The sequence below is a fragment of the Talpa occidentalis genome, unplaced genomic scaffold, assembly GCF_014898055.3.
Source record: "Talpa occidentalis isolate TD23 unplaced genomic scaffold, MPIMG_talOcc4v2.1 talOcc4.12, whole genome shotgun sequence".
NCBI lineage: Eukaryota > Metazoa > Chordata > Mammalia > Eulipotyphla > Talpidae > Talpa > Talpa occidentalis.
The window spans coordinates 8,983,533-9,205,400 of record NW_023601212.1 but is presented as its reverse complement, the minus strand read 5'-3'; the positions used below and the strand labels follow the sequence as shown (position 1 = coordinate 9,205,400).

The 221,868-nt window shown below is 51.4% G+C and overlaps 3 protein-coding genes across 7 annotated transcripts; 1 reads left to right on the top strand and 2 right to left on the bottom strand.

Annotated features, from left to right (window-relative positions):
* Positions 1-33,306: 33,306 nt before the first annotated feature.
* Positions 33,307-163,945, bottom strand: KDM4B (lysine demethylase 4B). 2 transcript variants are annotated; one of them, XM_037505140.2, is made up of 24 exons: positions 163,907-163,945; positions 137,521-137,619; positions 127,710-127,875; positions 122,177-122,352; positions 120,971-121,085; positions 116,155-116,348; positions 94,723-94,772; positions 90,538-90,641; positions 85,358-85,495; positions 65,837-66,033; positions 58,272-58,373; positions 57,634-57,836; positions 51,141-51,601; positions 50,807-50,927; positions 48,543-48,721; positions 46,610-46,832; positions 44,137-44,213; positions 43,807-43,862; positions 43,467-43,575; positions 39,621-39,806; positions 39,370-39,534; positions 38,835-38,954; positions 35,536-35,628; positions 33,307-34,458 (listed from the first exon to the last, which is right to left on the bottom strand). In XM_037505140.2, the coding sequence occupies exons 3-24, from the start codon at positions 127,848-127,850 to the stop codon at positions 34,282-34,284; spliced, it is 3,387 nt and encodes a 1,128-aa protein (XP_037361037.1). In that variant the 5' UTR covers positions 127,851-127,875; positions 137,521-137,619; positions 163,907-163,945; the 3' UTR covers positions 33,307-34,281. The 2 variants fall into 2 exon arrangements, with proteins under 2 accessions (XP_037361037.1, XP_037361038.1); XM_037505141.2 differs by lacking the exon at positions 58,272-58,373.
* A 5,810-nt stretch (positions 163,946-169,755) lies between these two features.
* UHRF1 (ubiquitin like with PHD and ring finger domains 1) lies at positions 169,756-210,321 on the bottom strand. 4 transcript variants are annotated; one of them, XM_037505136.2, is made up of 18 exons: positions 210,107-210,321; positions 208,638-208,760; positions 205,975-206,141; positions 196,387-196,668; positions 195,204-195,358; positions 193,304-193,519; positions 183,073-183,173; positions 182,770-182,956; positions 181,863-181,986; positions 181,657-181,764; positions 181,331-181,435; positions 180,445-180,551; positions 178,497-178,659; positions 178,255-178,392; positions 176,562-176,721; positions 176,325-176,479; positions 174,635-174,739; positions 169,756-171,226 (listed from the first exon to the last, which is right to left on the bottom strand). In XM_037505136.2, exons 3-18 carry the CDS (start codon positions 206,125-206,127, stop codon positions 171,080-171,082), a joined length of 2,406 nt encoding a protein of 801 aa, XP_037361033.1. In that variant the 5' UTR covers positions 206,128-206,141; positions 208,638-208,760; positions 210,107-210,321; the 3' UTR covers positions 169,756-171,079. The 4 variants fall into 4 exon arrangements, with proteins under 4 accessions (XP_037361033.1, XP_037361034.1, XP_037361035.1 ...); XM_037505137.2 differs by lacking the exons at positions 208,638-208,760; positions 210,107-210,321 and adding an exon at positions 207,420-207,588; XM_037505138.2 differs by lacking the exons at positions 208,638-208,760; positions 210,107-210,321 and adding an exon at positions 206,794-206,847.
* Positions 210,322-210,390: 69 nt separating this feature from the next.
* On the top strand, positions 210,391-221,479 carry ARRDC5 (arrestin domain containing 5). The gene is made up of 3 exons (XM_037505139.2): positions 210,391-210,698; positions 212,169-212,374; positions 220,924-221,479. The coding sequence occupies exons 1-3, from the start codon at positions 210,446-210,448 to the stop codon at positions 221,470-221,472; spliced, it is 1,008 nt and encodes a 335-aa protein (XP_037361036.1). The 5' UTR covers positions 210,391-210,445; the 3' UTR covers positions 221,473-221,479.
* Positions 221,480-221,868: the final 389 nt, after the last annotated feature.

The following is a 221,868-nucleotide window of genomic DNA, read 5'->3' as shown; positions in this document are numbered from 1 at the left end:
GTTTAATCCCCTGCCTGCCAAGGAGCTACCCACATGGCACAGCAGACCTCTCCCATCTTGCCCACTGCTCCCCTCAGAAGTGTATTTCAACAGATCTCCCTGTTCTGTTCCCCACTCTCTGGTGAATCCTCCCACCCCCCGCACCTCTGTCTTACACCCCAGTTCTTGTATGCATAAATAAATAAATCTTTAAAAAAAATTATGGGGATGGATGGTAGTGATGTTGTAACAGGGTGGTCCCCAGGAAAGGGGGAGGTTCCAGGTTCCCTGCCCCACCCAAATGGAGGGTGGAGCTGAGCAGGGAGAGAAGAGGCTGCAGAGGAGACTGAGGAAGGAAGGAAGCAGGATGCAGAGCCAGATGGAGACCGGTGGAGGCACATGGAGCCGAGAGACGCGTGAAGAAACTGTGCTTGCCTTTCGGTCGTGGACTGGGTGACACAGATGTGGGTGAGACCCATGGGGAGGTGACAATGGCAGTTGTTTTTTTTTAGAGATTTATTTATTTATTCATACAAGCACTGGGTACAGTCAGAAGCGTGGGAGGGCGAGAGAATTCACCAGAGCCAGAGAAGAGAGTAGAACAGACAGACTGACGAAGTACACTGCTGAGGGGAGCAGTGGGCGGCAGGAGAGGTCTGTGCGCCATGTGGGACCCTCACCCGGTGACCGAACCAGCGCTGCAGAGGCTGCGGGCAGCTTCCCAAACCAGCTTTCAACCACTGCGCCACCAGGGAGGCACCAGGCAATGGCAGCTTTTATCTTGATGTTGATTTTGCTCTTTTCCTTCCGGGCTTGTCTGGTTATTTCTGACCCTTTGCTGTGGGTCCCCACTGGAAGATGCTTTAGACTTGCGGCAGGCTTTGGGGCCTTGCTCTGAGCCGATCCCATTTGGATGGACTTTTACCCACAAGAGGATGGGTAACTCTGGGTGCTTCATTTAGAAACTAGACTCTTTGCCTTTCCTGTATTTTTTCCTAATTGTATTAAAATTCCTTCCCGTTAAAGTCTCATATGTTTTGTGTTGATGCGGCGGATGGCAGATCCCATTTAGAGCAGGCAGGTTTGCGGGGTTTGGGCTGCCCCTCTCCCTGCCCTGTAACAATGTGAGTGTATTTAACACTGAAATGTACACTTAAAATGGGTAAGATTGTGTTTTATGGTAATTGTATTTAACACAGCTAAAAAGGACAAGGTATTATAAATGTATCTACCTGGAAAAAAAAAAGACACTAGATCTTTTCTGAGGAGACACGATGATTGTGAATGCACAGGAGAAGGATCAGGCGGCTCTTCATCCCAAGTGCCAGCATAGCTGCAGTGCGGTGTGGCTGTTCCAAAACACGGGCACAGATTCTTCCCCCACTGAGAAGTGAGGCCCGTGTCCCCTGCCCCTGAATCTGGTGGGCTTGTGACTGAGCCCCCAGAACACAAGGGAAATGGTGCAGGGTGATCCCCGAGGCAAAGCCACAAAAGGTCGTCAGCTTCCCCCGGCTCCCTGGAGACATTTGCTTGCTGGAAACTTCTCCTGGATTCCCGCCAGGCTGCAGGGGAGCCCCAGTCACTCACAGCCACCCTGCTCTGCAGTCCTCACGGAGCACGGATGGCGGCTTGTCCCCACCCCACTTGAGCCAAATGTTACTCGCCCACGGGACAGGATCCATAAGCGTAACAGAATGATGGGCGCTTGTAATAGGAAGTTTGGGGTGAAGGTTGAGTAACAATAGAAACTAGGACAAAGGTAATGGAACTGGAAATGTGTGCAAAGATGAGACAAAAACGAGAGATGAGTGAAAGGGAACTTTCATCCTTACAGTAATATTTCTGTCTTTATGATGGAAAATGCATTTGTAGAGTGATTATGTAATTTAAAATGAAATTTAAAGATAAAGGCAAGTCCTCCCCTCCAGCATCAGCTGCTAGATCCCGCTTGGTCACACACAGCAGCAGCCCACAGCAAGGCGGGCACAGCTGAGACCCACTAACTCTGCCTTTTCCCCTGCACAGGGGAGGGGCACACCCATCGCTAGCGTGAAGAATGTCTCCGGTTTACTGATGTGGCTGCAGGCCACCACACTGCTGGGTTGGGTGGTAGCATCAGCTCCGTTTTGCAGCTGAACACCAAGAGGTCGAATCACTCTGGTCACACTGCCAGAAAAATGGCAGACCTGGGATTCAAACCTGAGCTTTGGGGTGCCAGAGTCTTGATAGTATTTTTTAAATAATTTTTTAGGATGTATTATTTATGCATACAAGAACTGGGGTATAGGCCAGAGGTGTGGGCTGGGGTGGTGGTGGTGAGAGGATTCACCAGAGACAGAGTGGGGAGCAGAACAGGCAGACTGACAAAATACACTGCAAAGGGGAGCAGCGGGCAAGACAGGAGAGGTCTGTCGCGCCATGTGGGTAGCTCCCTGGTCAGGGATTGAACTCATGTTGGTGTGGCTGGCAATAGCTGGATAGCGCTGTCCTTAACCCCTGCACCACAGTGAGGCTCTAATTCTTCCAATCCATGAACAGTGAATAGCTTTCCATTTATTTGTGTCTTCAATTTCTTTCATTATTGTCTTATAGTTTTTAGTCTACAGATCTCTCACCTCCTTGATTAAATTTATTCCTACGTACTTTATTCTTTTTGATGCTATTGTAAATGAAACATCTTAATTTCTTCTCTGGATAATTCATTGCAAGTGTATTGAAATGCAACTGATTTCCGTGTGATGGTTTTGTATCCTGCAATGTTACTGAATTCATTTATTAGTTCTAACATTTTTAGTGATATCTTAAGGATTTTCTATATTTAATATCATGTCATATGCAGACTCTTTATTTTTCAATTCGAATGCCTTTTATTTCTTTTTCTTGTCCGGCTTTCGGGAGCATTGTGGAGTGGTGATGGTGAGACCCGGCACCTTTGTCTTGTTCCTGATCTTGGAGGGAGAACTTCCCATTTGTCATCATTGAGCATGATGGTAGCATATTGCTGCGTTTTGAGAGTTCTTTGTATATTTTAGATAACAGCACTCTATCACCTGTGTCCTTTTACAAATCTTCTTCTCCCATATATTTATTTTCATGATTATCTTTTTCATACACAGGTGACATCATTTGTGGTTCTACAAAGTCTCCTTGTGACTCAAAAGGACAAGGGAGCTAGTGGGCAGAGAACGCTATTGGACCAGCCAGAAATCAGAAAAACGCCGCCCGACCACTGAACTGCGAGAACGTTCTGCTGAACGTAGTTGAACTCGAGGACCAGCGTGGAGATGAAAATTGTCCCTTTTAAAACATCTCAAAAGCCACTTTCTTCGCTTGCTCAGCTTATAACCACTGAATTTTCATTAAAATCATGAGGAACTGGGGAAAGGAGGCAGTGAATTCTAATTTTCTCTTTGCATTTCAATCAGGGCAAACAATGGGCCACGCAGCCAGAGGGCTTCAGGCGAGGCCATGCCACCCCTCCCCCAGCCCCAGATGAGGCGCTCTGGCTGGACTCTACAAAGGCTTGCTTGAGGCCCTCCATCTGGGGCTTTGTTTGCCGGCAGCAGCCAGGCCTCCTCCCTTCCCTCCCCTTTTGAAAGGGGCTACGGTTCAATGAGCCTCCTGTATAGTCAAACTTGCCGTCTGGGAGCCTGCAGAGGTTTCCCAGTGCTCGGTTGTCTGGGTTGGCTTAACCCCGTCCCTCCCACCCTGGCAGCCCTCACCGGAGACTCTGGCAGGAAGGCAACACAGAGCTGGGGGCACTTGTAAGTTGCATCTTACCCCAGAAAGCACCTCACTTTATCCACCAAGTAATTGCGTCTGAACTTCCTGTAGTCCATGTGCCTCCTAGTCCATCTGCCTCCAGAGAGCCAAGGCGAGTGGCCTCTGGGTTTACGAGCCTGGCGAACTTAACGGAAAACAAACACATGCTGACCAGGATTGATGGGACTCAGATGAGTGGGGTTCTTGCAGCCCTGAGAAAGATTTTGGCACCTGTTCCCAGCCAGCAGCACACACAGGTTTATGAAGGCCAAGCGGCCCCTGTGTAGACAGCGTCGGGCAATCTGGGAGGACGAGCTCTGCCTGGCAGGGCAGGGAGTCTCCTTACACACATTGTTCTTAGATGAAATTGCTGTGGAATTTATTGCTTTGGGGTCTGGTTGAGTTTGTTTTCTGCAACTGATAATCCTTCCTGCCCTTAACCCAGATTCCTGGAATTACTGTGGAATTTATTGCTCTGGGGTCTGGTTGGGTTGGTTTTCTCTAATTGATAATCCTTCCTGCCCCTACCTCAGATTCCTGGAAAATTCCATAACTGGTTTAACAACTGGGTGAGCAACCCTACTCCACCTCTGGTTCTTGTCCTTGTGAGACCTTCCATCTAATTTTTTTTTTACTCTAAGCTTCCATGGAGTGTTATAGGACAGGGAGAGGGGTAGCCCAAGCCCCGCAAACCTGCCTATTCTAAATGGGTTCTGCCATCCGCCGCATCAACACAAAACATATGAGACTTTAATGGGAAGAAACTTTAATAAAAACTAGGAAACAATACAGGTAAGGCAAAGAGTCTAGTTTCTAAATGAAGCACCCAAAGTTACCCATCCCCTCGTGGGTAAAACTCCATCCATATGGGGTCGGCCCAGAGCAAGGCCCCAAAGCCTGCCACAAGTCTAAAACATCTTCCAGTGGGGACCCACAGAAAAGGGTCACAAACAACTGGACAAGCCCGGAAGGAAAAGAGCAAAATCAACATCCAGATAAAAGCTGCCATGGTCACCTCCCCACGGGTCTCACCCACATCTGTGTCACCCCGTCCACGACCAAAAGACAAGCACAGTTTCTTCACGTGTCTCTAGGCTCCATGCACCTCCTCCAGGTCTCCTGGCTCCATCCTGCTTCCTTCCTCAGTCTCTTCTGCAGCTTCTTCTTCTGCTGCTCAGCTCCACCCTCTCTTGGGTGGGGCAGGGAACCTCCCCCTTTCCTGGGGACCACCCTGTTGCAGGAGGAGTGAAGAAATCAAAACCCTCAGCACTATTGTTAGCACATGATGAAGGGGCACCCCAAACTATTAAGGGGTACATTTTCTTAAAGAATACAGCCATTCGTGTATATAAAACAAAGCAGAATCTTAGTGTGCTAGAGCTTTAATAGAATTAGAGTGCACAGAGAGAAAGAGAAGTAAAGATATTCCTAATAATAGTGTCCCAATGAAACTCCCCAGATTACTCATCTCTTCATGGGCAAATGCCCAAACAGGATCAGCCTGAAGCAGGGCTGCTGAGGCCAAAGAGGGGGCCACAGGTCTAAGGTGCCTTCTGGTGGGGAACAGCAGGAAAAGGGGAAGGCATGTCTGGGAAAAAGGAGCAAAAGAAAATGCAAAGTCAAGATAACAGCTGCCATAGCCGCTGCCAACCACAGCCTTCCCACAGGCGCCTCACCCACGTGTCTCTTTCAAGTGCCTTTACATGTCTCTCCTCCACTGGTCTCCTTCCAAGTCCTCCCAAGTCCCTGAGTGCAAGTGAAAGCAGGAGAAACAAGAGCCCCAGCCCACCTGCCTTCCCTTATGTAACTCACCTGGCTGCTCAGCTCCGCTCCTAGCTCCCAAGAGCCCCCCACTCAGGAATCCCATTTAGGGCACACTGGGACTTGTAATTCAAGGTTGGGGGGGTGGGGAATGGCATGAAGTTGTGTCTGTGACGCCATGGGTGGGATATAAGACGGTTCAACGCATTGGAAAGTTTGCAAGTTCTTCAAAAGGTTAAACATAGAATTATCACGTAACTAAGCAGCCCTACTAGACAGCCACCCAAGGGATTTGAAGACATGTTTGCACAAAAAATTGGACACAAATATTGACAGCAGCATGAGTCATGATAGCTAACAGGCGTAAACAATCACTTCTGACAGTGTCAAATGGATGCGCACAGTGTGTCCAGCCACACACTGAAATTCAGCCAGAAAAAGGAGTGAAGCTTTGACACCCACCACTGTGTGGATAGACCTTACGAGCACGGCGCTCAGGGGGGAGAAGCAGACACAGAAACTCACACAGTATGTGAAATACCCAGAACACGGGCAGCGCCACAGAGAGTGGGTGGTGGTGCTGAGGGCTGGGGAGCGCGAGGGGGTGACTGTTGATGGGGATGGGGTTTCTTTTGCAGGTGATGGGATTTTCTCATATTAGATAGAGGTGATAACTGCATGACCCTGTCATTGTACTAAAAATACTGAATTTGTGCACATTGAAGAGCTGGATTTTATGCAAGTCATCTCAATTGGAAAAAGAAAAAAAAAAAGTGTAACCTTCACACCTTCCAGAAGCAAAGTCCTCACTCCCAGCCTCCTTCCACTCCCCTCTGCTGTCCCACCTTAGGGCTTTTAGGCTCTGCCCTTTTTCTGGAGCACCCCTTCTTCCTACCCTGCCTGTGTTTCCTCATCGTCACTTCCCAGCTCAAGCGTCTTCCAAGAAGGCTCCACAACTTCCCAGACCAGATCCTGCTCTTTCTCAGCACTGGCCAATTGTGATGTTGTATTTAATATGTGCTTATTTATTCAGTTTCCCTCCACTAAATTGGGAGGTTCCTTCCCCACTGGGTCCCCAGACCAAGACCGGAGTGTAGTAGTTGTACAATAAATATTTGTTGACTTAGGGGAATGAGTCTGGAAGTCTGGTGACCACTTGCTGACTTGACAAACATTTGCTAACAACCTAGTGTGTGCCAGGCACCGTACTGGGCTAAGGGCACAGCAGTGAAGTTCAGGGCACGAAGAAGAAATGTAGTATGTCAGGCAACTGTTGATATGGCTCCTGAGGATTCCCACCTCCTGGTAGTCATGCTCTTGGGGATGCCCTCCCCCCATTGTGGGTGGGACTGGTGTCTTACTTCAAAGAAAGAATATAGCAAAGGTGATGAAACGCCGCTTCTGAAACTAGGCTGTGAGTGTCTGGGACTCCTGTCTTGTTCACACTCTCTGCTGGGGAGGAGGGGACTGGCCCCTGCCCCTCCAGGTTCTTCTCAGGCTGGTCAAGCAATCAAGTTAACAGCAAACAGATCAGTTGGAGAAAAGGACAAATTCAGTTACAGAGATGGGGGGCTCTCCATCGCTATGTGGATTCCCAAGACAATGAGGCAAAGTGAGGATATATATCTTTTTTAAAAAAGATTTATTTATTTATGCATACAAGAGCTGGGGTATAGGCCAGAGATACGGGGGGTGAGAGGATTCACCAGAGACAGAGTGGGGAGCAGAACAGGCAGAATGACTGAAATACGCTGCTGAGGGGAGCAGTGGGCGAGACAGGAGAGGTCTGCTGCGCCGTGTGGATTTCTCCCTGGCTGGCTGGGGATCAAATTGATGCTGCAGAAGTGGCGGACAGCTTCATAGCGCGGTGCTTAACTCCTTGCGCCACCAGGGAGGCCCAAGGATCTGTATCTTGAGCTTAGGAAGGAGATAGGAAAAGGAAAGAGAAGGGGGATTCACAGGATGAGGCGAAGGTGACACATAGACAAAGATGAGCAGCTCTTTAATCAAATGTTTACCCTGCTGTATAGATAGGTTTCTCCTATAGAATGGGTAGTTCTTGGAACTAACCTAATTCTTGGTAAAACCCTCAGTTTTTATTCTTCTAGGTATTTAAGGGAGTGGTAAAAGTTTCTAATGAGTCAGCAGGACCCTGAGTGACCTTAACTTGAAATAATCCACAAGGGCCGCCCTGGGAGTGAATTCGTTCACTCCCTGCACATCTGGCCTACACCCCTGTTCTTATATGCATCAATCAATAAAACAAATCTTAAAAAAATAATAATGGGGCCTCCCCAGTGGCGCAGTGGGTTGAGCACAGCGCTGTGAAGCTGTCCGCAGCCTCCACCGTGCGGGTTCAATCCCTGCCAACCAGAGAGATATCTACATGGCGCGACAGACCTCTCCTGTCTCGCCCACTGCTCCCCTCAGCAGTGTATTTCAGTCCGTCTGCCTGTTCTGCTCCCCGCTCTGTCTCTGGTGAATCCTCTCACCCTTCCGCACATCTGGCCTGTACCCCAGTTCTTGTATAAATAAATAAATCTTCTTAAAAAATAATAGTGAAATAATCTACATACCAAAGTGACACATCTTTGGGAGGCCTGTTCTAAACATCATGGGGAAGCCTATCCTTCACCCTCTTGCTTGTTGCTGTGACATGGCAAACAATCTCACAGACACTGCAAGGAACTGAGGGTGGCCAGAAGCTAAGGCCCTCGCTCCCACAGTCCACAGGACCAAATCTTACCAGAGAGAGACCATGAATTTAGAAACAGCTTTCCCTGCTTGAGCCTTCAGATGAGGTTACAGTTCCTGACCCAAACCTGACAGACCCGTAAGTGGGGGACCCCCTAAGCTGCACCCGGAGTCTTAGAGAAGACAGAACCTGTGAGAGAGTAAATGTTGGCTCAGGTCATTATGGTTGGGGTTTATTTGTGATGCAATAGTAACTGACCAACACCGTGGCTGACCACGGTGTGGTGAGCATAGAAAGGGTTCAGAAGATGTTTGTGGTGCTGACTGTCGCTGTCACGGAGCAGGACGTCCAGAAGAATGTGACGGGCCCAGCTCCAGGAGAGTGGGAGCCCCACCCCAGTACAGTCGTGTGTCGCTTAGCAACCACAGGGCCATGTTCTGAGAAATGCACCGGTAGGTGATTTTGTTGTCTTGTGAACATCAGCGCGTGATGTTCCAGGCCACGCGTCCGTCCTGCTCCCCCACCGTCTCCATTCTGTAACTGCGCCTCATGTCCTGCCGCTGAACTCCGCCCCCCCCCTGCAAACCCAAGTTGGTTTCTGTCACTTGCCACCAAATAACCCCAGAAATACAAGTCAATTCTGGGCACAAGGTTCAGGGACCAGGAGACTGAACACAACTGGACCTGAAATACTCTTGCAGCAAAAGACCTGTCCTGACACAACACTAGTCTCAAACCAGAGTCGGATTTCAGGCTCTGGGGGAGCCGAGAACTCTTTAAATGACCCTGATCTACAAAGCAGAAAGGCATCCTGGGGCAGCTTCTGGGGGAAGCACCAGCCAAAACCAAGCCCAGGAGGCTGGGATCTTAATCCCCTCTCCTTCAGCTTCCTACATTAATTTTCTCTAAATTGAAGTTAATATTCCACCAGAATAAACACAACCCTCACTTGCGAATTGTGGCTGTTTTTAAAAATATATAATCTAAATAATGTTTACGATTTTTTTAAAGAGAGAAAAAACTAATTACATCTTTGAGGGAGGAGAATCATAAATCACAGTGTTACAATGAGACATGGGCGACTCAAGCCAGGCCCACAAGCCAGCGACGACTTCTTATCTCATTACAGTTTAATTAAGAATTATGTCTGAGCATCTTCTGTTTCATTATCATCGGGCCCAGCTGACTTCTAATCTTTTTTTTCTTACCCAGCATACAGGAGGGTCTGGTCCAAAATGTGCACTAATGAATTTACAATTCTCTCTTTGGGGAACTTTAATAAAATTAGTCCGCACAGAAGATGAACACAGATATGGTAAACTTCTGGAAGGAACGCTTGCTTTCAATTACAGGCATTCTGGAGTAAAAGGGCCAAGGGGGAGCCCAGGGGACTGCGGAGGCAGCAGGAAGGATGCCAGGGGCTGTGCTGTGTGATCCAGACCAACTCCTTGGCAGAGGGAGGCATGTCTTCATGAGTTTCCCAGTCAATATTAGGCACCTACTGTATACCAGGACCCAAAGACATGCTGGGACCCCAGGGATGCTGGCAGATGAGCACCCCCGAGCTCGGCAGCCCCGCCGCCATTGAACTCGCTTATTCCTGCTGCAAGCTTCCCAACCAGCACCATTTCATGGGGCAGGGACACAGCAGCCAAGTTCCTTGGGGCTGGGGCCGCCACTGCAGGGCCAGCTGGGGCTGAATCGAGACTGTGTTTCGTAGCCTCGGCGCTGGTTATGCCAGGCCCCCTTCTCTGAAGCCACAGCTGTTCTCTGCACCATCCCGGGCTTGGCCTCAACGCCAAGGGGCTCTGCTGCCTAAGGGTGGTTTCTCATCCTTTTTGCCACCAGAAGGAGCCTTCTCCTCCTGCCCCCTGTCTCCTCTGCCCTGTACCTTTTCCTCTACCTCCCCAGGGAGTCTGGGAAGTGGCTGGTCAGGGTTTGACAGTGAAGACAAATAAACAATGTATTTTTGTTAGACTTTATTTTTGTGTAGAAGAACTGGGGTGCAGGCCAGAGGTGCAGGAGGTAAGAGGATTCACCAGAGACAGAGTGGGGAACAGAACAGGCAGATTGACTGAAGTACACTACTGAGGGGAGCAGCGGGAGAGTCAGAAGAGGTCTGCTGTGCCATGTGGGTAGCTCCCTGGCTGGGGATCAAACTCAGGCCACAGCAGTGATAGCGCTGAGTCTAAACCCTAGGTCACCAGGGAGGCCCTAAACAATGTTTTTTTTTTTTTTAAGTGACTAGAGAGACTTAAAATTTTCTTTCATTTGAATTAATTTGAACTTAAATAGCCACATGTGGCTGGCAGCTACTGTACTGGTCTGGGGGCTTCCAGAATAGCGACCGCTGGAGAGGGCAGGCAATATGGAGCGTTAGTGAGGACGGGGAACTCCTAAAATACCCAGAGGGGGCTGGTGCAGCTGCAAAATGTGGTAAAACCACTTTGGAAAACAGTTTGACATATTTTTATAAAGTTGGTGATTTGCTCCATTAGACCCTTTACCTCCTGTACCTAGCTATTTCCCCAAGAGAAATAAAAACAGATGTTTACACAGTAACTTACATACAAATATTTACAGGGGCCTTATTCACAGCAGCTCCAGACTGGAAACAACCCAGCGGTCCATCAACGAGTGAATGATGAGTCCATAAAATAAAAGGCCACTCATCAATAAAAAGGAATGAAATATTCATACAGCATGGGTGAATTTCAAAAATGTTAAGCTAAATCAGCGAAGCCAGGCATCAAAAATCACAGTTTGTGGTTGCATTTATAGAAAGTTCAATAACAGAACAAATTCATCTAGAGAATTCTCTGCTGCTGTTTTCAGTTGTTTAAAACAGCAAAAAATTGTTCTCGTACAATTCCAGAGGTCAGAGAGCTCTCCCGGCTCTCCCCGGGCTAACGTCGGATGTCTGCAGGGCTCTGCTTTTTCTCGAGGCTCCAGGGGAGAATCCATTTTGTTGCTTTTTCTAATTTAAGGGGAGAAAATGATGCCAAAATTGCCCTCAAACACTTGGTGTTTTCTTTGTTTATTCTAAGGATTTGCTCATGGTCCCAATAGCAAACTAATCTGTATTGACCAGAGGATTAAATAAAGCAATTTGCTAATTTTGTTTTTTATAAGATAATGTTTTCATTGGATCTCCTCAACTATTTGTTTTAAATTCTGTCGCTGATTTCTATGGGTTTTTTGGTCAGATGGTTGATAGTATCTTGGATTCCACGAACCTCTTGTCTGATCCATGCTTTGCAGATATCTCTATTGCTCATTAGAATGCCTTATTGTTCTAACAGAGGGTTCTTTCACTGCACAGAAGCTTGTAGCTTGATGTAGTCCCGTTTTTGTTTTGAATTTTGCTTTTGTCTTCCTTGCTGCTGGAAAGGAATCCCCACTAAGATCTGTAAGGCTGATGTCAATGAGCTTTTTACCTGTGTTGCTTTTTTTTTTAAACATTTATTTTTATTTATACAAGAGCTGGGGTACAGGCCAGAGTCGTGGGAGGGTGAGAGGACTCACCAGAGGCAGAGAGGGGAGCAGAACAGGCAGACTGACCAAAGCAGCAGACAGACAGGAGAGGTCTGTGGGATTTTCCCTGGCCGGCCGGGAATCGAACTGGCGCTGTGGAGGCTGCGGACAGCTTCACAGCGCTGCGCTCAACATGCTGCGCCACTGGGGAGGCCCTTTACCTGTTTTCTTTTGTGTGTTTTATGGTTTCAGGTCTTACATTCCAGTTTTTAATCCATTTTTTAATTAATTTTTGTACAAGGTGTGATAGTGTCTATTTTTATTCATTTGCATGTGGCTGTCCAGTTCCCAGCACCACTTACTGAAGAGAGAGCCCGTTCTTCATTGTATGGTCTTGGTTCCTTTGTCATAAATTTTTTTTGAAGATTTATTTTATTTTTTATGCGTACAAGAGCTCTGGTTACAGGCCAGAGATGCGGGGGGTGGGGGGTGAGAGGATTCACCAGAGACAGAGTGGGGAGCAGAACAGGCAGACTGACTGAAATATCTGCTGAGGGGAGCAGCGGGTGAGACAGGAGGGGACTGCCCTGCCATGGGGGTTGCTCCCTGGCGGGGGATCGAACTCGAGCAGATTGCTTCATGTGCAGTGCTTAACCCTGCACCACCAGGGAGGCCCTCCTTCGTCATAAATTAACTGACCATATATGTGTGGGTTTAATTCTATTCCATCGAACCATGTGTACGTCTATAGTCCAATACCACACTATAATTTCACTGTTGCTTTGTAGTATAGGGTGAAGGCAGATTCCACAAACTTATGAAGGCTTCTAGAGGCAGCCTGCATTCCTGGCTCATGGCCTCTTCCTCCATTTTCAAAGCCAGCAGTGGAGGGCCGAGCACTCTCTCAGACCGTCCTTTCCATTCCTACAAATCTTGATGATTCCCTTGATCCTCTCTGGAAAATCCACAATAAAGTCAATAAATGACTAGCAACCTTCATTCCATCTTCAAACATAACCTCACATACCCGCAGGTCCCAGGGATTACCATGTGGACATCTTTGGGGGCCTTATTCTTTTTTTAAAAAAAGATTTATTTATTTATGCATACTAGAACTGGGGTATAGGCCAGAGGTGTAGAGAGGATTCACCAGAGACAGAGCGGGGGAGCAGAACAGGAGGAACTACTGAAATACGGTGCTGAGAGGAGCTGCGAGGGAGACAGGAGAGGTCCGCTGCGCCATGTGAGTCACTCCCAGGCCAGGGATCAAACTCTGGCTGGCTTTAGCTTCATAGTACTGAGACTTAACCCCTGCACCACCAGGGAGGCCCTTGGGGGGCCTTATTCTGCTGGCCACTCTCACCCATCAGATCACTGGCTGCTGCTAGGAGGGGAGGGTGAGGGAGGAACATGAGGGAAGCTTCTGACCATGTTTTTTGTGTCTTAATTTGGTTGGTGGGTACAATGCTCTATGCAAATGTAAAACTTCATCAAGAGGTAACTGAAGATATATGCTCTTTATTGTGTAGTAAACTTCAGTAATTGTTTTTTAAAGCCAATGATCTGATGTCAAATAAGCACATGAAAAGATATTCAGCATCATTAGCGATTAGGGAAATGCGAACTCAAAGCACAATGATACAGCTTCACATCTGTTAGAACAGCTAAGACAAAAAATGGTGACAATGCTGAGTGCTGGAGAGAAGACACCAGATCACTCCTCCACTGCTGGTGGGAATATAGAATGGGAGGGACCTCTGGAACAGACATCAGCAGTTTCTTTAAAAACTAAACATGTAGCTGCCGTACCAACCAACAAATGCATTCCTGGGCATTTATCCCAAAGAAATGAAAACATATGTTCATGCAAAAAAATGTGCACAAATATTCTTAACAACTCTATTCGTAACAGCTAAATACTGGAAACCAAATGTCCTCCAATGGTTGAACAAACTTTGGCAAGCCAGTTCCTGGGATATTACTCAGCTGTGGAAAGGAACGCATGTACGTGCATGCAGCAAGCCGGCAGATCTCACCAGGAGCCTGAGACTAGAAACAGTCATGACCGTGATGCCTGACTTCACTGCGTGACAATCTCAAAATGACGAAATGACAGAGTCCGAGAGCGAGTAAATGGTTTCCTGGGAACAAGGAGGTGGCGGTGGGGTTAATATAAAGAAATGGGGGCCTCCCTGGTGGCACAAGGGGTTAAGTCTCAGCACCATGAAGCTATCTACAGCCATTGCAGCAAGAGTTTGATCCCCAGCCAGGGAGCTACCCACATGGCGCAGCAGACCTCTCCTGTCTCCCCGCTGCTCCCCTCAGCAGTGGATTCAGTCAATCCGCCTGTCTGGTGAATCCTCTCACCACCACCCTCCACACCTCTGTCCTGTACCCCAGCTCTTGTATGCATAAATAAATAAATCTCTAAAAAAAAAAAAGACCACACACTCACACACAGTACACATACATGTACAGAAGGTGCATGCATGCCCTTGCATACATGCACACACACACCCACATGCTTACACACCTTTGCACACACTTGCCATGAGCATGCACTACCGCTGATGCATGTGCACACACAGGATGAAGAGACTATGAAGTCTGAATCTCTGTAGTCCAGTTACAGAATCTCCAGTGTCCTGGTTTTGCTACTGCCCTGAGGCTGGATGAAGGGGACATGAGATTCTAGGCACTATTTTTGCAACTTCTAGAAGTCTACAACGATTTCAAAATAGAAAGCCAAAAAGTCTAAATAGAAAATCTGATAGGCAAAGGAGCAAGAGAGGCTTTTGGGAAAAGTAATGGAAACTTAAATTTTCTTTGGCAAAAATGCCATTGTGACTCTTTGCACAACCAATCAAAGGGTAGAGAGACGCGCGTGTCCATCTGGTGTGAAATTTATTGAGAGAAAAAAATATGCCAAAGTTGCCCCCAAATATTTGATTTTGTTGTTGTCGATGCTAAGGAGTCACACGCAATAGCAATGGTACATGGATCTCTATTGTCCATTGGATAAAATAAAATAAAGCAAATTGCATGTCTTTTTTTTTTTAATATAAAGTCCTTTTTGAATCCTTCCAAATCCGGGTGCTGGTTTGCGGGGCTGTCCTGTCTGGTGGTTGGCAGCGTCTTGGATGAGCCGCATAAGCTTAGGGAGGCTTCAAGCTCTGGGCCTGGGCGTTTTCCAACTTGTCTCAGTCTGCTTGGGCTGCCATAAAAAAATGCCATCGGCGGGTGCCTTAAACACAGAAATATATTCCTCACTCAGTTCTGGAGGAGGCCTGCCGTCAGCACGAGTGGGCTCTGGCGAGAACCCTTCTTCCTGGGCTGCAGACAGCCTCTTTCTGGCTGTCCTCGGGCATAAGAAGACATGCTGGTCCCCTGCATGGGGGGCCTCACGCTCACGACCTTCTCGAAACCCAGTGACCTCCAGAAGTACAAGTCTCCCAAGGAGCTAGGCTTTCCCAGGATGGCCAGGAAAGGGCCTGTGGATTATTTTGAGCTGTGGTCAATCACAGTCTCACAGGCTCATAAGAAACTTTACCACTCCCTTCGCTACCTAGGGGAATAAATATGGGGGGCATACCCAGAATTAGGGTTATTACCTAACAATAACCTACTATGGGAGAAACCTGTCTCCACAGCCGGGCAGGCATCTAGTCACAGAGCGGCTGGTCTCTGTCCTGTGAGTCGCCCTCCCAAAACATGTGGGTCCCCAAGCCCCAGGCCCCGAGCCCTAGGCCCCAAGCCCAGTCCATCAAGCCTCAGATATAACCCATCGGCTGATTGTGTTTGGAACCCATGTCTACGCAGGCCCCTGTATCTATGTAATTACGTTTCTTCTCTTCTCTACTCATCTGCCTGATGTTAATTCGATGGTTCAACCAGCCTCAGAAGAATCCAGAGGGGCAGGGAGGACTTTTACCTCCTCCTCAACACTCGCCAAGGCCCCATCTCCAGACACCATCCTATGAGGGGTAGGAATTCTGGGGCGGGGGAGGGGAACACAACCTTTGAGGCTCTAGCACAACTCCAGGGAGAAAGAAGCCTGAGGCGCTGTCCTCAAATAGAACAAGCCCACAATATCTCCCCTTTGGAGACCATCCTAGGGGACCTAGGAACACCCACAAAATCCTGGGATGAGGCTTCCAGGACAAGCCTGAACAGATAGAAAAGATGCTCGGAGCACAGCAGAACTGGCTCTCATAGTTTGTTGGTAGGAATGTAAAAATGGTACAGCCCCTCTGGGAAATAGCTTGGCAGTTTCTTAAAACACTAAACACTTACCATACGATCAGCAATTGTACTCCTGGGCATTTATCCCAGAGAAATGAAAGTTTATGTCCATGCAAACACCCAGAGAAGAATGTAGCAGCTTTATTCATGAGGGAAAGACTGGAAAGAACCCAGATGTCCCTCAGTGCGTGAATAGTCAAACAAACCAAGGTCCAGTCCCACTGCGGAATACTACTCAGCAATGAAGAGAACAAACCCTTCGGACACACAAGGGCAGCAAGTCAGGCATCGCTTAACCATGTTCCGGGCAACGACACACTGCATGTGGGGGGTCCCAACGGGCTGTCGTTCGGCCTAGGTGGGCAGCAGGGCACACCACGTGGGTTTGTGTGATTACACTTTGCGATGTTTGCAGAATGATCAAATTGCCTCATGATGCGTTTCCAGAACATCTCTCTGCCGCTAAGTGACACATGACACAGGCTTTGATGGAAAAAAGTCAATCTCCAGGGCAACCTACTGCACAATTTTTAAAATATAACATTCTTTTTTTTTTTAATTTTTTTTTTATAGAGGCATGTTTTATTTATTTGTTTGTTTGTTTGTTTTGTTTATACAAGCACTGGGTACAGTCAGAAGCGCAGGAGGGTGAGAGAATTCACCAGAGCCAGAGTGGGGAGCAGAGCAGGCAGAAGGACCGAAGTACACTGCTGAGGGGAGCAGCGGGCGGCAGGAGAGGTCTGCGCGCCATGTGGGACCCTCCTCCGGTGGCCGGGGAGCAGCCGGGGATCGAACCGCTGCAGAGGCCACAGGCAGCCTCGCAACCCAGCGCTCAACCGCTGCGCCACCGGGGAGGCCCCCTAAAATATAACATTCTTGAAATAAAAAAAAAAAAATAGAGAGATGGGGCAGTCGCCAGGACGGGGAGGGGGGTGTGGAGGCACTGTAGAGGCGCAGCTGTAGGGATACCTCGGTGCTGATGGAGCTGTTCTGTGTCTGGATGCCTTGGTGGCCAGAAGAATCCATGCATGTGATAACATTGCATGGGGCTAGATACGTTATGCCAATGTTGGTCTCCTGATTTTGATGTCCTAGGAGGTTAGTTCAGATGTAAGCTGGGTGGAGGGTACGTGGTTTCTCTCTGTACTACTTCTGTTGCTTCTTGGGGATCTAGAATCATTTCAAAATTTAAAGTTTTTTTTTTTTTTAAAGATTTATTTTCTTTTATTCATGCATACAAGAGTTGGGGTGTAGGCCAGAGGTGCAGGGGGCTGAGAAGACACCAGAGACAGAGTGGGGAGCAGAACAGGTGGATCTACTGAAACACACTGCTGAGGGGAGCAGCAGGGAGACAGGAGAGGTCTGCCTCGCCATGTGGGTCAGCTCCCCGGCTGGCCAGGGATGGAACTCTTGCCGCAGTGGCTGCGGACAGCCCTTCACTGTGCAGAGACTCCCTTACACCACCAGGGAGGCCCAAAATTTAAAGTTGTTTTTTTTTTTTTTTTTTTTTTTATAAAAGTGCTGAGGCACGTGGTCTTATACATGACAAACTTTCCCAGCAGCAGGGCTCAAGCAGAGATCAAGTGATTTCTAGGGAGACACCAAGAACCAGGCAGCTCCGGGACCTCGGCCAAGCCCACTGTTCTCCTGCGTGCGATGGGTCCACGTGACTGTTAGAGCAGAGTTGGGAAACGCGGCCTCGCGCCTGGCCCCTGACCCTGGTGGAAGATTGAATTCAAACAATGAGCCTTGCCAACAACAAGGTGAACAGAAGCACAATCCATCATTTGCTAATTGTTCTTGCCATGCTCTGGGCCTTGGCAGGCGGCCACGAGACGCAGATGCGTGGAATAATTGAGCAACACCGGGCACGTCCCCCACTCCACGTATGCTTGCCCAGACACACACCGCACTGGCCCTCGAGCCTGTCCTGGCAAGACCTGCCTCCAGGCCTCTGCTCGGCAGGTCCTCCTGCGCCAGAGCCCTTCTCCCGGCAGGCCAAGTCCTCTCTGCTTTTCCCCTCCACCTGCAGACACGGTCGCTGTGAATCCTTTGAGGCTGTCAGACGCTCCCGCATGCTCAAAAACATCCCCATGAGTTGAGAGCTAAGTAGTGGACACAGCTGTCCCCTGTAAGCAGAGGTCACAGAGATGGGGACATAACACAGCAAAGCCAGGGAGCCCGGAAGGCATCCTGGAGCAGGTGACGTCCAAACTGAGAGCCGAGGGGTAAACAGGAGAAAGACAGCTGACGGGTCCGGGTGTCCCAGGCGGGGGGAACAGCAGGAACAGGTGTAAAGGCCTGGAGGAGGTGAGTTTGGCACCTGACGTTGTCTTACCAGGAGAATCAGGGAGGTAACGTCACCATGATGGTGACACAGGCAGTTCCTGACTTTGTACAGTTCCTGACTGTACAATTACAGCAACTTGTGACTGTTCATGAACCAGACGCCCATGAGAAAACCCTAGAACGCAAGGCTGAGGCCGAAGCAGCCCTGCACCACAGAGACAGCATCAGGAGGCGAGAAGAGCCGCGACACGCTGAGCGCATTGCCCCCGCAGCCCAGCCCGGCGAAGCCCCACTCGAGGCTCCCCCGAGCCCACGTGCACCCAGGCCCCCAGCCCAGCAGTGTGGGGCTCTTGCCTAGCGCATGGGGTGGGCATCCTTGGGGCTGGACCACCGGGAACCTGGTCCTGATGGGGCTGGGTGTTTCTACCCCAGCCAGCACCCGGTCTCAGCAGGATGGCGGCACAGCATGACCGGAGGACTTAGAGGGCTCATGTCCAACTGATTTGCATCCCAGGCTAAGAGCCCTGACAGCCCTGGAGCCTGGTCTGCTCCCACCAGGCGAGGATGCTCGTTTACAGCCCCAGCCCCACCTCATCTCCCCACCCAGGGAGCACCTGCATGGCCGCTAGCAGCTGGTGCTCCAAGCAGGGGCGCCTATTCAGAGCCCCGCACACTGCTGAGGGGCGCCCCCAGTCACCTGGCCAGAAAGCCTGGAACCCGCAATGCTCTGGCAGGGACCGGCCAGGCAGAGCTTACAGCAAAGCCCCTTCTACGGGGAGCTTGGGGTGCGGGTCAGCTAGAATCAAGACCACGAATAAACAGCCTTCCCGGTCTTGGAGCCAGTTCCCACTCCGCCTGGGCAAGGAAACGAATCTGTAGCCCCCCTCACTGCTGAGTAGAAGCTCCCATGCCTTGAGCCGGGGGAACTAACCAGAGCACCCCAGAAGCTGCATCATCCACCCACAGCCGGGCGTGCATCAGCACTTGCACAGAGGACACAGCCCTTTCTGCAGAGCCGCTCAGCAGAGCCAAACGGGTGGCCCCGAGAACTGGCGGCACACACAGAGTTGTGTCCCCAAAAATGAGACACACAGGCTCTGGCGCCCCAATCTGCTGCCCCCCGCTAGGGCAGGGAGCTAATTCATCGCCTCACCTGCTGCTGAGGCCTGAGCAGCTGGACAGGCCCCCCAGGGAACCCAGGCGCCGGCTGAGCAGGACACAAAGCTCCTTCCACAGCCGTTCCTGCCATTGCTCTCGGCCAGCGGCACAGCCCCCCTCCCTGGCCGCAGAGCTTGGGCAGGGCCATGCCCCCAAATAGAGCCTGATAGCCAGCCCCGCTGCCCGGGGCAATGCCAGCAGTGGGTCCAGAAGCCCCACACGCTGGCCCGGGAAGGATCATCTCTCCACACCCAACCTGCCAAGCCCAGCAGAGAAGGAGGCTCACTCCGGTGCAGACACCCCCGGAGGAGCCGAAGACCAGGGCAAAGCGGGTGGCCACGGACGGCCAAAGGAAACAAACGCCGAGATCTAGGAACTGTCGGGAAAAAAAACTGCCAGATCATCGCTTTACAAGAATTCCGTGAACTGCAGGACACAGACAGACGAGGACGCAGCATCAGGGAAGGCACGCGGGCCCAAAACAAGCTGTGCCACGAGGAAATAGAAGCCATCAAATGAAAAAGCACCAGAAATCCTAGACCCGAGAAACATAATGATGGAACCGAAGACTTCCACGGAGAGCTTCACAGACAGACTTGCCGAGGCAGAAGGATCCGTGACCCAGAAGAGGACACTTGAAATCTCCAGGCAGAGGAGCAGCAAGAAAAAGAAAAAATGAAAAAGCGCGATGCCAGCTCGTAGCCATGTTCATGAGAGTTTGGACGTTATCCGGAGAGGGAGCCATGGCAGGCTGCTGAGCAACGGGGGCGCTCTCGGCGCTGCGGCTGAGATGATCCCGTTGCTCTTGGGTTGTGGGGCACCCCTGGAGCATGGAATCAAGATCCAGCAGCATCTCTAGCCACCTCGGCTCTGACTGCCGCCCCCCACCTCGCCTCAAGGGCTCTTCCCGCCTGTTCTGCCCTTCTCCCCAGAGGGTGTGTCCCCCAAGCCTGGTTCCACCAGCAACTTCCCCAAGCAGCTTTCTGGGAGGCCCCCACTCTGGTCTCCCCTACTCTGACCCCTTACAACTAGAGGGGTCCGGTTCTGACTCTATCACCCCCACTCCAAGGACTCCATAAAAGCCAGGCCTGGTATCTATAGGATAAATAAATGACCGACCAAAAATTTGAACATTATCAAGTGTGGGCAAAGAGGTAGGATGTTTACTGTGTGACCTTGGGCACAGTTCTTAACCTCCCTGAGCCAAGAGCCTGAGGGGTCTGTAAATTAGGCCTTTATGTAGCAGGAGCCTGCAAACATTCTCATTAAGGGATCAGAGAATCAATATTCTAGACTTCGTGGGCCAGGCAATCTCCATCACAGCTGCTCAGTCATCACTCTCATGTGAATACTGGATAACAAGAAAAGGAATGGGAAAGGCCAGTGCCAATAAAACTTTATTTGAATGGGTATGGATGTGTTTCAATAAAACTTTATTTGTGGCACAAAAATTTGGGTTTCATACAATTTTTACATGTGGTGAGATATTAGTCTTCCTTTGATTTAAAAAAAAATTCATTCAAAATTGTAAATACACAACACACACCCACACATACACAAATAGTTGTACGCTTCAGGCTAGAGCACTCTTTTGTATTTAAGTTAAACTTAATTTGTTAAGAGCAACAGGAAAGAAAAAGATGAAAGTCTATGGGGATTTTCTAGAAAAACAAACAAGGACACAGCCAAATTTCATTAAAACTGAGACTTCAGGGCCTCCCCAGTGGTGCAGCGATTGAGCGCTGGGCTGTGAAGCTGCCCACAACCTCTGCAGCGCCAGTTCGATTCCCGGCCACCGGGCGAGGGTCCCACATGGCGCGCAGATCTTTCCTGCCGCCCCCTGCTCCCCTCAGCAGCGTACCTCGGTCCTTCTGCCTGTTCTGCTCCCGGCTCTGGCTCTGGTGAATTCTCTCACCCTCCCGCGCTTCTGACTGTACCCAGTGCTTGTATAAATAAATAAATAAATCTTTAAAAAAAAAAAAAACAAAAAACTGAGACTTCATCTTTGAGAAAACAATCACAATCACAAGATGGTACACGTTTCCCTGGGGACACACAGACAACTGCAGACGCACAGGATGGAGTTGTAGATGCCCCCCTCCCCGGGGGGGGTGTCTCAGCCCCAAAAGAATGGTCCAGGGTGGGCAGTGAGGATTGGCGGCTTTCTCCACAGTGTTTGGTGGTATGTTATCACTGAATTTTAAAAAAGGCCTGCAATTAAAAATAAATACAGACCCAAAAGAATTGAAAACATTCATCCACTCAAAACTTGTTCACCAAGGAGTGGGAAGCTCTGCTGCTACCACGAGGCGGGACCTTGAACACACGACGCTCAGGGAGAGAAACCGACGCACGAGGCCACGTGGTGTGAGTCCCTGACGAGAAACGTCCAGGGCAGGCCCAGCCACAGAGAGTGGTTCATGGTGCCAGGGGCTGGGGGAGGGGATAGGATGACTGAATACTTTAAAAAAATCTTTTAAAAGAAAATGATAAAATCTGGATTAGGCTTGTATCTGAGTTCATTGTATTAAATCAATTTCCTAGTTTTGAGCAGGTGAAACAGGAGCCCCAGGGCACCCAGAGGCCATGGGGCCTGACTGGCTTCACCATAGCCCGGTGTGAGCCACAGGGCACAGCAGCTGGTCTCAGGCCTGGCGCCACAACATGCCGCCTGTGAGCGGCCCCGCTGGAGCTCTGGCAGTGAGACTTGCCAGCGGGCCCCAGGACAGGCAGCCTGTGGGCCAGTCCTGGGCTCAGGAGCAGTGGCGTATGGTGGTTTCCTCGCCCCATCCCAGAGCAAGCTGGCCCAGGCCTGCAGCAGAAAGGCTGACCCCAGCCTGGCACCACCCGAGGAAGGAAGACCTGGGATACCTACTTGGCCCTCTCCAAACTCCCAGCCTTCACCCCCAAGGGACAGAGGACACAGGGCACATTAACAAGGAAATGCCCAGACATACAGCAAACACCTTTTAATTCAATAGCCCAAATGGCACGAGGAGATTATTAGTTTTCTGTAAGATTTGATTCAATTAATTAGTTCCCAAATATCAGCCTATCCAGGCAAGCAAAGGAAAACAGAGATAAATCCCAGCCCAGCCTTGCTTCATCTTTTAAAGGCAATTAACTCTTAGTTATTAGCTTTTAATTAGGGAGTAATAATGGCCTCATTAATACGCTTTATTATACTTGTCACCAGGCAGCTGTTTCGAATAGATTCTAGTATCAGATGGTTGTGGCCCTCTTGTCAACGGTGCTTATTCTGACTGAGGCAGGAGACCCAGGACTAGCCTCAGCCCCTTGGGGCAGGTGGGGCGGGGCATGGCTGGGATATTGGCCATGCCTCATTCTATTGCTGTGGCCCCTTGGGAGATTCACTAGGGTCCCCGACAGCCACGCCTGTCCCCTGAAACAATCCTTGGGCTGATCCTAGTGTTTCCCCAGTGAGAACCCCTTCCCAGCGCTCTCCTAGCAAAACACACAAACATCAGATCCTTTTGTCATCAGCCCTGCGGCCTCCTTCCTGGGCCCCTGGCTCACCCTGTTCTGGCCACGCGGTCAATTCCCTGATCCCATCTGTCGTCTCTTCTGTTCTCTGATTAGGTTCGAGGACGGTTGTTACAACATTCCTTAGAATCTCCCCAAGCTGGAAGCTACCTTGAGGTGTCCCCCAACAGGAGAAAACCAAGGATAAAAATCTCATTAAAAATGCATAAGCTGGGCCTCCCTGCTGGCTCAAGGGGTTAAACATCAACACTATGAAGCAACCCACAGGTGTGCCTGTTCTAGAATGTGCAAAAATCATGTATTTTTATGCAAAATTTAAAAAGAATGAACTACAGATGTAGACCATGTGATGGGTCTCACAGATATAATTTTTAAAAAATTTATTTATGCATACAAGAACTGGGGTACAGGCCAGAAATGCGAGGTTGGGGGAGTGAGAGGATTCACCAGAGACAAAGTAGGGAGCGGAACAGGCAGATCTACTGAAATACAGCGGGCGAGACAGGAGAGGTCTGCTGCGCCATGTGGGTCACCTCCCTGGCCGGGGATCGAACTCGGGCTGCAGAGGCTGTGGATTGCCTTGCAGTGCAGAGCTCAACCCCTTGCGCCACCAGGGAGGCCCTCACAGATATAATTTTATGTGAAAAAAAGTCAACCCCTAAGACCTTAAACTGTGATTTCACTTCCAAAAAATCCAAAACGGGCAGAACAAATCTGCGGTGATGGGTCAGGATAGGCCCTGCGCTCCCGGGGAGAGGGACGTGGAGACGCGGGGGCTCTCAGGGGGCACAGGGCGAGTTCGGCTTCACGTTCAGGGGGGCTGAAAAGGCAGGTGTTCAGGTTGTGAAGATTCCCCGAGTTCTTCACTTACTTTTCTGCACGCGGGTTTCTCGGCCGTCGCCCATGAAGGCGGGTGGGGTGGACCGTCCAGCGGAGGGCAGCCCGCGAGGTCAGAGCTTGCAGGTCGGCACAGACAGGAAACGTAGAGCTGGGACGTGCCAGGACACACGCGACTATGAGCTTGGGGGGCCTGGCGAGCCCCAGAGGCGTTTTGTTTTTTTTTTAAAGATTTATTTATTTATTTATACAAGCACTGGGTACAGTCAGAAGCGCGGGAGGGTGAGAGAATTCACCAGAGCCAGAGCAGGGAGCAGAGCAGGCAGAAGGACCGAAGTACACTGCTGAGGGGAGCAGCGGGCGGCAGGAGAGGTCTGCGCGCCATGTGGGACCCTCGCTGGTGGCCGGGATCAAACTGGCGCTGCAGAGGCTGCGGGCAGCTTCGCAACCCAGCATTCAACCGCTGCACCACCAGGGGAGGCCCCCCAGAAGCGTTTGAAAGTGACCACTTGGCAGAGGCTAGGTGGCGGCAATGCGAGGCGCGGCCCTGGAGGAAACACCTTCCAGACGAGACACAGCAGCCTCTGGAGCGCAACCAAATGCTCATCTCCCCTCCTGAACTTAGGCAAAAGAATGCAATTCGGGTGTTGACTAGATGGACTTGACTGGAAGGAGGAGGGAAAGCCGAGCTAGGGGTGCTCTTCCACGTCGTGCTGTGCACACCTGGGGCGTGCAGGAGGCGGCTCAGCCCCGTCTGCAAGAAACAATCATTAGGGGGACCTCCCTGGTGGCGCAAGGGGTAAGGAGAGTACTATGAGTCAATTTGCAGCTTCTTCAGCACGAGTTTGATCCCCGGATGGCCAGGGAGCTACCCACATGGCACAGCAGACCTCTCCTGTCTCACCCGCTGCTCCCCTCAGCAGTGTATTTCATCAGTCTGCCTGTTCTGCTCCCCACTCTGTCTCTGGTGAATCCTCTCACCCCCTCTCCCCAGTATCTCTGGCCTGTACCCCAGCTCTTGTGTGCATAAATAAATAAATCTTAAAAAAAAAAAAGCAACAACAATCATTAGGGCCTCCCCTGGTGGCACAGCAGTTGCCAGCTGGGCTGTGAAGCTGCCCGCAGGCTCTGCAGTGCGGGTTCCATCCCCGGCCACCGGCGAGGGTCCCACATGGCGCGCAGATCTCTCCTGCCGCCCGCTGCTCCCCTCAGCAGTGTACTTCGGTCCTTCTGCCTGCTCTGCTCCCCGCTCTGGCTCTAGTGAATTCTCTCACCCTTCTGACTGTACCCAGTGCTTGAATAAATAAATCTTAAAAAAAAACAAATCATTAAATTTTCAGGAATTTTGTGAACTGGTTGTTAAACACAGCCGTCACGAAAAAATATATAAGCTGACAATGACATCACTTATATTAAAAACAAAACAATAAATACTTAAAATGGGTCACTTGCCAATTCTGCCACTACATTTTGTTCTATCTGTTCGCTGGAGCTATTACGTCATGGTGTGCGACTGGGCTTTGCTTTCCGGTTCTGCCCTCAGTGACAATGAGTCCCAGGGCAAGTTAGGGCAAAGTAGGCAGCTGCCGGGGCTTCAGGAGAGTGAAAGAGGCTTCTGAGATAAGAACAGGAAATTCTAAGAAGTTCTAACCAAACTATACTCCAAAGATGAGGTCAGAAAATCAAGAAGGATTAAACAAAAATAGTAAAACTTGAGAAAACAAGACCTTGGTCAGGGGTGGTAAACTCTAAGATAAAAGAAAAAAGGGGTTAAATACCCCTAGACACAGGCCCGCAACGGCTTCCTTGCCGCTCCCCGGCCTGGTCCTACTGCCGTGGGAGTCCCACTTTATTTCTGTTCCTTTTCTCCTTAATAAACTTTTTCTTGGGCCTCCCTGGTGGCGCAAGGGGTTAAGCACAGTGCTGTGAAGCTGTCCGCAGCCTCTGCAGCACGAGTTCGATCCCCGGCCAGGGAGCTACCCACATGGCACAGCAGACCTCTCCTGTCTCGCCCACTGCTCCCCTCAGAGTGTATTTCAGTCAGTCTGCTTGTTCTGCTCCCCACTCTGTCTCTGGTGAATCCTCTCACCCCCACACCCCACACCTCTGGCCTGTACAGCACAGGTGGCTGCGAAATTCTGGGGAGTTTTTTAAATTTCCTCACCAAAGGGATAGTCAGGACTGGTGCTCACCTCACCCCCTCCTCCCCTTATGGAGCGTGGACGTGATGGCTGGAGCAACACCAGCCATTTTACAATTATATGCTCTTATATGCATAAATAAATAAATCTTTTTAAAAATAAATAAACTTTTTTTTCCTCTCAACAAATCTGCCTCTCTTCGCTTGCTTGCCTGAGTGTCAGTGAAGTCCCTGCTGTGGCTTCGTGAGACACCAACCGGTGTTGGTCTAGAGGCTGGGGCTCAGTGCTGCTGCTGCAGCCTGGGGTCCCTCCTGGCTGGGAGACGAGGCCTGAAAACCTGTCATTGCGGTATCGACATCATGGTGGCAGCCTGGCAGTGGCCGTGGTGTGGAACGGACAAACACAGCCCAAGGAATGAATGACGTCAGGGACATCTTCCAACCTCTCTCTCTGATTGTAAAATGGCTGCTGTTGCTCCAGCCATCACGTCCACGCTCCATATGGGAGGAAGAGGTGAGGTGAACAGGACAGGAGGCAGCACCAGTCCTGACTATCGCTTTGGTGAGGAAATGTAAAAAACTCCCCAGAATTTCCCGGCCACCGGTGCTGTGCAGAGCCGCTCCCCGTCACCATGCGCAGCTCCCGGCAAGCTGGGAAGACGAGCATGTTTTCTCAGCCTTTTTAAAGCAGAGGAGGGCGACAAGGGAGAAGCGGCCGGGATGTCTGCAGGGATTTTCCACTAACAGCATCTGTCTTCTCAATCACGGAGAGCTTTTTCTAGAAGGAAAAGAGGGGGTTCATGCGGCTGAGCATCGCTCTGTGAGCCTCGGGGCAGCCTGGGACAGGGGCTGGGGTGGGGCCTGCAGGGGCAGCCGGCAGTCACCGCCGTGCCCAGGCGGGGTCACTGGTGACCTCCAAATTCTGCGCACTTTTAGCCCCCAAATCAGAGGGTGCCAGCAATTCGCCTTCTCGGGGGACAGAACAGTGGGCGCCGCGGGGACTGCGGCCCCGTCCCGTCCGCCTTGTCCGCGCGGGGCCAGGCTGCGCGGCGAGCCGGCTGCCCCCCCTGAGGGAGGCCAGGCTGGGCGCGTCTGTGAACCTGAGCTTGGAGAGAACAGCCCAGCCCGGGCGCGCCACGCTTGTTATTTCAGACGCCGCGGGGTGCAGCCGGGAGGGGTGCAGCCCCCCCAGCCGGCCGGGCCTCCCGGGCTGACATTCCCGACTCCGAGAACAAATTGGGGTTCTTGAGAAAACCGAGCTTCGCACAAAGGGTTCGGTCCCCGGAGGTCTGACCCTCTGGTGATACATAATGATTTTCCTTTCCTGTCGCGAGCGAGATGGATGATTCATCCTGGGGGTGTTTTAAAACGACATCCACACGCCTCAGCGGGCGCAAATGCGAGTCTCTGCAGAGCCGAGAGAGCCACGGTCGGGGGTGGCCGCCTCCCCAAGACCCAGGGTCTGAGGCCCAGCCCGTGTGGGGCGGCGCAGGCCGCTCTGGGGCAGGCGTCTGGCTTCTGCCTGGAGCTGGTGCGCAGCCCCCGCCCCGGCCCCTGCCCTCGCCAGGCGGTGACGGGCTTGGGCTTGTCACTCAGAGGAGCAGGTAGGAGGGGCGGGCCTGGGCGCCACCAGGGCCTGCACTCAGCCAGCCGTGGGAAGGGGCCGAGCGCCGGGGAGGTTTGACATCAAATCAACCCTCTGGCAGATGGGAAATGGTCATCGGGGAATTTTTTAAATAATACGTTTCAAGACAGCTCTGCCAAGGGCTTTCGTCACGTGAAAGGCTGGTCAGCCTCCCTGGCACAGGAGGGCTGAGCGCCCAGGCCGGGATCTGATCTGGCCTCTGCCCTGCGGGCTTGCGGCTCACCCAGCCCCTGGGTAGGGGGGGCGGGTGTGTGTGTGTGTGTGTGTGTGTGTGTGTGTGACCACCCCGCGTGGGGTCGCCTCCTGGTGGCTGCGGTGGGGCGGGCCCGGGAGGGCGAGGGCCGCCCCAGCCCCGAGACCAGCGTGGAGGGACGCGCAGGGCCAGGCTGGCGAGGAATTAAAAGTGAAATGACAGATGCTTCCACCAGCACCCCCTTTGCAGTCCTTTGTTCTGCAGAAACAAGTGTCCATGAGCACCAAGACGCCTGCCTTTTGCCCCAGCCTTGTCCACACTGGGAAATCTTGGCAATAACTCCAGTGCCGTCTGAGAGCCCTATCAATAAATATACAGCCCATCCCTGCCCGGAATATTGTTCTTTTACCAAAGGACAAGGCAACTCGTGGGGCCTCCCTGGTGGCGCAAGGGGTTAAGCACAGGGCCGTGAAGCTGTCCGCAGCCTCTGCAGCACGAGTTCCAGCCCCAGCCAGGGAGCTACCCACATGGCGCAGCAGACCTCTCCTGTCTCCCCGCTGCTCCCCTCAGCAGTGGATTTCAGAGGATCTGCCTGTTCTGCTCCCCACTCTGTCTCTGGGGAATCCTCTCACCCCCCCACACCTCTGGCCTGCACCCCAGCTCTTGTGTGCATAAATAATCTTATTAAAAAAAAGAACAAGGCAACTCTAAAAATGAGGACTTAACCCCACTCCCTAATCCGGGTTCATGGCCCTGCTCCACGCTGACTGTCCTTTTTCACGGAAAGGTGGGGCTCCGCTCCTGCCGCACCCCGACCCCACCCACAGCAGCCCGGGCTCGCTGCCCGCCCCGCCGCCGCCACCAGAGGGCGCCCGCGAGCACCGAGTCGGGGTTCGCTCTGCTGCGCCCTCAGCCCGCGGGGCCTCCGCCCGCCCCGGCTCCTCCTGGAGATCACACGGCCTGGCGGGACCTGCCCTGTGCCCGGCCTGGAGGCGAGGCCCTCCTCCTGCTCCCCCCATTCTGCGCCAGCCGCACCGTCCTCCTCGCTGTTTCTCATCAGGCCAGGCGCGTCCTCCCGCTGGACGTGCCCGACGGCCGAGTTACACCCTTTGCGCAAATGTCCCCTTCTCAGTGGGGTCTGGTGAACACCCCCCATAAAGTCACCCCCAGCCCCTCGCCGCCTCTTTCTTTTTTTCAAGAAGTGTTCATGGGCCTCCCTGGTGGCACAAGGGGTTCAGGGCAGCGCTGTGAAGCTGTCTGCAGCCTCTGCAGCACGAGTTCGATCCCCAGCCAGGGAGACACCCACAGGGCGCAGCAGACCTCTCCTGTCTCGCCCGCTGCTCCCCTCAGCAGTGGATTTCAGAGGATCTGCCTGTTCTGCTCCCCACTCTGTCTCTGCTGAATCCTCTCACCCCACACCTCTGGCCTGTACCCCAGTTCTTGTATGCATAAATAAACACAATCTTAAACCAAAAAATCTAAGTGCTCCTCATTCAGTTCCTGATCCCGCCTGACTCCCAGACCCGGTGGGCAGTACATCCGGTGGGCAGGGGCTTTATTTTATTTTTATTTATCTATTTGCCAACATTTCCCCCATGCTCCCAGAACGGAGCCTGGACAACGGCCCTCCACAGCATCTGCAAATGGTCTAAATGCCTCGGGGCCCTCTCCTCCCCTATGTTCACTACAGTCCATCCCCCTCCCTCTCCTATTTATTTAGTCATTCAATTATTTATTTATTTTTTTAGACTTATTTATTTATGCATACAAGAGCTGGGGTACAGGCCAGAGGTGCAGGAGGGTGAGAGGATTCACCAGAGACAGGGCAGGGAACAGAACAGGCAGACTGACTGAAACACACTGCTGAGGGGAGCAGTGAGCAAGGCAGGAGAGGTCTGCTGCACCAGGTGGGTAGCTCCCTGGCCAGCCGGGGATCGAACTTGTGCTGCAGAGGCTGCAGACAGCGTCACAGCGCTGTGCATCCTGCCTCGACGCTCATGTACGCACCCACACCTGCTCAAGTCCCTCCTTTCCGTTCTCCTGGGTAGATGCCCCCACACCCCAAGGAGCTGCTGAATAGTGTGGGAATTCTATGTTTCACTTTCTGAAGAACTGCCAGTTTTCCCTGGTACCTTTCCTAACACCCGGTCTCGCTGGGGCCAGGCTCTGTTTGCTCCAGAGGACACAGGGTCCCCACAGGCAGAATCTTTGGGTTCTGCAGCACCAGCTCCCCCAGTCTCTGTGGGCCGGTGTCTGCAGGGCAGCCCGCATGGCGTGGGGCTCAGCAGCTGCAGGAGGAATCGATGAGGCCCCACGTAGTGCCCACACGCATTGTCCTGCCAACTGTACCCCAAATTCTCCACACCACCTGCAACGTCTCCTAGATGGCTCTCAGGCCAACCCCGGGGGATCCTGACTCCAGGCCCTGCCCAGGCCCCTGCCAGCTCCTCCTCCTGGGCTCTCCCATCACCAACGCCAGGAGCCACCTGAGAGTCATGGGCCTCACTGCCAAGGGGGGGAAGGATGTGGGGTGGTTTGCCTGAAGAGCCCCAAAAGAGTCCCACATCCCACTTCTGAACCCTGTGACTGTGACCTTATTTGGAACAAGCGTCTTTGACCATGTGTTCAGGGGAGACGAGGAAGAGCCACGAGAGGGCCCCCGGGGTGTCTGCGAAGGCCCGAGCACAAGCACGCAGGGAAGAGCCCTCCGCAGGGGGAGGCCAGGGACGCTGCTCACAGGGAGGAGACTCGGTGGAGGCCACAGAGCAGGATGCCGAGGAGAAAGGAGGGTCCCTCCCCTCGGCACCTGGGCCCCAACTTCTGGCCCCCAAGACAGGGAAAGAGAAGGTCTGCTGCTCTGGTGTGAATTAGGAGCAACATCACGCAAGCGTCCAGGCCCCCCTGGCCGCTGGGAAGGGCCAGCGCCACAGAAACCACTTCCAAACACCCACATGTGGGTCTTCGTGTTTCTGATGCTGAGCCAGTGGGGGTGTCAGGTCCCGCCCCTCTCGGGGTGACCGGGAGGCGCTCTGGGCCCAGGAGCCCTGCCCCCCCGCGGCTGGCTGAGCGTCTTTTCCCTGCAGCCTGGAGCGCAGCCACGATGGATGTTGCTCCGAGGAGACTCCGGGCACCCAGACACTCACTCTTCGGGTGTCAGCCCTCGGGCTGCCCGTGGCAGCAAATAATTCTTTTGTTCTCCATTAGCTGAGCAAATGTGCTAAGTAAATCTCACCCATAAATAATGCTCCTGGCGCAGCGCGAGTGCTTGTCCCCCAGCCTGGCCTCTGGGCCCTGGGCGCTGGGATGCCCTCTCCCTGGGGGCGGGGGGCGGGGGAGTGGGGGAGGTGGGGGGTGGGGGTGGCCTGCCTGGGGATGGAGGGAGAGTGGAGGACCCAGGTTGGTGAACAGAGGCCCAAATCTGCTGTCCTCTGCCCTGGCCAACCTGGGGGGCCGAGGGCAGCCTGCTGGGTTGTTTGGAAGCCTGGCACGATGGGCCCGCCGAGGCCCGGCCCCTGGCCCGCAATCGGCAGGATGAGTGGGGATGACCCAGACTTTGAGGCAGAGATGTCCCCCGTGGACGGGCAGCGGAGGGATGAGGGGCCCCTGGACAGAGTCTCTCTCTGTGTCCTCTGAACTCTGCCTGGTGCCAGTGACCTGCAAATAAGTCACTTGTGCAGGGGTCTCCTGAAGGCCCGCCTGGGTCTGCCCTCCTTCCCCCCAGATCTGCGTCTCTCGTCGCTCCCGCACATCCTCGCGCGCGGCCGGCCCCGATCTCTCCCCGGCCCCGCCTGCCCTTCCCGGATGCCCAACTTCTTTCGTCTCAGCCCAGTGGTCTCTGCCCTGGTTCACGGGCTCCAGCGTGGCTCCCCCACCGGCCTGTCCTCCCCATGGCAGCCACCTGAGGGCACCCACGAGCACCCGAGTCAGGTCCCACGGCTCTGCCCACAGGCCTCCTGCCTGCCTGGAGTAAAAGCCCAAGCGCTCCCAGGCCAGCCCTCCCGTCCTCTCCCCGCCTCGCTCACTCGGCTCCGGCCACAAGGGCCTCCTCGCTAATTCTCCAATAATCGAGGTACGATCTTGCCTCAGGACCTTTGCATGGACTGTTCCCTCTGCTTGGAATGCTGTTCCCCCAGGTGGCCCCAGGGCTCCCTCTCGCCTCCTTAGAGCTCCCTGTGTAAAGCTGGCGCACACCCTGCCGCCCTCCCTGCTCCCCTGCTCCGTTCCTTGGCCCAGCTGACATCCCCCCCCCACCCCGTTTCCTGCCGCAGCTAACAAGGGGGCCGCCAGCTAACGAGGGGGGATCGAATCTGCTGTTTTGAGTTCCCAGTGCCGGTTAGATGAATCACAGGTCCACGAATGCCGGGGGACCAGCCTCATTCCGGACGGTGAGACCCCACGGTGTGGCCCGCGCCCCGCTCCCGTCACCGGAGCACGGTCAAAGCCGGGGGGCATCGGGAGGGGGGGTCAGCCAGCCCCAGGGAGGGGGCTCCGTGGACAGGAAAGCTCTGGTGGACTCCCTTGGCCCCGAGGCTGAAAGCAGGGGCTGAGGCTCTGGGGTACATGCCCCCCCCGCCCACTGCCAGCCTCAGGGTCCAGCCCAGGCTGCTCTGCTCTCCCTTGGCAGCGACTCGGAAATGAAGACACTTCCAACGACACACGGAGCTGAATTCGCAGTGCGCACGAGCCTTTAATTCATTAGGAACCTAGAGGCAGGGAAATTAGGCAAAAATACAGCGCATCCTTCAGCTCAGGGGGGGAATCAGCGGGGATGGGTTTCCTCCAGCTTTTGCACAGACACGGATCTCTCCTCGCAGAGAACGTGCGTTTCCCATCTGCTGTCTGCACCGTCGCCCGGAACCCACACCTGGGGAGCGACCCAGACTCCGCCTCGGCACGGCCCACCCTCCGCACCCCCAGGGCCGCGAGGCTCCGAGGGCCCTGCCTGCTTTTTATTCGCTTTACAATATAAATAGCATTTCAAACTACATGTGAATACAGTGACTGCGCCACCAGGGCAGGGCTGCTGCATGCAGAGGGGGACCCCCACATTTTGCTGACTCCCCTTGACCTCCCCGTCCCCGCCCCACTTTGGGGCACCTGCCCCCCTCCCCCACCAAGGAAATTACATTCTCTCCATTCCCCGTAAATAGTTCCCTCTGCCTGGCGACCGTTAGAACACTCTTCTTGCAATCTCTAAAACACTTTTTTTGTACAAGCAAATGACACTGTCGATGCCCCCGCGGGGACGGAGGGCCGGCTGGCACGGAGCGGGCTCCGCAGCGCAGGCGAGGGGCAGGCAGCTAAGCAGCTCGGCTCCTTCCCAAGTCGAGCACGAAGCACCTTTTTTCTCTCCTCAATTCATCCCACGACTCTGAGGCGGTGGATTCCCTTCCAGCTGAAAGTCGCGGTTCCCTCTCGGCCGCTCTCCCAGACACACAAATCTGCGTGTCGCCAGCCAGACGCGGGACGTCGGGGACGGAGGGCGCCAGCCCCTCGGCTCCTCAGGAGGCCTCCCGGCACGCTGGCCACTGCCCAGCAGCGCGCTGGGGGCCGGCGCCAGGCCCCGCCAGCCTCGCCCTCCTGGAAGGCCTGGCCGGGCCCCGCGGCCTCCCCCCGCGAGTGGGCGCCGCCGGTCCCAGGGGCGGGACGTCACGCACACTGAGTGGAGAAGCCAGGCTGGGGCCTGAGCGGGCCCGAGAGGCCTGGGCGGTGCCAGGGTCTCCCGCTGGAGGAAGCCTGCTGGCACCGAGGCCTCGCGGGTGGAATGATTCTCGTGGGGGAAGAAGCAAAGATGGAGAAAACCAGAAAAAGTGTTTATTTTGTCAAGATGTGTGCAGACAGGAGGGAGGCTCCTGGACGCCCTGGCCAGGACGGCAACAAAGGGTCTGCCGCCGCCTCCTCTCGGGCAGAGAGGGCCGGGGTGAGCTGGCAGCCGCCCACGAAGCGGTGCCAGTTACCGGGGCCTTCAGCCAGTCCGGGGCAGGCGTCCCTGACCCCGGGTGTCCTGCCCTGGCTTCCCGGCGCCTCCAGCCGCGGCGAACTCCCCTGCCCGCTCACAGACAAACAAGATTTTAAAACCACAACAAAAATCCCAATGAGATGCTTGTATCTCCCTCAGTGTATCCTGGATTCGGAGAAAAGGAACGGTTTTGTTTTTAAAGCCACAAATCTAGAAAACAACTTTGGGGATTTTTTTCCTTTCCTTCTTTTTCTCACTTTTTTTTTTTTTAAAACAATAGGTATTTATAGAAAGAACCTCACAAAGGTGATGTATGTACAGAAGTCACAATCTCAGAGGCTGCTCGGGAGGCAGGCTATGCAGTAGCACCTTTTCGAGAAGAAGAGCTTACATGGTTTACAAATCTGAGTAGTGGGGGGCACAGGCCCCGGCCAGGCCCCAGAGCCCTGTGGCCCCGCTCCCTGAGTCTGGGGGCCGGAGCCGCGTGCCGTCCTGCTTGCTCCGTCGCAGAGAGAGGGCGCCTGAGGCGCGGAGGTAGCCTCTCGGGCCAGGCCGGGAGGCGAGGTCGGAATTCACAGCAAGCAAACGCCAGGGCCGGCCGCCGCCTGCCTGCTGGGCCCAGGGTGGCCGACGGGTGGCTGTCCTAGAAGGGGGCTCCGGGCCGGCACTGGGCCTGCAGCAGACTCTCCATGAAGGCCAGGTAGTCCGGGTTCTGCCCCGAGTCCTCTGCGGCGCGAGGGGTGCCCACCCTCGGGCGCTTGGCGGCCTTCACTTCCTCTCCCGAGAAGACGCTCTCTTGCGGGGCGCCCGTGCTGACTGACTGGAAAAGCAGACGGCACAGGGGTTAGAGCAGAAGAGGGCGTGCAGGCTGATGAGCAGCATCCCCCTCAATTCTATGCTGAAATCACCACGGGGATGGCATTTGGAGGGGCCTCAGGAGGGGATCAGGTCATGAGGCTGAGCCCCCGTCAATGGGATTCGTGCCCTCATAACAGAGACCCCAGAGTCCGCTCCCGCCTCAGTGTCCTCAGTGTCCTCGGCTCCAATGAGATGGACCCTCACCTAACCCTGACCTTGACCTTGGTCCACACGTCGCCCAGTCTGTGGGGTGCTGTTAACAGCAGCCCGAAGACTGAGCTGGGGCTGGCTGGCGCAAATCCACTCCCGGCTGCGGGCCCAGGGCTCCGGGCTACTGTCCCTCAGTCAGGGAGCTCCTGGGAGCAACAACCCATCGCTGGGGACAGCTGCTTGGCATTCCCTCCTCTGCCTTGACACTCCTCCGTGGCAGCCTCCGGTTCTGTGTCTGAGCTCCCGTGAGTGCCGGGCGGCACTACACCCCACTACCGGCGCCTGCAAGGGCAGCAGCCCCGGCCTGGCCTGTGTCTCCGGCAGCCCCGCTCGGCCGTCCGCAGGGGGCGGGGAGGGGTGAGGCCGCCTGTCCGTCTGGTTACACCTGGCCATTCCCCAGGGAACCTTCGAGTCTGAGGCCGGCCGTGGGAGCCCGCCGGTTCCCCCCTGGAGCTCATCTGCTGGCAGCAGGCCGTGGCTACCTGCTCCCCAAAACGCTCTCGATTAAACTCAAAGGAAGAAAAACCTACGGGTCTAGGAAGAGCTACAGGCCCCTGTCCTTGCCTCTGGGACTCACTGCTCCCTCCGACACAGGACCGGCTCCGGGGACGTGGTTCTTTGTGTACCACAAACCTCAGAGTGCGGCGGGGGCCGACACCCCGGGCGCTGGGAGCCAGTCGGTGCCGGCTCACCCGGCTCACCTCCCCCGGCACCCCGCAGGGGAAGGGCCTGGCCTCCCCGGCCCCTTCCTCCCCAGGTCACGTGGGTCACTTCCTTGAGTACCACCAGGGCTTCTGGGGAGTAGCCCCCGTCCTGCACAATCCCTTACCAGCCGTGATCGGACCCGCTTGGGGAGCTCCTCGTCCAGGGTAAAGATGTCGCTGCGCTTAACTGTCAGCTGGGACCCATCTTCAAACTCCACCTGTGGGGGAGCGCAACTCTCAGGGGTGGTGCCCCGCTGAGGACTCGGCACTCTGGCTCGGGTCGGTGCAGGTGGACACGGGTGCCCGGGGGGGGCCCAACAGGTTCCGAGGCACAGGCAGAACCCCTTACCCTCAGAGGCTCAGCTCCAGGGAGGCTGACAGACAAGGGCAAGGCAGCGGGGGTAGATGGAGGGGGCAGGTGGAGTGGACATGGAGGCCAGAGGTCAGCCTCTGGATGAGGATGCTGAAGACGGGCCCCCCGCCCCCCGCAGGAACCCAGTATGCTCTTGCTTCAGCTTGCGGGGGCAGCGGAATCCACCTCTCCCGGTCCCCCGAACAGACCGTGGGTTTGGTGACGCCGCCTAATCGGGGAGGGCGTGGATGCCAAGTGGCACCTCCTCCAGCCTCTTCTCACGGCCCCGACTCTGTGTGGGCGATGAGTTGGAGAACATACGTGCACTGTGTGTGCACTGGGGTGCACTGTGCACTGGGGTGCGTGCACGACACGTGTGTAGTCACGTGTGGCTGATTCCAAAGCTGGCATTTGGAGCTTCAAAGAATCACAGCTTGAGAACATCTTGAAAGATATTCTAGAAGCTACTTGCCTTGCCCACAAGTCCCCTTTTCATAAAAGCATGGACAGATACATGGCTCCCCCCAGGAAAGAGGCAGCAGTCGCACTGTGGCCCTAACAGCCCTGTTTTGGGGAGCGGGAGGTTTGGATTGCAGAGGACTCGCCTTTTACTGTGAAAAATGACAACACTCAGAATGTGAACGGGGCATCTTCCAAACCCCGGCACGCACAGATGGGCGGGTGCTGCCGGGAGCAGGGAGCCCCAAGTATCTCTCTGCTGCTCCCGCTCGAGGCAGGGCCTGCCTCACTGGTCACCGGGACTGCTCCCACAGCACGGCGAGGGCAGAGAGCAGACCTGACTGCCGCGGGTGCTGCTGGCCACTTGGCTGAGGCAGCCGGGCTAGTCTGCACGTCCCCGGTGTGGACTCTGGGATGCCGGCTGCCCCCTCATCCGCACTGGCGACAGGAGCACCTTGTGTGGTTGTGTGGGGAGCCTGAGGGTCTGACCCAGCCTGTTCCCTCCCGTCTCTCCCATTTCATTTGCAAATTAGAAGCCAAAGACCAAAAACCCCCTTCCCTAGCGTCCCAGGTGAGAATCAGGGCTCAGGAGACCCCAGGTCTGAAGCCTTGGTCCCCTCAGAAAGCAGCTCCTGCCATCGGGTGTTGGGGAGCCGCGTCTGGGCCAGGCCACATCCTGGGTACTGCGGCCTGTGCTTCAGTCACAACAGGTAGTAGGCTGCTGGGGGCGGGGAGTGAATTCTAGCGGCTCAGATTTCTGGACAAAAAGATCAGAAGGCGTGTGCTCAAACTCCCCAAAGGAAAAACAGCGCCCACCAAGGGGACCAGGGGCTGGGCTGACCCGTGGGGCCCTCAGCAGGGTCAGGGAGAAGAGGGGTTGTCACATACTGAGGGACGATGGCTGGAGTGGACGGTTAGATTGGGCTCCTCTTGGCAGGTCTCCCCAAAACATGTACTGTAATTTCAGGTCTCCAAGGGGCTGGTTTTATGCAGCATTTATTTTAACTTTTTGAGAAAACTGCAGATTCACCAGTTGTTTTAAGAACTCCTAAGGAGAGTTCCCATAGACCCTTCACCCAGCCTCCCCGAGGGGAAGCATATGCCTTGGCCCTTTTCAAAGGCATTTTGAGGGGTCACACTTGAGAGGGGATGTGCTCTGAATATACTGGAAGGTTGGGGGATGCTGAAGCTCCTGCAGGCGACACCTTGCCCACCTGTCCTCTGGGGCACTAGCGGTCCTGGCACACTCCCTCGAGACCAGCCCTGCCCTGAGTGTGCTCGGGCCACAAAGCAGGGGTCCCGCCAGCCCAGCCCCTCAGGGGCCTCCCACCATCTCCTGTGGCACTTTTCATTTACAAAACCCTTCATCAGCTTTGCTTCGCAACCGCCCCCGCCTCAGTTCCTAACCTCCTGCTCCACTCCAGGGCCAAGCTGCCCCTCAGAGCACGAACATTCTAAACCACTTACTGTGAAGCGGGTCAGGCCTGCGTCTACCCTGCCTCTGCCCCTGGGTGGGGGAGCTCCTGAGAGAGCAGAGGCGGCCGTGACCTTGCAGCTCCCGGAGTCTCTGCTGCCACCCAAGAGTCATCCTGCCTCCCTCAGTAGGTGCAGTGTGGGTGTGCACTCCACGCATCTGCGTCTTCCCCAGCACTGCCATGCAGAGAGCCACACATGCCTGGTTTGATTTCTTGAACCACCTTTCGCCTTGGAGGGCCGTGCCTGGACCCCTCTCCTGGGGAGCTGACTTCCAGTCCTCCTTGGGGCTGCCTGGCCTGTCCCAGGGGAAGTCAGTTCCTCCCAGAGACTCACAGACGCGTGTCGTTGAAAGCTGCCCACCAGTTAACCAGACTGCTTTCCACCAACTTCTGAGTGGGCAGCAGGCCATCCTGTGTCTACCGCTCAAAACCAGGAAGGCCCAGAGTCAGACCTGGCCCCCTCAGTGCTACGCACGGCCTGCAGCGGCCTTCTACCCTCACAGCAGGGACAAGCCATGCTGCTCTTCGTCTGCAAGGCCTGTCTGCAAAGGCCTGCAGAGCCCAAATCGTCAGAGAGCCGACCACGTGGAGTTAGCTAGACCCTGTCCCAACCACCTCTGGCAGGTTTTCTTGATGCCAGTGGATCCTGGGAACAAAGACTGTCTCCCCAGCGCCACACGACTGGAGAACAGGGTGGACTGCAGAGACAGGCGGGCACCGGAGGCTGCCCTAGGGGACACTGGGAGTAGACCTGACTCGCTGTGTGTCTGGGCCTTCGTGTCCAACTCATCAAGCAAGGACAGAAGGGCCTCGGGGCTGACTCCCCCGGGCGTCAAGGAACAGGAGAAAGCGGAGCTGGGCAGGACCAGCTGGCGCATCTTTGCCGTGGCAACAGAGGAGTCTCCCTAAGGTTGCACACCTTCATCTCCACTCTGCAATCGCAGGAACAAGCCCCAGAACGGGTAGACGGCACATCCGGCTACACACATTCCACCACAGTAAAAAAAAAAAATGGGGACACCAGCCCTGCGGGGGAGAGCAGCAGCCGCGAGCGGGCCCTGCCGGCTGGGAAAGTCACCGGGCCTGCTCTCCGAGCGGGCGGGCGGGCACCAGCCTCTCCCCGAGCACCCAGGCGTACCTGGTAGATGTGGCTGGTCACGGAGGAGATGAACTTGGCCTTGTAGATGTTGCCGTCGGTCCACCGCAGCTCCACAAACTCGCCCTCGGGCGGCGGCCCCAGGCGGGCGCAGTCTCTGCTCTGCGGGCGCAGGACACACGGGGGAGGCGTGGTCACTCACCTGGCGCCGCTGCCCTTGACCTCCGTCGGGTTCACATCCTCCTCGCAGCCTGGCTCGACCGCTCTTTAACCGTGAGGAAGTTCTGCAGCGGGAGCCCAGAGGTGTCCTCTGCCCGAGCTCTCCCGGCCAGCTCCGAGCACACACAGGATCGGGGCTGTGCGGGGCCCGCTGCCTGAGCTGGGGGTGTCACCTCCCTGTCGGCTTGCATGAGACCGCGCACGCTTTCTGCAGTCTCTGCAGGCGGCCTGTGGCCTGGGCCTATCCAGTGAGGCGACAGGTGGCCCTGGATGCAGATGACCCACAGGAGGGGCCAGGGTACCTCCTGGCATCCTAACGGTAGCCCCGCCCGTGCCCAGCCCACCCCATGTGGCTCACGGTGATGCTCTCTGGGTACAGGTTGTCGCTGTAGGACCCATCGTCAAAGTTCACTTCATAGAAGGTCTGCGTGGTGGTGCCAATGACACGGCACCGGTAGTAGAGCCCGTTGCGGTTCTTGGTGATGACCACCTGGCCTAAGGACACGGCCCGAAGGAACTGGACCTGGGAGGGTGGAGGGAGAGGGCTGCGTCACGGGGACGGCAGGCTGCAGGTCGTGGGGGCAGGTGGGCGGGCAGGCCGGCACTCACGGAGTGGCCCCCCGACTTGTGCTTGAAGCAGGTGATGGAGACGACGTAGGGCCAATCGTCCGGCTCCATGAGGACCCCGGCAGCGTGGGCACAGGTCACGTGGAAGGAGGTGGAGCAGTGCTCGCAGGAGCACTGGATGCAGGCGCCAGACACCTTCTTCATCCGCTTCCGGCAATACACACATTTCTGGGGGGACATGGGCAGCAGAAATGGGACCCTGGTGCCTCAGACTCTTGGGCTGGGAGCCCCTCCACTAATAATCCCCCAGGACTATCTCCTAGGAGTGACCTCCTGAGATCCAGAACTTGGAGAACCCCTCACACCACCCCAGAGCTGGGCCCTCCCATCTCACCCACCCAGCCTACTGCTTGACCCCAGGAGCACTTCCTAGCTGCTCCGCCACGAGTGCCCTCTGCCTGCAGCAGGCACTGAAAAGCCACATGGCGGAATATTACTCAGCCATAAAGGAGTGGAGCACCGATACACACTTCAGGGTGGAGGGATCCTGAGCACACAACGCTCAGGGAGAGAAGTCAGACCATGAGGCCACACGGTGTGAGTCCACTGATGTTAACTGTGCAGAGAGCAGGTTTGTGGTTGCCAGGGGCTGGGTGCTGGCTGGGGACAGATGGCTTTGGGGTTGATGAAAATGTTCAGGAATGAGAGGTAATGTTTGGCCCAACTCTGTCAATGTACTGAAAGAACTGAATTTATACTATAAAATGTAAAAATGGAGAACTCAATCTAAATTCTGAATAAAAGCCCTGCAGGAGCATCAGAACAACGCCCTGCACCTTCTGAGGGCCCACATGGTAGGAGTGGCGCCTGCCTGTGGTGGCTGGCCTGTGCCAGCACAACCCAGCACAACCCAGCACAGACCCTGGGAGACTCGGGTGGCCAAGCCCCGAACTGCCCCCACAGCAGCAGTCAGGCCCCGCCCCTGATATCCCTGAGGACTTAAGTGAGGGCTTCATTGTTCTGTAAACAGCGTTCAAAGGCCAGATAAGCACTGTGAGGAAGGGCGCTGTGGGGCTCCACCAGCCAGGCCAGGATCGATAGCGATGAGACCTCATTATTAAACTGTCAATACCTAATTCCCCCTCTGGCCAGCAGGGAAGGCGCTGACACACGTGCAACCGGCGCTGCCCTGCAGAATGGGGCCTGCGTGCAGTGCCCAGGCAGCTGCCCCGCCAGAAGACACCCTGCAGCAGCCCCTGCACCCAGCACCCACAGGCATCCTGGGTGGGGGCGCTCGGCCACCACCCTGCAGCCCATGGCCAGACCCAGCCTGGCAGCACCCTTCCTCTGGAGCCGGGGCAGCTCATTACTCCGCCTCTGAGTGCCAGGAAGAATGTGGCGGGGTCCCTGCTGAACCATTCATCAGGAGCCGTGTGTGGGCTGTGGCGAGGGCACTTGGGTAGAGAAGTGCTTTAATTTCTCCTCGAGGGCACCAGGGCTGGATGAATGGAAGAACGACCAGGCCTGCCGCTCGCCTGCAGCCGGGGAATTGCTGGCGGGCGGCTGGGCAAGCAGGAGTTAACTGCTGGCTTCTTTGTGCAGCTCCATTAGGCAGTACAAGCAAGCCTCATGTAAAAAGATTTTTAATTCATCGTTACAAGTGCTGGTAATGAAGAGGCTGCAAGCTGGAAATGTCAGATGATCCATAAAGCCTATGGAAGGGAGGATCTATCATGGGCACCGGGTACTGCACCATCACTTCACCTGAATAATGAGGCTTTTTACGCCATGTTCCTGGAGGAATCACCTGCAAGCCACTGGCCTCCTCCTAATCACACAGCACGCCCAGTAGCGCCCGCCATGGCCGCCCCAGGCACTATGAATGAAGAGCCAGTCCCTCCCACAGGGTCCCCACCAGAGCCCAATGAACCCTGCCTGGCAGCCCCAACTTAGAGGCCTTAAACGTGGTACCCCCTTCATGGGGAGCCAGGCTGCACAGTGGGTGTTGGTTCCTCTCTACAGCACCCCCACTAGGCTACAGCCCAATTTCTCTGGAGCCTGCTGCAGGCCTGGAGGAGCAACAGTGTCCCAGGACTACCCCAGGGAGCTGGGGAATAACTGGCAGGAGAAGAGCCGGGTGCTGTGGGGCACCCTGGCTGGGGGCCCAGTCCTGGGGCAACAGGACACACCCTTCAGTGCACAACCCCCCCCAGGCTGGCCGCGGACTCACAGCAGTGACAAACCTGAGGGCAGGCACTGGTGCTCAGACACTAGCTATGGCCTGCAGTGCTCACGGTGCAGGACTCCCATTTGACAGCCAGGAAGGCTGAGGCTCAGGCAGACAAGGAGTCTGTCTGGAGTCACATAGCTGGCAGGTGGCCAAGCCTGGAATGGAAGTAGGCACTGGCTGAGTCACGTTCTACCTGCTCTTTTCGCTGCCCGGGGGGTTCCCCAGGGGTGGCCATGATGAGAGAGAGTGCCCCAACCAGGAAGGCTGGTTCCTCTGAGCGGGAAGCACAATTATATCAAGAGGCCAGTTACAAAACTCCTACAATTCAACAGCTTTAGAAGTGGGCAGAGGACTTGAATAGACAATTTCCCAGAGAAAACATACAGATAGCCAACGGGCCCGTGAGAAGGCGCTCAGCATCAGTGACCACTGGGGAAATGCCAGTCGAAGCCACAGCGGGAAGCCACCGGCACCGCGAGGAAAAAAGCACCGCAGAGGATGAAAGCGGCCCTCGCGCGCTCCCGGGGACGCAGACGGCGCAGCCTTTACGCAAACTAGTGCGACGCTCCTTGAGAAATTAGAAATAGAACTACTATATGATCCAGAAATTCCACCCATTTCTGAGTATTTATCCAGAGGAAACAAAATCGCTACCTTGAAGAGCTAGCTGCACCCCACGTCCGCGGCACTGTTTACAGCAGCCGAGATGCGGAATCCACCTAAATGCCCAGCAGTGGATGATGGATGAAGATGTGCATAATGGAATATTCTTCGGTCATGAGAAAGAAGGAAACCTGCCATTCTCAACAACGTGGGTGGAGCTCAAGGACAGCCTGCTACGTGAGGTGAGCCCATCACCAAAGGACACGTACACCGTGTGAGCTCACCCGGGCGAGGACTCCAGGAGTGGGGAACCACAGAAGCAGAGTGGAGGGTGGCTGCAGGGGCTGGGAGGGCCACAGGAGTGGCTGTTCATGGTTATGAATGTCAGGCCTGTAGGGTGAGCACGTCCTAGAACTCTGCCGGACAGTGCTGTGCCTGCAGCCAGCAATGCTGTAAATTTGTTAACTTATAAATTTGTTAAGAGGGGACATTTCATGTTAAGTGTTTTTACCACAATGTGAAAAAGAAAGGGGCCAGGTACAACAAAAGAAGAGAGGGCAGTGTGTGCGGCCCACTCCCACAGCCACTGTGGACTGCACACGGGAGGCCCGCACAGCCCGGGCAGAGCCAGCTGCACCCTGCCAGGGAGTCCTGCTCCTCCCCTGCACCTGCATGCCGTCTGCCTTTTGCTCTGCGTGTCTGTGGGATCGTTTTTTCTTTTTTTTTTAAATTTTATTTTTATATTCCCCATACAATTGCAACCCCCTTATTTTGACCCCAATCCCTCCTTTCCCCGCCCCCCCCACCTCCCATAGAGTGTCTCTGGTTGTTTGTTGATTTTGATTTTTACTTTCTTATAGTTATTCTTTTTCCTGGTCTCTTATTTAGGTTTTCTAGATTCCTGCTATGAGTGAGGCCATCCGGTATTTTTCTTTTTCTTTCTGGATTATTATCTGTGGGATCTTTTCCCAAAATGTAGGTTTGTCAAACTGAATCAGGGTGTCCAGCTTCCTGGCAGCCACCCTCCATCCACAGGGCAAGACCAGGGCACATACCAGCTTCCACCGCTGCTCTGGAATGGCACTGATGTCCACAGGGTGGCGCTCCATCACATTCAGGAATCGCACTTCTGGGACAGCGATAGCGCAGATCACATGGATCCACCTGGGGTGGAATCAGGGGCCAATTGCACACCAGGCCCTCCTGGGGTCATTTCACAGCTGCTGGCATTGTCCCGCCCACCCCTGCCTGCATCCTACCACTCAGTCAGTATATGGGATATTAAAGGACAATCTGTGGGGTCTGCTCCTTCTGGTCCCAGGCCCCCCAACCCCTACCAATTCTGGGGCCTCAGGACCCACACCCAGGACAGGGAGTCCAGCGCCTTCTACCCACCTCCTATCCGTTGTCATCTGTAGGGCTCCTCCCCTGAGGTTACACAGGCAGCACTCCTGTGGAGACCAGACAACCATGTTGAGAGATACAGACCAAGGCTACCGCCCACTGCTCCAGGCCTGGCCAGTCCCCTGTCCAAAGTCCTTACATTTCAAAATAGCTGCTGCTGAGGTGGTAGACGGGAAGTGACCACCCTTCATTCCCAGGCAGACCCAGAGCGACCAAGGCCAGGTGTCCAGCCCAACCAAGGCCACTCTGTGGAACTGACCCGGGCCAGGGGCTACCCTGTGACCAGCCTGGCTCCCCCCACCAACAGCAGGGGCAAGGTACCGCAGTCCAGGCGTGGGCTGTGCACCGGGAACACGTCCAGTCCTCACTGACCAGTTCGGGGCGGATGCCGTAGCAACCTGCAAGACAACAGAGGGTGAGTGAGGTTAGCATCTGTCACTAAAGCTGCACGAGGGGCTGACAGGGCCTTCTAGAATCTGGCTGCACTACTGAGGTAACTGCTCTCACCAACCTCTCTGTCTCACTCCAGGCCACTGCACACAGCAGAAGGGTTTGTACCTGGCTCCCTGGGAAGGCGGGTGCCAGGAAGGAAAAGAGGGTCTCACAGGAGCCCTCTGCCAGGCCTGCACAAGCTGAACGGAGCTCTCGCTGTCAACTCCCCACTGAAAAGGCCTTCTCCAGGCTCTGTGGCTGAGGAAGGCTGAGAACCAGGAAAGGGACCGAGATTCATGTAAAATGCTAAGTAGGTCTCATGGGCACTGGCACTCAGAGGCAGAGGTTGGCCAGCAGAATGGTTACTACTGAAGCCTGGAGTCAGAGGCTCCAGGTTATCAGGGTGGCTCGCTCTGGAACACGGCTCTGGTTGAGAAACGGCAGAGGGCACCAAAAAGGGAGGGGCAGACCAATGGACATGCCCCAGCGGCTCTACCTCCTCCCCCAGAGGTCACTGCCCAGCAGTACTGTGGGGCCCTCAGCCAGCGGTTACAGTGGCTGAGGGGCCCTGGGCAAGTAGAGGGAAAGAGCAGGGCAGCAGGAACGTGGCTGCTGAGCCCTCGTCCGCTGCTGGTGGGGACGCAAACTGGTCCCACCACCATGGGAAGCTGTGGGGAGGTTCCTCAGAACACTAAAGATGGATCAGCCGTATGATCCAGCGATTCCACTCCTAGCAATCTACCCAAGGAGCACAAAAAATACAAATTCAAAAGGAAACCTGCACTCCTGGTTTACTGCAGCACCATTTACAATAGCCTAGATAGGGAAACAACCTAAGTGCTCAATAGACAAATGGATCAAGATGTGGTACATACACACAAGGGAATACTACTCAGCGATCAAGAAAGATAAACTCATGCCATCCGCGGCAACGTGGATGGGGCGGGAAGAGAGAATGCTAAGAGAAATAAGTCAGAAGGAAAAAGGTAAATATGCAGAATATAGAGAAAGCAAACAAAGTGTCAGGAAAAAAGACAGAACTTGCAAGCCGATCACAGAGCTGGCTACAGCAAGGGAGTGGAGGGGTCACAACGGCGGGAAGAGCAGAAGGGACTGTGGTGGTGGAACTACAGGGACTACACCCAAGGAGAGAAATCCAACACTGTCCCCACATTAACAAAGATGTGAGAAAATAATAATTAAAAAAAACAACTGTATTTAAATAAGTTTACAAAGAAAAAGAAAGGCAGCCTTCTGCTGTGTACCCACGGAGGCCCCGAGGGAGGGCAAGGTGCCGAGAGACTGCTCTGGGCCTCTGTTCTGTCTTCTGAGGGCACTCAGACAAAAGGGCCTGGCTGCTGGAGGGTACGGGGCCTCTACCTCCCTCCAGAGCCAAGGAAGACATCTGTGCTGAGCTTCCTGCCTCCCATGCACCTCGGGCGCCTCCAGTTTGGGCTGGGCTGTTGCTGCCTTCCGCCCAGGAGCTGCCTTCCCAGGAGTGAATCTCAAACTCAGGCTCCCAGACTGGAGACAAAATGAGCTATGGGCAGGCCTCTGCAGGGGCGGCTAGGACAGAGATCTATGGCCACCTTCCTCTGCAGGCAGCACAAGAAATTAAACAGCTCTTGAAAGCTCTTTTTGTTCTGGAAGCCCAATCTCACATTCCCTGCCTGCCTCATGACCGAGAAAGGGGCAGACACCCATTTTTCTGTCTTAGGCTATGGTCTTGCTTTCAGGAGGCTGTGGGAGGGTGGTAGCCCAGAGCAGAGATAAATGGGGCCCAAACCACTCTAAAAAGCTCATCTTTACCATCAATTCCAACTCTGGTCCCAAACAGTAGAGTTTAAAAATATCAGGGGGACCTAATCTCTTCCTGCTGCCTCCCAGGTCCAGGAGGGGAGGGTGGGCCTCAGCAGAACTGTCTAGAAGGAGGCTGATCAGGAAGGTCCACCTAGCCAGGGTGAGAGTAGTTTGGCAGAGATTCAAGAACGAGTAGTATTTCTAGAAGGATCCAGCTGGGTTCCTGTCCTCCTGGGGCTTCCTGCCCACTTCCCCCTCTGGTGGGTAAGGGCAGCTTTCCGCAAGCATCCCTCGGAGTAAGGGGCCATTGCCACCGGGGTTTAACCTGCTCAGGGCCTTCTCGGAACCCCACTTGAGGGGCCCAGCCCTCTCCTTCGTGAGCAGGGTGCACCCCTAGCTAAGTGGTGGGACTCCTGCCCACCACCCGTTATGTGACGGATGAGAGCCCACTCGAACCCCAGACCTGGCCCTGAAAAGCAGCCCAGAGGAAAGGGAAGGCAGAGCCCACAGCTTCTCGTCAGCAGCCCTCCCTCGGGCCACCCGCCGGCAGGACTGCACTCACTGGCGTGGACCTGCAGACAGCACTTGGCACAGGCGATCAGCAGGCTGGTCCCATCCTCCCCGATGGAGGAGTTGGCAGGGAGCGGTTCAGTGTTCTCGCCGCTGGAGGTGAAGCACATCTCGGGGATCAGTGGCCTCGTCTTCTGGCCACTTTTGGAAGGTGGCACAGATGACGGGCCCTCCCCAAGAGAGGCCTGAGGAGTCTCTTTTTCTGTCTGTAGGGACTATAGGAGAAGGAGGCCGCCCTCAGTGGAGAGCCCAGTCCAACACAGGGCGGGGGCGGGGGGGGGGGGACAACTGACCATGAACCAGTCTGGGACCAGGCCAGCCCTGCTCTATCCTCTGCCCCCCTCTATCTCCAGCTACTCCCTTTCTGCAACCCCCACTTCTCTCCTTCCCCTAAGGGTCTTCCAGAAGTACCCATGCCTGGCCCCACTGTCCCAACCCCTACTCTGCTCTAGAAATCCCCAAACATAGGCAAACGCACCACCACCCTCTGCCCTCACCCACTGCTCTGCCCTTGCTATGCTCCAGCCACATGGGCCTCCTGGCTCTCCTTCCTATACTCCCAATGCCAGGCACCATGGGCCCCAAGGCCCTTGCGTGCTATGTTGCCAAGGTTCCTGTATGCTCTGGACGCCACCCACTCACGTGACCAGCAGCCACTTCCACTGCCCGTCTGTCAGTGGACTGGGTCCACTATCTGTCAGACCCTTCTGTCAGTCCTAACCATCCCCTGATGGCATGTTATCTGTTCTCCCCACCTCCAAGGTGCACCAGGCACCAAAGATCCAATCCCAAGAAGAGACTGAGGAAAACATCCCATTCTAGGCTTCAGGACGACCATGTTCCCAGATGGGGCCCTGGATCCACTGAGGTGTGATGGGAGGACCCGGGAAGAACCAGTTCCACTAAGGACCACCAGCTCTGCATGCCTTGTCGGGGGGTGGTGGCCCCTCAGACCAGCTTTGAAAATGGGGCTGCATACCTATCTCCCTCCTTGCCTTCGAGCTGCCCCCATTAGTTGAAAATGGCTTGAGGTGCACACACTTGATGAGGGGCAAGCAAGGCCTGCTTCGAGCCTCAAAGGCCCAGACTGTAGAAGCAGCTGCTCCCAGGCCTGCTGGTACCTCAGGTGTGATTGAATTACGATGCTTAGCTTAGCAACTAGAACTGAGAAGACTCAGATCTGAAGCTGGAGATGCCGGCATGGACTCCCAGCAGCCTCCCCAGCAAGGGCAAGAGAGCACTCGCCTAATCTCTCCATCAGACACATATTACATCTACTTTACTTCTAAGACCAGAGGTGGATCCAATCCACTTAGAGGCACTGGGTTCAGGCAGCTCTCAGGGGCAAGACCCTTGCAACAAGTAAGCCATACGCCTGAGCCCCCTGGCAAGGGCATGACCTCAGGGCATTTAGCTCCCTTGTGGAGGGCATGGGCATGAGGCTAAGAGCCAGGGACCCAAAAGAAAGCCAGGCCGCACCAGAGTCTTCACCTGTGCCATCCATGCCTGTGATGGTCCAGCCTCTAGCCTCTGCCCCCAGGCTAGGCCGAGAAGCCTTCTGAGGAGAGTGATGTGCTGCTTTCACACTGCTCCCAACCTCCCATCAAATACCCCCCAGCACTCATTTTTGCAGAAATGCACTGATAAGTCATAGGCCAATAAATCGCAAGAAGCCAGCTTTCTGCTCACAGCCCTCACAGGGAGTCTTTGGCTCACAAACCCCAGTGGCCTAGGCGCCACTCCTGCCTGGCTGGTCTGTGGTCCCATGCTGGCTCCTACAACAAATAGGCGCTTCATCCCACCAGACCCTCCACAGAGTTCGCATCAGACAGCAAGAACTGGCACCCACAGGAACAGAGACCCCACTGGGTGCTTTGCTGGGCGCTGTGTGGACAGCACAGTGCTAGGCCAGCCTAGGGAGTCACCTGGCTGTAGGGGTAGAAGAGGGTGCAGATGGCACAGTAGGGTTCAGTCAGGGCGGCTGCTGCGTTGAACTTCCTCTCAGCCTGGAAGCTAGCAGCCTTGTTCTTCCACTGCAGAGAGAGCAGAGACTTCAAGGCCTCGGGGTCACTCATGTCCTCCTCCCCAGAGAATGGGAAGGCTTCTAGAATACAATGAGGGGAGAAGAAAACCTTCAGCTCAGTGAAAACATGCCTACTCACTGCTCACCTCACCTCAGCCCAGCCCTATCTGCAACTAGCCCACCTGGCGACCCTGGTCCCATTTGAGGACAAGAGACAGGTGGGCCAGACCTTAAGAGTCAGGTGTAGACTCTGTGAGTTCAGTGGAACTAAGAGAAACACAGCTGGTGCTGGAAGGTAGGTATCGGTCGGGGCCATGTCACCCCAAAGTCACACTGAGACGGAAGCCACAAATGGACATCTGGCTCCACCATCCATACTTTGCAACTTGTCTCTAACCCCAGTCTTTACTACCAGCCAGCCTCACCCCAACTGCACCCCTACCTCCCATGCACTATTTAGAGCTCCAGATGAGCTTCAGAGCTCCCTGGGAGCCTGTTCCAGAAAGTGAGGTGTTCACTACGGGGGCCCAAACATTCAGAGCAGCTGGGCCAGCATGGCATGGCAGGAATATGTGGCTGGGAGCCTGAACTCTGGCTTGGGTCCAGCCCCCAGGCTGCTCCCCAGGAAAGGAGCATCAGGGGAGCAATGGGGGATACCCAACTCTCCTAAGGCAGACATTGTGTTCTCTGACAATGGGAGCCGGGCCTGACTTAGCAAAGAGCCAGAGGCAAGACTTCTCTATTTGAAGTCATGGACAAGGGAGGACCTAGTCATCTGCAGGTAAGAAGAGCCACCAAAGCCTTCAGGACACAAGTTGGAGGTATTCTGGAAAGAATGGAGGCAAGGACACTTGGCTACCACAGCCTGGAGGGGCCTTGGGAAGTGTCTGATTGTTCCTGAGACTCTTTCCACTCCTGGGAGCTCAGGACCTGTGGTCCACAGTGATTCCAGAACCCCTCTTCACCCTAGCCCCAAATCATATTCAGGATGAGAGAAACCATCCAGAAGATTTTCACATCCCACCTGCATCTCAAATGGAAGAAGCAGAAGGTGAAAAATTGGCTTAGCAGGATTTTGCATACGCAATAGCAACTCTGACTCTTGGCTGAGCGTTAAATAGAAGCTTCTCCGTCTCCACCCCTGCGGCTCTAGCTCCTCATAGCCTTTTATCCTAACCTCTCCCAGTCACTTCCGCAGTGGCTGGCTGTTTCCCAACCCTGCGTCAATCTCTGGCCCAAGTGTCTCTAACAACAGCCACCTGCCTAGGGGAGACAGGGTGAGGGCAAAGGTTTCCTCTGTTAGCACGACACAGACACAAACACGGGCTGCTTCCCCCTATCCCGAGGCAGTGAACAGCTGCAGTATTTTCACTGGAAATGAACTTGGAGGTTCAGAGAGGAGCACAGCCCTGTGATCACAGAATCCGAATTCATTTCTCAAGTCTCAACCTGGCAGGGCACAGTGGTGTGATACACACTGGAAGGCTGGCCCTGTGATGCATGGGGTGAGGGTCCACCTGCCTGTGCTAGGAATATCTTGGAAGCCCTGCTCTGTGCCAGGGATTCTAAGACCTTCAGAGGATGAGGCACTGTCCCTGCCTACCTTGAGGGCCAGGTAAGGAGAGATGCCCATGCCAGGGGCAGGGGCAGCCAACCTCAGCCTGGAGGAAGGCGCTTCCGGCAGGATCAGCATGTGGCACTTTTCACAAGGTGAGAAGGGGCAGAAGTAATACAGGCTGTGCCGGCACCCAGCCATGCACTTTCCAGGCATCAATCTGTGGACCTTCTTGGCAAGACCTCTCAGAAGGCTAGCAGATCTCATTTTATATAAACCAAATCACAGAAAGGCCAACGGCACCCAGGTGGTGGGCTGGGGTTTGAGCCCAGGCAGGCCATACTCCCGGCCACAGCCATTTCAGACCCTGGGCATGCGCAGAGTAGGCCCAGAGCCTTGGGCAGCACTGCAGGGCTGAATGCCGGGACCGGGTCGGAGGGAGGACTGGCCATCAGGGATGAACAGGGCCTGACTTTGATGGTGGTGGTGAAGGGGCAGAAGGCTGGGGCACCACATGGCCAGGAGACCGAGGGGAGAAGCAACAGTGAGGGTGGATGGGTTCACAGCTTGGGTCTGAGGGAGTCCCACTCAGGGACAAGCCCCCTGCTTACCCTCATCACTTGAGGCCTCCTGCTTGACTACTGATAGCGGGGATCGTGTGGGTGGCTTGCCCAGAGGGTGGCGCCGGCTCTTCTTTATCTCCATCTTCAATTTGGAAAATGTTGATGCTGCCTAAACACAGAACAAGACACATCTGCATAGGGCATGGCTTTGAGTCCCAGAGCAAAGCCCCATCAAGCAGGAGGTAATGCTAACAGCCTTTTGAGGGGTCACTCTGGTTTCCTCACCATGCACATGCCACCTGCTATGAAGAGAGCCCCAGGGGATGTGGCCTGCGCCCCCCCACACACCCCAGGGACCACTTGCTGCTACCCACCACCCTACCTGCACCTCGCCAGGTGGTCCACTCTCCTCCTCAGGACCTGTCAGCTCCATGGGGGCCGCCTGCTCCTTCCACGTGGGGCCCTTCTGGACAAAGTGCTCAAAGGCCTGCTGGCAGGACACGCGGCCCTTGTCACACACAGCCTTGCTGGGCCGCGGCACCACGTACAGCATGGGGATGATGGGACGTGGTTTCACCTCCTGCTCTTCCCCAGGAGCCTCAGGGGGCACGACGTTGAGGGGCGCTGGTGGGGGGCTCTCTTCAGTGGTCACAGGGCCCGGGGTCGGCACGGAGGGCTCCAGTGGGGGTGTTGGCTGAGGTGCCTCTTCAGCAGGGAACTGGGTGGGTGGGGGAGATGGCAGCTGGGGCAGGAGAGGGTGGTGGGGGTGCAGGGGGCTACAGCTCTTCTTCTTCCGGTCACTCTTGGCCTTGGCCACTGGCCGAAGTTTGCCCCTCCCATCATCTGTAGGAAGAGAGGAGACACCCTCAGTTTGCTAGGCAAGAGCTGGCTGGGGATGCTCATAGATCCTCTCTGGCCCAAAAAGGCCTCCCAAGCGAACACGGGCTCCAGACAAGTTCAAGCTGGCACAGGTCACCTTACCAGGTGGCCGAACACCAGCCCCGCCTGAGCCTTAGAGTAGGCCCCAACCCACAAGTCCTGGCCCAGGCTCACAGCCTCAGGAAAGACTCTGAGCCAGAAGAAGCCAGGTGTTAGAGAGACGCTGGGGAAAGACACTTTGTGATCCCAGGCTCCTGCCTGCAGGGGGTCTGGCCCAAACATTCTTCCAAAGAGGTGTTCCCTAGGCAATTAACATATACTTGTTGAATTTTTTAAAAGCAAAACCTCTAACAACAAACCAGAAACAAGAGGTCACTTGAGAGCCCCTATGGGCCTGGAGCTCCCGAAATATCATCCTTCTACCTCCGAGGGTCAGTTCTAGAGGATTCCCTGTCAGGTGACAGGGCAGGAAGGTTTATCCTCAGAGGCATTTCCATTTGAGGGCCAGGATGAGTGTGAGTATTCAAATGAAATTGAGGCGGGTGGTGTGGCTAGCAGAATCATGGCCCCCAAGACACCCTAACCTCAGGGCCTAACAGCAGCAGGGACTTTGAAGACCAAGTTAAGGATCTTGAGAGGGGAGGTGGCCACCTAACATAATCACAAGGACGCTGAAGAGCAGAGAGCCTTTCCTGAATGAGGTCAGAGGGAGACGTGACTACGGATGAAGGTCACAGACGCTACACTGCTGGTTGTGAGGACAGAAGAGGGGCCTGAGCCCGGGAGGCAGAGCTTCAGAAGCTGGAAGAGGCAGGAGACTGGTTCTCCTTGGGGTCTCCAGCAGGAACTAGCCCTGCCAACACCTGGATTTCAGTTAGTCCAGTGAGACCTGTGTGAGGCACCTGACCCCCATGGTGGTCTTGTTTCTAGTGGAGTTCGGTCGTTGGTAGTTGGCACAGTAGCCACAGGGAACCCATGCAGGTGGCGATGGCGTGGCCTGCCATGCCGAGTGGCACGTGGCATCAGGAGCCCTGCCCTAAAGGACTGTCAGCCTGGCCGCTCACTGGGGCAGAGTCTGGAGCCATGGAGCTCTAGAGTCTTGCCTGCTCCATCTGCAGAAGGGGCACACTAGCTAGCTCATCCCAGTACCCCCATTTCTGAGGAGTTCAGGATGTTGTATAAGGAGGGACAGGTGACTGAGGGGCTCACTGCCATGGGACTTTGAGGCTCAAACCCAAAGGTCCTATAAAATGGGGGGCAATTTTGTCGTTCTGCTGACAGTGTCACGATGCCCACTGGTACCCACAATTTAGTCTGGGGCTCTCCTGACCCTGATTAGGAAAATAAGGAAAAATGTAGGGAAAAGGATCTGTCCCCTTCTACGTCAAACTACTGACAAATGAAATGTAATCAGCTCCGGTTTGCAACACCGCCTTCTGGCTCACCTCCTGTCATGAAACCCCTGTTCCTCAGCCCGGGACTATGGTTTATCACTTAATTCTCAACCCACAACGACCCCAGGAAGGGGTGAAGCAAGGCTCACCCACTTAGAGCTGCAGAGACTGTGAGCCAGCTCCCCGGCCCCTACCCCTACTCCTGCTCCTGCCCCCACTCTCCTCCCCACCCCCTTGGCTGAGTGCGGGGCAGCCCTGTGCTGGCAGTCTGGGTTGCCCAGTCCTCGGCAAGCACGTGCCCTGTGTTAAGAGGCTCCATCCAGCACAACAAAGGGAGCACTAGCCCCCTAACACCTGTGGTCCTGAGTATTCCAGGGGCACCATCATGGATGCTCCCACACCTTCACCCCCTGGGGTTCCTCCCACACCTTCATCCACTTCAAGGAGCCTTGAGCCTTAAAGGCCACCCCTTCCTAGCCACGCCTCGGGATGAGTTTCCCTGACCAGGAAAGCAGCAGATGCGTTTTGCAAACACAAGCTCTTCTCCCCTACAGATGGGGAGCCTGGAGCCAAAGGTCTCCACCTAGTGCTGAGAAATTGGGGGAGACGGAGAGGGGGAAGGGGGGAGATGTGGTGGGGAAAGGGGGGGAGAGCTGGGGAGGAGGCAGACCCTCCTGAGATGGCGACCATGCCTAGCCGCAAGGGGCTGGCAAGTGCCCACGAGATGGTCACATTCCTGCAGGAGAAGCGAGCTTCCAGGCCCTAGGCAGCCGGGGTGGACATGCTGCCTTCTGGCTGTCTGCTGGGGCCCCAAGGGGTCAGGGGTAGGCAGGAGGCTGCTGGTCCATCCAAAAGTCAGGCCAAGTGCAGCAGCTCTCCCCAGAGGACCCCGAAGCAGAAGCCTGGGCCCCCACCCCGGGGCTTCCTCCTCAGGACGCTCACTGCTGCGTGGGAGCGACAATGTGTTTGCCCTGTGCAAATCCAACCCAACGTCCTCTGCTAAAGCCTGACACAATCTGATCTGTAGCACCTCCAGCTTTTAGGGACATTAAGCTGGCATTAAAGGAGTCTACAAACCACTTTAAATCTCCCACTCATTCAGGGACGCACATTTGCTGTCAGCTCTGACTGTGAGTGCTTATTTATTTGCTGTGTTCAATTTATTTTCCCTCGGAGGGCAGAGGGACCAGCTCAGAGCGCTCTTACTGCAGCACAGGGCTCTGGTGGACACCTACGGACTGCTTCCTCTAGAGAGGGGCTGGTGATCCACCCCCTCTCCCCCCCCTTGGAAATGAGGCTCTGTTGTGGGAAGGAACTGGGCCTCCAAAATCAGGATTCCGTGCTGCCCTGGACAGAGATGCCACCCCTGGGACAGCCTCACCTTCCCTGGGCCCACGTGCCAGGGGAAGAGAGCCCTGGAGGAATGTGTGGGCTGGCCCTTACCACTCCGAGACCATCGTGGGTGCTTGGACTCTGAAGCCCTTTTTGAAAAGCCCTGGGTCCCTGCATGTGAGACGCTGGGCAGGCCACCATGCACGTCTCCTCCTTCATGGCCACCGTTTGCCTATAGCATGCCTGTTTCACCCAGCCTTCCATTTAGGCAGGAAGCTGGGGAAGCAGACCCAGAGAGAAGAGCCTCTCGATCTCAAAGCCTGTCGCAGAGAATGCCTTATTCACCTAGTGTCCTTACAAAATTGGGAAGTGTGGATGGAGACACACAGGGAGAATCCATATAAACACAAAGGGAACGGTCCACAAGCCATGCAGAGGTGGAGCAGATCCTCCCTTACAGCCTTGCAAGGAAACAGCCCTGCAGACACCTTGATCTTGGGCATCTGGCCCCAGAGCCAGCAGAGGATAAACTGCTGGTGTTAAAGGTCCCATTTGGATTACTTCATTAAGGCAGGCTGAACAGACTCAGCCGCTCCCTAAATTACTGTCTGGCTTGTCACGTTCTCTGAACTTCACAGTCGTATGCTGCTTAACGGTTGGGTATGTTTTAAGAAATGCGTTGATTTCATCATTTTAACAACATTGTGGAGTGTAATTACTGAGACCTGGACGGCACAGCTGACTCTACACTGAGGTTGTCTGGTTACCTGGTCCACCATCACACATGTGTCCATCACTGACAGAAGCGTCGCTAAGCAGCCATGACAGGACCTGGGACATGGGATGTGAGGCCACTGTGACAACCACACTGTGTCTGAGTCTCTCCAGGGCACAAACCCCCGGGGTTGTGGGGAGTAGGTCTGAGAAGTTCAGCTCTCAGGATGAGGCCCAGCCATCTCTAGGACAGAGGATGCCTCCACAGCACTGGGCATTATCAGCCTCTCATTTCTACCCACCCACTGAGCAGACAGCAGTCTCTCCAGGCCTTTTGATGCACATTTCCCCAAGCACCCCTAATTTCCCTGCCTTTGGCATTTCTGCCTCTGGGGCCCATGCATGCGGGTCGTGGAGTTCTTATCTCTTTCTAGTCAGTGTACAGGGGCTGCAACTACCTTTCTCACTTGTCAGTTGGCTGTTTCATTTTCTTTAAGGTTCATCTTTTGATAATCAGCAATTCCTCCTAGTCATCCAATTCATCAATCTGTACCCTTCAGTTTGTGCTTTTCCATGAAAAATCACCTTAAGATTACAAAGATATTTTCCTATTTTGTCTTTAAACATTTTCAAAGTTCGGCCTTCCCAACATAAATTCTTAGGACACGTGGCAGAAAGTACTGACCCAAGAGACATCCCCATTCTGGTCCCCAGGACCTATGGACATGCCACCTCATGCGGCAAAGAGAGCTGTGCAAAGGGATGAAGTTGAGGCCACTTAGACAGGGAGCATCCTGGATTCCTGGGGGGCTCAGTGTCCTCATGAAGGTCCTTATAGAGGGAAGAGGAGGGTCTGAGGAAGAGAGATGGGTAGAGGCTGTGCGGCTGGCTGTGAGGACAGAGGAAGGGCCTGAGCCCGGGATGTGGTACCTCGAGAAGCTAGAACAGGTAGGAGATGGGGCACCCTAGAGCCTCAGAGCAGCAGCCTGCCCTACCCAAGTTTAATCCCATAAGACTAAGTCAAACTCCTAACTCCCAGGGCTGAAAAGGCAACTCTATGTAGCTCTGAGCCACTGTTATGTGGTCATTTGTTGCAGTGGCAGGAGGGAGCACATCTGGCTGGATCCATGGGTACCCACACACGGTCAGGCGTGCCCTGCTCCTAGGGTTCTATTCCTGGACCTTGATCTGTTCCTCTTGCTCCTCTCCCGCAAGCTAATGGCCATACTGATGCCTGGTGGGTAGCCTCGTCCACTCCTGACCTCTCTTCTTAGGCCTTTCTCCTCCCCTCTGCACTGAAATCAACAATCCCAAGCCCTGCTGGGAACCCGAAAGGAGGGGGCTGACCCTGCAAGTGTTTGGGGAGAAGCATGTCTTTGCATCAGGAGCTCTCCTACCACACAGCGCTTCACTGTTAGCCATTTCTGCTTGTCTTTAAAAAGCTTTCTGTTTTTCTCCATCAAGGTCTTCATTTTTTGTTAGATTTATTCCAAAATGGATTACTTTTTGGTTGCTTTTATCATAAGCAGTATTCTCTTGAAAATTACATTTTTTCTTACTGGCCAGTACATGAGAAGTGTGACAGGCTGATCCCAGGGCAACTCCACGGCTCCTATCTCAGACCCACTGCTTCTTCAGTGAAGATAAGCCCATCTACATGCAAACAGTGATCAAAAAGGACACTGAACTCCCCAGCAGAGCCCCCTGGTGTCCTGTGGCTCTGTGACTGGCTCCGAGGCTAGAGACGATTTATAATCTAGGCCCCATTTTTGCCTGGTACCCACAAAGGGCCAGAGAGGGAAGGCCACCCCCTTCTTTAATGCCGAGCGAGGAGCTGTTATGTGTAAACATGTGAGAAGTCGAACCTGTAGATGAAGCATATGAAACCTGCCCATCAAAAACAAAAAGAAACACTGCACAGGACCCATCCCCACTACGCTGTCCCACTGACCGGTGGCCAGGCAGGTAGGGGCTGTTTGGTTGCAACCAACAGGAATTCCTCTCTCATGTCAGAGTGGACAGCACCTCTCTCAGTGTCCTATATTCATATGTTGAAACTGACCCCAGTTTGATGGTGTTAGAAAATGGGGCCTTTGTTGATGATTAGGGCACGAGGGTGGGGTCCTGATGGATGGGATTAGTGCCCTTAAAAGGGAACCCAGAGAACTAGCTAGTTCCCTCTGCCATGCAGGGACACAGCCAGAAGGTGGCCATCTACAACTCGAAGGCAGTGCTCCCTTAAAACCTGGCTCTGGGGGAACCTGAACTCCCAGCCTCCCAGCCTCCAGAGCTAAGAGAAATACATGTCTTGTTTTTAAGTCACCTGGTCTATGGTGCTTTGTTACCTTCCAGCAGCCTGAATGGACTTTGATAACCTCTCTTCAGTTTCTGAGAGAAGAGAAACTTGGCAGTGTCCTCTAGAATGTACCTTTTTACAAAATACCACACTCAGCCAAGAAAGGCCTAAATTGGATTCTTAAAAAGTTGGGACTCTGGCTGCAGTGAACGCTGGTTCTCCCACCTGGTCTGCCCACCCGCCCGCCAGGCACAGCTGACCTTCAGTACCCTCGGCCTCCCGGCCCCGGGACAGCTGCTGCGGCTCCTCCTCCTCCTCCTCCTCAGGGTCAGCCTCCTGCGCAGCTTCCTCCTTCACACTGCACCCAGACTCCTCCAGGAGGGCTGCCCCCACCGCCCCCTCCCCTGGGGACTTGGGGTCTTCAGGCTTGGGCTTCTTGGGCTGGCTCCGCTTCCGATGAGACCTAGAGAGGGAGAATCATCAGACAGGAGGCAAAACAAGAGCTGTGCGAAGCCCCTGGTTGGTGTGCTCTTCCTGGCAGAACGGAGCCCCCCACATGTGAGGCCCCCCCACCAAGCAGACAGCCACATAGGACCCACAGTCAGGGGGAAATGTGGGTCCTGGGTGGAGTTTGCTCCTGGGGGCAGGAAGAATAGAGGGAGAAAGGGCTTGGGGAGAGGGGAGAGTAATGGGAATGGTGGGCTGGGGTGATGTCAAGCAGGGTACTGATGACGGCTGGAGATGGGAAGCCAATGACACCTGATGGGACGGAGGGAGGGGACTACCGGGCTCCGGGAGCCACTGAGCATGGGGCAGCAGACAGGGAGTGTGGACTCGGATGGAAACAGCAGCTCGTGTAAGATGCCTAGACGACAGACAAAACAAAAAGAGCACTTACGACAGCCCCGGCTTTTTGGTCTGCTCTTTCTTCCTTTCTAGATTTGGTTTTCTCTCCTCCTCAGTCTTTTTCCAGTGTCTGTTTTCTTTCAGACTAATTTGTCTAGAATGTAAACGTCAGGGAGTTTTTCTCCAGGACTGCTGTTCAACTTCCCAAGATGCCTCATCTCTGGGCCTCAGTGGGCTCCTGTGCCACTTGTGCCCGGGCCTCTCTGCTGTCCCTCCACATGGGAACTCCCAGCCCACATGTGGCTCCTTTTCAAACCTGCACCCAGGCCGCCTCCTTACCCCAATCCCAGTGCTGGCTTCCAGGGCAGGGCCTGAACCAGATGGAGGCAAACCCCCAGTGCCCAGCCTAAGCTTGGGTGGGATGGGGGGGTGCAGAGAACAACAGTCCTGGGGGTGGAGGGAGGCCCTTGTCCCCAAGTAGAATTCACACTGAGGCTTCTTAGTTAAAGTGAGAGAGAATGAGGGGTTAAAAAGAAAAGAAAGCAAGGAAGGGGGTTGGGCCTGCAGATTAGCTGCCAGGGTGTCCCTGCATGGTTCCAGGAAACTAGAATTCCTGGAGGCTTTCCAGAGAGGCGACATGACAGAAGGTGAGTGATTTTTTGAACTATGCAAAGCTATGAGTATGAAGTTCAGTCTTGGCTGGGTCACTGACACCCTCGAGGGTATGGGGGTGATAACCGCTTAAGACCTTGCAACCCAGCCCCACTAGCCTTTCTTCTTCCCAGGTAAGGTGAGTCCACGGCAGAGGGCATCAGTGTGGCACTGCTAGGGCTTCCCTCTACCTAAGTGTTAGACACAGAAACCCTACAGGATCTGTGGCAGCTGCACCTCCAAGGACTAAACAGTCACCTAGGAAGGAAAAGCAAGCCCATTTAACTATAATCAAGCGGGGAGCCCCAGGACTCCCTGAGGGGCTCCTGATGCTGGGACCCGCATCTCTCACCTAAGGCACTGTCAGCAGTCTTGTATTCCCTGCAGAATGCCAGGACCCCAGTTTCTTTTCCTTCCTGGGCTCTCCTCAGCTGACTCTTAGGGGCACCTCCTGCTGCCTCTCCTCCTAATACTAACTACTGTGGGTCAGCCTCACTGCTCAATTGCCAACTTGAGGGGCCCTTGGCCTGCTGCTGTTCCAACTCTTCTGAGCCCAGGCAATGCCTGGCACATGACGAGTCCCACTGATGTTTGCAGCATGAACCACCCAGATGACCAAAGGCGGAAAGCAAGGGAGCATTCCGGGGGTGGACAAGCATCATGGGCAGAGGCAAGGCATCACACACAGCATGGCGTGCAGGGGTCATTGAGGGGTTTCGGACAGGTGGGGTGAGGAGTGGGGTGGAAGGGGGCACGGGAGCCAGGAGCCTCCCTGAAGAATGCTTTCCACCACCTCAGAGCCACCACTGGCTACACTTGGGGAGTTTGAAAATTCTGGATGCAACCATACTTGCAGACAGGCACAAGTCTTGGGACCGGCAGCAGAGCCACATGGCTGGGCAGCCACAGGGAACCCAACCTGGCCCCAGGCAGCACCTGGTAGAAGGATTCCTCCCGCTGCCAGCTCACTTGGCCTTGGTTACTGGCAGCTGCCCAACTCCTCCAATCCCTTTCTTGCCCTCCCTCTACCTAGACCCGGAAATAGGCCCTAGAAACTGCTTCTGGCCCTGCTCTGCTTAACCACTTGCAGGGCTGAACAGGGTGTCCCACAGGACAGCTGAGGCCCTCTTCTATCCCCAATAACCACTGAGCTCAGAGCCCTGATGTTCCCAAACCCCAGTACTCCCAATATCCACTGGGGCCTTACCAATGGGTGTAAAAAGACTGGGGTGTAAGTAGGTGGACTGACATTTTAAAAGAGCCATGTCCTACTGCACAGGAGGAAAGCAAGTTGGGGAAAATAATGCTGGAAGAATCTATAACCAATTACAGAACTGGAGGGAGAGGCATCTGCCTGGCATATCCTAATTGTGATATGGCCACAGCAGCATCCCCTGGGCCAACTCCCCAAACTTCAGTCTCATATTTACTTCCACAGGACTCCCCACTGCTGCTGCTACTTTTCCTCTATTTTATTTTTTCAGTTCTGGGCTCTGCTGCTGAGTTGTCAGTATGGATATTTAGGGTGTAGCCCTCCTTTCTGCCTCCAATCCTGAATCTACCATCATCCTTAGGCAGAATTCCATATTTACATTTTTCTGTGTCTGTAAATTGCTCATGGCTGGGCATGGGCACAATGTGCACTGCTTTCTTTGCTGGCTCCTCCTGGAGTCAGAAACTGGCCCCTTATTTTAGATGCTTAGCTTTGTTGGTTATCTCCAGGTCTTCTGGTGCAGTATCCTGTGCAGAGTACCATGTACTCTAGAGTGACACGTGGGAACCCTTATCTTGAGACTGCTTTGGACTCTCCTGAATTGGATCTAGTTTCCCTGGATCCCACGTCTTTCTTGGTGGATGCCCTTATTTAACTGGACATACTCTTCAGTATATTTCTCAGAAAGGAGGAAATTATGAAACTTCAAAAGTCTAAAAAAAGACTTTTATTCCCTAGCACATTTAACTGTAATTTGGCCAGGCATATACTTTTGGCTGAAAATTATATCTCTTCTGATTCTGACTCTTGCGGCCTTGTCCCTTTGCCTATTGATAGCATATGAGCTATAAATGCAATGGTCCCATGCCATTTGGGTCTCTTTTGCTTTGTTTATTCCAGATGCTTTTGGGATTCTGTTTAACCCAAAAGTTGTGAAATTTCTATACTCTAGGAGATTTCCTCAAGCTGTTTCCCAACCCACTTATATTTTCTTTACTCGCAATTTAAATATCAATATAAAAGAGTCATTTCCTCTTTAAATGGTTTTTTGAGTAGCAACAGGTTCTTCTTTCATAAATGCAAAATCATCTTCCCTCTCTAAAAAGCTTTATTTCTTCTTCTGCTCACTGCATCATCTCTCAATTTGGATTCTGCTCTTCTCTGAGATTATCTTTCACAATGAGGGTTTCCTCAGAGGTTAGGGACCCCCTAGCTGTTTATTCTTTTGTGTGACGTACCAGGATGCTCACTGATGGTTCTTTGTGTTTTGTATGTGTGTGTGTGTGTTTGTCCGCGCGCACGCGTGCAGGCTCCTTGAGGGGGCGAGCCCTGCCACTTCACAGTAGCCTTAATACCAGACTCGAGTTTTGTTACCCAGGATAGGGTCCTTAACATTCTCAAGTCTCAGGGTTTGGGGAATATGGGGTTGGAATTCAGGTGTCCACCTTAAAATATCGCTCAGAACAGTCCTGTTTTGACCTAGTCTGATCCTCTCCTCCCTGTACGCAGACCCATATATTCGAGTTCTCTGTGCTGCAAAATCAGGTATCACTTGTCTATTCTTTCCTTCTCATCCAATTCTGCTGGTGCTGCTCAGCAGCCTTCATCCCCTCTCCTATTTCCTGTCACTTCTTTGTGGTCATTTTAGTGGTGATTCAGGAGATGGTGGCCCTAAACATGCACTTTGTCAGATTTAACTGGATATCATTTGGTTAAATGTGTTCAGACCAAATATTGGGACAAAGTCCAAAAAACACTAATATTCTTAACATAGTTGCAGGGGACCTTGGACCACAGATGGCAGGAACGGCATTGTGGGGGTTCCCTGGCCCATGCAGCAGGCTCAGAGTGGCTCCTGGCTCTGTCACCACAGGGCCCAGAATCAGGCCCTTCTCCTTGCCTAGTAGACATACTTCCTTTCCCTCCCAACATTCCTGCTGCCAGAGATAAGTGGGGTTATGGCATTTAAAGGATTTCATCTTTGAGGAATTGCAGAACATGTTGTTAGGGGGAACAATTAAGGAAACAGTCAGTAAGTCATGAAGGCAAGAAGTTCTCCAGGGATCACAGCTCTCCCTGAATGCCCAGGACCTGTGTCTGTGGGGAAGGGCTCAGGACCCGGATAGGCGCCAGAGGTGGAAACGCAGTGGCTGAGCACCAGACATCAAATGCAGGGGGGAAGGGGGAGACAGGAGAACAGGAGGGATCACAGGTGGGCAGCTCTCATCTCCCTGTTTCCACAGTGATCAAAGGATGGTGGATGGAGAGGTGGTATGAGTGGAAACTGCAGGGCCCGTGGGCTCAGCTGATGGCCCGAGTGCAGTTCCCCAGGGTGGCTGAGGTCCCCAGCCAGGGGAGCCAGCAAAGGATGGGGCAGAACCTGAATTCTTGAGCAGGTGAGGAAATCCCCACTGCAGACCAGCATGGTGGCATCAGGGGAGCTCAGATGTACTACTGCATAGTTTGGTCCCAGGCTCAGGTATGCCTGTGGTACATGAGTCATGGGCAGTTCCTGGAAGCTCTCATTGGAAACAACAAGCAACCAAGAGAAAAGACAGCGAAGAACTATTTGGAAGAAGGGGGTATGACAAAGATGCTGGTCCATACAGAGTGCCAGGTTCCTTGGCTCCCCTGGCTTGAGCCGGGGTCCTGCCTGGCAGCGAGACCTACGGAGGCCTTGAGGCAAAGCGCTGAAAGGTGATGGCTTTGAGTCATGTGGGTCATGGGGCAGGGAGAGGTGCCACTTCACCCAAGATTCAACCATGGAGAATAAATCCACGGAAGGAATGGAGAGGGCTATAGAACCCAGCACCTCACCTCTGTTCCGAGCTGACATCTGGAGAGTGGCTGTAGAGGCTGGACCCTCCACAGGCAGGGGGTGTGGCCACGCCAATCTAAGCGAGGACCAGGGAGAGGCTGCTCTTCTCTGAGCAGCCCAGAAACAGTTCCAGAAAGAGACCAGGTGCAGTGGGGACATAGGTACAGGGACACTGGGCTACTTCTGGGGACATCTGTGACTATCATCACTGGGGGTGACCCTGGCATGGAGTGGGTGGGGACCAAGGATGCTGCTAACACTCCACAGTGTCCCCAGAGATGACCCAGCTCTAAAAGTCCACAGTGCCAAGGGGAGCCCCAACCCAGAGACAGAACCAGATCTCTACCTGAGCCTGCCAGCTATCTAACCTGAGACAGGGGTACTGAGACAATGCCAATGCCTCCCCTCCCAAGGAAAAAAACCCCTGGCACTTAGGGGAGCCAATGGATTCCAGGGACAGCTGGGCAGGCGCAGGCTGGGCCAAGGTAAGGGCACCAGGGCCAGAGAGAAAGGCGCAGCACTTCTCAGAAGGCTCAGGTAGAGGGCAGGGGCTTTAGGCTTTCAAATGTGGTGAGTCAAGGATCAGGCTTTTCAGAGAAAGGTTCCCCACCCCATGACTGGAAAAAAAAAAAAAAAGGGAATCAGCCTCATTTTACATACTAAAGGCTTTAAAGAAAATTATATCCTTGGGAACACGACTTAATTTGTTATTCAGTCCCACTGTCTGAATATTACAGCTCCCCAGGTCGGCTGCGAGGGAGGGAGAGACAGGAGAAAAGAGTGCTCCAAAAAGGAACAGTGCGTGACAAAGGGGTTCTTGTAGCAAGAGGGGGTTATAGGGGCATGAAGGGAACTCGGGGGATCCGCTTCCTCTGTGCAGAGTTCTGGACAAGGCGAGTACTGGCCGGCTGGGGACCCTGAACTCAGGCAGGCTCTGTAACGGCCTCTAATCCCATTCCATTTCTGGCATGTGGCACCTGTTTATTGGCAATCCACTCTGTTGACCAATTAGCCTGAGCCACAATCAATTAGCCATTATATAAATGCCGAATCCGGCCTAGTTCAGTGAGAGTGCTCTGCTCAGGAAGATTGGGAGCTGCCACAGATGCGCCTCGCTGAGAAGTTGCTTTTCATGAAAAATAGTCAGGAGAGTCAGAAATCAAAAGGACAGACAACAAAGAGATCAGAAATGTGAGACTCACCTTCACGTGGGCTGTCAGGAACAGAAAGGAAAGCGTTCAGGAACATTCTCAAAGAGAGGGGCCACAGGGTGGGGAGACAGACATGAATGAGGCTGAGATTTGGGGATTCAAAGACAGACACATTCAAGATGAGAACAGTCCAGCTGGGGGGAAAGGTTCTGAACTGGGCTGAGGGCTCAGCGAGGATGGATTTATCAAAGGAGCTGCAAGGGTGTTTCTACGGGGTGTGTGGGGCCACCAAGGAGACATTGCCAGAGAAATGAAGTGGCTAAGTCACCCCACCCCTCGTTGCCAGGCCCTGAGGACACGTGGGCACAATCGGGTGGGATGGGACCAAGCCAGAAGTGGCCCAGAGGCTGCAGACAAAAAAGCCACCACTCAGGAAAGGGCAAGCAGCCCTCAGCCCCGGCCCTCAACAAGCCCAGGCCCAGGATGCCGCTGCCTGTTTTGCTTCAGTCCGAAGCTAAGAATGGCATTTATGTTTTCAAATGGTTCAAAAGTTAAAAGGATAGAGTCACGAGTCACTAACAACAGGGACATGTACTGAGAAATACGTTGTCAGGTGACGTCATCATCATGCGGTGTCAGCGCACGACAAGCCCAGATGGCCACTCCGCAGCTGCACGCGGCCTGCTCAGTCACCTGCAAGGCCCCGCTGGGTGAGATGCCACTCGGTGCACCTGACCGAGATGCTCTGTGGCACACGAACGTGACATGCACTTCCAGCGTCAGCGTCCACAGCAGTCTTACTGGGACATCACGGGCCTTCGTTTATTGAAGGTTGCCGTCTGTGGCAGCTTTCTCGGAGCTTCTCACCTCCGTGGGAGGGCCCCTCCAGCCCTTTACAGGAGGGTGGCTGAGGCTGCCTGGTGCTGTCCTCTGCACTGCACCCAAGGGCCTTGGAGGACATACTGAATGTTCTTGACACACTGAAAAGGATTCTATTTGAACTCAGTCTATGAACACTCAGACCCCTGAAAGCCTGAATGTTTTCCAGAAAAGAGCAAACCAGAGTCACCCCTCCGAGGTGCCTCCTCGCTCCTGGTATGAAGTCATTTCCTCCTCTGCCACCCACATCCACGTCACCTAGCAGTCACTCTGCCCTCTCCTGCCCCAGTGGATGCAGGGCTATGCCCACACTGTGGCAGAGGGTAAGGGCAGATGCAGGGGCCAGACCTGCAGTGTGCAACACCCAGACTGGACGGATCACCCTTGTGATTGAGAGTCCACACAGCACCAAGTACCCAGAAGCTATACGACAAGCGAGTGCAGGTGCAAAAGGCTGTGTGCTTCAGTCCACGAAGAATGAGCACTGGGCCGGCCTGTGTCTCTGGCTCCCGACATGGGACACACCATCACTCAGAGCCAAGGAGGGACCCAAATAAGATCCTCTACAAGCTGGAGAGAGGGACAGCATGGATCATCAGAGAGGCAATTGTGTGGCCCAAGGGCCGACATCCCAGGAACAGGTAGATGAAGAACTAGAGGGAAACTCAGCCTGCCAACAGACACCGACTGCTTTGCCTCAGAGGAAACAGGGAGACATGAAGGAAGAAGGAAAGAAGAAGGTAGAGGAAGGAGGACATGGAGGAGGGAGAGGAGTAGGGAGGAGAGAGGAGGTGGAGCATGGTTCGGGGACAGTCAGCAGCCACCTGCCAGTGGGGAGGGGCTGGGCGGAGTCCCTCTAGTCCCCGCCAGAGCCAATCATGGTGTGGCGGCTCCTTCCCACTCACCTCCGGAGGAGTTTGGCCTTGAGGGAGGCCCGGGAGGCGCTCCAAGTGCTCAACTCCGGGCTGCTCAGGGCTGTGGGCCGGGTGTGGTCAAGCACGGTGAGGTCCTTGCCTTGCTTCCATTGCTCGTAGCGCTCTGGCTGCAAGATGCGCACAAAGACGTCCATGGAGATCTTGACCATGTCCTTCCGGCATGTGCACTGTGAGGAGGCAGGAGAAAAACCCACTGAGCCGTGGGGGACTGGCCCCACACAAAGGGGGGAGCAGTCATTTTATCCCGTCCTAACACGGGGCTCTTCCTTTCTAGAACATCCTTCCTAAGACAGGAAATGGCATCTTCTGGGAGAAAGGTAAAAGGCAAGGCTGCAGACTGTCCTTTTCCAAGTGAGGCATACCCCAAAATCAGAGTCTCTGGTCCACCCTAGTGGAATTAAAGTCACCATCGAGTGAGATGCTGCCCGAGACAGGAGGACCCCCTGGGTATAGGAGCCTCAAGCAAGGGGCTGACATATGACAAGGCCAAGTTGACACAGGGGCCCTCTTGTGCCCTGACCCCACCTCCCAGAACCTCTCCTCTACATCACAGCACTGTGGTGGCACCCAGGGCAGAGCATCATCAAGGAAGAACCAAAGACATCCTGGGGAACCTCAACATTTCAGGGAGTTGGGGGCTGAGAACCCACACAAAGATTTGGAGGCCAGGTCCTGAGAACACGACTCCAGATGTCTAGAGCAGCTGTTGTCTACATCTTACAGTCCAGGCCCCAACCTGACAGTACATGTTTCGTGTGTGCATGTACGTCTGTATGTCCGCACGCGTGCAGGGAATGGGCATGGCTTTGTGCCAATAAAACCTTCTGGACATCAACAGATGAAAGGCAGGATTTGGCACAGGCTGGTGTTTGCTGGTTCCTGGTCTAGACTCCAGAGCATAAAGCCGTCTCTGGAAGTAGGCGACCATCTTCCGGAAGAAGAGTTTCTGCAGGGATGCCTGAAACAGCGGGGAAGCTGACGGAGGGGTACATAGGATAGAGGGGGCCTCAGGGGCAGTCGGGAGTGGAATTTACACTTGTCTCCCCCTCTATGGGGCACAGTCCTTGCCTCCTTATGGGAGAAATGTACCGGGGACATGTGTACTGCAGCCCCTGCAGTTCATAGTCTGAACCCCACTCAGAACTTTCCTGGCTCCTCTCTGCCTCCCCATCAAATGTAAGATTTAGGAGCATGCCCTTCCAAAGCTGTAGCTTACAATGAGTTTCCATTTTAAATGCACAGTTGTGCTCCTTTTACAACCACCTCACTGTGACCGCCACTTTCTCAATGGAAATGAAGGGGATGAAAGAACATTTCATGGAATGCAGCGCTTATGTTACTTTGCCCTGAGAAGCCCTTCCAAACTTCCCTCAATGTGCTCTGAAAACCTGGAAAAATTTCTAACCCCAATTCTGGGACTGTGGAAAATGTCCTCAGTAACGTCCCGCAGCGCCAGTAGCCCCCATCTGCCCCTTCCAAGTTGGATCCGGGAGCCGGACTTGGGGACAGGAAGAACCCGACTGCAACAAGCAGGAGGGAATATTTATGGCCAAGTGATTCCCAGTAAACTCAATTCATTTAATGAAAAATTGCACAGGAGAGAAAGGCTGGCGGTGTAATTTGGCTGCAGAGTGTCGGAACACAGATGGTGCCCGTGCTTCAGATTCCTGGCCGGGCTGAGGCCTCCCCAGCATCACCATCGACAGCAGCTTAAGGGATTTGTATCGAGCGCTTTGCAATTGCTTTTCCTTAAGTAATTAAAAAAAGCACCTGTGTGTGCCGGGGAGGGGACATGTGGACGCGCTCCACAGAGCACAGCGCCTGGTGGCCTGGAGCTGGCCCGCACCCTCTGCCGAGGCAGGCCCGAGGGCTGAACACCACTGGCCAAGACAAAGCTTCCGGGAACCACCGTACCCAGCCTCTCCCTTTGGGTTCTGTCTGTGGTGGAATCTATGGCTGGTGAGGGGTAGAGATCTGGGGAGCATGGGTACCCGGAGAAAAGAGTGAGAAGGAGGCAAGGCTCACAGGTCCTGGCGGGGAGGAACGGCAGCCTCTTGGATGGAGGACATGCTAACCTCTCAGGACTGAATGTGCCAGACCCCAGCTGCTCCCACCACCGCGAGACACCAAGCTGTCTTCTGATTCAGGCCCCAGAGATGTCATACGGGGGCCCACAAGCAAGCAGTGAGCACCTCCCCCTGCAGGGGCTGTCCTGGAAAAGGGGCTGAAGGGATCAGAGGCCCACGGCCATGACAGAATCCTCATTGTGGGCAACGAGGCACAGAGCAACCTGTGCTATTTGTTTTCATTAAGGAGGCCCTGGATAGTGTCCTCACCCTCCATAGCCTGTCAGGCCCCAAGCCTTCCGGGACAGGCGTCTATGGATGATCTGCTGGAGTCACTAAAGCTGATGGTTTCTGCTGCTCTCATTCTGGCAACTCAACTTAATGGTCCCCCATCAGTGTGCAAAAGAAATGAGTCTGTTCTCAAAGGGGGTTCGGCCGTGTCATTAGTTTCTGATGGAGCAATTGGGCACAAATAGAGGGAGAGGAGTCTGGGTGGCCCCCCGAAGGCCTGAGCATGCCCCAGGGCCCTCTGTACTGTTGCCAGAACATAAAACACTCAGGCACCAGAGGGGCGGGGGCTCAGCTCTGAAAGCCAGAGAGGGATTAGGTAATCAGGACACCAATCCTCACTGGTCCTGCTCACATCAGCCAAAGACAGGGCAGCTGGTGATGCCATTAATGCTGAGTGGGGCTATCCAGGAAGATAAAGGAGTGAAGGCAAGAGGCAGGGACTTGCGGGAACACATTTCATGTGGCCTGGGTCCTACCACCAGCCGCTTCGGATGGTTGAGACAAGGTGTATTGTCTGTGGGTTCCAACTCCAGGCTGGCCTGCCACGAGGTCAGCATCCCATCCACTTGTCCCCACCCCAAGATTCTGGGCCCAGGCTGTGGTCCTTCTGCTGTCCCCAGTGATGATGGTATGTGAGCAGAGTACAAAGGCCGGATTCGGACTGGGTGAACACACCTTTCAGACCCCAATACTCATGAGCAGAAACTCACTCCCTGAAGACATGAAGAGAGGCCAGTGTGCCCCAGGAGTCCTTCACAGGACTCCGCCGAGAAGCAGCCTGTGCCGGTGCCAGTTTAATTAATCACTGGAATGTGCTCATAGCGCTCCCCCAGCACTGCAAGAACAAGTGCTGTGTATGGAGGGGAGTTACAGCATGGACTGGCCATAACTGCCCTACTCAGTCCCTGGCAAGGCCAACAGCTTCTGAGGACAGAGACCACCAGCTGCCAGGGGAGAGATGCTGGAAATGAAGCAGCCCCACAAGCCCCAGCCAGACCCTTCACCTGGCCTGCCAGGGATGTTATCCAGGGAAGTGAGAAATGGAAACAAAGATGCATTCTGCTTGACTAAGGAGAGAAAAATGCAGCACAGTGGGGAAAACTAACCATACTCCTGAACAAAGAGGGCAGATCAAACAAATGACGGATCTGCACAAGGAAGCCAGGCTGCCTGGCCCCCATCGCCACTCACAGACATTCTTAGGATATATGTGTTCACTGAAGAAATACAAAATACATGGTCAAGAAATAAGAGCAAAAATCTTTACAAAAAGCCAAAGAAATTCATCAAACGCCAACCATGGCTTCACAATTGAAAAACAGTGAGATCAAACAAAAATTTCTACAGTGCTTACTTTTCTAAATCTCATTTTTGAGCAAGTATAACATTTAAGTCAGTGGTGGGCAAATCCAGCCTGCCACCTGTTTTTACAAATAAAGTTTTATTGGCACATGGTCTCACCCACATTGGTGCTGCCACGGTAGAGTTGAACAGTCACAACGAAAGATAGAATGGCCTGCAAACCATAAAACACTCACTATCTGGTCCTTTCCAGAAAATTTGCCAAACCTTGATTTAAATCATAGAACAATTTTTGCAGGATAACTTGAGATCTAAGACCTCGGTGGAGAATTTCTCTTCCCATATGCCAACTTTGGTGAAACGTGTGCGTGGTAACAGATGTGTTTTATGGACTAAAGTGTGTCTCCAAAATACTTACGTTGAAACTCTGACCCCCAATGTGATTCTATCTGGAGTCAGGGTGGTTATGAGGTGATTAAGGTTAAATGAGGTCATAAGGATGGGACCTAATTCCAACAGGGCTGCTGGCCCTATAAGAAGAGACATCAAATCTCTCCCTGTTGCCCATTCCCCCACCATGTGAAGTGAGAAGGTGGCTGTCTACAAATCTGTAAAGGTTTCTCTGCCAGGAGCCTGACCATGCAGGCACCCTGCTCTCAGACTGCCAGCCTCCAGAACCATGAGAAATACATGTCTGTTGTAAAAGCCACCCAATTTGGGGTACTTTGTTACAGCAGCCTGAGCTGATCAAGACAGGTGCCCATGTGGAAACCTACTGCCCCATTTTTACTGAGCACAACAGGCCACACACTCCCCACCACCTGCTTCCAGAACTCGATCCTCACCAGGTGTCAGAAAGCACCGAGCACCTAGAGCAGGGAGGGCTGGCCTCAGCCCCCGTCTTCTCTGGGCCACCTGCCCTCCACCCCTGCAGCCACATCACGTTCACTCGGGGGGAACACATACCCCCAGAGCCCAGTGGGACTTCAGTGGGTCCTGGCCAGCTGCACTTTACCTATACCTGGGCCAGACCCCCCTTCAAAGGGACCCAGGGTCCTAACAGGAGCAGCCCCACAGTGTCTAGGGAACAAGAGGCCCTTTCTACCAGAGATGGTAGCTCCAAGCCCAAGCCCTAGACCTCCAACAGCCCATCCATGACTGCCCTCATGTTTTTTGTTAATGGACGGGGAGGGAGGTCCCTGAAATGACAGCTCAGGAGTCTGGATCTGGGTCACAGAGTTTAGTGAGAAGTACCACACCAGGGCTGAAGGTAGAAGGCAGGAAACAGCTGTGGAGGAGGGCTCTCTTTAACTCTCTTTTGGGGAGGCAGGGTGGGTGCTGGTCCTTTGATGGATCACCCCTGATCCGCTACACCTACTAGCAGTAACACTCTGCCTGCAGCTAAGGTGAGATCTGAGTTACAGAGGCTTTCCCAACAAATTCCCTCACTCATAGGGCCATAGGGTCCCGCACACAGTAGGAACTCCTGCCACTTCAAACTCCTTGCCCCACAGCAGGAACAGACTTTAAGGACCTTCAATTTCCCAAGGTTTTGGATGTCTTTAAAAAAAAAAAAAAAAAAGGCACTGTTCTTAGGTTAGAGTCTACAATTGAGGCAATAAAAACCCAGAGAGAAATGGTTTCAAACATTAAGCTCAAAGAGCCCCAAGTCCCGAGCTGAACTATTACAAGCTTGGAGCTAACAAGGCTGAAGTGATGCAGTTTCACACACATCGGGCCTGCCCTGAGCAGCTTGCAGGGAAATCAAAGAGAAATAGATATGTGTGGAACATAAAGGGTCACATCTACTTGAGGCCCACCCAAGCCCTCTTCTTGGTTGCCAGGAACGAACGCCTACTGTGTGTCTTCTTGCCCCACACTTCCAGATAACTGCCTCCTCACTCACCCTGAACTAGGCCCCGTGGACTCACCAGGGCCTCCCAGGACCCCCAGGTGTGGAGGTGGGAGGGCAGCGAGGGAAGTGGGGAGGATGTGGGAGAGGGCAGGGAGGGGACAGGGAGGCTCATGTAGCCAGAGCCTCATGGGTTAGAACCCCAGTCACTAAGGATTCACAAAATTTCTCACACAGGGTGCCCCCCCCACAACATGGAGCCTCCTGGAATGAGTTTATGTCACCTCCAGTGAATGGATCTGTCCCATAAAAATGGCCCGGGTCTTGGGAGCGTGGCCAGAGGCTTGACATGACATGTACGCATCACTTCCAAATGACAGGTAAGAGTTATGACCATCAAGTTTCGGGGCCCTGGTCCTAATCTGCGTACCCAGCCGGGAGCACAGAGGCTGTCGCCCCGAGTTGGAAGACTGACACATCAAACAGCCCAACATTCATGCCTGGGTCTCCCAGGACCCTCTGCTAAGTTGAAGGAAAATGAGAAAACAGGGTAGAGAAGAGGTTTGCCTCTGGTTATTAGAGCAGAGGGCCTGAGCACAGACAAATAGGTTTCTTCTTTCCAGAGCATGAAAAAATGAAAATTGGAGTGTTGTCGGGCTGAGAGCTGGTGACCCATGGAGGGCGGAGGGTAGGCTCGGGGGACCACGGCAGCCGACCAGCACCTGGCTCCGACTGCTTGGTGTTCCCACTGCACACGGTGGAGCCCTTCACCACTGATCACGGGCTGCTACCCGGTAATCCTGGGGCAGAATGAGGCCTGAGCTCGTGGGAGTGGGGGCCTGGGTCGAGACAGCAGGCTCCTCTGGGATTGGGCACAGAGCCGTGGCTCCGGGAAAGACGCCCGGGGCCTCTGAGGTACAGGGTCTGGGGGGAGCTGGGCCGACACAGGGGCGGGGGTAACAGCACCCCTCCTTCACTGACCCCATCCTTTCCAGCACCCCTTTGCCCACCTCTAATGCCAGGACCCTCTCTCCCACTTTCTGGGGGCCGCCTAACTCCATGTTCCCTACTCAGCTCAGGCCTTGATCCTCGGGGATCACCTCAACCTGCTGTCCCCGCAAGGGGTCTGCAATGGCCCATCATGCCCTGTCCTTGAGCCACACCACATGCCTCACTGCCCAGCAGCCCAGCAGACTGCCGTGTGGTAGGCATGAGGCCAGTACAGCTGTGTGGACTGATCAGTTCACCTGTTTAAGGTGGGGGCTCAGGGCATGCATTCCAGTTCTCTCTCTCCTAAAGCCCCACTAAAAAGCACAGGAAAGGGACTTATTAAAAAAAAAAAAAAAAAAAAAAAAAAGCACAGTTATACAGATGGAAAGGCAAAAAAAAATGCAACAAGGTTGGAAATGAACAAGTGGCAGGGGAGGGGGCAGGGACTCAGGCCACTAAAGAAGCTGAATCCCAGGAAGAAACCCACCACAGTAGTGTACATGCCACAGTCTCAGGATATGTGGGAGGTGCTAAAGTATGGAGGTTGACGAGGGCTGTCGGATATGATCCCTACATCCCGGCAGCTGCTCATCCTACCTAGCAGGTATCTGCAGGCACCTGGACTGGGGATGCCAGGCCTGGTGGAGGATGCAGTGCTATCCCCTGGGCCATCTCCACTGATGCCAGGCTGAAACCCGGCTGCAGGCTCCAGCTGCCCTCCTCATGCGAGCCCAGGATCTCCCAGAGGCAAGACACTGAGAAACTCTGCCCTGAACAGTATAGCCCACCCATGGGAAGAGTCCTAACACACGGTTTATAATCCCCCATAAACCCCAAATCACCGATTACAAAGCTCCAAATGAAAAATCACCTGCACACAGAGCTGCCACCAGTCCCACAGGCCCCAGCTGTAATCCTCACCGCCAAGAGTCAGAGAACTGAGACCTTTCTGTGACTTGGGGGGATAAAAAGTACATGGGAAAAAATAAGTAGAAAAGAGAGGATGACTTCGAGAAGAATTAAAAATTATCATCGATAGCCTGAGAAATAAAAGATTTAATACTGATACGCCATTGTAAAACAAGAACAGAGCCTACAAAAAAGGAATATGCAGAAAACCAAAGGCAGAAATTTAAAACAACACATCAACTGAGAAGCCTAGTGGTGAAGTTAAGGAACTTCCTCAGAAAACAGATAAAAGACAAAGTAGGAAGTAAGGGGGGAGATTTAAAAACTAGAGAAGGAGATCTGCAAAATTCACCCAAGTGACAAATGTTTGAAATAGAAAAGACTGAGGAGTATGAAAATAGTTAAAGACCATGTCCCAGGAATCAGGAGTTTCCAGACTCAAAGGGCCTAAGAAGAGTCAAGGCTCAAATCATACTCACACCAACTATGTAATCAGAACACAGAGAGAAATTTGAGAAGCTTCTAGAAGGGAGACAAACATACCATAGCAAAGACCATCTGAAGAATCAGAAGAGCATCTGACTTCTTGCCAAAACACAGAATGAAGACCAGAGATGCGTAAGACATCAAAGTTTTGACAGAAAAGGATTTCCTACATATATTTCTATAGCTATCACACTGTTGACAAGCTGTCAGCGGCAACGTTTTCTGGGAGGGCTCCTCAACTTCTATGTTCAACCTTTGTACTGGGGGTGGAGGAAGGTAGGTGGAGTTCTGCCTTTGTTTTGTTCTCAAAATTTTACTGCTATGATCCTTTCTCAAGAAGCCCATGGGAGATGTCTCTCCAACATGAGGTCACCCTCCCCTCATATCCCATCACTTCCTAGTATGTTCCCAGCCACCAAGGATGCTGGAGTTTGTCCCATGCATCTGGGATCCCTCTGCGAGTATTTCTGCTAAATATACAGAAAGCAGCACCATCCCATCTCTCCAGCCCCCTCCCCTGGACACTCACCTGAGAGGCAAGAGGCCATGGAACTATTTCTCTAATTCTGAGTCTCTATGTCTGCTACTCTGTTCTCAATATCTGAGAAATCACCCTTTAAAAGCCATAATAATTCTCTGCAAAATGACTCAAATCTTAGCAAATGGTGTGTTCAGTAAAGTGTAATAGAAAAAATTAAAATCACACCTTCTTTTAACATTACTGCAAAAAGGAAAACCCCAGGCACCCAGCCACAGAAGGAGGTTTCATTGACCCTGCCTAGTACTCTAACAGCCCGTTTTCAGTGACCTCGGGGTCACCACAGCTCATAGTGGGGCTCCTCGGCCACCAACGCCCTGTTCGCTCTTCAGCCCCCAAGCCTGGGCCTGAGTGTTGTTCTGCAGGACTCTGGGGCCTGGCTTTCAGACAAGAAGGCCCCACGCCACTTTCAGGGACTGTGCACTCATCTCAGGCTAGGGCTGGGTATGCTCCTCAAGGAGTAAACCTCCAAGTCTTCCTTAGAATTGAAAACACACACAACCCGCCATTCCCACTTCCTCACGTCTTCTCCAGGGCCCATCGCCACAGCATACAATACAGGTGTCCTTTTGTTTTAAAGCAATGGCTCTAGAGTCACTGTTTATACTTTGCCTTTTGCCCAGGACATATTTCAGGGAGCACTCTACAGGGGCACTTAGGGAACTGCCTCCTCTGCTTTCCTGCTTCTCTGGTGCCCTGGAGCTGGGAGCACCATTGCTTCCAATCTCTGACATATTTGAGAACTCCTTATGTATTAAAATTGCAGTAATTCTGGCTTTACACACAATTAACTACACTACTTGTTTCCAGATGCAAGCAAAGGGCTTTTCTTTCCATTCCACTTTTTCATAGTGCACGTATTACTAGTCCACATTCGCTGTAACATGTATTCTGAAGAATCTCATTTCAAGGAAGTAGGAAACTAGAGTCTGGGGTGCCCCAGTGGGGGCCCAAAGCCAGCAGGGTCTGAGGGTCTCTAGAGATCCTGGCTTAAGGGAAGACCACGCTAGACCACCAGAAGTAAGACAGGGGAGGGAGGGGGGTCTCTAGGACCACTTCATGGGGTCCCTGTGCTGTACACTTAACCATCGGGACCTTTGATGATGTGTCCTGTGCATCAATAAGGTGTTTACCTCCCCTGAAAAAAACTCCCTGCGCTCCTCAGGGCCCAGGCAGTCTGGAAAGGCATCCTGTCTTCGGGGCACAAGTTCTCCCCTTTCTGCCCTGGAGCACTGGGTAAGGGTCTGGGGGCCTAGGGGAATGTACATACTCAATTTTGCATCAGTCAGGGGTCCTCAGACTCCTGAGGGCCACCCAGCCAAAAGAGAAGTCCTGCTCTGGGCTGAGGTGGGCCAGTAGCATCCTTGGCACATCCATGGCACAGCTGGGGTTCTCTAGCCCCAGCTGCTGCCCCAGAAACCCTTTCCTCCGAGTGGGGCTCAGCCAACCCTAACCAGCCTTCACTCCAACCTAGGCTGTGAGCACACACACTGAGGTGCACAGGGCCTGATGGATGGTCACCCAGTAAAGGCATCAGAGCAGGCCACATGACAACTCCAAGACTGCCACACGCCATTGCAGGGAGCCCAGCTCCTGCGCACATGCAGCCACCTTCTCCAGGCACCTCAGGTCACCAGACAGCCCTGAGGATGACTGATAAACTTGATACAAAGAGATATAAAGATGAGGCTGGCTGCCTCAGAGCCCTCAGGGTCTTATTTGCCAATTTCCCCCTGGTTTAACTAGCACAGAGCTTTAATAAGAGGCCATCTCTTTTTAAAAGATTGGACAGACGTTAATAGCGCTTGCTCCTGTGAAACAGCTAAGCGGGAGAAAGAAGACGCAGCAACAGCCTAAAGAGAAAATTATTAAATGTGGTTCAATAAAATCATCAACCCAAATAGCATCTACCAGGGGACTCTCCCTCTCTTGTGGGAGGAGCAGCAGCGCCCACTCCTGGCCGTCTGCTCAGGAAACAGGTAGAACATGCAGGGCTGCACCAGGCCCAGCAGGCAGGCAGAAGGCCAGCAGCAAGGACAAATGTGTGGGTCGTGCCTGCCCTGCTATGCATGGGACGGGGACAGGGTCCTTCAGGAGTAGCAAACCCCAGGCAGTGAGGGCCAGCCCTGGGTGGACCCGCCTTCCACTTACTGCTGCCCACAGGCAAGGAATCCACTCACTCCCCTCTGAGAACCATGTGGCCCTGACCTTGATCCATGGACCCCGAGACTCTATGAACACACCCGTGACCAGGCTGCTGGCAACACCTCTATCGTCCTAGACGACTCCAAGAGGACCTCCCAAGATGATGCACTGGCCTGTGATCTGTGCCATCCCCAAGATCACCACCAGTCCACGCGGTTATTACAGGGCACTTACTGCTGTGACCAGGCGCCGAATGTTTCATCTCACTTCATTAAACCTACAGTTAAATGGCCATGTGTGGTCGGCGGCTTAGTGCTGGAGAGCACAGCCCTGGCACTGGTCCTTCTGCCTCTCTGATTCCTACATGGCCCCACTCTTTGATCCCACCCTGCTCAGACCCTCCCACCCCCACACGGGCACCACCCTAGACTGTCCCTCCTCTCCATCCCATGCCTGAGCTCAGAGCAGCCCCAACTCCTTTCTCTCCTGACCCTCGGGAACTCTGCACTTTCTGTCCCCTCACACTGAATGCTTATCCCCCACTGCTTTCCAAGAGTGTGGGGCTGAACAGTAGCCCCCAAATGCACATGCACAGGGACCTCAGAATGGAACCTGATTAGGAAATACAGTCTTTGTGGAGCAAGGTGACCCTAAATCAAATGATATGGTGTCCTTACAGGAAGTGGGAAATTTGGGCCACAGGGTGATGCCATAAGTTAACAGAGGCAGAGACTGGACTCATGCATCTACAGCCAGGGGACGCTAAGGATTGCTGGAAGAGGCAGCAAGGTTCTTCCCAGACCCTTTGGAAGGTTGGCTGTAATACCCTGATCTCAGACTGCTGGCCTCCAGACCAGGGAGGGCTCCAGTTTATGGTATTTTGTCATGGCGGCCCCAGGGTCATACACCACGGCCTTTTTGCAACTCCTCCTCCAAGAAGGACGCCTGGTACCAGGCTGACATGCCCAGCCCGCCCACCTTGCTCTGTTGTGTTTTCCCTGGGGTCAGAAGTCTTTCCAGTGTCGTTGTCTCTATTATAGTTTCCTCTGCACCCAGAGGGGCTCATTCTGTCTCCCAGCAGCCGAGCAGATGCTGGATAGGGTGAATGACAAACACACTTACAGAACAATCTGGGGGCAGTGCGCATGTACCAGGCATATCCCACAAAGTGTTAAACACCCAAAGACCAGGGTAGAAACCCAGCTAAAAGCCTGCATCTGCTCAGGATGCCTGGGCCCCCTGTTTCTGATGTAATTACCAGCGCTGCAGCGAGAGATGATGACAAACCAGTTCATTAGGAAATCCACTGGAAGCTCTCAGAAGCACTTCACAAACAAAACAATTAGGCATGGGGTTTCAGGAGCTGCCCTTGGTCCTGGACCCCGGGGCCTGTTCCCCACTGATCCCTAAAGCCAGGCAGGCAAGGGCAAGGTCATGGGCCCTTGACCCCACATAATGCGGTTCCTGTACTTGGCCAGGCCTTCCAGGAGGTCAGACTCCAATGCCAACCTCCCACAGTTCTTTATAAAGGAAACCTTATCTGTGTGTGACTGACCAGCATCCTCCAGCACCAGGTGGCCATATACCTGCCAAGTGCTGGTGCTGGGACCCCACTGGGACAGGCAGGTGGAGACAAGGAGCAGTCTGCACAGCATGCAAGGTCTAGAAGCTCCTGCCCCAGAGACTGCAGTGCCTGAGCTTTTCTAAACCCTCCCTCTAAGTGGGAAGCCTGGACATCCCTTCCTGTCACCCACAAGGTAACACCAGGCAAGGGACAGGAGCTGCAGGCAGAGGACAGAAGGTATTTGGCAGACAGGAGGTTGGGGCAGTGAGCTGAAAAGCCCTCAGGAGGTCAGGAAGCAGCCTCAGGGAACCACACATGGGTGCAGACCTCCTCAGGATGTGCTCAGAGCCTCCGCACTAGAATTACCAGGAGCTAGGAGAGCTAGGAGAGCTAGGAGAGCTAGCAAGGAAGCAAGGGGGAGACTGCTATGTTCACTGAGGGGAGGGGGGCCACAATTACACTTGGATTCTTTGCGAAGGTTTCCTGCCAAGACGAAATCGAAGCTGTCACCAGCTGAGCTGTGCTGGAGGAGCCAGCATGTGGTGGAGAAGGGATCGCCTTCAGATCAGGGCGCTTGGGCCTGGGTGGCTCCTCTGCTTCTCCCCAGCCACAACAGTGGAACGGGAAGGGTAAAAAGTGAAGTGTGGGCCCCACTGGCCCCCATCTCAAGTCCCAAGGGCCAGGTCAGGACAGCAGGCCTCTGTGACCTCTGAACCCCAGGACTGGCAGGAAGTCACTTCTCAGGGAGCCCACTGAGTGCTCGAATCCTTCAAGGCTCCCGTGGGGAGCCTGGAACACAAACATCTGGTCTGACATGAAGGAACTGTCTCCCTCTCGCCTACGAGGCAGCGCCTCTAGACCCAGCCCCCCAGCGTTCGCTGCGGAGATGACACTGTCCCCAAGAGAGATGAAAACTCACTCTTAGGAGGAGAAAAAGCCTAACTTTCTATATGTAAAACACAGACATACAGACAGAAAGGGCACGCGGACAGATGCATGGGCATCTAGGTACAGCAGACTGTCTAACAATGCAGGGATTGGAGGCACTGATCCTCTGAACCGTCAAAAATCTGTGCATAACTTTTGGATTCCCAAAAGCTTAATTACACTTGTACTTTGGTATCAGCGAGTTCCACGTCCTGGGTTGCTTGAATCCCTGAACGTGGAGCCCACCAACAGAAAAATATCTGTATCCAGGTGGACCCACGCAATTCAAACCCATGTTGCTTAAGAGTCAACTGTACTCACATTTCATAAGGAGGTAATTAGGAAAACAAAGGTCCAAAGAATTCTGGGGTGGGAGTCCAATAACGGGAAAAAAGACTAAAAAACAGCCCCTAGATCTAGGTCAGGGATCCCCTCCCAGGCAGATCTATCCTTGGGGATGCGGTGAGATCTGGGGACATTGTGATTGTCACAACTGGAGTGATCTGGCATTGATTGGGTGGGGCCATAGATGCCGCTCAGTCCCCCACAGCGCACAAGACAGCTCCCCGATCCCAGAGTGATGACCCAACCCCAATGTCAGCAGTACCAAGGGGAAGATACTGCCTGAGATTGGGTCTTCTAGAAAGGATCCTGCATATTTTAGATCAGATATGCCTGTGCTAGCTCACTGCTCTGGAAGTAGAATTTGATCCAAAACAAAACTGATCAGGGAAGCAGAGTGGTGATGAAAGTACCACCTGGCCCTTGGAGGCCAGCTCTGGAGTCCACCCAAGAGTTTCAGCCCTGGCCTAGCAAGGCATTATGTCAGCTTCAACATCCTGAACTTTCACCTAGGAACCGGCTTCAAGTCACCCCTAGGGAGAGAAAGCTCCAGGAGAAGGCGCTCTTTCACATGGTGATCTGCCGCGACACTGCAAACCTGGCTGTCCAGCCCCGTAAGTCAGAGGGTTAGTAAGGCATGGGAGTGTAGGCAGGTGGGCCCAGCACCTCAGATCCCAGGTGGTCAGGGTGGGTTCAGAGAGCTGCAGGATTGGGGCCCTGTGGCCACTTCCATCCTCACCCACCCACCTTCCGCCACTTCCCCTGCGGGTCTGGTTTAATCGTCTTTATAGAACGAAAGGCATCCATGTTCTCTGAGGCAGTGGAAACAATTTAGTTCCCATTTATAGTAATAAAAGTTCAATGTACCCCAGTTTGGGGTTTCAGGATAAGTCCTCTAACCCCCGGGCCTCCCCGGTGGCACGGCAGGTTAAGCCCAGTGCTGTGAAGCTGTCTGCAGTCTCTGCAGCATGGGTTCAATTCCTGGCCAGCCAGGGCGAGACCCACATGGCACGGCAGACCTCTCCTGTCTCGCCCGCTGCTCCCCTCAGCGGTGTCTTCAGTCCATCTGCCTCTTCTGCTCCCCACTCTGTCTCTAGTGAATCCTCTCACCCTCCCACTCCTGTGGCCTGTACCCCAGTTCTTATATAAATAAAAATAAATCTTTAAAAAAAAAAAAAAAAAGAACATGCTTCTTTTAAAAAAAAAGTCCCCCAACCCTGGATGTGGGCGTGATGGACCACAGGGTGCTACCCTGAGAAGTGATGCATCTGGGGGTCCTTTTCGTGGCTGCCATACTCAGCAGAAGCCTCCCCACTCCAATGCCTCTCCAGGGAGCTGAGACTTCCCTGGGGAGACTGCGTGCTCAGCAGGCGGCACCAGACAGCTGGCAGAAAACCGACAGCACACCCGGCTCCTGGCCATGCCAACCTGGCCTTAAATCTCTCTTGCTCTGCTTCCTACATAGTCACCTCCTTCGTCTAACGGGGCAGCCAGGATGCCAGGACACCCTCAAGGGAGGGAAGAGGCCCTTGTCAGGCTTCACCCAGAACCACCCACTGAGAGAACAACCAGGGCTATGCTCAGCTAATCCAACGTGGCGTGCAGCCTTGTAGGACTAATTCGAGTTCAGACCTAAAAAGGCTGTGCATGCACATTTTATTTTCCCCTAGTGACACTGAAGCATTCCTTTGATCTCCCCTGTTGATAATCCCACTGCAAAGTCTGCCCATCTGGGCATGTACCCCAGGGAATTCTCTTCTCCAAAATTGAGCAGCAGCCTCCGGAGAAGCCCAGCACTGGATACCCTTGGATGAGGCTTCTGGCTTAAGGATACTCTCACAGGCAGGAAGGGTGTCTCCTGGAACCCCCAACAGCACACATCTCCAAGTAGGGTGAGGGAGACAGAGGATGGTCAAGGCATTTCCCGTTCCTATGACCTTGGCAAAATAAATCACTTTACCTCCCTCTGGTCCTCTCAAGGTCACGAGGCTAGAGTCAGAGTGTGATGGAGGGCAGTGTAGTCTGTAAAGTCGGGGAGAGGGGGAGAGCAGGGTGATGAGGAGAGGGAGAGAGGGAGAACGAGCTACTACTGAACTTGGGTGCATGTGGCCATGAGTGTGGCTAGCGGTCCCTCAATTCCACCCTCTCCCCTCTCCCCTACCAGATGAACCCATTCTGGGGCCCCCTCCTAGGAACACAGAAGATGCTCAGTGGGCTGGCTTGGCCTGGGACGTTCCATACTCTCCCTCTCCAGACCCAGCCCTGCCTTTCTCCACAGGGGAAAAAAAGACTGGGCTGGAAGAGCAATGTGGGCTGGCCAGGGGTGCTCATGACATTGGCTCGTTTGCCACTCAATTCTCATTTGTGAAAACAACCCAACAAACCACCGCTAAGGACAATGACAACAAAAACCTTTCCCCTGGACAGGTTGCAGTGGCTACAGAGGCTATCTTGGCCCAGGAAGGGCCAATATCACTCCTCCCTACTCCCAAAGTCTACCTTGGTTTTAAGAAAAAAAGTTGTACAAAAAAGACAGAATGGTTCAAGAAGTTAACGTTTGTTTTTAAGGCAACACAAATTCCACCAAATGAAGCTAACAGTGGGCACATCTTCCTTCCTAACCACTAAATGGGATTGCAAGCTCACAGCCCAGAGCCTAATTATTCAAAGTACAGGGTCCACTTTTCCACGCAATAAATACAGCAAATCCATTTTCTTGTTGAATAATATTCCTTAGACCAGTGCCCTGGTCACAGATACACATGTGTTATTATTGGAATTCACACACTGACAATCCTGGGAGATGAACCCCACATTGAGAGAGAGAAGAGTTGCATCAGAAAGGCAGCCCTGAGGTCGTACCCACCCACCAAAGGGTCTGGGCCCAGCCCTTAGCCCCCAAGGCAAACTAGTACCAAGACACCCTTCCCAATCACTGGGAAAAGACATGTTACCGTTTCCTCCTATGGAGTTTGTGCCAAGCACCCTGTGGAAGCGAGGTAGCTTGGCAAGCCCGGTGTCCTGTAGAAGTCCACACAGCCCTGTGCACTGACCTGCCGTGAACTACCTGAGCATGACTTTGGACCATTTTTTATACTGGATTATCTTTCTCAACCAATGAGAACTAATCTGGGTGAGAAATACAGTCCTGTGTCGATGAACAATGGGGAAATGTTCGGAGAAGGTCACAAAGTGCCATCACACAAACTTAGACAGCATAGCTACAGGGGAGTGCTGAGGGACCAGCATCCCTTTGTGGTCCATTCCTGACCCAAACGTCATTAAAGGACACACGACTGCGAGCTCCCCGGTCAGCAGTCCCAGCTCAGTGTCCTAGGGATGGGCCCAGCATGGAAAACTGAAAAGAGAATGAACTGAGCTTAACAGAGAATCCAAAAATTAGAGCTGCACTAGCCACCCTCTGCCCCCGAAGGAGAAAGGTTCAATGTGAAAATCTGGCTACATCGAGGGTTCTCAAATGGGCTGACACCATCCCTGGGGACACCAGGCAATTTCTGGGTACATCAGATTCTGGTTGTCATGACTGAGGGGCATCAAGAAGGTGGGGCTAGAGATGAGGCTCGACACCCCACAGTGCCCAGGTCAGACCGCCTGATGTCACTACTTAATTCTGCTGTTGAAGGTGAAGCAGCGGCAGGGTGCACCAATGAAGGGTCAAGGCTGCGTGGCAATGAGGCCTTATCGATGTAAAATTAGAGTCGCCTAAATGCCACATACATTCTCCACATACATTTTCTTAACTCTCCCCCCAACTCTTTAGAAATGTAAAACTCATTCTCAGTTTGCAGACTGTACAAAAATAGCTGCTGGGTTTGGCCCTCAGGCCCTAGTTTGCCAACCCCTGTTTTACAAGGAGAAAGAACATGAATACTTGAAATTCACAGAGGCCAGTCAAGTGTGAGAGTTTGGCTTTTAACATGTTAGCACAGAGGTGGAATGACAGAAAAGGGATGATGGCAGGACTTCCTGGGAGCCTGAAGAAGGTAATGAACCATCAAGTAAAAAAAATCTCTAAAATCCAGGAAGTGGAAACTCTTCCCCTGGGTTATCTTCTGATGAATGTACTGGAAGGAACCGGTCCCTAGCACAGAGGGAGTGGGCAGCTCAGGTTGGCAAGGAGAAGTCCTTGCTTAGCAGAAAAAGCAGTCCTGGGCGACTCCCCACCCTAACATAAAGCTGAAGGCCTGGATGGTCCCTGAGAACCCTCTGGCCAGAACAAGCTCTCTGCCACTCTAGGAGCCAGTCTCTGTCACATAGAGGCCTAGAAGCCTGAATGGCCTCGCCAGCCTGGACTACGTATCGGGACAGTAGAGCTTACAGCAGTCAGGAACTGCTGTCCCGTGGCACCACCAAAAATCCTCAGAGCCAATACACTAGGACCTCCACGGACGGATGCCCCATGGTCAAGGTCCACGCCCTGGCTGGACCACAGAGACCTAGGCAACTCTTCAAGGGAGCCCCTCATAGAGCCTGGACACCTGCCTTGAACCCCGGCTGGCTCAGAGCGCTGTGCACCACTTGTTCAGTAATTTCACGCTACGCCGCCCGGCAATGTCAGCGTGGAGGCCCAATCTAAGACTGCACTTCCCAAATGTCACTTGTTTGTGAACACATGGCTGAACCCAAAATTGCCTTTAATATCTGGGCAGTCCCTGCCGGCCTCGGCTCTGACAGCACCTCCAGAATGTGCCTGCAGCCAGGGGTTTACAACTCAATTGCGGCGAGGATGCAGTGGGGCGCTCAGGCCCCAGAATGCTCTCTGCTTGAGTCAAACCTGCCACAGATCTCCCTGCAAGTAACACAGCCAAAGAAAACCACAAGTTCCAGGATAGTTAATTACTCTTTGGGATCAATAGGAAAAGTTCTGATATTTCCATCTCTTTTTGCAGCAAGGCTCAGCTTCTTTGCCAAATACAATCCCATGATTTTCTGAATTGGGTCTAAAAAGCCCAATGCTTTAAAATTCTGGGAGCACCTCTCCAATCTCTCCAGCAACAAAGAGCCCATTTCCTTTTCTAAACTATGCTGGAACAGTGAAGCTGGAGAAACAGATAATGAGAAAAATGAACATCAGCCAATTTGTCTAGACTGGCACTGCCCAATAAACAATAACACAAATTATTAAATAATTTTTAATAGTTATTATTATGTGTAAATAATTTTTCTAGTTGCCACATTCAAAAAAGAAAAAAATATATAAAAAGGTGACATTCGGGCCTCCCCGGTGGCACAGTGGGTTGAGCACAGCGATGTGAAGCTGTCTGCAGCCTCTACAGCACAGGTTTGATTCCCGGCCTTCCAGGGAGATTCCCACATGGTGCAGCAGACCTCTCCTGTCTCACCTGCTGCTCCCCCTCAGCAGTGTTTTTGGTTGTCTGCCTGTTCTGCTCCCTGCTCTGTCTCTGGTGAATCCTCTAACCCTCCTGAGCCTCTGGCCTGTACCCCAGCTCTTACATAAATAAAATAAATCCTTAAAATAAATAAATAAATAAAACGTAGGCTTTATTATTAAAAAAAAAAGTGACATTCACTTGAATACCACATTTAGCTAAAAAACACCAGTCTATGTCATCAACATACACACATTTTTTGAGAGGTATTTCATGTTCTTGTGTCATATCCTAAACCTCGGATCCGGATGTGGTTCATAGCCACAGCACATCTCCAGACAACTAGGCCACATGTCAAGGCCGTGACACCTGCATGCAGCCAGTGACACCTACTGAGCTTCTTGGATTCTTTTTTGCATAGGCCTGGAGTCCACACAATGCTGAGTGAGTCAAAGTCTGGATTCTAGGTGCTTTCCTCTCACACTGCTCCTCATTTCTATACTAGTGAGAGACCCACATGTGCCCCAATCCTGGGCCCTAACAGACCAGGCCAAGCAATTCCTCAGAAGAAACCGACAGCTCCAACTTGAGAGACGGAGAGGAGAAATAAACCCTCGTTTGTGTCCCTGACTGAGTACGAAGGCTCACCACACAGGTCCCAGACCCAGGAAGCAGCTGGGGGAGTCAGCCCCTTTATACACCTTTTCACAGAGTCTGTGGGCACTTACCTGAGTCGCCACCTTGCCATAATCAATCCACCGCAGGGTGGCAAAGTTGGTAGACTCGGCACAATTGAATCCGTGATTAAATCCTGCGTGGTAGCCATAGGGAAATGTGATCATGAACTCCCCGGCTTCCTGCGTGATCTGAGGAGGGAAGGGACGACAGGTGAGGAATGAGGCCCAGAGTCAGCACACAGCTCGCCTGCAAGAAGTAACACCTGAGCCGGATAGGGATAGGCAGGTACTGAAGGTGACCAGGAGCCACTAGCCAGCATGGCAAGAGGATGTGGGCTCCATGACTTTCCCCCAAATGGCAAGAAGCCCCACTATAGGAGTCATCAGAGTCCCACTAAGTGAGAGGTAGTTCTGCCTAACTTCTTAGGCTCCAGTTAACTTCCAGTCCTTGTAACTGTGGTGTGTAAAGCAGCCTAAGGCTCTGCTACCAGGCCTGCCACTCACACAGCCTTGCTGGGCCCCCAAGGTGACAGACACCATTAGCACTCTCCAGGCAAGTGAGTTGCAGACACAGAGGCAATTTATCTGAATGCCATGATTCTAGGCACTTCTCATTTGTGGTGGGGGAGTGGGGGGGAGGGTCTCCTGCTTTGGAGACAGGTGGCTGGGCAGCACTTCCTGTCCACTGTGAGAGGTATGACATGGTGGGCTGGTGCTACTAGTGGCTGAGAGGGCCTCCAAGAACAGGATGGGAGAATACATGCCATCAGAGCCTTGCCCTTGCCTAAAAAAGAAGGACCAGTTGCATGACCAGGTCCCCAGAAGACGACCTGAGTCACTCACCATCATAAGCACAGAATCTGCCCACTGTATCCCAAGGTAGGTCCTTCTAAATGAAGTCAGAGATTAAAGAAGTACCTCAGCATGCCGGAAGGGCAGTGTCAAGATCAGAACTCTGGAATGATCTGATGATTCTAGACCCAGAATGATCTGGAGAACCAGACTCTGATTCAGCCTTTAAAATAAGAGACCCTGGGCCTCCGCGGTGGCGCAGGGGGTTGGGCACCACACTATGGGGCAATCCGCAGCCTCTGCAGTGCGGGTTCGGTCCCCAACCGGCCAGGGAGAAACCCACATGGCGAGGCAGACCTCTCCTGTCTTGCCCGCTGCTCCCCTCCGCTGCTCCCCTCCCCTCTGCTTCGGTCAGTCTGCCTGTTCTGTTCCCCACTCTGTCTCTGGTGAATCCTCTCACCCCCGCATCTCTGGCCTGTGCCCCAGCTCTTGTATGCATAAATAAATAAATCTTTTAAAAATAAATAAATAAATAGACCCCAAAACATGAGTAACCAGGGTGGGGGTTCACAATGACCCCAGAACTGAGGCTTCTAGAATGGCCACCCAGAGGCCTATATGAAAAAGGGGCTGCAGTCTCATCACTTGGGCACCCATGCCCTCCATGGAGGGAATGCTTCTGAGGACCACACAGATCACCTCCCCACACCAGTCAACCTCTAAACCCATCACCAAAGCACTCTAAAAGATTACTGTTCTGAAAGATGGATGACCAACAGCAGTGGTCACTATTCCCACTCAATGTTCCAGGACCCATGAGGTGGGTTGCTGGCCCAATCCACAGATGTGCAAACAGGATGGAAACATGGGAATGATTCTTCCCTAGCCAGGCAGGCCCTCCATCGTGAGTCAACATCCAGTGGCAGCACAAGGTCACAGGCCGTCTGAGTTTTGAGTAACTACCACCCTAGATGAGAAAAGACTGTTTCCAGCTGCTTGGGTAGCCCCCTGACACTGGCAATTCACCCCTCGATGTGCTCTCTGTAACAACAGATCATGTTTCTTTCCAGAATTTCGGATGTAGGAAATTGTTTGGCCCAGACTCCTGGCCTTTTGTTCTGCTGCTTTCCAGATTGATTCAATCCCAGGTATACTGGTCATTCATTCCTTTTCATTTCTAAAAGTATTCTGTCATGCAATGTGTCAATATAGTCACACGTCACTTAATGATACTTTAGACCATTTAAAAGATGAGGGTCCCAAAAGTCACTACTGTCTAGCTTAGGTACAGAGTAGATATCCTATCCAAGTTTATGTGACTATACTCGATGACTTCACACAATGAGCTCACCAAATGACGCCATTTCTTAGACTGTATCTCTGATACATTCGCTTATCTGTTTTGTTGTTAAGGGCTGTTTCTGATTTCGGCTCCAATGACCAAGCTTCAGGGCCCTGTGTGGACAGGTCTTCTTGCAGACAGTTGTGCGCTTCTGAGTACACAGATGCAGGGGCACTGCAGGTTCTCCGGGTGGCTGCATATCTACGTTTCCGAGACCCCGCTGAGCAATTTTCTGAAACGGCTCCCCATGTCACCCATGTTGGCGGTAAGAGCGCCGCTTCCCCTCCCCTCCAGTCTGTGGGTATCTGGATTGCAGCTGTCCCTGTGGGTACGCAAAGGGGTACCCCTCGGTCTGGGCTGTCTTCCTGGGAGGTCTACAGATCTGAACACCGTGTTGTACTGGTTCAATAGCACATCTTCCTTTGCAAAACGTCGGTATGGATCTTTTGCCCCTCTGTATCTGGTTGTTTTATTATTAATTTGTAGGAGTTCTTGGGCTTGCTAATCTTTACTTATTCTCCAGAGAGATGAGTAGAAATCACTTAATTTATCTAAATAATCAACGTGATTCCTGGTTGGGGAGGGAGTGGAGTGAGAATCCAACCCAACCATGTAGTCAAAAATCAATCAAAACCGACATACCCTGGAGAAAAGCCAGCCCTGAAGAACACCAATATATTTTTCTTTTCGAATAATGAATTGCACCAATCAAGGGAAGTCAGTATGCATTAAGTTATATTTTTAAATTCCCGTCCAAGTGACAGCCACATGCAGGGAATGAGTGGTTGGCAGGCAAGGGGGGCAGGGAGGGAATACTTGATTGTCCCCAAGGCCCTGGCAATCACCATCCAAAGCAAGGACTCTCTGGGCCACTTTAGCTCGGAGCTTTTTGAACCAGTGGCAAATAAAATTAAGGTTTGGTGATTTTTAAAACACAATCACTTATTTCCTCTGTTTGAGGTGACCAACTTCACCCTCCCTTCTCTCCATAGCGTACAGGCTCTGGTATAGTACAGACTCTGTACATGCAGGGCTGCAGCACCACTAATGGCCTGAGCTTGGAGCCTTCCAGGGTGAAGCGGAATCCCCGGTACATGAGTCTGAAACCTGGGCAGTGAAGGAGGTGCCTAGCTCCCCCCCCAGCCCATCCCCCTGACCTCGTCCATAAATCAAGGCCTAGAACAGAAGATGTACTCAGTTACCACGACAAGAAGATTATGTTCCTGTCAGAAAATCTACATCCTGGTGGCTTCATTTTGAGCCTACAGTCTCTATCCTCCATGTCACTGCTGTCAACATTATCCTGACAATAAATTAGAAGGCGCTTGGGATGATGGATAGGCTGTGCAGAAAGTAATAAGTAGTGAAGGGAACGCCAGCCCCAAACGCCAGTCACGGAGAAGCTAGAATTCGGTTTCTTCTGCAAGCTCTTGTAGAATAAATGAAGAAGTCAATAGCAGATTACAGAAATACACACTTTTAATTATTAAAAAGCTCTGCTATTGATCTGCTTTTTCTTGTAGAAGTAAATACCATTACAAAGATTTATAAGTGGAGCGTAGGGAGTCATTCCTTTGAAGACTGCCAGGAATTCAGATGAGGGGATCCACGTCAAACCCTGAAAGGGACATTCATCGGAAACCAGATGCTGCCAGGCCCGGGAAACCATACTGAGGCTAGAGGCACTGGGAGTAGCTCTGTGCAGGCTGGGCCAGGGCCTTGGCTCACAGACCACAGAGAAAACACTGCCTGCCGAGTGGGCAACCGGGAGACCCGGCAGGTGTGAGGGGGTGGTTGTCCCATCTGAGCCACCCACTGTCAGGCACAGCTGCCCTCGGAGCACTAGCAGCCCTTCAATTGCTCGCTGGTATTTTGTATACAAAGTGCAGTGCCACATCAACACTGCTGAGGGAGAGAAGAGGGTGCCCACTCACTGACATCCCTTTCAGAATGTTCTCAACAAGTCATGAGAAAGCAAGTACCTCTCACTTCTGTAAGCAATGCCAAGATCTGTCTGCAAGGCTCCTCGCCGCAAATGATGTTCAAACCAGAAGACAGAGAGAAGAGGAAAGTGCAGAAAGCTGCATTTCTCAGAGCAAAATATCCCGCTACCTGATGAACTTAGGAGACAGCTGGGAGTCGGCCTCCTGGTTGAGGCTGTGACAGAAAGAACGAATCCCCGATCCACATGCTAATGCTGGGGCGGTTTGATTGAAATGTCAGAAGCAATTTCCGACTTGCTGACACTCTTGGTGAGAGGGAGGTGTGAGGGTCTGAACGTACAACTTGCTCTTGTAGCTGACAAATTGCTCTTCCGGGGAAAGCTTTGGAAACCAGACTCCAGAAGGCCTCCTCTTCCAGGCTACCTTGGTGCCCAACCCAGATTCTGCTCAGGCCTGCCATAAAGGACCAGGGCACGTGCCTCTCGCCTGGACCAACATGCTCAGGCCCACCCATGAGCGCCCCTGGGGGCTTCAAAACCAAGCTGCTCACCAATCTGGCCACTAGCATGTCCTGTCAGTGGTTGAGACCCCAGAGCTTGGCACCTACCCACCCTCCACAGGGTGAAGAGTTCCCTGCCAACCAGATTCCCCAGCTTCAGGCCTCATTCATCACAGCCCTTCATAAGGACAAGTGGAGCAGCCCCTGGAGCAGTAAATTGAATGAATTCACAGTCTTCACACTGCGAGCGCCAGATATTTCATTTCTAAACAGGCATTCGTTCTCTCAAAGGAAGTGTGCCCCGGTCTGGGGCAGAGCCAGAGCTCAAGAGCAGTGGCTTCCTGGGACGCCCACAGGGGCTACCCCTCCTCCGCTCTCCAACCTGACTCCACAGTCCACACCAGGCAGGGTCTGGGGTTAGGTTTGTGAGGAGGAAAGTCCACACCCACCTGATTCAAGAGAAAACCTCCTCTTCCATCCTTTCCCCCACCCCCCCAAAAAGAGCCAACATGGCCATCCCCTGACTTGCTACTGTTCTAGAATCTTCTCCAGGCTGAAGATGTCAGTTTCCTGGTGTGTTTGTGTCCCCAAGGTCCTGGGACCCAGCAAACCCCCAGTCCCCATAAGCAGGTGGTCCACACCCTGCCCTACGTACCCGGCTAAACGGGATGCCATACTTCTTGAGGATGATGGGGGAGATGAGCGTCATCTTGTGCCGCAGGAAGGCATCACAGCCCTGGGAGCTTCCAGGGAAGAACCCTAGAGCAGAAAAGAGAGCATCAGTCTGATGGGCCAGGCTGGGCTGGCGAGACACCGCTCCTGCAGCAGGTCTTTCCTCCTGTGGACTCCGAGGGAAGGAAACACACAGGACCCCGTCACACTACCCCACGTGCTCTGCTGGCGGCAGGGATGGTGACACCTTCTGACCCTTTATTTATTGAACCCAGAGCAGAGGGGCAACCTCCTCACCTGTCAAGGACCAACCAGGGCTACCTGTGTCCCAAGCACATGCCCTTGACACATTTGAGGTCACAGACAGGGTGGGGATGAGGCTGCACAAAGACGTCTCCTTTAAACTCCCCCCAAACAAAACCCACCACACTGTACCTGCAAGGTCACTGGGCCAGTGCAGGGGCCCAGCCCAGGGGACAGGGCACAGAGCTAACAACACTCCGCAGCAGACAAGTCATGAACAGTGGGGAGTGACTGATCCCTCCTCCCGCACACACATGCTCACTCTCTGAAGGTCACACAGGAGTCTGTAAGGAGAGGGAGGCCTCTCAGTCTCAGTCCCAGCCTGGCTCTTGGGCCACAAGACCCCACAGACACCAGGCGGTGAGGAAATGAAGGCTCCGCAGGTAGTCCAGCAGGGAAGTGGCAGAGAAGCAGACCCTGACCTGCAGCACAGCTTCTGGCCCTAACTTCTGTCCTGCTCATTGGCCACTCAAGTGGGGGGGGGGGTGCAGAATTGACATTTGGAAACGCCTTCTGTCCGAGTGCACAACTTAACAGACTTAAAACAGTGTTCATAAACCTGCAGAATTCCAACCATCACCTCCACCTGATTACAAGTATTTAACAGAGTTCAGGGAGGTTTCCAGATCACTTGTTTGCTGAAACTATGACACGCACATCTGAAGCAAATCCACCTGAGGCAGCGGGGGCTAATCACCCCAAAACTGCCACCCAGAAGCAGTAAAAAGGGCTGCTATGTACATTCACCTAAGGTGATCAGTGTCCACCTTCCTCCAGGGCTGACCCCCAAGAACAGATGGCCAGAGGATCCCTTCCAGAAGCCAACTCCGACCACAGGCCTCAGCCTTCGGGCTAGTGCACACCCTCGATAGACCACTGATTACAGAGGACACACTCACGTGTGTGTGTGCGTGCGTCCGACCCCATGCATGTGCATGCACCTTCTGTGCTGGCATAAGGCGCCTGGCTACAAGGACATCATGGTGAGATTCTAGAAAGTACGAAGGATTACTGAATCCCACAACTTTCCTCTGTACTAAAAGCATTTCAATTAGAGTTATGACTGCCTGCCGCCCGGCCGCCGGCCTCTCTGCAGTTCCTCTTTTTAATGCACAGTTTAAGTGGCTCTCATTAAAGCTCTAATAAAGGCACACATTTTAAGTGATTAGCACCAATAACGCGCCAACACATTAATGCTCTCTCCATGGGCTCCACAACTCTCCCAGCGAGCCCATTTGGAGAGCAGCTATTCATTCTCCGTATTAATAGCAAACTCATCCCACCCATCTCAGTAACACAGTCCAGGACACATCCCCCCCTCCCCGAAAGTTGGGAAGGGACACTGAAGAGGGTACTTGCCCTCAAACCTCCAGGGAGGTAAGAGTTGTCTGAACAGGGGCTACCTCCCTACCAATGCCTCTGCTTCATGACCCTCCAGAGTTCTGACAACTGAGGGTTTCCCGAATTCCAGTAGCTGCTCCACCCTGCTGAGGAGTGACTTAATGAGTCCATATATTTCAGTAAGCAATGACAGGGCAACCAGAAGGCTCATTCTTCCCTCTCAGCTCTGGCCTCCAAGCCCCGGCCATACTCCCAAAGCGAACCAGCCACCCCCAGGTGTCAGAAGGGGACCGGCATCCCCTTACACGGGGATGGTAAGAGGAGAAACAGGCCAAGTTCCACCTGGGTCGCTGGGTGGGCCCTGAGGTTCCGGCAGCTTCTGCAGCTGGTGCTCAGGGCATCCAAAACTGTTCTCTTCTACAGGCCCACAGAGTGAGGACAGACTGAGTGTGGCTAAGTGTAAAGTTCCACTGAACATGGAAGTAGAGACGTGGGCAAGTGCTGGGCAATGCTGGTGATGTCCACACTGCCGGCTCCGCAAGGGTTTCTTCCATGGCTTTGTGGCTGTGGGGGGCTGATTGTGGCACTCCCAAGATACCTCTTTCAGTCCCCTGAATGTATGAATCCAGTACCTTCCACGGCAAGTGGAACTTGCAGATGGGAGGAAGTTGAGAACCCTGATAAGGGAGATGATCTGCATTCTCTAGTGGCCCAGTGTCATCACAGGCATCCTTATAAGAGGGCAATTTGACGCACACAGAGGGGAGCAAGGCTGTGTGACCACAGAGACAGAGATTAGAGTGAGATGGCCAGAAGCCAAGGGCTGCATCACCTCTAGCAGTGGGCAAAGGCAAGAAACAAATTCTCCTCTGAAGATTCTGAAAGGAACTAGCCCTTCCCAGGCCCTGATTTAAACCATTTAAAGGTTTCTTTTAGGCTTCTGGCATCTAGAACTGTAAGAAAATAAATGTGCATGTGCATATGTGTGTTTTAATTAGGACTTTTTTTTTTTAAAGAGCAGTTTAAGATTCACAGCAAAACTGAGGGAAGCTGTGTTGTTTTAAGCCACCGAGTTTGTGGTAATTAGTTTATGGTAACAGCAACAGGAAACTATCGTAACAGGGAAAGATTTTTTAAACTTATATTTCTAAATTAAAATTTGTATTTAAAAAAATACAATGGGGAAAGTGTTTATTAAGTTTGTAATTTAGAGTTTAATAAGTAAGAGAAACAGATCTTGACTAGGGAGCGTCAGTGCCTGGAATGTCTACCATGAGAAGCGTGTTCCTGAGAACAGGGTTCAGCCTGTCTCAAAAGGACAGAGTCCGGGTTTCTAACAGACGTGTTAGCCTCACAATACCCTCCACCTGGGTGGTTCCTGCCCCGCTCAGCCCAACAACCCTCCATCCTTGAGGACTCCATGTCGCTCACTTTAGCAGACATTTGCTGAGCTGACTCACAGCTCCGAGTACGTTAGGGCAGGAGACCCATGTTCTCCCAGAGAGATCAATCCTTCCCATCTCCAAAGTCAAAAAGTTAACAAGAAAGAGGACAGCGTGTGGTGGGGGGTCTCTGGGTGAAGCTTGAGGACAGCAGTCAGGGAGGCTGCGCCAAACACTGAGAAATGGCTTTTGGGCTGCCTCTTGCTACTGTTTAGAGAGTTGGGGTGATCTGAAAGGCCCAAACAACAGGCCTTTATGCCCTGCTGGATGCTGTCTACGTGAAGGGCTGGTTCTCCAGCAGGCAGAATGACGGCCAGACCCTTTTGGCCAGTATTCTTGGAACATGGTTCTCCAGGCACTTCCACTGACATCAGGGAGCATGAGCTCCTTGTACCGTGGTGGAGGAGTGCCACAGGGCCCAGCCGCCCCAGCACCTTCATCAGGGTGGTAAGGGATTCTGACTTGTCTCTAAGGATCCTAGGGTCTGTTTTTACCAAGTGCCCCCTTCTCTGGTCATAGCCTGTGACCCTCTGAAAAAAAAATCCCTTTAACTCCAAGCAGCCCCCAAGGGGGTCTAGACCAAGGTGGGAGCACAGTGCCTCCTTCCAGCATCGACACATGATGTTTCCAGAGGGAATCCAGGCACAGAGGCCCCAGCACACAAGACAAAAGGCCTGTGGCTACTCTGCAGCTCGCCAGCACCAGGACGGCATGTCAAGCTGAGCTTCTCATTTTCTAGACTGAACACAGGCTTTCAGAGGCACCACACTTCGCTAGGCACTGGGAGGGAGATAAGAGAAGCCGAGCTGCACTCGCTGGCATGCAGGAGCCTGCGATTACATCTAGGAATTCCAGGCTATGAAGTGGAAAACAAGAATGTTGGAAGATACAGCATCGGCATCCTGCGTATAATTCATGAAGTGGCAAGCCTGCAGCGGGGGGACCCTGGATCTGACCACAGGGGTCTAGCAGCACATGACTTCTACCTAAAATTGATACCCAAACACAGAACGATATCTGGGAGAGTGACAGCTGCCTCTCCACCAGGACCCAGGTCCCCATCCCACAGGCGCAACACCTACCGATTGCCAGGCGCTCCAGGCGCTTGCCGTGCTCTGGCGGGATGGCGTACCTACAAGACAAAGGAGCCCATTAGAGAGATGAGATTGTGTGGTCCACGCACATCTGAGAGTCCCCAGGGATCTGGCTGTGGCCTCAGGGGATATACCAGCTGGTGCACAAAGCTGAAGTGAAATCCAGCGGTGGTCAAGCTGTGAGGCTGGCAGGCAGCAGGAGGGGCTGTGGGAAGGAATCCCAGGCAGTGATGGGTGAGGGGGAGGCAGGAGGGCTGAGGACCAGGGCTCTGCGGGATGTGACAGCATTCATGGAAAATGCCAGGAGTGGCGGCATTCCCAGTTAAGCAGCACTAAATCCCGATGAGGCTTAAAAAGCAAAACATCAACTAGAAAGCAGTGGGTTGGACTGCAGGGGAGGGCGCCCCCAGCCCACTAGTTGCCGGCCGTTCTCCCACCAGCTCTGCATCCCACCCCAGGAGTCCGTGGGGAGAGAAGCTTCAGGAAGGAGAAAGATTTCATTTGTCACCCACTTCATACGTTTTATTTTTACACGCTTTTCATCTGAAAGATTACTGAGGCTCCCTCATAAACAAGAAAGACGTAAGGTGAAAGTTTGCAAAAACATGAATGGAGAGTGACATCTTGCTAATGCTGTGAGTAGAAGCTGGTGCCTGGGATACCTGGGCCTCCTTCCTGGCATGGAGCTGAGCCTGGAGGGACAGTATGGGGAAGGGAGGGTGCCAAGAAGCACCAAGCCAACCCCCCAGCCAATCGACACTCCATCACCAGTCTAACGTCCCCACCCTCCAAGCTCAGTTCATCAGGCGAAGACCTCAACTTTCAAGCACAGGCAAGCAGACCTGGGGCGCAGGTCCTCAACCACACAAAGCACTGATGAGCACTGTTGTCTATAGGCGCAGGAGAGGCAATTTTAAAGGCTCTGTCTACACAGCTATTTAAGGACAGGGAGCTCCATCCAAGAGGACCTGCGGGACAGGGCTTCTTAGCCAGACTGATCCTGACACCAGGCAACGTCAGGGAACATGTGTGGTTGTAACACTGCAGGGGCTCCTGGTATCAAGGGGTGGGGTGCCAGGGATGAGGCTCAACACCCCACAGTGACCAGAATGGGCTCCTACAGAGAACAAGCCAGATGTCAGCAGTGCTAAGAAGGGATCCTGCTCCAGAATAACCTCAGCCAGTACCTGAGATTTCTAGAGCAAGTCAGAGGTAAAGGATGCATCTTAGAGACACTCTCTCCCTCTCACAGTACAGAAAGAACGATGGGATAAGGACATGGAACATGAAAGATTGCCCAGACTCTGTAGCTGTTAAAATCCACTCCAACTGAGCAGTTTATTTTTTAAGTAAAATTTAAAGGGGGCAGAGTTAGGAGATAAGGTGAACATCGTATAGTCTCTAACCTAACAGGGTAGGTTAGGTTAGAGAGCCCTGAAGGACTCGGCTGCAACCCCTTCAATTCATCTCTCAGAATCTCTGAGATGAAGCCAGGCTTTTTTGAAAATGGCCTTTTATCAGTTACATAAAAATGATAAAAGTTAATCCCAATCCAAAGCACCTTTGTGGAATCACCATCCCCCCAAACAGGGATATGAAACATTCTGTTCCTTCTGGGAAGATGCTGCAGGACTAGAAGGCACTAATTTATGGCTGCAAGGCTGTGATGATGAATGCAATATCCCCAGTCTACAATGCTGCCTTCACTTAATTACCGCCTGTAATTGGGAGTTGTAAAGATAAGATTAATTGAATCTGCTGGATGTTAAAAGTTTAATACATTGGAACGTGGCTCCTCTGTTATCAGAAAGTACAGACTGCAGGACGTCGGGCTGAGTGTTCGAAGAGCAGCCCCCAGAGAGATTAGAGGGAGTCAGGGATGGAGCACTGACAGCCATGGGGACTTCCAGCTTTGGGGGTCCAGGAAGCCAGCTGTGCCTCCCGTTGCCTGGAATAACCCAGTGACAGCCTCTGGGATACAGAGAAGCTCCAACACCAGCTGACACACTGCCCCAGTTCACCCTAGGGACTTGGCGGAAAGACCTAAGTTTTCAGAGCTGAGCCGCAGAATTGGCATTCAGGTGCTTAGTGCCGAGGGTGGAGTGTGGGCCATCATCCCAGCAAGAAGGGGTTGCATAAAGGCTTCACACGCTATGCAAGCGTGCCTGAGTGCCTCTGGCCTTCCGACTGAAAAACCCTGGGACAGTGGGCTGCCATGGAGCCCTCTCTCCATGGCACGGCTCTCTGGGTGCCTCCAGCAAGCCTGATGTGATGGAGGCCTGGTGGGATGGCTACAGAGCTGCCTGGGGGTGGGGTGCCCTGAGCAGAGCCTCACAGTGGTCCACCCAGGGTCCCAGGAGGGCCCAGGCCACGTTGCCCTTAGCATAGCCCCACCCGGAGTGTCATGATGAGATCGGGGCATCCCTGACTCTCAGGTTTGGCTCTTGGAGAAAAAGAAGAAAAAGAGAAAAAGGAAAAGCAGTTACTTGGGTGAGAATGTTCGCTAAACCTCCAGGCAGGGAAGCATCTGTCTGGCCATTAGTGAGCAAGGTCTCAGGCTGCAGAACAGACTTGGTTTTATGGGCCACCAACATGGGGGCAGTTTGTCTCTCTCCCTGGAAGCTCTGTCCCCATCACAAGGTCGAACCTACGCTGGGGCAGTCTCTTTCTAGACACACTAGTCCAACCCCACGTTGAGGCTGGCCATGTCCCTTCTAGCCAGAGGTAGCCAACATGCATTTCCTCACACGTTCTGAGGTGCGTTCTGAGTGGCCACTTGACTCCAAGCTGGCAGCAAGGGCGTGAGGCCTGCAGTCAGCTCACAAATCATAGTAGGGAACCCAGAAGAGTCAGGATAAAGGAACAGGGCAGAGCACCTTCAGGAACCTGGGAGAAATGGGAGGGAGAAGGGACTAGGGGGCATCAGAGGGGAAAATCAGCAATGTGGGGATGCTGAAGAGGACCCTGGGGAGGCCGCAAGGGCAGCATGTGGGATTACTGGCTGGCATGTGGTAATGGCAGTCATGGTAGGCGCCTCTGAAGGGGCATGCTGTCCTGGATTTGGGACTCATGATAAGCCCTAGGCCAGGAGTCATCTTTCTGGAACCTTCTCTGCCAGAAACATTCCTGCCTAGCATCTTCTTCTCATTTTAAAAACCTGTTCGCACTTTCTCTCTGCTTTGAAACAGTCCAAAGTACTTCTGAACAACTCTAACCCAGAAAGTCATAGAAATTTCGGCTCTGAACCTCCACTGCCAGAACAGTATCTGTGGCAACCACTCCAGGTGATGCTACAGAGGCTGCGGCAGGACTACACAGGCTCCATAACTCTGGGCTTAATGTTGTGGAATTGCGAAGAAGGCCGAGAGAGACAAATTCAGGTATCGTCTGCCAGACGCCCTTTTCAGAAAGGCAGTCATCTGAAAACATCAGAGGCTTCCGAGAGAAAAATAAAACTTGTTTAGTTTAGCTATAAGGCGCAAGGCAGGCAGGATCCACAGGAGCGATGGGAGCCCTGGGAAACCGGGCCCTCTGGGGGGACAATGGTCCTGGGAGATGGCACATGGTAGTTAGGAAGAAACTGCAGTCCTCATGTTCACAGTTGAGGCAGCACAACATTCCAGAAAGAAGCGACATCCTGATATGGGAGACACAGGCTGGGTAGACTGGGAAGATGGGCACACCCAGGCCTCTGCCTCCCCAGGCTTATTCTTTATACTCTGAAGTATCTAGAATAATTACTGCATCCTCCCAATTACAACTACCCAAAAAAGCAAGACTAAAACCCATAACCTGCCCAGAGGGGCAAGAGTGGCGGCCCAGGCCACTTCGCGCAGGCAGGGAAAGGGTACAAACAACGGCATCAAACACCCAGCCTGATACCTGTGTGAGTCTGACCTCTTACATAGGGATTAGGGACACACCTAATCCCAGAGACTGGACCCCAGGAAAGGTACATCGCTGGGCTAACATTCTTATTTTAACTCTGGAGGCAGAGAATGCGATGTCATTCAGGCCTCCTGGGAGACATCAACACGTCAGGGGGTTCCGCCTGGACAGGTCACCGTGGATTCCGTGCAAGGAGTAAAGATTCAGCTCCAGGGCCAGTGATGTCTTAAGGCAATGACAGCTTGTGGGTGCGTGGGCAGTGGAGGCCTCTGCCTGGTGGCCAGGCCGATAATGTTAAAAGGAAACACATCCTCAGCAGGCAGGGCTGCTCACCTTGGCCAGCGGACAGACAGGCTGCTTCCATTTTATGGCAACAGCAGCCCAGGAAATTCTTCCTGTCCGCCACAGAGGATGCTATTAATAGTGTCATTTTCTTGGTGTTTTGTTTATTCCCCTGAAATGGCTTGATGGATGTGAATAATTATCAGACTATAAAAGCCAGCAAATGTGCTATTTTCTATCGCTCTAAATCATCAAACAAATAAAGTGTGAAACAGCATTTTTGAATATAATTTTCCCCTCTAATGGCTTAGAATTATTATCAAGAACAATGAAAATAAATAAGCAAATGCCTTGTGAGTTAAAAATTAAATGAGTGTGTCAGGAAGAGGAACACAGGCCGTCTTGGAGAGCAGGGACCTGCTCGGGGGCCATTAGTTACTACGACGAAGATGAGCAACAACAGGGCGATAGGCGTGTGGACTCCAGCATGGCCCCCAGTGCCCTCAACCCATAGAGTGGGCTCCCAGGGCTGACTCCCCGGTGTATGATGCCTGAAGAATCTGGATATGCTGCAGAACCTGGGTGTCCAGTCTAGTCTGACCTTCCAGCACCCCCGGATCCTGTGTGCAATTGCCTTAAGACAATCACATGAGACCTCAGAAAGCAGGGTGAGGTAGGGGGCTGACTGCAGCCAATGCCTGCCCCTTCCTGGCCTCTACCTGTCCCCTCCCGAGCTAGACAGATAATGCAGATGAGCAAGAAAGGCCACGGTCACAGGAAAATTCTCAGGGTGGAAATCACGAAATAGGCTGTGGGTTGCTGCACTGGAAGTAAACCCGCTGCTCCAGGGGGTCCGGCAGCTGACTGAGTCACTGGCCCTCATTTCCTCAGACCTTCTGGAGTGCTGAGCTGCAGCGTCCATTCTAGGTGGACTGTTTCCCTCCAGGGAGGGCAGCATTTCCATGGTAATGCAACCTCTCACCCTCTCCTGCCTGCTGCCAGGGTAACAAGACTTGTTGGGGGCTGACGTTCTCAAATCAGTGCTTTAAAATCCCCACTGCACATGTTTGAGTGGCCCTTCCTCTCTCCTGGGGCCCCAGCCTGACCCGGTCTTGCTCAGAAGCAGAAGACGCAACATGGTAACATCAGCGCATGCTGGTGACATTAGCACCTGGAATGTCTTCCATCACCCAGCCTGACAGCTTCCACTGGCACACCTAGGTGCTGGTGATGAGAGGGCTCATCCCCCTTCCCTGCCCCCTGCCAAGGAAGGCATGCCAGGAACAGGGGTCTAGCCAGGAGCACTCTGGAAATGTCAGCTCAGCCCGATTCATGTTGGAGGGTGAGGAAGTTAATTTCACAGTGTCTGCACAAGGCCTATGCAGACAGGCCCCTCGCCGTTTAACATGCTATAATTACAGAAACAGAAAGAAAAAGGGCAGAGTCCACTGGAAGTGCTGAGACCACTTGTCACGCTGGAGGTCACCTAGCATGAGCAAACTGCCCATACATAGCCCAGGAGGCCATGGCAGCTCCAAATGCCAGTGGCCACTTCCAGGGCCCAGAGTAGCAGGCATATGGAAAAGTAATTATTACTGCAATCCTCAAACTCAAAAGCCATCACAGTCCCCAGCCTGGGCCCTTGCAAGTCACGCATCAACTATTGCCCTCTGGTCTCTACAGGCCAAGCAGCCACAGAGTGGGCTTCCTGAAAGCCAACAAGCATCAAGGTGCCATCTCAGAGCTGGGCTACAGGGGAGGGAAGAGCCCAAGGGATTATGGTGATGGCTCCCAGGTGACAAGGTGGCAGGAGAACTGTGGGGACTACACCTGAGGGGAGAAACCAATTACTGTACAAAAGTGAAGAAAGATGTACGAAAAGAAAATAAATTTAAGGGCCTCCCTGGTGGAGCAAGGGGTTAAGTCTCAGCACTATGACACTATCCACAGTCACTGCAGCCAAGTTCGATCCCCAGCCAGGGAGCTACCCACATGGCGCAGCAGACCTCTCCTGTCTTGCCCGCTGTTCCCCTCAGCAGTGTGTTTCAGTGAATCTGCCTGTTCTGCTCCCCACTCTGTCTCTGGTGAATCCTTTCACTCCCCCCCAACCCCCACACCCCTGGCCTATACCCCAGCTCTTGTATGCATAAATAAATCTTTAAAAAAAAAAAAAAAGATAAGCTGGACCAGGGTGGTCTCTCTGCTCCACTTCTCCAAGCTACAGGGTGGAAAGACCCTAAGACGGCCGCCAACAGCAGCAATGCCTATGTGAGGACTGCTGAGGCCAGTCACAGCCACACAATCTACTGGAGTACCCAGTACCTCCAATGCCTTCCACGTGTGGCACACTATATATGGCATGTGAATTATGGCTCAAAGTTGTTAAAAATGTCCCGTTCCTGAATACAGGATAGTGACCCATGTCCTTACCCCAGTTGCTGGTGTCAGAGCCTCAGACATGCTTGGTTCATTAGTGTCTTCTAGATCGTGGACCCGGGCCTCAATTGGGCTACTAGAGGCCCTGCCAGAGGAACCAGAAACCCTGGAGACACCAGGCCATACGTGCCCCACCAGGCCCTGGTGGTTTAACTGAGAGTCCTAAACTTAATACCAGTGGTCAGTGCCCATGTATACACATGGTCCCCAAGCAGGAAGGAAGACCAGGAATTACTGAACTCCTGTTACAAATCTGGCATATTTTTTGAATGAATAAATGAATAGAAAACTGTGCCACACAGGAAAATAAGCTAGTCTCACATACATGCAAATTCCTAAATAAAACACTGGCAGATGTGTATTCAAGATCAAAAAAGTATGTATGCCTCGGGTTGCAAAAACAGTCCCACAAATAAATATCTACATAAAATGCTGACCTGTATGCAAAAGTTCTTAGTTAACCAGAACTAAGAGGGACCTTTCCACAGCCAATTTAATGGTCAGGCAGGAGAGGAATTCCAGAAAGCTGGGAAGAAGGCACGCTGCCCATGATTACAGCCGTGAGAACAGCACCATAGTGAAGACACTAGCCGAGGTGGGAAGTAAAGTAAAAGGAATAAGAAAAGTGACCATTAGAAGGGAAGAGGCAATGTTTTTTCTTTCAAAATAACAATCTCCTACTTGGGAAAACCGATAGAACAAACTGGTTGACCACAGAACTAAACTCTCCAGCAAGATGGCAGAACAAAAAGCAACACAGCCAGGCTACCACTATATTGGAAAGATAGTCAAAGTCGACTATAAAACGTGTTAAGGTAGCCCTCTGTCTGGGATCCAGAAGCAGGAACTGCTCACCACAATAAGGAACAAGGTCAAACACAAGGTCAGGGGTGTGTACTCGCCCCTGATGGAATCAGAGTCTGACCCAGGAGCGGTGCGCCCAGCGCCTCCATCCAGGACAGGTGAGGGCCCCCGACTTGATCCCCACCGCACTAGGGGACTTCACCTAGGCTGCATGGCCCCTCTGGAAGAGACTGCAACTGTCCGACAGCAAGTTGATCTTGCCCAGTTTCTATCAGAAAATCCCATCTTCACTTCTGAGGAGCCTCATTCTGTGAGAGGCAGCCTCCCTCATTTGTCCCAGTGCCCAGGGCCCCTTTATATGTGACAGATACAAACACTTGCAGGGGAGATAGGATCAGCCTAGGACCAGGGTGGCTTGTTCCCAGGAAAGAACCTTATTGAGTCTCTGCAGTTTTATCTTTAATGGATCGTTTACGGGACAATAGGCGATGGAATTTGGTATCTCACACCAGCAGTGTCAATGATTTCAAATAATGACATTTTTATTGAAACGCACACACAAGATAAACAGAGTCCCAGGAGCATCTGCTCAGAGAAAATGGGGAGTCTCAGATGGGGAAAGACCGCCGACAGAGAGGCCAAATGAGCTGGCCTGCCGGCATGGGACAAAGGTAATCTATGTACAGGTGAAGGGAAGCACAGCCTGCCCCGCCTCTCCGGAGCACTGAAGTGCCCACAGCACCTCCTCATGGGAACTGGCATGTTTCAGCATCCGGAGGGCCCTGATGTCTCCCAGGGTCCAGCTTCACAGGAGCCAGAACTGACAGCACGCACTGCCAGCCCACTTTAATTAAGAAGCCAACTTTACCAGGCAAGCAGTGTCGAGCCTGCAATTAAATGCTGAATTGGAGGTCTTTGATCCCCAGGCCTGGTTTATTTTAGGTCTGTGACTTATTTTTGTTCTACAATGGGACCAAAAATCTCCAGTCATGTTTGTACTTGTTTTTGATGTTGTTTGGAAAACTGCTGGGGGTGCCCTTCACAGGTGAGGTCTTGAAAGGCATGGCTGAGTGACAGAGCATCTGGTCAGAGCTGGGAAAAGGGCTCAGTGTGGAGGAGATGGATTTGTGGGGACACGGTGCCATTTATAAAGCAACCTCAACCCCCCTGCTCCCTTACAGAGCTGGCCTGAATTTCTGCATGTAAAGTAACCAGAAGGCAGCCTCCCACTGTGCCTGGACCCCCCAAGGCCGGGTGGCACAGCTGGCTACTCCCACCAGCAAACTCCTCCTCCAGCGTCATCTGTGCCTGAGTGCAGGACGCCCCCCTGATTAATGTCTGTTGAAACCCACCAGACAGCCTGAACAGGAAAGAACAAGAACAAGGCTGTTTAGAGTACAGGAGGGGCTGGGAGCTAGAAAGAAAACTGTGGTTCCCTTTGTCTGGAGCAGAGAGGATGGGGGCAGACGTCAGCGTCCCTGACACACACCAGTGTAGCTGGAACAAGGGAAGCAGCTGGTTCAGGGCCTGGGAGAGTAGCTGGGGCTCTAGGTCTCACTGTGGGGTGAGGGCAGTGCAGGCATCTTTAATCTGGGTGTTAAAATGACTTCTGAAGTCTGTGATGAGTTTGCATTCATCATCACACACAGCCCTGCAGACGGGCAAGGGTGACCCTCATTGGACAGACATTGACAGCTGAGGGCCCTGACAAGTGGGAGGACAGGTCCCAGGTTCTCCCTGGCCCTATCAGAAGTGACCCAGGGTATCCTTAATTGCTCTCTTCATGGGACTAACTTTGGGGAGTATCCAGGTTAACCTGTCCTTACAAACCACCAGGGGTTCCATAGGTCTATGCCTGTGAAAGACTAGGTCTCAGTCTAGTGGCCTTTCCCACCAGGGAAAGGCCACAGGGCACTCGGGGTCATTCCCTGGACCCCAGAGCTTTGGGGAGGGGTAGGCTCAAGCAAGGTTAAGTTTGCTCAGCTCAGTCAGGGAGAGGAGAAAGACGAAACTGCCTGAAGATGCTTCTAAACGTGTCTAGAATGACCAGTCCTAGCAATGTGGCCACTCTGGTCCCATCCTGCTCCTACCTCGCAACAGCTGAAGGCACAGGGACCCCCTACCCCTGCTGCTGGGCCAGGGAGTAGCGGGCAGAGGGGGTACAGGTGGATGCATTCATAACCAGATTTTTTTAAAAAGCTAAGGAAGACCCCGACCCTTTGCTCACAGATTTGCAGGAATCTCCCTTCCCAGGAGCTGAAATCTGCCCACAGTTGAAATCTGCCCACAGCAACCTCGGTAACAGGAGAGAAATTTGCCATGGAAACCAGACCCTGCAAACAGAATCCGAATCACTGATGGCGAGTCTACAGTGACAGGCTGGGCTGGGGTTAAACAACTCCTGCTGACTGGCCTCATCTGCAGTGGGAGGGGTCCCTGCAGGCAGCTACAGACCCCCACAGTTTGAGTCAGCTCCGAATCCAAACACTGCCTGGTGGGAGGACATCAAGACGGGAATTAATGCCCAAACAGATGAGCCCACCATTTGTAAAGAGGTGGGAAGGGGTTCCGGTTACTCTCCCTGTGCGCTGTAGTTTGGAAATAGGAACGAGGTCGCCTAGCCGGTGTGTTTGGCTCCTTCTGCCCTAAAGCAAAAATCCTGCAGTCTCCCCAGCAGCACAGCCAGGGCTTCACATTAGCATTCCAACTCTAAAGCGCCCACTTTGAACAAAAGACTCCAAAATGAAGGGCCATCTGCTCCTGCCAGACCAAGCCAGCAGGGCAGTGCAACAGGCCAGCAAAGCCTGCAACCCCAAGTGGCAGACAGACAGATGATTACACCCTCATGGGGTGCAGCACCAGACCCCACCTGCCTGGCCTAGCGCCCCCAAGCCCAGGCCCTGGACCCTCCCGCCACAGCTAGTTCATCCTCCAACCATGGAATAATTCTTCAGCTCAGGAATTTTCTAGTCTTGGCTCCTGGGCTGGCTGCCTGCTCTTCAGTGGGGCTCCCTCCAATGGCTGCCCTGCCCCCCTCCTGTCATCTCCTACCCTGACGCTCCCCTGCTGTTTGGGCAGACTCCCCCAGGCTCCTGGGGCCACCTGGCCTGGTCCCAATCTGAGGGTTAGGAGTAAAAGGGTCCCAACAGTTGGCATCTGGCTCATATTAGGCCCAGAGTGGGTACTCTGTCAGGGCTTGAACCACCCAACTTTTTCCACAACCTCGGAACCACCTACTTTTAGCACCTCATGTGGCAGACACGGGCTATGGCTCACCCACCAGACTCCCTTCTCTCAGCCATACAGTGTTACTACTTTTCCCAATCTCCCTCTCTGTAAAGTCTGGCCACATGACTGGGTGCTAGCCAATGAGATGTGACAGCTCTGCCTCCCATGCTGGTCCTTGGAAGCTTCCAGAATACTCCTGCCCTTTTACCCTACCTGGTTACCTACAACCTGGAAGCTACACTTTAGAGCATAGACTGTCTGCCGGGATCCCCACATTCCTGAGTCCTTTCCTGCATCTCCCATAAGAACCTATAGCTTTGATTTCATCAGCAGGGCTTGATTCAGTGCTTGTCTTAGGGAATCTAAGGAAAGGGTCTTTTCTCACACTTTCAAATTTGGGCCACCTTTGTCAACTGGGATGCAAATTGCCCCCTAGACTGAGTAGCTACCTGGTCATAGGCTCCCAGAACCTGCCACCCCTCCTGATTCACAGGACAAGCTTTGAGGGCAAGGTGGAATTATGGTTGGGGACACACCCCCGTCCAGCTCCAACTTCAGCCCCACCACTTCCAAGCTTCATAGCCAGGGATCAGGGTCCCTTCATCTGTGATGAGCACAAGGGCATGAATTAAGGAGCCTAGCACACAGGACGCACACAACTTGGCTGCTTACTATAACTGCAGTTGCTTCTTATTACATCTTCACATGTAGTAACGAACTTGCACAAAGACACATAAACAGTGAATACTTCTTTCGCAATGGGGCCACACCAGAAGCAACCCAAATCATCATTAATTAATGGATACATAGTCGGAAGAAGAGTTGTACAACAGAAAACTCTACAGCCATGAAAATGAATAAACGATGGCAATAAAGATGAATGCAAGATACAAATGACTCCATTTGTATGGAGTTCAAATCCAGTCAACACTCAGTGCTAACACCCGGGACACACACAGAGGAGTAACAGAGAAGCAAGGACACGGCACCCTCAAGTCAGCACAGTCATCAGCTCTGGGGGGAGGGTGCTGAGTAAAGATGAGGACTTCGGGGGCATTTCCACACCTGTAGAGATTACATAAGGGATGGCTGTAGAGTCATTTGGGAAATCGTACATAAACATGTTTTGGGAGTATGTACACATTTTGATACTTTTCTGTAGCATGCATGTTCCATGATTTTAAACAAAATTGACAAAGGGAATGTACTGTGAAAAGCACAAAGACACCCAAGACCCCTGGGACCGGGAGCTCCCACACCTATGATTGCCAGTTATTCTATACATTCCTCTTGGTGTGCTTGCGGGGGGGTGGGGGGTGCTATTATAAGAAAAGCCCCAAGTCAATAGACCTGAAAATAGGGAGAAATCCTGGTTGGCTGACCCAAATAGATGACTTCCTACAAAGGGCAGGCTTCCTCCTGTCAGAAGGCCCTGATGCTGGAGGGGGGTGCAGGGACACGTGGCATGGTCTCATGCACCTCTCGATGCTCACAGCAGCCAGGATGTGGGGCCCTCATTTCTACACAGCAAAGAACTGAACCGTGCCAATGATCTGAGGGTGCCTGCAAGTGAAGGGGGTCCGGATAAGGACTCAGCCATGAACACCTCAGTTTCAGCCCAAGATCCTGAACTCAGGACCCAGCTGGCTCGTGCCCTGATTCTGAGCTACAAAAGTATAAGCTAATAAAAAAGCCATAAATCTTTGCTGGTTTGTTAAATCGCCAGCAAAATCAAAATTGCCCCAACTGGCAATTGAGGAAAGAAGAGAGATGAAAAATGTGACAAAAATATGCCAGAATGTTCAGATCTGTCCAATTTGGGTGCTGGGCTCGGGGCCGATCTATTCATTATTCTCTCCCATTTTCTGGTATTTGAAGTATTTTTAAAAAGAAAAATAAAAAAGAGAATACCTCAAGGATGACCGCATTCGAAGCGGGGAAAGAGGAACTTCCCAGAGGAGACACCTGAGCACACACCTCAGGAAGGTGACCGTTAAGGTCAACATCGGCGGTGATGAGTTGCCTGGACAGCACATCCCCACGATGGGATGGGAGGAGAGGAGCCCTTATCTCTAAGGTCTTCCTTCTAAAACCCACCACTCCATCTAACCTAGTAACGAGGCAGAAATACTGCTTCACTGATTGTGACATGCACTGAAACCGGGCACTGGTGGGGAGGCAGAATGTAGAGTAAGATACTAGTAACAGAGAAACTGGGGGTGGAGGGTGAGGTAGGCAGGAACTCTGTATGATCTGCTCAATTTTTCTGTAAATCTAAACAGCTCCAAAAAATAGTCTTAAAAAAAAAAAAGCATGTCCTCCACCAAGACAGTGGATGGTAACAAGTCTGCGACCAACACCAGAGCAGGAGGAAGTAGCCCGTCCGTTCTTAGTGTCGGGTGCTGTCTGTCACGACCAACCCGCCCCCACGCACACTCCCCAAGAAGCCAGTTTCCAACCACCACCCCTCAGAGGGGGCACCCGCCACCCTGGCTCCAGTAAGGCAGCCCACTGGGAATATCAGGAAATCCCCCCACTCAGCCTCGCTGGCTTTGAGACAAACATATGGTGAGATTTTTCTTGAGCAGAAGGCTGACCTTCCTCTACTTTGCATGATGGTAGAATGATTTTGCATTCCCTGAACAAACACCAACTGCGCCCATCCCTGCCAGCATGCTGCAGGAGGAATGGGCACCCAGGGCAAGCGACCAAAGCAGCGCAGGTGCCCGGGTTCTGGGCTCCACCCAAGGGAGCAGTGGCATGTGTTCTCAGGGGATACCCCGGCAGCTTTGGGATATTACGGTATAGTCGAGAAGTGAAACGGGTGACCCAACCGCCTGTGCCACACTGCCAACGCCCCCAAGACTGCCCACTGCTGTGCCTATCTCACCCTGATCTCATGGACTGATGACACTTGAGACCCCAATTTGATCTCAGACTCCAGCATCACGGGTTAATTTTTTAAATGCCAAAACCCGTGTTTAATGTCACACATAACCAGGCCCTCCCCAGGTACCGGTGCTCCCCGTCGCAGCCCTGGGTTGCTTCCTGTGGTGCCATCACCCACCCTGACTTCCCAATCCTGCTCCATGGGCATAAAGCAGAGACCCTCAAGGTTGGCCAGCTTGGCACTGCAGGCCAGCAGCGCCACCTGCAGCCAGACTTGGGGAGCTGGCTTTGGTCAGTCAGGGAGAAAAGCAAAGAGGAAGGGTGGGAGGAGAAGGCACCTGTCCCTGAAGGCTCGCTCTGGGATGAGTGCCTGAAGGAGGTGCAGCTGGGAAGTGGGTTGAACTGCCTGCGGTGGGCCTGCTGGGAGATTCTGAGGGGCCAGGCAGGCAGGCAGGCAGGCGGCAAGGGAGCCGCCCTCTCCACTAGAAGAGCTGTGCTCTGCCTCCCTGGGGGACAGACATCACTCCTGGCTGTCTAGCCTCTTGCCCACACTGCAGCCAGGGAGCAGATAACAGGGAGCCATCCTCGAATGCACATGTGCACACAAACATGCTTGCACACAGAACAGTGCATACCCACGTGAGTGTGCAAGCGCACATACACATGTCCAGGGTACTCAGTGCAGGCAGAACTGGCTGTGCCTGCTGGGAATCAAGTTTCCCTGGCAGCAGAAGAAAGGCTGCCCAATCCCTCTCCCCTGAATAAAATGCCAAAGAAAAACTCTAGTGCAGCTGAATCAAAAGGAAAAATTCTCCGTGCCCCTGTGCCACAGAGCTAGCATTTCTTAAAGGTCAGGGAAGGCCCTGGGATCATGTCCCCTGCTCCTGGCTCCGGCACCTGGAGCGTCACCGCTGACTGCACAGGAGAAGCCAGTGCAGCACAGTCCAGGACAATCCATGAGGGAGGGGGGCTCTGTGCCCTCTATGGGAGGTAAGTCAGCAAGGCCCTCTCCCCTGTACCCTACCCAGGAACCTGACACCTGAGACTTGCAATACCATATTCCAGGCAAATGCAGGTGCAGAGGAGCTGGGAAAGCCATAAGACAATCTCCAGAGATAAGAACTTAGGGGACCTGTGCTGTGCAGGGCTGACAGGACAGAGGAAGTCAGAAGCGCTATAGTCATTGTTCTGAAGGCCAAGGTCATAGCCCAGGGTTTATGGTACCAATGAGCCTCGGGCCTACCTCCCAGAGACAAGATTCATCTTCCACCCTTGTCCCCTGCTGCTCTGCAAGGGACTCACAGGAGCAGGGCATCACCACCTCCGCCAAGCTTGGGAGGGCCAGGGGGTCAGGGGAAGAGGAGCAGGAGGGGGCCCTCCCAAGTTCCTAAGGATATTCCTTCAGCAATCTTCCCTGGCCTCTGCTGAACCCTAACTTGGGAGGGGATTTTCTCATAGCACTTAAAATACAGAAAGGAGAAAATGGCCGGAAAGCCCATGCCCTCATCTAAAGCATCACATTCCAGCAGCCCAGGAGAGGGCCAAGTTGGCCTGTGGATAGCCCTGGTGCCCAGTAAGCAGCTCACAGCAGCTCAAAGTGCCCAGGCCCTGGCCGGGCACACAGGTGCACAGGATTTATCACAGGGTACTTCCCCCACTTGGGGGCATCAGCAGCATTTGGCAGGAGCCCCCCCGCAGGGTGGTGGCCACTCTGCTTTCCTCTTTTGGGTTGCACAGCACAACCAGGGTGGTCCAGAAGTGCCCTGGGGACCAACAATCCTCACAGCGCTGGCAGGAACCAGTGCTCTCCTATTCCGAGCCTGCTTCCCTGTGGACACATGGAAGAGGCAGGGAGGCAGGATTTGGAAGATGGTAAGTGAGGTGATAATGTTGGAAACATCATGTTTCACAAGCCACCTGCCTACCCGCAAGTTAAGGAGGCCCGTGCCCTGCCCCCTCCCTGTCCCGGACTCTGGCACCACCTTTCTTGGAACAGGCATCCATTTGGCCTGGGACGGTGGGTTCCACGGAGCATGGCCCTCCAGCGGCCCCACCACCTCGGCTCTGCCTTGTACACAGATCCCTGCCTCCCCCTCCTCCCTGCCCACCCCACTCCCACCCGCCCTCCTGGCCTCACTGACCGGCCGGACTGCAAGAAGGTCGGTCAGGGGGTGAGTTGTAAGTGCCGGGTCTATTTTAAATCCCAGTCTCAAAAGGGATTTTGAAGCACTCAAATGCTCAGATATTCTTAGCTTCACTGCCTGAGAGCACCACATAATGCAGGCCTTTCGCAGCAAATTCCATGCTTTTATCGACACCAGGCTGTTCACGTCACTTTGACACACAAATCACACTACCAAAGTAGCAACAGACCAAGAAAAGCTTCATAAAATGCTGTAAACCTGAGTACATTGACACTTAAAAAAAATGCTACCGAAATACTCCGAAATGGTTGCAATTAAACTCTTGCAGACGCAAGAGCAACAGCATAATTAGGGAGAGACGTGTGGAGGCAATCTGCTGGAGAACATTCTGCCTCCGAGGGCCCAGGGAAGGACAGGAAGCAGGGGCACCACCTTTCCAGGGAGTCGCTGAGTTGCTCCCTGAACCCCCAGCCTGGGCACAAGCGGCCCGGGCACCTCACCCCCCCCAGAAGTGACCATGTTGGCTCAAGAGGGAGGGTGGCCTGGGGAGCCAGCTCCCACGAAGACAGCACAGCTTCACATGATGCAAACCTCAGCGTGCAGTTTCCAGAGGGGTGCTCTACATCCCAGCACCCAGGTCTCCTGACAGTTACTGAGCCCCCTCTCTGGGCCAGGCCCCTGCTGGGGGCTGGCAACTCAGGGGGCCTCAAGGGCCTCCCAGACTCCATGGTCTGGTGAGGAGAGACGCACCAACACGGGCAAGGCCAATGTATGGTCAGCTGGTCGGCAATGCCCTGAAGGACAAGCATAGGGTGTCACGCCAACACCCGGGGTCCCTGCCCCACCCTTTGAGAGGAGAGTGGGATGGGCTCCCGGCACAGAGACGAGCTCGGCTAGTTACGGAGGGGAGCAGGGGCTGGTGGGAACGCACAGCTCAGCTCCACAAGGGGACCTAGCTGGCAAACCCCAAATTATCCTCGACGCCCCCGCAGAGTCCTCGCTCCCCTCCTCCTACAGCTCCCAGAGGACTCGGAGGTCCATCACTGCCTTGAGGAGTCTGTAAAGAGGACAAAAGAAGCGGGGAAATTTCCACCAGCACAGGGAGGACAGGGAGAAGGACAGGAGTGCCACCTAGAGAGCTCCGGGGCAGCCGCGCCAGGAGGAAAGGGACACAGCCCTGGGGGATGCAGAGACCCTCCAGCTCTTCTACATCAGGCGGCAACAGGGCCCAGCACTTCACCACCCCTCACACATACATCCAAACAAACATACACTCCACACGCACACAATCTACAGCCCACGCTCTCATTACAAACACACACACACACACATAACACATACATATGTGCACAAACACACATGTACTTACACGATTCTCACCAACCCACACATACACAGTCGTGTCACCAACAGACTACAGGTACAAGACGGTGGTCCTGACGGCTGTACCATTCAACGGGTGTGTAGTGGGCTGTACCGCCTAGTTTTGTCTTTAATTTTACGACATGAGCAAGATGAAATCACCAAACAGTACATTCTCAGAACATATCTCCATCCTTAAAAGACACGTGACTGTATACACACACACACACTCTCTCTCTCTCTCTCACACACAACACACATACTCTCAACGACATGCACAGGTACACTCACACATACTCATGCTCACACCAATCTCACACGCACACGTGGCTCTGGCCTGTGAGTCCGCATGGGAGCCAGGAGAGGGCAGTGTGTCTGCCACGCGCTGGGACTCAGGCCTTGTAGCCACAGGAGCCCATGGGAGGACGCGCTGCTGGGAGCCAGCAAGTGGAGCTGAGGCCCATCAGGACAGGCAGGGGACAGACCCGCCTCACCCCACACAGCTGGGCTACCAGGCCCTGCCTACTGCCCCCAGAGCTTGGGCAGAGCATGGTCCTGGAACAGAGACATCTCCATAAAAGGGGGAGATACCATGTTCCCAGCCCTGCCTAATGAGGGACAGAGCTGAGCGGGCGAGCTACGAAACAAGGACGGAGAGCAGGCGCAGGGACACGCGAGAAAGAACACTTAGAGAGCACCTGGAGCGACACTGGACAGGAAGAAAGACACAGAGAAACACGTGGAAAAGAAGGCTCGCTTGCTCTCAGATTTGGACCTGCACCAGGGACTCGGGGGACACGGGAGGAGACACGTGGAGAAGAGTCATGCAGACACTCGGAAGAGACACGTGGGGGAGAGGCCGCGGGGCGGCTGACAGTGGCGCCGTCTCTTGATCTGTATTTTAGTTTTGCTCCTTTTGTTCCCTTGCCTGGCCCCGTGGCCCCTTCCTGGTTCCCTGCCAGAGGTGTCTCAGACTGGGGCAAGCTCTCCGGCAGCCAGCGTCGGCACGAGCCTGTTTGAGTGGACATTTGCCCACCAGGAGATGAGTAATTTGGGGTGTTTTATTGTAAAACTATGATCCTTTCTTCTCTTCTCTATGTACATTAATCAAAGTTCTTCCACGCTAAGTATGCTCTGCCTTTATGCACAGAGAGCCAGACCCCTTTAGAGTATGCAATTTGGGGGTCCTGTGGTCCCCCTCAGTCTGTCCACCAACAGTCCCTCCCTATCAGGCCTGCACCACTTCTTACATTTTGTGCAGGAATTTCTAAAACCAGAGAATAAGTGTGTGAGCCCAGCAAAGGCTCTGGGAGCAAGATAATGACCACCCTCCGGGGAACCCTCCCAGCCAAGCACTTGCCCCGGGTCGAGAATTTCATCTCCCCCCGCCCCCCACCCCGAGTCTAGGAGACAGGAGAGGCTGTGATCCCTGTTTTCAGAAAAGAAAACAGAAGCCCAGGGAGGCACAGCCATGCCCTTCTTCAGGCGGAGACAGACCAGGGTCATGGCTGAGCGGCCCGGAGTGGGAACAGCTGGCCCCAGAGCACAGCCAGGGTCACCTGGGGTCTGGTCAGGGTCAGGACCAGACTGTATCAGTAGTTCTGAGAGGGTGCCATCTTGACTCCCTCAATAAATGTGCCACTCAAATTAAACACAGGAAGCCGCCTGTTCTCTTGGGGCCTGCGCCAGGGGGAGAGACCCAAAGCAGAATAGGTGGAGATAGGCGCCGAGCACTTGGGGGAGAACAGCAGGGAAACAGGGGGGCTGCCCGGCAGTGCCAGCAGTCAGAGGAAGCACCACCAAGAAGGTGGCCTGCAGGACATGAGGTGGCTGAATCGAGGCCCTCAACATGCCCACGTCACATCTGGGGCCTGTGCACGTGTCACCTCACATGGCAAAAGCATCTTCAGAGAAAGGATGAAGTTAAGGCCCCTAGAATGGGGAGCATCCTGGATTCCCGGGGCCCCGGTGTCCTCTGAAAGGTCCTTATAGAGGGAGGAGGAGGGTGCAAGGCAGAGAGACGTGAAGAGGCTACACTGTTGGCTGTGAGGACGGAGGAAGGGCCTGAGCCCAGGATGTGGCGCCTCTCTAGAGCTTGAGCCGGCAGGAGATGGTCGCCTGGAGCCTCAGAGGAGCCAACCCTGCTCACACTGATTGCAGACCCAGGAGCCTGACTTCAGACTTCAGGGCTTCAGAATCATGACAGGATCAGTGTGCATGGTGTGAAGTCACTAGGTTTGTGCCCATTCACTGGAGACACTGCAGGAAACTCACCCCAAGCCCAGCCCTGCTTCCTAATCCTTCCCCAAGTTTCTGGGCAGAACCAGTGGCCAGACGACAGGGCAAGGTCCCGCTCTGCCACCTCAGAGGTGAGGAGAGGGTGAAGCAGTTAACAACAGGACAGCAGGGGCCCTACTCGACCCCCTCAGCAAAGGTCTCCAGGAGATTTCAGCAACTTAAAGAGCCAACTTATTTAGTGTCAACAAACCCTCTGGGATGCAAACAAAAGTGCCCACAGAGGAGAAGGGAGAAAGCAGAGCAGTTTCTCTTCAGCTTTACTCTCATCACCTCAAGTCAGAATCTCAGGATTCAAGGACACCTTGAAAAATCTGGATTTTCCCACATTGGTCCAAACTCTATCAAGTAGGTGAGTCATGAGTTGTGCAAGCCAGTGAGCTTCCGGGAGGAGGGAGAGGAGGGAGACTCCTAAGAGAGGACCAGAAGCTCCCGGATTTGCCATGTTCTGTGCCACCAGGATGCGGTGCACAGGGGGAGGGGTGCCCGGCTGTTGCAGAGGTCAAGCTGGGGGCCCATGGGAGGAGCTGCGTTCTGTAGCCCCTGTCCCAGGTGCTCCCTTGAGTGGTCTTCCCAGGGCCTAGACCCACAGGGGGAAGGGAAGGGCCTATCCAGGGGTCCCTCCTCTCAAGTCAAACGTGTTTGACTTTCTATCTAAAGAAAGATGAGGTTGAGTGCAGAAGAGAAAGCACGTGCTCCCTGGGATGGGTGTGTTCCCCTCTTCTTTCTAGAAGATTTTAGGAAAGGCTCAACATTTAGCTTCATTTAGTAAAGGCTTCAACATTTAGAAGAACCACAGGCCGGGGCTGGGGTGACCCTGGAAAAGGGGCTGGGAACAGGACTTGCAGACGCGACAGTGGAATGTCAACAGAGTCAGAGTCACTCAGGATGGGGGACGTCAAAATGAGGAGAAGGTCCCCTCCAAAGCAGCTGCTTCAGAGTCACAAGCTCCAACCTCTGAGCCACTCAGGAGCCTTTACTAAGACACTCTTACTGTTAAGCAGTTAAGATGCTTCCCTGAACTCTGGGTAGAGAGGGAGTCTGAAGCTCTTGGAACAAAGTACTTAATGTTCTGCAGCCCACCTCGTGCTCACAGCCCGTGCAGATTCAGCACAGCCCCATCATGCAGTAGGCAAGCCCAGGGAGGCTGAGAGCTGATGGAAGGGTGGGTAGGGCAGCTGGGGAGGGAGGGAAAAGCCTGGTTCAAATCCCACCCTCATGCCCAACTTAGAATACCAGCAGATGTGGGTGCAGAGAAGTAGGCGGGTCACCTGATAAATCTTAGCATCTGACACTGATAGAAAACATGGCACAGACATACCAAGACAAAGGGGGCTTGACTTTCGTCTCCTTGGGTCCCTGGCTGTGTTGAGTTGCCCCCACCCATGTACCAAGGCTCAGTGATCAGCCAGCTCCTGAGAATCACAATATGTTCCCCACTCTTCCCTGAGATACGGTGACTACTGTGACAACAGAACTTTCTAAGACAGTTGGGGAGAGGCGGAGGATGCAAAGACCCCAGCTTATAAGTCTCTACTAGAAAACCCCAGTGAACAAAAGCAGTTCCTTAGAAGGGGTACTGACTGTCCTGCAGCAGAAGAGGGTTGTGAAGTACAGAGATTCCAGAACACAACCCCACCCAGCCTGCAGAGCCCATCACACTCAGAAGACAGAAGCATCTTGTCTTCACAAGTAGTCTTTAGGTCCATCACTTGCAACCTCTACCCCCAAATCTGGAGGCCAGGGGGAAGTTGGGAGTTGATTCAATACACACGGCCACACACTGCCCAGTCCCATGGGCCAAGGGACAGACCCCAGTACAACAGCCACATGCCTGACACAAACCCAGGTGGTGCCCAAGCTCTGGGTGCAAACCATAATTTCCAGGGATCTGGAAGCTTCATGCCTAGGGAGCACACACCCCCTATAACCAATCAAAGCTGCACCTATTCAGCTGCCAGAGCACTCCCCAGCCTCCACCTGACAACAGCAGCCCCAGACCCAGGCAGGCACCCCAAAAGCACACCTGCCTCCACATGAACCCATCCATAGGCCCTTCACATGGCTCCCAGGCTGCTGGTCAGACACTCACCAAGACTTGGGCTCCCCAAAATGCAGGTAGTTGATGCTATACAGGTCCATGTCCTCTGTGTGCCAGGCAAAGGTGGTCTTCCACATGCCAAAGTACAAGTAGGGGGTATTGACACCCTCGATGATGGTGCCACACTCTCGTTCCACCATGTCTAGGATGGTCCGTAAGTTCCCAATGTTCCACTGGGCCACATCCTGCAAAGGCAGCAAGCACAGGGTCAGTGCAGCACTCTGGGCCTGGCCACCCCCAGACATGCTGATCTGGATCAAGAAGGCGGACTATGGTTCCCCCAAGCTCCGCGCTGCAGCGTGACCCCCAGAGAGGAACCAAGGCAGCTCTAAACCTGCCCCCCTCAGATGCTCACCCACTCCAGTCTCCAAACCCACCACGGACTATAGAGTCCTTTTGTCAAGGACAAAAGAAGAACAGAAAAAGGATGACTTCGGCCTGCAAACCAGCAGCCCACCCCATGCTGAGCAGTCAGAGAGGAACTTTTTCTGGATTCTGTGGTGAGCTGGGGGTTAATCATGGCAGTGAAGGCTGCATTGAAAAGGCTTCAGTTTAGTCATGAATAATTAATGTATCTCAAAGTCAATGACATGAAAGAAGACAATTGCTGAGTGGGGCTAGCCTAGCACTGGTGCCAGACAGCCCTCCCAGCACCTGCTGATGGAGGAGACAGAGACAGTGCTCAGTACCAGGCAAATAAGGCCAGAATTCTCACCAACCGGACTCAGCTAGTCCTAATGCCACAAGCAAACAAACCCCATCTTGTCATAAGAGCTCATAAAATACACATTAATCAATTTCCAGTCCCAGGAGAACCCTCCAAGCCTGTTGAAATGCCAAGTGAACTTGAGAGTGTTTTTTCTTGTCCCAAATCCGCCCTATACCACCCACTCCTGACCTGGTTTCAACCCTTGAAATGACAGGAGCAGGGGTTGATCTTTGCAAGATAAGTCCCAGTGGGAGCCGGGGCTAGAAAGGGGGAGAAATCAGACCCCTTAACTTGAGGATGAGAAGTCCAAGATCTAGAGCAGAAGGTGCCTGAGGGAGTGGTGGGGCGTGGGGGGCACACTAGAAACAGGTCATTTCCCTAAAGCTGGATCCAATCCACCTAACTGTCTAGTCCACACATTCATAAGGCAGCTGCAAGCAGGAGACCTGGGGTTTAATCTGAGCCAGGGCGATAATTCATCCTGTGACCAGGGCAATTTCTTGCTCTGTTCTGGGCCTCAGTTTCCCCATCTGAAAAAGGAGACTGTTGCACTAGATCAGGCATGGCAGACATATGGCACTGAGACCTGAATCTTCTTCCAGAACCCATGGCAAGTATCACCCATCCATCTTGGCACAGCTGAGCCTGCACTTGGCTGTGGAGTCCTTCTAGGGGTCATCACCGTCAACCAACCAGCTAGAGGCAGCACAAGAGCAAACCCAGAGCTTTTCACTGGACTAGGCTCTAATTTTTATTTTTTTTCCCAAGATTTATTTATTTATGCATAAAAGAACTGCAGTATAGGCCAGAAGTGGGGGTGGGGGGGTGAGAAGATTCACCAGAGACAGAGTGGGGAACAGAACAGGCAGACTGAGTGAAATACACTGCTGAGGGGAGCAGTGGGCTAGTCAGGAGAGGTCTGCTGTGCCATGTGGGTAGCTCCCTGCCTGGGGATTGAACGTGTGCTGCAGAGGCTGCGGATAGCTTCATAGGTTGCATCTTAACCCCTTGTGCCAACAGAGAGGCCCTAATTTTTATTTTTAAACAGTAATATCATGTCTTCAAAAGAGTGAGAAGACAAGCCACTGATTAGGAAAAAAATATTTGTAGAAGATACATCTGATATAAGATCATTATCCAAAATAAAGAACACTTAAAACTCAACAATATGAAAACAAATAACCCAATTAAAAATGGACCAAAGGCCTGAAAAGATACCTCACCAGAAAAGATATACAGACAGCCAATGAGCATATGAAAAAATGTAGGGAGAACTCTCACAACTCAATTCAATAATAAAAGACAATCCAACTTGGGAAAGGATCTGAAAACATTTCTCCAAAGAAGGTATAGAAATGGTCAATAAGCACATGAAAATATGCCCAACATCACCAGCTATCAGGGAACTGCAAGTCACTGAGAGACAGCACTTCACATCCAGCAGGATGGCTCTAATGGAAAAGACAGACAATAACAAGAGTCGACAAGGACATGGACGGAATCTGAACCCTCATTCACTGCTCATAGGGATATAAAATAGTGCAACTGCTTGGGAAAAATAACAGTCTGGCAGTTCATCAAAACACAGTTACCACCTGAACTGCAATTTCCCACTGCTAGGTATATGCCCAAGAAAAGTGAAAACAAATCTATATAAAAACTTGTGTATGGGGCCTCCCCGGTGGCGCAGCAGTTGAGCGCTGGGTTGCAAAGCTGCCCGCGGCCTCTGCGGCGCCGGTTCGATCCCTGGCTGCTCCCCGGCCACCGGAGGAGGGTCCCGCATGGCGCGCAGACCTCTCCTGCCGCCCGCTGCTCCCCTCAGCAGTGTGCTTCGGTCCTTCTGCCTGCTCTGCTCCCTGCTCTGGCTCTGGTGGATTCTCTCACCCTCCCGTTTCTTCTGACTGTACCCAGTGCTTGTATAAATAATAAATAAATAAATCTTAAAAAAAAAAAAAAAAAAAAAAACTTGTGTATGATAGCCATAGCAGCTGTATTATAATACCCCCAAAGTAGAAACCACCCAAATGTCCATCAGCTGGGGAGTGGATAAAGAGGAGGTCCATGAAGTGGAATATTACTCAGCCATAAAAAGGAGTGAAACACCGACACGTGCTACAGTGTAGATGGACCTTGAAAACATGCTCCGAGACAAGCCAGACACAAGGCTACATGGTGCGTGATTCTGCTGATGTGAAATGTCCAGAACAGGCACATCCTCAGAGACAGAAAGCAGATTAGTGATTTTAAAAGAATCTAGGGGGTAACTGCTAATAGGGGCATGTTTTCTTCATGGGATGATGAGAATATTCTCAGATTGCTCATGGTGATGGCCACATACCTCCGTGAATTCACTAAACATCACTGAATTGTATGTATGCTTGAGATGTGTGGTATGTGAATCACATCTCAATATTGCTTTTGAAAAGAAAAGCAGCAAGTCAGATCACCGACAAACTGACAAGCAAATGAATGATGCTAACTAGCCCTGATGCCCCAAAACCCTGTGTGGAAAATAATGGATCGGTCGACAGTAGGCATCTGAGTGCATGTTCATCTTACACACAGCACATGAAATGAACTTTCTCCATCGCTTCAGGTTGCTGGGGTCAAGTTCCCTTCCCAGAAGTCACGGTTCACAAAGCAGCAGCAGCACTGCACACTGGGTGGGGCCAGGACAGACGTCGATGGACATCAAAGAGCTTTGTCCAAACTGACATTGAGTGAAGGGTGGCCAGGGTGGAGGGACACAGCAAGTGAGGTCCACCCACCAGAACGGATTCCAAGGCCAGCTCGAAACTAGACACAGAGGGTGTCCCAAGCCTTAGGAAAGTAGGGAGAGGGCACCTTGATGCTGTAAGGATTTGAGTTATAAATGGAGGCTCCTGCTTGGGGTGACTGCCGGCCCTGCCTGCAGAGACCCTAGCACAACTGCTCTCTTTGGGTTCCCGAGATCAGGTGTGATGCCGATGCTTGGCGACAGCCAATGCCTCTGGTCAAAGTCACCAGACCTCCCTGGTGCAGGCTGGCCAGGGAGGCAAGTGTGCAGTCCTGTGAGAAGGCATACAGGAGCCCATGGGCACACACATGCCACAGCGCTGTGTGCGGAGGGCAACTCCCGCTGTGCCCTGCCCGAGCAGCTTCCAGACATCCTGCAAGGATGAAACTGGACAGTCAGGTGAGTGCCAGGGAGGGCTGCTCTGGGCCTCACGCCTGGTATGAAACATGGGTTTGGGAGGTGCAGGCCCTCAGGGCTGGGAAGCCCTCAAAGCAAGTAGAAAGGCAATGGCAGCGCACAGGAGGGACAGCCACCACTCAGGTGACAGGTCCCCACAGACCCCAGAGACCCAGGGACACAGCCCCACTGGCAGTCAACCTGCCCCCAGTGCCTCCGCACTGGCTAGAAGACAAGTTGGCTGATGGGGCCAAAATACACAAAACACACGTAGGGTGAAGCCAATGTCAGCCAGGCTGGCTGAGAAGTCGTGGCTCCCAGGTTTCCGGGAAGAACAGAAACATGGAAAGTAACTGAATATCCGAGGAGGAAGAGCAGTCTCCAGGAGAGGAAGTGAAACACAAGTGTCATCTTTTTAAAGACCATTTTATGACATTAAGACCATTCTGTCCCTCTGCTGAGGTCAGCTGCTGAGGGAAGGAGGCTGGGTCAGGGCCAGCAGGCGGCAACTGAGTAGGAAAGATTCCGTGGATCAGGAAAACCACCGGGTTCATTGTCCTAAGACTCAGCACTTCAGCAGGGCCTCGGATTACATCGTCGCTTTCAATGTCATTTCATTTTAATGTTGACAAGAAAACAAAAATTCCAGTTGACAATGCAACAAAGGACATTATTCAATGGTCTGTTCTTGTTCTACATTATTTCACTTAAAGTCAGTGTCTAAGAACCTGTAGTTATGTTAAGGGAGGACTTACTATAGTTGTACCTAGAATCCAGAAGAAAACATAGCTAAGTGTCATTTTAACTTTGGTTTTTCAAAACAAGTCCTAGTCATACTCTTTCTCTTCCAACAGTTACCAAGAAACCGAGCCCCTTGTTTCCCCCAGAATGGTCGGCTAAGGCACCAAGGGGACTCCAGTACTCACATCATCGTACAGAGAGCCGCTGATGTCAGCCCCGTAGATAGGGGAGACGAAGGTGAGGTTCTTCCAGTACTTGCGTTCCAGGTCATCGAAGTCCTGGTGCCGTGGAGTGCAGTACCTGGTGAGCAAACAGCAACAGAGATGAGCTGCGGGCACTGGGCCTGCATCTGATGCGCCTGGCAGACCCTGGGGTACCTGCTGTACACATCTTGGGAGTAGCTCTGCTCAGGCCCCCCGCTGGCCCCACCACAGGCACCGCCCTTGAGCACATGGATGTGGTCTGAGTCCAGGTGGACAAGCATTTATGCCAGGGATGCGTGTATAGGGGAGGGTGAGAGGCCCCTGCCAGAAGGATGTCATGCATCCCATCTTGTTAATGACCTTGTCTGGGGAACTCAAGTCAGAAGACACCAGGGACAGTGGGGGCAGGTGAAGGGAATGTGGCTTATCCTCTCACCAGTCTGCAAATACCAAGAGCACCAACAACAGACTAGGACTGTCATGGGGAGAGGGTCAGTGAGTAAAAGGGCAGATAAGGCCTTGCCCCCACAGGGCACCTATGTTTGAGAACAAAGACAGGACAGAAATAGACAAATGATTTTGTGAATGAGAGAGCTGGGAACAATACAGAAAAGGGAAGGAAAACCATGATGTCTTGTGCCTGTGTATGCACCATGATGCTCATGAAGATGCCTGTGAGCTCACTGGAGTGTGTGCTGTGTGTATATACAATGACTGCACGTGAATGCCCATGAGCTCATGGGACTGTGTGTGCCTGTGCGTGTGCTGTGAATGCTCATGAATGTAACCATGAGATCACCAGGGAGTGTATGCCGGGAAGGTTCCTGAATGTGCCAGTAGGATTCTGGGAGCATGTGTGCCCATGTGTGCCCCAAGAGCCCAGACCATGGCTGACATGGGATGTAGGGCCCATATGTCCTGGGAATGCTCATGAATGTGCCCATGAGCACATGGGCATGACTGTCTGCATGCCCGTGTGTGTGTGCCATGAAGGCCCATGAGTGCACTTTGGGGGATTGTGTGTACCTAACATCTCTGCATTCCTAGGGCCCCTGGGGGACTGTGCTTCACAGAGACAAAAGCTACCAAGTCCCACTTCTAGGGGCACAGAAGCTTTCAAGTTGTGGTTCCACCTCACGGCCAGGGACTCAAGAGCACACCCCACCAACCCAGTTCCCGGATGCATACTTCTCGCTGTTGGCTAGGCGGCGGTACTCCCCAACAGTCATGGCCTTCTTCTGGATGTTGTACTGTGTGAAGAGGCCCGACTGGCCTGTCACCACCTGTTGGATGGGGGCTGGTATGACCACGTCATCGATGTCATCATACGTCTGCCGTGGCTTCCACTCCTTTGGGGGGATGATCTGCAAGAACCAGAGAGAGTCAGTGGTACCCCCAAATAGCATGGCCACTGAGGACCAGGCACTAGCAGGGACAGAAACACACCGCCCTCTCCTGGGAGACCAGAGGTGACTCTCCAGGGAGCTCTGCTCAGCCCTGCCCTAGGGTGGCACAAAGAGTGATCAAACCCCCTGAGAGACTTCAGTGCCACCAATGTAGACACTGCACATTAGGCAGAGCTGTGCCTAGCTCCCCACACTGCCTATCAGAGCATCTGCAGAAAAGCTGGGAACAGGGCCTCCCCTGGCGGTACAGGCGGTTGAGCGCCAAGCTGTGAAGCTGTCCACAGCCTCTGCAGCACAGGTTTGATCCTGGCCTGCCGGCGAGGGTCCCACATGGCATGGCAGACCTCTCCTGTCTTGCCCTCTGTTCCCCTCAGCAGTGTATTATGGTCATCTGCCTGTTCTGTTCCCCACTCTGTCTCTGGTGAATCCTTTCACCCTCCCGAGCATCTGGCCTATACCCCGGTTCTTGTATAAATAAATAAATCTTTTTTTTTAAAAAAGGGAAAAGCTGGGAACACCCCCAGAGCCCAAGGGCTGATATGTTATCTGCTAAAACCAGAATGGAACGTCCTCACTTTGCCCAGGGAGTGCTGTGCTACAGCGCCCTCTAGTGGTAGAAATCAGCACCGCGTGCCCCTCCAGACTTAGGAAACACCATTTCCCTGATCACCTACCCAGCAACCACAGCTCTAGGTGCTGGGGAAACAAAGATCCCGGCCCTCATGGAACTAACATTCTGATGGGAAAAGGCAGATAATAAGAGAAGGAAAGGTTGTGTGCGTTAACCTAACAGGTACGTACTTAATACTTAGTACTAAACCCTAAGGACCAAGGAGAAAGAGAGTTCCAGAGGCACCCAGGGTGACGATTCCAAGCGGGACAGACCCGAGAAGGTCACCTCTGAGCAAAGGCATGGCTATTTCTCTGCAGTCAGTTCTCACCAGCAGGTGGCCAAAAGCCTTGACCCTGAACAGAGCGCAGTCTTCTCCCCCTCCCTTCACACAGGGGCCACTGAGGGCGCGGAAGGCTTGGTGTCAGGGCTTCTGGGAGTGCCTCCACCCAGGTCACAAGTTAAAGACCCACCCCGGCTAGAGGGGCCTCCTGCCCCTGGCCCCACTAAGTGTGCCTGCTGGGGCTCAGAAATCTGTTCAGCCTCCCCAACTTCCTCCTTTCCTCATCTCTGGTTAGGGCAACACAAGTGGGTCTCTCCAGTCTGTTGGGTGTCTGCAAGCCCATCCAGGAAGCCCAACAGCTTTGGAACTAAACCAATCCATTTGTCAGTGCATGGGCCACAAGCTCAGAGACAGACCCCTTAGTCTGCTCAGAGCCTGCGGGAAGAACACCCTGCCGACTCCTGAAGTGACAGCTTCCAGAATGGCTGTCGTCCAGTTACCATCTCCAAGGACTCCCTATCACACGGGTGGAAGAAATGTTTTACTCGGCCATGAAAGCACTTATTTTCAGTTGCCTGTTACCAACAGAGAGGCTGCCCCACTGTGGGGTGACTGACCTAAAAAATAAATAACAATAACAGGAAGTCAGTGGTCCTCACCTGGGGCAGCTCTGCCCCCTAGGGGACATTGGGTGACGTGTAGGGACATCTGTGGTCACAACTGAGAGTGATCCTGGCTTCAAATAAGTGATATTAGCAGTCCCGATGACACTCCGTCAAGAGGGGGCCCTAATTTACAGTTTAGTGAAGATTAGCCACATCTGGGGACACATCTGTTCAGATGAGGCAGACTCTCTGAAGGTCTCCTCCCCCACTTCAGTGTGGTCCAGCTATGAGCACTGGGGGTCTGAGTGCTGGGTTTATGGGGCCATGTGACCACACAGTGCGGGGCTGGCCTGTAGGAGGACAGTTTTCTTGGAGTCAGTGATTAAGACACTCAAGATTGAAAAGGCAGATACCTAGGAGACCTGTGCCTCCAGGATCTGAGCTACTGTCCCAGAGAAAAGGGTTTAGAGACAGGATTCCTTGAACCTACTTTGTCATTACATGGGTGTGAATTTCCTGCAATAGGGGGTACCACAAGCCCGGCTCAGCACCAAACCCACACTGAAAGCAGGGACCATGAGTGCACCCACTTCAGTTCTGTTAAGAACTGAACATCATCCCAGTAAATGAATGAACCAAAACACACCATTCCCAAATCCCCCCCAAATGAACATCTTCAGTCACTTTGCTCCCTTATACCATCCCTCACAGACACCCCTGTGGTAAAGACACGTGCAGACCACAGAGGTGCGTGTCAGACACGCCCATACTGCTTTGCACAAGTGTGCAGCATTGTCACCTGGACGCACACCGAGCAGCTTCCGAAACAGCTGCATTTAGAGGACTACCTCCAGCTGCAGCCTCTGGAAAAGTCCTTCAGGGTGGAAGCAGCTAACTGAGGCCTAGCGCTGTCAAATCTCTACAAGAATGCAATCTGAAGACAGCCCTTCAGGTTAAGGACAGCTGAAGGGTGTCACCTAGTGAACTGTGAGTATTCTGAGCATCTGATTGCTAATGGCCCCACCCTCACAAGGTGGGGGGCCTCGTGCCCCCACCCCCACCAAGTGTGCCTGCTGGGACTCAGGAATCTGCTTAGCCTCCCCAACATCTTCCTTTCCTTGCCCTGGTTAGGTGCTTCAGTTCTGTGAGCCTAATGGCTGGGACCCCCTGGACAGACCTTTACTCTAAATTCCTGGAGGGTGAGCTTCAGCTATAAGCAGCGGAGGAGCAAGGCCACACCTCCCAAGGGAACAGGAACACCAGGCAGGGTCCAGGAACACATGGCCAAGCTGGGAGCATCTAAGCTGTTGGAGCAGAAGTGTGAGTAGAAAAGTACCCAGGGCAGAAAGTAAAGGGTCAGCTCTGCCCCTTGAAACTGCCAGGTCCCAAAGCCATTCATAGACGGCAGGCCTGGCAGCTGGGAGGAGGAAGGATAATCACCTGACCACGGGGCCATTCTCAGGGACACGGAAGAGGGCACCGAAGTACTCTGACCACTCCCACACTGCCTGTGTCCTTCACCACCACCCCCAGGCTCCTTTGGCTCCCTCCCACCCCGGAGCTTCCATAAAAGCCTGGGGAGACCCAGTCCTGTTCAGGTACAGGAGTCTGGCTCCGCACTGACCCCCATGCATGTACAGAGCGGCTGCGCACAGGCCCTCGCCACCCTGATCCACGGCTTGGTATGGGGCTCCCACCACCCAAAGCCACTGCCTGCTGAGCATGCCACCAGGTCCCACAGGCTTACTGGTGGGGGACCAAGTACAGCTTTGATAAAAGAAGAAAACACAACACACATGCTCTCACATGTACAGGTGGTGGTCGAGACCCACGAGATAAGGAAGAGTGAGGAAAAGTACATCTAGAGTCCACTCAGGCCTGCAGGACATGTGTCCCATCTTCAAATTGTCTGGCAGACCTGAGAGCCAAGGGATCCCATTTGAAAGGAGCAGGCAGTGCCCAGGACTGAGGAACATGCCTCCCTGGAGCCATCTGTCCCCACAGGGTGGCAGGGAGGCCGCCAGAAGATTAGAAACACTGGCACACCCTGCGAGGCAGGAGAATGATGGTGCACGCGTGTGTATCACCAGGATCTCCTGGCAGCTCTCTCCGCCTCCACACACAGAACCCGCCCTGTACCTACCCCCCGCCACTGCTGGCGCCTTGGACAGTTTCAGGAAGGATTCCCTGTGTCCAAAAGCAACTATCAAAGACAAGATAGCACACAAAGTGTCATATAAAAGTGAAAAGGAATATGCAAAACAAGACTGAGGGAAAACAGATTCTGAAAATATTTGCCTCACAAAACTCCGGTCCTATAGGTTTCTCATTAATTGAAATAAATGAGCGAAAAATTGGTCCCCTGGAATTAAAAGCTCCACACAGAGCCATCAAGGCTCAAAGGAGAGGTGAAGACACAGACAGAAGCAGACGAGGAGGAAGGAGCACAAGGAAGGCGCAGTCAGAGGCGGAGGATAGATCACCAGGGACACACGTGTCACCGGAAGCTGCTCAGGGAGCAGGACAAGCAGGGAATAGCCAGGGTGAAGGCTGTTGGTTCAGAGAGCAGTGACATGGAAGCAGCACAGGCAAAGGGGTGAGAGAGTGATGGAGTGGAACTCGAGGTGCTTCTAGCAGAACGGGCTATGATATTAATTCACTACAATGTTCCTGACATGAAGGACAACTTGAATCCAAAAGCGGACAGACTGCACCCCGGGAAGAGTGGAACTAGGTCAAAGACAGGAGACACGGGAATAAAATTCCCAGATAACGAAATTCCCCTTCCCTGTCCCCCACCACAATGGGCATCAAGACCCAGAGTCTCTCCACAACTGGGCACTTATGATGTGCCAGGAGAGTGTCACCACCCCATCTATCCATCAGGCAGACAGAAGTTCCCAACTGGAAGCTTCTGAACCTGCAAGCACCCCAGGCACAGAGTTTCCAGGCCCTTCTGGGGATGACAAACTTCAGTCAGATGAGAAACAGCAGAGAAACAGTCTGGAGAGGTACTGTGAGCACCGAGGCCCACTGAAGGGAAAAGTGAAGGCCAGGGAACAGCACAGCTCCAGTAGCAGAGCCACTGACACGTCCTGCTGTCCCTTTACTATCATGGTTGACAGTGAACATGAATGGGGTGGGGAGAAGGGCGTTGCAGGCCACTGCCTTATCTCCTCAGGCTGGGAGTCCAGGCGTGAAAGAACCAGGGGAGAAACTAGTAATAGTAACAAAATCCTCCAAAACCGGGGTTGGGGTGGCTAGGACACTAATCTCACTGTAGCAATATAATGGCCAACACGTCCAAGCAAGCTGAACCCCACCTGCTGCAGCCCAAGGGTTAACAATGTTTTTGTTTTATTTTCAAATGGTTGAGGAGAAAAATAAGATTGTTTTGAGACAAGTAGAAATTCCATGAAATTCACATTCCTGAGTCCCTAAATAAAGTTTGATTGGCACACAGTGATGATGTCCAGTTATGAGTTGCCTATAGTGGCAGAGCTGAGGGGTGGCTGAAAAAATTTGTTATCTGTTTTTTTGTAGGAAATGTTTATAGACCCTTACGTTTAAATAATAAAGGGCTAGGTAATCTTAGATAAAGTGAAAGTCATACAAAACAACTAGAAGAACCCAAAACAAACAGCTCACAAATCTTCCAGAATCTCCCAGATTATTGCGTGAGCCACACCACACACACAAGCTCATGTGAACATGAAGAAACACAGCCTCTGTCTTCAAAGTCAACTCCACGTATAGAAGAGGGCACATGCAGGGCAGAGGCTGCTACCAAGCTGCCTGGAACAGGGACATCACCCACCTTGGCCAGGCCTGCCCGGTGGGCACCCTGGGATTCGATATAGGCCACATATTTGTTGAAGTCCTTAAATTCTTCCATGGTTGGGCGAAACGTCATGATTTTACAACTCGGGTTCTGGGCCCCATGATCCTCAGACCCCATGGCTGCAGCTGAGAAGAGGCAGCACCTGCGAGGGAAGACAAGAGAGCGTGAGCATGTTAGAGCACCACCCTTGGGTCCTCTTCTCCCTCAGGAGACACTAAAAATACCCCCGGCCTCCAGAAGACAAAGGCAGCAGGGCTACAGCTGAGTGAGAAGGGCAAGAGGAAGCTGGGGGCCGACTGCAGTATTCTGCCCTGGCACAAAAGACCAAAATGACTTCAACTAATTAAAAACAGAGGTGTCCTAGTTCTAAAGCCAATGCGATGTTGGAAGCCAGAGCACTCATTTTCAACAAGGGGCCCTCAGAAGTTAAACCTTTCGGACCAGGGAGTAGTCGCCTAGGCTCACTGGCATCAGCTTCAAATCAGCACATCTCCTTGGAGAGAAGGCAGCACAGGGCAGGCTTCCGACGATGAGTGTGTCTTCTCTCACATGGGACCCAAGCAGGGACCACCTGTGAGCAGCACAAGTCACGCTAGTGCTGGCCTGGTTGCTGAGGGTGAACCCAGACCCCAATGACCCCCAGGCAGCCCAAAGCGGGAATCCGGAAGAGGGAGAGCTGAAGCCTGACCAGAAGGGCTGGTTTCCCGTAATCCAAGATGCTCCAAATAACCTGGGAGGTTCCAACGCAGCAGGGCAAGCGTGGCCAAGTCTCGCCCTGAGAGACACTACTGCCGGGGATCAGGGGCCCACCCCAAGCAGGAAGGGGTTTGGTGACAGACTCTGGGGAAAGGCCCCTGCTGACAGATTAAATTCTCCTGGCTAAATTCCCCCAATTTGAGGGAAAGCCAGACTTCCTCCAGGATTTGAAAAAGGTCAGAGTCCAAGTGTGAGTGCAGACCTGAGAACTGACAAGACAGTTTAAGCAAGCCCAGCCCCTTCCCCAAGCCCCAGAGAGGGCTGGGCTATGAGAAAGAAAGGCAGGAAACCCCCACCAGCCCCGAAAGGTGGCTCTTTGTCACCAAGATGCTTGGGGAAGGGGGTGCGGCGGGGGTGGAGCACGGGCTTCCCTAAGGCACTCTTCCAGGCAGACACTAGAGGGCAGCATAAGCCCAGGAATTAGGTCGTCAGTTCCTGGCACAGATCTGGAGGCTGGGGGCTCACCAGCACCCTCATCCAGGCTCTGTCCTCAACCACCCATTCCCCAGCCCGTGGCTGATGGGGCTGGGACCGGGGAGATGACACGAAAGGCTGCACTACTGGCAAGGGCCCCTGAGAATCCCGACACATGGGTCACCTGAACATCCAGGACTGGGGCCCCACTGAGGCCCTCTGTCCTGTGTCCACAGCAAGTCCCAAGGCCTCTCCTTGGGAGCAGCCGCACAGCTGTACAGAAGGCCATGATTGCCCATGACAACAAATAATAATCGCTCTGGGAGGGATGTGAAGGAACCACCATGAAAACGCAGATTTATAAAAAGAACAGGCCTATCTCAACCTACAACCACCTCCCACCCACCTCCTGCAGAGCAGCAGGCACCAGAGGGCTCCAGAGCCCACCCAGGAGGCTGCCCACTCTGACAGACCTCAGGACTGACCATCATACTGTCCCAGCCCAGCCTCTTGTCCACAGCCAGAGCGTAGTAGCTGCACTGCCGTCTGCCATCCTCACAAGTCCCAAAGGCTGGCTCTCTCCCGTCCAGTCCAGACATGGGCACGTGGGGCTGGCTCGGGTCTCCAATACCAGGTGGGGTGCCAGTGTAACTGTCCTGGGGGAGCTTATAGCTTAGGCGAGTAGACCCTGACCCCTTCAAAAATCAGCGTGAAGGGAGACACAGGAGGGTGGAGAGGCGGGGAGAAGGACATGGGTGGCCTCTGTGGGCAAGGACCTTGATAACAAGGGGACAAGCTGCTCACAACCCAAGAGCCATCCCATCCCTGCCCATCCCACTTCCCATCCCCCAAGACTTCCCACACCCACTGGGGAGCGTAACCACTCCTGCCGGCACAGAGCCGCAGACGCCCAAGGGCATCCCTGCACACCCACCTGTATGGAAGATCAGATCCTTCCTCAGACCTGCCGCCAGAAAGTGATGTTCTCACCTCCCCCCTACTCCTGGTCTTCTCCCGGGTCCCAAGTCCTACATGGCCACAAAAAGGTCAGAGGCCAGCTCCTCAGTCTGAGGTAAATGGTGCCCAGGTTTGGTGGTGGTGGTGATAGTGAACATATCAACATGTAACACCCCCACCTTGTTCTTTGCTTTTTATGTAAGTGAACGGGCAACTCCATACAGTAACCCCATTTTTCACAGTTCACTAATAAGGACTCAGGACACAAGGGGAAATCATATGCCTGGAGGCCTGGCCAGGGTCAGTTGCAAGGGCTGAGTCTCGTACCTGGCGGTGATGGTGCCAGGACCCACCCACCTACTGCTGTCTTCTGCCTGCGCGCCTCCTCCTAGGCATGCCTCCTCCTCCACCTGCAGGAGAGCGACGGCTTCTCCTGAGCTCCAAGCAACTGCATCATCTCAAATGGAATCCCACAGAGGTCGCCCCCTGCCCGCCCCCCTGTCTACTCAGCACTGTAGGGGCGACAGCACAGTGAGGTGGACATCTCACCCCCCACCCAAGGCCAGCTTGTCCCAGGCAGAGCGTGGGTGGCCCCAGGGCCTTGCCACGCGAGCTCTTTCTCACATCCAAAATCACACTATGCAGATGAGTTTTACATCTAGGAGGTGAAAAAGGCAGATGACAGCACAGCAGGTAGCTCTGCGCGTCCACGCTGGCAAGAACACTCTGCTCCAACCACCAATGCTGTCTAGATTCGGCTCTTCCAGGCAAGATGTGGGCGGGGGAGGGGAGTTTCTCTCATTTGTACCTTTTAAAACGAAGTATTTTTAGTAGGTAGATATAAAGAGAATGAAAATGATTTCTAATCCCAGCACTCTATAACCTTTGACCCATTTTTGTGGGAGGGCAAATAAATACCCAACATGCACATATTTCAAGAAAAAGGAATCTGACTGAAACCAGCCCTGGGCCAAATTTCCTTGTAGTTTACTGGAAACACAGGGGGAACAGAGGGCCAAGAGGGAGCCTAACGTGAGGGAACTCACAGAAGAGTCCAGAAAGAGACATACTCTTTGCAAAACAGTGTCATGACAAAATAACAGGGCTCTGCAACTCAGGCATGAGAAGACAAACAGTCCAGCTGAAAAATGGGCAAAGAATAGATATTCCTCCAAGAAGACACATGAGGGGCCAGCAGACACAGGAAAGATGCTCAGCACCACCACGCGTCAGGAAAATGCATATCAAAACCACAGCGAGACACACATCATCCCCACCGAGGTGGCTACAATGCAGAGGGCAGACAGTAACATGGGGCGGCAAAGACAGGGCGAAGTCAGAGCCCTCTCACACACCGGTGGGAGGGAATGTGGGGCCGCTGCTGTAGAGAACAGTCAGGCAGTTCCTCAAAAAAGTACGCACGGAATTACTGTATGACCCAGCAATGCTATTCACACCCAAAAGAAGTGAGCACATATGTCCACACAAACACTTGAACACTAATGTTCAGAGCAGCGTGATTCCCAATGGTCGAAAGGTAAAAGCAGCCCAACAGACGAATGGGTAACGCAGGATGGTTCTTCCACGTACTAGAGTATTTTTGAGCTTCGAAAAGGAAAAACAAAAAACAAAAAACCTCTGACGTTCACTACCACATGGAGGTAGGCTGAACAAAGGGTTCAGGGAAAAACGCCAGACACAAATGGTCACATATTGCACCCCAGGCTAAGGGGATTCTTCATGGGATATGGAAGTATTCTCAAGTTGACTGCAGGGGTGGGTGCAGTCTAAATATAGTCACGGATCACTTCATGTCAGAGACACAGTCTAAAAAATGCACTGTTAGGCGATGTTTTTCTGCAAAGATCCGAAAGTGTAATCACACCAGCAAAGATACAGCCCACTACACTCCCAGGCTAGATGGCACAGCCTACTGGGACCCCTGCTGTATGTGCAATATCCACCACTGGTCGCAAGTGAAGGTGACTATGCACTAAAAACCATGGGAGTGCATGCCTTAAAGTGGGTGAGCGATGCGGTGAGCGAAATCTAGGCAATGAAGCTATTACTTAACCCGCCCCCCCAAAGAAAGATGAGGAGGGGATAAGAAGAAAAACATTAAATTTTATATTTGCAAAATAAAATAAAATAAAATAAAACAAAATAAAATAAAATAAATTTCGTATTTGTAAAAGAAAAAAGTAGTACTCTTCTCAAGAGACAGGAGAATAATATAATTTAAAAAAAAATTTTAGAGCGAGACTAAGGAGACATCACAACCCCATGCGGTGAAGTAGGCAGTTTCCTAAAGACAGTGGAAACCTGGAGAACGGGCGGCACAGCAGGCCCCTGAGATGATGGGGCGTCTTAGAGGTGCCCTAGAGTGTTGCCGAGTTATTCAGAGATGGAGCAATGTGACACCTGCAACATACTGTAAGATGCTTTAGCCAAAAGTACACGTGTGTAAATGCAGCAAAAGACAGATCGGGGGCCTCCCCGGTGGCGCAGCGGTTGAGCGCTGGGTTGCAAAGCTGCCTGCAGCCTCTGCGGCGCCGGTTCAATCCCCAGCTGCTTCCCGGCCACCGGAGGAGGGTCCCACATGGCGCGCAGACCTCTCCTGCCGCCCGCTGCTCCCCTCAGCAGTGTACTTCGGTCCTTCAGCCCGCTCTGCTCCCCGCTCTGGCTCTGGTGAATTCTCTCACCCTCCCGCGCTTCTGACTGTACCCAGTGCTTGTATAAATAAATAAAAAATAAATAAATCTTAAAAAAAAAAAAAAGAAAAGACAGATCGGGAGCTGTGGGGTGGGGACGGGGCAGGAGGATGGAAGAAACTGGGTTGGGAGAGACGGCGGGCAGCACAACAACGCCCTCCTGAAGACTCCCACAGGTTAATCCCTGCAACCCACGTCTATCCTCCATTCCACAGCAAAGGGACTTTACAGAGGGGTAAAGTGAAGGACGCTGAGGTGGGGGACAATCCTGGGTTATCTGGAGGGTGGGGGGCCCAATGTCAACACAAGATTCCTCCCAAGAGGGAGGGAGGAGGATCAGGATCAGAGGGAGCCAAGAAGACAGAAGCAGAGGTGGGAGCAATCCGCGGAAGGGGCCAGCGGCTAAGCAAAGCAGGTGGCTCCTTGACTCTGCAACAAATCAAGATCAATTCTCCCCTGAAGACTCCAGAAGGAGCTGGCCCTGCTGGACTTGAGTGTTAGCCCTGAAATATTGATACTTCAGACTTCCGACCTCTAGAACTATACAAGAATAAATTCGGGTTTTTAAAAAATTGAAGTAACAATGGTTTGTAACATGATAGAGACTTCAGGTGTACAACATTCTCTTCATGACGTGCTGTATCACGGGCCCAACCCAACAGTCTAGTTTCCATCCACCACACAAACGACTCCCTTTACCTGATTTGCCCCTGACTACCATCCTTCCCCTCTGGTGACCACCAATTTGTTCTCATAATGAAACTGTTTTTGGTTTGTCTGTTTTTAAGTTTCAGGTAGATAGGTTTATATTTCACCATCTGTATGTATAGTGAGGAAATCCCATCATGATTACCACCAAAGTCTAGTTTTTATAAACGTGGGTTGTTTTAAATCACTGTGCTTATGGTCATTTGCTCATTTTCACAGCAGCTGCAGGAAGCTCACCCAGAGATCAAGCATGTGTTTCTGAAAAGCTCTCGGGGGGAGGGGAACGGTCCGATGCACTTGCCCCGCACCCCTAGTGAGATCCCTCAGGCCTAGGAACTCAAGCCTTGTCACATGACGGGTCCCCAGAGTCCTCATCTCCTCTTTCCTGGTGCATGCTCAGCTGGCAGGAGGCTTCAGCTGTCAGGCCAGGACTGGACCCTGCCCCCTTCTATCGGTTGCTCCCCTGAGTCCCCACAAGTTAGTCCCCACAGTCAGTGCAGAGAAGGGGTAACACTCTGAAGTCCCAAGTAGCTGAGGTACCTGTTGGGAGTCATCTTTAACAGAATCATGGCCGCAGACACTTGGTGAGGGCCTTGGCCTTGTCTCAACCTAACCTAGTCCTCAAAACCTCCAACAGGAAAATGCATGTGTCTCTGTCCAATCCTCACTCTGAGACCAAGAACAGGCATTTGTACTAAAAACCACTGAATTACACACTCTAATTGTGTGAACTAGATGGAATGTGAATTACAGTGCAATAAGGCCATTATTTTTAAAAGCCATTTCAGGGGACACTGCATGCTTTGGGCCAGGCCCGACCCCTCAGCCTTCCTGACCTGCAGGAGCCCCTGTGGCCTGTCCCTTAGGACCCCACGTACACATGTCACTTAGGAGTAACAGCATTGCCTCAGCTGTCCTGGGGCCTCCTGCAAAGACCTTCCTTATCAGAGAACAGGGACGAATAAAGTCAGCCCAGAGCTCAATGACAGGAGAGACTTGGGGCAGAGCCAACCGGGTCTACCCAATCGGTCCTGGGCTGCTCTGTGGTCTCTGCCCCTGCCCCCAACGCAGGGGCAATTTTGGGGCATGGTACTATACTGGCACCTACCCAGTGATCTCCAAACTCAGTAATGTGCAGGCATGGCTGTGGGGGCGGGGGGAACACTAGCTGACCCCATGGAGACCTCCATCTCTGCTGACACTGCACTGACTGATGGGATGGGGTTCCTTCCACCCCCGCCCATGGCTGCACTTCCCCAGGAACCAAAGACTCTCTCCCCCATGAGGCCCATGGCCCTAGGCAGAGCCTGACAGAGGCGCTGGGCTGAGCCATGAGCATCACTCCAGAGGGCAGTGACAAACACCCAAGGCGGGTCTCCCACAGCCAGGTGACATTTCCTAAGACAGAGCACTCCATCGCTGTGTGTCTGTCCACTTGAGAACCAGATTTCAGCACGAGATGCCTCACAGGAACACCTTTACCAAGAGGCAGGTTGATTATTCTGACAGACTGGCCATGGGGGCTGACTTGGGCTTTGTGAGGCTGGATGGAGGGTGTTTTCTAAAACTAAAGGGCAGAATCCCCAACTTCTAAGGATTTTACAAGAACACAGCATTCAACTTGCTGGTAAGTGAGTCCTCTGAGAAAAAGTGCAACCCTGTAATTTTAAAAAAGGTTAACTATGAGGGGCACATTGTGATTTGACAAGTATTAGGGGCTCTAATGAAATTTGAGCATGAAGACTGAATGTTACCTGGGGACGCTGGTCTTCTGGCTGGGGCCTGCCCTGTCCCCCCAGAGACCTCTCCCCCACCACTCTCTCCACCGGCCCTTCACATGCACCTGCTCCCACAGTCACTGACCCAGGAGAGCTGCCACCAAGCCAAGACCAAAGCTCCCAGTGAGTCCCAGTGGCCACAGGCCCCGTCTCCATGTCGGTGTGGTTCCTGCCCCCAGAGCACAGCTCCCAACAGGGCAAGGAGGGAGTGGTTCCTGAGCAGAACCAAGCCCTGGGAGGAGACAGAATCTTTCTTCACTGGGGTTCAAAATGAAAACTACCACAGAAGAAGTTCAAGATCTCCCTGTGCCATCCCGAGTCACACTCGCCCTGACCCAGAGCAGCCAGTGTGGCCTGGAACTTCGTCACCATGTTGCAGGAGCAGTTCTAAAGCCTCTTCCCCAAGACTGGAAGAAACACTAGCGAGTCCGTCACATCCAGTCATTCTGCATCAAGGACCCCCATGGAGGGAAAAGAAAAGTTTGACAACAGCACATTCTCCAGAGCCTGCAGGCCCGGGACACTCGAGGTGACCACCTGCAGCCATGTGTTCACCACAACACTATTTACAACAGCCAAGACACAGAAGCAACCCACATTCCCAGCAGCGGATGGGTGGGTAAGGAAGTTCTGGCGCATGTGCAGTCACATACCTGAATGATGGGGTGTGTTCTTAGAAACGCTCCGTTAGGTGATTGCCATCATCAGTCAATCACAGGTATAACTACAAAACCCTAGGACTCTCCTAGGACCAGTGGGCTGCATGGTAGAGCCCACTGGTCGTGTGTATGGACCACTGCTGAGGAGCTGTGGAATGACATGAGACTGTACAATGGGATCCTACCAGCCATAAAAAAGAATGACGTCTTACTATTTCACGGATAGAACTTTACAGTGAAGGTCGTCCACCTAGCTCAGCCAGCAACAAGCCAATCTAGGTGGGAGCAGCTCCTGCTTTCCACACAGCAATGCACTGCAGAACTGTTCGTCTTTGAAGACCATATCAGCTCTGTCACAACTATCGCTGACCCTTGAGCAGCACAGATTTGAACTGCAATGGTACACTTATATACAGATTTTCTTCTAAGCAACAATGTAAAGTTACATTATGGATAAATACAGCACAGTACTATAAATGTACTGTTTCTACCATATATTCTCAGTAACACTGTTGTTTCTCTAGTTTACTTTACTGTGAGAATATTTAATATATAACATACAAAATAAGCTTTAATCGACTATTAACACACAACATACCAACCTGTTATTGTTAAGATTTCCAGTCAACAGCTGTTAGTAGTTAAGTTTTCAGGGAGTCAAAAGTTATACTTGGAATTTTAACTGCAAGAGGTTTTGGCACCCCCAACACCAACAAAATTCAAGGATCAACTACACTCAATTCTACCACTGTGAGAAGCACGCTGCCGGAGGGGTCACATAAATGAATGGACTTAGTGCTGTGTCAACAAAACTCTATGTACAGAAACAAGCAGTGGGCCAGATTTGGTCTGCAGGCCATGGTCTGCCCACTCCTGACCCAGATGCCTGCAGTCTACTTTTAGGAAACAAAATCTTTCCTTGATCCTTCTCAAAGGTGACGCTGAACGCCACTACCCCTCTCTTTGCGTTCCTAAATCATGACAGAAAAGGCTTATGTTCTAGTCCATACTTGGCCCTCACAAGCTATGTGACCTCGAGCAGGAGTCTTCCTCTGAAATCAGCAATGAACCTGAGCCACAAGGAGCAGCCAACAAGGAATGGCCAAGGACACTCCAGACTTTTTATCCCACACTAAAGGCCCCCCCTGGGTTACCCCAGCCCATGGGCATGAGCTGGGGCATAATGAAGCTCTTGCTCTCTTCTTACCCGGTGACCACCTTGGGTCACAATCAGAGGCCAAGTCTATAAACCCTGTCTCTTTCCTGGTTTATTAGGAAAGTGCAGGAGAAAGTAGACATCCTAGAGTTGATCCAGATGCAACTGGGCAATGGAATTATTTTCACGGCATTTAAAATAATCTACCATTTTTTGAGACACCCTGCCCCCAACTGTGACTGGTCATCCTTTCCAGCAAGGCATGGGGTGGGATGCTCATGGCTCTCAAGGAGCCCAGAAGTGATGTCCTCCTACCCAGGACGTGATCACACAGCACAGACAGGGAAGCACAATCCCAGCATAATCCGAAACGCACAAAGGCTGTCAGGGCTTCTAGAAGTGAGGGGTGGGCGTTCAGAGGCTGACAAGCAAAGTGCAAACAAGGACTAGAGAAGAGTATCTCCAAAGGGGTCCAGGCTCCTTTCTAAAGATGTCTGCACCCTGAAGACGCCAGGACCTCAGCACCAATCAGGGGCTATCTTCTCCCACAAGCACAGTGCAGGTCTTAGGTAGCCCTGGAGGAGGTTTTAGCCCTCACTGACTTGGTCTCACGTGTGGCCACTTGGGGCCAGAGGCCCATGCACTTACTTTGCAGTTGCAGTAGGGACTGGACAGCTGAGACCACGATAAGAGATGCTCTGCTAATTGATGAGGCTTTCTCTCAGTTTCCAGCCACTGAAACAGTTCCTAAAATGAGAAAAATAACAGCATGATTAAACTGACTGCATGCCTACATCTATATTCCAAATTATACTCCTAGCAGCTGCCTGTATCCCAATGATGCTCGCCTTCACTCAGACATTTCCAAATCCAGGTCACTTTGCAAGAACATGAAAATCCATACCATAGACACTTTCCAATTAAAGTCTTCCCATGACTGCCCATTTCAAACTCAGCTCCTAGAAATCAGCAGCTGCAGATTCAAGAGCCTCTATAACCAATCAACTTAAACCAAAAAAGCTTCTGGAAACATCAAGGTACAGAGACTATTGAGAGTTTTCTTAATGTTCTCCCATCTCCAAATCCCCACAGCTGGAGAAGATACCCCTTCCAAGGAGGAAAGGTGTATGGACATTGTCACTTGGTGACTGACACCCAGATCCCCAGGAGGCACAGAGCACAGGCAGAAAGGTTAGCAGGGATTGTGCAGGTGTCATGAGGGCAGGGTCCTGACTGATGAATTCAGCCAGGCAGAAATATACTCCAACCCATGTTGCATGGATGCAGGATAAGACCCTAAAATTGGGGTTGGCCCTAGGACCTTTGACAATTCGACTACAGCTACAGGTACCCTGATTCACACACTCCCCCATTGCTGTTCCATGAACTCCCAGTGCCCTGGCATCTACATGACCCCTCCCTGCTTCTGTGTCTTTGCACACGCCATCTCCCACTGGAGAATCCCTGATGGGCCTGACTTTCTATGTTGAATTTGGCCCCCACAACCAGGAGTTTAAAATAGCACAAGTTAGGCCTCCCTGGTGGCGTAAGGGGTTAAGACGCAACCTATGAAGCTGTCCGCAGTCACTGCAGCACGAGTTTGATCCCCAGCCAGGGAGCTACCCACATGGCACAGCAGACCTTTCCTGTCTCACCCGCTGCTCCCCTCAGCAATGTATTTCAGTCAATTTGCCTGTTTTGTTCTCCACCTGGCTCTGGTGCATCCTCTCACCTCCCACACCTCTGGCCTGCACTCCAGTTCTTGTATGAATAAATAAATCTTCAAAAAAAAAAAACAAAATAGGGGCCTCCCTAGTGGTGCAAGGGGTTAAGACACAGCACTATGAGGCTATATGTAGCCACAGTAGCACAAGTTCGATCCCCGGCCAGGGAGCTGACCCACATGGTGCAGCAGACCTCGCCTGTCTTGCCCGCTGCTTCCCTCAGCAGTGTATTTCAGTACATCTGCCTGTTCTGGTCCCCACTCTGTCTCTGTGAATCTCTGACCTGTACCCCAGCTCTTGTATGCATAAATAAATAAATCTTTATAAAAAATTAAAAAAAAAAAAGCACAAGTTTCATGAGTACCCTTACACTACACAAGGCACACTGGCATTTTCCATCTTATTTTCATCTATTGAAATTACTAGGCATAACTCATTAAATTGATTTTTACTGTCTTTTAAAAGGTCACAATCCCTGGGTTGAGAGGGCACACCAAGCTGGAATTACTGGGCCACACTCTTCCTCTGGAAGGTAGACTGCTGCTGACGCTCCCAGGGGTCCTCAGTTTCTCCCACCTGCCTGCCAAAGGCTCTTGCACACACACCTAAGCACCTGACAGTGGCAGGAGCTGAGGTTCCCAAGGTCTTGTTACTCTGGAATCTCCCCGTAGCTGTGGCTGGCACAATAAAGCCCCCAGAGATGTACCCATGCTAATCCCCGGAACCTGTGATTCTGCTCTTTTCCATAGCAAATGGGACTTTGCAGAAGGGCTGAAGGTAAGGTTCTTGAGATGGGGGTGATGGGTTACGGGGGGGCCTCACAAGGGTCCTTAAAAGAGGGCAATAGGAGGGACAGTCAGAGAATAAGATATGACAACAGAAGCGGAATTCAGAGTGATATGCACTGAGGACTGAGGAAGGGGCCATAAGCCAAGGACGCAGGCACCTCTAGAAGCTGGATATGGGAAAAAAACAGGTTCTCCCCTGGAACCTCCAGAAGGATCAAGACCTGCTCACAGCTCAGTTTTAGCCCAGTGAGACCACACTGGACTCACTGTAAGATAATCCATCTGCATGGCTTAAAGTCACTAAGTCTGAGAGGTCATTTGTCTCTGCAGCAAGGGAAACTGATACAGTAAATTTGATGTGCATTTTCCTGATCCCGGAGGAGGGGTGGGGTCTTTTCATTCCACAGGCCATGCATTGCGTACAACTGTCAAGGCCATGAAAATGAAACAAGTCTGAAAATTGCCCCAAGAGGAGTCTTAGGAGATATGACAATTCAATGTCACATGGGGTCCAGGGAAGAGGAGGGCGTTATGGGAAAAGGAGTCTGGGCACCTGAGCAAGTCCATGGATTCAGTAAATAAACACACATCAGGACTGGCTGCCTGTGACAATGTCCAGCTATGATGTTGATCATAATAGGGAAACTGAGTGGGGAGGAAGAGACCATCTGCTCAATTTTTCTATAAATCTGAAACTCTTAGAAGTCAAATCCAAGTAATTTTTTAAAGGAAAAGCAAGACAAAAGGACCCAGGCAGGCTAGGTTTGCTGCCTCCTGCTGCCCTGACTAGTCCAACCGGGCCACTGACCTCGCCGTGGGTCCTGGCGAATCTGGGGCACTAAGAATAGAACCCAGGAGGGGAGTCTGGTTTCAGTAAGGGAAGAGGCTACAGTGCAACCAAACGCATCAGACATCAACACCCCTAAAAAGCAGAGTCTGACCATTTCTCCTTTAAAAGCACAATCCAGCTATTAGATGGCACCATTATTCGAAGCACCCATCCGAGCACAGGTGCTCACAGAAGCAGCAGGCACAGTGCTCCTCCCTCCCTCCGGCTCAGCAAAGGGCAGGCTGGTAGGGCCAGGAGGAAGGAGCAGCAGGAAACAGGAAAGAAGCCGTATCTAAAAACTGAGGCCACAGAACTGTCATCAGCTTGTGGCATCTTTGGGGACAGCATGGGCTTTACCTCACCCAGGTGGGAGGCAGGGGAGAGGTGGGCCTGGGCCCCAGATTCCATCAACTCTCCACCGCCTTTGGAATGGGTTCAGAAGACTGGGTATAACCTGGAGCTGGACCCTGGCATGAAAGGTAGAGACTTGCCTGGATGTCCTGTGGGCCAGAAAGGAAGGGCGCCCTCACCTGCATGTGCAGTTACCTAGCCCAGGAGGACTCAATGTCCGACTGTCAAGTCCTCCCATGGTCCCAAGCCCCAGGCGGTCCTTAAAGGGGGCCTGGTGTCTCCTGCCTCCCAGTCAAGTCTGCAGAGGACTCCTGATGCCCTTATAGAAGCCACCCAAGGCGTTAGAAGGAGCCATTGACTTGAATACTATCATCTGATCCATATGAATTGTGGGTTTTTAGAAAGGACAGAAGCAGACAGAAAGATAAAGAAATAAGCAGAGGCTGTCGGCTAACAGTCAAGAGGGAATGACACCCCCAGAGCTGAGCAGATCCAGCGCCCACATCACTGTGCTCAAATATCATTCTCCAAATGAAGGAACCAAGTCTCCTAGGAAAAGTGGTCAATTCCAGGGCCGGGCAGGGAATATACAAGACAAGCTTGGAGCATCGCATGGAAGCAGGGATAAAGGCAACACTCACCAGCAGATGGGGGCAAGTAGGAGAGACATGAGAGCCAACTGAGGCAGCACCTACTGGCAAAGGCAGGACAACTTGGGCCACCAACTAAATAACCACAGCATGGAATTACAACCCACATATCAAGTACACATACACAGGTCTTCACTAGAAGAAAATTTTAAATGTAGCATAAATGCAGGGAAGGGACAGCTCACTTCCACACAAAAATTCTAATTCATAAATGGAATAGGAAAAGAGGGCAACACACAATCACCACGAAAATGCCACTGTGACAATTACTGCAGGAAAGACTCACAGGTAGATGCTGAAGTTAAGGGGCAAAGGTTTGAGGAGAAGCAAGGTATGAGTATAGTCTCAAAGTTCCAAAGGGAAAAACAGCCACTTTGCAGGCTCCTGGTGGTGACGGTGCCAGCAAGAAGAGATCAATAAGCTTCAGAAGAGGGACCCAACACCACCCTGCGACAGCCCTCCCGAAACGCACAACCTTGGTCTAGCCACAAGGAAACAACAAAGTAAGGTTGCGGGACAGCCTACAAAACCCCTGCCTAGCACTCTCCGAGAGTGTGTCGTGCCATGACAGACCGAGGGCCCATCGCAGGTTCAGAAGCCCCTGGAGACCTGAGAACGAATGCACCGCGGGGTCTTGAGATGGAAAATGGACGTTCATGGAACAACTGGTGTAATCCTAATAAAACCTAGAGTTTAATAAATATTTTATTGCATCATGTTCCATGCTTACTTTGGGGCCTTCTGCAATTATGTCAGGAGTTAACAGTAAGGGACACTCTGTACTGTCTTTTGCAATATTTCAATACTTCTAAATTTATTTCCCCCCCAAAAAAAACCCTCTGCGTCCATCCTCTGAAGCTCACTGCACAGCAGGATTTTTAGCTAGAAGAGAATTTGGTTGTAAAAAGATCCAAACTGATAAGAAAGAAAAAGAAAACTGAAGCCACACCACAGTCCAGTTTCAGGCTAGATTAAAGACCAAACCTGCTGGACACAAGTTTCAGATCCTTCCCATTTGAAAGAACGGAAAAGCTGGTACTTTTCTTCAACTTTTTCAGACTGGGAAAAGTGCTCTTACTTACACTAGCCCACCAAACCCTCCACATCCTCACTGCCATCTAAATCCAACTGCAGATGTTGTGACGCCTGAGTCAGGGGAGCAGAAGGCACCCTAGGTTGTCTGGCTCCCAACCACCTAGGATCTGGCCTCAGCACCCCCAAGATTAAATATAAAGTAACTCAGCATGACAGAACTACAGCAATCGAGACTAGCACTGGCATAAGAAGAGACATTGAGATGAATTCAAGAACATATGATCCAGGAATAAATGCACAATTTTAAAGTCAGACCATTTAAGAAAGAAAGGACAGGCTTTTCAACAGTTGTGCTGGTAAAAGTGAATTTCCATACGCAAAAGAATGAAGTTGGAGCCCTACCTCACACCACAGGCAAAATAACTCAAAATGGATCACAGATCCAAATGTAAGAGCTAAAATTATTCAGAGAAAATACAAGGATTAATCTTTGTGACCCTGAATTAGGCAATGGTTTCTTGATACAATACCAAAAGCACAAATGACAAAAGATAAAATAGATAAACTGAACTTAGTGCTCGAAGGACACAATCAAGACGGTGAAGACAACATACAGAAGGGGTGAACATATTTGTAAATCATATATCTCTAAGCGACCCAGATCCAGAATATATAAAGAACACTTAAAGTTCAATAACAAAAAACCTTATTTATAAAAAGGTAAAGGGTTTGAACAGACATCACAGTGAAGGAGCAAGGGAAAAGAGCAGAGGCCAAAACCCCAGAGAGAGTCATGGCGAGGCAGTCAGGACCACCCTGAAACCGGCTGCTGAGACAGCAGAGTCTTACAAATAGTTGTAGTGATGACACTTTTCACAATATGTCCTTCTCTGTTCTCCCTGGAGCCCATGATGGGGCTATGGGGGCGACTCCAGACAGCCAGTCTCAGGCCCTGTGATATGACCAACCTGGGGCGAGAACCTAACCTGTGGGCCTCAGTTTCCTCATCCATAAAACAGGGATCACCATATTCATGCCCTGCTGTGGGGCTGTACAGGAGTAAATAAGATAACAGTCAGAAAACACTGAAAGGGGACCCAGCACACTGAACCCTCAATAAAGGGAGGCTGTTATGGGCCTTGTCATGGAAAAGGCAGAGAAGGCAAAATCTGATGACAGGGGTCTTGAGGGACCCTCACCACTTCAATCCACACCCCCAGTAGCCATGGAAGGCTTCTCAGAAAGACGACCAGGCAACATTCCTTTTTAAAAAGCTGCCCGGCCCTTTCTAGCCAGCAGCTCCTAGGACTTTATGCTCCAGACACATGGCCCGTTGTCCACCCAGACTTTTCCAGAGACCCTTCCTCTGGCAGGTTCAAACCACAAAGGGCAGTGAACAAGTAGGTAGCTGAATCAGGCTAAATAAACAGATTTTCAAGGGTGCGCCAGGATTGGGGGAAGTTCGAGGGAAGGGTCCAGATGGATCTCGTGAACTACGACGCAGTTGAAGTGAGGTGCCTAATTCCGCAATGCAGGTACAGCTAGGAGATAGTGCAGGTTCAGGTCCAGACTACTGCAGTAAAGCTCGTATCTTGACAAAGCAAGTCACAGAAATTTTGAGGTTTCCCAGTGTATATGACAGCTGTATTTACACTATACTACATTTATTAGGTGTACAGTAGCATTATATTAAAACAATGTAAACACCTTAATTAAATGTGACAGACGTAAAGTGAGCACAAACTGTTAGAAAAATGACCTCAATAGACTTGCGTGATACATGGTTGCCACAAACCTTCAACTTGCAAAAAATACAGTTATCTGTGAAGTGCAATAAAGTGAAGTCAATGAAAGGAGCCATGCCTGTGAACTCACATGTTCTTAACTTATTGAAAAGGAAGGTGCCCGAGTATGTGCTTCTAGAAGGGTGACCCCCTTCCTGGAGATGGAGGCTGAAAGTGCAGCTTACAGGGACACCTTTCTCTTCCCTTCATTAATTCAGCAAATGAGTCCCCTACTCTGTGCCCGGGGCGGTCAACTTGTCTGGACTGCCAGGGGTAGCCTAGTTTTAGTACTGCAAGCCCCACGTACGGGAACACCCCCAGCCCAGGCAAAGTGACCATGGAGCTGGTGGTCTCCTCATGGACTCACAGTGGGCATTTGATAACCAACCGTGTTCTGAACTGAGTGAGATTCAGGATCGAAAACGTGTGGGTCTCTAGTCACATATATACACATACTAACAAGCACATGTGTGTATTTCCTCACATTTATTCCCAGCTCTGGCGATGAGAAGGCCTAGGAGCAGATACCCCATTGGTAACACCCGGTTTCTAAATGGCACTGTCCACCTTAACTAAATGACCAGGTTACTATCTCCAGAAGAGGGGCAAAGTGACAGCAGCAGTCTGCTACACTGAGCACATGGCCCCGCTTCTGGGGTATTCCTGCCAAGAGTGTGGAGCTGAACCTGACTGCAAGGGATATTAGACAAGTCCACACTGAGGGACAGCCATAGAGAGATGCCTGTGCTGCTCTGGACATCACAGTCGTGGCAGTCAGAGGCAGGCACAGGAACTGCTCCAAATTAAGAGACATGTCAGCTGGATGCAATGGGGGATCCTGGCTGCTCTTCCAATACTGTGGGAATTAACTTCCTGATTTAGATCATTTGATAAGGGGACTTCTTGTTTGGAAGAAATAAACACTGAAGTGTTTAGAAGTAATGGGGCATTGTGGCTGCCAGGAACAGTTCAGAAAAAATGCAGAGAGAGAGAAAGAATAAACGCACGTGCAGTAAAATGTTAACACTAATGGAGTCAGGTAGAAGACATCTGGGAATGTCTTCTTCTTCAACTTATTGAAGAAGTTGTTCTTGCAACTTTTTTGTAAACCTAAAATCTTACCCCCAAAATTTTATTAAAGAAAATAAAAAAGGCAGTTCTTAAACTGGAAAAATCGAAAGGAAAAGGAAGTGCTTGGCTGAATGGATCGGGAGCCCAGGGCAGGCACAGGTGTGGCTCCCAGCAGCTGCTTTGGGTCCACCACGGAAAGGGAGAGCAGGGCATGCCAAACCAGCCACACCTTTACAGACTCGATATGGGGGGGAAGCAGCATAGGTGAAGGCCACCTGTCCCCCTGATCCACAGCCCTGAGCAAGGGGCTAGAGCCTTCTGCCCAGCCCACAACTCACCTCTGCAGGGGTTCTAAATACCAGTTCACTCTGAGTGAGATCCCGAATCTCACTCAGTTGAGACACATCTGGCTCCAGATGTTTCATAATTAGCCAATGGAAATCATAATCATTAAGAAAATCACCTTCCTACTTCTCAGCACATGTACTGGTAATTTGGGGGGTCATCCATGCAGGTGCTGAATGGGGCTGGGCAGCAGGGATGGACAAATGCACATTCATAAGTTTTGTGCCCACAGAGGACCCAGCTGACTTCCCTCAACATTATCTTCGCGACAACATTATCCTCCTTCTAGAATTTGCTCTGAAGGGCCTCCATGGTGGTGCAAGGGTTGAGACACAACCTATGAAGCAATCCGCAGCCTCTGCAGCACGAGTCCTGGCCAGGGAGCTACCCACATGGCACAGCAGACCTCTCCTGACTAGTCCACTGCTCCCCTCGAAAGTGTACTTCGGTCAGTCTCCCTGTTCTGTTCCCCACTCTGCCTCTGGTGAATCCTCTCACGCCCAACACCTCTGGCCTGTGCCCTAGCTCTTGTATGCATGAATAAATAAATCTTAAAAAAAAAAAAAAGAATTTGCTCTGGAGTCAGATGTGACCAATAAGGATGGAAAAGTCACTGGTGAGGGCACAGTTAATCCATTTGTGGGCAGTGACTCTAAACAGGGGCAGATCTGATTAGCCCCAAGCCTTAGAAAGCAGGTACTATTACCACAGCTCATTGTTTAGGTGAGCAGAAACAAGCAGGGGGCAGTTAAGTGACTTGTCTGAGATCACACAGAACCTAGCTCTAGCTCTGGGTCCCAGCCACCAACTCCACCCGTGCCAACTCGAGGAGAGATGTGGAAAAACACCAAGCTCTATGCTGCCTCACTGCTTCTAGATCACAGGTCTTTATAAAATCCATAAAAGTGAAAGGAGAAAAAGACGGTCAATGTTTTCATAATCACAGATAGGGAAGACCTCTCTAGGCAGGTCACAAGATCAGGAGTTTTAAAGGAAAGGACAAATTTGGCAATACTTTAAAACATTCTATGCAACAACACATCAAAAATAAAGCTGAAAGATAAATAAGAAGCTGAGAAAAAAAAATGTATGACAGAGAAGGGTGCTAAGAGCCCTAATATAGAAGACGGTATTATAAAATAGCGGTTCTCAGCCAGAGGCAACTCTGTGCCCGAGTACACGGGGCAATGTCTGCGGACATCCAGGCTGTCCTGACTGGGGCAGGGAAGGTGTTACTGGCATCAAGTGGGTGGTGGGTAGGGATGCTACTCAAGTCCCTTCAACACCCAGGACAGCCCCCACAGAGTGACCTGGCTCAAAGATATCAAAGATCTGAGGTTGAGACACCTGCTGTAACTCAAGGAAAAAAAGATAATAACAGGGCCTCCCCAGTGGCGCAGTGGTTGAGCGCTGGGTTGCGAAGCTGCCCGCAGCCTCTGCGGTGCTGGTTCGATGCCCGGCTGCTCCCCGGCCACCGGAGGAGGGTCCCACATGACGCGCAGACCTCTCCTGCCGCCCGCTGCTCCCCTCAGCAGTGTACTTTGGTCCTTCTGCCTGCTCTGCTCCCCGCTCTGGCTCTGGTGAATTCTCTCACCCTCCCGCGCTTCTGACTGTACCCAGTGCATGTATAAACAAAACAAACAAACAAACTAAATAAATAAATAAATAAATAAATAAAAACATGCCTCTATTAAAAAAAAAAAAAAAGATAATAACACCCCATAACACCCCATTTGAACAAGTGGGCAACAGCTATGAACTAGAAACAACTAGAAGGTGACGGATTAAAAGGATGGAGAGAAGCTGGGGCTGGCACCACTTAGGAAAGCCTCCAGTTCCTGTGGGTGTGTAAATTCACATGACCTTTCTGGGGAAAACTGAGGAACAGGCTTTAAAACATAAAGTCTTTCAGTGCTCTCAAGTCCTGGACTTAGAGATATTCACCTCAAGGATATAGCAGAGGATGTTTTCTGTAGCGTTTAAAGAAAAATATTACAAGTGCTCATTAATAGGAGGGAGGATGTGTACGAATATGATGCATGGTTGTATAAAAATGAAGGAGCATGTGGCCAATGAAATAGAAAGTTCTACACCTGAACAGAGCAACAAACGGGAAAGCCTTGGTTCCAATGCCAAGAATGGTTATCTCTGGGTAGCAGGATCTGGGAAAATTTCTAATTCACATGACTTCTGTTTTTGCTGGTGCTTTTACAGGCATCAAGAGTTCTTCAGAAGAGCTCTTCTAGAGAGCTGTGTGTGGGACACAGAGGTCTCAGGCCTCTAGAAGCCCACCGGTTGCCGAGTGGGAGGATAAGAGGGATTAAACCATCATCAAGATGATTATGGCACCCACTGCCTACCTAATTCAGATTAAAAATAACCAGAGACACAGGTGAGAGACCTATGGGGAGGCGGCTCCTGGTCTCTGGTCTGGCTCTGGCATTTTGGCAGAGGCCTTGGCAGCCCTCAGTCATCGTGACGTTCTGGTGAAGCATGGAGATATATGGCAAATTTGAGGTTTCTGCCCTTCTCCGAGCCTATTGGGCTCTGCCTAAATCACAGCTTGCTTTTCCCTCCAGGAAGGTATCTTGGACTCCCGACAAGGTTTTGGGTCCTCTGCTGCCCTGCTTTGGGCCGAGCCTGTTTGGCTGGACATTTGCCCACAAGGGGATGGGTGATTTCTGGAGTTTTTATTGGGAATTTGTTATTTGAAATCCTCTCTTATTCATCTTTCCCTTTTCTTTCTTTCTCTCCCCCCCCCCAACCCCTTTTTAAACCTCTCACAGATTTTAAGTACAATAAAAAGGAATAAAAAATGCCAAACCAAATCAAACACTCATATACCATGGGTAGAATTATAAAATAATACAGCCCTTTGGGAAGACAATTTGACAGTTTTGTAAGCATTAAACATGGCCATGTTTATCATATGACCTAGCAATTCCACTCCTACATATCTACCCAAGAAAAATGAAAACATGTCCACATAGAAACCTGTATACAGATGTCCACAGCATACATATCATAAGCATTACTCATAATGGCCAAAAAGTGGAAAGAACCCAAATGTTCATCAATGCAAGAATGGATAAACACAATGTGTTTTCACATAGTTGAATATTAATCCATTCAGTCTTAAAAAAGAGGGACACTACCACTCGCTACAACAGAGGGACCGTGAAAACGGGGTGCTCAGGGAGAGAAGCCAGACATACAAGATCACAGTGTGTGGTTCCACTGATGTAGAATATCCAGGACAGGCACATCCACAGGGACAGAAAGTGGACTGGCAGGCACCAGAGGCGGAAGTGGGTGACCACTAGCAGGGATGGGGTTTCCTTTGGGAATATTAGACTGTTTCTGAAATTAGATAGTGGCGATGGCTGCACAATTCGGTAAACATAACCCCTCAATAGCACACTTTTAAAAAGGTGAATTTGTAGCACGCGAACCAGTCGTAATAAAGCTGTTTTTAAAAATACACATATCAAACCAGAAAACAAGAGCTCCCCGAAGCTCAGGTGTGCACTTAGATGCTGAGGTGTCAAGTAAGTGCATCCAGAACACCAAAGCTGCCCACACAGCTGATAACTAGAGGCAGCTGCCCTGTGTGTCCCTGGCTCTCCTACCCAGTTCCACCCCGACAGCATCCCTTTCAGCAGACAGAGAGGGCCCAGCAGTGCCAGCAACGCCCCCTGCCCGCTGGCCACCAGCAGACTCACCTCCAGGCTCCTCTGCATCCAGTCTCCTTGGAGCCCAACAACCTGCTTCAAGTGGGTGTGACACACTGACCCAGATTTGGAATCTTGTGCAGGGTCAGAGCCATAAACCAGTTGGCTAAGACAGGGCAAGGGAGAAGAGGAGGCCAAAACCACAAAGACAGTGATGACAGAGGAGGAGGGGCCTTCCCAGGCCTGTTCCCAAGATGGCACAGCCTCATGAATGCTTTCCATTATTATAGGTGCAAAGAGAACTTTGACATGTTCATTTTCTTCACTGTGAGGAGGGAACAAATGAAGGGCACCAGTCCAGCAAACAAGTACATCGGCATCCTTAAAAAAAACTCAAGCCATAGAAAATATTCACTTAATGAAAAAGAAAGCAGCAAAAGAGGAATGGGGCGGGGGGCGGTAAGACATGAGATGAAAACAAAAAGGAAAACAGACACAGGGCCTCCCCGGTGGTGCGGCGGTTGAGCGCTGGGTTGCGAAGCTGTCCGCAGCGTCTGAGGCGCCGGTTCAATACCCGGCTGCTCCCCGGCCACCAGAGGAGGGTCCCACATGGCGCGCAGACCTCTCCTGCCGCCCGCTGCTCCCCTCAGCAGTGTACCTCGGTCCTTCTGCCTGTTCTGGTCCCCGCTCTGGCTCTGGTGAATTCTCTCACCCTCCCGCGCTTCTGACTGTACCCAGTGCTGGTATAAATAAATAAATAAATAAATAAATAAATAAATAAATCTTAAAAAAAAAAAAAAAACACAAATCCAACTACATCAATAATTACATTAAATGTGAATGGATTAAACAATACAATCAAATGACACATCTTCAGACTGGATTTTAAAATAAAGACAAAGGGCCTCTCTGGTGGCGCAAGGGGTTAAGCACCGCACTATGAAGCTATCCACAGCCTCTGCAGCACGAGTTCGATCCCCGGCCAGACAGGGAGAAGCCCACATGGCACAACAGACCTCTCCTGCCTCACCTGCTGCTCCCCTCAGCAGTGTATTTCAGTCAATCTGCCTGTTCTGTTCCCTGCTCTGTCTCTGGTGGGTCCTCTCACCACCACCTCCCCTGTCACATCTCTGGCCTGTGCCCCAGCTCTTGTATGCATAAATAAATCTTTTTAAAAAAAAAAAAAGATTTATTTATTTATTTATACAAGCGCTGGGTACAGTCAGAAGCACGGGTGGGTGAGAGAATTCACCAGAGCCAGAGCGGGGAGCAGAGCAGGCAGAGGGACCGAGGTACACTGCTGAGGGGAGCAGCAGGCGGCAGGAGAGGTCTGCGTGCCATGTGGGACCCACCTCCGGTGGCCGGGGAGCAGCTGAGGATTGAACCAGCGCTGCAGAGGCTGCAGGCAGCTTCGCAACCCAGCGCTCAACCGCTGCGCCACCGGAGAGGCCCTGCATAAATAAATCTTTAAAAAATAATATAAAATAAAATAAAGACAAGATCTAACTTGTTCCAGTCAGCCTCCCCAAGAACACCGCCCCTGCTTCCTGGTCCTTAAAACACTGGTCAAACCCTCTGAGCTGCTCCACAAGAAAACACACTTTTTGGGCCTCCCCGGTGGCGCAGTGGTTGAGCGCTGGGTTGCGAAGCTGCCGGCGACCTCTGCGGCGCCGGTTCGATCCCCGGCTGCTCCCCGGCCACCTGAGGAGGGTCCCACATGGCGCGCAGACCTCTCCTGCCGCCTGCTGCTCCCCTCAGCAGTGTGCTTCGGTCTTTGCCTGCTCTGCTCCCCGCTCTGGCTCTGGTGAATTCTCTCACCCTCCCGCGCTTCTGACTATACCCAGTGCTTGTATAAACAAAACAAACAAACAAACAAAGAAAACACACTTTTTTTCAAGGTGCTTTCTACTAATTTTAATTGTTCCTTAACTTTCTTCACTGCACAAATGTGGAAGAGCAACATGACAACGATGGGCTGTGCAATGGAATATGATTTTGAGGGTCTCCTAAATTCCTGTAACACTCCCTGATCACCTAAAGGTTAACTCAGTCTCAGCGCTATCACTGCTACGGCCTGAGTTCCATCCCTGGCCAGGGAGCAGACCTCTCCTGTCTCGCCTGCTGCTCCCCTCAGTTCTTGCCCGCTGCTCCCCTCAGCAGTGTATTTCAGTAGATTCACCTGTTTTGCTCCCCACTCTGCCTCTGGTGAGTCCTCTAACCCTTTGCACCTCCAGCCGACACCCCAGTTCTTCTATGCGTAAATAAATAAATATTTTTTAAAAAGTGATTTTAGGGTCTCCTTTTTAAATTTTTTTAAAAGATAGGTTTATTAGAAAAAAAGAGAAAGGAAAAAAAGTCCATCTGCATAGACTCAGGTGAGCAGAGAGCTGCCGATTTTAGAAACTTCTATAACAACACCTGATAGACAGTTAAGGAAAGAGAAAGGTCCAGAGAAAAACTGTTACTATCACCCATAGGGTGAGCCAATATGCTAGAAATCGGGTCATTTGCAATTGGACTGTTCTTTGTGGGGGGCCCTCCTGGGCACTGTGATGTACCGAGCAGCATCCCTGGCCCCCAACTACCATATGCTATGAGCACCCCCCAGCCATAACCACCACAGACATCACCAGTTTCCCTGAGGGCAGAATTATTCCTGGGGTAGAAACTATCTAAGAGATTTCTGGATGTTAACTCAGTTACTCCCTCCCACCCTTGAGGCACAGACCTTCACTGCCACCTATTCTGGAGATAAAGGACAGACCCCGGCAGAGGTGGGATTTCAAGCCAGGCAGGCCAGGTACATGAGACCAGCTACCACCCCACTGAGCCTTCCCACCTAGAAACCTCAGGCCATTTAAAACAGTCTGTCACTGTGGGATATCAGTTCTAAGGCAGACTTGTACATCAGTCTCTCTCCCAGGGTTTCCTATAGCCAAAAAAGCACTCCAGCTTCCTGTTATTACCTTCCTGGAAATATCCTGAATTCCAAGTTCAGAACCTCCCAGCACCATCAGCATCAACAACACAAACACACCACCTGGGCTCCGCCATCAATGTCGATCAGCCCTCACAGCTCAAGGCTTCATGCTCCATAAGGAGAGAAGCTGCATGCAAGGGTCCAAAGGGATCAGATCAAGGCCACGACACCCCAAGAATGGGGTCTTCAGTTTGTTTCCACTTCCCCATAGAACCCCAAACAGAGGGCCCTCTGGGGATTGTCCGACACTTCCTCCTCCTCTTCCAAGCACTAGCATGATCCCACCACTTCCACAAAAGCCTCAGAGACTTCCCCCATGCCCCAAAGGGCTCTCCCTAGACTGCATCCCACTACAGTTGGTCTCACCATCCCCATTCACCCTCACATGGCCAGAGCTGGTTTATGTGAAGTCCATCTCATTTCCCCAGCTAGAGGGTAATATATCCCAAAATTCTGATGGGTTAGGAAGGTGTGCAGGAATGGTAGAAGGTAAGACGGGGCTACTAGTCAGGATACACTAAGCACTAGGCACCCCCTTTATAGCATCCTGAACCCTATAACACTCAGCTCATCCAGGGACAGCAGTCTTCCCAAGGGGCCAGCCTGCGTAGAACCAGTTCTAAGTGTGAAATGCTCACAGGCTGTCAAAGACTTGGTACCAAAAAAAAGAGTATAAATACCTCATTAACAATTTTTATAATAATTATATGTTCAAAGGTAAAAGCTGGGGTATATTGGGTTCAATAAAATGTATTATTGAAATTAATTTCACCCTTTTTTATAACTTTTTTTAATGGGGCTATTAGAAAATTTAAAATTACACATGGGACTTGCTTAGGACAGCACTACCTTAGAAAACATCAGCTTAAGCTTGCACCTGTGCATTTCTTACATCAAAGACAAATGATTCGTGGTCAGTGTCTGCACACGGTGTGAACTAGGGTCCAACTCCATCATGTGACAGTAAGAGTTCCCACGTGTACCCCATGACATCTTCCTGGATAGCATAAGCGCCAACATCCTCTGCCAGAGGGGAGCAAGACGCACGCACGCACGCACATCATTTCCCTCCCAGGGAAGACACAAGCAAAGCAGATGGAAGGGGTAAAGCTGTTGAGCTGTGTGCTGCCATGAAACCACACCCCCTCATTTCCCCTCGCCCTTGCATGGAGTGCCATCTGCAAAGGGGTGACAGCACTACCCTAGGAGGGCAAGGGCACCCACTTACCTCTTTAGCCATCTTAACCACGGGCGGGGGAATGAGCGGAGGGGGCAAGGCTGCCCAAGCAGTAGTCCTGAGAGATACTGCTCGGTGAGTGATGGGCTTCCCAGGACCATGGGGATGCCTCGAACAGGATCACTGCCTTCCAAGAGAGGCCCGCAATCCTGTCAGGGCTGGGTACGGGTAGAACAGGAAAGGAAAGTGGCCCAGGGAAATAGCTGTACACAACACAGTACTAGAGTCAGGGCCTGTGCATGCAAAAGGTAAGCGGGGCTTCACACTAAAATGCCAGCTCTCCCAGGTCCTCCACACCCATCCCAAACCCACTTCCTATGGCCCAGGGCCTCCCTCTGCAAACCCGTCCCTGCCCTAGACCCTAGATGTAGCGTCCCCAACACATTCTGTGCTACCTCTGCCCTGGAGCAAGGGGAAGTGGGATGTGGTAAGGGATGGGAGGAGAGTGACTGGGTGAGTAGTCTTCAGCTGCAGCCTGGGATTCTAGAAGTCTGAAATGAAAAGGTAAGGAAAGAGAGGGTAGGAAAAAGTAGAAACTATCCAAATGTCCATCGGTGGATAGTGCCTAACATAACATACAATGTGGTCATCCATAAACTGGATGTTACTCAGCCATGAAAAGGAGTGAAGCACAGACATGTGTTAAGGCAGAACACATGAAGCTCAGGGAAGAAGCCAAGACACACAAAGTCACACAGGGTGTGAGACCACTGATAAGAAATGTTCAGAACAGGGCCTCCCTGGTGGCGCAGGGGTTAAGCGTCAGCACTATCTAACTATTGCCAGCCACTGTGGCATGAGTTCGATTCCCGGACAGGGCGCTACCCACATGGCGCAGCAGACCTCTCCTGTCTCTGCGCTGCTCCCCTCAGCAGTGGATTTCAGTCAATCGGCCTGTTCTGCTCCCCACTCTGTCTCTGGTGAATCCTCACACCATCTCACACCCCAAACCTTTGGCCTGCTCCCCAGTTCTTATAAGCATAAATGAATAATGAATAAAATAAATTTTTTTTTTTTTGGTGGGACCCTCACCGGTGGCCGGGGAACGAACCGGCGCTGCAGAGGCTGCGGGCAGCCTCTCAGCCCAGCGCTCAACCGCTGCGCCACCAGGGGAGGCCCTAAAATAAATCTTTTTAAAATGCCCAGAACAGACACAGCCACAGACAGAAAGTGGGTTTGTGGGCACCAAGGGTTGGGGGTGAGGGAGGGATGGAAAGTGACTTGTTGAACAGATAATGGATTTCCTTTGGGGACGACAAAAATGTTCTGGAATTAGGTAGACATGATGATAAAACAACTCTGTAAATGCTCCAAAAAGTCATTAAACTATATAAATAGTGAGTTTTATGGTATGTAAATTTTATCTCAATAAAAAGAATATTAAAAAGACAGGGCACGGCATTCTTCACAGAAATAGAAGAAAAAAATCATAAAATTTGTATGGAATTACAAAAGATCTCACATAGCTAAGACAATTCTAAGAAAAACAGAAGAAAATGGAAGAATGATGCTCCCCAACTTCAAACTACATTGCACAAAGCTACCACAATCAAAAGAGCATGGTACTGACATAAAAACAAGCACACGGATTAATGGAACAGAACTGAGAGCCCTGACATAAAACCACATATATGTGGACAATGACCTTAAGATAAAAGAGCCAAGTACATGCAATGGAGAAAATAAAGTCTCTTCAATAAATAGTGTTGGGAAACCTGGTCAGCCACATGCAAAAGAAAGAAACTAGACGATTATCTTATACTATCTACTAGAATTAATTCAAAATGGATTAAAGACCTGAACACACAAAATAGATTTTTTAAAAAATGTAGTTCTTTGGTATTGGACTTAGTAATGTCTTTATGGATTCTTCTCTAACAGTAAGGAAAACAAAAGATAATATAAACAAATGGGACTAATCAAACTAAAAAGCAATAGAAACCAATCATTAAAAAAAAACAGGTTTTCTATTAAATGGGAGAGATATTTGTGAACCATGTATCAGACAAGGGGGTTAATATCCAAAATATATAAATAACTCATACAATGCAAAAAAACCCCATAATTAAAACATAGGCAGAAGATCTAAGTAGGCATTTCAGCAAAGAAGACATTCCGATGGCAGACTGACAAATAGGAAGATAATTCTACACTGCTTCTCCTTAGGAAATATGAAACAAAACCACAATGAAATTTCATCTCATACCAGCTATTGGCTATTATTACAGCCAAGAGGTGAGTTTAGGTGAGAATATGGAGAAAAAGGAATGCTTGCACACTGTTGGTGGGAATTTACCTTGGTGCTGTCACTACAGAAAACAGTGTGGCGGTTCCTCAAAAAACTAACCTAAAGAATATGAAAACATACAAGCAGCCTTATGTCCAAGGCAGCGATATGCACAACAGCCAATTATGGCAACAATTCTAGCGTCCAACGATGGAGAAAGATGGATAAAGAAGATGCGACAAGCGTGCGTGCCACATACACACACACACTATCACAGGTATACACTATTCAGGCCTTAAAAAAATAGATGAAATTCTGTCATTTTCAGCCAACAGGCATATGAAAAATGTGCATCATCACTTATCATCCAGGAAATGCAAATCACAACCACAATTAGATACCACCTCACACCTATAAGAATGGCCACATTAAAAAAACCAGAAACACCAAGTGCGGGCAAGGATGTGGTGAGAAGGAGCCCTCGTCCGCTGCTGGTGGGAACGCAAACTGGTCCAGCCACCATGGAAAGCTGTGTGGAGGTTCCTCAGAACACTAAAGATGGATCAGCCGTATGATCCAGCAATTCCACTCCTAGCAATCTACCCAAGGAGCACAAAAAATACAAATTCAAAAGGAAACCTGCACTCCTGAGTTTACTGCAGCACCATTTACAATAGCCAAGATATGGAAACAACCTAAATACCCCAAAATAGATGAATGTGGTATATACACACAATGGGATACTAGTCAGAGATTCAAAAACGATATACCATTTGCAGTGCAGCTGGAAGGGATTATGCTAAGCAAAATAAGTCAAAGGGAAAAAAAAGAAATATCGGATGGTTTCACTTATATGTGGGATATAGAGAAACCAACCCTGAAAGTTGACCATAGATATGAGGCATCCAGGAGGCGGGGAGGGGTGAAAACTGCAGGGACAAGAGCACACGGGACTGCGGTGATGGACTATGGGGTGACAGGAGAACTATCGTGACCACACCTGTGGGAAGAAATTAAATCATTGTCCAAAAATGAACAATGTAAAATTTTAAAAATCATTTCATTTGAAAATTGAAAAAAGAAAGAAATCCTGCCATTTTCAACAATATGGATGAAGCTTGAGGGGATTATGCCAAGTGAAGTCAGTCAAAAGCAGAAAGACAAATACCGCATGGTTTCACTCATCTGTGGAATATAAAGAAAGTCAAAAAATAATGATAAAATATAACAAAAATATACCCTTAATTCTAACAGAATGTCAGTCCATTCCCAGAGGGGAAGGGGTTGGGGGGGGGGCCAGAACAGGAATGGGGGTGTCCCTACTTGGTGATGGACGCTGACTGAAGTTTTGGTGGCGAGTGTGGTATGATATGTCATCGCTGAGGCGAGAAACTGTACACCTGAAACCTATACAGTCTGAAACCTGTACCGTGTGTGTTTACAGTGTTGTAAACTAATGTTATTGCTATAAAAAAAAAGGTGTGGGTGCGAGCAGGGGCGTTTTAAGAGGGGCTGTCCTAGAAAATGCAGCTGCTCCGTGGTTCTCTGTGGAACAACGGGGATCTTGCTTTCGTGACCAGACACTAAGCCCCTTGAGGGCAGAGCTGCCCCTCTCCGTTCCCCTGAGCCCCTTGGTGCCTGGCCCAGTGGGATCCTCAAGACACCCCAGAGATGAGTGGGCTTCATCATAGCCTGTGGTGCAGGCAGGACAAGCGGAGACACGACAACCAAAACCACCCTGCAACTTCCATGCGTGGCAGTACAGAAACACAGGGCAACGCAACGAAAACCTGATGCCTTCTGCTGCAAAAGGGTGTCCGAAAATTAGCCTTCTCTCCCTACTCTACCTTGGGGGAGGAGCTGGAATAAAACAGTGAATCAGGAGTAGAAATTCCAGGGGTTTTACTCACAAGCAAGTTAGAGACCAACCATTCTCCAATCGTGACTAGGATAACCCAAGCCATGCAGCCTGCCTCCCCTGAAGACAGGACGCCCCTCTGCTCAGGGTTCACCCCTCCTGAAAGATGGGGTTGTAAAGGCAAGCCTGGGAGGACAGGGGGGATTTGAAGGGCACAGGGCAAAATGATGGAATCTCCCAGTCAGGCTGCCGGCCCAGGGTCCCGCACACGTCCAGGGGCCTGAGGCTTGCCAGGCCCCTATTCAGGGCGCGCAGCTAGCAGATCAAGGGGCTGCCCCAGTGAGGCTACACCAGCCAGACCTGAGGCTACAGGACATGCTGGGGTCCCGAGCTCCAGCTGAACATACAGCCCCTTTCCACCCCACCTGTGGTCTGGAGGCTCCCTGGTGCCTCCATTGTCAGGCTGTCTCTAGCTCAAGGGAGACCTCAGAGAGCCAGAAACTGGCTGCTTCTGCACAGAGCGCCACATCAGATCCCCAGGCAGCTCACCTTGCAGAAAGCATTTCCCTCTGCGTTCCCTCCCCAGAGAGGGGAGCCAGCAGGCAAGAAACAATGAGCTTGGGTCCACCTCCCCCGCTACCTGCCCAGAAGGTGTCACCATTTGGGAACAAATCCTGACCACTCCCCTACAGATCACCTCTTCACAGGTTCATGTGAGTAACTGTGCCAACAACAGGACCAAGTCCTCCACTAGTTATTGTTCTGCTCTGTGCCTGGAGAGCCTGCTTTCTGATTCTTCGTCCACTGAACAAACACAATGGTGGCCTCAACGCCCGGGAGTCACAGTCCAGAGCTGCACGTTCACCTTGGCTCAACCATGGCCAAAAGGCACAGCCCTCCCGTGGGGCAGGACAGTCTGTCCCAGACTTAACATCAATGCCCTGGACCCACTGGTAACAACGAGGTGGGGCCAGAAAAAAGGGGAGGAAAAGCAAGACAGGCAGGGTGAAATGAAGCAGAGAAAGAGAGAGACAAGCAAATAATGAGAAGCTTTGGAAAGCCAAACTGTTCTGAGTAGCCCTCTCCAGACTGTTTATTTCCATCAACTACAGAAGGAATGACCGTAAATTAATGGTACGCTCCCTTGACAAATCAGAACGTTCCTGGTGCAGCACCAATTCCAAGCCATTAAAAGGTGTACTTTGCCTGGAAATCTCTGGTCAGTCAGTCTTCACCCCCCAACACTGGTGGTAGAACAAGACCATGGAAATGCTGCCAGTGCCAGCACCCTGGGCCCCAGAAAGATTATTCAACAGTCATCCTATTGTCCACTCACACCCACAAAGTTCAATTGTCACACCCACGAAAGCCACTCTTCGAGTGTTACCATGTAGATTGACTACTGGGTAACTGCAAAACCAGCCCCCCAAGACTCTATGCCCCTTCCGACGGGTGATGGCATTGGTAAAGAGGGTGAGTCTGAGGCTTACAAAGCAAAATGATTGGGAAAGAATGTCTTCCTTTTAAACCCTCAGGTTCTGGCAGGTCCTTAAGCAGAATCACTCCCTAGTCCTCCAGTGGTGGGTGGGGTATGATATAAGAGAAATGGAGTAAAAAGTCTAGCATCAAAACCACCAAGGAGTTAGGCCATTTACATTGGCTTTTTATTCGCCTTTATTCTGAGGCTGTTTTGGCGTATGTCTGAGAGCATTTCCTTATATTCCCTGTATTTTAATTTGCCTGGAAACAACCTACGACCCATTTTTTATTGGACAGAGTGTGACTCTAAATGCTTAGATGTAGGAAAGACAGAAAAATTCATCCATTCCACAAACAAGTATTTCTGCAACACCCACTTTATGCCAGGAACTACCCTTGGTGCTGGGGAGATACGCAACCACCAAGACAGATATTCTTTCTGTAGCGGGGACCTCACATGCTAGGATGGTGTTCGCAAACTCCAGCCCACATCAGATCCAGCTGGCTGCCCGTTTTGTGCAGGGCCTCAAGCTAAGGGTAGTTGATGTATTTTTAATGATTGGGTAATGATGGGGGAACAAAAGAAGAAAAATGGAAAAATGGTTTATGACATGTGAAATACACATTTCTGTGTCCATCAATAAAGTTTTATTGGAACTCGAATGTTTGTTCATGCTCAGACTACTATACTACAGGGCAGTGTGTATCTGGCCTACAAAGTCAAAAATAGTAACTCTTTGATCCTTTACAGAAAAAGCTTCTGCTCTAATGGATGAGAGAGACAATACATAAACAGATTCATATACATTTCTGGCAGGGAAGGGTGCAAAGAAAAGGCAGGAGGGGGAGAGAGAGTAGTTAAAAAGGCAACTTTAGGCAGCATGTTCAGGGATAGCCTCTCTGAGCTAACACATAACTGACAAGGAGCCGTCGGAGCAGAGGAGAGAGGGAATAGCATTCTGGCAGAGGAAGCAGCAGGGGCAAAGGACAGGACGCAGCAAGAGCAAGGCAAGGTGCTTCCAGCTGAAGGGCAGCAGGCATCAGAGGGGGCTGTAAAGCACAGAGAGGAAAGTGTCACAGAGGACAGAGAAGGGAAGCTAGGGAAATGGGTCTGGAATTTTTTCCAAGGACAACAGGAAGGCACTGGAGGGTTCTAAGTAGTCAGAACACCTTATCTAACCAGCAAGACACTCCCAGAACATCCAAGTCAAAGAAGGGAATAAACTCTAAACTAATTCATCCTACCAACCCTGAAATCAATTCATTGATCTGCTCAGTGCCTTGGTATTTAGGTGATACAAACTTTTAAAAATGCTGCTGTCAAATTCATTTTATTGTATCAAGTATTGGTAACGAGCACATCAACAACCCCACGATTACACCACCATCAGTTTTCAGGAAGAGGTGAAGGCTGAGTAAGTGAGTCAGCTTAAATCAATTTATACAAAACTGTGCAGCAAGTTGACAGGGAAAGACACAGTGACCAGGAGGGTGTGGAAGCCTGAGCAGGAGATGTGCAGGGGCACAGAGGGCAGGATCAGCCTGAGGAAAACGGCCAACTGCACCTGGTGGTCCCCCAGCAGGGCGGCTACTGGGTGGCATGGCTGCGTCTACCCTGCCGAGGTGGAAGGTGTAAACTGAGAAGGACGGGGGAAAGGCAGTCAGGCAGTGGGGAAGGACCTGGACGGCCATACTGGAGTATGGGCCAGACACAGTTTGCAAATATCAGCCACTCCCTATGGGGGCAAGGGTTAGGGGACAAAGGGAAGGCGACCATGGCCAAACGCCAGGCTGCTTCGGGGGTTAAAAGCTGAGTGAGACTTGTCTCATCTGGGGTAACTCTCCCCCTTGGGGACACTGCATGAAGTCAGGGCCATCTGCGGTTGTCAGCACTGGGGGTACTACTGACATACAGCTGGTGGGGCCAGGGATGCTGTTCAACATGCCACAGCACTCAAGGCAGCCCCTCATACAGACAGGACAGGGGGAAGATGTCCCAACAGAAGCAGCAGGCACAGCTGAGTAATGAATCAGCTCAGTACTCCCAGCTTCCTGGCGCCACGCAAGGCACCCCAGTGTCTTTCATCCCCTTTGATCCTCACAATCACCCAGGATGAGTTTTCATTATACCCATTTTACAGAAGAAAGCAAGGCCCAAAGAACGTGAAGTGACCTGTCTCAAAGGAGGGATGTGAACCCAGTCTCTCAGACTCGAAAGTCTATGTAGGAATAGAGGGGAGGGCAGGAAGGCAGGAGCAAGGTCAAGAATACCAAGTCACACAGAGTGGAGCTCACTGCCTACGGGCAAATGGAGGCACCCTGGGAGTCCACCAAGCAGCCAAGGGACACATCTTGGGAGCAGAGCCAGAAACTGGCCAGGGCTACTGGTGAGGCCTCAGGGTGACCAGTGAGGATGTCAAGAGTTCCCACAATTGCGCCTTCTGCGGTAGCTCACTTGTTCTCCACCCCCTACACAGCAGCCTTGGGAAAGCTCAGTGACCCCCCCTCCTTTCCCACTTTTGTTCTTGAGCAAGTGACTGACCCAAGGTCACCCAGTGCTTAACTCACACATACTTCCCGATCCCAGGAAGAAAGCCAACCAGAAATGCTCCCTTGTCCCTTGTCATCCATCACTTCATCCAACTCACCCCCTGAACGAGGCCCTACATCACAGCTATGACCATATCCTGGGACACCCACCCCTCCCTTTCCCCCACTAGTCCCAAAGCCTCCAGAGGTTAGAGACTCTGCAACCTTCCTCAGCACTCAAACATCCCCAGGCCAGGTGCATGCAGGACGCCCAACATCCATTTTCCCAGGTGTCAGATGAAAACAAGGAACAGATGGCTTCCCAGGGCAAAGGCTCTGCTGGGCCCCCAAGGGAAGGGGATGGGGCACAGGAGGGCAGGAGCAGGACACCAGGAGAGAAGGAGAAAAGCAGGATCAAGTATAGGCAGGGTGGCCAGAGAGGGAGGGGCCCTGATTACTTCAGGGGGCTCCTGCAGGAAGAGGAAGAAACCAAGGGTCTTTAGAGGAGATAGGAAAGTGTAACAAAGAACCAAGCAGGGTCCTGAAGGTCCCAGCAGCTACATCCCTGAGCAGCTACACCCCTAAGCACTAGTAGTTAACTTTTCCTTAGAAGTCCACTCCCCTGAGGAAACGATTAGAAAATTCAAGAAAATCAATTGTTACTAAGGGCTGCACATATTTCTTGTCTCAACCACTTCACACAGGCTTGGCTCCTGACACAGCATCCGCTTGCATGCATAGCAACACCTGAGGGCATTAGTGCAACCGCACCTCCACCACCCCCTGTGCTTCCCAGAGTCAGGAACCTCCCCCAGGGCAGGTTAGTCTGACCCACACAGTGTCCCCTGCACCAGGGGAGCACCAGGATTTCCCAAGCGTCCAATCAGAAACAGGAAAAGAGGGCGAGCGAGTTGCGGAAACCCTCAATTCAGAGCCTCACAAGCCGACTCTACCACTTTTACCTGCTGTCCAACGGGGCTCCAAAAAGCAGATTGCAAAGATGAGAGAGGCTACCCACTGCTCTGGCAGGGGTGGAGAGAAAAGGCCGACCAGAGTTGACAAACCCTCCCGATGCCTCCTAAGGAAGCTATTATTTGAGAATTACGGGAGTCATTAGCTCGTACCCAGCAATGATAAAAGCCCATAGGAGTCATCTAATGAGCCCATTTTAGGGGCTTTCTCCTGCCTGGGGACAGTAGGATAAATGGCTGTTGAGGGAGAAGGGTGGGGTGGGGCACCAAACCCATGAATGCATTCCAGTATCCTCTGACCCTAAGACAGTGCCGGCACCCAGCAGACCTAAAGGAATTTGCTTGAATAAATGCCATTGACAGAAACACTTGGAAAGGAACACACTCCTTATATATTACCGCAGGATCACCTTCTCTCACTAGTTTCATAACGGGGCAAGCAGTTCCCCAGGTGCACCTGAATTATTAAAACAAAAGCATCCTCCCCCAGCCAAACAGATGGGACACACCAGAGAGCAGTCCACGCCTCCCCCAGTCCCTGGTTTAAAAAAAATAAAATAAAATAAAAAACCCACAAATAAACAAAACAAATCCCCTGCAAACCTTCCACTGTACCCGAGTGAACACACACCCCATTCTCCCCGCTGTCATCCAGCCCACCCGGCACCGGCCCAGGCCCTTGGGGGGGCGGGGGGCGGGGAGGGAGAGGTATCCTTTCCGGAACGAATCCGTCCCCCAGATCCCACACGGCAGGATGGGGCAGCCCCAGAAGCAGCGACTTCAATTTATTTCTACAGCGAAGAGGGGCTCCGAGACGGCCATCGGGATTGGGGGGAGGGACTAGCCGCACAGCAAGTGGATACATTTTTTTTAATCCAGATTGCACGCTTATTTCAGGGAGGCTCGGGGAAATGGGGAGGCCAAGTTTGGAGATTGCACTGCGGGCCGACGGGGGGAGGGGTGGGGAGCACTGATGGCTATTTCGGGGGGCACCACGGGGAAGGGCCCCGTGAATCCCCCCAGTACCCAAAGCGCCGGGGACGCCGGCGGGTCTCGCCCGGGGCCTGGGATCGCGCTCGCTCTCGCTCTCTGATTATCAGGATTGTTGTAAATAGGGAGCGAGCAGGGCCCCGTCAGGGCCCGGCCCTGTCGGGGCCACCCACGCTGTCATCTTTTGTGCGGGGCTGGCGGGGGCCGCCCGGGCCCAGCCCCCGCGCGCCCCGGGCCCGGGCAGCGGCGCCCCCGCCTCCCGCCCCGGCCCTGCCATTGTCCGGCCGCGCCGCCCCCGCCCGCAGGCCCGGTGGGCGCTCAGGGCCGGGCGGTTAACGCCCCCAACCGCCTCGCGGGCCGGGACAAAGCGCGGCGGTCGCGGCCCGAGCAGGCCGCGCCCGAGGCCTGGGCCTCGCGTCCCGGCGCGGCCGCAGCTCCGGGCGCGGCGCGGGGGCAGCGGCGGCGGCAGCGGAGCCCGCGCTCGGACGCGGCCGGCCGCCTCCCCGCGGGCTCACCTGAGGCGGCGCGCGCGGCCCGGTCCGGGAGCAGCGGCGCGCGCTCCCCCGCCCTCAGCGTCGCACCCCCAGGCCCAGCTCGGGCCGGGCCCCGCTCGGTTGCTGGCGGCCGAGCCCTCCGCGATGCTCCGGGCGGGGCTTATGAGGCCGCGCGCCAGCTCCGCCCCGGCTGCCATTGGCCGCCGATCCCACGCCCGCGCGCCCATTGGCTGCTGCTGACAGCTCCTCCCCTCCCCTCCGCCGGGCCCATCAACAACGCACGGCCCGCCCCCTGCGTGCCTCGATTGGGCGGGCGGAGGAGCCGGGCTCCCCGCCTCATTGGCCGACGGGCCGAGACACGCCGGCGCCCACCCACGTGCCCGCTGACCGGCTCCCTTCTCATCGGAGCGTGAGGACGCCAGTCAAGGCGGCTGCCACCAACCCGACGGCGACTAAGGCCCGATTGACAAGGCTTCCTCGGGGACCGCCCAGCCACATCACGGAGGCAAGCGAGGATTGGCTTGCGCGGCCAGCCGGAGGTGCGGACTGGCTGGGGCGAATGCCAATCCTGGCCCGGGACCCGCCCTGGTTATCAGGCGGCTGCTGAGTACGTGAGACCCAGCACAACATCAGAACCCGACCAGGAAGGGGTTGGTGGGTTCGAGACCCGCAGCCGCAACTGGGGGGCCGAGTTCCCCAATTCGCAAATGCCGGAGTTAGGAGACCCATTTTGCAAAGGAGGAGCGCTGAGAACTGCAGAGACAAAGTTAAGAAGCAATCGCCCCCGCACCGCACCCCCCGAAAATCAAATTCATTCCCATCACAATCAACAAAGATTTGCAAAGGGTCGAGGCCTTCAGATGACTTTCCACGGCTTCCCTCCAGTTCCCTAAGACATAAGTAAGGGAGACGAGGCGTTTAGTGGTTCCTGACCTAGTTCAGAGTTCAGCCGGCTGCCACACCTCACTGTGGGTGGTCCCCCACAAAGTTACAACATTGCTGGGCCCCAGTTTCCCCTGTGCAATGGATATGATTGTAATAAACCCCCATGCACACGCTCACAGGTATGCCCCCTCCTGCGATTGTTCCAAGAAGAAAATTATCACCGAGTACCAGGCAGGTGTATGGACACGCTCTCATTTCACTGGCAGGAGTGTAAATCAGGCAAGTTTTTAAAATAGCATTTTAAGTGCATCTACACCGTAACCCAGCAAGCCTGCACGTCTGAAGGAGGCTCGGAGCAGCACTTACGAAATTGTTTCCAATGTTTTGCTGTAAATAGCCATGGGGAGGGTATTTGATAAGGAACTTGTGGCACAAAGCAGCTGGAATACCTAACTATGTAACAATTAAAAGGAGGTGAATCTGCATGCGCTGTCGCAGAAGGATACTCTTCACATGTCCTGGACCAAGCTGCAGAAGGGTTCACCGTTAGGTACCCAGCAAGATAGACTATGGAAAGGAAGCAGAGAAACCATGTCTCCTTGTTTCTGAGTGCACATACCTGTGTCTATGCTCAGAAAAAGCTCCCCACACCCCATGCTGTGGAAACTAATTTCATCTTTTGGGAGAGGAGAGATTCACACTGGTTTAAAAACAATAGTTGTTGGTGATTTGAATCTGGAGAATTTAAATCCACATAGGACCTATACACATGTTCCTCATGTAGTTAAAATTTAACTAAAAAAATAGGAAATACTGAATGTCCTCAAAAAATAAGAAATTACTGAATGTCTTCAAGATACACCCTAACCAGTGGGGGGAAAAATGGACTTTAATAACAGTGATCGCGTCAAAAGTGCAAGAATGAAGGGATTTTCACACACCCGTGCGCGCGAGCACACACACACACACACACACAAGCCTTTTCTTTTTTTTTCTATTTCCAAGTTTATCCTGTAAGACAGTTATTTCCAGGTATTCGGATTCCATATTTTGAATTTTTTTTTAAATTGTAGGACATTAAAAGGTTGCCAACTTTCTTATTTTGCTTTAAAATGCCATCTATTATGTGAAAAAGTTAACATTAACAATTGTAGTCTCTAGACAGTAGGTATACGTAAGAGCTCACCATGCAATTCTTTTAAGTTTTCTGTTTCAAAGTTTGCATCATAGAAGTCAGGGGGGAAACTATAGTAATGTCAATGCAAAGGACACACTCAGAATTTTCAAATGGACAAAGAAATGGGGGAAAACACCTAGTTTTTCCCAATTCTGGTTTTCAGGTCTTTGTGGAAGCATGCTGGGGATCATGCTGGGGATCTCTTCCGCATGGCCAGGGCCAGTGGGTTCCAAATTTCTAACTGGCCTCCATCTCTCTTTTTCCCTGAGTGGACAAGGTGTGGAGCTGAGAAATATCTAGCGCTCTACAATTTCTCTCCCATTTACCGGTTAGCCTAATGCATAAACAGTAGAGATGTGGTAACATACAGATAGTCATTATTTTTTACATCTATTTTGTACATCTAAAACTAACACATTACATGTCAGTTACACCATACACCAAAAGAGGGGGGAAAGAAACAAATGGAAAGATAACGCCTCATATGTGATTAAAAAATAATTTTTTGAAATATATTTGGGGGAAGAATGCTAGCATTCCATTTCACTGCAAGCATATGTTACTAGACATATATGTAGCATGTTTCACACAAACATATATGGACACAGACACACAAATCTGCACACACCAGACCACCACTGGCATCTGTTTCCTAAGGGGCTAGACATAAGGTGGCTACTCCAGAAATGAACAGAAACCAGGCACAAGTCAGTACATACAGCACTTCCCTAATTTGTTCTTTAAAATTATATAGAAAACAGGGGCCTCCCTGGTGACACAGAGGTTGAAGTCTCAGCACTATCAAGCTATCGCCAGCCACTGCAGCATGAGTTCAATGCCCAGGCAGGGAGCTGACCCACATGGTGCAGCAGCCCTCTTCTATCTCGCCTGCTGCTCCCCTCAGCAGTGTATCTCAGTAGATCTGCCTGTTCTGCTCCCCACTCTGTCTCTGGTTAATCCTCTCACCCCCACCCCTGCACCTCTGGCCTATATTCCAGTTCTATGCATAAATAAATAAATAATCTTAAAAAGATATATATATATAAAATAAATAAAATTATATAGAAAACAAAAGTACAGAGAAATACAGCTGGCTTTGCCATGTTCTTGGGTAAGCTACCTGACCTCTCTATGCCTATTTCTCAACTGTAAATGACTGTAAGTCAAAGCTACATTCAGAGGTTTGTTTTAGGTTAAATTGGCAGTACCTACACATACACATGTACAAATAAAACCTGAAAAGGTTAGTCCTCTAGTGGCGGAATTACATATTTTTACTTTGTCTTCAGTTTCCAAATGTTCTAAAGGGATATGTTAATTTTATAACCTGGGGCAGAAGGAGAAAAGGAACACTTTTAAAAGGTCAACCAGGTAGATTGGGAAAGGTGATATAGTCATAGAATGGAATATTATTCAGCCATAAAAAGAATGAAGCAAACACACACTACGACATAGAGGAACTTTAAGGACATTGTGCGGAGTGAGAGAAGCCAGACAAAAAAGGCCACAGTGTGTGATTCCATTGATGTGAAATGTTCAGAACAGGCACATCCTCAGAGACAGTGGATTACCAGTTGTCAGGGTTGGGGGAGTGACAGCTTGTGGGGGTGGGATTTCCCTTGGGAATATTCTAGATTAAACAGAATGTTCTGGATTTACATGGAGTGTTCTGGAATGTTCAGCAATTACAGGTGATATTTGCACAACTATGTGAGTACACTAAAAACCACTGGACTGTAAACTTTAAGTGGGTGAACTTATGGCACCTAAAATATCTCAGTAAAGCAGTTGTGAAAAAATTAACAATCTACCAGGAAAGAAATGTCTAATGTCACCGTTTCTCAAGTGGTTTCACAAAGACACTTTTCTGGGTTTGCTAATTTTTAACAATGACATTGTACTTAACTTTTTTTTCTTTTAAAGATTTATTTATGCGTACAAGAGCTGGCGTGTAAGCCAGAGATGCCAGGGGTGAGAGGATTCACCAGAGACAGAGTAGGGAGCAGAACAGGCGGATCTACTGAAACACTGCTGAGGGAGCAACGGGCGAGACAGGAGAGGTCTGCTGCACAACATGGGTCACATCTCTGGCCAGGGATCAAACTCATTTTTCAGTGGCTGGCTGCGGACAGCTACATAGGGCTGAGACTTAACCCTTTGCGCCACCAGGGAGGCCCATTGTATTTATCTTTTAAAATGAGAGAAACATTCAAAAAGCCAGCAAGCTCAGCAATCATAATTGGCCTTCTTCGGTGTGTTCAGGCCCCAGGTAGGTAGGGTTCATCTGAGGATATCTTAGTTCCCTTCATTCCTCAGTCAGGTATCGTTCCTATTTTTATTGCAAGTTCATACCTGACATTTTTTTAGATATTATTTGTATACTTACAATTTACCTATGAAGGGTTACAATTAGAAGCATTCTTGGTATATCCAGATATGCACAACCATTACCCAGTGTATTTCATCACCTCAAAAAGAAGCCCCTTCAGTGATTACCTCCCATCTCACCATACTCTGTCCCAGTATTAAATGATCACTAATCTTTCTGTCCCTTTAGACCTGTGTTGGACATTATATAGGAAGGAAATCATAGCATATATGATCTTTTGTCACCACTTCTTTCACTTAGCATCATGTTTTCAAAGACACACTTTGACATGCCTTAAGGACTAAGAGTCAGACCTTTTTTCTGTTGATTCAATCAGATCTGCCCCCATCATTACTTGACTATCAACAAAAGGGGGTTACAGTAGGTAAGAGGTAAATATAGTCGACCTTGAACAACACAGGCCCACTTATAGGTTGATTTTTTATTAACAGATTTAACCAATGTTGATTTAATCTATGCATGCTTAAGCATGGAAACACAGGGCGACTAGTAAGTTATACTCAGATTTTTTTATTGTGCAGGGATAGGTACCCCTAACCCCGGGGTTGTTCAAGGGTCAAGTGTAATTGCATCTGCAGAATTTAGCACTATTGCCTTTCCTGGAGCTTATTTTTAAACACGCCTAATCTTTGGCCTCTGACTTCTGCTGCTGGAAATTGCATTTCATGCCCACAGTCCCCATACCTCTCGGTGTGCCCAATTTTCCCCTGGCCTACAGGAAATCCCCGCCTAAGGTAAAGTGATTCTTTTGTTGATTATTCTGGCTGGTGACACCCAGACAAGGTAGAGCTGGTCTTTAAGCTGGAGCCCACCACAATGACCACAATGTAAGTGGGGACACCCCCCTCGATAAGAATCAGTGGCCCTCCCAATTCTTAGATGGAAGGTGGGGTTTGGCTCCACAGCGGTCGTTTGCTGTATATATAAAGTTAGGAGTCACTGATCTCCTGGGTCTCAGGCTTCTCATCCACAAAGTGGGACTGACGATGCCTGTTAATTGTCTCCTGGGGTTTTTGCCAAGAGAAAATGAAATATAGTTGACTCGTGAACCACATGAGTTTGAACTGCAGGGGTCCACGTAAATGAGAAATTTTTCCATCCCAGGTTCCCCATTCAGCCGATCTTGGATATTGGTTGTTTGAACCCAAAGTTTGTGAGCCGGCAGATACCAAGAGGTGCCTGTAAAAGACTTGAGCACCCTCAGATTTTGGCAGCCACAGGAGCCCTGGAACACCCCAAATGACAACTGTTGTTAAGTTTTGAGGCAGGGGAATCAAAGTTATATTCAGATTGTGTGTGTAGGGGTGTCACAGTTCCTTACGCCCCAAGTTGTTCAAGTCAACTGTAGGTACAAAAGAGACCAGCGGACTACAAGGCGATTTGCAAATAGGGAAGACACAACCAAATACATCTGTAAAAAACATTTATTTTAAGAATCTAAAATCTGGACAAAGAATATTGAAATTATTAGAAAAAGCCTACACAGGATTTTGTTGTTTTTCCTAATACATTAACAATCTAATAAGAAAAAAAAACCCAAAACGTTTAAAACATGTTGCTCCAGTTTGTCTGCAGTTATGTGATTTAAAATATCCCTGTTCTATTGAGGTATAAGCTGCAAACTTTGGTAAAGTTAGAAAAATTAACAAATCCATCCCAAAAAACAAAAACAACCAAACCCTAAGTTATATAGCTTTCTTGGTACATATACAGTAACTACAAAAAAAAATTTCATTTAGAAAGTGTTCATTAAAAAGAAAAAAAATCCCCTCTTGTAAATTCTCAATTGGTGGGTTGAAATTTCAATTATTAAAGTATCACAAAACTCAAACCATCCCCAAATACTCACCCAGTATTGGAAAGAATGGGTTGACCAGCTTTATAATCTGGTTGGCATTTTTGACAATTCAGTGCTTAAAAAAAAAAAAAAAGCCCCCATGTTTAGAAAGAAAGAAAGAACCCAAGGCACTTGAACATGGCTTCATGCGTCTGCTTCCGGCGTGTTCCGGGCGGGGCACGCCCAGCCCCCACGTGGAGGAGTCCAGCAGAGGTAGTTACGGGTGCCCTCGACTCTCTGTTCACACAGACAGAGGACTGGGCGTGCGGATCTTAAACACAAAAGCAGACCAGTGGGGATGGCTTCATGGCAAGAGTTCAGACTGGGCCAGGCAGGATTTTTCCTCTTTACTTTCAACAACTTCTGGATGGATGACGGCCAGGCCACCCAGGACCACCACAGGGCACATCTGTCTGATGTTAAAAGGTGATGAAGAGATGCAAAAAGGTAGTCAGGGAGATGTGCCTGCTTTCACCTTTGAGGGCCAAAACCACAAATCTTGAAAAGATTGATCTGAGCAGCAGGTCCCTTTCTTGCTAGTCAACGGCAGGAACTTCTGAAGAACTTGACATTGAGAACGTAAGCGGCCTTCACGCCAAGTCATTTCTAATTCCATCTCCAGAAAAAAAATTTTTTTGCTGATAAAATGTAGGCTTTATGTTTTTTAAAATCCCAAATAAAACACTTGAGAAGTCCAACTTTCTTTCTCTTAACCATAATACAAATTCCTGAAATTTTATAGTTACAAAAAAGAAAAAAGAAACAAAACCAGGAAGACAAGGCTTTTGAGGAAGTAGAGGGAAAAGCTACATGTTTAAGTTAAGCCTGCTAAAAACAAAAGAAAGGGATAAAGATCCCTTTTAAAAGGGGTTTCCAAAAAAACGCCCGGTGACAAGTGCTTGAGGATCACCGTCCGTTGCCGTAGCCAGGGAAGAGCTGATTGAGGACGGTCTGCAGTGGCTGGTTCACCTGCATGGAGTAGCTTCGGCCCAGGTCGTAGCGGCAAGCCGGGCAGCTGAACACCTGTGCCCTGAAGGATCTGTCCAAGCAATCCTACGAGAGAGGGCAGGGAGATGCACAGTCTTGCCACCCCTGTCCCGGGGAGGAATCTGGAGCAATCACTGACTGCCCACAGCATCCAGAGGCCGGCCCCAGTCGCACTTTCTACCACTTATCTGGCCTCCCCAGGGGCCCTCAGACTTCAAGCTTATCCTGGCTGCCAGGCCTTCACACTTGCAGGTCACACCACATGACAGTGTGCCCCCTGGCTTAGGCCTGGACCCCACTCACCCCCTCAGAGGGCCTTCCCTAGTGACCTGTGGCACCAGAGGCAGCCCCACTACCATCAGTCCTATCCTCTCACCCTGGTGGTCTCCAACACAGCATCTCCACCTTCTGGAATCATCTTGTTTACTACAGTCATGTGTCACTTAATGATGTCTTGGTCAATGATGGACCACACTGATGACAGTCGTCTCTACTGGCTGTACCATCTAGCCTAGGTGCATAATAGGGTGTATAATAGGGTGTACCATCTCGGTTTGCGTAACTACACTCAATGACATTTGAACAATGACCAAGTCGCCTACGATGTGTCCTGTCAGTAAGCTAAGTGTGAACGCAGCATGCCTGTGTGAAATAGACCAGACGTTCCCTGTGGTTTCTGACACTCCCAGCATAAGCACTAAGGACCCGATACTTAGCAGGTGCTCAATAAACATGCATGATGAGAAGGGGGGAAGAGGAAGAAATGTTGGTGGGAGAGCCAGGTTTCTAGGTTCAAACTCAATCCTCAGCCAACTGCTGCCTAGTGGGCAAAGTCAGGTAGAAACAGGGTTGTGTGGCTGATGGGTCCAGAAGAGTCAACTTCCCAATCAGGAAGACACCATACAGCTGGCCAGAGTCAACGCACACAGGTAGGCAGGTAGCTGCCTGCACATGACACCTGAAGACCACTGCCCCGTGCAGGTTGCTGCTTTTGCTTCCTATTTTTAAAAAACTCCTGAATTCTCTTTTCAGTACAGACTCTAGCCTTGATAACAGGACAAAAGGTAGTTCTTTCTGCTCAACATGACTAAGACTCAGGTATTCATTCAAACTCAGGTTGTGGATGGCAGAATGATTCACAATGGTCAAAAGATAGAAACAAGCCCAGCGTCCATGGATGGATGAGGGGATACGCAGAACGTGGTCCAGCCATACAACAGAATACAATTCAGCCTTAAAGAGGAAATTCTGGGGCCTCCCCCAGTGGCACAGAGGTTGAGTGCTGGGCTGTGAAGCTGTCCGCAGCCTTGCAGCCCCAGTTCAATGCCCGGCCGCGGGGCGAGGGTCCCACGCGGCGCGGCAGACCTCACCTGCCGCCCGCTGCTCCCCTCAGCAGTGTATTTCGTAGGTCTGCCTGTTCTGTTCCCTGCTCTGTCTCTGGTGAATCCTCTCACCCTCCCGCACTTCTGACTGTACCTAGTGCTTGTATGTATAAATAAATAAATAAATCTTAAAAAAAAAAAAAAAAAAAAAAAAGGAAATTCTGACACATGCTAGGTGGATGAACTTTGAAGATATTGTCAAGGATGATGTGATCCCACTCACAAGCACTTCCTAGAGTCACATCCAGAGAGACAGGAAGTAGAAGGTAAGTGCCAGGAGCTGGGGAGGGGAGTTAGTGTTTAATGAAGACAGAGATACAGTGTAGGAAGATGAGGAAGTTCTGGAGACGGAGGGTAGGGATGGCTGAACGACAATGTGAATGTATTTAATGCCACGCTGACGTGCACCTTTAACGATTATGATAGCACATTTATAACGTAATAGAGCAAAAATATCAGGTGCAGGGACATCTAGGTAGAGCTGCTTTCCCATAACTCCTCAGATACTGAGCTCCTGAGAGAAGTAGTGACGGTAACATGGACAGATGGGACAGACACATAAATGCCAGTAGTGTCCCTCCTCCTGCCTAGTGGCATGGCGCTTGCACAGTGGGCCAGCCTGACTCCAGGACGTTCCGTGCCCTGGAATCCCAGCAATCTGCTCCATCCTCACAGAGCCAGCCAGACATGACCTTCTGCAAGCTCCTCTGCGCCTCCTGCCCGCACGCAGGCCTGGAGCACTTCAGCATGGGCCTCACGGAGCCAGAAGCCACTCAAGGGGTAAACGCACCCCTTTCACCAGGGGCAACTGAAGCAGAGTGGGCAGGTGGTTTCCAATTCCAGAGCCAGTGGGGACAGAGGCAGGAGTGAAACTGCCTGCTGATCCTCAGAACTCTCACCCTTTTGCAACAAGCCTCTGAGCCTATCCTCAGGCTACACAAAGGCATTCACCTAGGGGAACTCAGGCTACAGAGCGGATTAGCTGGACCTGAAGGTAGAACGGCAAAGGGCCTGGAGGCCCTATTCCTCACAGTGGTCTCAGTCCCTCCCCTGCAAGGCAGATTGTCAAGACTGAAAGCAAAACTTCCAGCAGCTCAGACCAAAGGTGACTGGGAGGTGGGAAGAGACCCTTACAAAACCGCCTGCCTGCACTGCCCTTCAGTCCCTACTGACCAACTCTGGCCAGAGGACACTGCAAAGAAACCACGGATAAACATCAGCATTGCTCAACTGGACACCTGCAGGAGAAAGCCAGGAACATTGGGGATGCTCCTGGCACCAGGTAGAGGGAGTCAGAGATGCTGCTCAGCACCCCCAACATGCTCAGGATGCCTCCAGCAAAAACAAGAATGATCTGGTCCGGATGTCAGCCAGTGCCAGGATAAGAAACCAGTCAAGTGCCATCTCAGCCACTCTCAACCTCGTTTAATCCGGTGGTTTTCCTCTTAAGACTAACCAAGGGCCAGAGGCTGCAACCTCCACTGCATGGTCCAGCTCCCCAGCCCCTTGCTCCCTACCAGCCCCAGCTGTTCCAACCTCCTGCCTGGCCAGGCTTCTGCATATGACATTCTGCATCCCTCCTGCTCCTCTTGGGCACAGATACCTAAACTTCCCCATCCTGGCCCACAGCACACTTAGTCACTTTTTATGTCCAGATCACAGAGGATAGAACTGTTCCCCATTCTCTCCCACCTGGAGCCCCAGGCAAGTAGAAGGCTGGGGGGATGTTCCAGAGGGGAGGTGAGAACCAGCCAATGGATCCTAATGGAGACAGGCAAGAGTTCATTGAAGGGACAGCAGAGGGCTGGGGAGGCCCAGGCAGAAAGTTTGTGTTTTATCCCAGAGCACTGAGGAAGCCTGGAGGACAGGCACAGGGGAGTGGGGCGATGGGCGTCCATGATAAAGACCAGCAGGCCGCCAGAAAACAGACAGCAAAGCCCCGAGAAGGGCCTGGAGCCCCGGAGAGAAGCAGCAATGCAGACAAGCCTGCGTCAGCAGTGGCAGGGCTTCGGGTCATCTCCACCCCCTGCCCCCACCCGGGGATCCCTCGGCCACTTCCAGAACAGAAAGCCCCACTTTCCACCCTTCTCACCTTGCACACGTTATGCTGACAAACGGTCGTGATTGGGCGGAACACCAGTTCCTGGCAACAGATGCACTGGAACGTTTCCTCCACTTTGCTCAGGAATTTCTGAAACTAAAGGAAAGCCCACACATGAGCCAGATAACCACCACCCTCCAGGGGTTCTCCCGTGAAGCACTGGCCCAGGGCCTGAATTACATCCCTTGGCTCCCACCCCCAGGAAGAGAGAATGGTTGTGATGCCCACTTTTTTTTCTATTTTTCTTTTCTTTTTCTTTGTTTCTTTTATATATTTTTTACATCATTTTTCATTTTTGCACAATGCATGCATTTTCATCTTGATTATAGTTCCCACCCCCCTTATTTTGACCCCCCTTATTTTTACAGTTCCCACCCCCCTTATTTTGACCATAATCCCTCCTAGCCCTCCCCCTGGATGCCCATTTTAAGAGAGAAAAGAGGAGGCCCAGGGAGGCACAGCCATGCCCAGGTCCCCTCCTTGCGCTGAGACAGGCCGGAGTTATGGTGAAAGGCCCTGAGCGGGAGCAGCCAACCCCAGGGCACAGCCAGGGTCCATCAGCTCAACAGCCAGGGCCCAGTGGTGGGTTAAATACAGGGACCTGGAGCCCAGGGTAAGAGACCCGAGGCGGAACAGATGGAGACAGAGACGCTGAGCAGCACATGGGGGAGAACAGCAGGGAGGTGGGGTGTGGGGAGGGTGGGAGCTGCCCTGCAATGCTGGGGTCAGAGGGCGCCACAGAGAGGGTGGCCTGCAGGACATGAGGTGGCTGAATTGTGGCCCCCAACACACCCACGTCACATCTGGGGCTCGTGGACATGTCACCTCACATGGCAAAAGCGTCTTTGCAGTGGGGATGAAGTTGAGACCCCTGAGGTAAGGAGCATCCTGGATCCCCGGGGCCCCGGTGTCCCCATGAGGTTCCTTATAGAGGGAGGAGGAGGGTTTGATGCAGAGAGACAGAAAGAGGCTGCGCTGCTGGCTGTGAGGACAGAGGAAGGGCCTGAGCTCAGGAAAGGGGTATCTCTAAGAGGCTGGAAAGGGGATCCCATGGAGCCTCAAGAGGAGCCAGCCTGCCTACATCTGGGTTTTAATTCCTGAAGACACATTTGTAAGTGCAGCCACAGGGGGAAGAGGCTGAGTCAAGAAGGGAGGGAGGAAGTGCTCTAGGGAGGATGTGGGAAGGCACAAGCCCTACAAAGGAATGACCAGAAAGAGTCCAGCAGGAGGACATTGGCAGGAACAGGCAGCCGGCCCAGGGCTCATAGGGTTTGGGTTGACTCAAGGATAGCAATTCCTATGGCAGAGGACACCAAGGCATTAGCTGACGTGGTGGGCCTCAAAAGCACCGTAAATAAGATAATCTAGACACAAACAAACCAACACCGACTCCACTGTACCAGGTCCCCAGAGGAGTCACATCCATACAGGCAGGAGTGGATGGTGGGGGCGGGGCGGGGAAAGGTGGGAGCTAGTGTTTAATGGGGACAGTTTTGGTCAGGAACTATGAGAAAGTTCTGGGACTGGATGGTGAGGACGCTGCACAGCCATGTGACCGTGTTTAACGTGGGTGAACTTCAATAGGTCAGGATGGTTAATTTCATGTTACATCTACACACACACAAGCACATACACACATGCGCGAGGGGCCACAGAGGCCGCCAGGCCCTGCGGGGCTCACCGGGCCATCCTTGAGCGACCTCTGGATCTCATTCCACAGCTTGGCGTTGCTCTTGTCCTCCTTGATGAGGCTGCTCTGCTGTGCCGTGAGGCTGTAGGGCTCTACTTTGCTCTTCTTGGGTGTCCCTCGAGGGGACCCACTGCTGGATTTGCCACCTGCTAGGACAGAAAGGGTGGGTGAGGGCAGCGGGGGACCCCCACCTGGTGACAACCCGCGGGGACACGCGCGGGCGCCCACCTGTGGATTTGCTCTTCCGCTTGCCCTTGCCCTTCTTGGGGGACGTGAAGGCCTCGTCCTCCTCCTCCTCCTCCTCCTCCTCCGTGTCCTCAGCCACCCTCTTGCGGTTCTCCTTCTCTTTCTCCTTCCTGGCCAGGGCCTCCAAATAGCCTTCAGGATACTGTGCAGGGGGACAGGTGGTGAAGAGCAAGCTTTAGTCCCAGTCACCTGGGTCTCCTTAGGGGCGGGAGGCATCCTCCCCCACCACCTGGCACCTCTTTGTGCTTCCTGCCACCTCCCTATCATACTCACCTCCTTGCCACTCCCTCCCAGCCCTTAGAGACACCATGATCTGACCCAGCTGAGGGGCCTCCCCTACTCAGCCTGGTGTCTCCGGCAATAGCTCACTAATCGCAGCCATTTACCTGGAATAAAGGCCTCAGGTACCATCCGCCAGGCAGGGTGGAGGTGAGGTATTAAATGAGATAATGCTTAGTATTAGCAGATGCTTAGCAACAGAGTAGGCAAATAAGATAGGTTTATTATCTTATTTAATTAAGTTAGGGGCAGGAATACTTTTCCAACAGGAGCCAAAGAGTAAAAATTTCCAGCTTTGTGGGAAATAGTGAGAGCTTGACTATTATTCAAAAGCAGGCATGCTCATAAGTGAGTGAAACAACTGGCCCCAGGGCCTTAGCTTGCCAATCCATACCCCAACCAAGATTCTGATGCATCGTGGGGTCCTCAGACCCTAACAGTTATTCAGACTCCACCTCTAAGGACCCTACACAGTCCTGTCTGACTGCCAGATAAGACATCAAGAAATGTCTACAGATATTTAGCAACATTAAGTCGCAATGATGATTGAAGTCATAAATCAGAACCCTATTTCCAGCTGAAGCTGATGCCCTATCCCAGGGTCCCCAGGCTACTTCCCCCACCCACCTCAGCTTCTGAAATTCCCTGTGGTACAAACATGTTCAAAAGGCAACTTGCTGTGACCCCCCCCACCCCCAGGGCGTAGGCACTAGCAGACTCTCAATAGCAATTAAGATTCCTTAAATAGTCCCACAACAATTTATCAGCTGTAGAGCATCTCACCATAATGAACAGAAAATACCATAATTATAGTGCAAAAGAGCTGTATTCCCGCTTTGGGTAAACTCTGGAAGAGTCTGTTGCTATGAAGAGGTGAGCAATTGCTCCAAGGGGCTATTCCTTCTATCTTCACATCCAGTGCTCTCTATTTCAAGATTTTGGTTGGTTTGTCCCTGCTTGTTTTTTTCTCTTTGTAAGTTGGGGTTTACTTTTGAGGGGAAGGGGGAGAAATAGGGCCGAGTGAAGAGCAGAGGAGACTGGATTCCAAACTAATTTTGGACAAGCTCCTCTTCTAATACTGTGATAACGAAGTCTAGATTAGAACTGTAAAACTGTGAATGGAAAGACATAAAGAGGCAAAAACACGACCAGCTGGTGCCAGTGTCCACCAGCTAAGGAAGAGAAAGGCCTCAGGCAGCAAGGTGACAGCTGTTTGGAATCTGGAATGGGAGAAACCCAGGAGCGCTTCAGGCCTGGAACCAATACTTGGGCTGGCTGCTGTCATGAGCCCCAGAAGCTGACCCATCATGACAAGCCCATGACTACCAGACACTAACGACCAGGAAGAGGGCAGAGCTGGCACCCCCACACCCCAGTGAGTCCAGCCAGGCCGCACCTGCATGGTCAGCCCCAGCTTCTTGATCCGGTCCTTCCCTTCCTTGGTCCAGGGGCCGGGTTCATCGTCATCTCTCCGCAGGAGATAGCGCCACACCAGAAAGCCAGATTTCCCCTTCTCGGGCCAGTACCTCACGACCTGCAGGAAGTGAGGACCAAGGTCAGAGACATCTCACACCCTTGGTGGCCACAACAGAGGGGCCATGGCTTCCCTCCCCTCCCCCAGCAGGCAGGAGCATTCACCTTGTAGATGCCGTCGTACCGGTTGCCCTCAGCGGGGGCGTACTTGCTGTGCTTGCCGCCCTTGACATTCCGCACCACCCTGACCGGCTTCCCTGACCTCCAGTCCTTGGCCTCAGCCCCTTTGCGGTCGTTGATGGGGGCACTGCAGTTCAGAGCCAGCGCCCTGCGGGGAGAGGCAGGAACCTGTGCATTGTAGTTGGGCTGCATTTCCCAAGAAGGGAGGCCCAGTCCTAAGCCCTAGAACCTGTGAGCACGGCCTTTGGAAACAGGGTGCTTGCAGAGGGAGTTCAAGCCAGAATGGATGAAGGGGGCCCTAAATCTCATGACCAGTATCCTATATGCAAAGGGAAATCTAGACACACACCAGCAGGGAGGCCATGGGAAGATGGAGGATGAGGGCTGAGGATGTGTCTGGAAGCCATGAGGCTGCTAGGATTGCTAGCAGCCACGAGAGTCAAGGAGTGGGAAGAGGGACTCTCCAGGTTTCAGGGGAGCACAGTCTTGCTGTCACCTTGATTTCAGACTTTGGGCACAGAGAACTGTGCAAGGGGAAATTCCTACTGCTCTTAAAACCCCAGGTTCAGGGTATTTTGTTACTGGTGTCACAGGACACTAACACACCACCAGGTAAGAGGCCATCAGGAGGAGAAGAGGCATTGCTTCTCGGGCTTTTGGCTAAGATCCAGCGTGACAAAGAAAAGAGGCGGCGCAAAAGCACATGCCTGGCCAGCAGGTCTGTCCCAGCAGGGCCACCGAGGCCGGGTGACCAGGGCAGAGGTCAGGCTCGCCACTGACGCAATGGGGCTGCTTCCTCGGGGATGAAAGAAAAACTAGCCGCCACGAGACATTGTTCTCTCTGCACAAGCACATGTGAGGAATGGATTTCATGGTGCTTTGCATCTGAGCACTTAAAGTAAGCGCATGAGCAGTTCCTCACGTCATTAAACCTCTCCTAAAAATGGAATTTTTAACGTCTACTCAAATTAAAATATTCCATTAGAGAAAAGAATGTACTACAATGGACTCTTCCTTATTTTCTATTGCTATTTTGTTCTTTTAGTAAACAAGACACATGAAATTCTCACCTCCTGTCAATCATGACCTATAGGGTCTTTTCAATGTGGATCTTTAGGGTCATGAGAAAAGACAGACACAAGGCTCTATAGAGAGAGGGAAACTTTCCAGAAATATATATTTCTACCAATAGTGGAATACTGTTGGCATGACTTGGCATTTGCAAACATTTTTAAATTCTTGACCCATACTGTAGGGGAAAAGAAACAGTGTTGTACCAATGCTTGAACTTGTATTTATTTGATTACTGAAACTGAACAGTTTGTCATAGTCGTTAGAGATGTGCATCTCTTTGGGGAATTATTTTTATGTCTTTTGATTTTTTAAAATTAGTTTTTCTTAATGATTTGCAACAACTTTAAATTAAGGACATAACCATCACGGTCATATTTTGATGGAATTTATTGATGCAATTTATGAAGTGTACATCATCAAATCTCTGTCTTTTCTTTTGGGCTTTCTGATGCATTTCACACTTAAAAAGTCCTCCAGCATCCTGCCAACTCACCTTCCACTTGGATTTGCAAATAAAGTTTTACTGGAACACAGCCCTGCTCACTCATTTACACATGGTCTGTGTCTGCTCTTGTGCTATGATGGCAGCTGAGCAGCTGCAATAGAAGAAACCTGCATAAAATAGCAACTATTACCTGGCCTTTAGGGGGAAAGTCTGCTTTAATGCATCTGAAACACTCTCAAGTCTTAAGCAGAGAAGGGGAAAAAATGGATGTTCAGCATCCCTACTTCCATCACACTCATCACAGGAGTCTAACTTTCTGGACATGACACCCCAAAAGAACATCTCCTACTGCCCATGTGGCTGCCAGAGGACAGAGAAGAACGTCAGAGAAGAAGAAAACCTGCTTTCACAAACCTGTTAGTGTTGGTGAGTTTCTGATCACAGGACTGTTCTGCAGTCCGCTTGTTGCCAGAAAGGTCTCGGCCACCGCTACCTGTGTAGGTGAAAAAGTTCCCATGGTCCTAAAACAGACAGAAGGGCTGGGTGAGCATTCGGCAGAGGAGAGAAGCGCCACTGCAAAGAGACCCCGCACACCCATCAGGATGGCAACTGCCAGGAACAGAAACTGGTGTTGGGGAGGATGTGGAGGAACTGGAAACCTTGTAACGGCTGGTGGGAACGTGGGATGGTGCAATGTGGGAAATGTATGAAAGGGCCTCAGAGATTTAAAAACAATAACCTCAGTACTCAGCAATTCCACTTATAGGGATACACTCCCCAGAGGAATTAAGGCAAGGTCTTGAAGTGATAGTTGCAGTGATGTTCATACTGCAACGGTTCACAACAGCAAAATCACAGAAACAACTGGCTACCAATATGTGAATGGATAAGCAAAATATGGTCTATCCATGCGGTGGAATATTACTCAGCCTTAAAAAAGGAAGGTGAGTCTGACACACACACAACCACATGGATGAATCATGAAGACATGACGCTCAATAAAATAAGTCACACACAGAAGGAGGGCCCTAAAGGAGTCACATCCATAGAGACAAGAAGTAGAAAGGTGGTGCCAGGAGCGGGAGGAGGGGGGAAAGGGAGTTAGTGTTTAATGGGGCAGAGTTTCATTTGGTGAAAGATGAGAAAGTTCTTGAGATGGACGGTGGGGACGGCTGCACAACAGCATAAATGCACTTAATGCCAACAACTGCACTTAAAAATTATTAAAATGGCAAAATTTGTTTTTACATTTGCCACCCCCCCCCAAAAAAAAAAAATCAACCAATCCCGCCACACTCACCACGTCATCCTCATACCCTCCAGCCAGGACCAGGGAGTAGGCCCCATCATTGCTCCGGCCATGGATGCCTGCCACGTGAGGCCGGTGGACTCCTGATTCGCTGACCTGTGATAACACCGAGCAATAAACTGCACTTTCTGGACTGACAGCTGTAGAAACCCGTCAACCCACCCCTTCCCCCCGCCTCCAGAGCCAGTGACCCAATTCTGAGCTACAGCACAGAAAGAGCCGGCTTATATTCCAGCCCTGCCACTTGCTCTGGAAGCAGCTTCTGGAAGGCTAGCACCTATAAGCCAAGCCCCGGGTCCCAGGATGTTCACAGGTACCTGGACTCTGAACCTCCACATGGTGCCCACGGGGATCCCTGGGATGGGTCCATAGTGGTTGGATGGTACGATGGTGCACTCCTTGGTGCGTCCCACACAGGCCATGCCCTGCTCATTCCAGAGGCAGAGAGGGAAGAGCAAGTTGAGTGTGAGCAGGAAGGCATGGAGGGAGGGCAGGAGCACGAGCAAAGAGAGGAGCCTCTCACCTTGCCCCAGTCCCGTCGGGAGGACGATGTGGCCGATGCCATCTTAGCCTTCTTCTTGCTCTCTTTCAGCTTCTCCCCTGCCAGTACTACCTCGCTGGCATCATTTCGACACTCAGGACAGTACCTAGAACAGGGATGTCACCTTCTATGTGAAAGCCCATCCCTTCCTTGTTGGCCTGCCCATTCCACGGGCCCCACACTGCAGACTCGCCATCTGTCTCCTGGCTCCCTGCTGTCCTGTGCTATGCAAGGTGGGGGCCATTTAAATTCAAATACGTCTGGTTCCTTGGTCTTACGTACTACACCAAAGGTCCTTGATAGCCATGTGTAGCTAGTGGTGACCTGATGGACGGCACAGATCAAAAGCACATCCATCATCACGGAACATGCTATTGGTCAGCAAGCCCTTATCCCGCTCCTGCTGAGATTCCACAGTGCCTCCCAATAACACGGGTAAATCCAGTGGGAACACATGGGCATTTCAATAGGCATCATCTCACTGCCGTGGACTCAATTTTGACATCTCTACAAACCATGGGGGATGTGGTGTGCAAGCAGCAGCCACTCCCCAGCTACAGGAACAGCTTCTTTAACACAGGAGTGCCTTGACAGAGCCCAGCACATCACAAGCTTCTGGCCGCGTCAGCAGTCACCTTTAACACGCGCCGAGAACATCATAGTGAAGAGGCCTGGGGCACAGGGGACAGCAGCTCCCTGCGTCTAACCTGCCAGGACTCCTTCCCTGCACTTATTTGAGGCCTAAGTCCCCATTTCTTATTGTCCCTTTCAGGCTTACTGGGTGACAGGCATTAGCCTCATTTCTTGGCATCCTGCACCCCGACCCGGATGGCTGAGTGCCCACAGCCCCGAGCTGTCTCTGGCATGGGCAGGGTCTCTGTCCACTCACCACTCGTCCTCCTTGGGAATGCTGCTGAGGGGCGGGCAGAGGCAGTAGATGTGGAAGGCCATGTCGCACTCGTCGCACATGAGCTGCTTGTCGGGGTCCTGCTTGCCGCCGCACAGGTGGCAGGCACACACCCGGCAGGCCTTGCTCTCGTCGTCCTTGCACTGCTTGCAGGAGGGCCCGCTCTTCCCTGGGCATGAGGGCAGAGTCAGCTCAAGTGGTACCACGTCAAGGATGATAGGAGCCCCTACCCCGCCCCACCCCTGGCCTGCCTGGGAGACTCGCTGGGACAGGGTCAGAACTCACTTCTCAATGGATTCTCCACCACGGGGCTCCCCTCGCCTGGGCGCTCAATCTTGAAAACTTCATCCACAAAGATCACCCGACAGTCGTTGAGATAATCACCCCTGTGAGAGACAAGCTGTCAGAACAGCCTGGCTGGCCAGCCCACCCGGAAGCCTGAGAGGGATTTTACCCTGACACATTTGGGGGCACAGAACACCTCTGGCTCCAGTTACATCACATTAGAGCTCTCCCAGGGTCCCCTACATTTGCTTGGCTACCTCCCTTGCCAATTCTAGTCCTACCAAGTCAGACACAACATCCAGGCTGCACCTAAGCTGGAGCTTCATCACATGATGCACTTGAGAGGAAGTTCTAGCCTTCCAATGAAACAGGGTCCAACATGTAAAAACCATAAAAGCCAAGTCTGATCAATGTTACATTAAAATTCTCTCCTTTAAGTTAAAACCACCCCCAGGGGGCCTACCCTGGTGGCGCAGCGGTTGAGCGCTGGGCTACGAGGCTGCCCCCAGCCTCTGCAGCGCTGGTTCGTTCCCCAGCCACCGGTGAGGGTCCCACAAAAAAAAAAAAACACCCAGGGATCAATACAACTTCCAATTTAGTAAACTCAGATGGAAGTCAAATATGGACCACATACAGATGTGTAATTTTACATGTTCTAACAACCACATTCAAAAAGTGAAAACAGATGGAACCAATTTGAATGTTTGATGTAACCCAGTGTACACAAAATATTATTTCAAAATATAATGGTAAGAGAATTATTTTTTTATAAAAGAGTGGAAATTTATTTTTTTTTAAGATTTATTTATTTATACAAGAACTGGGGTACAGTGTGAGGCGCAGGAGGGTGAGAGAATTCACCAGAGACAGAGCGGGGAGCAGAACAGGCAAACAGACCGAAATCACTGCTGAGGGGAGCAGTGGGCAAGGCAGGAGAGGTCTGCCGCGCCATGTGGGTTTCTCCCTAGCCGGCCAGGAATTGAACCCACGCTGCAGAGGCTGTGGGCAGCTTCACAACGCTGCGCACAACCCACTGCGCCACCGGGGAGGCCCATGATTAGAGAATTATTAATGAGCTATTTTATATTGCTTTTCGCCACACTCAGCCTCAAAATCCGATGTGTATTTCGCGCTTAAGGCACATCTCAATTTATACTGGCCACACTGCAAGGGTTCAGAACAAAGGGTTAGTCAGCACTGGGCCAGTTCTATCCACCAGTTCATGTGAACACAGGTCCAGGGAACACAGAAAGGACACCATGAAGGTGCAGAAGGCAAACTCCGATTGTGAAAAGTCATTGAAATTAACCAGGTTTCCTTGACAAATAGAGTTAAGAAAAAGAAGGGGGGACATGCAGAAAGATCAAAAGAAATTTATTTTTTTTAAGGATTTATTTTTATTTATGCATATAAGAACTACAGTGTACACCAGAGGTGCGGGGGATAAGGGGATTCACCGGGAAGCAGAGCAGCGGATCTACTGAGATACACTGCTGAGGGGAACAGCAAGCAAGACAGAAGAGTTCTGCTGTGCCACGTGGGTCAGCTCCCAGGCCGGGGATCCCCAGATTAAAAGGAATTTAAAAGATATATATCAGCTTAACTGAAATCTGTAGATATATAGTCTTAAAGCAAAAATATGTAAGGAAACCAAGTAAATTCTTCAAGAGCAGCTGAGATTTTTTTCCCCCCTCAACAACATTGTAACAAAATTTAAGGACTTGCTATACTTAGATTCTGATTGCATAATTTTTTAAGTGAGATCACTGGAAGATTAAACAATGACTTGATATGTATTAAAACATATTGCTAAGTTTTAGGTTGTGATAACAGCATTATAACTATGTTTCTTAGAAAGCATCACTTAAAATACAATCTAAAATATTTATGGATTAAATGATAGTGGGAGTTACTTCAACATAATGGAGGTGGGAGCACCAGATGATGGAAAAGTAAAAGATTCTGTTGCAAGAAGCAGCACCCTTGGGCCTCCCTGGTGGCGCAGCAGTTGAGCGCTGGGTTGTGAAGCTGCCTGCAGCCTCTGCGGCGCCGGTTCGATCCCCAGCTGCTCCCCGGCCACCGGAGGAGGGTCCCGCATGGCGCGCAGACCTCTCCTGCCGCCCGCTGCTCCCCTCAGCAGTGTACTTCAGTCCCTCTGCCTGCTCTGCTCCCCGCTCTGGCTCTGGTGAATTCTCTCACCGTCCCGCGCTTCTGACTGTACCCAGTGCATGTATAAACAAACAAACAAACAAATAAATAAATAAAACATGCCTCTATAAAAAATAAATAAAAATAAATTTTAAAAAAAAAAAAAAAAAAAAAAAAAAGAAGCAGCACCCTTAAGGAACAACTAACAGAAGTTCTTCAAATAGGAAATTTTATAAAGCAAGGAATTTTTGAGATGTAAGAAAAAGCAGAAATATGGGTATATATAATAGGTTGTCCTCCTTACAAGTTTTCTGTTATATATGACAATCAAAATTAAAATTTTAACACTCTGATACACAGCAAGCGAGGAAGAGTAAAGAGATGCCTCAAAATAGTAAAAGTGATGCCAGTCGGGGGCCTCCCTGGTGGTGCAAGGGGTTAAGATGCAACCTATGAAGCTGTCCACAGCCACTGCAGCACGAGTTCGATCCCCGGCCAGGGAGCTACCCACATGGCGCAGCAGACCTCTCCTGACTTGCCCACTGCTTCCCTCAGCAGTGTATTTCAGCACATCTGCCTGTTCTGTTCCCGACTCTGTTTCTGGTGAATCTTCTCACCACCCACACCACTGGCCTGTACCCCAGTTCTTGTATGCATAAATAAGTAAATCTTTTAAAAAAGGTGATACCAGTCTGTCACATGTTTACATAGTAAAATCCAGAGACACTACTAAGATAACAAATCAAAGCAACACACTCAAGACTATAAATAAATCAAGACAGAATCCTAAAATTATTTATGTAACTCACAGAAAGAGCAGATAAACAGAAAAAGAGGAACAAGAAATAAAGGTCACCAAAAATGAAACAGGAGACTTAATCCCAACATACCAATAATTACCTTTAATGTAAATGATCTAAAAATGTCAATCAAAAGGCAAAGATTGGCACCACTGATTTTTATTAACCCAATTATATACTGTTTACAAGAAAGCCCACATCAAATTCAACCATATAGCTTGAGAGCATAGAAAACAATACACCATGCTAACATTAACTGTTTTAAGAAAAATCAGGAGTGTCACTATACATACAAATACACACACACACACACACACACATCCCTCAGATAAAGGTGGTTTCAGAGTAAAAAAAAATTATTAGAGACAAAGGGGACCATCACATAATAATAAAAGGATCAGCTGTCCAAGAGACATAACCATACTAAATGTGAATGTACCAAACAACATAGCATCACAAATATGAAAGCTGAAAGAAGAGACAAATCCACAATTATAGTGGGGGACTTCAATCTTGCCAACTCACACAAATATCAGACAGAAAATCAGCAAGAATATAGAAAATGTGAGCAGTACAATCAACCAACAGAATCCAACAGATATAAATAGCACACTCCACTCAACAACAGAATATATCAAACACAACCCCAAGCAACCATGGAGTAGTCACCAAGACAGATCATATACCTTTTTTTGTTTTGTTTTGTTTTTTTGCCTTTTTACTTATTTTATTTGCATAAAATTTTTTTTTCCAGCAAAAGAGGAGAATCCTCCAGCATATCTTTTATTTTAATTGTGTGATATACTAGTTTTTATTTTTTTATAATAAATTTTATTTTTATATTCCCCATACAATTGCAACCCCCTTATTTTGACCCCAATCCCTCCCCTCCCACCCTCTACCCCCCATAGAGTGTCTCTGGTTCATAGTTTTTTGTTGATTTTGATTTTCACTTTCTTATAGTTATTCATTTTCCTGGTCCCTTATTTAAGTTTTCTAGATTCCTGCTATGAGTGAGACCATCCGGTATTTTTCTTTTTCTTTCTGGCTTATTTCGCTGAGCATGATCCCTTCCAGCGCCATCATGTTGCTGCAAATTGCATGTGTTTATCTTTTTTGAATGCTGAGTAATATTCCATGGTATATATGTACCACATCTTCTTGATTCAGTCAAGACAGATCATGTTCTGAGCCATGAAACAAACCTCAACAAATTTGGAAGAACTGAAGTCATGGAGTATGTTCTTTGACTATAATGCAGTCAAATTCGAAAACGGTAACAGAAAGACAAAATCTCTGAACACTTGGGAATTAACACTTGCAAAAATCTCCAAACATATGAGATTTAAACACCATACTTCCAAACACACCAAGAGTAAAAGAGAAGTCTCAAAGGAAACAGAACTGAAAATAAAAAAATTTAACACAGCAAAACATGTGGGAAGCAGTTAAAGCAGACTTATGACACTAAACTTAGAGCACTAAAGAATGCCTCAAATCAATAGTCTAAGCTGCTGCCTAAAGAAACCAATCCAAAGTAGAAGGGGAAAAATTTAAAAGAAGAGAGCAGAAATCAACGAAATGAAAACAATAGGGAAGCAATGATACAAAAAGCTGGGTTTTACAAATAACCAGTGAAAATGACAAACCACTAATAAGAGTAACAGAGAGAAAAGATATAACCACCAAGTTCCGGAATAAGACAGGTCGAGCCACAGACCCTGCTGGCGTGGAAGAGTAAGAAATACCAGTAATAATAACTCTGCTCTCACAGAAATGGGCTAATTCTGTGAAAACCACAAACTAATTAAACTCAGCCACAATGAAATAGTTCAGATAGTCCCACAATCATTAAAGAAAATGTATTAATAAATAACACCCCCCAAGGAAATCTCCAGATCCCAATGGATTTCACTAGAGAATCCCAATCACACATTTTTAAGAGTTATCATCTTGACACAATCTTTTCCAGAAAATAGAACAACATAGACTATGTCCCAACTCATTTTTATGAAGCCAAGACTACCTGGACATCAGAACCAAACAAAATAAGAAAACTACAGACCACTATGACTCATGAATTTAGGCAAATGAATCCTTAACAACCCCAAACTGGAAAACAACCCAGATGTCCTTCAACGAGTAAGTGGTTAAATTGTGGTAGGTCCACACCATGGAACACCAGCAGGGGGAAGGAATAAACGGCTGACATTAGCCACATTTCAACTTGTGTAGAGTGAAAACAGTCAATCCCAAAGGTTACACGCTAGATGACTCCTTTTACATATGTCCCTGCAAGTTACACAGGATACAGACAGGAGAACGTGCTTTTATGGGTGGGGAGAAACCTGGGGTCAGGTTGTGGGTGAGGAGAGAGGAGGTGGTACTGGAGCAGACCTCATCTTTACTGTACGTGCATCAACAGGGGGCTGTGACACTGTACCAGATTCACACATTGTAACCCTTGTGGACTCTGAATAAAGAGAACCCAGATCTCTCTGAAGTATGCCTTACGACTGAATGGGAATCTACAATTACCCGAAAGTAAAGTTGAACCTGAATTTAAAACAGTTCTCACAAATGAGCTGAGGCAGAGGGCTCAGTCAGCCCTGGCAAGAACTGGCAGCACCAGTGGCACACCAAGCAGCAATCAGGATGAGGTGCCTTAGTGAGCCTCTCAACCTGGGTGGCTGCTCAGACACTGAAGCAATCATTGCTAAAAGCATCTCACTTATCCATTCTCTGCAGATCTCTCTGCCTTGCCTGGCCGGAGGCTGCCCAAGGAGACGGAACACAGTCTAGTCATTGCATCCTGGATGCTGTGGACTCGGTTAATACTGAAGGTGACGTGTCAACAATGCCAAACACCAATGTGAAGCGACAAGACCTCGCAGCCGCAGCTGGTGGGGATGCAAAGCGTTGCAGCCACGCTGGAAGGCAGCTTGGGGGTGTCCTACAAAACTGTACATTAAAAAACCTAGAGAGGGCACACATGCCCCCAACGCCATCATCCCAGCCTAAAGCCTGTGAGCATCTGCCTCAGACCCTGGCATGACTGGGTATCAGGGAATCTAAAGCCCAGAGTTATACAACATGTAAGCTCAAGTGCAGTTGAACCTTTGCCTTCCAACTAAAGATCGGCCCTGCTGCCTATGCTCAGCCTTAGGGACACTGATGCCGACACTTTCCAAGGTCTGGGTTTCAGCAAAAAGGCAGGTCTGAGACGTGATGTTCAGAAATATTCAGTGTGAATCAGGCTCCTAGAAGCAGCAGAGCCTGTTCTAGGCTATAACCATCACTGATCACAGACTGCCTCAAAATCCTGTTGACTTGCACGCGGTGGAGCAGCACACACGACAGAAGCACGCAGACTGGCCTGCACGCCAGGCCGGCATTCAGGCCAGAGTCTGAAGCAAGAGCCCAAGCGCGGAGCGGGATTTGTTTTATGCTCTTACAAAAAGGGGGAAAAAGCTCTATCTAGTGACATAATTTAAATTCCAGACATAGTACCCATTTCAAAGTGAATAATCAAACATTGTACAAAAATGAACAAAGTAAAAAATTAAAGTTTAATCAATAAAAAAAAAACAGGTCACAAATGAAAAAAATTGAATAATTTGGGGGTTACCAGTATATTCATGGGGTTGTGTAAAAATGAGCACAATTTTTAAACATGTTGTTTCTTGGCATCCAAGAGGGGCAGGGAAAGGACTCACTGGATGGGGGGGGCATATGTTACGGACTGGAAGGCTGTGGCCCCCTCAGTCATGTGGTGGCAGCCTAGGGGATGAGTGAATTTGGGGAGTGACTAGAGTTAGACTCTGTCACGAGGCTGGGGCCTCCGTGTCAGAATCAGCACCCATCACAGTGACAGCCACTTCCTCTTCACTCTCCCTCGGGGTAGTGTCTGACCAGCACCTCACCAGCCAGCACCCTGACCTCGGACTTCCAGCCTCCAGAACTACGAAAAGTGAATTTCTGTTGTCCGCAAGTCACCCAGTCCAGGGCACTTTGCTATAGCTGCCTGAACTGACCGAGACAAAAGATGAATAAAAAAATGTCATGAATCACTTCACCTCACTCGCAAGTTTCCTTATTTAGTGGCGCCCCCTGCAGAGCATATTTCTCAGGGTAGTACCCTGACTCAAAAAAACCTGATTTTGGTTTAAAGTATGCACACGCACACACACACACACACAACACAGTCATGTGTGGGCATGCATTCTGCGAAGGTCAGAGTGTAATCATGCCAACCTAGATGACAGTGCCAACCACGCACCTGGCGGTCTACAGGGACTCTGCTTTATTAGCTGTAGACTAAGATGTGTTAAGCAATGCATGACAGGTGTGTGTGTGTACACAGTTGACACTTGAACCACGCAGGGGGTTGGGGCACCTCCCACACAGTCAAAAATTCACATAGGATTTTTGACTGCCCCAAACCATACCCACTACTAGCCAGCTGTTGGCTAGACGCCTCTAGATAGCGGTAGTTAACATGGATTTTGTATGTCGCATGCACATGTATTATTACAGACTATATTCTCACAATAAAGTTAAAGAAAACATTAAAAAAATTATAAGGAAAATAAATTTACAGTACTGTACTGCCTTTACCGGCATCATTAAGTTTACACCACTGTTTACAAGAAAATCCGTGTATAAGTGGAATTGTGTAGTTCAAACTCCTGTTGTTCAAGGATCAACTGCATGTATTTTACATATATGTGCTCTCACAGCTACAAACCTAAACAGTAAACAACACAACTACTAACAACTCATCAGGATGCTGAATACATATTTAGACTGTTAGAACAGGGTCTGCAAACTAGAGCCACTTGTCTTTATAAAGTTTTACTGTGTACTGCTAAACCCATGGATCATCTGTAACTGCTTCTGAGCCACAAAAGCAGAGCTGAATACTACTCACAGACACCATCTAGCCCAAAAAGTCAAAACAACTGCTATCTGGCCCTGGACAAGCCAAGTGTGCCCTCCAACCAGCCCACCCCTGCAGCGTGGACAGGCTGTGCCGTCCTTGGGCAACAAGTCTCAGCTTGGTGCTCCCTCCCAGGCCCCAACTATAGCTCTGACCCATGCAGGGAGGGTTTCCCCGGGGTTGGGACCAGAGCTAGAGAACTTCCAACTCTGAGGAAGGCCTCTTCTGCCTAGTCAGGTGTCACTGAGCATGGGTCAAATTTCAGGATCTTGCCCTTAAAGGCCCACAGCAGTCTCCCCGATGCCACACTAACAGCCTGGTCCATTCTCTCAGTTGCCCAAGCGAGTTTTCTTAAACATAGGTCATAGTGTGTCACTACTATGTGCAAATCATACTGAAACTAAGCACAAATCCCACACTCCTGGTGCTGAATTGAATGTCCAGATGCCAAGGCTTCCAGTCTCAGCTCCACGCCCTCCCTCTCTCCCACCATGCTCGCCCTATCACCTCACTAGGCCATAAAATATAGCAGGAATGGTTATGCCCAAGACCTCTGTGTTGGCTGTGCTTGTGCTTAGGGCACTGTTCAGCACAGACACATACGATGTTCAACCCCTTACATGGCTATCAATTCACCATACATAGAAGGGAGTATTATTACCCAGCCGCATAATGAGGGGGGGATTCTGGGCCGCCCTGGTGGCGCAGGTGGTTTAGCGCAGCGCTGCAAAGCTGTCTGCAGCCTCTACAGTGCCGGTTTGATCCCCAGTGGCTGGGGAGATACCCACATGGCGTGGCAGACCTCTCATGTCTCGCTCTCTGTTCCCCTCAGCAGTGTATTTTGGTCGGTCTGCCTATTCTGTTTCCCACTCTGGTGAATCCTCTCACCCTCCCACACATTGGCCTGTGCCCCCGTTCTTGTATGCATGAATAAATAAAAAATCTCTAAAAAATATATAAATGAAAAACTAGAATTAAAAAAAAGGGGGGGTGGAATTCTGACACATGCTGTAATGCTGTAATGTGATCGGGACATTATGCTCAGTGAAAGGCAGGCTCAGAAGGACAAATACCACATGACCCCATTAATATGAGGTCCCTAAAGGAGTCCCAGTCCACAGAGACAGGAAGTAGGGGATGGGTGTCAGGCCTGGGGGCCACTGTTCAATGGGACAGAGCTTCAATTTAGGAAAATGAGAAATTTCTCAAGGGGGAGATGATGGTTGCACAAGATTGTGAATGTTCAAGTGCACTGAGCTGTGCACTTGAATAGGGTTACTAGGTTTTGTTACATATTATTTTACCCCCCACACCCAGAGAGGCAAAATAGAGAAGGATTTGACAAACATTTCTTGCAAAGGGCCAGACAATAACTATTTTCGGCTTTCTGAGCCACATGGCCTCTCCTCCCTCCTCCTTTGCTCTTGTAGCACAAAGGCAGCCACAGAGGGCCTTCCTGGTGGCCTAGGGGATAAGTCTCAGTGCTATCACCAGGACGGCCCACCAAGACAGCCTGAGTTCAACCCCCAGCCAGAGAGTTAACCCCCATATGAAGCAACAGAGCTCTTCTGTCTCGACTGCTGCTCCCCTCAACAGTGTATTTCATTCAATCTGCCTGTCCAGCTCCCCACTCTGTCTCTGGTGAATCTTTTCACCCCACCCACCCCCACCCCTTGATCCTCTGCCTATACCCCAGTTCTTCTACACAAAAATAAATAATTTAAAACAAAAAAGCCACAAAGAATCAGTGAGCAGGTGTGCATGGCTATGTGTCAATAAAACTTTTCTTGCCAAAATGGGTAGGGACGGTCAGATCTGGCCTATGGACTGTAGCCTGCTGACCCCCAAGGTGGTAGTTTATTTTTGCATGTGCTTTTGATTAAGCACAGGATGACCTTGGAAGGTAATGGAAACAGTGAAGTCTCCAAAAAGAAAAGAACTAAGTAACTAGGGAATAGAGAAACAGAGTGTTCAGCGGGTGGCCTTCCATACATTGTCAATTTTGACACATCTGAACTTACTATTTGTTAAACTGAAAACAACAAATAAAGAGAATAAGGAAGCCTGAAATCTCTCCCCTTCCTGGAGCTCAGAAATGATACCACAGGCAGAGTGGGGTGTGAGGTGGTCAGTCTCAGATTACCAAAAAAAAAAAAAGTGTTCACCAATAAGAACAGGAAGTGGGGACACCAGGGGGAGGGCAGGAAGGCTGCAGGAGGCTAAAGGTTTGAGCAGAGGGGCCCACGAGTCAAAAATCCCAAGCCTGATATCATGAGCTCCACTCTTGCACCCGATCATGATGTCACTCCCTTGATCTCACTCGCCCAGTCATGACGTCACTCACCCGATCATGACATTGGCCACCAGTTCCCTCGCTGTCCGGGTTTCGCGCTTCCGTGTGATCTTGGCGTCGTACCAGAAGCCACGCTCCTTGGGGTTGTCAGGATTGTAGTTAAGCATGACCACCTGGCCCACTTCCAGATCCTGCCACTTGAGGACATGCCGTGCACGGGCCCGAACGTCCCGGGAGCTCATCTGTACCACTCCATTCTCCGGGTAGCTGTGAGGAAAATCCCCTCCTCAGTGCCCATGGGAGACAGAAGCCTTGGGAAGAGGCCACAGCGCCAAGGTATGGGTCGTTACCATTACAACAGCACTTACAGTCCCACCCAAGTGACCCTGTTCGCTGATGTGAAATATACAGGCAGAGAAGACATGTTCCAGGTACAGAAGGCATTGTGGGTGAAGGATGTCCCCTAAAAAGATACCCATACCGTGAATGACACCCTTAGAAATAGGATCTTTACAAATGTAAACAAGATGAGGTCACACTTGGGTGTGACCTTGAATTCAATGACAGGTGTCTTTATAAGCAGGAATGAGACAGGAGACTGGCGTGATATGGCCACAGTCAAGGATGGATGGCTTCCACCAGGAGCTGGAAGAGGGAGGAAGGATGCTCCCTTGTAGGTTTTAGAAGATCATGGCCTTGATTTTGGACTTCAGACCTTCAGAACTGCTCAAGAACAAACTTCCATTGTAACTTCTGCTAGTACTTTGTCAAGCCAGCCCTAGGGAGTATACAAGGACTCCTGGGGCCTGAAAGCATTTTCACAAGTACTGAGCGTGATCTTGCAGAGATCACATATTGTTTCATTTACATAAATGCAACAAACTAGATATTAGAATACAGTAAGTGATTATGTTGGATGTGTAGGGATATCCCAGCAGTCTCAACAAAAGGCATAAAATAATTGGGCTTAAACTTTTTGGAGTAACCAAAATAGTCTATGTGTTAAATGAAAAATAATTGGGCTAAGAAAAAAATTCTACCAACAAAGTTAAATCTCAACTGTAAGGAGAACAACCCTCCATCCATGATGACTGGCAGTTATTATTTTCACTATTGAGCTACCAAGAACAAGGAGTTGCCAAACTTATTCCGAGAAGGGCCAGAGAGTCTTTTTGGCTCTGTGAGCTGGTAAGGCTCTGTCACAAATATTCACTCTGCTGCCGAAGAAAGCAGCAGCTCCTGACAATATGTAAACATGATGATTCAAGAAGTTTTATTTGCGAAAACAGCCAGCAGGCTGAATTTGGTCTAAGGGCCAGAGCTTGCAACCCCTAATCAAGAAGATGTGAACCTTGCAACCACTAGGATTCATTCATCAAATTACTCTAGTAATTTCTACAGAGCTAGGCTGAGGATGGGTCAGAAGCTGGTCTAGGCAGTAGGGCCTTAGAAAGGAATCAGATAAAGCCTCTGCACCCCTAGGATGGGCTTGCCCTTTGTTATGGACTGAACTGTACCCTCCCCCTCCCACTCATCCCCCAAATCCATGTGTTGATCCCTAACACCCAATATGGCGATATTTGGAGAGGACCTTTAAGGAGGTAATTAAAGAGACATGAGGTCATATGAGTGGGGTCCCATTTGATGGGTCTGGTGTCCTTATAAGAGGAAAACACACCAGAGTGCCCTAGCTCTCCCCCACTCTCTTTCTGTGAGCACAGAGGAAAGGACATCTGAGGACACAGTGAAGAGGCAGCCATTGCTACCAGCAAGAGCTCTCACCAGGAGCCAACCCTGCCAGCACCTTAATCTCAGGCTGTGGTATCATTATAGCGGCAAAGCTAAGATACCCTGTGCCCAGCGGGGGCTCATGGCAGTGGCAAACTCCAGACCCCCACACACACAGCCCACACCCTATGGCCCCCCCTCCCCCGCCTGCCCTGACACTCACTCGTCGTATTTCACGTGATAAATGACGTCTTCCTCTGGCATTGAGGTGGAGCTGCAGGGCTCGTCCTGGGACAGCCCCTTCCTTGTCACCCTGACAACCTGTGCCTCGAACCAGGCTCCCATGTTTGTATCCCGGGCGTCCACATACTCGTTGACCTGGTAGGAACAGAAACTCTCTCATCTAACCCTGGGAGGAAGAGCTGATGGGCAAAACTGACAAAAGCTGGTTGGATCCTGGGGTGCTGGATGTGTCAGGACAGGGGTTTTTGGGCTGTGGTATGGCTGACATGGGGTCTTAATGGTTCTCTAAGGGGGATATCCTGGGCACTGTGGGGTGCTAAGCAGCATCTGGGCCCCTACCCACTCAATGCCAGGAGCACCCCTAGTCATGATAACCACACCTCTCTCCAGACTTTGCCCAGTCTCCCTGGGGAGCTAAGTTGCCCCAGGTGAGAACCGCCATGTATGCAAAATCAGATTGAAGCACATAGGCTCCAGCAGCAGCTGCTCCATGGCTGGAGGCCAGAACGGCCCGTTTTTCTTTTTTTTCTTTTTTAAAGATTTATTTTATTTATACAAGAACCGGGGTTCAGGCCAGATGCGTGGGAGGGTGAGAGGATCCACCAGAGACAGAGCAGGGAACAGAACAAGCAGACTGACAAAATACACTGCTGAGGGGAGCAGCGGGCGAGACAGGAGAGGTCTGCTCGCCATGTGGGTTGCTCCGAGGCTGGCCAGGATCAAACCGGCAATGCCAAGGCTGCGGACAGTTTCACAGCACTGCGCTCAACCACCTGCACCACCAGGGAGGCCCAGAAAGGCCTGTTTTTCAAGAGAAGCTGGCAATTCAGATCTTTAGGTAAAATGTCCTGACCTTAAGAATTAAGAAGGTGGTTGTAAATTTAGAAATTTTGCAGCTACTGAGAAAGTCGCCAGATGGTGACAAGTCCTGACACAGGCTCTGCTTTAAGGATCACAGAGCATCCCTGCAAGTCTGAATTTCTACCAAGGAACGTGGTCACTGGAAATTTTCAGAGCAGAATTGGGGGTGCCCAGGAATAGGGGGCAAGCCTACCCTTACAGCCTGGTGTCTGGGAAGCCAGCAATGATAGGGGGTGGGGGCAAAGAAATACAAACACCAGCCAGGAAGCGCGGCGAGCCCCAGACTTCCATGGGAGGCTCACCTTGTACAGACCCAGCTCCGTCTCTCCCCAAGCTTCTTCATCTGCCAAGCCTGCCTTCCCATCCATCTCGGAGGCTGCCTCCCCACTGTTGGAGGACTTGTCTGACTCGCTCTGGCCCAGGCAGCAGCCAGAATCCGTGTCGGACACAGTGTCGGAGAGCTCAGAGTCCTTCTCCCTGCTGCTGCTGCTGCTGGGGGGCAGCACGAGGCTCTGCCGCACCAGGAGCTGGATGGTGTCATTCAGGCGGACGTCATAGTCGAAGAGCGTGTGGCCGTCCTCCATCTGCGAGGATACCGAGACGGAAGTCACTCACCGCCCCCCCAGATGCTGAGCATGTGTCTCCTGGGGCCAGGCAGTAGGAACACACCATGACAGAGGACCAACCTGTCCTCACCAAGGGACAGACTAGCCTGACATAGAATGCCCAGGCCACCACCAGGCCAGGTCACAGCTTCCTGCAGGGTGCCCCATTTGGATGAGAACTCCTGGTGGCACAGCTGTGTCCCTGTGAGAGCAGAACATCGTTCCTTGTCAGAAGCCAGGGAGGTTTTCTTATAACTTTATGTTTTGTATTTTATATGTTTACTTCCCTTACAATGCACATGTGCCGCCTTATCACTGCACTCAATCAGGGGTACTTCTGACCCCCAGGGGATACTGGGCCATGTAAAGGGACATTTGCGGTTGTCCTGACCTGGGGGATGGGGTGTTCCTGGCACTGAGTCGGGGGGAGAGGGTCATCAGGGGTGCTACTCAACATGCCGCAGTGCCCAGGACTCCCCCTTGCCCAGGATGCCCCCACCCTGATTCATCCAGCTCGAAATGTCTGTCGTGTCAAGGTAGGGAGAGGCTGTGCTGATTACTCAGAAAAAAGAAGGAGTCTGAGGCCTGCTCACACCAGACACCACAATAAATCCCAGCTGGGGCAGACAGTGTAGACCAATGACAGCCCCCGCCCCGGCATGTATTTAAATGTGGGCAGCATCCCAGGATCCCGGGAGATCAGAGGACAGTGGAATATGGATCTCCTAGGGTCAGTGGAATCCCCTAACCCAGGCTGATTCTACCTCCCAGGGGACACTGGGCAATGTCTGGGGACCTTTTTGGAGGGGGCGTCCCAAATGTTCTGGCATCAACAGGGTGGGGGCCAAGAATGCTGCTTAGCCCCCTCCAGTGCCTGGGATGGCTCCAAATACTGGCAGGGCTGAGGGGGTAGACGCTGACCTACATGAACCCACAGAGACAGTTTCTTCTGTAAGACTAGATCAAATCTTACCCTCCCAGTGTAGCTTCTGGAACCATTAACTTCCCCCTCTCTTTTAACTCCTTTATCTCATCCCACCTACACCAGCTGCCGGCTGACAAGTCTGTGTGCGGGCGCAGAGCAACAATTCCTCAGTGTGATTTGGCAGGTGTGCACAAAGGAGTTTGTCATCTGAGCCACATCCTGGTGGCACAAAAGACCGAGAAGTTACCTTTGATTAGAAACTGTCCGTGGCAAACTGCCAACACCCAACAAGGAGCCACAGTGCATGCTGCTCTGTCCAGACACCCCAAGACAAGTCTCTCCCCCTCGACACTGTGGGGGTGTTAGCAGTCTCCCTAGCCCCCACCCACTGGATGCACCCCCAATCATGATCACCACAGATGTCCCCAGACGTGGCCCCGTGTTTTCCCAGGGCAGAACCACCTGTTTGGTAAGCTGTGCCCCAAAAAAAAGGGGAAGAGAGAGGCAAACATGCACACATGGTCAGCGCTCCCTTTTTCCTAAAGTTTACCACAAGCATGCAGTTCCATGACCCGGTTGCCCTTAGTATGTGAATAGCCTCCAGGCTCACAGGAAAAGTTGGTTCCAGGTCTAAGGTCCTTCACTGTAATATTTGCTATAACTTATTAATGAGAAACCTGAGGATCTGATAAAGAATGACCTTGTCCCCCCACCGCCTGGAAAATTGCATTTGAACAGGTCCACACTTATTTACAGCTGCTGGGGCTTCAGGGCTCCTCTGAACCCCACCCTGGACATCCAGGGCCCCCAGCATGAAGTGTGCAACTCTCACGTGCTTGCACTATCTGGGTGCCTCAGGGACATGGCGGGCGAGACACAGCCCTCAGCGCAGGCCCCACAGGACAGCTGGTGCAGGTGACCAGACGAGAAGGGAGAGACAAGTCAACCTGCACACACGTGTCACAGCAGCGTACGTCATATAGTCAAAAGGCGGAAATAGCCCCCGTGTCTATTAATGAATAAACAAGACTCACACGTGTCCCCACACATGAGAACATTACTGGCCTTGAAAGGGGGGCAGCTTCAACGCTGGCTACCACAGGGAGGGACCTTGAACACAACACAATGCTCAGAAAGAGAAGCCAGACACAGAGTGTGGGTCCACTGATGTGAAATGTCCAGAACAGGCACAGCCACAGATGTAGGAAGTGGGTTCACGGTTCCTTAAGGTAAGGCAGGATGGGGAACAGGGAAGTGAAAGCTGAAAGGTAAGATGTTTCCTTTGGAAGTGATGAAAATGTCCTAAAACTGACTAGTGACTGTACTGGAAAACCGCTGAAGTGTGCACTTTAAAAGGGTGAATTGTATGATACACGAATTGTTTCTCCGTAAAGCTTCACTAAAAAGAAAGTACTCCAAAAGAAGGCACCGTAGTTTGTCACTCCAACTCTAGGACATCCCGAAAAAGGCAAAACTATGGAGAAAGGAAAGGGATCAGTGGTTGCCAAGGATTAGGGGAGGGATAAATAGGCAGAGATCAGGGGGTCTGGGGGGGACATGAAACTACTGGGTACGATACTGTCCACATTTAGCATTTGTCCAAACCCAGAGAATATACAGAACCAAGAGTGAGCCTGAAACTAACCTACTGACTCTGGGTGACCACAACATGCCTGCAGATTCAGAGGACACCAAACCTCCCCTCTGGTGCAAGGGTCGCCGGCTGGGGGAAGCCATGAGTCTACAGGTCAGTGGGGAGGTGGGAATCCTCTGTAACCTCCTCTTAGTGTTGCTGTGACCCTAAAACTGCTCTAAAAGATGAAGCTTATTAGTTTTAAAGAAAAAGAGGGCGCGAGATTAGGGTTCCCAGTTCAGCAGTGACAGGGAAACCAGCCGAGGGCAAGTCAAATGGCAGTAAAAAGGATGAAGGAGATGCTGGCACTCTGGAGCCTGGCACCTCAGTTAGGCAACACCCCCTAGCACTACAAGCAGTGGGTCATTCTTGTGGGGAGTCATCCTGGACACTGTGCAGTGCTGAGCAACATCCATGGTCCCCCACCCACTGGATGCCAAGTGCACCCCCAGTTGTGACAAGTGCATATGTCCCAGACATCACTTGTGTCTACACATCACCCAGGACCCAAATGGCCCAGTGAGAACCTCCCAGTTAGAGCAAGGCCCACAAGTGTCCAGAGGAACATGGCCACTGACACTCGTATGGCCACAGCAACATGATTTGCATGCAAAACTTGACTCATTCATGCCAAGGAATAGGACACAGATGCAGTCACAGCTGAGCACAGCAGAGCAGATATATCTCACACTCAGTGTCAAGGTAATAGGATGATTTCAGAGGTCAGGAAATAAACAAAGCCAGCAGGGCCTCCGAGGCAGGGGAGGTTGTGGCCAGAAGGGAGCACATGGTGAGAAGTTCTGTTTTACAAAGAGCCTACAACTGAAGGCGGTCGAGGCAGGGCTATGGGGAGTGGTGGGGGCAGAGGACAGGAGTGTGTGACCTAAGGGGAGGAGAAAGGACCAGAATAGCAGTTAGGGATGCAGAGAGCAAGGAAGGATAAGGATGAGGCTAAGGTTGAGCCAGAGGAGCCCTGGCGTGCAGTGGTGGGAGGAAGCCTGGTGGAGCAGTAGCAGAGCTAGGCTATGGCACCCCACTGCTCTTCTCCCTTGGTATATCCTTTTTTTTTAAGATTTATTTATTTATACAAGAATCGGGGTACAGGCCAGATTGCATGGGAGGGTGAAAGGATTCACCAGAGATAAAGTGGGGAACAGAACAGGCAGACTGACGAAATACACTGCTGAGGGGAGCAGCAGGCGAGGCAGGAGAGGTCTGCTGTACCACGTGGGATTCTCACCAGCTGGCCGGATTAAACCCGCACTGCAGAGGCTGCGGACAGCTTCACAATGTGGCGCTCAACCGCCTGAGCCACCAGGGAGGCCCCAGTGGTATATTCTAGTGACAACACCTCCCTCCTGTTAAAGCCCCTTGCTGGGCATGACCAGGGCATCACATTCAAGATGGGGCAGGAATGAGGCTCAGAGAAGCTTACAGGCTTGCTCAGGCCTGGGCTGAGTCTCTGGTACTATAACAGGGTAGTCCCCAGGAAAGGGGTAGTTCCAGGTTCCCTGCCCCACCCAAAGGAGGGTGGAGCTAAAGAGAAGCAGCAGCTGGAAAAGGGACTGAAGAAGGAAGGAAGCTGGATGGAGACCTAGAGGAGGCACAAGGAGAAGAGAGACATGTGAAGAAACTGCGCTTGCCTTTTGGTCATGGACTGGGTGACATAGATGTGAGTGAGAGACCCATGGGGAGGTGACAATGGCAACTTTTATCTTGATTTTGATTTTGCTCTTTTTCTCCCAGACTTGTCTGGTTGTTTCTGATCCTTTTCCGTGGGTCCTCACTGAAAGGTGCTTTAGACTTGTGGCAGGCTTTCGGGCCTTGCTCTGGGCCAATCCTGTTTGGGTGGACTTTTCCCCACGAAGGGACGGGTAACTGAGGGTGCTTGATTTAGAAACTATATTCTTTGCCTTTCCTATATTGTTTACTAATTGTACTTAAGTTCCTCTTCATTAAAGTCCCATATGTTTTTGTGTTGATGCAGTGGATGGCAGAACCTATTTAGAGCAGGCAGGTTTGCAGGGTCTGGGGTGCCCCTCTCCCTGCTCTGTAACAGTACAAGGGTGCAGACATAAGGAGGCCAGGGGCAGGGAAGAGGAATGCTGGGTAGGCAGGCCAGGGTGGCACGGAGCTCTACCTCCAAAACGTATTTGCAAGCTGGTCAGTTTCTGGAACTTTCCAGAAGGGCCTCACAATCAGCAGAAAGACACTTACACACTGTTTGCTGTTGTACAACCGCTCTGGAGTCATGGAGAGGGAAGTGGGGCCGAGCGCTACCCCACAGAATGAGTCTAGTGAGCCTGGGTTCATCATCAAGATCCTAAAATCCAAATCCATGATCCTAAAATTCAACTCATGAAAACTGTAAAAACTGCATGACTCCTCAGGTTAGAGGTTCCAGTGTTAAAATTAAATCTCAAGTTAAAATCCCATAGAACCAAAACTGTCATTGAAAATACCTTGAATTGTCTGTAGTGGTGGTTCCACTACACATAGGTGGCTCAAAGCAGATAACCCTGTACAGCAGATTCAGGCCTAAAAGGAAGTGAGAAATCACGTTGCCTCTTCTGGGTGTGCAGGCCCAGTCCCCAAACTCCCCATCTGGGTCTCAGACTTTCCAACCCACCTCAGGTGCAAACAAGACAGATGGAGACAAAGAGAAGAAAACACATGGAGTCAGATCATGGATGTGACAAGAGACGCAGCGTCCTGCTCGGAGGAGTCAACGAGTGGACAGCACTGCACACGGAAAGGCGGCCCTCACCACAACCCAGCCCTTGCGGATGCCAGGGGACAAGCTGACGGTGACAACTGAAGCCTGCCCAGGGGCACTGTGGGATAGGCCCTATATTTGGGGCATGGGGGTGTCTGTGAGGCCGTGATATCACTGGCTATTTTTGCTCTTGGGGTCTCATAGGGTACATGTGCCTTTGGGACCTGAACCTCTAGGATGAAACCACGTTCTGATGCCCAAGGGCACACGCACGTGTATATTCTCAGACTAAGTTTTTCTCAGTTTTCAACATCTAATATAATAAAATTCAATAGATGTAGTCTACATCAACAAAAGCTCTTTGGGGATCTCAATCCTATTAGGAGCTTGGAAAGATGTCCTAAGACCAAATGGTTTAAGCTCCCTGCCCTGGAAGAATTCTCGCACCAGTTCCCTAGGGGTGATGGTCTAGCACATTTCACAGCAGCCTGAACAGTGAAACCTGGATGTACCAACCAGAGAGGCTGAATTAAAGCATGGAGTCTAATCAGCATCCCGACAGCCAGCACGAAGGTTCTGGCCTGTTTTTGTAAATAAAGTTTTACTGGAACATACACCGGAACATTTCCATTCATTTGCGTGCCGTCCAGCTCCCCTGGCAGAAGTGAACAGTCCCAATTGCAGGGTCCACACTGGGCCCTACACAGAAAGGGTTTGCTGACTCCTGGCTGAAAAGACATGACTTCCAGCTGGGAGCTGCCGAAGGAAGGAAACCCTCACTCCTGCAACCTGAAGGACTGGTCTCTGGAAAGGGCTGTCATAGTTGACACCTGACTCTGCCCTTGGGCGAAACAGGAATAGGAATACAGGAAAAGCCAACGCAGCAGGACCGTTTGATTGTGGCACCTGTGACGTGAGTGGCCGGTGCAAGACACCATTTCAAGGATCTATCAGATGCACCATAACAGATTTAACTGTTTTCCTAAAATGAGTTATCTACCAAATTAAATCAACTGGGTGTGATCCTGCCCCCACCACCAGGAAATATCTGGGGACATTTACTTCTCTCACACTGGGGCTCCTGGCATCAAGTGGGTGGAGGCAAAAGATGGTACTCATACCCCACAGTGCCAAGGATGGAATGCATAGAGATTGATTTGGCCCGATATCCTCAATGCCAGCCGTGCTGAGGGGGCAGGGAGCCTGAGCTAGCTGATATACTGCACCTTTATTTCGAGTCAGACATGGGGCTCAGCTCGTAGCCTCTGTCACCTCCTGAATTCTCACTGTGCTGCAATGTGGTGGGTCCACAGTTAGCCCTGTTTGATGTGAGAGCACGGAGACAGCCACCAGCCTTGGCCAGGGGACCAGAGATTATGCAAAGTGCAAAACATTGTACCTGGGCGGGTTAAGAACACCACAAATGACAGCGATTGTGATTTTTATGGACGGCCAAAGGAAAAAAAGGCACCAGATGCCTCGCGCCTTTGCCCAGGCTGGGCCTGCCGCCCGAAGTCCCTTCCCCCACCGGCTCCCTGCATTTCCGCCAATCAAGCAACATAACCGCCAAGCTATTCAGCCTAAACCAGGCAGCCATGAAACCCTCCCATATCCTGAAGACTCAACTAGGTTCTGCTTTATCATCTCTAGCAACCTCGCTATAGACCTTGAACTGCAACGCCGTTTCTTTAAAAAGGAAACAAAGAGAGGAGAGTGGATCTCTCGAAGATTCTGCAGAAACAAGAGCTCTGCTGCACCCACTGGAAATGCACTATGTTCTGTAACTGCTGTCCCGGTCTGTTTGCAGACTTTACTGGCTTCTGGCTGCCGCAGTGTGCCTGTCCCTCCCCCCCACCCCACCCTTCTGTCAAGGTCCGCACCTCCCAGTAGCTGGCCACTTCCTTGACAAGCAACCTGGGGAAATTGCATCACGCTGAGGAGGCCTGGCTTCCTTACCCGGAAGACAGAAACAACTGCAGATTCCCTCACGGAGCTGTCGGATGGGGAGAGGGCACTGCGCACGGGGGGAAGTGAGCAGCAGCTACGGAGGTTACCTGGGCTTGCAGAGCCTTCTGGTGACTATGAGAGCAGAACTGGGAGAAGAAAGGCAGTGTTCAGAGTTTAGCCTCTGAGAGCAGAATTCCCGTTCAAATCCTGGCTTCCTCTAAGGGCAGACAGCTCCACCAGAGCTCCACCCAGGCTTCATCCTGCCTGTTATGGCAGGCACAGGAGGCTAACGCATAACGCATTCAGGCGTCCCTACCATCGTCACACTCTGTAACTGAGATGTTGTCAACCAAGCCGTGTATGGATCAAATATTACTTGACAGAGAAGACCCAGGAGGGTTGGTTACACAGGTGTAGACATTTGTCCAAACTCCAAATGGCCTGCTTAAGATATATGTTTCATTATATACAAATTTTAGCTAAAATTAATGGCAAGCATGCTGAAGTACTTAAGGGTGACAGGAAGTGTGTCTGCACCTTGCTTTGAAAAGCACCCCCAAAAATAAAGGCTGGAGGACAGATAAAGGACATGAAAAGAGCCACATGAAAAGCAAATGCAGCAAAATGTCAGCAGGTAGGTGTTTGGGTATAAACTCTTCTGGACATATGAAATGGCAAAATTAAAATGTTAGCAGAGCACCTGACACATAGCAGACACTCAAAACTGTTCAGTCCCTTGAACTTGAGGATTCCAATTGACCAATCTTTGAACGACGTGATGAACTTAGGCAGAAACAGATTTCCAGAAAATCTTTAAAAGAGGACCTTCTGCCGAACAAATAGACTGGCAAATAAAAATCAATTTGGATGCCACAAAAATGAACCACCACAAGAGGCACTCCGCTAACAAGCTCGCCTTTCTTCTCTATGGGCATGCAACTGCACAGCCAAATAAACCCTGAAGTTCGAAGGACCAGCTTCCTCTCCCTAAGCAGGGTGGGTAAACTCAGATTCTTAAGACATTCAAGTCATCATATCTTTCAAAGGAAGGAGGCTAAAGCCAAGAAATTAATCATGAGGTCTCGTTTCAAGTAAGCACATGGGATGTTCCCAGCCCCCCAAAAACCTAGCCAAGTGCAGAGCATTTATTTTTCCTTCTAGACACCAGATGGCAGCAGTACCCAGTTCAAAATTCGACAACAACAAAGTCCCGCACACGCAGCCCAACTGAAGACTTTTTTAATCGGGTATAATCTCTATACCGCTGTCCCTATAATCCAGCAAACTCCAGGATGGCCCCGGCGGATGGGACTGATACTTGCTGTCATACAATCTTATCCCATCCAGGGAAATTCCACTCAGATTATATCCCACTGTCCACCCAAAAACATCAATGAAAATAAAATAAAAACCCTTCCCCGACCCTGCCACTGGCGAAAGCAGTGGGCAACTGAAAAAAAAGCAAGGTGGCCATTTTAAACGTTACAAGGGGCCGGGGAGAGCACGCACCAAGAAATAAGACAGAGGAGTCGGGCCAGCAGACCCCGCGGAAAGCAGAAGCCCCTGTTCACGGGCAGCCCTGCTGGAGAGCGGGCCAGAGTGGCGGAAATTCCTGATTTGCAAGCACCATCTCCAGACTCTGAATGAGCTGATCTAAATTTCTAGAAAACAGACTCCGTGAGAACACAGGGCTATCGGACCAGTCCCTCTGTGCTAGTAGTTGAGTCATGATTCTAGAGGCTCTTCCTTGAAATTCATCAACCCTATGCTAGTCACCAACTTCTTTTTCTAGAAATTGAGGAGGGGGAGGGTCGCGGGTCGGGAGCTTAAAAAAATGGGGGGAGGGATGGTTTATTAGCACAAATGCTACAGATTCCAATGCCAGCTGCCTGCCCGGTGTGTCAATCCGAGAGTCAGTTCTTTGTTCCTCACTCAGGCATTTGAGGTTTCTGTGGAGACGTGAAGCATACCGGACAAGGGGGGAGAGTGTATTTGCTGGTGGCCGCCTGGCCGAGCCAAGAACAAAGGTGCTGGGCGGGCGGGCAGCCGGCAGGGCTGGTTTACCTGCTTGCCCCTGTAGAAAAGCCTCTGAAGGCCTGGCTCCACGTGGAACAGCTCCTGGATCTTTCTCCTCAGCTCTTCCACTTTGGTCAGCCTGGACAGTGAGTCCACAGTGTGGGTCACCTTCCCATCCATGGTACGAACCTGGATCCACATGGTGTCTGCTGGTGCTGAGGGAGAGAGCAGAACCCCTGGGTCAGTTCTGCCAGTCACCACACCAGTCATGCCAAACTCTGCTCATCCCTGCTTTTGTCCAGTCTGTGGATACCAGGAAATTCCCGAAAGGGCCCCCCAACCCCTTAGGCCCTACTGACTGCGAGCGCTGGCTGCGGGCCTGGCGGACTCAGTTAAGGCGTTAATGCATTAATGACTAGCCGCTGGAGGATTGAGGAGGGAGATGCAATTAGGGGGAGGCAAAGGCATCTCCAACTGTTCAATCAAATCCTAGCCGCCCCCACCCCGGACCCCCGCCCCGGCTTTTCAGAGGGGAACAAACACCAAAGTACAGCGAAGTAGGCGGACACCGTCCAGCGGTGAGTGGCCGAGTTCGTTCATTCATTCATTCATTCATTCCCCGATGAATGCTGACGCGAGAAAAAACTAAAAGTCCGGCTCGGCTTGGAACTTCACAAGTCCCAGGGGAACTCAACTAAGTATGACCAAGGAGGGGGACCTCATCGGAAACTCGCCACCCCCGGACCCCTCGGCGCTGGAGGCCCCCTGCCACCCCCGCGCGCGCGTGCGCGACGGGGGCGGCCCCGCGGTGGCCATAGCAACCGGCCGCCCCGTCCCGGCCACCCCCGCGCGCGTCGCGCAACTCACCGCAGTCCCACGGAGGCCCCGCGCGTCGGCTCCCTTTCCCCGGACCCCAACCCACGGCCCCAGAGCCCCTCTTATACGCCCTCCCGCCAGTGCAGGCCACGCCAGCCAGCCCACGCCCACCCCCACCACAGGGACCGGCCCAGGGGCCCCGCGCGCCAAGTCCCGCCCCCCTTCACTTGAGCCCAACAGCTCATTGGCTTCGCCGCGCCCGGCCGCCCCGCCCCGCGCGCTTCCCATTGGCGCAGACGTGCCCGGGGAACGAAGGGCGCGCGAAATCGGGCCCGGGCGCGACAATTGAATCGCGGGGCGCCCCGCGCGCAGGCGCGGAGCCTGACATCCTCCCCCGCGGCTCGCCGGGCCCTCCCCCACAGGGCCGGCGCGACCCCCGCGGCGCCCCGGGCGTGCTCGGCTGGCCCTCGCCGGGCCGGGGGTGCCGGGGCTGCGCGCAACGGCCGGCGGGGAGGAGCGCCGAGCCCGAGGACAGGGCGGGCGGCCCCGCGCGGGGCAGGCGTGCGCCCACACTGGCCACGCGCCGGGCCGGCTCCAGAAAGTTTTGCGAACTCTCCGCCCCGGCGCGCCGGGTCCTCCCGGGCCGGGCTGGCACCGCGATCCTCCGGGCCGCTCACCTTTCCGGCCGCCCTGATCCACTCGCCTGCCTGCGCGCCTTGCCCGGCTGGGATGGTGATGGAGCCGCGAACGTGGCCCGGGCCCGCGAGGACGTGCTGGTACCGGAGCGCCTGGACAGCCTGCACTGCCCCCCGCGCCGCCGGCTGCTCTGATTTTTTTTCCCGCGAAAACTCGGCGTTTGGGAGTTGCGGGGCCGCGGGAGGCCGTGCCAGGGGCGGGTGTCTGCCTGGTGATTGGCCGTCACAGTGGCGGGAAGCGAGAAAGGGGGTGGGGGGCGCCCCCGCCTCTGTCCACCCCCCCTCCGCCCAGCGGGCCAGGGCCCCGCCCAGCACTGCGCGCTCTGCTGAGCGCGCCCAGCGTGCAACGGGGCCTGGTGGCGGGACCGGGCCCCCCACCTTTCGTGGCCCCTAGGAACCGCCCCCCCCAAGGCTAGAAACCCCCTGACTTCTCTAAATCCATTCACACAACCCCCCTGTCCGGGCACGCACTGACCGGTAGGGCAAGAAAGGTCGAATCACTGAGTGGGTGGACAGGCGGGAATGTGAGGGGCCACCCCACGAGACCCCCTGAACTGCCATAGCCGGCCTACTCTCCCCCAGCTCCAGTTCTAGGGCCTGCGATTCCCACCCTACCCACCCGCGGGGCTTGTTTGCTGGTTTTTCCCGCCTCCTTTTCCCGCCTTCTCCGAGCTGTCCAGGAGGGCAGGGCCGCCCTGCCCCCTCTGCCCTGTCTGCTCCTCTCTGGCCAGTCTTGGAGGGCACACATCGACCCATGTTAGGTACCTACAAAGCTCTTGGGCAGGGTGCTCAGAGCTGGAGGGCTCAATACTGGTCAAGGTCGACCCTTTGGGCATTCTCCAGGAGGGTGAATTCTTGCTTGGGGAGACAAGAAATGAATGAATAAAGCTAATCATTTCAGATGTTACCAATTACAATGAAGAAATGAATGCTTAAGACAACAGCTGGAGAGTGATGGGTTGGCCATGTGGGGGTGAGGGGTATATTTTGGTTAAAGTGAATGCTGTGGGCCTCCCTGAGCAGATACCATTTCAGCTGAGATGAGAAAGGACTGCGCCGTCAGTCATGGGTAGCCCACATCACAGGTAGTAAGTAGGTAGTGACAGCCTACCCAAGTTTGTGAAGCAAATGAGATCTTCCAAATTGATCACACCTGCTGCAGGAAGTTGACCTCCTGGCGAGAGCCTATTATGTTTGTACCTGCGGTTGCAAAACAGCACACCCCAAAGAAGGAATACACTCTTCACTTGTGTTTGGTGCAGGCCGCAACCCCAGGTTGCTTGGATTTCTGAAGTTACCACAGAAAGAGGTGTCTGGCTTTCCCTGCAAAAAAGATCATGAGGGAAGGTGAGGCAGAGCCCCATTACTCAAGTCATTTCAAGAACGTGGGAGAGGTTGCTTGGGTAAATAATGAGGTAATATGGATAGGTAACCATGCCAGACATCACTGAAAGCAGCTTACAAACCAGTTAGAGAGACAAGATGTCGATGTCCACAAACTACGTCCTATGTAAAGTGAAGGACACAACAAGGACCATAAGTAAGGATGGCCAGTATCTGGAAAATGGACACTTCCTAGTGCTTCTTCTGATTTGGTGTCTTTTCCACTTTGACACTAACCCACCCCCAGAGACCAGGAATAACCCCTAGTGTGCAAAGGGTCTCAATTTCCCTTTTGTAATATGCTCTTAAAGATCATTCAGTCATGCGCCTCCCCAGTGGCGCAGTGGCTGAGCACTGGGTTGCGAAGGTGCCCGCAGCCTCTGCAGCGCCGGTTCGATCCCTGGCCGCAGGGCGAGGGTCCCACATGGCACGCAGACCTCTCCTGCCGCCCGCTGCTCCCCTCAGCAGTGTATTTCGTCAGTCTGCCTGTTCTGCTCTCCGCTCTGGCTCTGGTGAATTCTCTCACCCTCCCGTGCTTCTGACAGTGCTTGTATAAATAAATAAATATTTTTTTTTAAAAAAGGTCATTCAGTCATTCAACAAACTTTTCTTGACAACCCACCGTAGTCTGATCCAGACTTTGAGTTCAGCTGCCATTGGTGGACACAAACACAGAGACAAAGAGCCATGGGGGGTGGGGGCGGATATTCTATCTAATGGGGGAGACGAAGACAGGAAGAGGACTGTTGGTTGTGCAGGGAGTTGGTGCTTCATGACAGTGTCTGTGGGGTTTTTTTTAAAGATTTATTTATGCATATAAGAACTGGGGTACAGGCCAGAGTGGGGAGCAGAACAGGCAGACTGAAATACACTGCTGAGGAGAGCAGCGGGCAAGTCAGGAGAGGTCTGCTGCGCCATATGGGTAGTTCCCTGGCCTGGGATCGAACTTGTGCTGTAGTAGCTGCAGATAGCTTCATAGGTTGCGTCTTAACCCCATGAGCCTCCAGGGAGGCCCAACAGTGTTTAGATGGAGCACACGATGCTTTGCGCATCTTCAGGATATACCAGATTTTGTGGCCTGGCTACATCTATAATTTTTTTCTAACACAGACTGGTATAAATATACAGCCATTATAATGACAATGGTTGTCTGTGAATCACCCGAAACCATGTGTGGGCCCTGAGAGGTGTGCATACCACATTTTGGGGCTACCTGATAGGGCAGAAAATACCTCTGGGCTCGTCCCCAGGCCTCTGCACCTGTAAATGGAGCTCATAATGCCTACCTCATCAGAATGGTTGGAAGAATTCTTCAAACCCAGGTCCCTATACCCCTGGCATGATGGCTGGTATTCCCTGTGTGGCAGGAATATCGGGGTTTTGTGGTTGTTGTTTATTTCCTAGAAAAACAACAACGATAACCCACCAGTCTGCCATTGCACAAAACAGTGAGGACCCTGTGGTCTCCAAGCTGCCGCCCACCCTCATACAACATCCTTGCCTCCCTCCTGGCATTGGAAACTCCTTCCCGGAACTCTGGCTGGATGATGTCACAGACAAGTGACCTCACTGCAACCAAGGCATGGGGGAGGGGGAAGGATGTTCTTCTACTACCCCAACCCCCCATGTCTGTGGTGAAGTCTATCGAATTAGTGCTGCCCAAGGATGCAATCTACCTGGCCGGCTCCAGCATAAAAGGGGAGGTGGTGCTAACCCTGAACAGTACACTTGTGGACCCCATAGTGAAGGTGGAGCTCGTGGGAAGGGGTTACGTGGAGTGGAATGAAGAAATTGGGGCATCCCGTGACTATAGCAGAGATGTTATTTGCAACAACAAGGCTGACTACGTGCATAAGAAAAAGACGTTCCCAGTGGCGGGTAAGGCCAGCAGCCAGCTGTAGCCGAAACGGGAACCTGGGTCTGGAAGGGAAACCATCTTAGGGATCGATGAACCCCCAGGCAAAGAGAAATGGACAAACCCCCTAGGAGGGAAGCCATGTAGAACAATGACCATCAGATACACCTAACACAAAAATAACAAAATATATAAAGCTAGCCAGAGCCCAGATACTCAAAATGAAGTTTCAAAGAAGTCCCCTTGAAAAATGCCATTCTCAACCCAATAACCCCTTTTGGGAGGTCCATACAAACTGTTCCTGTGATTTTACCCATAAACATCATCCAGTGAAACCCAAGGAGTTCTGTGGTCATGGGAAAGAGTCTGGGGACAGAAGACAGGGAAACCCATTGTGGGAAGGAATGAGTCATCTCTAACTCCACGATTCAGATCTAAAGTCTAGAGAGACATATGTCCTTCCCAAAATGTGTTCATGGAGGTGTTTCTGGGTATTCCATGACCAAGTTGAACACTTGGTCGATGTTCAGAGTTTAATTTTAGACTGTAGATAGGGCGCTCACAGAGTTTCCTCAAGATGGGCTATGAACCTCAAATCTGGCTGGCCATGGGATTATGCAGGAAAGGCAAGGCAACTTGCTGGACCTTGACATTCAGCAATTATGTCTCTGTCCCAGTTAAAATGGGAGTAGGACTAAGTCCTCCCTCATAGGATTGTTCTAAGGGCTTCGTATGTAAAGGACTTAGGATAGTGCCAGCTATACAGTAGGTGCTCACTCAGAGTTAGTCCTTTCAACCAAAACACTCCCCAGAATTAGGTAACACCCTTTCCCATCCCCAAGCATTTTCCCCAGAAGCTTCAACCTGAAGCCTGGCATGGGTTCACGCGCTCATTTCACACACAGCACTGTGCCAGGAGCTCACAGGAACACAAACAAAACAGACAGAGGTCCCCCGAGTGCTTGGGGTTGCATCAGGTGTGGAGGACATGATAATAAAGGGGTTTTGGAGAAATGCAAGAAAAATAAATAAATGGGGAGATCACAGAAAGGGGGAGCAGTTGAGTCCCACCCTGGTCCTCAGTCACCTCTCAATCAAATATTAAGCACTTACTGTTTGCAATGCATTGAAGCCCAACATCTGTGAGGACAGAGTTATTTGCTTGCCTTGCTCACTGCTGTGGATACTGCCTAAAACAACCTCTGGCACACAGTAGGTGCTCAAGATTGTTGAATGAATACGTAGCTGAACTGTGAAGGCCCAGAAGTGAGCAAATCCTCAGCCACATCACGCACCTGACCAGCTGAGCCCTAAGCCAATTTTTTTTCTTCTTGGATAAATATGTATGGGCCATGCAGGTCCCTAAAAGCACAGAGTTCAGCCAAGCTCAGGGACAGATCAACCAGGCCCAAAACAATCTCCCCACCAAAACAATAAGTGAAAGGAAAAAAATTCTAGAACCTTCTGATGGCATTGGTGTGTTTTGCTTTCAGATAATTGGTTAAGTGCAGGCAGCCACACCTTTGACTTCCATTTCAACTTACCTCCCAGGCTTCCTTCTACGTTCATCAGCAAAATGGGCCACGTCTCCTACTTTTTGCAAGCTTCCTGCATGGGTCGGGAGCGCATCCTAGCGAAGAAGCGAATATACTTGTTGGTTCAAGGGACTTCCAACTTGCACAACGAAAAACCATTGCAGGTAGAGATGGGGAAGGAGCAGAGGTGGGACTTGTCCTCGAAACCGCCCTGCAGGCAGGGGGAAAATAGGTGGGCAGGAGACAGAAAAGACCCCAATGGGGAAGTAAGAAAGATACTGGCAACTCCCCAGAGCCAGCAAGCTGACAAAAGGTGAATCAGAAACCAAGGCAGGAACTAAGGCAGCAGCTCTCATCTAGGGTTAATATGCCCCGCTGGGGAGACTGGGCAGTGCCTGGAGGCAGATGTGGCTGTCACCATGGGGAAGAGTGCTATTGGGTAGAACCCAGGCATACTGTTCAACCCCCCACAGTGCCCAGGACAGACCTGAATGTCGAGCCTGGGCAAGTCAAGACTGATGGAGACCCTCAGTGAGAGAGAGCCCTGGGCACTTGGTGCAGCTCTGGGCACTGTAGCCCTTAGACAATAAAAATGGTCCCCGATATCCTCTAAGAAGCAAGGAAAGGGGGTGGCCTCAGTATCAGGGAAAGGAAGGGCAGGTGGCTTGGGTCCGTCTCAATGGAGAGCTCATGAAGGCCAATTGCAGAGACGGAAGTCAGGGAGGGTGGAGCATCATTGACCAAAGTCACTTCATCTGGCTGGGAACTCATTTGTTATGAGAGCCTTGTGGCTGGGAGGGCTGGCTTTTCACTGTAGATGGCCAGTTAAAACCCCTGTGCCCCATCTACCTGCTCTATGGCCCTTTGCAAATTATGTTGCCTTTCTGTGTCTCCGTTTCCTTGTCTATAAAATGAGCTCATAGATAGAGCCTGCTTCAAGGTGGCTGAAGGACCAATGAGTCGACTGAATGCAAGTCTGGGGCTTTGCACAGTGCCTGGCATGGGTTGGGGATGGTGGTGTGCCCCATAAATCTTGTCGCTGGGGGTGTTGTTATCTGCTTAACAAGGCTGATTGCCAACCCTGCCAACCTCATGGGATGATCAGAAAGATCCCTGAGAGAGGCTTGGAGGTAGGTTAGCCCTGAGAGGATGAGCAGGCCTAAATTCAGAACCACTTGGCTACCTGTGTGACCTTGAGCCGCTGATTCCCTCTCTGGCGTGCCCCTTCAAAGCTGATCTGGCTGCAGATTGCACAAGGCAGGAGTTGGAGCAAAAACATTAGCATGGGGTGGGACCAGGTTTCAGATCTCCCTGCTGGCACTTCCTTAGCTGGATGTGTTACAGGACAGGGAGAGGGGCAGCCCAAACCCTGCAAACCTGCCTATTCTAAATGGGTTCTGCCATCCGCTGCATCAACACAAAACATATAAGACTTTAATGGGAAGGAACTTTAATAAAACTAGGAAACAATACAGGAAAGGCAAAGAATCTAGTTTCTAAATGAAGCACCCAAAGTGACCCGTCCCCTCATGAGTAAAAGTCCATCCATATGGGATCGGCCCAGAGCAAGACCCCAAAGCCTGCCACAAGTCTAAAGCATCTTCCAGTGGGGACCCACAGAAAAGGGCCAGAAACAACCAGACAAGCCCGGAAGGAAAAGAGCAAAATCAAAATCAAGATAAAAGCTGCCATTGTCACCTCCCCACGGGTCTCACCCACATCTGTGTCACCCAGTCCACGACCAAAAGACAAGTGCAGTTTCTTCACGTGTCTCTAGGCTCCATGCGCCTCCTCCAGGTCTCCTTCTGGCTCCATCTTGCTTCCTTCCTTCCTCAGTCAACCTCTGCAGCCTCTTCTCTCCCTGCTCAGCTCCACCCTCCATTTGGGTGGGGCAGGGAACCTGGAACCTCCCCCTTTCCTGGGGACCACCCTGTTACAGATGGCCTAGGGCAATTAACAGCACCTCAAAGAGCCTAATCCATACAATGGGAATAAAAGTGAAACTACTTGCCTCTTTAGGTGCTTGGGAGGAATGGTAAAGCACTCAGCTCATTGTCTGCAGAGGAAATGCCCAGTAAGTAGGAAGAACGCCATTCCCCTAGCAACAAAGGGAGTTGTCGTTAAATTTTGAGAGTATGAAAACACTTTGTTTTTCAAGTATTCAGTATTGCTTTAACCACAGTGGTTAAAGGTGGCCTTTTTGAGAAAGTGACATTTTAACAGAAAATCAAAAGAGGAGAGGAAGAAAGCCATGGGGATATTTGAGGGTAGAGTCTTCCAGGCAGCAGCCATAGCACGTGCAAAGGCCCTGGGGCAGTACTATGCCTGGCATGTTGGTGGAATCACAGGCGGTCTGCAATGCTGGAGCAGAGTGAGCAAAGGAGAAAGAAGGGAGGAGGTGAGCAGAGAGGGAAAGCGGCAGACTGCACAGGGCTGGGTAGGGGTTGGGGAGGTTTGGGCCTTTCTTCTGAGGGAGAAGGGAGACCTGGAAGGTTGTGGGCAGAGGATGTGGGGGTGGGGAACCTGACTCCTTGCTGCTTTTCAAAGGATAAATGTTGGGGGCAGGGTGAGAGCTAGAGCTGGGGAACCAGGACAGAGGTTACTTCTCTGATTAGGTGAGAAATGACGAGCTTGGCCAGGTAGAAGCAGAGTCTTTCTCTGAGTGGCCAGAGGGGAGTCAGGTGGTACCACCCCTCCACTACCCTCACAAGGCCCTGCCCTGTCCCCTCCCTGCCCTTGTCTCTTCCCTTTCTCCCCCTCACCCTGCTTCAGTCACACAGGTCTCCTCTTTGTTCCTTCCACATGCCACATCCTGTCCCAGGGCGTTTGCACTGGTTGTGTCCTCTGCCTCAAACACCGTGAGACAAACTTCCTATCCTTCCTCGTTCTTCAGATCTTTACTCAGAAGTCATATCTTAACTCACCTGCAGTGCTGATGGGAGCCATATAACCCTATCTATCCAAATTAATGCCCCAGCCATTCTCTTCTAGAAATTTCTCTTATTGATACAGTTTCCCAGATGCAGCATTGTTTGTAAAGTGGCAAAAAATTGGAGCCAGCTTAAAATGTCTGCTACTAAGGGAATTGTTAAAAGGAGAAATACCCAGTCCAAGGAATAATCTATAGATATAGTCAAGAGGAAAAGAAAGAAAGTGAGACAGAAACAGGCAAAAAGGGCCACGCTCCATGTCAGATCTCCAGATTGCTGGGCTGAGTGAAGAAAGCAAAGTATGGCCCGGCACCGTCAGTGGTGGAAACAAGATATGCAGGTGTGGCAAAGTCTCTGCAAGGAGAGCAGAGACCGATGCAGAAGCTGCCTCTCAGGAGGACACTGAGGAGCTAGGGGGAGCAAAACTACCCCCCTCCTTTTTTTAAAAAAAAGCTGTTTTATTGAGATCTAACCACATACCTTATAATTCACCTTTTAAAGTATATGATTCCATGACTTCCAGTGTATTCACAGTCATGCAACTGTCACCAAAGTCAATGTCACACACCTTCTTACCCATAAAAGAAATCTTGCATCTCTTAACCATCACACCCCAACCTTCCCATGCCACCCTCCTCCCCAATCCAAACAGAAATCTATTTCCTGTCTCTCTGAATTTGCCTGCATTGGACATTTCATATAAATGGAATCATACACTCCATGATCTTTTATGTGAAACATATGCCACAATGCAGTGTTTTCACACCCACCCATGCTGTATTGTGTGCCGGCGTGTCCTTGCTTTTTATGACTGACTGACACTCCCCTGTGGGTCGCATCCCATTTTGGTTGTGATGGGTGATGGACACTTGAGCTGTTTCTATTCCTGGCCGTTATAAATCATGCTGCTGTTAACATGTGTGTACAAGTTTTGCATGGACGTACCTTTGGTTTCTCTTGGGTAGGTGCATGCAGTGGCCACATTGGATTATGTTAACTTTACTTCCCCTTTTGAGAAAATGCCGCACTGTGTCCTACCAGCTGCCCCATTTCACCCCACCAGCAACATGTAGGGTGCACATACCTTCTGCTCTTTGTACCTTTCGAATTTTGAACGCTGTAACCCATTGCTGCTTCCAAGAGTAAGTTCCATTTGGAAGGAAACCCGTCCCAGGTTCCTTTCCTCATCATCAGCTCTGAGACCCCACCCCAACTTCCCTTATCTCATTCCTCTGTATTAGTTCCCTATTCCTCCTCTTCACTGTCCCTATCAGAAATGACCTGGTTCATTTTCAAGTGCATCATTTACATCTTCCTATCAGGGCAGGGATGGGGCTGGTCTTTGCTTACTATGGGCTTTCCTTTAACTTGGTCCCAAGTTGATGCCAGTAAACATGACTGTGTCAATGAATCCTCCCCAAATTTCATACATGCCAAAGGAATGTGGGGTTTCAATAAACTCTCACATCTAGGATATCCAATGTTGGTTTTACACACCATCATTCTTGGGAATCAGGGCCCTTTGGCCACCTGGCCTGGACTGGCTTGGGGATGTCTGCCAGGCCCCCACTGGTACTTCTTGGCACCACCTTCAGGATCAAGACAGAACTACCAGCTTTGTCTTGAGCAGCCAGTTCCTTAACGCCTGCAGGGTTCTAACGCATAAAAGGAATTTTCGAATAAGACTGGAGGGATTTAGATTAGGAAGACTGAAGAGAGGCAGGGGCCAGAAGAGGGCAGGAGGTGAGGTCAGAGGTCAGGGGTCAGTCTGAGGTCTCTAAGAGGAAAGACAGAGGACCTGGAGTAGTGATTTTCAGACCTTGGCCATCACCCACTCAGTAGTGGGTTATAAAATCAATTGAGCCAGTCACAAGCATATTTTTATAAAATGAAAGAATAGACATGACCAAAGTAGAAAATATCAGGAAAAAAAAAACAATTTTGTGGGTTGCAAACTTGTTTTTATAAAATAAAAAAGGAACAAAGACTACAATAAGTAGAATAGAAAATATTAAAAAATCCATTTGGTGAATCTCAATGAACACTTTTTAAATGAAAGACTGGAGTAGAATATGTCAAAATATAAATTTGGTGGGTGCAACAACTTTGATTTTATAAAATCAACAAGTAAGACAAATTAGAACAGTACCGAATAAGTAGAGTAGATAGAATATGCCAAAAAAAGATATTTTTGGTAGGTTACAACAAACTAACTTTTATTAAATTTTTATTTTATATAAAACAAAACCATAGAAAAAATACAGTAAGCAGATTAGAAGTAGCAAAACCATTTCAGGGGATTGCAGACTTAAAAAAAAATGATTAGAGGGGCCTCCCTGGTGGTGCAAGGGGTTAAGTCACAGCACTCTGAAGCTATGGGAAGCCACTGCAGCATGGGTTCGATCCCCCACCAGGGAACAACCTACATGGTGCAGCAGACCTCTCCTGACTCACCAGCTGCTCCCCTCAGCAATGTATTTCAGTAGATACACCTATTCTGTTCCCCACTCTGTCACTGGCAAATCCTCTCACCCCCCACACCTCTGGCCTGTACCCCAGCTCTTGGATGCATAAATAAATAAATCTTTTTTAAAAATGACTAGAATAAAATAGAAGAGAATAAAGTAAAATTGAAAATATCGTAGACATGTAATAAGGCTGAGTATGACATATTATGCATTTTATGTCTCTTTCATAGATGTAGAAGTAAATACAGATTGTGTGCTTTGCCGCGGTATTAAAATCTATGTTGGAAATATGAGTTGTGGTTAAAAATAAAATAATAATGTAGGTCAAATACTGTATGTGGCCTACAAAGCCTAAAATATTTATTATCACACCCTTTACAGGAAAAAATTGCCAAGTGTGTGCCCTACAGCAGTTCTTCCTTGTGCATAAGCCCAAGAAAAGTGTTTTCAGGATGCTCCATCTAATGCTTTCATGATATCAAATCCATGGAAACAATATTGCGATGTCCATCAAGAGGCGGGTGGGGAAGTTGCTGTGCAACACCCTCACTGGTCGTCATGAAAACAAATGAATGTGAAGGACAGGCCCAATGTGAGTGCAGTGCAAATGCAGGATGTTGAGCTAGGAAAGCAGGTTGCTGGGAAATATAGCTGGATTTATTCAGAGTATTAAAATATGTAAAATAACATCAAATCACAATTTTCACCCCCAGATAATGTGAAAGTACACAAGAGTGACAGATGTCACATTTTTTAAAAAAGATTTATTTATTTATACAAGAACTGGTGTACAGATCAGAGGCCTGGGAGGGTGAGAGAATTCACTAGAGAGAGCAGGGAGCAGAACAGGCAGACAGACCGAAAACGCTGCTGAGGGGAGCAGGCAAGACTGGAGAGGTCTGCCATGCTATGTGGGACTCTGCCTCACCAGCCTGGAATCAAACCCGTGCTGCAGAGGCTGCAGTCAGCTTCACAGCGCAGCACTCTACCCACTGCACCACCAGGGAGTCCCCAGATGTCACACTGAGAACCCACAAACCCACAAGATTTCAGTCCAATTGGTATTTTTTTTCTTGAACTGATTGGAAGACATCTTTAGGCTTATATTATTCTTTACACACTTTTTTCTAAAACTATGTATCAGGCCTCCCTGGTGGCGCAGGCAGTTGAGCGCCGCACTGTGGCACTGTCCGCAGCTTCTGCAGCACAGGTTTGATCCCTGCCAGCCAGCAAGAATCCCACATGGTGCAGCAGACCTCTCCTGCCTCACCCGCTGCTCCCCTCAGCAGTGTATGTCATCAGTCTGCCTGTTTGGTTCCCTGCTCTGTCTCTGGTGAATCCTCTCACCCTCCCGTGCATCTGGCTTGTATCCTGGTTCTTGTATAAATAAATCTTAAAAATAAATAAATAAATAAAACTCTCCTGTGTGTTTGGAATAAGAGAACACATGTACAAGATCACAATTACTATAAAATTCAGGATTGCTGCACTTTGGGGGTAGAGGGAGGAAGTTGGGCCTGTCTGAGAGTTTTTAAATTTTAATTTATTTTTTTTAGATTTATTTATTTATGCATACAAGAAGTGGGGTACAGGCCAGAGGTATGGAGGGTGAGAGCATTCACCAGAGACAGAGCAGGGAACAGAACAGGCAGATTGACTGAAATACACTGCTGAGAGGAGCAGTGGGTGAGACAGGAGAGGTCTGCCGCACTGTGTGGGTAGCTCCCTGGCCGGGGATTGAACTTGTGCTGCAGTGGCTGCAGACAGCTTCACAGGTTGCATCTTAACCGTTGTGCCACCGGGGAGGCCCCATGTGAGAGTTTTGGGGGCAAAATTTGCAAATTTCTACTTCTTGACTTAGGTGGAGTTTATAAGGGAGTGGTCATAATGAGTCACGAGATAATACATTTGTTTGGTAGGGTTTTCTGTAGCTGAGCTATATTTTCTGATAATGGTTAAGTGTTTTTGAAAAATGCTTAGTTATGATTAACTAAGCATGATTAGGTATGATTAACCCCAAATTCAAGAAAATAGTTACAACCAAGGAGGTAGAGGTAGGAATGGTACTAGCGAGGGTTCCACAGGTGTTTCAAATCTATCTTCAATGCTTTATTTTTATTTAAAATTATAAAATATATACATAACATTTACCAACTTAACCATTTTTAAGCCTACAGTTCAGTAGCGACAAATATGTTAACAATTGTCTAATTCTGATGTGTCATATCTTACATGAATACAGACTGACATTAATCGGAAGCAGTCCTAAGTGCTGGTAAAGCAGATAGTAGAAACATGGCAGTGGTGTGTTAGAAAATGCCTAACCATCTCTGGTACAGGGTGACTTGATTTGTAATATTTGTCAATTACCCTATCATGGCCCAGTTACCAACCATCCTAAGCTCACCCCATATCACATCAAATCTTTTAAAATATTATTCATGGGCCTCTCTGGTGGCGCAAGGGGTTAAGATGCAACCTGTGAAGCTCTCTGCAGCCACGGCAGCACGAGTTTGATCCCCCGGCTGGCCAGGGAGCTGACCCACATGGCGCAGCAGACCTGACCTGTCTCACCTGCTGCTCCCCTCAGCAGTGTATTTCAGTTGATCTGCCTGTTCTGTTCCCCGCTCCATCTCTGGTGAATCCTCTCACCCCCCACAACTCTGGCCTGTACCCCAGCTCTTGTATGCATAAATAAATAAATCCTTAAAAAATATTATCAACAAATTAAAAGTAGGATGATACCCAAGTCACACATTAAATCTAATGTATGTATGACTTTATCTGCAATCCAGTACTACTTGATACATGAGCTACACTAAGAGGCATATTTAAGCACATTATATCATTTCCACTCTACTGTTTTCTTTTCATGATTCAGGGCCTGTAATGTTTTCTCCTTAAGTCTGCAGTACTTGGATAAACTGTAGGTCTAAGGCTTAGACAGAAAGACATTCCCTGTTTTCCAGAAAACTAAGGCTCAGAGATGTCAAGTCACTTTTCAAGGTCACACAGCAAGTAAGTAACGGAGCTGGGGGTTAAGTCAGAATCTCGTGGCTTTCTTAGGCCTATTTGACAGATAAGGAAATTGATACTCAGAATGGCAAAAGGCCTTGATTAAAGAAGCTGGGAGATAATTCCAGGTTCTGGGGTATAAAATCCCAAAGTCTCTGGAGTCCACTCAATGCCCCTCTTAGGAGAGTCTCCAAAGGCCTAGAGATTGGAGGAGGTATAAAGGTGGAATGTTCAGCAGGTGTGTCTTATGGCCATGATCCCTCATCATTGTCTACCTCCCGCCTCTCCTACGTCTTCTAGAATCCCCTGTCTGTGCAAACTGAGAAGAAAGTGTCCTACAACTGCTGTAGTCAAGGTACCATCTGCCTACAAATCCAGATGGAAAAGAACAACTTCATGCCAGGGGAGAGAGTCATTTTCACCACGGAAATCAACAATCAGACCAGCAAGTCCATCAAGAGCGTCATCTCTGCCCTCTACGCCTACGTGCAGTACGAGGGCTTCACGCCCAATGCCGAGCGGCGGTCTCGAGTGGACAGCAACGAGCTGCTGAGGCAGGAAGCCAATACCCAGATAACACCCTTCAATACCACCAAGATCGTCAGCGCCTTCAGCCTCCCGCAGGTGATGTCCGTCAGCAGCAGCACAGCAGACTACGAGATCATGAGCACCCACTATGAGCTGGTCAGCACTGTCCACCTACCCTGGTCCCTCACCAGCGTGAAGGTCAAGGTCCCCATCATCATCACCAGTGCCCCAGTGGACTCAGACCGCTTCCTGCTGTCGGGGGAGGGCGTGTTAACCTGTGAGTCAGAATCTGCAGAGTTAAGTACCCAAATTTCTAAATAGTAAAGACTTTTATCAGTCTCTACCTTTACTTTTTACCTAAATAGTCTTCAGATGATTCTGGCTGTGGATAGCATATTACCTGCAGCCTCCCAAGCTCCAGCCGGTGTGGCATCCACTTCTCCCATCCCTAGAAAGTTCATGAGCAGATGCAGAGGACAAAGGTAATCAACAAGGTCTTCCTGGACTCAACCTCCAGAGCTGGGCGCCCACACTGCCCAGACCACTGGTCTTCCACCAGGGACAGGCCTGCCCTCGGGGTCCCTGCTAAAGTCGCTTGTATGGTAGGTTGTTTCAACTGAGGGGATTAGGGAGTGCCCCTGGCATCAAGTGGTGGGGTACAGAGATGAGACTTACCTCCACCTAGGTCCGCTTGGCTCCTGACCTTGTCCTCCACCT

Bases quoted from the DNA above. Each gene is read 5' to 3' on its own strand.
- ARRDC5 (XM_037505139.2), top strand. From the start codon at position 210,446: ATGTCTGTGGTGAAGTCTATCGAATTAGTGCTGCCCAAGGATGCAATC. The intron at 210,699-212,168 runs GTAAGGCCAGCA...TTTTGCTTTCAG, and splicing joins AAAGACGTTCCCAGTGGCGG to ATAATTGGTTAAGTGCAGGC. The intron at 212,375-220,923 runs GTAGAGATGGGG...TACGTCTTCTAG, and splicing joins ACAACGAAAAACCATTGCAG to AATCCCCTGTCTGTGCAAAC.
- UHRF1 (XM_037505135.2), bottom strand. From the start codon at position 206,526: ATGAACGAACTCGGCCACTCACCGCTGGACGGTGTCCGCCTACTTCGC. The intron at 180,552-181,330 runs GTGAGTGTGGCG...TGTCTGTTTTAG, and splicing joins GAGGGTATGAGGATGACGTG to GACCATGGGAACTTTTTCAC. The intron at 171,227-174,634 runs GTGAGAAGGGTG...CCTCTCTCGTAG, and splicing joins GTCAGCATAACGTGTGCAAG to GATTGCTTGGACAGATCCTT.
- KDM4B (XM_037505140.2), bottom strand. From the start codon at position 127,850: ATGGGGTCTGAGGATCATGGGGCCCAGAACCCGAGTTGTAAAATCATG. The intron at 51,602-57,633 runs GTCAGCTGTGCC...CTCTTCCTACAG, and splicing joins GGAGGCCGAGGGTACTGAAG to ATGATGGGAGGGGCAAACTT. The intron at 43,863-44,136 runs GTACCTTGCCCC...TGGTCTCCACAG, and splicing joins CAGCCCACGCCTGGACTGCG to GAGTGCTGCCTGTGTAACCT.